Consider the following 258,384-nt stretch of genomic DNA (forward strand, 5'->3'; position numbering starts at 1 on the left):
TGTGATGGCTGAGGGTGGCGGAGGTGGCAGTGAAAAGGTCCATGCTTTTCAAACAGGAACTTGACCATTGAGAAGATGGGGAAGCGAGGGCCCAAGGGAGGGGAATGTGGCTTTGGCCTCACGGTGAGTAGGTCTTCTTTAGTGGGGCTGAGTCAGGTACCACATGGCTCAGTTCCTGCTGGTACCGAGATGTCAGGATTCTCAGTGTGCCTGAGGTTAAGCACAAAGATTCCAGCGTTGGGCTGGCCTCGCCAGAGTCCTGATCCTCTGACTCACAGCGTGATGTTGCACAGGCTGCTGCCCCTCTCCAACCTCAGTTCCCTCGTGTGGACCACCGAGGTGACAAAAGTCCCCACAACACTGGGTCATCACGAACTATGTGAGATCACGTGTACGAAGCACTTAGTAGGTGTCTGTCGACACCAGCCACCTAGCACACAGTACTAAGTACTCAGTAATTGATCTTTGCAATGACAACAGTCATTATCAGCAGGGTAACAATTTTGAGGAACCCATCAGAACCACAGAATCCAGCTTGGTTTGGTTTGGGGAAACGTCTGAGCCCCAGAGTTCACCTGCCCTCAGGCCTCGCAGCCCATCTCAAGGTCAAAGTGAAATGTCGTGGGTCAAAGAGAAAGAAAAAGAAACTGCACGGAGAAGGGCAATGAGCGATTAGATCCGTGCCTCACAGATGGGTGCCATTGGAGACGAACTTTGAGGGGGGGTTGGAGCTACACATGTGAAGACCGCAGGGTAGCCTTCCGGGGGGGAGAGAGGAGACTCAGCCAAGGCTTGGACGTAGGAAAACGTTTCTTATTCCTTTGGGGTAGACACGAAAGAGAGGCTCATTTGGGCCACGCTGCAGTGAAAAGTTTGTGGTGGGAGCGTGAACATGAGGAAATCAAGTTGTTGGATCATCGCTAGACCACGGATGCAGAAGTGGGAGGGTTTGTCTGCACTCTGGACGTGGTGGGGGGCTGTGACTCTTCCTGGGGAAGAGAGGACTGTCCTTAGAGCTGAGCTTCAGGAAGGCCGCTCTGTCTGCCTGTACACAGGCCCACGGCCCTGACCCTTGCCCCGGGGCCAGGTCAGTGGTCTAGGCCAGGGATGCTGAGGCCCAAGCTTAGTCAATGGGAGTGTGGATGGAAGGAGACTCCAGAGGGAAGGGGTGGTCAACAGCCTTGTCAACCACCTAGAGGTGGCAGGGGTGAGGGAGGACCCAGGGAGGACTCCCAGCTTGCCAGCCCAGGACACCGGGTGGCTGAGAGGAAAGACAAGGACAGCAGAGATGCAGGAAGGAAGACAGTGGTGGCTCTGGGCCTGTGAGCCCTCTACCCCGGGGGCAGTTGGTTCTGTGGGTCTGGACTGCGGGGGGGGTCTCAGGATTTGGGGGCACAATTGTATTTGATGGTGGTTATACCTTGAGTTTGACTGGTTGGTTGAGGAACATGGGCAGAGGAGAGAAGGGTCAGGCAGGACGCTGGGCTGCCGCTGTCCCTTGGCCCACATGTGGCCCGTTGGGCCCTGGAACAAGCCTGTCGCTCTCCTCTGTGCCATCCCCCCTCTTCTCATCTTACACTTCCTTTCTGGCCCTCACTTAGCTGCGTCATTTTAGGGAACTTGGAAACCAGGCCTCGTGTCTTTAACTTACAAAATTATACACTCCAATGAGCCGGAAAGGGGCTTTTGGAATAATTCTATTGAAAATATGTGGGTTTTCGCCTTGAAATGATCTTCCTGAAATTATCCCCTTTCTCTCTTTATAAATATTAAAAAGAAGGAATCAGAGCTTAGTGCTTTAAATCCCTATTCAGGGACTTTCTTGTCTGCCTCTCAGGAAAGCAGCCAGTCATTTCCGAGGAAGAAAGGAAGGCTGGCTCAGTTTCCTTTTACGTGACCCTGCCCCAGATCCACCTTTCGGAGTATCCCTGACCAATCCCTCCTTGTCCCCTTACAGCGAAACTGGGCTTTACTGGAATATTACACGTCAGCGTGAAGGGTGTGAGAGAGAAGGCGCAGGCTCGGGAGGGGAGGGGAGAGGGGAGGAGAGGAGGAAGGCTGCAAAGATGGAGGCAGACAGAGACAGAGAGAAGAAGAGAGACAGAGACAGGGAGGGAGGGAGAGAAATCACTCTGGGGAGAAAGGGAGAGACATGTGTCCCCTACAGAGACAGGCTGGTGACAGAGACACGAGCTCGAGCGAAGGATCAGGGGGGACACAGAATACGGGGGCAGAAAGCAGCACACAGATGTAAGCGGGGTGGGGGACGGGGAAAGGAGACACGGGAGCGGGACACTGGCAGAGTTGGAGGAGGCCATGAGGCCAGACAGAGGCCCACAGAATGGAGTTGACACTGACTGACAGGTGGGGTAGGGAAGAACCATGGGAGAGAGACACAGGTGGATGGTGACACACGGCGGGGGGGGGGGCTGTGGGAACAAGGAGACCGGATGGGCCTGTGCCACCCTCAGGCTGAAGGCCAGCGTGTGCTGGGGACAAACGCGTGGCTCGTGTGCAGGATGGCATCTGATGGAGGGAAGTTCCTCGTCCCCAGCCCGGGCCCTCTGGCACCTGCCTCAGGCCCATGATTCCCGTTAAGCCCTGCTGACCTTTGACATCTGGGGGGAATGGGGGCAGAGGGCAGAGGTCAACAGAAGGACCTGAGTTCAAGCATCGGCTCTGCCAATCACCGCCACGTCACCCTGGGCACGTCATGCCGTCTATGGAACCTTGGTTTTCTCACCTGCATGGTGGGGGACGGTGATACCCAATCGCGGGGCTGTTGTGCCGCCCGCTGTGAGACACCCGCCCGTAAAGGCCTTGGCACAGCGCCCAGATCGCTACCCTCACAGGAACGGGGGTAGACGTCACCCATGGTGCAGTCTAGGGCTCAACTGCGATCCTTCTGTAGACCTCAGAACTCACCAGTCAGGGCTGACCCTGGGGACCTAGGTGTAAAACCCCTCCCCCACAGGCACCCCAAAAGGGGAAATCTGCGGAGGGAAGGGAACAGGAAGTTTTAGTGGCTGGGAGAGATTCTGAAAAGGCTTTCCCAGGCAGCCCTGGTGGGTACAAGAGGCAAGGGCAGTTGGATTCACCTAACTGGCCTCCACCTCCCTGAAAGGGGACACGGGAAGAAGGGGAGTGCCCTGGCCCACGGCTCCCTGTGTGACCTGGAGCCCCTCCAGGGCTTCGTCTGCCCGTCTGACCAAGGGTAGCAGACGACAGGTTCTGAGAGGGCCTTTGAGGCCCTGACCCTCAGGGTTCTAGGAGCCTGTCATTGTAAGCAGCCTGACCTGGGTGGGGTGGGGGTGGGGAGGGTGTTCCCGGCTCCCCCTCCCCCACAGACTGCAGCAGGAACCAAGGCCCCAGCGCCTTCTGAAGGCTCGGTCACAAAGCGCGGTGGTCGGTCACCGGTTACCACATAAGCCAAGCCCTTGATCTGCTGTGTTTGAGGAAACTCTTTGTTCCTTTCAAGCCTCTATTCTCTCAGCTGGGGCTGGTGCACAGACCGAAGCAGTGAGTTTGCTCTTTCTTCCTTTTCTTTTTGGATTTTTAAAAATAACCGGCTTGTGTGTGCAGGCAGCATTCCAGAATTGGGTTCCCAGGCTGGGGTTCAAGGCCAGGCACTCCAGCAGCCCCTCGCTCCCGGGAAGGCCTGGGCGGAGGGAAAGCCAAAGGGCCGGGTGAGGTGGCAGGGCATTCAACCTGTGCCCCAGAGAGACTCAGGTTCGGGAGCCAGCCCGGGAGGGCCCACACTGGTGCCCTCCCACCGGCTTCTGGACTTTAGTTTGTCGAGTGTAAGATAAGAGCCAGTCTTGGAGACAGCTGCCTCTCTCCCTTGCTGGGTCTGTGCCAGACATCGCTGATCGATCACCCTCCCCCACGGAGCTTGGATGAGCCCTGAGAATCCTTTTCAGCGCGGTGCTCTCTCTGGGTGTCTACCACCAATAGGATTTGGCTTGCAAACAGACCTACCTTCCATCCCGGGACATGGTTATCTCTGAGAGGCCAACACAAAGTAGGCACTCGATAAATATTTGTTGGATAAATAGACTTTCCTTTTCTTTTCTCTCTCTCTCTCTTTTTTTTTTTTTTTAAATCTTTACGGCACGTCAGCCACTATTTTCGAAGCACTTGCTAGGCTGTGAACAAAGCAGAGTTCCTGACCTCCATCCAACATGTGGGGGAGACAGACAATAAGCAAATAAGCAGAGAGAACTACATCGGATGTCAGGTGGTGAGCAGTGCGATGAAGAAATATGAAGCCGCGTAAAACAATGGAGAGTGACAGGGTGTGGGCGTAGGCGCTCCTCGTAGGTAAGGTCATCGGAGGAGGGCTTCTGGAGCGCGACACTGGAGCAGAGACCTCGGCAAGGCGAGAATCTCTGAGAGCCCATCCCTCTGAGGCTTTGAGGCTAAACTGGTTTGACACTAAGATACTAATCTGCGTTGTGTACGATTCTAGAATTCCACGACTCTAAGAACCTCTAACTAAAATTACACATTTCTACTGTTCTCGCCTCCCATGGAAATGATTCTAGAATTTTGTGATTCTGAAATGTTAGGATTCACTGAAGCATCTTTTTGCTTGAATAGACCAGGATTCATTGCCTACCCTCTCCCCGCTACCCCCAGGAAATGGAGCTGAAAATAGAAACCGTCAAAACAACAAGCCATTCCAGCTCTAAGTGCCATAGTAAACAAATGGTCCAATGTTGCTCTGATGGGTTAATTGCAGCAGTTCCAGACAAGCCCATTCATGAGGGATCATCAGTTGATGGAGAGGAGGAGTGAGCCCCTTGGGAGAAGGGGTGGCTTGTGGCCGGCCCTGGGGTGGGGCAGGTCTGTACCAGCGGCCAACGCTCTGGATGTCTCGCTCTGGCCCCTTTGGCTTTGGGGATCAAAATGGTGGACATTTTGATGAGGAGTGTAAAGAGAGGCCTCTCTGAGGGGGTAGCATTAAAGCCGCACCTGAGGACTGATAGGATGCCAGGTTCACAGCCGGGGGTGGGAGAACAGTCCCAGGTAGAGAGAACAGCAGATTCAAAGGGCGAGAGAGCTTGGCTGGTTCCCAAAGCAATTGGAGGACAGGAAAATGAGATGAGATCAGAAGGGCAGGAAGGGGCTGGATCCTACAGGGGTTTGTCGGCTAGGATTGGGAACGTGGAAGCTACTGGAAGGTTTTAAATGGTGAGTGATGTAATGTAATTCCATATTTAAAAGATCCTGGGTGCTCTAAGTACAGCGGACTATGGGGGGGTGGGGCACGAGTGGAAGCTGGAAGGCCAGTAAGAGACTGCGGTGTTTGTCCCCGGAAAGAGTGGCAGCGGCATGGATTTACATGGTAGCAGGTGGATCCATCTGTTCACCCATCCCTTCTTTCTGCCCTCCCTTCCTCATCCCTTCATCCATCCATTTATTAACCGAACACTTATTAAGTGTCTATGGAGAGCCAGGCACAATGCTGGGTTTATAAGGACGAATTAAACGTGGTTCCCGACCGCAAGGAGCTCACAGAACGGCAGGTCCCTGAGCCTGCAATGTAACGGTAATGAATGTCCCAGTGCAAAGTACCCCGCGGGCTCATGGGACGTGATTCACCGAGCCCGGGATGTTGGAAAAGGCCTCGTGGAGGACATGTCGGTGTTTGAGATGTTGGAAGGTCTGAGATGTTGGAGGGGCAGCTCGGGGAAGGGTGAGGAGGCAGCACGAGTGAGTGTCCTGCAAATATGTGGCTGTCCAGGTTGGTGGGATCAACGACCAGGTGCGTGGAGGGACACCACGGGAAAGGGGTTCTGGGCCAGCTTGGGGAGGGGTGGGGACACATGCCTGTGACTTCCTGCTCAGCTCCGCCTGCCCCTACCGGAGCGGAGTAATTTAATTAAGTACCAGCCCTTAAACAAGATGCAGCTGTTTAGCAGATGTTGCCTTTCACCCCAGATGGAGGCACATCTTGGCGACGGGCACAGCGTTTCCAGGGCGCCTAATTTGTAAGGCTGCGGAGAGGAAAGAAATTCAAGATGCGGCCGTTATTATTTAATGGCCATCGTTCATGACACACACACACACACACACACACACCCAGCACCACAGCCACATGGCCACCATTCCTGTTGGCTCGGAATAGAGACAGAGGCAGGCCCCGGGGAGGGTGATTTGCTGGTTCTCAGAGAACAAGAGAAGAAAAGCGGAGGAAAAGGTCACCAATCTGCAGAACCCCCAAGAACGTTTATACGAGTGGGAAGCAGCGACTTATCCCTCATTTTGCGCAAAAGGGGCACAATCGGTAACCACGATCTATTGAACTCTAACTCAGGAGCCAGGCGCTGTGCCAGGTGCTTACACGTACCTTGTCTCTGCCTCTCTAATCCTCCCAACAGCCACGCTCGGTCCTACCTCAGGGCCTTTGCCCTTGCTTTCTCCCCTGGCCAAGGAACAGTCTTCTTTCAGAGGCCCACAGGGCTAATTCCCCAAAGACCTTCAGGCCTCACAATAAATGTTGCCTCCCCATAGAGTCTTTCCCTGACCAGCCTACATAAAAGGCACCCTTCTCCATAAGTCTCCACCCCTTACCTTACTTGCTTGCTTTTCCTTTTCCTTCATTACCATATATATATATATATATATATATATATATATATATATATCTTGTGTCTGTTTCTCTCCTCTAGAGTTTAAATTTCCAAGGGCAAGGATTTTTGTCTGTTTTATTCCTTGCCAGCTCTCCAATATGCACAAGAATGCCTGACTCAAGACAGAATCCTATAAATATTTGTTCAATGGGTAGAGAAATGATCAATGGATCTCACCGAACATATAAAAAGATTGTCAGGGAGACAAAATTACTCTCCCAAGAGTTACACATCCGGCAAGGGGTGAGTTGGGATTTGAGTTTGGGTCTGTCCCTTTCCTAGGGACTTTTCCTTCTCCGTAGCACTTATCACCACTTATGTATTATTTCTGGGGCTGTGTTTGGTGTCTTTCTCCTCTCCCACCGGAATGGGGGCTCCAGTGAGAACAGAGTTCATGTGTTTTGCTCATAGTTGTCTCCCCAGCACCCAGACAGAGCTCCCCAGCACCCAGGAAGCAGCTCATAAATATACACTGAGCAACACTTTATTCTCACAAGCAATCCTGCAAAGTATGTTTCCTCTGTGCTATTTTACACATGGGGACATTGAGGCTCAACCAGAGAAGTGATTTGCCTTGCTTAAGGTCATTTGGCTAATGAATAGAGAGCTGGGATTTGAACCCAGGCCTCCTGAGCTCATTGGTCATGGAGAAGGGGACCCCCATTTAACGCTTGCTGGTTCGACCCACCCAAAGGCAACAGCTGCTTGGCCGAAAGCTCCACTCACAACCTACCAGGGAAGGCATTTCCCCCTCAAGGTCAGCAGTGTCAGGGCCGATGTGAAACTCACCCTTAATGCACAACTCCCCAGTTTCGTCCATTTAAGTGAAAACTTTGATGTTATTTTAACCCAAATCCCCCGTTGACTTCAATGGAAGCTTTGAATCCACGAGGAAGGTCAGACAGTGTTTTTGGAGGTAACATGGGCACCCAATGGAAATCATATTAGCATACTCATTATCATCAGGGCCCTTTGAATGTGTTTTTTAGCTGCTCCCTTAAAGTTGACTTGGTGACAATGGATCCTTTCTGTTCAGGAATCACTGGGCCAGAGTGGAGCTGTGGTCGGCTCCTGTGTGCTTTTCTGTGCTTTTCAAATGATGACAGTGAACCCATGTTGCATAAGGTAATGGAAAGAACGCCATCCACCAGGCACCCTGGTGGTGAATGAAGTACATTGTCTGGGTTTGAAAGAAATAACTCTTTAAGTCACTTGTGCTGGGACCCCAGGGATGGGCTCAGGTAACAAAAGGTGTTGCTAAACGGCCTTCCAAGAAAGCTGGCCCCTGTTAACGGGAGGCCCCTGGGCGCAGCAAAAAAAAAAAAAAAGAAAAAAAAAAGAAAAAGAAAATCAGGGATTGGCCTTGGTTGACAAGATGGTTGTTCAACTTGAGAAAATTCCAGAATTGCCTGGGGAGCATTTACTACACCCAGTGCCCAGCGCCCCCACATCAGACCATTTGGTTCCAAATCCTGGGAAGTGGGGAGACCAGAAGGCATCAAAGGTTTCTAAGTGTCCTCAGATGACTCCAGTAGGCCAAGCGGCAGCTAGTAAGTAGAGCTGAACTGATCTCTTGTCAAACCAGAAGGGAGGGGAAGAGAGAAGTTGTGGGTGGTGACAGTGGAGAGGGAAGGGCGATCGGAAGTCCTCTGGGGATGTGTCCGGGAAGAAGAGCTTCGGAGAAGACACCCTCGTTTTTGTTTCTGCTCTTAGGGAAATGTTCAAACTACGGAAAAGTGCAGAGAATCGTACGATGACCCCACTACCTGGTACCAGCCTCATCAATCCGCAACACGGAGTCCCTCCGGTGTGAGGGGGTTTAAGGTGTGTGCCGCAGGCTGGTGGGGCGCCCCAGCTTCCCTGGGAGCCTCCTGGAAAGCCCACGCTGCTCATCAGTGATTCCGTGACAGCAGATCCTTGGCTGGAACACAGAACTCCAGCGCCGAGTTCTTGGGCTGGAACGTGATTTGACAGGAGAGCCAACAGCTGGGACACAGCACTTTTGTATTAAGGCAAAAACAGTTATATTCAAAAAGAAATTGCTACGCATTTGTCCTAATCCCTCCTTGACTTGTCTCCTTGGTTCTCTTGTTTGGGGATAGGGCCTTGGGGCTTACCCCTAAAAGGATCAAGGAGGTGAGTGAGTAGCCTGGGAACACCCGGAGGGTGAAAGCTGGGCCAGGGTGTCTCCAGAAAGTCCTACTTTGTGTGCTCCTTTGTTCTTCCGACAAAGATTCACGGAGCACCTGCTTCATGCCACGGGTCGTGTTCTAAGTTGTGGGTTCACGCAGCTCACACAGTCGAGTGCAGGAGATGGATGGTCAACAGAAAGGACAACGGGCAGCAAGTCGGATTGTGACATGTAGCACTCGTGCTACAGAAAAAAAAAAAAATAAAGCAGGGAAGTGGATGAGGGCGGCTGGCACTCGTTAGTAAGATGCCCAGGGAAGGGCTCTCTGCCAAGGTGACCCAAAGAAGGTGAGGGAGGAGCCAAGAAGGAGGAGCATTCGAGGCAGAGGGAATGGCACATGCAAAGGCCCAGTGGTGGGAACATTCCTTCCAATAACAGTTAGCATGTTGTGTGGCTGGAGCAGAGGGAGAGTGGGGGACGGGGCTGGCAGGTGATGCCAGGGAGGCAGCCGTGGGAAACCGGTGAGGCCAGAGTGGCAGACCATGAAGGCCTGTAAAGACCTTTGTTTCTCCCAAGTGAGGGGGGAGTAATTGGTGGGTTTTGAGAAAAGGGATTGGAAGATCTGGCTTTTGTTTTCATGGGACCCCTCTGGCTGCTGAGCGCAGAACGATTATAGAAGGTGAGCATAGAAACTGGAGAAGGCTACTGTGTTCATCCCAAGGAACAGGGGACCGAGGCCCAGATCGGGGTGGTCAAGGTGAGCATGTCTCTGGAACCACAGAGGTGGTCGGTTTCTGGAAATGTTTGCCGGGTAGAGCCAACGGGATTTGTTGGCTGAAAGAATGTTGGAGTAGGAGACCAGCAGGGGGGTCAGGATGACGCCAAGGTGTTTAATCTCAGCAACTAGACAGGGAGGTTTGACATTTCCTGAAATGGAAGTCCTGCAAGGAGGGATGCTTTGGGGAGGCATGGTGGGAAGTTGTGTTTGGAACAGGTTAAAATTGAGGTGCGTGGGCAACACAAAATGCATATGAACGTATGAACCTGGGGTGCAGGGGAGCGGCCTGCCCTGGCGTCCCGCCACCCAGATGGTGTGTGATAGCCTGATCATAGGCAGGGGAGTGGACCAAGCACAGACCTGGGCCTCTCGTGAGCCAGGCACCGGGCCAGGCTGTGTCTTCTGGCCTCCTCAGGCCAGAGTCATGCCTGAGGCTTACACGGAGGCGGTTACTGCCCCCTCTCCATTGGCCACTTCCCATTATTAGCATTTACCCTGAGGTTGAAGAGGAAGGCTGATCCAGCCTGATTTAGGATGAAAAGGGCTGAAACTCTCAAGCTAACTGGAGCCACGGGAGCTGTTGTCAAACTACGTGCAGGGATTGGAAGGCAGGAATTCTGAGCGCGCCTCGCAGAAGGTGGTTTAGCCGCCGGGAGACCATTCAGGACCCAGGGCTCAGGACCCAGGACAGAGGTCACTCTTGGCCTCCTAGGCAGCAGGTGTCTGCGGGCCTCCACCTCCCCTACCGTCTCCCCTCTTTCCTCCTCTCCCTGGAGGTTTGGGCTTCCTCATTAACCCTGCGCCTTCATACGGTCTTGGCACCATCCGACCTGGCCTGGTCTTCCAGCTTTTGTGCATTTGACCCAACTCTCTTCGACCCAAACCCCAACCGGCAGCCCGGATGGGTGCCGATTGGTTTGGTTAATGCTGATTGGTTTGGTCGAACCACCCTCAGCTGTGCTGGGTGGAGCTTTTGCCCCAGGCTATATCATTGGCTGTTGGTTAGCCTATCTCTTGGCAGCCTTTGGGTCAGGCGACTTCTCCTGCTCCAATCGGCTGTTGGGGCACTTACGGAAGTGGATACGGACTCTAAGAGCCACCGTGGCAATGGCGATAGTAATAACAGCCTCGTGAGGTATTGATCACGGTGGACTCTGGATCAGGCAGTTTGGGTTCAGGTTCAAACCCTGCCCCTACCACTTACGGTGACCTTGGGCAGCTTTCAACCTAACCGTGTCCCCATCTCCTCCTCTTTAAGTGGAGAATAATAATGTTAACTACGTCTTAGGGTTACGGTGAGGACTACTAAACTAGGCAATGAAACATCTACAGGACATATTTAATTAGGGTTGCATTCAAAAATGTAATTAAAAATGTAATCACCGTTATCATTACTACTGGTCGGACAGTTCTTCTGCCCTTAAGTGTTTTAAAGGCACGTTCTCACTCAATTCTTCACAAAAATGCCAATGCAACAGGCTGTGTTTTTAATCCCACCTGACGGACGTGAAAATGGAGGTACAAAGGAGTTATGTGAGTTGTCCAAGGGTCCCTCAGCTAGTGAGGGGTAGAGCCGGGTTTATAACCCAGGTTTGACTGGCCTTTGACTCAGAACCATTGCTCTGAATCATCATGTCTCCTGACGGGTGCATCTATGTGTAACTGCCCACTGTGGCCCACTTCTTCCGTGAGGCTGCGGGTAGGACCCCCCCCAGAAGGGGCAGCACTCTGCCTGAAACTGCCCCCAGCCCCACCCCAGCTCTCCCTGCCCTCCAAAGAGACAATGCAATCTGCTGAAGTGCGTTCTGCACAGGTCACCAGCTCTGATCTGCAAAGGCCGTTCCTATCCCTTGTCCTGTGTGGTCCTTAATGCCTGAGTAAGTCAGCAGAGCAGGGATTATTCCTCCCATTTAACGGATGCAAAGACTGAGACTCACCAAAAGGGAATCAGGATTTGAACCCAGGTTTGTCCCTTTCCCTTCCTCTATCCTCCCCACGCCCTGCAGGGCAAAACTGAAGCGAATTTGGGAGCCACTGGATGTTCTGGAACTGGGTAAAATTAAGGCAAGAAGAAACTGGGATTAGAGCTGGAAGGCGCCTCCTTGCACTGGGCCCACAGAGGCCAGGAGGTCACTGGGCCTGTATCCTGACCACTGCTTAGCAATGTAGCCAGTTCTACAGTCTCCTACTCATACCCATGGTCCAGAGTTCATTCAGGGTATAAAGAAAGTGGAATGACATGAATTTCTGGTGGCAGCTTAGTTTAATGAAATATGCCCACTACCCCGGCCAAAGGATCGCAGGAAGGAGGGGGCATCTGCAGGCTCACGGCTTATGTTCACCTCTTCTGGCACTTACATTCCAAGCATGGGCCTTGTCCGTGCTCCAGGGTAATTTCCAATAAATTTCCAATAAATTTCCAATAAATGATCCCGGGCTGCACATGTGTGGGTGCCTCAGCACATCCCTGGAATCTGACAGACGAGGATATGAATCTCCACCTTGCACCTACTCACTGTGTGGCCTGGGGCAAGCCACTTAACCTCTCGGGGCTTCTCTTTCCTCATATATGATCCTTTCTCATTGGGTTACTGTGAGGACAGAGTAAGATATATTCATATGGTGCTTGTTAGTGCCTACGCGTTTATTGTTATTTTAGGCATTAAAATCCCCTGGTCCCCCCCACAAAAAACTTCAGAACTTGCTGTTGGCATGGGAATGATTAAAAGATTTACCTTTTAGGAACATAAAAAAAAATAATTAAGAAGGAAAGGTTATTATTTTGGTGACAGCGTGGAGGATGTCGCAGGAAGGATAAGAATGGAATTGAAACATGTCCTCTAAGTATGTGTTTGGCTACTGGTAGCAAAAAAAAATCCAACAGTGCGACAGATTTCTAGTTTTTCCTCAATATCCACTCTCTCCTTTTGTCAACAGAATCCCTAATTTCAGCAGGACATGTGGCAGCCCAGAATGAAGATCACACTTCCCTGCTTTCTTTCCGAATCCTAGGTATGTCCATGTGAGTTCTTACCAGTGAGAGATGTTTTGTGTGGCTTCTAGAAAATGTCTTAAAAAGGAGAATAGATATCTCACTCCTCTCTTTCTCTTTGCTGGCTGGAATTTGAAATGTGACGACTGGCTCTCAAACAGTCATGCTGGACTATGTGATGAATTAAAGATGGCTACTGATTCTTTGGTCCTTCTCCCTTCAAGAGGAAGAGTTTGTTTGGACTTCCTCTCCGCTTAAATCTGGGCTGGCCTGTGACTTATTGGACCAATAGAATACAGTGGAAATGATGCTCTGCCAATTCCGGACTTTGTCCTTAAGGCAACTGGCAGATTCTGCCATGGTCTCTTGGATCCATGGCTGCCAAGGAAAAGGTCAAACCACTCTGCTGGAGAGACCCCCCCTGGAGAAGCCCTAAGACCTTACGGAAAGGAATTAGGGACCCAGCTGAGCTCAGCACTGCAGTCTTCCCAAACCATCTTGATCCTCCAGATGAAACCAATCATCAGCTGAACGCGGCCAAGTGACTAGTCAACGCCCATGGATCAGAAGGACCGCCCAGCTGAGTCCTGGCCGAATTTCAGGCCCGCAAAACTGTAGAAAATAATAAACATGATTATTGTTTGGGGAGTGTCTGTTGGGTACCAATACGTAACCAGAACAGACCATGAGATAGAAGGTATTTGTTGAGGATGCTGTAACAATTACACCATCTGGAGGCCTGGCCGCCTCCGGATATTTTGTCCTACACGAAAAGTAGACTCTGTTTGTTTAAGCTTTGATGATACCTTGGGTCGTGGCTCATGGCCTCAGTTTCCCCACGATTATTCATTGGAGCATTAACGCCTGCCCTGTTACCTCCTTTTGCATGTAATACAAACAGTGCATATCCAAAAAGACCATGGGGCGTGCCCAAGTCGTTATGATACATTTCATGTGTCCGTAATCGGATACGAACTTGTCAGGGGGCCAACTGCGATGGGTTTTGGAATCAGATATGTTGGGACTGGAAGCTCAACTCTGCTACTTTCTAATGTGAAAAATCGGACCAGCCACTGAATCTCTGTGAGCTTTGTTTCCTCATCAATAAAAAACAGACGATGCCTACTTCCCTTGTAGAGTCTGTGTGAGGATTAAATTAAATGAGATTAATCCATCTGGCTGATAAACGCTGAATATCTCCTATGTGCTAGTCCAGACCCACTCCTGATATTGGTGGGGTCTGGGCTCCCCCCCATCCCCCCAAATCTAAATGTTTAAACATTATACATCAAACTAATATATTGTTTTTAACATGTTCTATCCTTCTCCTCGATGAATGTAAGTAACCTCACAACAACCTGGAAGGCCAGGTTCAGTTTAGAAACCTCAGACCCCCCAGACGTGCAGAATGGTGGCAGTGGGGAGGGCTGGCCCCTTCCCTTGTAATCCCCAGCCCCAGGCCACTCTGTGCAGACCCCACATGCATGTGTGTAGACACCCCATGCCTTTACAAGCTCCCTCCACCCCCATGCTCCACACTGCCCTTTGCCTACCCCCCAGGCCTAGTGTTCTGCCTCCAGAGAACATACCAGCAAGAGGCTTGCACAGGCCCTGGAAGCCAGCTTGGAACCTTTGGATTTCAGGAATCCTGGGAACCCAGAGTATGTCTAGAAAAGAGATAAAGGCTTGGGTGGCTATCTCCCCTTGGCCCTGGGGGGGGGGGGGTCATACACAGCTGGAGGAGGGCCAGAGAGAGGCCCTTTAATGCGTGAGGACAAGGGTAGGGTCCCCCTTGCCTGGATCTAAGGGCCAGGTCAGGCCTATGCTGGTGGGGCTCATCAGCAAATGAAACTGGTAACAAGCCACCTGACCCGTTCCTTCAGTCTGGGCCTCAGTGTCACCTTGTCTATAAAATGAGGACTTAGCTGATCTGATACCTTGGTCGGAGACCAAGGGCTGGTGAATGTCACCAGCAATCTCTTAGAGGCCAGGAGATCAGAAGGCTAGGGGACGGGTTGAAGAGCTAAGCGACCAACTTACGCTCTCCGTCCTCCCTGTGGGAAGAGCCCTCCTCTAGCCTCAGCACTCTCTTTCTGAAGTCATCATCCCTCCTCGCACAGCCACAGTGCGAGTGATTACGTGGCCACACTTGGAGCCCAGCTGTCACCTGCAGTCCGAATCTGGTCTCCACCACGTACTGGACGCTCGAGGAAATGGGGAAATCGTTCAACTGCTTCAACTTCTCATTTCCCTCCAACAGGCGATTCAGCCTCCATTTTCCCATCTGTGAAAGGGGGTCATGCTCTCCCTCAGGTTTGCTGTGAGCTTGGGGCCGACACAGACACGACAGCATTCAGAAGGGAGCCTGGCACAGGCTGTACACTTACCTGTGCTTCTATTATGTTACCACTTGGTGTTATTTCAAATGATCTTGTCTGTTTTCTCCTTTACTTGTTTACGGTCTTGGAAACACAGACGACCCACAGGCAGCCTTGTCTGCCCCGCTCCCCGCCGCCTCCCGCGCGCGCGGCGCTTGCAAAGACCGAATTCCAGCCGGCGGCTGGGCCCTGATGCACGCCACCTCCCGGTGCAGAGGGGGAAACTGAGGCAGGGGTGTAGCGCCTGGGAGCGAAGGGCCGCAGGGACCAGCCCCGCTGCCCGCCGCCCGCCGGGCGGACACAGAGACGCGCTCTGAGCGCGGGTTGCCGCAGCGCGGCGTTTCTGTTCCTGGCGCGTGTGTTTCAAGACGCGACCCAAGCGACCGAGGAAAAGAGGTCTCCGTCCCGGTGCGCGAACAAAGGCCTGTGCACGCAAACAAGAACCGCGCGCTTGCTGAAGGGCCTGGTTTGCGGAGTGCAGCGTGCGCCCCGGCCCCCCGCAGCCGCGCGCCCTCCTCGGGCCCGCTGGGGGCGGCGGGGCCGCGGGCGCCGCTGGCGGGGAGCAAGCCGCGGCCGGCTCATCTAGGCTATTCTCGGGGAGGGGGGGAGGGGGGAGGGCTGAGACGCAGGGCGCCTCCCGCTCCTCGCCTGTCCCAAGGGGGCGCGAAGGTCACACGCCCCATCTCCAGGGGAAAGCACCTCCCTGAGGGGTGCGCGCCGGGCACGCAGACGGGACTCGAGAACGCGGTCTCGTGCCCCTTTCCAACGCTCTTTCGCGGCCACCTCTCCGGTGCAATCCCTCTCGGCGGCCCGCGGAGGCAGGATAAGTTAAGCGGTAAGAGCTGGGAGTCAGGAGCCAGGGAAATCTGGATTCGAACCCAGCTCGCCACTTGCCAGGTGTGCAGCCAGGTGCAAGTTGCTCTGCCCCCTGAAGCCACAGCTTCTGTAAAATGGGGATAAGACAGCCCAGAAGGTCCTTAGGTCAAGGGCACAAATGAACCCCTTCATTCGTCCTTACAGCCACGTCTTCAGTTTACAGAGGTGGAGCAGGTTCAAGGTTGAAAGGGGCTTTTTCAGGGGCGCGCGGGGGGCGGGGGGGGTCAATGGCAAACCCTCCAGATCTCCTGAGTGTAAGGATTGTTGGTCTCGGCAGCCTGAAGGGCGAGTTCTCCGGCAGGTTTTATACAGCTGGGTGCAGGTGGAGGGCAAGGTCATCTCCCTCCACTCCCCCCCTGCCTCTCGGCCGCGCACCCTCAACCCTGCCCCCCAACCCCTACAGAGGCACAGGCTTCCCCTGGGGACGCTATGGGAACTGGCTGGATGATCCAGTGCCTGGAGGGGGTTTGGGGATGAGTTTTGGTCCCAGATCGAAACCATTTATTTTTTCTATCGTTATTGTTGATATTATTATATTTCATACGTAAAGCCCGAGCCCTTTCGGGAGGAGCCAGCCAGCCTGCTATGCTACTCGGGCCGACCTCCACCTCTCCGCAGTTCCTGCCCGGGAAGGTAGCCTCCTGCTGCCCCCTAGTGGCAGGCGCGGTCGTGGCGGCCTGGCCGGGCTCGCAAACAAGGGAACCGCAGAAACAGGCTTCCCTTAGCGCGTGGTGGAGGCTGTCCGCGGGGAGGGCGGGAGAAAATGCAGCCTGGCTCCCCCGCTGCTCTTTGTAACCCCGCGGATCTGGGGAATCTTGCGAGTGGAGAATAACAGGCCGAAATGGAAAGGCACGGGAGGTTGTTGGGGTTTTTTTCTTTCATTCTGCTTTTATTTATTTTTGAATAGACAACACGTTTCCACGTCTCAAAAGACAAAAAAAGATCGTAGAGTGAAAAGGGAGTGTCCCTTCCACGGCTGTTCCCAGCAGCCAGTTCCCCTTCTGAGAGGCGGCGATTGTCACCCACCTTGTGTATATCCCCCAGCAGAAAGTCTGTGCAAATATAAATATTTCACAGGATGGGTAGCTGCCTCTCTATGCTCCTCGGCATCTCGAAGCTTCACTTAGAAGATGTATCATGGGATTTGTTCCATGGCGATTCGTACGGAGCGGCCTCATTCTTTTGAACAGCTGCATAATATTCCGTGGTACAGATCTCATAATTATTTGATCAGTTTTCCACGGATGAGCCTTTAGGTTGCTCGTAATCTTTTATAATCATATTGTTGCAACAAAATAACCTTGTACACACACCATTGTGCTCCAGTACGAATGCATCACTTAGCTATTAGCTGTATAATAAAAAGCTTTTCTTATGGTTCATATGAGTCACTTGTGGCCCTGCTGATCTGGGTAGGGCTGAGCTAATTTTGCCTTGTCTCTCTGTGGCTGGAGCAGAGGGCAGGTCTGCAGGTCGTTGTCTAGGAGGAAGGGACTCAATCACATATCTGGTGTTTGGTTGGCTCCTGGCTGGGCTACGAAGGGTGCTTGGGCAATGTCTCAGTCAATAGTGCAAGGCCTTTGAAACTCCATGACTGGTACCACATTCTGTCCCCATTCTTTCAGCCCAAGCAAGTCACAGGCTAGCCCAGATTCAATGGGGAGATAGAAACCAGCTTTCCAAGGGACGGGTGGCGGCAAAGTCACATTGCAAAAGGGATGATGCATGGGACGTGAACTGTTGCGGTCATCGAACAATATGTTTAAATAATGTTTCTAGGGGCGCCTGGGTGGCTCAGTCGGTTAAGCGTCCGACTTCAGCTCGGGTCACGATCTCACGGTTCGTGAATTCAAGCCCCGCGTCAGGCTCTGGGCTGATGGCTCAGAGCCTGGAGCCTGCTTCTGATTCTGTGTCTCCCTCTCTCTCTGTCCCTCCCCCATTCATGCTCTGTCTCTCTCTGTCTCAAAAATAAATAAACGTTAAAAAAAAATTAAATAATGTTTCTATTTTACAATAGTTAGATTTACAAAAAAGCTGCAAAGCTAATACAGGGAGTTCCTATATACCCCTGTACCCAGGTTCCCCCATTGCTAATATCTTATATCACCGTAGGACACTTGTCACCACTAAAGAACCAATCAGTGATGCATCACCGTTAGCTAAACTCCGTACTCTATTCAGATTTCATTAGTTCTTCCTGAATGTCTTGTTTCCATTCCAGGATCCCATCCAAAGTACCATATTACACTTAATCATCTTAGCTCCTTAGGTTTCTCTTGGCTGTGACCATTTGTCAGACTTGCCTTGGGTTGGAGTCTTTGACACTTTGGAGGAGTGCGGATCAGGTTTTTTGGGTCGACTGTCCCTCAGTTAGGGTTTGCCGGGTGTTTTTCTCATGATTAGATGGAGCTCTGGATTTGGGGGAAGAAGACCACAGAAGTGAAGTGTCTTTCTCACCACATTACCTCAAGGGAACACGTTACCAGTGTCACTTCTCACTAACGATGAACCGGCTAGGTAAGGTAGTGGCTGCAAGGTTTCTCCACCGGGATGTTACTCTTTTCTCCCTCTTTCCATATTGTTCCCTGTAAAGGGAAGTCACTGTGCATAGCCCACACTTAAGAGAGGAAGAGTTATTCCCCGCTTCCTTGAGGGGGCAGGGTCTACACAAGGTGTTCGGAACTCTACTGTTACTTGTTTATGTCATGTATCATATCAGCGTGGACTCATGGGTATTTCTTCTTTACTTTGCGTCATCTAACACTATGTTATATGTTTTGGTGCTCACATTTTTCCCGTTGGGGCTAGTAAGATGACTGGCCCCCGTGCCCTTGTGACATACCCTCATCATTTGTTTTTGGTTTTATTTTTATTTTTGAGCACTTGCTTACTTTCTGGCACTGTAACTACCTCCAAGTTCATCTCCTTTGTTTTCGGCCCCAGCCCTACAATCAGCCATTTCTCCACGGAGCCTGTTTCCTTTCACTGGAGAGTGGTATTGCAAATCAGGACCTTGGGGCGCCTGGGTGGCTCAGTCGGTGAAGCGTCCGACTTCGGCTCGGGTCATGGTCTCACAATTCGTGGGCTCGAGCCCCACATCGGGCTCTCTGCTGACAGCTCAGAGCCTGGACTCTGCTCTGGATTCTGTCTATCTGTCTCTCTCTCTTTCTGCCCCTCCCCCCTCACACTCTGTCTCTCAAAAATGAATAAACATTAAAAAAATTTCTTTTAAATCAAGGTCTGTACCCTGGGTGTGCTTGTTGTGACTGGAGTCCATTCTCAGGGGGTACTATGTGTAATACACACACACACACACACACGTATATACACATAACTATTTCTCTATCTGTTCATTAGCATCTATATTAAGCGAAACATGACTTCATGCTAATGCCTCCCACTCAACCCCATTCATAGCGTTCATCCTATCTCTCTCCTCTTGCTTATCTAGAATCCCCCACTTCAACAGCGAGACACCTGCTCCCACCATCTGGCGTCCTAATTTATTTAATTGGGCAATTCCAGCACACATGCATGGGAATTTCGGAATTCTCAGCCCGTGCTCCCATGAGAAATAACTTTACCAACTAGAGTACAGTGCTTATGGACGGACGGTTCTTTGGCCTCCAGTGTTGTCTCCAGATATTCCCAAAGTTATTTAGGTCGGCACACCTATTGCCCACATCACTCGGTGAGACTATGCCATACGTTTACGATACAGTTAAACTCTTTCTTCAAATCTGCCTGCATTACGATTCGCTTCGATTCTTGTTCGTAAAGGTCTCCGAGTCCTGACAAGTGGATAGTCACGTGCCCACTGCTACAGGGCCAGGCAGGATGGTTTCAGGGCTCTAGAATGGTGCTTCACCTAATCGGCTATCCCGCTCTCTTCAAACCTGCGGCAGCCACTGGTCTGTCTTTGCTCTCTATAGTTTCACCTTTTTGTTAATCATATAAATGGAATCAAACAGTGTATAGCTTTTGAGACGGGCTTCTTTCACTTAGCAAATACGCATTTAAGACGCATCCGTACTGTTGTACGGCTTAACAGCGGCTTCCTTTTGATCATTGAATAGTATTCTATCGTATGGATGTACCACTGTTGTCCATTCACCTATGAAAGGAACTCTTAGCCGCTTCCAGCTTTGTCGGGAATGTAAGGCTGCTATAAATATTTGTGTGCGGGCTTTTGTGTGAGCGTAGTATTTCTAATCAGCTGGGTAAATTTCTGAGTCATATGGTAAGTTGAGAAGTAGCTTTGTAAGAAACTGCCAAACTGTCTTCCAAAGTAACTGTGCCATTTTTCACTCCCAGCCGCAATGAGTAAGAGTTCCCGCTGCTTCGCATCTACATCTGCACTTGCTTTTGCCAGCTTGGGGGGGAGGGATTTGTCCATTTTAATAGGCGTGTAGTCGTTGTTTACATTTGCACTTTATTTTAATTTGCATTTCCCCGAAAATAAATGAGGCTGAAAATCTTTTTGTAGGCTTGTTTGCCACCTGTGTGTCTTCTTTGCTGAGGTGTCTGTTCATATCTTTTGCCCATTTTAAAATTGGGTTGTTTGTTTTCTTCCTCCTGGTGAGTTTTCGACGTTCTGTGCATATTCTGGATATGATCTTTTATCTGATACGTGATTTGTAAATATTTACTCCCATCCTGGGGCTGGGATCTTTTCATCCTCTTAACAGTACATTTTCCAAGGGCACCTGGGTGGCTCAGTCGGTTAAGCATCCAACTTCGGCTCAGGTCATGATCTTGCCGTTCATGAGTTTGAGCCCCACATAGGGCTCTCTGCTCTCAGCACAGAGCCTACTTCGGATCCTCTGTCTCCCTCTCTCTCTTTCCCTCCCCTGCTCTCTCTCTCTCCCTCTCTCTCAAAATAAATAAAAACATTTAAAAACAACAGTGCATTTTACAGAGCAAAGCCTTAACAGGTGTCCAACTTAGCAACTTTTTTCTCTCATGGATTGCATATTTGGTTTTGCATCTAAAAACTCACCACCAAACCCAGAGTCAAGCAGATTTTCTCCTGTTTTCTTCTAGACTTTTATTATTTTGTGTTTTGCCTTTAGGTCTGTGATCTGAGTTCACTTTAGTTACTTTTATGTAAAGTCTAAGGTCTACACGAAGGATCTTTTTCTTCTGCATATGGTTCCAGCAGCAGTCAAGAGACTATCTGTTCTCCATATAACTTCAATCTTCTAAAGTGTAGTTAAGACTTTTTTTCTGTGGCCTAACCTACGGAACCCTGGAGAATGTTTTTCCATTAGAATCTTTAACATTATAATCGCAGGTATTCTAAATTCCCTGTCTGATCATTCCAACATCAGTGTGATATCTGAGTCTGCTTCTGATGTCTGTTTTGTCTCCGAAGTCTGTATTTTTCCTTGCCTTTTGTTCCTTCCCCTGGGGGAGGCTGAACAACCAGATCTGGAGACGGGAAGATCATCCTGGATTGTCCAGGGTAAATGCAGTCACAGCCATCGTGTAATCACACAGAAGAGGAGAAGGCGATGGGACCATGGAGAAGACAAATAGACTCTCCACCGTAAGCCAGAGAATGGCGGCCGCCGCCAGATGCAAGGAAGCGCTTCTCCTCTAGAGCCCTCAGACGGTGGCAGTCCAGCTGCCATTTTAGCCCAGTGACACTGATTATGGATTTCTGGCCTCCAGGACAGCAAGGAAATAACATTTCTGTTTTTGTTATTTACTTATTTACTTATGAGGGAGAGAGATCCGGCACGAATGGGGTAGGGGGGGCAGAGGGAGAGAGACAGAGAATCTTAAACAGGCAGCACACTCAGCGCAGAGCCTGACTTGGGGCTTGATCGCACGACCCTGGGATCCCGTGTGACCCGAGCCTAAACCAAGAGTCGGCGCTCGTCAGCCTGATCCACCCAGGTGCCCCAAGTTCTGTTGTCTTAAACCACTGGGTTCGTGGTAATTTGTTACGGCAGCCTCGGGAAACTAACACAAGCCTGCCTTGTAAATTTTGGTTGAAAGCTGGACACGTTGTATAGGATGATAAATACTGAGGGCTGGCGCTAATCTTTCTAGGAGCTGAACTGCACTCAATACTTGTAGCTCTAGGCACAAGTATAGGTTTCAAGTTCCTCTGTGTCCTTGTTCTGTCTTTCTTTTTCATTTCTGGAGCTTCCCTGTGGTTTGCAGTCATTTCAGCCGTCATGCACTATTATGATTCTGGAGCCTTACAGGTGTGATGGTAAAGCTGGGGGGTGGGGGCATCCCTGACCTTCTAATGAAGTTTCAGGCTTTTAGTGGGTTCCTCTTATCTCAGGAGCATGGCCTTTGGGGAGTGTTTCTATTCCTCCTCCCGAGGTAGCGCTCCCCTCCCCCTGCTTCTGGTATCTTCTCTGGCTAAAACAGCCCAGCCTATTCACTCTGTTGTCTAGGGTATCCCCCACCCCCACCCCCACCCCCTTGAGTGAAACAGGAAGTCTGGAGAGGACTGAGGAGGCACAGAGTTCCTTTTGCCTTAGCTGTGGTAAAGTCTCTGAACTGCCTTCTGGCAAAGTCCTATCCACCAGAGCTGAGGAGGAAGGTCCCGGGAGGACTTTATCATGGCCTCTCTTTGCCTCTCCCCTCCAGAGCCACATGGAGAGCTCTCTCAGACCCTCCCCCATTGGAGCCTGGTGAGGTTCCTGGAGGAAAAGGCTGCAAAAGTAAGAGGTCTCCCCCACCGCCCATGACCAGGGTCCCTGGGGGCTTCTGTCTCTTATGCTGGTGCCCAAATCGCCTTCAGCAGTTGGAAGCCAGTCTTGGGTGCCGTATCTTTCTGGATGTGCCTGACTGCTCAGATTCTGGGGTCCCAGTGTGCCTTGCAACCTCAGTTCTCGGGTGGATTCAAGAGTAGTCATTGTTTTTCAGCTCACCTAGTTTTTGCTTATGGTTAAGACAGAAGCAATGGCTTCTCAGCACTTTACGTGTCAGGCTTGACACCAGAAGCCCCTGTTGTGGCCATTTTTTAAATCAATCTACCACTGCAAGTACGAAATTATTAAAGGGTCACAAAATCATAGGGCTATAATGTTGGGAATCATAAAGACATTGGCACATAGAGTTTTGCAACTGGGGAATCATAAACTCCAAGAATAAAAATTCCCCAGATTGAAAATCACCGTGGGCTCTCCACTGCTTACAGGGTGCTCGTGAAATGATCGTAAATGTGACATAAAATGCTTTTCAGTATGGCCCGCCCCATCCCTCCAGCCTCCTCTGTCACCACCCAAATCCTGTCCCCGCTGCCACTCCCCCCACAAGACGAACTCAATGTCACACTCAGGGGTCCAGCTTGTGCTTCTGAACTAAGTGAGATTCTCTGATGCGCCTGGAACTTTGCCTGCACCGTGGCGATCCCTCAACAGTCATTTGTTATTCTAATGAATGAATACAATTATAAAGCTCTTATCACAGCCCGTAGCTTGAGCAAGTATTGACAGTGGCCAGTCTCTACCGTGCACCTTGATTTGGACCTGCCGCTCTTTTAAGCACTTCCTTCACATATAGTGATTTATTCTATTTTCATAGCCTTACGTGGCAGGTACTCTCATTATTCCCCTTTTAAAGATGAGGCACAGAGACGTGAGCCACTTACCCCAGGTCACCCAGATGGTAAGTGCCAAAGCTGGGATTTGAACTCAGGGGAAGTGCGTCGATGGATTGTAACCAGCATGAAGCTTCTGCTATTGTGCTAATGCTAGATGTGTTACATACATACGGGATCTCTACTCTCATGATAACCTTCCATGAAAAGAATGGAGAACCAGAGAGGTTAAGTGGCTTGCCCAGGGTCACACAGCTAGTAAAAGCTGGAACTAAAGTTCAAACCGGGTCTGTTTCCTCTAAAATCCTACCCTTTCTTATTCTCAGCATGGCTCCTGGCTGTCTCTTGAGGGAAGGAAAGCCTTTGCCACCTTGCCAAGCCATCAGACTCCCACTCTTCCTTTGGGAGGTAGTTCAAGGGTCCCTTCTGCTGTGATGCTTTCCTGGACTCTCCCTCACCACCCCAGCCGCCCCAATCTGACCCTTCCTCCTCGAGCCCCCATACCCCTGACCTGTACCCACAGGTGGTCTTGGGGGAAAATCAGGGCTCTGCTGAGTGTCCTTGATTAATCCTTTGTGTGACCAACTTAGCTTTGATTTTTTTTTTCTCACCTGCAGAACAGGTGCTGAGAAAAGCACCCCCCTCATGGGTTTGGATGAAATATGCACACGCCTTGGCCAAATGCTTACTGAAGCGCAGTGTCATTATATACGACGCTGTATATAATGATCTGCTTAAATGTCTGTCTCCCTCACTTGACTTGAGGGCAGGGACTGATTCTGATCTATCTCTGTGCCTCCGGCACCCAGCGCGGTTACAAGAGCTGTTAAATAAATGTGAAGTAAATGAATGAAAAAGAAATAAATGAGTCTCAGAATTCTAGTCTCATAATTTCACACATAAAATCGAAGACCCTTGCCTCACATGACCGCAAAGCTGGGAGGTTCTTGGAGAAGAACTTTCTGAGGCTGTTGATCTTTCTGACTAGCATCCACCATTAGTAATGCACTTTATGTCGCTGTCCAGTGTGAACACACACACACACACACACACACACACGCCTAGACACACATACACACGCACAGAAAGTTTCATGAAACGGCGTTTTTCCTAACTATGTGGGATAAACCCAGACATTTCCTCTTGTCTTCTCTTACGTCGTCTCCTATCTTTTCCATTCTTTTATTTGATTAAAAAAAATTTTAATGTTTATTTATTTTTGAGAGAGAGAGAGAGAGCCAGGTAGGGGCAGAGAGAGAGGGAGACACAGAATCCGAAACAGGCTCCAGGCTCTGAGCTGTCAGCACAGAGTCCGAGGCAGGGCTCGAACCCACGGACTGCGAGATCATGATCTGAGCCGACACCAAGAGTGGGACGCTTACCCGGCTGAGCCACCCAGGCGCCCCTCGTCTCCTATCTTTTCCATTAAAAAAAAAAAACAAAAAAAAAAAACTACTGCTTTGGGTCCATTCAACTGATTTCATGTCCCAAGTTTGCATCGTGGCCCATGGTTTGAAAAGCCCTTTCCTCGTCCCACGGCTCTGCCAGAACCTCCCTCCAGCATCCGTGACATGCATCCAGCGCCCCTGGTGAAGGGAAGTCCCCCCCTCAGAAGGTAAGAGGTTTCACTATTGGACAGCAGCCTTCGATGTTAGAAAGCCCTTCTTTCTCCGAAGGTGAAATTCACCTCCCTGGAACTTCCCCGTTGGCTCCTGTGGGGCTGCGGGTCTCTATGAAGGCGATCACTCCTCCCCGGGCTTCACTTTCTTCCTCCTGCTCCCACGCACGTGCCCCCCTCCCTAAGTGCACGGAGCCCGCGAGTCCATCATCAAAGCCACTCTTTGGGCCTTGATCTTCACCTGTCGTCTCCTGTTACTTGCTTTTATTTTCTTTTGCTTTACGGGAGTGGGGTCACTGGAGTCCATCCATCCAAGTGGTCAAAGTCTTTGGTCCCGGAACAGGGAAGCTGTTGGCACTGTGGGGGATATCAGAGAGTCTGGAGGGGTGGAGAGGGGCCGGCGACCGCAGGGACTCAGGCCCCAGGGAGGGGCCCAGCCAGGGTCGCAGGTCCTGAGCGGCCTCCTCTCCTCCCTGTCGCCACCCTGCTGCGGGATGCCTGCAACCTCTGGGGAAGCTCACCTCCTCTCAGCGAGGAGGCCAAGGGCCTGTGGCGGCTCAGGCCACACACCGAACAGGGCCCGTTGCGGGCTGAAAATGCAGGGCCCCTTGTTCAAAACTGTTCAAAAACGACGCGTTTCAAGCCAGTGAGGGCACAGCAATGAGTGTGAGTCTGTCCCAGCGTGGGCCCGGCCCAGCTGCAGGGATCTGGTACCCGTGATGCCGACCCTGCCCTTTGTCTGGGGAAGCAGGCTCAGCAGACATTGTGTGAGGGAGGCCTGGGTGGGACTGGGACCCCAGACTGCAGGAAATGAACCCGGCTCATGAAAGTTCAGGCAAGGGAGACCTTTGAGGTCACCTGGCCCAAACCCCTCCACATCCAGTTACAGAATCTGAGGCCCAGAGAGATGGCCCGAGGTCATCCTGCAAATTGGTTCCAGAGCTGAATCACAACCCCAGCCCTGGGATCCTTCCCTCTACCCCCCACCCCTGCCTCTCCTCTCCGTTTGTTTCCAGTCGCCCTTGCCCCGTGCTGTACGGAAACCCGTCACATGCTGACAACACCTTGCAAATGTCTGTCTCCCTTCTCCGCGCCATCTTTTCCCCAAGCTCCAGACTCCACCGCTGTAGCAAGTAGCCTCTTGCTTCCTCTCCTACCACCCCCTACGCTTCCTCTCTGACCCTCCTCCCGCCCCACTCCCTGAGCCACCTGAGTGTGAGTTTTTAACTTATAGATCAGGTCCTGTGGCACCTCTGCCCTCAGCCTATCGACGCACTGCATACAGATTGCGATCCCCCTCCTTGCCGCAGCCCACAAGATCAGGCCCCGTGGCTTCTCCCATGACCGTCTGCCCCCTGCCCTCTGCTCCCACACGGTGACCTTGCTATGGTCCAGCTGCACCCAGCTCAAGCCCACCCTGCATGCCGATTCCTTCTCTAGAGCATTCTTCCCCACGATGGCCCCCTGGCTTCCCTTCATTCAGGTCTCAGCCCACAAGCCTCTTCCCCCAGGAGGTTTTCCCGTGCGGTCCTTCATACCAGTTAACCCTCCCTGAACTGACGGTACCTATTTGTTCCTTTATTTTCAGGATCCCCTGTAGAACACGGCTTGCCGGAGGGTTGAGACCTGTCTTGCGCCCTGCTTGCTTGCATGGTGACTTGCTGGCCCCTGGCACGTCACTGGCGCCCTACGAAGAGCTGTTGAAGGGATGAACAGACTCATAATGAAATGAATTCACTTAGCAAGCGTTTTCACAAGTTATTCTGGGCCAGGTGTTGTGCCGGGCACAGAGGACTCAGATGTGAAGCAAGCGGACAATGGTGCCTGCCATCAAGGAGTTGGCTCACCGTCTTGGGGCAACACAGATCTTTGGAGGAGCAGTAGGGTGACAGGGGTGGCTTGGCGAAGCCGAGCCTAAGCCGTGTCTAAGAAGATGAGGTGAAGGGGAATGGGAATGGGTCCTCGCAGTTAGGGGGTGGATTTGGGGGACCATCGTCCCTTTTCTGAGGAACTAGGAAGGCTCTGTCTCCCGGGTTCCTCAGCCCATTAGGCCGAGGCTGGGCTCCGCCCATATGATGAGCTCCCTTGGGGCCCTCCACCCATAAGACGTGCTTGCACATTGTTTGAGACCCGCTTCCTGCTGCCGCTGGAATCAGGAAGAAGACTGGCGTGGCTCCACTCAGGAAACCCAGCCTCGCCCGGTGGGCATGAGGCCCAGCCTGGGTGAGCCTTGTGGGTACCTTGGCCCTCCTCAGACCACCCCCGAAAGGATTCCAATCTCCCACTTCTCCTCAAGCCTTCCAGCTTCACATGACACCCTGCCCATGGCTACCCACCCCCTACAGCCCCAGCCTGGTGTTGCCAGTCCCTCCCTTTCTTGTAGATGGCATGATTGAAGCCTAAGGGCAGAGCAGGGCCTTTGAAGACAAAATCACTTCCTCCGGGAAGCCTTCTGTGCTTTCTCATTAGTAGTGCCTCCTCCTTTTCCTTACGCCCAGAGTGCACATCCTCTCTTGTTTGTTTGTTTGTTTATCCAAACATCCATCCATCCAACCAACAAACATTCACTGAGCACTTACTAAGCTCCCAGCACGTGTTCACAGTGGTGAGCAAAACCATGGCCGCTGCCTTCACAGAGCTTTCAGTCTAAAAAGGGGAATTGTGCGGCTAGTTGCAAATTTCAAAACGAATCACAGCTGTGATAAATGCTATGCGAAACATGTACCTGAACCTATGTGGTGGGCGGGGGTGGGGGTGGGCGGGGGCGTCAGTGCAGGGACGGCTTTCCCGAGGAAGGAATGTTTCACCCAACACGGCACTGCCCACAATGGCAGCCAGTAGCTGCATGGGGCTACTGAGTACTTGAAATGTGGCCAGTGCCACAAAGGAAATGAAATTAAATGTGTATATATATATATATATATATATATATATATATGTATATATATATATATATATGTATATATATATATATATATATATATATATTGAAGCAAACATAACGTTATATTAGTTTCAAGTGTGCAATGTCATGATTCAACAATTCCACACGTTACTCAGTGCTCATCATGATAAGCGTCCTCTTATCCTCTTTAACGATTTCACCCATCGGATTTCACCCACCTCCCCTCCGGCAACCACCATTTTGTTCTTTGTGTTCAAGAGTCTGGGGTTGGTTGGTTTGTCTTTTTTTCCTTAACTTGTTCATGTGTTTTCTTTCTTCAAGTCCACATACGAGTGAAATCGTATCGTATTTGTCTTCCTCTGTCGGATTTATCTCACTTAGTGCCATACTCTCTCGGCCCGTCCATGTTGTTGCAAATGGCCAGATCTCATGCTGTTTTATAGCTGAGTAACATTCCATTGTGTATATACATTACATCTTCTTGGTCTGTTCACCTGTGGATGGATACTTGGGTTATTTCCATATCTTGGCTATTGTAAATAAGGCAATAAATATAAGGGTGCGGTTATCTTTTCAAATTAGTGTTTTCATTTCCTTTGGGTAAATGCCCAATGATAGAATCACCGGATGGTGCAGTAGTGCTATTTTTAATCTTTTGAGTAATTCCCGCAGTGTTTTCCACAGTGGCTGCACCAGTTTGCATCCCCACTAACGGCACACAAGGGTTCTTATTCTTCCATATCCTCACAAACACTTGTTACGCCTTGTCCTGTTGATACTAGTCTTGTCCTGTCGATACTAGCTAGCTATTCTGACAAGTGTGAGGTGATGTCTCATTTTATTTTGATTCGCATCTCTCTGATGATGAGTGATTTGAGCATCTTTTCAATGTGTCTGTTGGCCATCTGGATGTTTTCTTTGGAAAAAAATGTTTCCAAACATTTTAAAATCAGATTGTTTAATGGGGAGTGGGGGGAGGGTTTCATGTTGAGTTGTAGAAGTTCTTGATATGTTTGGGATATTAACCCCCTATCGGATATATCATTTGCAAATATCTTCTCCCATTCAGTAGGTTGTCTTGTCATTTTGTTGGTGGTTTCCTTTTCTGCGCAAAAGCTTTTTATTTTGATGTAGCCCCAAGAGTTTACTTCTGCTTCTGTTTCCCTTGCCTCAGGAGACAGATCTAGAAAAATGTTGCTAAGGCTGATGTCCGAGAGACTACTGCCTATGTTTTCTTTAAGGAGTTTCATGATTTCAGGTCTCACATTTAGGCGTTTAATCCATTTGAGTTTATTTTTGTGTATGGTGTAAGAAAGTGGTCCAGTTTCATTCTTGTGCCCGTAGACGTCCAGTTTTCCCAACACCACTTGTTGAAGAGACCGTCTTTTTCCCATCACATATTCTTGCCTCTTTTGTTGTAGATTAATTGACCATATAAGCGTGGATTTATTTCTGGGCTTTCTGTCCTCTTCCATTGATCAATGTGTCTGTTTTTGTGCCAGTACCATACTGTTTTGATTCCTAGAGCTTTGTAGTATATCTTAAAGTCTGGGATTGTGATACTTCCAGCTTTGTTTTTCTTTCTCAAGACTGCTTTGGCTATTTGGGGTCTTTGGTGGTCCCATACAAATTTTAGTATTTGTTCTAGTTCTGTGAAAAATGCGGCTGGTGGAGAAACTGAATTTCTAATTGTATTTCTTTAAATATTAAAAAAATTTTTTTTTTACATTTTTACTTATTTTTGAGAGACAGAGAGAGACAGAGCCCAAGGGGGGGAAGGGCAGAGAGAGAATGAGACACAGAATGCAAAGCAGGCTCCAGGCTCTGAGCTATCAGCACAGAGCCCGACGCGGGGCTCAAACCCACAAACGGTGAGACCATGACTTGAGCTGAAGTCTGACGCTTAACCGACTGAGCCACCCAGGCGCCCCTGATTGTATTTCATTTTAATTAATTTAAATTTAAATTTAAAAACTGAAGCAGTGTAAAAATATGTCTATTATATTAACACAGCTTTATTGCCTTACTAGGGCTACATTTCACTTGAAACTTTCAAAGACTAGCGGAAAAAATCATGTAAAATATCGTAGTATTTTTCTAGTGTTTACATGTGTTAATGATACTATTTCAGATGTTGGGTTAAAATGTGTTAGCTAAAATTAATTTCACGTTTCTTTTTACTTTTTCAAAGTGGATACTAGAAATCTAAAACTCCCTGTGGCTCCTGCTGTATTTCCATGGAGACAGCTGAGCTCAGAGAAGAAAGGTGAGAAGGAGGGGTTAACAGGTAGAAAACTCATCAGAGCTCTCAAGACGGGGTCGCGTTTCTCAGGATGGAAACTCACGTTTACTTAGCTTTTGTTTTATGCTCAGGACTTCAGATGTTACATGCATAAGACTCACTCACAGGCAGATATCACTGGCCTCTTGCTACAGATGAGGAAACCGAGGCTCGGGTTTGACCAAGGTCCTGTGGTTGGTGCAACCCCCTCATTGAACAGCCTGAACGTTTCAGGGGTGCCAGCCTGAACCAGTTTGATTTATCTCTTCCCTGCTTCCAGCTTGGCTCTATCATATTTCTTCTGCCGGCCCCTCTGTCTCTTAGGCAGCGCCCACATTTCTGGACACGTGTTGAAAGATCCTCTGCCATAGTTGAACGAATGGATGATCATGGACGAACTGTGTCATCAAACTTTTATGAAAAAGCTCTACTGTGTCAGGCAGGCCCTATTTTAAAGCCCAGCCCAACCAGAGCCGTTTCCAGATGCCAACACTACGTCCAGCGTAGGGACATCACACCTTTCCTCACTACGGCCCGGCACCCCCTCCCCCCCCCCCCCATCTCTGCTTCGGGATCTGGAAGGCGCGGAGGCAAAGGGGCTCCTTGGTTTCTCCTCCCACCCCCTGAATCGGGTCCCAGGCGTGGGCCTCGTGTGCGTGCATGCGTGGGCGAGCGTGCACGTGTGCGTGGTGGCGGGGGACCCACGGCACAGCCCCCTCTGCATGATCTGCTCCCCCTCTGCAGCCCGCGTCCCCAGACTCCATCCTGCAGCTTCTGGGGCCTTCTTGAGTAGACTGCTAACGGCATGCTCTAAGCTTGGCCATCGTCCTCCCTGGTGGGGGCCCTGGTGGGGGCGGGGGGGGGGCCAGGGGGCGGTTCTGAATACTAGGCTCCGCCCCCTCCACCCCCACCCCCCCACCCCCCGCCGCCACGCCCCATGAGGGAAGTTCAGGCCGCACCTCCACCATCCTGTCTGGTTTCAGTTCCTTTTTCTCTTGCCAGCGTGGCCAGCCTCAGGAGACATCTGGAGGGGAGAAAACCGGCTTCCTCTTCCCGCAGGCACCCCAGTCTCGAGGAGTTGTTTTGGGGGAGCGCCTTGCTCGGCGGAGGCAGTGAGGGGACAGATTCCAAATCTGTCTCCCCCAGGCTGACATCTCCCCTCCCACAGTTAGCTGGGTGAACAGAGCATGGGGGAGGTAGGAGGGCTGGGGCCCAGCCAGACTTTGCGGCTGTTTATTAGCCCTGAGAACATACCTGGTCCCGTTTGTTACTGTTGAGTACCTACTATGTGCCCAGCACAGCGTGAGGTGCTGGTCACAGCAATGAATGAAAGACAGCAATCGTCACGGCCAAACATCATTTTATTTATTTACTTATTTTTTTGAAGGAGGGAGGGGTGGGGGGGGAAACACAGAATCCGAAATGGGCTCCAGGCTCCGAGCGGTCAGCACAGAGCCCGACGTGGGGCTCGAACTCACCAGCCTGGAGATCATGACCTGAGCCGAAGTCGGTCGCCTAACCAACTGAGCCACCCAGGCACCCCACGGCCAATCGTTATTAATGGGGGAAAGGGATCAGGAATAAGTAAGTAAACATGTCAGGGCTAGCATTGAGAGGCCAAATCTAGCAGCGTAAGGGGACAGGGTGTGACCCAGGGGAGAGGTCAGGGCATCGGTAGCATTCAGCTCCCCCCACCCCCACCCCGGGGGCTCCTAGAGGATTCTGGGCAACAAGAAAAGCCCAGCCACGCTGTGCCAGCCCCGGGGTGGGGGAAGGGGGGGGCTGGGTTTCCAAGTCTGTGCACTTACTTGGTTTTATTCGGTCATGGATGTCCCAGCTCACTTTACCAGCCAACCCGTTCTGTAGACCCAGGAGCCACCATGGGCTGGCCACAGCAGGCTGTCAGTCACATCTGCTCAGCACGGAGGAGGCTCTCACCACATCACAGGGAGCTGTGTGGCTCCCAGCTCGGGGTGAGGGTGGGGGGAGCCCAGCCCCTTCTGGGTCCCCTTCGTGGGGCCTTGGGGACAGTCAGCACCCAGGCCAGAGGCAACAGACGCCTCCCCAGCTACACACCCCAGGCCTGAGGGTTTGGGGTTTGGAAGGAGGCCTGGGCCACAGTGACCACTTCTGTCCCTGTGGCTCAAGCCACTGCTTCAGGCCCGGGGTGGGAGAGTGTCCAGGAAGCATGTGGCCCGCCTTCGGCTGTCAGGAGACCAGACAGTGGCTCCTGGGCTCATGCAGAGCCTCATCCAGGGTTGGTGCCCAGCAAGACCAGGGACCCGGAGCCTCCTCGCCATGGCTGCTATGTGTGGGCAGGTCCTGACCTCCGTCCTGCCTGCCCTCCTGCTGGGACTCACAGGTAAGTCCTGGGTGCTGCCCCGAGACACCCTCAGAGCTGGCAGGGAGGCCCTCGGGGATTACTACATGCAGCTGCCTTGGGTTGCAGGGGTCTGGGGCCCACAGGACCTAGCGGGGCCCTTTGCCTACCTGCCAGGGCATGTCCTGTCCTCACCTGTGAGAAACAAAGGTGATGGGGGGTTGGGGCCAGGAGGCCACAAGGACGACAGACTGGGGGAGGGCAGGGGGTGAAGGGGGAGCCCACCTCCCACCCGGTCTCCCTGATGTCAGCTCTGGTCCGAGTGGCTAACACATCTAGGTCAGAGAGGGTATGAGGGTGGGAGGGACAGAAAGGGAGGACCCCCCCCGGGACCTCCCCCCCCGAGTGATGGCGCCTCTGGCCTCGTAGGAAGATTGCAGGGTTCTCAGTCAGACTGCTTAACCTCCCTCCTTAGCGCCCCCCCCCACCCCCGCAGGCTGTGTGACCTCGTACAAGTCACTAAACCTCTCTGTGGCTGTCTCCTCTTCTGGAAAGCGGGGACAACAATACCAGCCTCCTGCAGTGGGATGCGGATGAGAATAAACACACACCTGGTAACATTCTATGAGCCACAGGGTGCCCCGTGCAGTGGGGTGACGATGATCAGGAGGGTCTACTCAGAAGAGAGCATGACGCAGAAGGTTCCGGAGCTGGGTGCTGAGATGATACGCTCCACAGCCGCCCGAGCTGCCCTCCGTCACCCAGAACCCTGCGTTGTCAGTGCTGGTTTATCTATCCTCCCCACACCCACACACCTGACCAGATGCTCCTCCAGCGCAGGGGTCCTGTCTGCCACCTGTCTGTGTCCCCAGCACCCAGCTCACAGACCGGCTCAGCGCAGGGGCGCAGGGAGCGGGGGGGAGGCCAGGGGCAGTGAAGACTTACAGAGGTCACCGCTGTCACGCCCCTGCAGGCTGTCATGAGGGGGAGGGGAGCCCGGTCCTGCAGGTGTCCTGGGATGACTCTAGGGCACAGATTGGAGGCTAGAAGAGGAAGGGGGATGCTGCCTCAGGTGGAGAGAATGTCGCTTCCCCGGAGCTGAGCAAGTGGAGATGTGGACGGGAAGGACCGGATTAGGAGGGCTGGCCATCCCTGCCCGCAGTGGCTCTCGATGTCACACTGGTGTCCAAAAGGGAGATCTTTGTGTCCTCGCCACACCTCTCCCCGAACCTAGAACCGTCCGCCCGGATGCCCGACAGAAAAGCCTGGGACACATTTCCCCATAGCCCGCTGTGTCCAGTCTGTGACCGAGTCCTGCTGGCTGTTTCTGCCGAACGGGTCTCAGGTCCCCCCCATCGCTCACCGGCCTGGCCCAGGCAGTCCTGGGTCCCCTCCTCACTGCTGTCGCTGCTCCCATCCTGCCACCTGTTTTCCATCCTCCACACGGCAACCACAGTATCCTTTTAAATCACGTCGGCGAGGCCACCTGGTCCTGTGTTCACGGTCTCCAATGGCTTCCGGTCGCACTCAGAATAGAGTCAGCAGCATTACCTTGAACCACAGGCTTTTCCCCATCTGGACCTCTTTGCCCATGATGCTGGAGTCCTACAGATCTCTCAGCCTCTCAAGGTATTCTCACCTGCCATTCCCACTTTCTAGAATGTTCTTCCCATGCCCCTCCTCATGGCTGGCTCCTATCCATCTCTCAGTTTCAGTTCAAAATGTCACCTCCTCCAGGAAGCCTTCTCTCATTTTCTTCTAGATGAGATCAGGTGCGCTCAGGGTGGTATGGCCGTAGACTACTATTTTCTTCTAGAATAAGCCTTCTGGCATTTTTTTTTTTTTAACCTCAGCACTCTGTTTCCCTGAGGTTGAGCCCCAGTTAGAATGCTATGTTTGTCTGTTTACTTGTCATCATCCGTCCTATGCTCCCGAAGGCCGGAACAAGACACAGCACACAGTCAGTCCCCAAGGCCTGATGTGCCACCGGCAGCCCTTACAGGCTGTTGAGTGTCGGATGCGCCTTGTATGGTCACAAGCTCTCTTTCGCAGCCGGGCGGCCCTTCATCTCTCTGACGGGCCCATCTCGGAGGACGACCCCGGGAAACCCGGTGCCTTTCAACTGTACCGCCGGCCCCTTCAGCTCCTGGGATTTCAATGTCACCTGGATGAAGGGCAGCGATGAGCATCCAGCCTCAGCCCAGCACCTGGTGACCAACAACCAAGGCAACTACTTCGTTACCAGTAAGGTGTGGGTGACCCTGACCCTCCAGGATCTCTTACTGGAGATCACTTGCGAAGTCACCCACAGGGCGCTGGGAGAGCCTCTGCAAAAGACCATGAACCTCTTCCAAGTGCTCCAAGGTGGATGGGCAGGAAGCGTGGGGGGAGGGGTGTCATCTCCCAGCAGCATCGGCTTTCAGCGTCTTCTGCCCAAAGTCCCATTCTCCCCCCCCCCCACCCCCCCGGGAGACCGGGGGCGGCCGTCTGGGTTTAATCCTGGCTGTACCACTTTACGTCGTGTGTGATCTCGGGTAAGTCCCCTAAATTCTTTGGGCCTCTGTCCCCTCCTAGAGTGGGAATAAAAATAAGCCCTTGTAGATTTCATGTGAGGATTACATGAGTCATTCCTTATGAAGTACCTAGAACAGTGCCTGGCACACAAGAAGTTGTTGATGAATGTTTGGTCCCAACTTTCCATTTATCACCATCATCATCATCTTACTATTATCTCATGATCTTGTCTCAACTTTCCATCCCAAACAGCTCTATTAATATCTATTAATATCATTGCGATTAATATCACTGCTACTATCATTGCATCTATTAATATCATTGCCCTATTAATATCATTGTTATTATTTTTAAATTTAAAAAATGTCCTGGAGCACCTGGGTGGCTCAGTCGGTTAAGCGTCTGACTTGGGCTCAGGTCATGATCTCGCGGTTCGTGGGATCGAGCCCTGCGTCAGGCTCTGGGCTGACGGCTCGGAGCCTGGAGCCTCCTTCGGATTCTGTGTCTCATTCTCTCTGCCCGTCCCCCCCTTGGGCTCTGTCTCTCTCTGTCTCTCAAAAATAAATAAATGTAAATTTCAAGAAAATTTTTTAAATGTCTTATTCATTCGACAAATAATGAGTATCAACTGCCTGCCAGGCACTGTTCTGGGTGCTGAAGATACAGCAACGAGTACAGTTAAATCCTTGTCCTTGGGGCGCCTGGGTGGCGCAGTCAGTTAAGCGTCCGACTTCAGCCAGGTCACGATCTCACGGTCCGTGAGTTCGAGCCCCGCGTCGGGCTCTGGGCTGATGGCTCGGAGCCTGGAGCCTGTTTCCGATTCTGTGTCTCCCTCTCTCTCTGCCCCTCCCCCGTTCATGCTCTGTCTCTCTCTGTCCCAAAAATAAATAAAAAACGTCGAAAAAAAAATTAAAAAAAAAATCCTTGTCCTTGTGGGCATCGTATTTTAGCAATTCTCTTTTTTAATACAATTTTTAAAATTTTAATGTTTGTTTTTGAGAGAGAGAGAGAGAGAGAGAGAAAACGAACAAGGGAGGGGCAGAGAGGAAGAAGCAGGCTCCAGGCTCTGAGCCGCCAGCACAGAGCCCGACACGGGGCTCGAACCCACGAACCGTGAGATCATGACCTGAGCTGAAGTTGGCCGCTTAACCGACTGAGCCACCCAGGTGCCCCAGTAATTCTTTTTATTAACTTAATTTAATTTGATTTGTTAAATGTGTATTTAATTTGAAAGAGAGAGTCAAAGCAGGGGGTGGGCAGAGAGAATCCCAAGCAGGCTCTGCACTGTCAGCACAGAGCCTGATGCGGGGCTCGAACTAGTGAGATCATGACCTGAGCTGAAATCAAGAGCTGGACGCTTCACCGACTGAGCCACCCAGGTGCCCCAGTGATTCTTAAAATTGTGCTTCATGGTACTGAATATTTCAAACATACAAAAAATAACACACCAGACACCTAGGCACCCCTACTCATATTTAATGAATGTTAACATTTCACTTTATTTGCCTTACATTAAGCATACAAGAAAGGTAACGGATGAGAGTGACAGGTCTCGTGTCTGGTTCTTGGGAGAAGGAAAGAGGCCAGCTGGGCAGGGGTAATCTCAACAGATGTTTCTTTCTGGTTGTCTAGTTGTCCCCACCCTGAAGATCACCACCAAGACCTCCGGGACGTACATCCACGTGCAACAGAGAGTGAATCTCACCTGCCACGCGAGCCACTTCTACCCCTCCCACCTACGTCTCCCCTGGATGGAGAACAGACACCAGGTCCACACGGTGGAGTCCCCACAGGTCACGAGAAACCCAGATAGTACCTACTCTCTGAAGCACACGTGGCAGGCGGAGGCCACGCTGGACGGGAGCAAGTTTGCTTGCTGGGTGGTCCAGGATGAGCAGCCACCTGTCCGGGCCAACATCACCCTGCAGGCCCAGGCACCCAGGCTGGGGAAAGGTGGGTGCGGTCTCTTGCTGGCCCCTCTGGGCGGCATGGATGGGAGAGTCAGGCATGAAAACACCAAGCATGGGCCTGGGGTGCAGGCTGTAGTAGGTCAGGGGCTCGGGGTGGCACTGGATGAAGGTGACGGAAGGGAGGGTTCCCTGGGCTGGCGATAAAACTCGGAGCCATTCACCCCTAAGTTCCCTCCCTCCCTCCTTCCCCCCCACCCTCACCAACAAGGAGCAGGACTTCCCTTCCCCAGTCCCATGCACTCTTCTGGTAGGAAGTTTGCTGCCTTCACGCTTGACTGCAGGAAATGGCAGAGATTAGGGACTGCTGGGCCCCAAAGGTTTTTAATCAAGACTGGTTCAGCTGGAAGTTTCTGAGAGTCAATTTCAAAGAGGCCAGAATTCTCAACTCCCTTAGCTGGGAAACACAGTGGGTGCTGGAGCAAGATTCTCCTCTCTCCTATTCAGTTCTCTCTCTCTCTCTCTCTCTGCCTCCTTTCTCTCTCCTCCTTGCCTCCCTCCGCCCATCCTAATCCTCTCCAAGCTCCCCTTCTCTCGCCCTTTGTGGCCGCGCATGACTGTGTCCACTAGGGGGAGCTGCCTGCTCGCAGTTCAGACCCACACCAGCCGCGCAAGCTGCTTCTCCTGGACCAGCTTGGATCAGCTCGGGAGAATGAATGACGGGCCAGGAGGGGGTGTGGGGATGGGAAGAGAAGAGAGTATCGTGATTGGTCAGGCCTAGGGGAGCCCCAGTGCGGACTGACAGCTCTCCAGAACCGCCCTAAGTGGGGGAGGACAGCTCCCTACAGGAGGTGTGTGCAGGTGTGAATGGCTGCGTCTGTGCACATGTCTCAGGGTCCCTGCTGCTCCCAGCAAAGGGTGGATGGAGGCGGGGCTGGCACAACAGCCCGTCTTCCCAGCAAAGGCTTCGACCCTGCATCCTATCTCTCCTGGACAGATCCAGCCTTGATCTGCCTGCTGTAAGAATTCTTGGGGAATGATCCTACTCACCATTCAGTTTCTCCAGGTTCTTTTTTGTCCACGTCCAGCAGAAATAAGAGAAGTGTCCCCCCCCCCCACCCCACCCAGTGGGATACACAGATCTGGATAGAAAACTCCAAACTGGTCTTTTGTCCTCGGAAAAGCAAGTATGGTTATTTCATTCTGAGTCACTTCTTTACTGACTCACTCCGAGTTTTTTCCTCTCTCTGTCTTATCTTTCTTCCTTTTCTGGCGTTCAGGGCCCCTTCCGTTCAGTGCGAGTGCCCCTGCACAGCAGCACCTCCCCGATCTGGCCCACAGAGCCCTTCTTCGGTATCCCCACCTCGGCCCTCCGTTCGCGTCTGGCTGATGCCTGTAGGGCACTTACCGTGTCCCAGTCGTGCTCACGTAGCTTGGCTGACATAGGACAGGGCAGGCAACGGAGGGGCCGAGGTCTGAGAGGTCTGAGCTGGGGTCAAAAGGCAGGGTGGTCTGTCTGCAAAATCACTGTGCTCTTTTGTATTTTTCTCCCCCATCCTGCCGGAGAATATAGACCTCAGTGTTACCTCAGGTCTCTTCTCAAACTCAGGCTTACGTACTCTATTTCTGATTTGTCCTTGTCCCTGAACGGCCCCGCTGTGCACACGGTTCAGTCATTACACTGGCACTTTCCCACGGGGCCACCTGCTGTGGGGCTCCATCTGCTTGCCAACGGGACCCTCGCTCCTTGGAAGCAGACTCTGGATCTCGTGTTTAGAGGTGGCCAGACTCTGGAGCTGAGCAGATCGGTGTCCCATCACAAGGCTGCCACCAACCATCTGAGCCCTCGGGCAAAGCACCTCCTGCCCAGGGCTCAGTTCCTCATCTGTGTCCTGACACCTGTGGGGCTCGCCTGGCCTGCTGGGGATTCCTTTCCTTGACCTTTGCTTGGCACCTGGACTGTTTGCAGTCGCCGGGGTGCCCAGCCCAGTGTGACCCCCAACGCCTGTGCTCTTAAGGTCTTCTCTGTGCCACCTGCTTTTCTCTGACCCAGGAGCTTTGCGCATGGATGTGATATTCCCTTGTCGGGGATAGAGGACACGCCTGAGCTGAGACCGCAAAGACCCTGGGGCCAGACTGTCTGGCTAAGAACCCCGGCTCTGCCACTGACTGGCTGGGCACCGTGGGCAAGTTACCTAGCTTGTCTGGGCCTCAGTTTCCTCATCTGTGAAATGGAGATGAGTCCAGTGATGCGGGTGTTGGCCGGGGGGTGTGGGTGGGAGTCGGCCCCATACACACTGCTGTGCTCCCCGTCTAGTCACTGTCGGGCCTCTGATGTCGGCTTCAGAATCCCACTCCTGTTGGAATTAACCTTTACACCCTAAGGGGGAGGACGCGATGGGGCTTCTCATGGAGCCGTGGTCTCTGGGCACTTCCGTGCCTCTCATGGGAGGGGTGGTCTCTCCCTGCAGGCCGGAGCACCTACTCCTACTCCTTGCAAGGCCCCCTTCAGCGATCTGAGCCGGGGAAGAGCATCCAGCTGACCTACGTGTCCTCCGGGTTCCCGTCGCGCCACATTACCGTGACCTGGTTTAAAAAGAACCACAAGCTCCCAAAGACGCAGACCTACGTCCACCCCAGTGGGGACACACACAATGTGACCAGCCGAGTGCTCGTCCTGCTGCAAGCGGACGATGTGCTCTCCTTCGTCCAATGCCACGTCAGTCATAAATCCACACCGGTCTTCCAGAAAGCCATCAGCCTGGACCAGTACCTCCGTGGTAAGGGCGTTCTCGCTGCTCAGGTGGGTCCGTGCAGAGTTGGGCTGTGGACGTCTCTGCCTCCGTTTCCTCCTCTGAAAATGGCACAGCCCTCACTTGGTGGTGGCACGGGTGCAGTGAAATGACACCTGTAAGGTGCACAACACAGTGCCTTGCTCGTGCTAACCATTCAGGGTGGCAGTCGCTGGGGTGGCTACTGATTATTCTTTGTACCATTCACGTCACCTCTCTGAACTCAGTCTCCTCATCTGTAAAATGGGGAACGGTATTTTCCAGGAAGTTCATGTTTTTATTATTGCTGTTTTATATGAAGAGGATGTAGGTGTTTGCAGCTTCTAATTTTTAGGGACTATGTCATCTTGGACGATTACTCATACTTAGGTAAGGGCCTAATGTGTCATCTGATTTTGCTGTTGTCGATTTTCCTGGCCTGGACCCACGCTTGGCAGGTCTGTAAATTCGGTGAGGTCATGGGCATCATGCCTAGGAGGAATTATAGCAAGCATCCCGTTGTTTATGACGAGTCTAACCCCCAGAGAAGGCAAGTGAGTGGTCCAAGGATGCACAGCAATAATATTTAATTCCTTAAATGTGCATCGGACTTTAAAGTCTATAAAATATTTTCTCAATATTTTCGCTATTATTGTGGCAGGAAAGACATCATTTTACACGAATAAAAATACTGACATTAACACCTCAAATGAACATAGCACACAGTGAGTAAAGCACACTCATGTGGGTTGACGAATTAAAGGTATGCCACTGCCCTGTGCTGTTTGTGCCCTTGAGGATTTACAGAAGGAAACTCGTGTTCAAAGAAGTAAAGCCATCCCCAGGTTGCAAAGCCAGCGAGTGAGAGATTTTTCATATGAACTCAGGCTTCTTTTATTATTATTATTATTGTTATTATTTTAAATTTAAATCCAATTTAGTTAACATATAGTGCAATAATAATTTCAGGAATAGAATTCAGTGATTCATCACTTACATGTAACAGCCAGTGCTCATCCCAACAAGTGCCCTCCTTAGTGCCCCTCACTCCTTTAGCCCTTCCCCCCCACCCAACACCCCGCCAGCAGCCCTCAGTTTGTTCTCTGTATTTGAGTCCCTTGTGGTTTGTCTCCCTTTCTGTTTCTGTCTTATTTTTACTTCCCTTCCCTCACATTCAGCTGTTTTGTATCTTAAATCCACATGAGTGACATCATATATTTGTCTTTCTCCAACTGACTTATTTCACTTAGCATCGTACATTCTAGCTCCATCCACGTTGTTGCAAATGGCAAGATTTCATTCTTTTTGACTGGCGAGTAATACTCCATTGTAGATATATACCACATCTTCTTTATCCATTCATCCATCGATGGATATTTGGGCTTGCTCCATACTTTGCCTATGTCGATAGTGCTGCTATACACACGGGGGTGCATGTGTCCCTTTGAAACAGCACACCTGTATCCCTTGGATAAATGCCTAGTAGTGCAATTGCTGAGTCGTAGGGTAGTTCTATTTTTAATTTTTTGAGGCACCTCCATACTGTTTTCCAGAGCGGCTGCACCAGTTTGCATTCCCACCAGCAGTGCAAGAGGTGAACTCAGGCTTCTATCCACTCTTTACCATCTATGGGATTGCCTGCTTAGTTACTTAGGCTCTCCCAGCCTCAGTATATTTGAGCGTAAAGTAGGAAAATGATAATTCAGAGGGTTCTTCATTACCTGAGTATTTATTATATAACTCCCTGGAGTTAGGACAATTGTGTAGGAAAGCAAAAATCCTAGAAAATACAGATATTCACAAATGAATTACTTGTAAAACTAGCCCCCACTCAAACCCCTCGCTGCTCAGCACTGGCTGCACCTCTGCTGGGTTTCCCGTCCCAGAAATGCCACTGTGGGTGTCTTTATCTGGGTTCCCTTGACGGCAGAGCCTGAAACCAGGACCAGGTGCAGGTGTTTGGGAAGGGATCCACAGAGGCACAGAGGTTAGGATAAGGGGTGGGGAGGGTCAGACAGGGAAGGCAGGACACTCAAGAAAGGGTGAGTTATTGAATGGTTGCCCTTGTGGACAAGTGAGGCTCAGCCCTACTGGGACCCTCTCAGGAACTGGGTAGAGCATTCCTGGGGATTGTCCCTTGGTGGGGGGGGTGGGGAGAGGGAAGCTGGGATGTGCTTGCATGGTCTGGGTGACATTTCGTGGTTATGGAGAAATCCCAAGGCGGAGAATGCGGGAAGTATCGTGGGAGTTCGAGGAGGGACAAGTCCCCCAGCACGGCCACTCTGAACCAGCAGCTGGGGGAGGCGGTGCGTAGTCTAGAAACCCTCTGCTCTAGATCAGTCTTGCCTTGATTGAAGCGTGGCAAGCTAGAGACCACGCTATGCAGAAGGAATCTGCATCCATTGTGAAATGAAATCAGAGATCTTGCAAAAGTTGTATTTCGAGAAGTTGATGCCAACGATGGGGGGACCGCAGGCATCACAGGCAAAGCCTCTGAGTGCTTCCAGATGGAAAACGAAGAAGATCCATGATACTCATCATTCCGTGAGCACTTCAAAAGAGAGAACACGTTGTTGGGACGCCTGGGTGGCTCAGTCGGTCGAGCGTCCGACTTCGGCTCAGGTCATGATCTCGCAGTTCGTGAGTTCGAGCCGCGCGTCGGGCTCTGTGCTGACAGCTCAGAGCCTGGAGCCTGCTTCGGATTCTGTGTCTCCCTCTCTCTCTGCCCCTCCCCTGCTCGTGCTCTGTCTCTCTCTGTCTCAAAAATAAATAAGCATTAAAAACTTAAAGAGAGAACGCATTGATTGAAAGAGGCCCCTGTGAAAATCAACAGGACATTCAAATAATTTTTCAACGACCTTTTAATGATGGTGCCGCGAATGTGAAATGTGCAGGTACCGTATGGATTCACTGGTAGGACGTAGAGTCAGGTTTGGGGGAAAATTCTCTCTACTTCCTTAGACTTGCAGCACTCGCTCCTTCCAAGAGTCGGTGCATCGCTGTGGTTATATTTTATATTGAATTAAGATGTAAATTAAACAAAATTAGTTTCATCACTGAAACATTTTACCAGATGAAGTTTCAACCAGTTCTTCCTTGAGAATTTTTATGAGATCGGGGCCTGTTTGGTACAGGTTCCTTCTAAGTGGCTTTTTGTTGTTGTTTTCTGATACTAGGTAGCATATGCCCTGTTCAGCTCATGTGGTTTTGTGAGGATTAGAGGGGACCACACATGCACTGCCATTCTGTGTGTTGAAACAGCGATCATCCGCTGAGCCTGGGTCTCTGTCCTCTGGACGCTGCCTGGATACCACACAGCCAGGAGAGCTCCCTGGTGGCTAGAAAGGGCATGTGAGCCTGTCCCTCCTTTCTGTGGTCTTTGGCGTCCTCTAACGCCCTCTTACTTACCCTGGCCAATCCTTCCTGGACCCCAGGCTTCCTCCATCCTGAATACTCCCTTCTCCAGTTCTTCCTCTTTGCTTGGGAGTAATCCTTGCTTGTGTGCTGAGGGGGGAAAGGCTGAGTACAGATAGTGACTTCTGGGGACGGCGTCCTGCTTTGGCTGTCCCACTCATCTTTTAAAAAAAAATTTTAACATTTACTTATTTTTGAGAGACAGAGAGCATGAGGGGGGAGGGGCACAGAGAGAGAGAGAGAGAGAGAGAGAGAGACAGGGAGACACAGAATCCGAAGCAGGCTCCAGGCTCTGAGCTGTCAGCACAGAGCCCGACGCAGGGCTTGAACTCATGGACCGCGAGAACAAGGTTGTGTCATATTAAAACATATTCCAAAGTCTCCTCATTGTGAATACATTCTACTGCACAGCTGAAAACCCAGTTGCAAAGAGTTCTAGAAGTCGTTAGATCATGATTTCAGAAGCCGGGAATCATAAATGCATAGAGCCTGAAAGTTGGGGTGTCCGACTAGCACGACAGTAAAACACGCTGTGTCTGGTGTGACCCCAGCTTTGCCACTTGTGACCTCGGGCAGGTTACTGAACCTCTCCAAATCCTAGTTCCTTCGGATGTAAAATCTCAGGACCTTGGAGTCATAAAGATGTAGAGTCTGTGAATCTTAAAATGTTAGAATTATCAAGTCATGGAGTGAGTCAACTGACTTCTAGGTTCTTAAATGGCATTTAATGTTCATCTTTGCATCTTTCATGGCCAAAGTGGAAAAAAAAGAGAGAGAGAGAGAGAGCAAGTTTTGGAGGCTTTCATCAAGCCCATTCATTCTTTCATCCATGCATTCCTCCATCCGACCGTGCATCAAGCATGCATTCACTCAAAGCACACTCTCATTCAGCCATGCATTTACCTATGCAGGAATCTGTTCACAAGTACCTGGATCCTCCTCTGGGGCAGACCCTGGGCAGATGACCCATCGTCAAGGAATTCCCAGGCTCCCACAGTGGCCTTCCTATAGTAATTGTCTGCTTTCTCTGGGCTGTGTCAGTTCCCCCTACAGTGACAGTGTCCCAGTCTTCACCCTCCTCGGACTTGGTGGTTGTCACCTGCCGCGTGCAGAGATTCTATCCACAGAGTGTGCATCTCACCTGGACGGAGAACTGCCATACGATCGAGGGAGCTGAGCAACTCCCATCCAAGCAGAATAGCGATGGGACCTACGCCCTGGAAAGCTTGCGTTTGGTGAACGTGTCAGGGCCGGGGTCCGAGCAGGTGCTCACCTGTAAGGTGCAGCACGAGACCCAACCTCCCATCCAGGCCAGCCTCATACTGTCTGCGGAAGCACACGGCACATACAAGCCCATCGGAAGCTCAGGTAAGCCCACCTCCACTGCTCTGAGCAACTAGGTCACCTTTGTCTCCTGAGTGGAGTGAGGTATTTAAACTCACAGTGTCCCCTTTGCCGTGTCCTTCTGCCCATTGGTACTTAGGTCCCGAGATGCCTGCCTCATCTTTGTGGCATTCCTTCTGGGCTTCAAGGTGCTGCTGGCGATGAGTTTCATAGTCACCTACATCTGCACGTGGCGGAGCCGGTAACAGGTGAGTTGGGGGCAGGTCTTAGTACATAAGGAGAGAGGTCATGGTCACCATCGTGGGCTGGCGAGGAGTCCAGGGTAAGGCCACTGTTTCACACTGTGCCTCCCAGGGAGATCCAGGCTCAAGAAAAGGCTGGAAATACTCTTGTTTTCTCCAAAGGTCTGTTGGAAATCTCAGAGGCTTCCAGCTCTCACCCATCCAGCAGTGCCCTGGGTTTGGAGGCTTTTAAATGAAGTCCCTTGGAACCCTGGGTGGGGATCCAAGGTGTGGAGGTGGGATGAAGGTCAAAGCTTTGAGCCTCAAGCTCCAAAGGGTGCCCTCATATACTGTTATATACGCCAGTTTTCGTAGGACTTATTTTGGAATGAATTAGAAAAGTATTGCTAAAATCTACTAATGGAGCCCATCGAGGGACAGGGAGGCTCAGACTACTGGCAAACATGAACGTGGGGTGGGGGGAGTTCAGAATACCAGACAGAGGGGGCTGGGGTGTAGTGAGTAGGGGTCTTATTTCTGATCTGTACCATGAATCCAGGCAGTATTTGGGGAATTAATACAAGAATGAATGAATGAATGAATGAATGAATGATTTTTCCACGATCGCTCATGCATGATCTGCAATGAATTTCCTCCCACCCCGTCCAGGAGGCTCACATGGTGGGAGAAGCTGCCCCCCGCCCCCATTTCCATCCTGGACATGCCCCCTTCCCCACACCCTCCTGATGTTTCTTCTCTCGGAGCGGAGTCCTGACGTTCCGCTCTCTTCAGAGCAGAGTCAAGGATGGACCCTGGTCTCAGGGACCCAGAGACCCTGATGCACTGAGCTTCACACTGGCCCTGCCTCTGCCCCGAAGACAATCAAGAGGGTCAAGAAAAGAAGGTTCCCATTGTGTCTGTGATGAGGAACAGCCCTTCATTTTCAGAGCACATTTTACTTTCCTTTTTTCTTTTTAAAATGTGAATTGCAGTACAGTTAGCATACAGTGTTATATCAGTTTCAAGTGTACAACTTAGGAATTCAACAATTCTATGCATTCATCACGGCTGATGACGATTAAGTGTACTCTTACTGCCTTCACCTATTTCTCCCATCCCCCTCCCCACCCCCCCACCCCCCACCTTCCTCTCTGGTAACCATCGGGTTGTTGTCAACAGGTAAGGGTCTGTTTTTCGGTGTGCCTCCTTTTTTTAAATCGTTCATTTGTTTTGTTTTCAATTCCACATGTGAGTGAAATCATATGGTATTTGTCTCTCCCTGACTTATTTCAGCTGGCATTATATTCTCTAGATCCATCCATGTTGCTGCAAGTGGCAAGACTTCATTCCTTTTTATGGCTGAGTAATGTGTGTATATGTGCAGTGTATACGTGGACATATACCCACATCTTCTTTATCCATTCATCTCTTGGTAAACACTTGAGCTGCTTCCTTATTTTGGAGGAACGCATTTTACTTTCATACACACCTTCTGCAAGTACGATTTTATTTGACCCCTATATGTTTTGAGGTCACTGCCTGGAATGAGCCTGTTTTGGTTCCGAAACATATAGGAAATATATAAGAAATCCTTGGCCCTCCCCATCCTGTCCTTGCGAAATAGTAATATATTGCTGATACGGTCTCCTGTTTCTTTTAAAAACACGGTCTTGAATTTCATGTTTATCCTTCTCAAAGTGGATTTTAAAATTTTACAACATGTTATAAATCCTTAAGGAATACAAAATTTTAGTTTGCATGTTTTAAGTTTTATATAAATGCTGTTATACGGTATACAGCACTCTAGAACTTTTATTTTTTGGGCTCGGCGTAGCATGTGGGCTTTCTTCACGTTGGTATATGTAGCTGCATTTTCTTAACTTTCCACAGCTCCATGGCTCTCTATTCTAAGAATACTCTGGGGGCCTGGGGGGCTCAGTTGGTTGAGCATCCGACTTTAGCACAGGTCATGATCTCACGGCTCATGAGTTTGAGTCCCGCATCAGGCTCTATGCTGACAGCTCAGAGCCTGGAACTTGCTTCAGATTCTGTGTCTCCCTCTCTCTCTCTGCCCCTCCCTGACTCATGCTCTGTCTGTCTGTCTCTCTCTCTCTCTCAAAAATAAATAAACATTAAAAAAATATTATAAGAATATTCTACAACTTAGGGCCGACTCTGAGGATAGTATTAAAGCTCTATCTGCTGTTTGGGTAATACAACTTTGCAATGAGCATTTTTCTCTCTGTTTCTGCAGGCACAAGTGAGAGAGTCCCTCTTGTTCCCTTGCTGTGGTCCACACAGCAGCTGTATTAGTGTCATTTGGGAGCTTTTCTAGTAGAAAAAAAAAAAAAGCTTTTCATTTTTTTTTTTTAACGTTTATTTATTTTTGAGACACAGAAAGACAGAGCATGAACGGGGGAGGGTCAGAGAGAGAGGGAGACACAGAATCTGAAACAGGCTCCAGGCTCCGAGCTGTCAGCACAGAGCCCGTTGCGGGGCTTGACTCATCGACCGCGAGATCATGACCTGAGCCGAAGTTGGACTCTTCACTGACTGAGCCACCCAGGCGCCCCAGAGCTTTTCATTTTTGACGACTTTTTTTTTTTTTCAAAAAGTTTTCGATGCTCTCATTTATTTTTGAGACAGAGAGAAAACACGAGCTGGGGAGGGGCAGAGAAAGAGGCAGACAGGAACCAAAGCGGGCTCCGCGCTGACACCAGAGAGCCCGAGGTGGGGCTCAAACTCACAAGCCACGAGGTCGTGACCTGAGCCAAAGTCAGATGCTTAGCCGACTGAGCCACCCAGGCGCCCCAACTTTTGATGTGACCATTTCCTTAGAACATACACAGCATTTAATACGGTCTTAAAAGAATATTACCTTATAGAAAGATTATCGTACAATGCACACAAAAATACTCAGAACAAATGAATGTGTTCAGTGGGATCATAGACCTAAATTTTTTTTCTAGACCTAAATTTGAAACCTAAAATTGTAAAGCTTCTAGAAGGAACTGGAGGAAAAAACAAACAAACAAACAAACAAACAAAAGTAAATCTTTATGATTTTGGGTGAGCAGAGACTCTTTTAGGTAAGACATGGGAAGCACAATCTGGAAAGGAAAACATTGATCCATTTGACTTCATAAAAATTTAAACCTTGTTCTTCAGAAGATACTGTTGATAAAAAGAAAAGGAAGGTGACCGATGAGAAAGTATTTGTCAAACGAATCTACTCGAGGACTTGTATCTGGGACACAGGCGGGCTAGGTACAACCCCCTGTTTGTGCGAGTCAAGTTTTATTCTGTGGCTTCTTTTAGGCTGAAATGTCAGAGAGAAGTGATTGCCATCCAGACCTGACGGTCCACAAGCATAAAGCATTTACTGTCCCGCCATCTAAGACAAAGCTCGCCAACTCCTGAGAGACAATATTTAAAGACAAACAATCCCATTTTATAAGTGCATGAAAGATTTGACGAGCCGCTCCACCAAAGAACAAAAAATAAAATGCGTTAAAAAACAAAAATAAAAAACTGCTGTCTTCATTAGAATAGCTGTAGAACACGTTTCGATACCTCTTTTGGGCAAAACTTCCCACCTGGTCCTGGTTTCTCAGAATGGCCAGGCTCTCCTTGGCCCACACGCATTTGAGAATCACTTTGTCAACGTTCATTATAAACACCTTTACGATTATGATTTTTTTTTTTTATTTATTTATTTTTTTTTATTTTTTTTTTTCAAAGTTTTTTATTTATTTTTGGGACAGAGAGAGACAGAGCATGAACGGGAAAGGGGCAGAGAGAGAGGGAGACACACAGAATCGGAAACAGGCTCCAGGCTCCGAGCCATCAGCCCAGAGCCTGACGCGGGGCTCGAACTCACGGACCGCGAGATCGTGACCTGGCTGAAGTCGGACGCTTAACCGACTGCGCCACCCAGGCGCCCCTACGATTATGATTTGGTTACACTGACTTTATGTACTCATTTGGGCGCACTGACATCTTCCAATGAGTTTTGCCACTCATGGACATGAGACACCTCATGTTCGGTTTTTTTTGATGACTTTTAATTCACCATTTTATAGGGCTTTTTGTTCCGTTATGGTTCTTATGCATCCCTAGTTAGAGCTATTAACTAGAGTATTAACTTTCTAGTTTATGGAATCTTTAAAAATTATTATTATTGTTTGCACTGGGTTTTGGGCCTCTGTATAGGATGGTAATTGAGTTTTGAACATCGATCTTAGATTCAGAAAGCTTATCAAGCCTGTATTACTGCTTATCGTGTGGACATTCTGAGTACCTCTTATCGATCTACTCACCTAGATTCGATTTTACCTTTATTAAAGTTACATATGCACGTGGTTTAAGAGGCAAAGAGTTCGGTATGTTCTACATATTAAAACTGGAATCTCCCTACCTTCCACTATTTTCCATCCGTCAGAGGCAACCATTTTCCACTCTTTTAATTGATTATCTTTAACTGATTATTCTAGATGTCATAGCCAGATCTCATATAGCATGCTTACGCTGTCACTTCTAGACATCTCCCCCATAGGCATTGTTCGCTGACATCCCACTATGAATGATGGGGATACAATGCTCTGGTGTTCCGGACCCCACACCCCGCGTGCACATTTCTATCCCATCATCTTAATATGTTAATTTTAGATAACGTCATAGTGGGTGTCCACCTTAGAATGACAACGGCACTGTGTTTTACAGCTCAGTCTTGTAACATTCCCAGCTTTTGTTTGTGTCTTTCCGCTCATGTGTATTTGGTGTAAACACCACCATATTCAGGGTGCAGAACAACTCCGTGGCCGCAAAGTTTCCGTTGTGCTAGCTTTTCAGAGTGCCCACCCGCCCCACCACACCAAACCTCTGGCACATGCCCATCTGTTCTCTGCAACTTCGACAATGTTGTGTAAGTGGATTCCCACAGTACGTGACGTTTTGAGATTGATTTTGTTCACTCAACATAATGCCTTCGGAAACTTACAAGTTGTGCACATGTAAATAATTTATTCCTTCTTACTGCTGCTTACTGCTGAGAAGTAGTTCAAGCCTTCCCTTATTACTGGATGTTTGGGATGTTTCCAGCTTTTTGTCATTACAGAATGTTGTAAACATTCCCACATGGGTTTTTGTGAGGTCCTGGTTTTCATTTCACTCAGATAAATGCCTGGGAGTGTGATGATTTCTGGGACCTATAACCCACTGCCTCTCCTGAAAGAGGAGAGAAAATGATGTAAGCACATACAACTGCTTTTTTTTATTCTAAGATATTTTTTTTTTAGGTAATCTGCACGGGTGTGGCCCAAACCCACAGTCCCCAAATCAAGAGTCACACGTTCCACGGACTGCGCCAGCCAGGTGCCCCAAGCACAGACAACTTCAGAGGTCCACTCTGTACTGTGCCTTTGGGTGAAATTTTACCAGTTGCAACATACAGGGTTGGAATGGGGAGTCATTTCTGGAACAGACCTCGTTCAATCACAAAGTTGGGCAGGCTCTGGTGAACCACTTTTCTTCCTGCTGAGTAACTCCAAAGCATGGAGTTACTTCACTTCTAGACATCTCCCCCGTCGTTTGGCAGGCTGGTGGAGCCTGAGGCCACAAGCCAGCCACCCCTAAGTGTTCTGGGCTCAGGAGCTTGGGACACAGCCCCCAACTGCAGATCTGCCTTGGTCTGGGGCCCCCAAGTGGGAATCACCATGAAGACCTCAAGATGGGGGGAGGGCCCACTGGAGGGGGCAGAGGCCCCATGCAGGCAGGAAGCATTATCTCTCCTGGGCCTCTCCACTCTCTCTGAAAAAGAGAAGAGGACCCCTCACCAAGTGAGGTGTTCTCTGCCTGACTTCTCTTTCACAATCTAGAAGCAGACTGTTGCCCCACAGCCATGTCACCCCATCATAGGCACTTCCCCTAATGACAGGAGAAGGAAGGCTTTTCCCCTCTACAGAACAGAGGCCCATTCTACCCAGCATACACATTTGCACAGAGCAGGGTCCCCAGGCCTCCGCAATGTTGGCCCCTGCCTCCGGGCCCCACCTGCCTCCTTACCTGCTGCTGGCTCTGCTGTTGGGACTCACAGGTAAGCACTGCCTTGGGGTACAATCCCCTCTTCCTGATCCCACAACACCTCCCATGTCCCTGGACATCAAGGGCTTGCAGGTAACCAGAGGTGTGCTACCCAGGACTGCCACAGAAGATCAAGGACTGGGTGTCATCTGAGAGCAGGAAGTCGGGGATCTGAGCATTTCCTCTATGCATCCATCACCTACAGCTTGTTACCAGAGGCATCTAGACAGTGGAGGCTTCAATCTGTCACAAGGACAAGTCTGTAAGTATTAAATGATCTAATTCTCACAACACCCCTGCCTGATAGCTAGGACTGTACTCCCGATTGGCAGATGGAGAAACTCAGGCAGAGAGTGGAACTGGCCCAATGTCAGCTACCTAAGTCAGTGCATCTGCCGGGATTCACGTCCAGGCCATCCCGCTCCACAGTTCATTCTTTTCACCGTGTTATGCTGCTCGGCTTCTCGGTGGAGGCTAACTAAACAAACATCAGAAAATACAGAGAGGGAAACAGAAGAAGAGGAATCACTTAGCACACTCCGAGGTCTCCAGAGTTCCAGTTCTGCTGTGTGTCCTCCCAAACTTTGGTTAACGATGTGTTGGGTGATTCCTATGCGCCAAATCTTTTACTCGGCTTTTAACATGTATGACAATTTCATGGAATCCTCAAAGTGATCTGTATGCTAGCATGCTGGGCCACACTTCATGTATACTTGGGAATGCACTTGTGTATGTGTGTGTGTGTACATGTTTGGGCATGAGGAAGGGTGCACACGTGGGTATGGGATATCTGAAAACGCTTTATCGATTTCCTCACGCCACGTCCACTCTACGTGAAATGCACAGTGAACAGATGTTTGATTCCCTGTCTCTCAGCTCCTCACCCACTTTTTCTACTTCTCTAAAGTACTGCTCACCATCCACCAAGCTCTTAAGACAAGCAAACTTCTCTCTGGGTAGAAGGAGTAGAACTTTGTGCATTACTACCTTGGAGGTCCTCCATGCTGGACCGGAGTGGGGAGGAAAAAAGGGGGTCCAAGATACAGAGGATCCTGCCTGTATGATCCGCACCTGTAATTATATCCTGATCCCAACCATCTAGTGTCAGCTGATGCCTCCAGGCCTCAGGAAATCTCATATGTAATCACTTTCCAATTTCCTGAGCACTCACCATGTGCTACACCCACTTGGAAATGCATGTGTCTGTTATGTCCTGTGATCTTTGTACCCAAGGTAGACATTTCTGTCCCCCTACCTTACAGATAAGCAAAGAAGGCACGGAAAAGTCCAAGGTCACTCAGTGGTGAAGGCACGGCTATGATTTGAACTCAGGCGGTCTGATTCTAGATCTCACGGGTCTAACCATTGCTCTTCTCGAACCCTATGGCCCCACATCCATCCCATGAGATTTCTGCAGATCTGCCAGTGGGTGGAGGGAAGGGTAGGGTGGGGGGAAGAGCATTTGTGGTTTGTTTCTTTTGGGCTCTTCCGTTTTCTGAGTATATGCAAGTAGTTTTTTCCCCCACAGTCATCTTCATGGGAAATTCAGCTTCTCATTATATTTTCCTGAGAAATTCTCCACTGAAAATAGAGGGCAGGGTCTCAGACAGGGATCACACTGGGCAATTCACACATTACACCAATATTTACTGGGTAACTGCTAGGTGCCAAGAACTGTTATGTGAGCTTTGGGCATACTGGTTATTAAAAGAGAAAAAGTAGATGCCCTCATGGAAGTTATATCGTAGCGGAGAAAAGGAAAAGAAACAACAGACATACCAAATAAGGAAATAACATAGTATGTTAGAATGTCATGAGTGTTATGTTTTCACTCTTAGGTGGATTCTGAGAAACTTAACAGAAACCCATGGGGGAGGGGAAGGAGAGGAAAAAAAAGAGGTTAGAGTGGGAGAGAGCCAAAGCATAAGAGACTGTTAAAAACTGAGAACAAACTGAGGGTTGATGGGGGGTGGGAGGGAGGGGAGGGGGGGTGATGGGTATAGAGGAGGGCACCTTTTGGGATGAGCACTGGGTGTTGTATGGAAACAAATTTGATAATAAATTTCATATATTGAAAAAAAATTTTAGAAAGTGATGAGTGTTAAGGAAAAACATGACAGTACAGCTGGAGAAGACAATGAGAGACTCTTCAGGGTGGGATGTATTTAAAGAGGTAGCCTGGGTGGGCATCACTGAACAGGGAGATTAGAGCAAAGACCACAAGAATTTGGGGTGTGAGCCATGTGATCTTCTGGGGGAAGAGCCTTCCCGAACAGCACGGGAACAGCAGGAGAGTAGAATCCTCCTGTTCTGTTCAAGGGTTTGGGCTTTCACTCTGAGTAAAATGGTTGCCACTGCAAGGTTCTGAAGACAGAAATGACATGATCCACCATGAGTTTTAACTTATACCAGCATTTGGTTGAGATTAGACACCATAGGGCACAGACAGAAGCGACTAGAGCATTCAAGAGTTCGTCGTGTTCATGCAAACAAGGAAAAGCATTTTGCACCCAGACGGCAGCCAGGAGAGGAAGGGGAAAGAGGTCGGATTGTGGGTGCATGCAGAAGGGGAGACAACAGGATCTCCTGATACATAGGATTTGGAGTGGAAAGAGAGGTTCCCAAGGGCTTGGACCTGAGCGTCTTGGAGAATAAAGGTGCCTCATCTGAGATGTACAAGGATGTGGGGGAAACTGAGGAGTTCAGTTGGGGACAGTGTGAACAGTGAGAGGTTTGCTTCTATCTATGCAAATTGTTGAGTGGTTCATTGCACATACAAATCCAGAGTTCAGAGACGAGGCCTGAGCCAGAGATGGAAATCTATAAGGAATATAGATTCACAGATGGCAGAATTTACACCTTCCCCTGGTTCCTGCTGTTTGTTTGTTTGTTTGAAGTATTTATTTATTTTTGAGAGAGAGAAAGAGAGAGAGACAGAGTGTAAGCAGGAGAGGGGCAGGGAGAGAGAGAGAGGGAGACACAGGATCCAAACAGTCTCCAGGCTCTGAGCTGTCAGCCCAGAGCACGGCTCACACTCACAAACCATGAGATCATGACCTGAGCTAAAGTCCGAGGCTTAACCGACTGAGCCACCCAGGCGCCCCACCCTGGTTCCTCTTGATGCTCTGATCCCTCTTACCTCCTCCCTCTCCTGGTCCCTCCATGTCTTCCTCCAAAAATGCATTCCTGTTTCTTCCCATTTTTGTCTTAGCAGCTCAGTTTCCTCACCCCAATCTCCTCGTCCAAATTTATAAACCAAACCACTTGATGTTCTTGGCACACCCAAGACCTGGCTGTGGTGACACGTGCCCTCCTGAGGAGACATGCTCGGTCGCAAATCGTGCTAAGTGCATGGGTCTTACCAGCTCACACTCTGCAAGAGTGAACCACAAATTTTCTCCCCGAGGAGTAGCTGAGCAATAGAAAAGAACACAGGTGTGTGTGTGGTGCCCGTTTCTCTGATTTATATCCCTGCCTAGTTTTTAGGACACTTCCAGTAATAAGGAATAATTTTGTTTTTCTCTGTCTTCAGAGACTGGCTAGTCACTGAGGCAGTGAAATCCACCTGCAAAGTCTGGCATGCGCAGTTCAACGATTGCTCCGAAGGCGGCTCGCGTCCTTTCAATGCATAACTCAATGTTCAGCCATAGGCAACGTCCCACAACTCTTTGCAGAACATGAACAATTTTGTAGCCTACTAGTTCGCCTGCTTAGACATTCCCATGGTTCTATCTCCCCCTTTGGGGGCAGATTTCTCAAATGCATGAGCCCCTGGAACGATACATTTTCTTTCTCCTAGAGCCATTTAGTCCAATTGAAAGGCTCTACATGGGGGGGATCACCTTGTTTGTAGATATTTGTAGATATTTCTTACTGTGCTAAAATATACATAACACGAAATCTACTATTTCAGCCATTTTTCAGGATACAATTCAGTGGCATTAAGTACGTTCACATAGTTGTGAAGCTGGTACCACCGCACATTTCAGGATTTTTTTCAACATCCTAAGCAGACACTGTACCCATTAAGCAAGAATTCTCCATTCCTTTCACCCCCACAGCAACTACTTTTTAGTATCTATGAATCTGTCTTTTCTAGGTACTTCATACACATGGAACTGTGTATCTGTCCTTTTGTATCTGGCATATGTCACCCTAGAATGATACTTTTGAGGTTCATCCAGATTATAGTACATATCAGATTATCACTGCTCTTGGTTGTTGTTGCTGCTGTTATTGTTGTTTGTTTATTTTTGAGAAAGAGAGTGTGAGCTGGGGAGGGACACAGAAAGAGAGGCGCAGAGGATCCGAGGCAGGTTCTTTGCTGACAACAGTGAGACCAATGCGGGGCTCGAACTCACAAACCGTGAGATCATGACTGAGCCGAAGTCAGACGCACAACCACCCGAGCCACCCAGGCACCCCAAGACTATCATTGCTTATTAATGCTTATTAAGGCTGAATAAAATTCCATATATATACATATATATGTGTGTGTGTATGTGTGTGTGTGTGTGTATATATATATATATATATATACACATATGTGTGTGTGTGTATATATCACATACATACCTACAGCAACATTTTGTTTATCCATTCATCTATGGATAGAAATGAATTTTTTCTGCTACCTTTTGGTTATCATGAATAATGCTGCTATGAACAAGGATGTACAAGTATTTGAGTACTTACCTGTAATCTGGGGGATATTTACCTAAGAGTGGAATTGTTGGATCATACGGCAAATTCTACATTTAAATTTTAATGATAACAACTGTTTCCACAACGGCCACACCATTTTATATTTCTACCATCGACACACAAGAGTTTCAGTTTCTCCACAGCTTACTCAATCCTTATATTCTGATTTTTAATTTTCTTGTATTTTGGTTTTGCTTTCTTTTGTTTTTGATAAAAACCATTCTCAGGGATGAAAGGGTATCTCATTGTGGTTTTGATTTTCATCTTTCTAATGACTAGTGATGTTCAATATCTTGTGCTTACTCACCATTTGAGTATCTTCTTTGTAGACATGTCTATTCTAGTCTTTCGTCCATTTTTTAACAGGGCTATTTGATATTTTTTTGTTGAGTTGTAGAATTCTTTATATATGCCGGTTATTAATTCTTTCTGAGACATATGCTTTGCAAATATTTTCTCCCATTCTGTGAGTTTTTTCACTTTTTTTGGTAAGTTTGTTTATTTTGAGAGAGACAGAGAGAGTGCAAGTGGAGGAGGGGCAGAGAGAGAGAGAGAGAGAGAGAGAGAGAGAATCCCAAGCAGGCTCCGCACTGTTAGCACAGAGCCCAAGCTGGGGCTTGAACTCATGAACCGTGAGATCATGACCTGAGCTGAAATCAAGAGTTGGATGTCTAACCAACTGAGCGACCGAGGCATCCCTCTTTCACTTTTAATATTGTCCTCTGCTATGCAAAAGTTTTTAATTTTGATGAAGTCCAATTTACATATATTTTAATTTTTTTATGTGTTCCTTTGGTTTCTTATCCAAGAAATCATTGTCAAATCCAGTATCATGAGTTTTGCCTACAGTTTTTTCTCTGAATTTCATACATTCAGCTCTTACATTTAGGTCCCTTCATCCAATGAGCTCATTTTTCTATATAGAGTAAAATGAGGGTTCAAATTCTTTTTTTGCATGTAGATATCCCATTTTCCCAGCATCTCATGTTGAAAAGAGTACTCTTTCCCTCACTGAATGGCCTTGGCACTCTTGTTGAAAATCTTTTGACCATATATGTGAGGGTTTATTTCTAGGCTTTCTATTCAATTTCATTGCTCTATCCCTCTATTCTTTTCAGTACTATAGTACTCTAATTATTATACTATGCAGTAGGTTTTTAAATCAAGAAGTATGAGTTTCCCAACTATTTTCTTTTCCAGGATTGTTTGGTGATCTAGGTCCCTGGAAACTGCATATGAATTCTAGAATGGGCTTTTCCATTTCTGCAAAAAAAAAAAAAAAATGCCATGGGGGTTTTGATAACAATTGTATTGAATCTATAGATCGCTTTAGGTAGTATTGACATCTTAACAATATGAAGTCTTCCAATGCACGAACAGAGGAAGTTTTTCCATTTATTTATGTCTGTTGGGATGAGCGCTGGGTCCTGTATGGAAACCAATTTGACAATAAATTATATTTAAGAAAATAAATTCAAGTTAGTTAACGTATAGTGTAGTATTGGTTTCAGGAATAGAATTTAATAATTCATTGCTTACATATAACACCCAGTGCTCATCACGACAATTCTGCTTCTTAATGCCCATCACTCAATTAGCCCATCCCCCCACCCACTTCCCCTCCAGAAACCCACAGTGTTCTCTATAGATAAAAACTCTCTTATGGTTCGCTCTTTTTCTATTTCTATCTTATTTTACTTTTCCTTCCCTTCCCCTCTGTTCATCTGTTTTGTTTCTTAAATTCCACCTATCACTGAAATCATTCGGTATCTTTTTTCCGACTGACCTATTTCCCTTCGCATAACACACTCTGGTTCCAGTCACGTCATTGCTATCGGCAATATTGCATTCCTTTGGATGGCTGAGAAAACGTACAAACGACTGACAGATACGTGAAGAAACATGCTCAATACCACTCATCGCCAGGAAAATACAAAACAAAACTACAATTAGATACCGCTCACACTTGTCAGAATGGCCAAAAGTAACGCCTTAGGAAACAACGGATGTTGGCCAGGATGCGGACAGAGGGAAACCTTCTCAAACTGTTGGTGGGAATGTAACCTGGTGCAACCACTCTAGAAAGCAGAATGGAGGTTCCTCAGAAAGTTACAGACAGAGCTACCCCATTAGCCAGCAAATGCACTACTGGATATTTCTCCAAACTATACAAAAACACAGACTGGAGGACACATGCACCCCAGTGTTTATAGCAGCACTATCAACAATAGTATGGAAAGAGCCCAAATGTCCATTATTGATGAATGGATAAAGAAAATGTGATATATGTATCACTGAATCTCTCTGTGTTTTCCTTTCCTCGTCTGCAACAGGGTCCCGTGTCACAGGCTCGTCGCGAGGGCTACATGCCGTGTACACGCAGCGGGCTGGGCTCACGGTGTGCACTCAGTGAAGGCTGTTGTGGATAAACACTTGCGCGGACGGACAGGATCACACAAGGATGCTAAATACCTGCTTTGTTCTCCCTCCAGGTGTGGCAGGTGAGGCGGAGCTGCAGGTGATCCAGCCCGAGAAGCTGGTGTCTGTCACAGCCGAAGAGACGGCCACTCTGCACTGCACCCTGACCTCCCTGGTCCCCGTTGGGAAAATCAGGTGGTTCAGGGGGACGGGGCCAGACCGGGAGTTAATCTTCAGTTTCGGAAGAGGCCACTTTCTCTGCATAACAAATGTTTCAGACGCCACAAGAAGAAATAACCTGGACTTTTCCATCCGCATCAGTAACATCACCCCAGCAGACGCTGGAACCTACTACTGTGTGAAGTTCCAGAAAGGGGCCCGTGAGGTGGAGTTTAAGTCTGGACCAGGCACCCAGGTCACCGTGAGCAGTGAGTATCGCTCCGTCTCCTGGTTGTGACGGCAAGTCAGTAAGAATGCCCTCCACTGTCTGAGCAACAGATAAGGATCAGGTGCTTTGGCGGGTGCCCCTGAACCAGCCCCTTCCACGGATCAGGAAAGTTGAGGCCTGAAGAGCTTGTGCTATTTGCTGAAGGCCCCACAGCTGGTAATTGGTGGAAAATCTGGAACCTCAGCCTGCAGGCTCCCAGCTCTTCCCTTTTCCAATCCTGACCAGCCCTCTGGTTCCAGCGATGAGGGACCGAAAGTCTGAGCGACTTTCCCAGTTACAAGGCCTCACCTCACCCCTGCCTCTGGAGCGACCTCTGCTTCATGTAGCCAGTACTCCCTTTACTCAGCACTTAGCACCTGCTGGGTGCGTTCCCTGCTCTGGGTGCTGTGGAAGTCGCAGGGAACAAAACAGGTGACGGCTTTTGTCTCATGAAGCTTACGTTCCCCTCCCTTCCGGTGAGGACAAGCGCACCCGGGGAAGGGATGCGGGACAACGTCTTTCTTTCACCTTCAGAAAAGTCACAGTGAGAAGCAGCCCAGGCTCCCTGTTTCCGCGGACAGTCCAGTTTGGAGGAGAGGCCAGAGGTTGGGTATTGGCTGTGGGTCTGTCCAGAAAACCCTCGTGCAATTCAGGTGCTAACTCACATAACAGCAACTGAGTCTTTGCACATCCCTTGGCCATAGGCAGGGAAGGTGGCTTTTCTGATGGTGCAGGTATTACGGAAGGTCCCAGGGGTGCATCCTTTGTCTCAGCACCACAGCTTAGTACCTGGCTCCACCACCAGGAAGACCTGTGCCTCTAGCAGATTTCTTCTTCCTCTTCCCCAAGCTTCCCATTCAGGTGAGAACCGATGAAGGAGGACCCTGGGGGGCACCAGGCCAGATACTGTATCTTCATCATGAAAGCTACTCCGTATCACCAGAGCTACAGGGAGGGGCCTCGTCTTCCCTGTTCATAGATGGGGACACCGAGGCTCAGGGGATCTGACCCGAGCAGGAAAACAAGGAGCCAAGGTTAAACGCCAAGCAGCCTGAGGCACAGCCCTGCTCTGTCTGCACACTCACTGTCCTGGTCACAGCGGAAGAAAGCTCCAACCGTCTTCTTGATACTCTGGCACAGTTCTCTTAAAATGTCCCTGCCTCCCTGTTTCAGGTTCCTATGGCTGCAGTAGTAATTAGCACACTCTCAGTGGCTTAAAATGACACACATTCCTTTCTTCCATTTCCAGAGGCAGAAAGTCTGAAATGAGTTGTCAGGAAGCATTCCTTCTGGCTGCCCTGGGGTAGAGTCGGTGTCCTTGCTGTTCCAGCGCCTAGGGTCCTGTTCCTGACCTATTTCTGCTGCGGTCAATATGCCTCCTGCTCCCACTCTCCTGTCTCCCTCCTTCACTTGTAAAGGTCTCTGTGATTAAGTTGGCTCCACTCTGATAATCCAAGATAACGACCCACTCAAAACCCTACCTAATGACCGCACAAGTCTCTCTTGCCATGGAAGGTACCCTATTCACAGACTCTGAGGGATCTTGGCCAACCATCCCAAGTCCCAAGTCAGGCATACTTTGAAACAGTTTCCTATAATCTGTGTCCTGATGTGCGGGACATATTTCAATATTTTCTAATTTAAGTTGGATTTAGTATTGGCAGTGGGATTTCTAAATAACTTTCAGGCTCCTTGGCCCCTTCACCTGCCCTTTCCTTTGGCTGGTGAGGGTGGGAGGGCAGCAGTGTAAGTGACTGAGCTTTTGGATTTGGTGAATTTTCTCTTTTGTCTTCCAGAGATTTTGAAGGTTGGGCATTGTCTTCAAGGACTATTGAGAACCAGATTTCCATAGAATTTACTGTCCTTTTATTCTTTTTCCTTTGGGTTTAGAAGTTCTATTCGGAGATGAGTAACTAAGGTGCTGCCTTGTCCTCAGCAGACACAAGTGCCCTGAGGGCTTTGAATGCCTTGTCTCCAAAGTCCCTATCCCACATCTCAGTATCTGTCTCCCATCGTTCCCCATCACGGCCCTGTTCTGGCAAAGCAGGTGCACTGAAGCTGAGAATCCAGTCTTCTCTGTAGCGCCGATGCTCTTATGGTGATGGTGGACCCAATTGTGTCCTTAGCTTTTTCTTCCCTCCGGCTCTAGGAGGTGTGAGTCTACAATGTTGCCCGGATGTCCTCTTTCACACTTGACCTTTCAGGTGTGATTCACTGGTCTTAGTTTGCATCGTCTTTCTCTGAAAGGCATCAGCCCAGCAACACCCATCCAATCCCATAGTTCCTGTAATTCCCAACTCATTTCCAGATTGCCAGGGTACTCCCATCCTCTGCTCACATCATCCCAGGTCACCACTGTGAGGTTTTAGCAGTGACAATATCAGGGACGGCTGGGCTCTACCCCTGCCCCGACACCCACCAGGCTGGGGACCTCTTGGCCAGTCAGCTGACTGAGACCCGGGTCTGTCTCTGCACCTTAGAGCTGGGTTTCCAGACCCCTCCCAGACAAACTCCGCAGGTCACCTGCCTTGGGAAGCAGCCTCTAAGATACACGAGAAGGGGGATAGCTCACTGTGGAGCGCTGCCCGATTCACATGCATGTGAGACAGGGAAGGAGGCAAGACTGGCAAAGGGAGATAGTGAACACAAGGCAGCACAGAAGAGTCATACTTGGACGAGCCGGATGCTATTTTTGACTTTTTAAAATGGAGCAGAGGGGCGAAACCTCTGTACTCGCTCTTCCTCCAGGCCTCTGCTGCAGGCTGCCCTCTAGAAGCAGGTGCAAACATGGGCAATGCACCTCTTTCAACTGAGTATAAGATCAGAGGGCCATGGAAACCAATTTGACAGTAAATTTCATATATTAAAAATTAAAAAAAAATAAATAAATAAAAATCTAATAAGTAAAAAAAAAAAAAAAAAAAAAGATCAGAGGGCCACCCAGCTAGGACCCACCATCTGCCAACATGCCAGGGGTAAAAATGGTGTCTCTGCCTCTTCCTCAAAGATTATTCTGTATATTTCAAAAACTTACTGGAACTTCTTGATGTAAATCTAAGAGCAAAAAGCAATCATTATAAAAAGGCAAAGAATCTGAAGCTATGCATCCAGAACAATGATCTATGTGCAACAGAAAGATGTTCCCTGATGTTGGCACCGGGGTCTGGGTGGGCTGGATGGTGTTTGAAGCCCCATTTCTTACCTCTCTAGGGTGTTGTCCAGGCAGCAGGTCTTGTGAGGTCATGTCACCCTGAGGGCTCCTTCAACACGCGAGAACACGGGGTCATCGAGGCCCGTGCGTGGAAGAAAGCAGGACAGCCTTGCACCTCATTCACCATGACATTGTCCTCACTGTACTCGAGGCTGGGCTGATATTCGTTGCTATGACCCTGAAAGGTTGGACATGTCCTGGTCCAAAAACAAGGTCACAGATTCACCCTACGGGACAGCAGTGAGTGATTTCCCACTCATCTTGTGACCCTCCATAAACTATGAGCCTGTTCCCTCCTCAGAAAGAGAGTGTCAGACCTGCCCCATCGGGTGTGGGGAACAAGTCAGTAAAGCTCACTTGCATGTTGTTGAGTTCTCATTGTCCCCATGTCTTCCCTCAGGAAGGAGAGCTGGCAGCCCGGGAAAAGGTGAGTGAAAGGGAGTACTTCTTACCCTGAATTCTGCCTCGAGGCTCTCACAGGGGAAATTCATGAGCTTCAGACCATTGATGGACCCAGGTTCCCTCGGTTGGGGTAAGTGGAGGCCCCTGGGAGTAGACTCATGGATCCCTCTCTGATGCTGCCTCCTGTCCCTTCATTTCCAGACCTAGAACTCTCTCCTTCACTCTTGGTGGCTCTCTCCCTGGGCCCCAAGCTGCTGCTGCTCGTCTCTGTCTCTGCCATCTATGGCCACAGGAAGCAATGGATTGACTGTGAGTCATGGACAAGGAGGACAGAGCCAGGTCAGTCCTAAAAGGAGTCAGGTCAGCGGAAGGGGCAGCCCACAGGTCATACAGGGTCAGCGCCCACCTGGAGTAAAGAGCAGGTGACGCATCTCCGTCCACACCCTCTGGAGCCTCAGGGATTGTTCCGAGAGGTTCCCAGCTCCCAAGAAGACTGTGGGGGTCCTGCAGGAAGTGGGTGGGGTCAAGGGCTGTCAAAGGATGTGTACAGAGTCCTAGGGCTTCTTGGAAGGAAGTGGGTAGAGGGGCTGGATGGTGGGAAACCCCGTGGAGACCATCTCTAGATTATTTGGGTGCAAGGTGTCCACATTTAGAGGAATGCTGACAGGTGCCCGCTGGCTGCTCTGAGGACGGCTCCCACTCTGACCCTCCGTGGGACAGACTGGAGAGGATGGGGAAGGGGGATCAGGACCTAGGGAGGAAGGTTGAGGAGGCAAAGTCCATGTCAGGGACCGCCTGTCCTCTCACTACAGGTGACCCAGGAGGAAAATAGCATCGAGGACATAGGAGACACGTGGAGAACATTTCTGGAATGATGAGCAGATAATCAAATGTGAACATGGGTCCACGGCTCCTTCTTTCCCCCACTGCTACGTGCCATCCTCGGTCTCTGCTGCCTCCTTCCTTCCCTGAGGGGCCCAGCCTAAGACAAGGAACAACTAGAAGCTTCCACAACCCTGCCCCAGATGCCTGCTTCCCCAGAGACCCACCTGCCCACAGTTCCTGCTGCTCCTGTCCCAGTCCTTGATGCCCCAGAGCTGGTCTTCATAGCTGGTCCTGAGCAGGGGCCATGGGAACGTGCTCTGGAAACTGACAGACGGGTATCTTCCTAGAATGTGAGAAACAAGTCACGTGTACGTGTACCAGGCTATCTCTCATCCATTTCCTGGGGACCGTGGCCATTAAGTACACACTCAAGGCCGTGCTCTCATGGGCCATTCCTGCCAACCCCCAGACTCGCCAGCCTCAGTGAGGTTTTCCAATGCCTCCTGAATGCAGTTGAATCCCATCTTGCGTGGAAGAAGGGAAATGATTCTCCTTCCCCTTTGCCTACATGTCCTTCTACTCAAAGTAGAGAGAAGTTTCCCTCCTCTCCCTGTGATGGGGACACCAGCTCTCCACTCAGCTTCATCTTTCCTGATCCCCCCGCTCGTGTATAGGTGCTGGCAGTCCAGAAACCTGGACCCTTCCCTGGTTTCCTTCTTTATACCCCGTGTTCAATTCTGCCTTCATAATGCTATGTCCAGTGGTGACATGGTAAATGTTCAACAATCCACATTCGGAAAGAAAAAGAAGCCTCATTTGTGGTGGTTGTCCACTTCTGTGTTGTCTACGACTCCCAATGCGGCCAATTTCAAGCTGCCAACCGTGGAACAACTAGCTTGCAAAATTCCTGGAAAGCTCTCAGGAGCGAGTGCAAGCCTCCTCCCGCCCACCAGGGAGCTCCACCCAGCACCTGCACACTGCTCGCTCCCGGGCTGCCCCCTGGTCCCGGCCACCAGCATCCCTTCCTGGGCCATTGCCACGTGCCTAACAGACTCTCCGGGTTCCGCCACAGTGACCCTTTGGAAATGGAGGTCAAATTGTCCCCCTTCTGTGCTTCTTCCCCCTACAGATGTGCACGGCTCGGTCTCTCCCCCTTTCAAGCTCTGCTGACCAGTCACTTTATGAAAAGCACCTTCCTTAAACCACCCACATAAAATATCAATTCCTGTCTCTCACTGTGTGTTTTCACAGCTCAAACCCAAACTGAGTTGTTTCCCTAGAACTTAAGATCAGCTGACACGATAAATGGAGACAGCGCTCACTTTGCACAGTGACGCAGGACTCAGGCAATGACAGCGCCGCTGAAAGCAAGCGAAGTGATCTCAATAATCAGAGGGGAAAAGTAACAATTTTTCTGCGACCTTTAAAAACTTCTTTCAATACATTAGAAGCCCTCCAACTATCAGTTAGGAATGTATAAGGACATGAAAAAAGAAAATTAAAGCTGTTATTCATTTGGTATGGGGTCACTGCAAACATTAGAAATGTTGAAAAGGGGGGCGCCTGGGTGGCACAGTCGGTTAAGCGTCTGACTTCAGCCAGGTCACGATCTCGCGGTCCGTGAGTTCGAGCCCCGCGTCAGGCTCTGGGCTGATGGCTCGGAGCCTGGAGCCTGTTTCCGATTCTGTGTCTCCCTCTCTCTCTGCCCCTCCCCCGTTCATGCTCTGTCTCTCTCTGTCCCAAAAATAAATAAAAAACGTTGAAAAAAAAATTAAAAAAAAATAAAAATAAAAAATAAAAAAAAAAAAGAAATGTTGAAAAGGGAAATGTTTTATCTTTTGTAAAGACTTATCAAGAGTAGTTTGCAGAGGGCTTGCCTTCTTCTAACCACAGTCTCACTCCTTTCTCAGTTGGGATCAGTTTCTAACATTCCATCCCTTGCACTTCCAATGCTGCGATATCTTTACAATATTAATGTGAATATATGCTGGTGTCACTCCCTCCGGGACATTCCCTGTCCCTGTCCCCGTCCCCACCCCCAGCCCCACCTCCTCAGGTACGTGGTAAGTTTATCTTCACTCTGCTCCTCTGGGTGCATATCTAGACTCGGGCAACGGTATTCCCGGCAGCATTCCCATGAAGGCCACCATGGCTTCATGAACCCCTCTCACATTCAGTTTGAACTTGACCTCTAACCTCATCTTTTCTCCTTTCTCCTGTGCACTTTCAGCTTTGTGCCCATTCCCTTTTGCCATTTCTTCACTTTTGTACAATGTCACGCAGGTTTATCGCGGGAAACCAGGACACTACATAACCACCTGCTTTGCTATTGTGGCAAACACACATCCCAACCCAATGATCTTGGCACCCTGATCTCAGACTTCCAGCCTCCTTAACAGTGAGAAATAAGTTCCTGTTGTTCAAGGCATCTAGTTTACAGTGTTTTCTTCTAGTAGCCCAAGTCAAGTAAAATCTAGAAAAATTAGGGACTTTGCTTAATAATAATGTACCAATATTGGTTCATTAAGTTATAACAGATATACCAGATTACTGTAAGACATTAATAAGAGGGGAAACTGCGTGCAGCTGTATATTGAAACTCTGTATGATTGTTCCAAGTTTTTTCTAAATGTAAAACTGTTTCACAAAATTGAGTCCAATAAAAAAAAACTTTAACATCTTGTCCTCAGCTCTCTATCTTCCTTTTGCACCCCATTGGGGGACACTGCAAGGAAATGAGTGGTGGGGGGATTTTGTGTTCATATCCAGGTTTTATCTCCCTTCAGGTCTGAGGTTTCTTCTCCTCCTTCCTCTGTCCTCTGCCACAGCTCACTCCAGGGCCAGGCACTCAGAGATCCCAGAAGGAGCTACTTCTCAGTCCCCCATGACATTCATCCTAAACTTTTCCAAGTGGTAAAGCCCAGTTCGTCCAGGTGTGCTCAGAGACCCCTAGGCCCCTGGATGAGTGGGGTAATTCTAAGGACCTCAGTGTGGGAGGGGGGGAGGGGGGTTTATCCATGTGCTGAGGTCAAGGAACAGAGTTGGAAGGGGCTCTGCAGAGCAAGGTGGATGCTGTGATGCACCAGGTCTCAGGAGGTGGCCCTGGGCTGTGACCCTCTCTGAGATGGCCTCAGCTGAGGAGAGCCACCTTGCCCCAGGTCATGCCTGGTAACCTGCCACATCCAGTGGCTCCTCAACATGGGGATATAGAGGCCCAGCCCGCTCACCCCAGCTCAGGATAACTCTGAAATCACATCCTAGCACCAGATCACATAGGAGATCGGCTGAATCTTCATTGGGACCTCACGGCAGCTCAACTTCTTTTACACATTCCTACTCCCTTCTCCTCCCTTCCACACATTCGGTCCTGAAAGTACTCCCTGAAAAGACCCGCCTGTTAATATTCATCTTAATAACTGTTTCCCGTGTGGAACAAAGAGGTGGTCGTTGGTACCAGTAAAGGTGGGAAGCCTTTTGACTCTAGGGGCCAAGGCAATCATGGAAGGATGGACCGCACATCATATACCATACACTACAAGGCGTAGTCCATATACCATATACCTCATGCCATATACAATATACCATATGCTATACACCATTACCATTTACAAAAATACCAAGCACTCTGACTATACAAGAGCAATGAGAAACCACAAAACTCTTTATGCAGGAAAGGGGTATAATCAGATCTGTGTTGTAGAAGACCACCTTGGATGAAGGAGAAGGCAGAGCTGACACTGGGCAAAACAAGATGGGGGTGGCCATTTAGGAAGTAATAGTTTTCATTCGGGCAAGAGATGATGGTGATGGAGAAACAGATTCCACAGGTGTTTAGGAGGTAAAACCAGCAGGGCCTCGAGCAGGCAGACAAGAGTGGACAAGTGAGGGTGTAGAGCATGGGTCCCTTCTTGGTTTGACCAAATGGGTAGAGGATGTGCCACATACTGAACATGGTGGAAGGGGAGAAGAGAATGTCTGAGAGCAGACTATGAACTCAGTTTGGGATGTTTGAGCCATACAAATGAAAATTTCAAAGTCAAAGGATGTATAGCTCAATCACCAAGAAGTGGATTCAGGATTGGGAGCTTGACTGCATCTGGCTGCAAAGCCAGTGCTCTTGACCATCAAGGCACTAAAAATCCCAGTCTCTGAAGAGTTTAGAGTCTGATGGAAGGTGTGAAGTCTCCTGGACGTGGGGGGAAGGGAGAGATGCTGGCGACTGGGGGAAAGATTCTGTCCAACTCTCAGCAGGGGCATGGATAGCTTCACAGCATGGAATTCGTCCTTCCAGAAAAATGTGATACAATGGTGACATCACTGGTGGAGGGGAGTCTTGGCATCTCCTATAGGCAGTTTGGGCCTGCCTGGCATTCGCCTCTTCCTCCACCACCCCTCCTGGCCTTAACATCCTGTATATCCCTAAGAGGAGGCAGGGCTCACAAGGAAGCAGTAGCAAAATAGCCCTAGCCGTCAGTGCATGACTATGGGCTCATGGACATTAAAGGGTCACCAGCTGAGTGTGGACTTAGAAGAGTCCCCAAACACAACCTTGGTGCTTGGGTATAGCTCATTCCAGGGGTGAGAGAGATGGAGGCCAGCATGCTGGTTCCTTTCTCTTTCTGAGAGCATTTCTTGAATCCCTCCACTCCCTTCCTTCCGAGCTGGCCCAGGACCCAGAACAGACAGCAAAGGCAGCCCTCACCTTCCTGCGTGTGTTTCTAGGTATGTTGCTTTCCCTCGTGGAGAGTGTTCCCTGAGCCCCACCTTCTTGCGGTCTCCTCCATCCTCTAAAGCACAAACCATTGCCATGTCCAAAACTCGAACCTCTTCCCCACACCATGTCTCTGAAGCCTCTAAAATTGGCAGGGCTGTGGGTTGGTGAGAACCTCAGATGGGACAAGGCTCAGAATGAGGCCAAGCCTGTGGGTGTCATGATCTTAACTCTGGAAACCCCAAACATTTCCAGTAGCAATTGCTCAGCTTGTAACCACCTTGTCTGCTCAACTGATAATCTCGAAGAAAAAGTGTTACAGTCCCATGGTCTTTCCTCTCATCACAATCCCCTTCCTCTGACATCACAGAAGCAGGGAGTGTCTTCTCTTCTCGAAGCACAGAGTCCCAGGCCTCTCCAGGACAACACTCAGACAGAGAAGGCTCCAAGGTCCACCATGATGTCTGTCCCTTCTTCCCTATGCTGCCCTTCTCTGCCATCCCTGCTGCTGACTCTGCTGTGGGATTCACAGGTGAGTGGGGTCTCAGGTATGTTTGGTGGGGGTTCTTCCATGCCTCTTTACCGTTCTCCTTACCTGTTTCCCTAGAATTTCTTGGGGGAGGGTTTTCTCTTTCCCAGCCAGAAATTACAGAACTAACTTGGAATGGTCCTCAGCTCACAAAATCTCCCAGTGGTCACATCTGTTCCAGACCTTTTTGTTCAGATAATGGACACACCTCCCATGGTTACAGGGCTCAGCACAGCACACCTGAGAGCTCTCATCCCTTAACCCCTAGGATAAAATACCAAGAGTGAACCATATTGGAAGTGTAAAACCTGAGTTTTACACTTATTACCACTACACAGACGCCACCTCTCAATGGAGAAAAACATGTTGGAAAACATGAAATTATGAAGCAAGGAAAGGATCCACAAATGCTTCACCCGAAGAGAATCACTGTTACAAATTGGCAGAGGTCTGTGTGCTCAGGGAACGTTAGCTGGAAGTGGTCACTAGGTCTCACCAGGTAAGTGACGGGAGCTGAACCCCGCAGGTTCTGAGTAGTTCTCACTGAGAGTTCTGCTGAGTTCTCACTGAGTAGTTCTCACTGAGTAGTTCTGCCTTTGCTTGCTAAGCAAGCATGTGAAGTCTCTTCCCTAAGGCCATTGATCTATCTGGGCAGAGGACTTGAGTTCTGATAGAGCAGATGGCTGCAGGGGGTTAGATCAGATGAAAGAGGAAACCAAGACCATTATCTTAGTAGAAGGAAGGAGGAATAAAGTTTGGATGTTTTAGGAATGAGTAATATATCTGAGACACTCAGGCCGAGTTAGCAAACTTTTAAAAATGAATTAATACCAATTTTATACAGTCGTCTCCAGAAAACAGAGGAGGAAACATTTCCGTACTCATTTGATGAGGCCATTATTATTTCAATAGCAAAACCTCATAGACTGTACATAAAAAAAGAAAACTACCAACCAATATCTCCCATGATTCTAAATGCAAGAATTCTCAACCGAGTGTCGGCAAACAGAATTTCACAAAGTTTAAAGCTATGTATATGTGACTAAGTAGGATTTATCCTGGGCATACTAAGCTGTTCCAACATTTGAAATTCAATCATTCTAACCCATCACAACAACAGGCTGAAGAAGAAAAATTGCATGATGATAACAATTGATGCAGACAAAGTATTTGACAAATCCAACACCCATTAGTGATGAAAACTCTCAGCAAACTAGAAATAGGAGGGAATTTCCTCAACTTGATTAAAAGCATCTGCAAAAAACCCTACAGCTCTCAGAAGTGCCTAGGTGGCTCAGTTGGTTAAATTTTACACTCTTGATCTCAAATCTGGTCTTGACCTCAGGGTTGTGAGTTCAAGCCCTGAACTGGGCTCTGTGCTGGGGATGAAGCCAACATTAAAAACAAAACAAAACAAAACAAAACAAAACACCTCACTCTAAGCAACAAAAAAAGAACTAAATAAGCAAAGACACATGCCATGTTCATGGATAGAAAGACCCATATTGTTAGAATGCAAGTTCTTCACGATTTCATCTATGAATTAACTGTAATCCAGATAAAAATACCAGAAAACTATCTTATGAGTATTGACAAACGGATTCTAAAGTTTATATGGAGGCATTAAAGATCCAGAATAGCCACACAATGCTAGAGAAGAGCAAAGTCAGAAGTCTGACACCACTTGATTACAAGACTTACTAGAAATCTCCAGTTATTGAAACACTGCATTGGTGAGATAATAGTCACACAGATCCATGTAATAGAATGGAAAGCCCAGAAATAACACCCACATAAATACAGCAAAATGATCATTGGGGAAGGAGCAAAAGTAGCCTTTTCAACAGATGTCGCTGGGACAGTTGGACATCTGGACGTCCATATGCAAAAAAACTGAATCTAGACACAGATGTAACAGCCTTTATAAATATAATGGAAAACACAAAATTATAAAATACTTAGAAGCTATCATAGAAGAAAATCTAGATGATCTTTGATATGGAAATTACTTTTACTTATAAATAGATACCATATTTTAAAGCAGTTTTAGGTTCACACCAGAATGGAGCAGAAGGTACAGCTGACCCTGTACCTTCTGCTCCATTCATACTGCTCCCTGACCCCACACATCACAGCCTCTCCTATTATCAATATCCTTCACCAGAGTGGTACATATATTACAAACAATGAACCTGCACTCATATTTCATTAACATCCAAAGTCCATAGTTTTCAATACGGTTCACTCTTGGTATTGTATAGTCTATAAGTTTGGACTAATGTATAGCGATATCCTCCTTTATATATTATAGAGTATACAGTATTATATCTTGATGCCCTAGAAATCCTCTGTGTTCTATTTCCCTCTTCCCACCCTAACCCCTGACAATCACTGATGTATTTACTTACTGTGTCCATAGTTTTGCCTTTTCCAAAATGTCATATACTTGGCATCACGTAGTGTGCAGGCTTTATCCTTTCAATTAATAATGAGCATTTAAGGTTCTTCCATATCTTTTCAGAGCTTGACAGCTCGTTTCTTCTAGCACTGGATAAGATCCCACTGTCTGAATGTACCACAATTTCCTTATCCATCCAACTACTGAAGGTCATCCTGGTTGCTTTCAAGCTTGGCAATTATAAATAAAGTTGCTACAAACTGTATTAAGGACAGTCTGTTCCAGGCCTCTTTTCTAGCCTCTCATAGCCTCAGATGGTCCTCAGACTTGTACATGCCATTCTCCCTGTGACTCACATCAACTTCCCTCTGTGCACGATAGAGCTGTGTCTGAAATCCTGGTTCACACGAACTATGAAAGAGTATGTGTTTTCTTAGATCATTAAGTTTGTGGCCATTTGTTATTCGGCAAGTTCCCTTGTTTATTATAGTGTCTGCCATGCTGCAGCCCATCCCCATATTAGGATGCAGAAGAAAGATACCCACCCCGTTCTGTACACTGGTCCTCTTCCCCTCATCTTGTATGGTAACCCAATTTGTAATTGTCATCCTTCTGTGCCAGTACATGTCGCTAAAAGAGTATGTAATGAGACCCCACCTTGAGCTAGAACCAGTCCCTCAGAACATCTTGGACCAAGACAAAGAACGTGAGAAATGCTGCAAAGTTTCTTTCCAGGAAATTTCAGGTAAAGAGTTCCAGATGAACCAGGCTGAAGAGTTCATTGTCAGTCAGAGCTGGAGACATCGTTACACTGGCCTGCAACGTGTCTGCTCACTCCCCAGCAGGGCCTGTCTTGTGGTCCAGGGAGAACGGGTCTACAGTTTCAATGGAAGTCACTTCCCCTAGTAAACCAGGTGGAAACACAGAGGTCAACCAAACAGACTATTCCATCTGCATCAGTGATTGTTGCCCAAGAATATGGGCACCTATTACTGTGTGAAGTTGATAAGAGGGCATCCTGATGTGGGGTATACGTCTAGTTCAGGCATCTATGTGTCTGTGAATGGTGAGTACAGTCTGACAACCTCTATCCTTTTGGTTTGTAAAACTAAATTTTTCAAAATCTGAAACACGTACCAAATCATCATAACACACTGGATACTGTGCCCCTTCATCCACAAACAACCCTGTAGGCTGGGATTCTATACATGGCTCTTCTGTCAGTCTGGGCCCTGTGCCCACTCTTGAATGAAGCCATGTGACAGACCATGCCCTTTATGATGACCCAACTACCAACATGAACACAGGGCCAGAAAAACTCCAAACTCAAAAGATATTCAAGTAGGTTAAATGCAACTACATGTGTGCACGGAATGATCCAAAAAGTTGTTAAACTGAGCCTACAAGTCTATCTGGCCTTTCTGAGGTTTAGGGACAAACCTGAACTCAAGAATATGCATTGTATCTATTTTGGCCCGCTTCCTGACTCCAGACATAAGCCATAGACACTCCATATAATCCTCTGGATTTGGATGGAATCTCAACACGGGGAACCTCTCCAAATCCTAGTTCCTTCCTATGTAAAATCTCAGTATCTTGGAGTCATAAAGATGTAGAGTCTGTGAATCTTAAAATGTTAGAATTATCAAGTCATGGAGTGAGTCAACTGACTTCTAGGTTCTTAAATGGCATTTAATGTTCATCTTTGCATCTTTCATGGCCAAAGTGGAAAAAAAAGAGAGAGAGAGAGAGAGCAAGTTTTGGAGGCTTTCATCAAGCCCATTCATTCTTTCATCCATGCATTCCTCCATCCGACCGTGCATCAAGCATGCATTCACTCAAAGCACACTCTCATTCAGCCATGCATTTACCTATGCAGGAATCTGTTCACAAGTACCTGGATCCTCCTCTGGGGCAGACCCTGGGCAGATGACCCATCGTCAAGGAATTCCCAGGCTCCCACAGTGGCCTTCCTATAGTAATTGTCTGCTTTCTCTGGGCTGTGTCAGTTCCCCCTACAGTGACAGTGTCCCAGTCTTCACCCTCCTCGGACTTGGTGGTTGTCACCTGCCGCGTGCAGAGATTCTATCCACAGAGTGTGCATCTCACCTGGACGGAGAACTGCCATACGATCGAGGGAGCTGAGCAACTCCCATCCAAGCAGAATAGCGATGGGACCTACGCCCTGGAAAGCTTGCGTTTGGTGAACGTGTCAGGGCCGGGGTCCGAGCAGGTGCTCACCTGTAAGGTGCAGCACGAGACCCAACCTCCCATCCAGGCCAGCCTCATACTGTCTGCGGAAGCACACGGCACATACAAGCCCATCGGAAGCTCAGGTAAGCCCACCTCCACTGCTCTGAGCAACTAGGTCACCTTTGTCTCCTGAGTGGAGTGAGGTATTTAAACTCACAGTGTCCCCTTTGCCGTGTCCTTCTGCCCATTGGTACTTAGGTCCCGAGATGCCTGCCTCATCTTTGTGGCATTCCTTCTGGGCTTCAAGGTGCTGCTGGCGATGAGTTTCATAGTCACCTACATCTGCACGTGGCGGAGCCGGTAACAGGTGAGTTGGGGGCAGGTCTTAGTACATAAGGAGAGAGGTCATGGTCACCATCGTGGGCTGGCGAGGAGTCCAGGGTAAGGCCACTGTTTCACACTGTGCCTCCCAGGGAGATCCAGGCTCAAGAAGAGGCTGGAAACACTTGTTTTCTCCAAAGGTTTGTTGGAAATCTCAGAGGCTTCCAACTCTCACCCATCCAGCAGTGCCCTGGGTTTGGAGGCTTTTAAATGAAGTCCCTTGGAATCCTGGGTGAGGGTCTGAGGTGGGGAGTTGGGATTAAAGTCAAAGTTTTGAGCCCCAAACTCCAAAGGGTGCCCCCATATACTATTACATAGGTCAGTTTTCATGGGACTGATTTTTGGAATGAATAAAGAAAGTATTGCTAAAATCTACTAATGGAGCCCATCGAGGGACTGGGAGGCTCTAGCTACTGGCAAAGATGAATGTGGGTGGGGTGGAGTTCAGAACCTCAGACAGAGGAGGTGGAGTGTAAGAGTAGGCGCATCTCGTTTCTGATGTGCACCACGGATGTAGGCCTGTAGAGGGCCTGCCTCATAGAAGGTGCTCGATAAGTATTTGGGGAATTAATACAAGAATGAATAAATGAATGAATGAACAAATGAATGCATATTTCCCTACAGCTCCTGCATGAACTGCAATACATTGCCTCCCATCCTGTGCAAGAGGCTCACATAGGGGAGAACCTGCCCCCCACCCCCCGCCTTCCATCCTGGACATGCCCCCTTCCCCACACCCTCCTGATGTTCCTTCTCTCGGAGCAGAGTCCTGATGTTCCGCTCTCTTCAGAGCAGAGTCAAGGATGGACCCTGGTCTCAGGGACCCAGAGACCCTGATGGACTGAGCTTCACACTGGCCCTGCCTCTGCCCCAAAGACAATCAAGAGGGTCAAGAAAAGAAGGTTCCCATTCTCTCTGTGATCAGGAACAGCCCTTCAATTTCAGAGCACATTTTACTTTTCTTTTTTAAATGTTAATTCCAGTATAGTTAACATGCAGTGTTATTATAGTTTCAGGTATACAAAAATAGTATTCAGCAATTCTATACATTACTCAGTGTTCAAAATGTAAGTGTACTCCTAATCCCCTTGGTCTGCTTAACCCATCCCCCCACTTCCCCACTTACCTCCCCTCTGGTAACTATCAGTTTGTTCTCTATAGCTACGAGCCTGTTTTTTGGTTTGACTCTTTTTTTTTTTTTTTTTACCTTTTTTTGGTCTATGCTTCTTTGATTCCACATATGACTGAAAGAAAGCATGTGATGTTTGTCTTTCTCTGACATTTCTTTTAGTGATAGACTCCCTAACTCTAGCCGTGCTGTTGCATATGGCAAGATTTCACTCTTTTTAACGGCTGAATAATATTCCATTGTATATATTGACCACCTTTTCTTTATTCGCTCATCTGTTGATGGACATTTGCTCTGCTTCCAATAATTTGGACAAGCACATTTTACTTTTATGCAGCGCTTTCTGCAAGGATGATGTGATTTTAACACCTATATATTTTGAAATCACTACATGGAATAAGCACATTTTGGTTCTGAAATTTATAAGAAATATACAAGAAATCCTTGGTCCTACTACATTATCTTTGCAAAAATTAACATTTCGCTGTTATGGCCTTCTGTTGCTTTTAAAAACACTTACCTGAATTTGGTGTTTATCATTCTCAAATTTACTTTTATAATTTTACAACATGTTATAAATCCTTAAGTGATATACAATGTAACTTTGCATATTTAAAATTCTATAAAGATGCTGTTGTACTATATACAGCACTCCAGAACTTTTCTTTTTTATGCTCAACACAGTGTGTGAGGTTTCTTCAAGAAGCTCCATTTTAGTAATTTTCCATGGCTTTATGGTTACATATTACAGTAATATGCTACAACTTATGGATTCTTCTCAGGATTGTATCAAAGCTCTATCTGCTGTTTGGGTAATACAGCTTTGCAACAAGGGATTTTTTTTTTTCCTCTATTTCCTTGGGCACACAATGGGAGAGTGCCTCTAGTTCCTCTGTTGTGGTCCACACAGCAGTAGTATTCTTATCATTTGCAAGCTTTAGTAACACGAAATAAAATCTTTTAATTTTTGGTGAAGTTGTGCTCTTTCCATTTATACCTTTTATCCAACTTTACTTTTCTGAGCAATATGTGTGTGTGTCTGTGTGTGTTATGAATGAATGGTATGGATCTCATATGTTTTTTCTTTTTAGGATAAATGATAGAGAACTTAATCAGCACAGCCATTTTGCCACATAACAAACACTCCATAAAGGTGTGATTCTTTTTATGAGGTATTATTGCCATTGGGCTACATGTCTATCTCTACATGTCCCTGCATTATCAACAATAGCCAAGCTATGGAGAAAGCCCAAATGCCCACCAACTGGTGAATGCATAAAGAAGATGTGGTATAAGCTTTCAACAAGTACAAAAAGATCGAGGTCATACCATGTATATTTCCAGAATACAATGCTTTGAAACTTGTAATCAAGTTCAAGAAAAAAATTGGAAAGACCACAAATACATGGAGGTTATACAACATCCTTTTAAAGAATGAATGGGTTAACCAAGAAATTAAAGAGGAAGTTGAAAAGTACAAGGAAACCAAAGAAAATGAAAACAAGACAGGTCAAGACCTTTGGGATGTAGCAGAGGTGGTCATAAGAGGAACACACATTGCAATCCAGGCCATCCTAAAGAAGGAAGAAATGTCCTTCCTAACACAACCTAACCTTACACTCAAAAGAGCTGGAAAAAAGAAGAGCAAATAACATCCAAAAACAGCAGAAAAGGGAAATAATAAAGATTAGAGCAGAAATCAATGATACTGAATTTTTTTTAAAAAATGGTAGAACAGATCAACACAATTGAGAAGCCGGTTCTTTGAAACAATTAACTAAACTGATAAACTCCTAGCCAGACTTATCAAGAAGGAATAGGAAAGGACCCCAATAAATAAAATCATGAATGAAAGGAGAGATCACCATCAACACCACACAAATATAATTATAATAAAATATTATGAGCAATTATATGTCAACAAATTGGGTGATCTGAAAGAAATGGATAAATTCCTAGTAACATGTAAAATGACCACAACTGAAACAGGAAGAAATAGAAAATTTGAACACACCCATAACCAGTAAAGAAATTGAATCAGTAATCAAAAACCTTTCAACAAACAAGAGAACTGGGACAGATGGTTTCCCACAGGAATTCTACCAGACATTTAAAAAAGATTTAATATCTATTCTTCTCAAACTGTTGCGAAAAAATAGAAATGGAAGAACTTCCACTCATTCTATCAGGCCAGCATTACCTTGTTTCCACAACCAGACAAAGACCCCACTAAAAAGGAGAATTACATCCAATGTTTCTGATGAAGATGGATGCAAAAATTCTCAACAAGATACCAGCAAATTAAATCCAACAATACATCAAAGAATTATTCCCCTGATCAAGTGGGAATGATTCCTGAAATGCAGGGCTGGTTTAATATCTGCAAATGAATCAACATGGTACACCACATTAATAAAAGAAAGGATAAGAACCACATGATCCTCTCAGTAGATGCAGAAAAAGCATTTGACAAAATACAGCATCCTTTCCTGATTAAAAAAAAAAAAAAAACCTCTGGAAAGTAGAGATAGAAGGAACATAACTCAACATCAATACGGCCATATATGAAAGACCTATAGCTAATATCATCCCCAGCTGGGAAAACCTGAGAGCTTTCTGCCTAAGGTCAGGAACATGACAGGGATGTCCACTCTCACCACTGTGCTCAACACAATACTGGAAGTCCTAGCCTCACCAATCCGCGACAACAAAAAGAAATAAAAGGCAGATAAACTGGCAAGGAAGAAGTCAAACTTTCACTCTTCACAGATGCCATCATAATCTACATGGAAAACCAAAAACACACCACCCAAAATTTGCTAGAACTGATACATAAATTCAGCAAAGTCACAGGATATAAAGTCAACATACAGAAATCAGTTGCATTTCTTTTTTTTTTTAATATGTGAAATTTATTGTCAAATTGGTTTCCATACAACACCCAGTGCTCATCCCAAAAGGTGCCCTCCTCAATACCCATCACCCACCCTCCCCTCCCTCCCACCCCCCATCAACCCTCAGTTTGTTCTCAGTTTTCAACAGTCTCTTATGCTTTGGCTCTCTCCCACTCTAACCTCTTTTTTTTTTTTCCTTCCCCTCCCCCATGGGTTTCTGTTACGTTTCTCAGGATCCACATAAGAGTGAAACCATATGGTATCTGTCTTTCTCTGTATGGCTTATTTCACTTAGCATCACACTCTCCAGTTCCATCCACGTTGCTACAAAGGGCCATATTTCATTTTTTCTCATTGCCACATAGTATTCCATTGTGTATATAAACCACAATTTCTTTATCCATTCATCAGTTGATGGACATTTAGGCTCTTTCCATAATTTGGCTATTGTTGAGAGTGCTGCTATAAACATTGGGGTACAAGTGCCCCTATGCATCAGTACTCCTGTATCCCTTGGGTAAATTCCTAGCAGTGCTATTGCTGGGTCATAGGATAGGTCTATTTTTAATTTTCTGAGGAACCTCCACACTGCTTTCCAGAGCGGCTGCACCAATTTGCATTCCCACCAACAGTGCAAGAGGGTTCCCGTTTCTCCACATCCTCGCCAGCATCTATAGTCTCCTGATTTGTTCATTTTGGCTACTCTGACTGGCATGAGGTGATATCTGAGTGTGGTTTTGATTTGTATTTCCCTGATGAGGAGCGACGTTGAACATCTTTTCATGTGCCTGTTGGCCACCCGGATGTCTTCTTTAGAGAAGTGTCTATTCATGTTTTCTGCCCATTTCTTCACTGGGTTATTTGTTTTTCGGGTGTGGAGTTTGGTGAGCTCTTTATAGATTTTGGATACTAGCCCTTTGTCTGATATGTCATTTGCAAATATCTTTTCCCATTCCGTTGGTTGCCTTTTAGTTTTGTTGGTTGTTTCCTTTGCTGTGCAGAAGCTTTTTATCTTCATAAGGTCCCAGTAATTCACTTTTGCTTTTAATTCCCTTGCCTTTGGGGATGTGTCGAGTAAGAGCTTGCTACGGCTGAGGTCAGAGAGGTCTTTTCCTGCTTTCTCCTCTAGGGGTTTGATGGTTTCCTGTCTCACACTCAGGTCCTTTATCCATTTTGAGTTTATTTTTGTGAATGGTGTGAGAAAGTGGTCTAGTTTCAACCTTCTGCATGTTGCTGTCCAGTTCTCCCAGCACCATTTGTTAAAGAGACTGTCTTTTTTCCATTGGATGTTCTTCCCTGCTTTGTCAAAGATGAGTTGGCCATACGTTTGTGGGTCTAGTTCTGGGGTTTCTATTCTATTCCATTGGTCTATGTGTCTGTTTTTGTGCCAATACCATGCTGTCCTGATGATTACAGTTTTGTAGTAGAGGCTAAAGTCTGGGATTGTGATGCCTCCTGCTTTGGTCTTTTTCTTCAAAATTACTTTGGCTATTCGGGGCCTTTTGTGGTTCCATATGAATTTTAGGATTGCTTGTTCTAGTTTTGAGAAGAATGCTGGTGCAATTTTGATTGGGATTGCATTGAATGTGTAGATAGCTTTGGGTAGTATTGACATTTTGACAATATTTATTCTTCCAATCCATGAGCAGGCAATGTCTTTCCATTTCTTTATATCTTCTTCAATTACCTTCATAAGCTTTCTATAGTTTTCAGCATACAGATCTTTTACATCTTTGGTTAGATTTATTCCTAGGTATTTTATGCTTCTTGGTGCAATTGTGAATGGGATCAGTTTCTTTATTTGTCTTTCTGTTGCTTCATTGTTAGTGTATAAGAATGCAACTGATTTCTGTACATTGATTTTGTATCCTGCAACTTTCCTGAATTCATGTATCAGTTCTAGCAGACTTTTGGTGGAGTCTGTCGGATTTTCCATGTATAATATCATGTCATCTGCAAAAAGCGAAAGCTTGACTTCATCTTTGCCAATTTTGATGCCTTTGATTTCCTTTTGTTGTCTGATTGCTGATGCTAGAACTTCCAGCACTATGTTAAACAACAGCGGTGAGAGTGGGCATCCCTGTCGTGTTCCTGATCTCAGGGAAAAAGCTCTCAGTTTTTCCCTATTGAGGATGATGTTAGCTGTGGGCTTTTCATAAATGGCTTTTATGATCTTTAAGTATGTTCCTTCTATCCCGACTTTCTCAAGGGTTTTTATTAAGAAAGGGTGCTGGATTTTGTCGAAGGCCTTTTCTGCATCTATTGACAGGATCATATGGTTCTTCTCTTTTTTTTTTTTTTGTTAATGTGATGTATCACGTTGATTGATTTGCGAATGTTGAACCAGCCCTGCATCCCAGGAATGAATCCCACTTGATCATGGTGAATAATTCTTTTTATATGCCATTGAATTCGATTTGCTAGTATCTTATTGAGAATTTTTGCATCCGTATTCATCAGGGATATTGGCCTGTAGTTCTCTTTTTTTACTGGGTCTCTGTCTGGTTTAGGAATCAAAGTAATACTGGCTTCCTAGAATGAGTCTGGAAGTTTTCCTTCCCTTTCTATTTCTTGGAATAGCTTGAGAAGGATAGGTATTATCTCTGCTTTAAACGTCTGGTAGAACTCCCCTGGGAAGCCATCTGGTCCTGGACTCTTATTTGTTGGGAGATTTTTGATAACCGATTCAATTTCTTCGCTGGTGATGGGTCTGTTCAAGCTTTCTATTTCCTCCTGATTGAGTTTTGGAAGAGTGTGGGTGTTTAGGAATTTGTCCATTTCTTCCAGGTTGTCCAATTTGTTGGCATATAATTTTTCATAGTATTCCCTGATAATTGTATCTCTGAGGGATTGGTTGTAATCATTCCATTTCCATTCATGATTTTATCTATTTGGGTCATCTCCCTTTTCTTTTTGAGAAGCCTGGCTAGAGCTTTGTCAATTTTGTTTATTTTTTCAAAAAACCAACTCTTGGTTTCGTTGATCTGCTCTACAGTTTTTTTAGATTCTATATTGTTTATTTCTGCTCTGATCTTTATTATTTCTCTTCTTCTGCTGGGTTTAGGCTGTCTTTGCTGTTCTGCTTCTATTTCCTTTAGGTGTGCTGTTAGATTTTGTATTTGGGACTTTACTTGTTTCTTGAGATAGTCCTGGATTGCAATGTATTTTCCTCTCAGGACTGCCTTCGCTGCGTCCCAAAGCGTTTGGATTGTTGTATTTTCATTTTCGTTTGTTTCCATATATTTTTTAATTTCTTCTCTAATTGCCTGGTTGACCCACTCATTCTTTAGTAGGGTGTTCTTTAACCTCCACGCTTTTGGAGGTTTTCCAGACTTTTTCCTGTGGTTGATTTCAAGCCTCATAACATTGTGGTCTGAAAGTATGCATGGTATATTTTTCAATTCTTGTAAACTTATGAAGGGCTGTTTTGTGACCCAGTATATGATCTATCTTGGAGAACGTTCCATGTGCACTCGAGAAGAAAGTATATTCTGTTGCTTTGGGATGCAGAGTTCTAAATATATCTGTCAAGTCCATCTGATCCAATGTATCATTCAGGGCCCTTGTTTCTTTATTGACCATGTGTCTAGATGATCTATCCATTTCTGTAAGTGGAGTGTTAAAGTCCCCTGCAATTACCACATTCTTATCAATAAGGTTGCTTATGTTTATGAGTAATTGTTTTATATATTTGGGGGCTCCGGTATTCGGCGCATAGACATTTATAATTGTTAGCTCTTCCTGATGGATAGACCCTGTAATTATTATATAATGCCCTTCTTCATCTCTTGTTACAGCCTTTAATTTAAAGTCTAGTTTGTCTGATATAAGTATGGCTACTCCAGCTTTCTTTTGGCTTCCAGTAGCATGATAAATAGTTCTCCATCCCCTCACTCTCAATCTAAAGGTGTCCTCAGATCGAAAATGAGTCTCTTGTAGACAGCAAATAGATGGGTCTTGTTTTTTTATCCATTCTGATACCCTATGTCTTTTGGTTGGCGCATTTAATCCATTTACATTCAGTGTTATTATAGAAAGATACGGGTTTAGAGTCGTTGTGATGTCCGTATGTTTTATGCTTGTAGTGATGTCTCTGGTACTTTGTCTCACAGGATCCCCCTTAGGATCTCTTGTAGGGCTGGTTTAGTGGTGACAAATTCCTTCAGTTTTTGTTTGTTTGGGAAGACCTTTATCTCTCCTTCTATTCTAAATGACAGACTTGCTGGATAAAGGATTCTCGGCTGCATATTTTTTCTGTTTAGCACACTGAAGATATCGTTCCAAGCCTTTCTGGCCTGCCAAGTTTCAAAAGAGAGATCAGTCACGAGTCTTATAGGTCTCCCTTTATATGTGAGGGCACGTTTATCCCTTGCTGCTTTCAGAATTTTCTCTTTATCCTTGTATTTTGCCAGTTTCACTATGATATGTCGTGCAGAAGATTGATTCAAGTTACATCTGAAGGGAGTTCTCTGTGCCTCTTGGATTTCAATGCCTTTTTCCTTCCCCAGGTCAGGGAAGTTCTCAGCTATAATTTCTTCAAGTACCCCTTCAGCACCTTTCCCTCTCTCTCCCTCCTCTGGGATACCAATTATGCGTATATTATTTCTTTTTAGTGTATCACTTAGTTCTCTAATTTTCCCCTCATACTCCTGGATTTTTTTATCTCTCTTTCTCTCAGCTTCCTCCTTTTTCCATAACTTTATCTTCTAGTTCACCTATTCTCTCCTCTGCCTCTTCAATCTGAGCCGTCGTCATTTCCATTTTGTTTTGCATTTCGTTTAAAGCGCTTTTCAGCTCCTCGTGACTGTTCCTTAGTCCCTTGATCTCTGTAGCAAGAGATTCTCTGCTGTCCTCTATACTGTTTTCAAGCCCAGCGATTAATTTTATGACTATTATTCTAAATTCACTTTCTGTTATATTATTTAAATCCTTTTTGATCAGTTCATTAGCTGTTGTTATTTCCTGGAGATTCTTCTGAGGGGAATTCTTCCGTTTGGTCATTTTGGATAGTCCCTGGAGTGTTGAGGACCCGCAGGGCACTTCCCCTGTGCTGTGGTGTATAACTGGAGTTGGTGGGTGGGGCCGCAGTCCGACCTGATGTCTGCCCCCAGCCCACCGCTGGGGCCACAGTCGGACTGGTGTGTGCCTTCTCTTCCCCTCTCCTAGGGGCGGGATTCACTGTGGGGTGGCGTGGCCCGTCTGGGCTACTTGCACACTGCCAGGCTTGTGGTGCTGGGGATCTGGCGTATTAGCTGGGGTGGGTAGGCAAGGTGCGCAGGGGGCAGGAGGGGCAGGCTTAGCTCGCTTCTCCTTAGGTGATCTGCTTCAGGAGGGGCCCTGTGGCAGCAGGAGGGAGTCAGATCCACTGCCGGAGGTTTGGCTCCGCAGAAGCACAGAGTTGGGTGTTTGTGCGGAGGGAGCAAGTTCCCTGGCAGGAACTGGTTCCCTTTGGGATTTTGGCTGGGGGATGGGCGAGGGAGATGGCGCTGGCGAGCGCCTTTGTTCCCCACCAAACTGAGCTCTGTCGTCCGGGGGCTCAGCAACTCTCCCTTTGTCCTCCAGCCTTCCCACTTTCTGAGCAGAGCTGTTAGCTTATGACCTCCCAGATGCTAAGTCGCGCTTGCTGTCGGAACACAGTCCGTCCGGCCCCTCCGCTTTTGCCTGCCAGACTCAGGGGCTCTGCTTGGCCGGCAAGCCGCCCCTCCGCCCCGGCTCCCTCCCGCCAGTCCGTGGAGCGCACACCGCCTCGCCGCCCTTCCTACCCTCTTCTGTGGGCCTCTCGTCTGTGCTTGGCTCCGGAGACTCCGTTCTACTAATCCTCTGGCGGTTTTCTGGGTTCTTTAGGCAGGTGTAGGTGGAATCTAAGTGATCGGCAGGACGCGCGGTGAGCCCAGCGTCCTCCTACGCCGCCATCTTCCCTCTCCTCCAGTTGCATTTCTATACACCAACAATGAAGCAGCAGAAAGAGAAATCAAGGAATCAATCCCATTTACAATTGCATCAAAAATCATAAGATACCTAGGAAAAAGCTAACCAAAGAGGTAAAGGATCTATATGCTGAAAATTATAGAATACTTATGAAAGAAATTGAAGAAGACATAAAGAAATGGAAAAACATTCCATTCTCATGGATTGGAAAAACAAATATTGTTAAAATGACTATACTCCTCAAAGCAGTCTACACATCCAATATAGTCCCTATCAAATAACACCAGCATTCTTCTCAGAGCTAGACCAAACAATTCTAAAATCTGTATGGAACCAGAAAAGACCCCAAATAGACAAAGTAGTGTTGAAAAAGAAAACCAAAGCTGGAGGCAACACAATTCCAGACTTCAAGGTATCACAATGCTGTAATCATCAAGACAGTATGGTACTGGCCGAAACAGACACATAGATCAATGGAACAGAATAGAGAACCCAGAAATGGACCCACGAATATATAGCCAACTAATCTCTGACAAAGCAGAAAAGAATACTCAGTGGAAAAAAGACAGTCTCTTCAGCAAGTGGTGCTGGGAAAACTGAAAAGCGACATGCAGAAGAATGAACCTGGACCACTTTCTTACACCATGCACAAAAATAAACTCAAAATGGATGAAAGACCTAAGTGTAAGACAGAAAACCATCAAACTCCTGTAGGAGAAAACACGCAGCAGTCTCTTTGGACTTGGCCACAGCAACTTCTTACTTGACATGTCTCTGGGGCAAAGAAAACAAAAGCAAAAATGAACTATTGGGACCTTGTCAAGATAAAATGTTTCTGCACAGCAAAAAAAAAAAAAAAAAAAAAGTCAACCAAACTAAAAGGCAACTGATGTAATAGGAGTAGATATTTGCAAGTGACATATCAGATAAAGGGTTAGTATTCAAAATCTATAAAGAACTCACCAAACTCCACACCCAAAAAAACAAATAATCCAGTGAAGAAATGGGAAGAAATATGAATAGACACTTTTCCAAAGAACACATCCAGATGACTAACAGACACATGAAAAGATGCTCAACATCGCTCATCATCAGGGAAATACCAATCAAACCACAGTGAGACACCATCTCACATCTGTCAGAATGGCTAAAATTAACCAGTCAGGAAACAACAGATGTTGGCGAGGATGCAGAGAAAGAGGATCTCTTTTGTTTGCATTGTTGGTGGGAATGCAAGCTGGTGCAGCCACTCCGGAAAACAGTATGAAGTTTCCTCAAAAAGTTAAAAATAGAACTACCCTGCGACCCAGAAATTGCACTACTAGGTATTTATCCAAAGGATATAAAAATGCTGGTTTGAAGGGGCACATGCACCCCATTGTCTATAGCAGGCTATCAATAATAGCCAAATTATGGAAATAACCCAAAGGTCCATCAACTTATGCATGGATAAAGAAGATGTGGTATATATATACGATGGAAAATTACTTGGAAGCCAATAGAAGAAAATCTTGCCATTTGCAACAATGTAGATGGAACTAGAGTGTATTATGCTAAGCAAAATAAGTCAGTCAGAGAAACATAGGTGGAATTTTAAAAACACAACATAACATAGGGGAAGGGAAGGAAAAATAAACTAAGTTGAAAACATAGAGGCAAACCGTAAGAGATTCTTAAATATAGAGAACAAACTGAGGCTTGTTGGAGGGGACATGGGTGGGGGGGTGGGCTAAATGGGCAATGGGCATTAAGGAGGGCACTCATTGGGATGAGCAATGGGTGTTGCATATAAGCGATGAATCGCTGAATTCTACTCCTGAACCCGATACTGCACTATGTGTTAACTAACTTGAACTTGAGTTAAAACAAAGAAAAATGTTTAAATTTACAGTTTAGTTTAGCTGTTAGTTTCCTAGCTCACCACAAACAGAATCAGTAGATTTATAAATGTTATTCAACATGGTTCTGCACTGTGAGGTTAGGTAACTCTTCAGCGCGGTCAGAGGCCTCCAATTCATAAACTGATTTTTTTGCTTTGCTTTAAATAAGAATAAATACATTCCTACTCAGGTTACCACGTATTCCTATATAGTACAGGTCTAGGGACAATATATGAAAAGTTCCAAACTCAATGATGATAACTTTTCTCACACTTCTCTGGTTTTAAGGTGCTTATGAAATAGTTGAATTTTTTTTACAGAACAGTTTTAAATAAAATGAAACAAATACTAGTCAAACCTACCAGGAGTCAGATATGGAGCTAGTTACTATGATGTAAATAAACTTACGTGGTTCTTAGAGTTGTCTTTCTAGGTGGCTACATAAATTTCAGTGATCCTGAGGGGACCACAGATAGGATTGAACAAGATTCTTAATTGTGATATACTGTGATTAAACACAGGTTTTTAATCACATTACTTAGGGAATAAATACAGAGCAAGGAACTTGCTGTCAGCACAATGATAACTATCTGATTTGAGCCAAACACACGACTGAATCTATTTGTTTAGCTCTCTCAGATGTGTAAGTGCCACTTCTCCAGGGGTAATGTGGTTGCCTGCAACTGTCAAAGAGCCAATAGAGAAATATAGTGGTACAGCTTGGAAATTTCTCATCTGGCTGTGATGCTTTTGGGGAATAGAACTGTTCTTTGATTCATCTCTGTATCTGTTAATCTAGCATAGTCTAGGTATAGAAGGAGTTCATTAACTGCTTTTGAGTAATAAACTATTCAAGAATATTTATAATAACTATACAAAATATGAAAAGAATTTCTCCTCTATTCCTTCAACCTCTATTATTTCTGGGATTGATAAACTGGTAAGGAGCCTGTATTTGTGTTAAATCCTTCAAAATTTTAACAGGAACCCATGGGGGAGGGGAAGGAAAGAAAAAAAAAAAAAGAAAGAAAAGAGGTTAGAGCGGGAGAGAGCCAAAGCATAAGAGACTCTTAAAAACTGAGAACAAACTGAGGGCTGATGGGGGGTGGGAGGGTGGGGAGGGTGGGTGATGGGTATTGAGGAGGGCACCTGTTGGGATGAGCACTGGGTGTTGTATGGAAACCAATTTGACAATAAATTTCATATATTGAAAAAAATAAAATAAATCCTTCAAAATCAATTTCAAAATACTTGATATAATAAATGAAAAATACAAGCATAAAAGATGCAGCATATATATGCCACACATACATACGTACATACACAAAGGAATATTACTCAGTCATCAAAAAGGATGAAATCTTGCTATTTACAATGACATGGCTGGAGCTAGGTATATCACGCTAGGCAAAAGAAGTCAGTCGGAGAAAGACAAATATCACATGATTTCACTCATATGTGAAATTTAAAAAACAAAACTGATGAACATATATGGGAGGAGAGAACAAAGAAAAAGAGAGAGGATGAAGCCATGAGAAACTCCTAATGACAGAGAACAAACTCAGGGTTGATGAAGGAAGGTAGGTTGGGGTAAGCTAGATGGGTTTTGGGTATTAAGGAAGACACTTGTTCTGATGAGCACTGGGGGTTAAATGTAATTAATGAATCACTGAATTCTACTCCTGAAACCAATCTTGCACTGTATGTTAACTAACAAAAATTTAAATAAAACTTTGGGAAAAAAAAAACTACCCTGCCCTATAAGTCACAGGGATGAACATATAGCACAGGGAAATACAGTCAACAGTATTGGAATAACATTGTATGGTGACAGATGGTGACCCCATTTACCATGGTGAGTGTTGCAAGATGCACAGAATTGTCAAATTAATTACTATGTTGTGCACCTAAAACTAATAGAGCACTGTATGTCAGTTTAATAATACTTTGTTTAAATATTAAAACATAAAATTTTCCCTGGCATGAAAAACAAAAGAATTGGACCCATAAATAATACATTTTTGGCCAAGTGAGTTTTGTCAAAAGTGCCAAAGCAATTCAATGTGGAAAGGATAGTCTTTTCAACAAATGGTGTTGAAACAATATTCATGTTAAAAGAAGAGGAAGGAAAGAAGAGGAAGAAAAAGGAGGAGGAGAACGAGGAGAAGAAGGAGGGGGAGGAGGAGGGGGAGGAGGACAAGGACAAGGATGAGGATGAGGAGGACGAGGAGGACAAGGAAAAAAAATGAGAAGAAGAAGGAGCAGGAGAAGAAGGGGAAGAAGACGGAAGAGGAGGTGGAGAAGGAGAATCAAGACCGTCTCCTTATAACATACACAAAATTTGGTATTATCTAAAAATATATTAACTTATACAAACATTACTGTAGAATATACACAAAAATACTAAGACAAATTAATATGATCGGGTGGATCATAGACATACATTTAAAGCCTAAGACTATAAAAATTCTATAAGAAACTGTAGGAAAAAACCCAAACCTAAATGTTAATGATCTTGGATTAGAACAGGCATTTTAAAGGGCGCCTGGGTGGCTCAGTCAGTTAAACGTCCGACTTTGGCTCAGGTCGGGATGTCTGTAGTTCGCGAGTTTGAGCCCCGCGTCGGACTCCGTGCTGACAGCTCAGAGCCTGAAGCCTGCTTCAGATTCTGTCTCCCTCTCTCGCTGCTCCTCCCCTGCTCCCACTCTATCTCTCTCTCTCAAAAATAAATAAACATTAAAAATTTTTTTTAAAAAAAGAGGCATTTTGGGGCACCTGGGTGGCTCAGTCGGTTGAGCGTCCGACTTCAGCTCAGGTCATGATCTCACAGTCTGTGAGTTCGAGCCCTGTGTCAGGCTCTGTGCTGACAGCTCAGAGCCTGGAGCCTGCTTTGGATTCTGTGTCTCCCTCTCTCTCTCTGCTCCTCCCCCACTTGTGATCTGTCTCTGTCTCAAAAATAAAAACATTAAAAAAATTTTTTTAAAAAGAGGCATTTTAAGATAAGATGTGAAAAGCACAATTTATAAAAGAAAACATTGATCCATTTGACTTCAGTAATCTTTACACCCAATTTGGGGCCTCAAGATGAGGGGAGGGCCCACTGGAGGGGGGGGGGGGCAGAGGCCCCATGCAGAAGGGAAGCATTATTTCTACTGGGCTTCTCCACTCTCTCTGAAAAAGAGAAGAGGACCCCTCACCAAGTGAGGCCTTTTCTGCCTGACTTCTATTTCACAATCTAGAAGCAGATTGCTGCCTCACAGCCACGTCACCCCATCATAGGCACTTCCTCTTAATCATGGAAGGAGGCAGGGTTTCCTTTCTACAGAACAGAGGCCAATTCTCCCCAGCACACACATTTGCACACTGCAGAGTCCCCAGGCCTCCACAATGCCGGACCCTGCCTCCCGGCCCCACTCTCCTCCTTACCTGCTGCTGGCTCTGCTGTTGGGAGTTATAGGTAAGCATTGCCTTGGGTACAATCCCCTTTCCCTACCCCTTCAACCTCACCCATGTCCCTGGACATGAAGGGCCTCCAGGTAAGCACAGGTGTGCTACCCAGGGCTGCCACAGAAGACCAAGGACTGGGTGTCATCTGAGAGCAGGAAGTCGGGGATCTGAGCATTTCCTCTATGCATCCATCACCTACAGCTTGTTACCAGAAGCATCCAGACAGTGGAGGCTTCAATCTGTCACAAGGACAAGTTTGTAGGTATTAAATGATCTAATTCTCACAACACCCCTGCCTGATAGCTAGGACTGTACTCCCGATTGGCAGATGGAGAAACTCAGGCAGAGAGTGGAACTGGCCCAGTGTCACCTACCTAAGTCAGTACAGCTGCCGGGATTCACGTCCAGGCCACCCCGCTCCACGGTTCATTCTTTTCACCGTGTTATGCTGCTCCGCTTCTCGGTGGAGGCTAACTAAACAAACATCAGAAAATACAGAGAGGGAAACAGAAGAAGAGGCATCACTTAGCACACTCCGAGGTCTCCAGAGTTCCAGTTCTGCTGTGTGTCCTCCCAAACTTTGGTTAACGATGTGTTGGGTGATTCCTATGCGCCAAATCTTTTACTCGGCTTTTAACATGTATGACAATTTCATGCAATCCTCAAAGTGATCTGTATGCTAGCATGCTGGGCCACACTTCATGTATACGTGGGAATGCACTTGTGTATGTGTGTGTGTGTACATGTTTGGGCATGAGGAAGGGTGCACACGTGGGTATGGGATATCTGAAAACGCTTTCTTATCGATTTCCTCACGCCACGTCCACTCTACGTGAAATGCACAGTGAACAGATGTTTGGTTCCCTCTCAGCTCCTCACCCACTTTTTCTACTTCTCTAAAGTACTGCTCACCATCCACCAAGCTCTTAAGACAAGCAAACTTCTCTCTGGGTAGAAGGAGTAGAACTTTGTGCATTACTACCTTGGAAGTCCTCCATGCTGGACCGGAGTGGGGAGGAAAAGAGGGGGTCCAAGATACAGAGGATCCTGCCTGTATGATCTGCACCTGTAATTATATCCTGATCCCAACCATCTAGTGTCAGCTGATGCCTCCAGGCCTCAGGAAATCTCATGCGTAATCACTTTCCAATTTCCTGAGCACTCACCATGTTCCACACACACTTAGAAACGCTTGTGTCTGTTATGTCCTGTGAACTTTGCACGCAAGGTAAACGTTTTCGTCCCCCTGGCTTACAGATAAGAAAAAGGAAGCACAGAAAATCCAAGGTCACTCAGTAGCGAATGGTAGGGCTACAATTGTTTTCTTTTTTAATTTTTAAATTTACATCCAAGTTAGTTAGCATATAGTGCAACAATGATTTCAGGAGCAGATTCCTTAATGTCCCCTTACCCATTTAGCCCATCCGCCATCCCACAATCCCTCCAGCACCCTTATGTTTGTTCTCTATTTATGAGTCTCTTATGTTTTGTCCTCCTCCCTGTTTTTATATTGTTTTTGCTTCCCTTCCCTTATGTTCATCCGTTTTGTATCTTAAATTCCTCATGAGTGAAGTCTTTCTCTAACTAGTTTCACTTAGCATTGTACTCTCTAGTTCCATCCACATAGCTGCATATGGCAAGATTTCATTCTTTTTGATTGCCGAGTAATACTCTATTGTATGTATGTATATGTAATATGATATCTTCTTTATCCATTCATCTGCTGATGGACATTTGGGCTCTTTCCATACTTTGGCTATTGTTGATAGTGCTGTTATAAAATTGGGGTGCATGTATCCCTTCGAAACAGCACACCTGTATCCCGTGGATAAATGCCTAGTAGTGCAATTGCTGGGTTGTAGGGTCATTCTATTTTTAGTTTTTTGAGGAACCTCCATACTGTTTTCCAGAGTGGCTGCACCAGTTTGCATTCCCACCAGCAGTGCAAAAGAGATCCTCTTTCTCTGCATCCTTGCCAACATCTGTCGTTGCCTGAGTTGTTAATGTTAGCCATTCTGACAGGTGTGAGGTGGTATCTCATTGTGGTTTTGATTTGTATTTCCCTGATGAGGAGTGATGTGGAGGATTTTTTCATGTGTCTGTTTGCCATCTGGATGTCTTCTTTGGAGAAGTGTCTATTCATGTCTCTTGCCCATTTCTTCACTGGATTATTTGTTTTTTTGGGTGTTGAGTTTGATAAGTTCTTTATAGATTTTGGATACTAACCTTTTACTTGATATGTCATTTGCAAATATCTTCTCCCATTCCATCGGTTTCCTTTTAGTTTTGCTGATTGTTTCCATCACTGTGCAGAAACTTTTTATTTTGATGAGGTCCCATAGTTCATTTTTGCTTTTGTTTCCCTTGCTTCTGGAGATGTATTGAGTAAGAAGTTGCTGTGGACGAGGTCAAAGAGGTTTTTGCTTGTTTTCTCCTCTGGGATTTTGAGGGCTTCCTGTCTTACATTCAGGTCTTTCATCCACTTTGAGTTAATTTTTGTGAATGGTTGTAAGAAAGTGGTCCAGGTTCATTTTTCTGCATGTTGCCGTCCAGTTTTCCCAGCACCATTTGCTGAAGTGACTGTATTCCATTGAATATTCTTTCCTGCTTTATCAAAGATTAGCTGGTCATACATTTGTGGGTCCATTTCTGGGTTCTCTATTCTGCTCCATTGGTCTGTCTGTTTTTGTGCCAGTACCATACTATCTTGATGATTACAGCTTTGTAATACATCTTGAAATCTGAGGTTGTGATGCCTCCAGCTTTGGTTTTCTTTTTCAGGATTGCTTTGGCTATTTGGGGTCATTCCTGGTTCCATCCAAATTTTAGGATTGTTTGTTCTAGCTCTGTGAAGACTGCTGGTGTTATTTTGATAGGGATTGCGGTAGGGCTATGGTTTGAACTCAGGCAGTCTGATTCTAGATCTCATGGGTCTAACCATTGCTCTTCTCAAACCCTATGGCCCCACATCAATCCCATGAGATTTCTGCAGATCTGCCAGTGGGTGTAGGGAAGGCGGGGCAGGGGGGGGCAGGGGGTTGCAGTGTAAGGAAGAGCGTTTGTAGTTTGCTTCTCTCAGGCTCTTCTTACTAGGCATATGCAAGTGACTGTTTCTCCCACGTCATCTTCGTTAGAAACTCAGTTTCTCATAATTTCCTGAGAAATTCTCCACTGAAAATGGACTTCATGTCTCAGACAAGGGTCGCACTGAGAAACTTGCACATTGAACAAATATTTACTAGACAACTACTTACTAGGTGTCAGAAGCTGCTATGAACTTAAGGCATACTGATTATTAAAAGAGAAAAGTAGCTGCCCTCGACGCAGTTATATTTTAGCGGAAGAAAGGACAGGAAACAATAGACATACCAATAAGTAAATAACGGTATATTAGAAAGTGGTGAGTGTGAGGAAAAAAACATGATAGTGCAGCTGGCTAAGATAATGAGAGACTCTTTAGGGTGGGATGTATTTAAAGAGGCAGCCTGGGTGGGCATCACTGAGAAGGGAGATTTGAGCAAGATTATAAGAAGGTGGGGGTGTGGGCCATGTGATCTTCTGGAAGAAAAGCCTTCCTGAACAGCATGGGAACAGCATGTGCACATGCCCTGACCTTCCCGCTCTGTTCAAGGATTTGGGCTTTTACTCTGAGTGAAACGGTTGCCATTGCAAAGTTTTGAAGACACAAGTGGCATGATGCGACATGAGTTTTAACTTATTCTAGGATTTGGTTGAGATTAGACTACCACAGGGCATACATAGAAGGAACTAGAGCATTCAAGAGCTTCCCGCATTCATGCAAACAAGGACATATGGTGTGCACCAGGACAGCAGCCAGGAGAGGAAGGGGAAAGAGGTCGGATTGTGGGTGCATGCAGAAGGGGATCTCCTGATACACAAGATCTGGGGTGGAAAGAGAGGCTCCCGAGGGTTTGGACCTGAGCGTCTGGGAGACTAAAGGTGCCTCAGCTGAGATGTACAAGGACGTGTTGGAAACTGAGTTCAGTTTGGGACGAGTTAACTGTGAGAAGTTTACCTCTATCGAAGTAAAGTGGTGAGTGGCTGGTCAGACATACAAATCCAGAGTTCAAGGGCAAGGCCTGGGCCAGACAAGGAAATATGAGGATTACAGATACACAGATGGCAGGGTTTACACCTCTCCCTGGCTCCTCATGACCCTCTAATCCCTCTCACCTCCTCCCTCCCCTGTTCCTTCCATTTCCTTCCCCAAGATGCATGCCTATTTCTTCCCATTTGTCTTAGCAGTTCGGCTTCCTGACCCCAACTTTCCAGACTTACAGATCAAACCACCTGATGCTCTTGGCACACCCAAGACTTGCCTGTGATAGCATGCACCCTCCTTAGGAGGCATGGTTGGTTTCAAATTGTGCTAAGTGCAGGCTTTTACCAGCTCACACTCTGTACGAGCGAACCACAACTTTTCTCCCTGAGTAGCTAAGAAATAGAAAAGAACACAGGATGTATGTATGTGTGGTTTCCAGTAGCCCTCTCCTCTGATTTATATGCCTGCCTAGTTTTTAGGACACTTCAAAAGGAAGGAAATATTTTGTATTTCTCTATGTCTCGAGAGATTGGCTAGTCACTTAGGCAGTGAAATCCAACTGTAAAGTCTTGCACTTGAAGTGAAATGAATGCCCCCAAAATGACTGTGTCCCTTCAATGTATAACTCAATGTCCCGACATAGGCCACCTCCCACAACTCTCTTCAGAACACGGAAAAATTTGCAGACTACTATTTCTTTTGTTTAGGTGTTCCCATGGTGCTATGTCCTCCTTCAAGGACATGTTTCTCAAATCTACCAGTCCCTGGAACAATTTTCTTTGTCCTCGGGCCATTTAGTCCAACTCAAAGGCTCTACATGGCGCGATCACCTTCTTTGAAGCCATATTTCTAATTATGCTAAACTACACATCACATAAAATCTACCCTCTCACCATTTTTAAGGGTACAAGCCAGCGGCATCACATACATTCACAAAGTTGGGAAGTCAGCACCACTGTGCGTTTCAGGAACTTTTTCAACAACCGAAACAGACACTTTGCATCCATTAAACAAGAATTCTCCATTCCGTCTTCCCCCACAGCCACTGGTAACCTCTGTTCTTATACTTATAGATACTTTTTTGTATCTATGAATCTGTCTCTTCTAGGTGCTTCATGTAAGTGGAATCATATATGTGTCCTTTTGTATGTGGCATATATCACGTAGAATGACATTTAAGTTCATCCATATCATAGTACATATCAGACTATTAAGACTGAATATAATTCCATTGTATATATCTATCAACATTTTGTGTATGCACTCATCTATGGATAGAAATGAGTTCTTTTTCTGGGGCACCAGAGTGGCTCAGTCAGTTAAGTGTCTGACTCTTGGTTTCGGCTCAGGTCATGATCTCATGGTTTTGTAGGTTCGAGGTCCATGACAGGCACTGTGCTGACAGTGTGGATTACGATTCTGTCTTAGGATTCTGTGTGTGTCTCTCTCTCTGCCCCCCACCCCACCGGTGATTTCTCTGTCTTTCTCAAAATAAATAAACTTAAAAAAAAAGAAATGAGTTTTTTCTCCTTCCTTTCAGTTATTATGAATAATGTTATTATGAACATGGATGTACAAATGTCTGATTACATACCTGTAATTTGGTGGGTATTTACCCAAGATTGGAATATTTGGATCATATGGTAATTCTATATTTAAATTTTCATGAAAAAAACCACCGTTTCCACAGTGGCTGCACCATTTTATATTCCTACCAACCATGTACAAGAGTTTCAATTTCTACAGCTTACTCAATCCTTATTTTCTGATTTTTATTTTCTTGTATTTTGGTTTTGCTTTGTTGTGCTTGATAAAAGCCATTCTCAGGGATGAAGGGGTATCTCATTGTGGTTTGGATTTTCATTTTTCTAATGACTAGTGATGTTCAACATCTTTTCATGTGCTTACTCACCATTTGAATATCTTCTTTGAAGAAATGCCTATTCTAGTCCTAAGTCCTTTTTTTAATTGGGCTGTTCATTATTTAGTTGTTGAATTATAGTTCTTTATATATGCTGGCTATTAATCCTTTCTGAGACACATGCTTTGCAAATATTTTCTCCCATTCTGAGTTCTGTTTCACTTTTGATATTGTCCTTTGCTGCACAAAAGTTTTTTTTTTTTAAGTTTAAGTATTTATTTTAAGAGAGAGAGCATAAGAGCAGGGGAGGGACAGAGAGAGAGGGACAGAGAGACAATCTCAAGCAGGCTCCACATAGCCAGCACAGAACCTCATGTGGGGCTTGAATTCATGAATCATGGGATCATTTCCTGAGTTAGAATCAGACACATAACTGATTAGCTACCCAAGAGCCCCCACACAAAAGTTTTTAATTTTGACGAAGTCCAAGTCATATATATTTTTATTTTGTTATGTGCGCTTTTGGTTTCTATCCAAGAAATCATTGCCATATTGCCTACGTGGCTCAGTCGGTTAAGCATCTGACTTCAGCTCAGGTCATGACCTCGTGGTCTGTGAGTTCGAGCCCTGTCAGGTTCTGTGCTGACAGCTCAGAGCCTGGAGCCTGCTTCAGATTCTGTGTCTCCCTTGCTCTCTGCCCCTCCCCTGCTCAGGCTCTGGCTCTCTCTCTCTCTCTCTCTTTCTCAAAAATAAATAAACATTAAAAAATTAAATTAAAAAATTAAAGAAATCATTTCCAAACCCAACATCATAAATTCTGCCTAGAGTTTTGTCTCTGAATTTTATTGATTTAGCTCTTACATTTAGGTCCCTTTATCCAATTTGAGCTTGTTTATCTATATAGAGTAAGGTGAGGGGTCAACTCCTTTGTTTGCATGTGGATATCCAGTTTTCCCAGCGTCTCATGTTGGAAAGGTTACTCTTTCCCCCATTGAATGGTCTTGGCACTCTTGTTGAAAATCTTTTGACCATATATGTGAGGGTTTATTTCTAGGCTTTCTATTCTATTTCATTTCTCTATCCCTCTATTCTTTTCACTACTATAGTACTCTAATTAATATACTATGTAGTAGGTTTTCAAATCAAGAAATGTGAGGTTTCCAACTACACTCTTTTCCAGGATTGTTTGGTGATCTTGGGTCCCTTGAGATTGCATATGAGTTCTAGAATGGGCTTTTCCATTTCTGCAAAAAAAAAAAAAAAATGCCACGGGGGTTTTGATAACAATTGTATTGAATCTGTGGATCGTTTTAGATAGTATTGACATCTTAACAATATGAAGTCTTCCAATGCACGAACAGAGGAAGTTTTTCCATTTATTTATGTCTTCTTTCATTTCTTTCAGCAAAAACATTTTACACATTTTGGTGTACAAGTCTTTCATCCCCATGTGAGACTTTACTCCGAAGCATTTTATACTATTTGATGTTAGTGTAAGTGGAATTATTCTCTAATCCCTTTTGAATTGGTCACCACTCGCTTATAGAAATGCACTTGATTTTTGAGTGTTGATGGGGTTTTTTTTTTTCCAAGATTTTCTTTAAATTCAAGTTAGTGAACATCTAGTGCAGTCTTGGCTTCAGGAGGAGAACCCAGAGATTCATCTCTTACATATGACACCCAGTGCTCATCCCAAAAAGTTACCTCCTTACTGTCCATCACTCATTGAGCCCATCTCGCAACCACCTCCCCTACAGCCACCCTCGGTTTGTTCTCTGTATTTAAGAGTGTCTTGTGGTTTGCCTCCCTGTTTTTATCTCATTTTTCCTTTCCTTCCCCTATGTTCATCTGTTGAGTTTCTCAAATTCCACATATGAGTGCGCTCATTTGGTATCTGTCTTTGTCTGACTTATTCAGCTTGGCATTATATCCTCTAGTTCCATCCACGTTGTTCCAAATGGCAAGATTTCTTGCTTTTTCTTGTTGCATAGTATTCCATTGAATATACATACTACATCTTCTTTATCCATTCCTCAGTTGATGGACATTTGGGCTCTTTCCATAATTTGGCTATTGTTGATAGCGCTGCTATAAACATTGGAGTTCATGTGCCCCTTCAAATTAGCATTTTTGTATCCTTTGGACAAATATGTAGTAGTGCAACTGCTGGCTCATAGGGTAGTTCTATATTTAATTTTTTTTTTTATTTTTAATGTTTGTTTTCGAGAGAGAGAGTGAGCTTGAGCCAGGGGAGGGGCAGAGAGAGGGAGACACAGAATCTGAAGCAGGCTCCAGGCTCCGAGCTGTCAGCACAGAGCCCAACACGGGGCTCGAACTCACGAGCTGTGAGGTCAGGACCTGAGCCGAAGTTGGACACTCAACCAACTGAGCCGCCCAGGCGCCCCTCTATGTTTAATTTTTTGAGGAACCTCCATACTGTTTGCCATGATGGCTGCACCAGTTTGCATTCCCACAAACAGTCCCAAGTGTTCCTCTGTGTTGTTTTCCTATTTGCATTTTATTTATCTCTACACTAGTGTTTTTTATTTCCTTCATTCTGCTACCTTCAGGTTTATTTTTCCTCTTCTTTTTCTGATTTCTCAAGGTCCATAGTTGTTAACTGAATTGTGATCTTTCCTCTCTTTAAATGTAGGCATTACAGCCATAAATTTCCCTCTAGAGCTGCTTTCACTGCAGATTGTAGGTTTTGGCAAGTTGTGTTTCCATTTTCATTCATCTCAAGGTGTTCTCTAAATTCCCTTGTGATTCCTTTCTGCTTAATTTTTGCTTTTTTTAAGAATGAGTTCTTTTATTGCTATAAATTTGAGAATATACTATTTCTTGTTCTGTTGTTGATTTCTAGTTTTATTTCACAAACTGTTTCACCAGTTCACTGCTTGAAAACTCCTTCTTCCAGATTCCAGTAAATTGCCTGCTTTTCAGCCTGTGTAGCAATGGCTCATACAAAAGTTTTTTTTACAGTAACTGGTTTCTGTAATAGTCTGGGGATACATATGTGGTAGACAGAACAATGTCCCCCACAAAGAAGCCCGTTTTATAACGCCTAGACCTGTGAATAGTTTTATATGCCAAAAAAGATTTTGCAGAAGTGATTAACTGGAGACTATTAAATGGGGAGATTATCTGAGATTATCAAAGTGGCCCAAATATATTCACAAGAGTCCTTATAAGAATGAGGTAGGGAAGTCAAAATTAAAGAAGGACAGGTGACAAGACAGGCAAGAATTTGGAGTGACTGGAAGATGTGAAACCGTGAGAAAAGGATTGTGGGCAGCTTCTAGAATTTGGAAAGACAAAAACCCTAACTCCAAAAGAAATTCAGCTCAGCTGACCCTTGATTTTAACTCAGCAACACCAATTTTGGACTTCTGACCTCAAGAATTATAAGATAATAAACTTCTGTAGGTTTTGCCATTAAGTTTTAAATAATTCGTTATGGAGCACATTGGTGGTTCAGTAGGTTAAACATCCAACTTCGGCTCAGGTCATGATTTCACAGTTTGTGAGTTTGAGCCCCATGTTGGACTCTGTGCTGACAGCTCAGAGCCTGAAGCTTGCTTCAGATTCTGTCTCCCTCGCTCTCTGCCCCTCCCCTGCTCGCGCTCTGTCCCTCTCTCAAAAATAGATAAACATTAAAAACCTAAAAAAATAATTTGTTGTAATAGCATTCAGAAACTAAAATAATATGATTATGATTCAGCAAAGTCACAGGGTACAAAATCAATGTACAGAAATTGGCTGCATTTTTATACACCAATAATGAAGCAACAGAAAGAGAAATACAGAAACTGATCCCATTTACAATTTCACCAAGAACCATAAAACACCTAGGAATAAACCTAACCAAAGATGTAAAAGATCTGTATGCTGAAAACTGTAGAAATCTTATGAAGGAAATTGAAGAAGACACAAAGTAATGGAAAAGCATTTTGTGCTCATGGATTGGAAGAATAAATATTGTTAAAATATTAATACTACCCAAAGCAATCTACACATTCAATGCAATCCCAATCAAAATTGCACTGGCATTCTTCTCTAAGCTAGAACAAACAATCCTACAATTTGTATCGAACTGCAAAAGACCCCAAATAGCAAAAGTAATATTGAAGAAGAAAACCAAAGCGGGAGGCAACACACTCCCAGACTTTAGCCTCTACTACAAAGCTGTAATCATCAAGACAGTACGGTATTGGCACAAAAACAGACACATAGACAAATGGAATAGAATAGAGAACCCAGAACTGGACCACAAATGTACGCCCAACTAATCTTTGACAAAGCAGGAAAGAGCATCCAATGAAGAAAGACAGTCTCTTTAACAAATGGTGTTGGGAGAACTGGACAGCAACATGCAGAAGAAGGAAACTAGACCACTTTGTTACACCATGCACAAAAATAAACTCAAAATGGATGAAAGCCCTGAATGTGAGACAGGAAACCATCAAAATCCTAGAGGAGAAAGCAGGCAACAACCTCTTTGACCTCAGCCGCAGCAATTTCTTATTCAACACATCTCCAAAGGCAAGGGAGTTTAAAGCAAAAATGAACTATTGGGACCTCATCAAGATAAAAAGCTTCTGCACTGCAAAGGAAACAATCATAAAACTAAAAGCAACCGACAGAATGGGAGAAGATATTTGCAAATGACATATTAGATAAAGGGCTAGTATCCAAAATGTATAAAGAACTCAACAAACTCCACACCCAAAAAACAAATAATCCAGTGAAGAAATGGGCAGAAGACATGAATAGACACTTTTCCAAAGAAGACATCCAGATGGCCAAAAGATACATGAAAAGATGCTCAACGTCACTCATCATCAGGGAAATACAAATCAAAGCCACACTGAGATACCACCCCACACCGGTCAGAGTGGCTAAAATGAACAAATCAGGAAACTACAGATGCTGGCGAGGATGTGGAGAAACGGGAACCCTCTTGCACTGTTGGTGGGAATGCAAACTGGTGCAGCTGCTCTGGAAAACAGTATGAAAGTTCCTCAAAAAATTAAAAATAGAACTACCCTATGACCCAGCATACAGGGATTGTATTTACCCAAGGGATACAGGAGTGCTGATGCATAGGAGCACAGGTACCCCAATGTTTATAGCAGCATTTTCAACAATAGCCAAAGTATGGAAAGAGCCTAAATGTCCATCAACTGATGAATGGATAAAGAAGATGTGGCTTCTACATACAATGTAATACTACTTGGCAATGAGAAAATGAAATCTGGCCATTTGCAGCAATGTGGATAGAATTGGAAGGTATTATGCTGAGTGAAATAAGTCAGTCAGAGAAGGACAGATATCATATATTTTCACTCATATGTGGATCTTGAGAAACTTAACAGAAGACCATGGGGGAAGGGAGGGGGGAAAAATAGTTATAAACAGAGAGGGAGGGAGACAACTCATAAGAGACTCTTAACTACAGAGAACAAATTGAGGGTGGATGGGGGATGGGGGAGAGGGGAAAGTGGGGGATGGGCATTGAGGAGGGCACTTGTTGGGATGAGCACTGGGTGTTGTATTAAGCCCAACTGGAATAAACTATATTAAAAAAATAAAATAATATGATTATTATATAAGAAAAAAACCCACAGATTTTTGAAAGAATATTTTACTTCTCATTTAACTTCATGTTTGTGTGTGTTGAAAGCTCTGCCTATCACTGCCACTCAGTTATCCAGGCTGCTAGAACAGACCCCAGCATGTGCACGTGCTAGTGAAGGAGGGAAGTTGATCCATAGAGGTTCCAGAAGTTAAACACACAGCCCAGAAACTACATCCATCACTTCCGCTCACACACAATGGTCTAAAGAAGTCTCACGGCCCCACCTAATGCAAGAGACCAGAAAGCGTAACACCCCAAGGGGCCAGAACACAGACAAGCAGGATCATTTGGCGAAGCACGACGCTTTCAGAGAGGGCTGGGGCCGTCCGCCTGCCGTGTGCCACATCACCGAATCTCTCTGTGTTTTGCTTTCCTCATCTGTAACAGGGTCCCGTGTGACAGGCTCGTCGCAAGGGCTACATGCCGTGTACACGCAGCGGGCTGGGCTCACGGTGTGCACTCAGTGAAAGCCGTTGTGGATAAATACTTGAGCGGATGGACAGGATCACACAAGGATCATAAGTAGCTGTCTTGTTCTCCCTCCAGGTGTGGCAGATGAGATGGAGCTGCAGGTGATCCAGCCCGAGAAGTCGGTGTCTGTGGCCGCCGGAGAGACGGCCACTCTGCGCTGCACCCTGACCTCCCTGCTCCCCATTGGGAAGGTCGAGTGGTTCAGGGGCACAGGGCCAGGCCGGGAGTTAATCTTCAGTGCTGTCGGATACCGCCACTCCCCCCGAGTAACAACTGTTACAGACATCACAAAGCGAAGCAACCTGGACTTTTCCATCCGCATAAGTAACATCACCCCAGCAGACACGGGAACCTACTACTGTGTGAAGTTCAGGAAACGGGCTCCGGATGTGGAGTTTAGGTCTGGACCAGGCACCCAGGTCATCGTGAGCGGTGAGTATCGCTCCTTCCCCTGGTTGTGACAACAAGTCAATAAGAAAGCCCTCCATCGCTTGGGCAACAGATAAGGATCAGGTGCTTTGGCGGGTGCCCCTGAATGAGCCCCTTCCACGGATCAGGGACGTTGAGGCCCGGAGACGTTGTGCTATTTGCTGAAGACACCATGGCTGATAAATGGTGGGAAAAATCTGGAACCTCAGTCTGCAGGCTCCCAGCTCTTCCCTTTTCCAATCCTGACCAGCCTTCTGGTTCCAGCGATGAGGGACTGAAATTCTGGGTGACTTTCCCAGTCACAAGGCCTCACTTCACCCCTGCCTCTGGAGAGACCTCCGCTTAATGTGGCCAGAGTTCTCCTTACTCAGCACTTACTGAGCACCTGGTGTGTGCATTCTGGTCTCTGAGTGCTGTGGACGTAGCAGAGAACATTGAACAGCCAAGGACTTTTCTCTCATGAAGCTTACGTTCCCCTCCCTTCCAATGCGGGTAAATGCACCGAGGGCAGGGAGGCGGGGAATGTGCTTCGTTATAACCGTTCAGAAATATCACAGGGAGAAGAGGCACAGCAGCACTGTTGACTCTGCTACCCCTGCTTGGAAGAGATGCCCGATGTATGTCATTCGCTGGGGGTCTTTTCGAAAAATGCCCCCGTGATACAGGGACTGACTCTTAACGGTAGCAACCGAGTCTCCCTATACCCTCAGACATAGGGAGGAAACGGGGCTTTACCCTGATTGTGAGGGTGTCACGCAAGTTCCCAGTGGGTATGTCCCTTGCCTGGTCACCGCAGCCAGTACCAGTGCCTGGGCTCCCAACCAGGTCTGCCGTCCTGGCTCTGGGACCTCTGAAGACTCATCCCCACATTGGGCTCGGTGTCGTCGTGTGTCTATGACAACACAGCCCCACAGCGCCGCTGCAGGGACTGAGTGAGCGAATGCATGTAAGTTGCTTACGACAGGACCTGGCACGCGGTGGCTGTCCCATGAATGCTGGGGACATACCACGGACCCCATCACAAGGCAGGCACGGGCCTGAAGGAGCTGAGGGTCAGGGAGTCAGCCTAGCATCAGGGGCCCGAGACACTCTCAATACAACCAATCACAGCGCTTTGTCCCTCTAGGGGGGTCAGGGCTGCTGGTGTTTTCATGACTTGACTTACTCACGTGACACCTCCTACCTATGTCCTCAGAATGTTTGCTGAGTTTTAGAAAGGAAGTTGAACATTCACAAATACACATATCTGCAATATGTGCCCTCTGACGACTGTTCTAGAAGGTGTTTGGTAATAAGGGACAATTTGGAGACCCCCTATAGGACCTTCTGAAATGCCCTCCCTCTTGCGTCACTGATGTGTGTGTTCCCAGGACACAAGAGGGCTTCTGCCTGCTCCATAGACCGGTGTCTCTGTCCTTGAAATTGATTCACGATTGAAAAATTAACCATCTTTGGCTTTCTCAGCACTCCGTGATCTTGGTGTTCAACCCAACACCGACCCAAGAGAAGAACGCAGATTCAGAAAAACAACCCCTCGTTCCCTCCCTCTCAGACTCAGGGATTGGAGATGAGACCCTACGGAATGTTTGTGGAAAGAGTGAAAACTAGAGTAAATTCACAAATACCTGAAGGGAGAGCTCCAGGTGTAAGTTAAGTTTGGGATAAAGACAGATCCGAGTTTGGTCCTGGAGAAGCATTTTCAGTGTTAAATTCAAATCAAAACTGCCTGTATTTGCCTCACGTGCCCCTCACTCCCACCCGAGTAGGAGAAAGGCCTTCGGTCCCCTCTCACCGGGGGCGCTGGGCTTGGCCACATCCAGGCCTGCGGGCGGCTGGCCACCTGGTTCCGGCTCTCCTCGGGGCCCCCTCCACCCCTGCAGGGCTGGAAAATAATCCGTGAGGGTTCTGCACAGTGTCACATACCTGTCGTTGCTGAGGATGACCAGAGTCATGCTTACTGCTCGTAAATGCTCCTCTTGCAGCCAAACCCTCTCCCCCCGTGGTGTCGGGCCCCACGGCCAGGGCCACACCTGAGCAGACTGTGAGCTTCACCTGCGAGTCCCACGGCTTCTCCCCCAGAAACGTCACCCTGAAATGGTTCAAAAACGGGAATGAGCTGGCAGCCTCCCAGACCACCGTGGACCCAGAGGGAGACAGCGCTTCCTACAGCATCATCAGCACAGCCAGGCTGCTGCTGGCCCCGGGGGACGTTCGCTCCCAGGTCATCTGCGAGGTGGCCCACGTGACCCTGCAGGGGGGCCCTCCTCTTCGTGGGGCTGCCAACTTGTCCGAGACCCTCCGAGGTAGATGCCCGTCACCCCCGGCCCAAGCCCAGCTCCGGCCCCCAAGCCTCCCAGCCTGCCCCTCCCCCACTCCGTGCTCCCAGCCTTCCATCCCCTGGAACCTGCCTCCTGACAGACCCTCCCAACCACCGGGCACCCAGGGGTACCGTCACCTCCTCCTGTTTTAACGGCAGTTCCGGGTGAACACCTACCGTGCTAGGTAGTTCGATTTACTTTCCCAGAGCCACTCCAATTATTGAGCACCTACTGTAATCCAGCCACTGTGTGCTCGGTGATTTCATGGATTTTGCTAGTTATTCGATTCCAAATACATGCTGGGGGCTCGATTTCACTCATCATTACCCTAATAGGAGCTACCAGTAGGTACCTTGAGCACCTACTGTGTACTGGGCACTGTGCTTAGGGATTTCACTCACATGCAAAGACTACCCTCAGTGTTTGAGCACCAGCTGTCTGCCTAGCACTGATCTGGGTGATTCCCTTGCTGCGTGGGGGGAGCTAAGTTCTCGAGCCCCTCCCCGGTGACGTGTCTGTTCCATGAGGTCAGAGCTTCTGCTCTGTGCTGTTTCAGTTCCACCCACCTTGGAGGTTGCCCAGCAACCCGTGACAGGGGACCAGGTGAAGGTCATTTGCCAAGTGAAGAAGTTCTACCCCCAGCGCCTCCAGCTGACCTGGCTGGAGAACGGACATGTGTCCCCAACAGAAATGGCCTCAATGGCCTCGAACCTCATAGAGAACAAGGATGGGACCTTTAACTGGACCAGCTGGCTCCTGGTGAATTTATCCGCCCACAGGGAAGATGTGGTTTTCACCTGCCAGGTGCAGCATGACAGGCAGCCCGAGGTCACCAAAACCTATACCCTTGTGGTCTCTGCCCACCAGAAGGACCAGGAAGCCCATACGACCCACGGTGAGTCCGAGATGCCAACTGACCTGGCACTTTAAATTCTATCTTTTCTTTTTTTATGTGAAAAGCAGTCATTCATGCCTATTATAGAATAATCTAGAGGTCTACAGACATAAAGTAGAATTTTGATATGAGCTTCCCTCCCCAAAGCTCGTGCTCCAAGAGTGACCACTGTTAAGATTTTGGTACATAGCTTTTTAGATCTTTTGACATAAACATGCATTAGAGAAGGAAACAACAGAGGGAGGGAGATGATCTTGTCGCTAGCATCTTGCCTCCTGCACCTTCACCTGACAGTAATTATGTCACCACGCCAGGCCAGCCACCTCCTCCTTCTGTTCATTCTCACCTGGGCTTCATATCGATCCTTCTTACACCCTTCTATCCCCTTCTCAGCAAAGGTCTGCACTTGCCACTCTGAAATTCTGGACGGGAACCCTGAGGACAGAGTGTTGAGTCTGGACCAGGCTCCCGGGTGACCATGGGTGCTCACAGCACAAACCACCTTTGTCCCCTGCTTTGGGACAACAGGCCAGCAATAATCATGATTACTCACTGCACATTTACTTGATGCCAATTCCAGTTCATCTCTGATCTGCTACAACCACCCTGGGAGCTTGGAAGTTTACAGAACCGACTCAGAGAGCAATGGGGGACAGATGGAGAAGATGTCCTGCCCTTAGTCCAGGTGATGGGCTAAACCAGTCAAGAGAAACCTGAGTCCCTGAGGACAGGGACCACCAGCCTATATGACAAATGTGTTAGAGATAACAGCTGGGCATTGTCCCAAGGACCTATAGGTCCCCTTTCTATGACCAAATTATATCTTATCTCGCTCTTATAATATATGGAGGAGTTTCAGCCATGTTTCCAGGAGTCTTTGTTCCAGAAGACCTTTCAAAGGCCCATTTCCTTATAACATACCCCATGACACTGTCCTCATTGCTGGGTCAACACTGAGTCACCGAGTGTCCATGACCCTGCCTGCCAACTAGGAGAGGAGAGATAGGAAGGGGAGAACAACTTCTCTTAACACTAGAGGTCCTGCCTAACTGTGGCCACTAATGACTCAGTCATGGATGCACATCCAGTTGCAAATGGAGTCCATAATTGTGTGGTCATGTGATTAATGACTTTCGTTTTTCAACAAAACCAATACCATTACACACTTTGTAAAATTAACAGTAACTCCCTACAATCAGTTATAATGGAATGGATAGTTCTCAAAATTTCTTCTGAGACTTTATTTTGTGCACCAAACTTGGTTTTATTTCATCTCTAAATGCTTGGGGGAACTTTCTTGTGAACCACATGGGACTCCACAACTCTTTTATATATATATATATATATGTATATATATATATATGAAGAGAATCTGGATAGCTAGGGCTACTCAAATTCTTCATTTCATATTGGATGCTTGTGGCACGTTGTGCTTTGAGGAAGCTGGTCCATTTTCTTGAGTTGTCCAATTTCTACCCATAGAGTTCTCATCATATTACCTTGTTATTGTTTTGCTGTCTGTAGGCTCTGTAGTAATATCCTATTTCTATCCTGACATTGGAAATATTTATTTTTCCCTTTTTTCATTGTCAGAATTACTAAGAAGTATTTCAATTTTACTAATCTTTTCCACAAACTCTCTTTTGTTTTAGTGATTTTCTCTCTTGCGTATTTTCAATTTCATTAATTTTTCTCCTCTTTTTTTCCCTGTTCTGCTTGATTGGGGATTATTTTGCTCCCCGTTTTTTGAAATGGGAGCTAGGGTTGCTGACACTAGTCTTTGTTTGAATGCCACACCTGGGTCTCCTGTGCTTGGGGATTCAGTAGCATGGAGCCAGGATACCTGGTGCTGTGTTCTTCCAGACTGCCGGCATCTAGACCGTCTGCCTTCGTCTTCCACCTTTCAGAGTCCTCCTATTCTTGGACCGTGTGATTTCCAGGGGTCAGTCTTGACCTGACTTTCCTGAACCAGGAAAGCAGGAAGAGACAAATCAACATCACCTCCTCTGGACTGGCTTGGGTTAGACTTTGGTCTTTGGCCTTGCATTGGGGCTCATACCAGGGCTGTTACTTCTGGTGCTTCCAGTGTGCCTGAACTAGCAAGCTTGCTTGTGTGCTAAGACTGGAAATGGGTATTAGGGTTGTCTGGGTTGGAAGGCTGGATGCCTATGTTGCCGACCCTGCTGCACCAAGATGCACAGCCTCGATCCCTTCCCTCAGGAAGGACCCCCGGTAGCCAGAGAAGGGGTGAGCCAGATGAGGTACTTCAACTCTGAATTCTGCCTTGAGCGTCTCACAGGGAGATTCATTAGCTTCAGAGCATTGATGGGTCCAGGTTCCCTCAGATGGAGTAAGTGGAGGCCCCTGGGAGTGGACTCCTGGATCCCTCTCTGATGCTGCCTCCTGTCCCTTCATTTCCAGATCGAGAACTGTCCACTCCACTCCTGGTGGCTCTCTACCTGGGTCCCAAGCTGTTACTGCTGCTTGTCACTGTCTCAGTCATCTATGTCCACAGGATGTAATGGATTGACTGTGAGTTATGGACAAGGAAGACAGGGCAAGGTCAGTCCAAGAAAGAGCCAGATCAGCAAGAGGGGCAGCCCACAGGTCATACAGGGTCACCGCCCACTTGGAGTAAAGAGCAGGTGAAATAACTCCTTCGATACCCTAAGGGGCCTCAGGAATCCCTCTGGGAGGTTCCAAACTCCCAGGAGGACTCTCAGGTCCTGTAGGAGGTGGGTGGGGTCAAAGGCTGGCAAAGGATGTGCACAGAGGCCTAGGGTTTCTGAGAAGTAAGTGGGCTGACTGAGCAACAGCTGGGTGGAAAACCCTGTGGAGACCATCTCTAGATTATTTGGGCACCAGGTGTCCACATTTAGAGGAATGCTGACAGGTGCCCGCTGGCTGCTCTGAGGACAGCTCCCGCTCTGACCCTCCGTGGGACAGACTGGAGAGGATGGGGAAGGGGGATCAGGATCTAGGGAGGAAGGCTGAGGAGGCACAGTCCATGTCAGAGACCGCCTGTCCTCTCACTACAGGTGACCCAGGAGGAAAGTAGCACCGAGGACATAGGAGACACGTGGAGAACATTTCTGGAATGATGAGCAGATAATCAAATGTGAACATGGGTCCACAACTCCTTCCTTCCTCCCCTGCTACGTGCCATCCTCGGTCTCTGCTGCCTCCTTCCTTCCCTGAGGGGCCCAGCCTAAGACAAGGAACAACTAGAAGCTTCCACAACCCTGCCCCAGATGCCTGCTTCCCCAGAGACCCACCTGCCCACAGTTCCTGCTGCTCCTCTCCCAGTCCGTGATGCCCCAGAGCTGGTCTTCATACCTGGTCCTGAGCAGGGCAATAGAATGTCTCTGGAGACTGACACATGGATATCCTACTAGAATGTGAGAAACAAGTCACATGTACGCATACCAGGCTATCTCTTATCCTTCTCCTGGGGACCATGGTCATGAAGTACACACTCAAGTCCATGTTCTCACAGGTTATTCCTGCCAACCCTCAGACTCCTAAGCCTTGGTGAGTTCTCCAATGTCTCTCGAATACAAATGAATCCCATCCTGGTTGGAAGAAGAGAAGGGATTCTCCTCCCTCTTTGCCTACATGTCCTTCTACTCAAACCCACAGAGGAATATCTCTTCCTCTCCCTGTGATGGGAACACTACCTCTTCTGTCACCTTCATCCTTCCCGACCTCGTTGCTCATGTACACGTGCTGACAGTCCAGAAACCTGGACCCTTCCCTGATTTCCTTCTTCATATCCCGTGCTCAATTCTGCCTTCATAAAGGTATGTGCAGTGGCAAGATGGTAAATGTTCAACAATCCACGTCTCAGGGGGAAAAAGAAGCCCAATTTGTAGTGCTTGTCCACTTCGGTGGTGTCTACACTTCCAACGTGGCCAATTTCAAGCTGCCAACAGTGGAACAAGTAGCTTGCAAAATTCCTGGAAAGCTCTCAGGAGCGAGGGCAAGCCTCCTCCCACACACCAGGGAGCTCCACCCAGCACATGCACACTGCTCGCTCCCGGGCTGCCCCCTGGTCCCGGCCACCAGCATCCCTTCCTGGACCATTGCCACGTCCCTAACAGACTCTCTGGGTTCCGCCACAGTGATCCTATGGAAATGGAGGTCAAATTGTCTCCCTTCTGTCCTTTTTCCCCCTACAGATGTGCATGGCTCGGTCTCTCCCCCTTTCAAGCTCTGCTGATATGTCCCTTTATGAAAAGCACCTTCCAAAAACAACCCCATGTAAAATATCAATTCCACTCTCTCACTCTGCATTCCCACAGCTCATACCTGAATTGAACTACTTCCCTAGAACTTAAGATCAGCCAACTTGATAAATGGAAATAGTGCTCACTTTGCACAGTGATGCAAGACCAAAACAATGACGGTGCAGCTGAAACCATGAAAAGTGATGCCAGTAATCAGTGGGCAAAGTAATGATTTTTCTGTGACCTTTAGAAACTTTTTTCAACATCTCAGAAACCCTCCAACAGTCAGTTATGAATGTATCGGGACATAAAAAAACAGTAAAACTATTATTCACTTGGTATATGGGCTTTTGAAACATTAGAAACGTTGAAAAGGGAAGAGTTTTATTTGTTTGCAAAGACTTATCAAGAGTAATTTGCAGAGGGCCTGCCTTCCTCTGACGGCACAGTTTACAATAGAGAGCAAGTGTCTGGATTATCTCCCTCCTTTCTCACTTGGGATCAGCTTCCAACACTCCATCCTTGGCACTTCCGATTCTGTGAAATCTTTACAACATTAATGTGAATATTTGCTGGCATCACTTCCTCTGGGACATTGTCACCCCACCCCACCCCCACTGTCCTCAGTGACGTGGTAAGTTTATCCTCACTCTCCTCCTCTGGCTGCATATCTGGATGCTTGGGAACAGTATCCTGGGCCGCATTCCCATGAAGGTCTCTGTGCCTTCATGAACCCCACTCCCATTGAGTTTGAACTTTACCTCCAGCTTCTTCCCTTCTCGTTTCTCCTGTACCTCTTCAGCTTTATGCCCATTCCCTTCTGCCATTTTTTTCACCTTTGTACCTTATGCAGGTTCATCGGAGGGGGGTGGGGCAGACCAGGAGACTACACAACCATCTGTTTTGCTATTGTGGGAAATGCATATCACAACCCTAATTATCCTGCACCCTGATCTCAGATTTTCATGCGCAGAACTCTGAGAAATTAGTTCCTGTTGTACAAGGCATCCAGTTTATGGTGTTTTCTTATAGTAGCCCAAGCCAAGACAAAATCTAAATAAATTATGGACTTTGCTAAATAATAATGTACCAACATGGGTTCATTAAATTATAGTAAATGTACCATACTACTGTAAGACGTCAATAAGATGGGAAACTGTGTGCAGCTGTATATTGGAACTCTGTATGATTGTCCCAAGTTTTTTCTAAATGTAAAACTGTTACACAAATTAAGGTCATTAAAAAAAGTCAACATCTTGTCCTCAGCTGGATCTCTGCCTCTCACACCCCTTTGGGGGATATTGCAAGGAAGTGAATAGTGGGGAGATTTTGTTTCGTAACCCAGGTTTTATCTCACTCCAGTTCTTAGGTTCCTTCTCCTCCTTCCTCTGTCCTCTGCCAGAGCTCACTCCAGAGCCAGGCACTCAGAGATCCCAGAAGGAGCTGCTTCTCTGTCCCCATGATAGTCATCCTAAACGTTTCCAAGTGGGAAAGCCCAGGTTAGTCCAGGTGTGCTCAGAGACCTCAGGGCCCCTGGGTGACTGGGGTAGTTCTAAGGACCTCAATGGGGGGGGGGGGCACAGTTAATCCATGTGCTGAGGTCAAGGAACAGAGTTGGAAGGGGCTCTGCAGAGCAAGGTGGATGCTGTGATGCACCAGGCCTCAGGAGGTGGCCCTGGGCTGTGACCCTCTTTGAGATGGCCTCAGCTGAGAAGAGCCACCTTGCCCCAGGTCATGCCTGGTAACCTGCCACATCCAGTGGCTCCTCAACATGGGGATATAGAGGCCCAGCCCGCTCACCCCAGCTCAGGACAACTCTGAAATAACATCTTAGTATCAGCACGCACAGGAGATCACCTGAGGTTGTCATTGAGACCTCACTGCAGCTTAGCTTCTTCTAAAAATTCCTACTCCCTTCTCCTCCCTTCCACAGGTTTGATCCTAAAAGTACTCCCTGAAAATGACCTGCTTGTTCATATTCATCTCAATACCTCTTTCCCAGGGAACCCAATGTGGAATAAGAGACTGTGGTCAGTACCAGAAAAGGCAGGGATCCTTTTGTCTCTAGGGGCCAAGCCAGTCATGGAAGGGTGGATTGTTTACACTACCACATACCATATATGATATACCACATAGCACACAATATGTCATACACCATATACTATATACCAAACACTCTGGGTTTGTAGGAGCAATGAGAAACCACAAAACTGTTTATGCAAGAAGGCATATAATCAGATGTGTGTTGTAGAAGACCACCTTGGAAGAAGGAGAAGGTAGAGCTTACGCTGGGCAAAACAAGATGGGGGTAGCCTATTAGGAAGTAATAGTTTTCATTTGGGCAAGAGATGATGGAGATGGAGAAACAGATTCCACAGGTGTTTAGGAGGTAAAACCAACAGGGCCTCTAGCAGGCAGACAAGGGTGGACAAGTGAGGGTGTAGAACATGGGTCCCTTTTTGGTTTGCCCAAATGTTTGGAGGATGTGCCACATACGGAACAGGGTAGAAGGGGTAAGAGAATGTCTGAGTGCAGACTATGAACTCAGTTTGAATATTTGAGCTACACAAATGAAAATTTCAAAGTCGAAGTGTATATAGCCCAATCACCAAAAAGTGTATTCAGGATTGGAACCTTGACTGCATCTATTTGCAAATCCAGTGCTCCTGATTATCAAGGCATTACATACCCCAGTCTCTAAACTCTGAAGAGTTTAGAGTCTGATGGAAGGTGTGAAGTCTCCTGGAGGTTGGAGGAAGGGAGAGATGCTGGAGGCTGGAGGAAAGATGCTCAGTAGGGGCCATGGATGGCTTCCCAGCATGGAATTCGTCATTCCAGGACAATGTGAGAGGATGGTGACATCCCTGGGAGAGGGGAGTCTTGTCATCTCCTATGGGCAGTTTGGGCCTGCTCTGCATGCTCCTCTTGCTCAACCACCCCCCTGAACTTAACATCCTGTAGATCTCTAAGAGGAGACAGGGCTCACAAGGAACCAGTTGCAAAATAGCCCTGGCAGTAAGTACATGGCAATGGACTCGTGGACATGAAGGGTCATCAGTCTTGTGTGGGCTGAGAGTCTCCGGACACAAGCATTGTGCTTGAGTAGAGCCCGTTCCGGTGTGACATAGAAGCCAACATGCTGGTTCCATCACTTTCTGAAAGCATTTCTTGAGTCTCTCCACTCCCTTCCTCCAGAAACCCGTTCCCCCAATTAAACCAAGTGGAAAACACAGAGATCAACCAAACAGACTATTCCATCCACATCAGTGATGTGTCACCCAAGGATGGGGGCACCTATTACTATGTGAAGTTAACAACAGGGCATCCTGATGTGGCGTAGGTATCTGGTTCAAGCCCCTTGTGTCTGTGAACGGTGAGTACAGCCTGACAACCTCCATCCCTTTGGTTTGTAAAACTAAAATTTTCAAAATCTGAAGCATGTACCAAGTCATCACTACACACTGGATACTGTGCCCCTTCACCCACAAACAACCCTGTAGGCTGGGATTCTACACATGGCTCTTCTTTCAGTCTGGGTCCTGTGCCCACTCTCGAATGAAGCCATGTGACAGACCATGCCCTTCATAATGACCCAACTACCAAAACATGAACACAGGGCCAGAAAAACTCCAAACTCAAAAGATAGTCAACAGGTTAAACACAACTACATGTGTGCACCGAATGGTCCAAAAAGTTATTAAACTGAGCCTACAAGACTGTCTGGCCTTCCTGAGGTTTAGGGACAAACCTGAGCTCAAGAATGTGCATTGTGTCTTTTTTGGCCTACTTCCTGACTCCAAACATAAATCACAGACACGGTAGCTCCATATAATCCTCTGGATTTGGATGGAATCTCAACATGGAGAAAGGTAGCCCCCAAGCTTAGTATCTCCTGAAACAAAACAAAGGGATCCAAAGGCAGGCAGAACCTCTACAAGCCTGCACAATTCCACTCACTCATTTCTAACTGGAATGTCACTGGGGCCTGGTGACAGCTCCCTGAAGGGTCACCACAACACAGTCAAGACATCGATCCCCACACAGGAAATCCACGCGTGGCTGTGGTCTACTCCTATGGCTTCTGGGGAGCCGAGACACCAGCAGGAAGGTTCTTGTGTGTCACCCGCTCCCAGGTCTCATTTGGATTAGTTGTCCGGGGGGGGCTGAGTCTCTCTCCTGGCACTTGATCTTTCCATGGTCTGCCCTGGTCTACCCTCAGCTCTGCTGTTCTCTGATTCTCTGAGACAACTAGTGTTTCCTGCTGCTCAATTTGCATTAATTTCATCAAATACAGTGTCGTTAGGGTGTCCATCTGTTCTTCTGGGAAAACTAGCTTTCCTCAGTAATGTTCTCTCCAAGTCCAATCACATTCCATGCCATCCACTGGCCATGGAACATTCACATCTTTCCCTCAAGCTGAAACATGTGGCTTCCCTGCCATTCCCCTGCATTGAGCTGTGGTGTCAGTGTAGGGACCACAACCCAGTCTCCCTGCCTTTGGTTTAGTGTTAGCCTATGTCATACTGTGACTTCCTATGAATTCTACTGAAATATATAACATCTTATAGTATTTAACAATCGTGCCATTTTTCCTCACTGTGAATACATTCTACTGCACAGCTGAAAATCCACTTGAAAAGAGTTCTAGAGTCATTAGATCATAATTTCAGAAGCCAGGAACCATAAATGCATAGAGCCTGAAAGTTGGGGTGTCCGACTAGCACGACAGTAAAACACGCTGTGTCTGGTGTGACCCCAGCTTTGCCACTTGTGACCTTGGGCAGATTACTGAACCTCTCCAAATCCTAGTTCCTTCCTATGTAAATTTTACTCAGTCTCTTGGAGTCAAAAAGATGTAGAGTCTGTGAATCTTAAAATGTTAGAATTACCAAAGCGTAGAGTGAGTCACCTGACCTGTAGGCTTTTAAATGGTATTTAATGTTCATCTTTGCATCTTACATGGCCAAAGTGGAAAAATAAGAGAGAGCAAGATTTTGAGGCTTTCATCAAGCCCATTCATTCTTTTCTTCATGCATTCCTCCTTCCGACCATGCATCAAGCATGTATTCACTCAAAGCACACTCTCATTCAGCCATGCATTTACCTATGCGGGAATCTGTTAACAAGTACCTGAATCCTCCTCTGGGGCAGACCCTGGGCAGATGACCCATCGTCAAGGAATTCCCAGGGATCCACAGTGGACTTCCTATAGTAATTGTCTGCTTTCTCTGGGCCGTGTCAGTTCCCCCTACAGTGACACTGTACCAGTCGTCACCCTCCTCAGATTTGGTGGCTCTTATCTGCCATGTGCAGAGTTTCTATCCACGAATGTGCATGTCACCCAGATAGAGAACTATCATATGACCAAGGGAGTCAAGCAACTCATACCCAAGAAGAGCAATGAGAACTACACAAGAAAGCTTGCATTTGGTGAGTTTGTTGGGGCAGGGGTCTGAGTAGGTGCTTACCTGTAAGGTGCAACATGAGACACAATCACCCATCCTGGACAATTTCATACTGTCCACACAGCACACAGCACTTATAAACCCACTGGAAACTCAGGTAAGCCCACCTCTACTCTCTGAGCGTGTGGGTTACCTTTGACTCCAAAGCAAGTGAGGTATTTAAACCAAGGGATGAATGAATAAAGATGCTGTAGTATAAGCCCTCAACCGGTACAAAATGATCAAGATCACACCATGCATATTTCCAGACCACAACGCTTTGAAACTTGTTATGTAGCTCAGGAAAAAATTTGGAAAGACTACAAATGCACAGAGGTTAAAGAACATCCCACTAAGAATGAATGGGTTAACCAAGAAATTAAAGAGGAAATAAAAAGTACAAGGAAGCCCACAAAAATGAAAACATGACAGTCCAAAACCTCTGGCATGTACCAAGGTGGTCGTAAGAGGGAAGTATGCAGCATTCCAGGCCTTCTTAAAGAGGGAAGAAATGTCTCAAATACACAACCTGACCTTACACCTAAAGGACATGGAAAAAGGACAGCAAATAAAGCCCAAACGCAGCAGAAAAAGAGAAATAATAAAGACTAGAGCAGAAATCAATGTTATAAAAAAACAACAACAGAACAGACTCACAAAACTAGAAGCTGGTTCCTTGAAACAATTAACAAATTGATAGCCTTCTAACCAGACTTACCAAAAAGAAATAAAGAAGGTCTCCAGGAAATAAAATCATGAATTAAAGAGGAGAGATCACAAACACCACCACAGAAATACAAACAATTATAAAAGAATATTATGATCAATTATATTTCAATGAATTGGGCAATCCTGAAGAAATGGATAAATTCCTAGAAACATATAAACTATCACAATTGTGACAGAAGAAACTGAAAATTTGAACAGACCCATAACAGTAAAGAAATTCAATCAGTAATCAAAAATCTCCCAACAAACAGGAGAACTGGGACACACGGCTTCCCAGGCGAATTCTACCAGACATTAAGAAGAGTTAATACATACTCTTGTCAAACTGTTCCAAAAAATAGAAAGGGAAGGAAAAATTCCAAACTCAAGTATGAGGCCAGCATTACCTTCATTCCAAAGCCAGACAGAGACCTGCTAAAAAGGAGAATTACATCCAATTCCCCTGATGAACACAGACACATAAATTCTTGACAAGATACTAGCATACCGAACCCAAAAGTACATTAAAAGAATTATTCACCAGAATCAAGCAGGATTTATTCCTGAACGGCAGGGCTGGCTCAATATCTGCAAATCAATCACCATGATACACCACGTTAATAACTGGGAGGATAAAACCACATGATCCTCTCAATAGATGCAGAAAAGGCATGTGACAAAATACAGCTTCCTTTCCTGCTTAAAAAAACTCTCAAGAAAGTAGAGATAGACAGAACACACCTCAACATCATAAAAGCCATATATGGAAAACCCACAGCTAATATCATCCTCAATGGGGAAAGCCTGAGAGCTTTCCTACTAAGATCAGGAACACAACAGGGTTGTCCACACTCACCACTGTTTTTCAACAGAGTACTGGAATTCCTACCCTCAGCAATCACGCAAAAGAAAGAAATAATAGGCAGAGTGATTGGGAAGGAAGAAGTCAAACTTTCACTCTTCTCAGAGTGACATGATACTCTACCTGGAAACCAAAAGCACTATACCAAAAAATTGCTAGAGCTGATGCATGAATTCAGTAAAGCCTCAGGATATAAAATCACCATACGGAAGTTGGTTGCATTTCTTACACACCAATCATGAAGCAGCAGAAAGAGATAGCAAGGAATCAATCCCATTTACAATGCACCAAAAGCCTTAAGAAACCTAGAGATAAACTTAACTGTGCGGAATAAGCTTAGGTATTCCCTGAGCTTGCACCCCATGGGTTAACAAGGCATAACGAATTAGAAAGGCATGGGATGTACACACCCAAGTTTGGGTAAACAAGATTAGGTTCATAAGATTAGGTAAATGGGGCAAAGGCCCCCAGTATAGGACAAAGGTGTAGGAATAGGGAAACTCAGGACGAAAACATCCAGGATGGGGTAAACAAGATTAGATATTCAGGGCAGAAATACCCCCCAACTTAGTACAATTGCAGAAAGCTGCTTTCACAGGAAGAAAGGACCAAATGAGGTAAACCAGTATATAGGGTATAGACCTTTGCAGGGTGAAGTTCCCCAGAGCAGAGGTAATTAGCAAAAGAAAGGTGCCTTGTTGACCCTGAGGTAGCATGCTCTGTCTTTCCTGTCCCCTAGATCAGTTCAGGTAAACAGAGGTGATGCCTCACATCTGCCGTAAACAATCTTCCACCGGGCATCAGGATTCTGTTTTATATTAACCTAAACCCCTAACACCACATATCTTCAAAACCCCCTTTCCCTCATGCCCAGGAGTTAATGTTCATGATTTCATTGTCTCTTTGTGCACGTCCATTACCATGTTTGTAAGCCTTCTGATCCTAATAAAAACGGAGCAAGGACCCTTTCTCGGGGCTCTTGTCTCCTCCTGGACATTAGCCTGTTTCACATTTTTTATCCTGCATCCCATTTCTTGCTGGACAAGAGAAAATTCCAGACCCAGAGTCTACGACACTTAACCAAAGAGGTAAAAGATCTGTGCGCTGAAAACTATGACAAGTTTCACTTACGAAAGAACACTTATCAAAGAAATTGAAGACACAAAGAAATGGAAAACCATTCCACGCTCATGGATTGAAAGAACAAAGACTGCTAAAACGTCTATACTACCCCAAGCAATCTACACATTCAAGACAACCCCTATCAAAGTAACACCAGCATTCTTCTCAGAGGTGCAGCAAACAATTATAAAATTTGTATGGAACCAGAAAAGACCCCGAATAGACAAAGTAATGCTGAAAAAGAAAAGCAAAGCTGGAGGCCTCACAATTACAGACTTCAAGCTGTATTACAAAGCTGTAATCATCAAGGCAGTATGGTGCTGCCATAAGACAGACACCTATCATTGGAACAGAGTAGAAAACCAAGAAATGAACCCACAAATGTATGGCAAACTAATCTTCAAGAAATCAGGAAACAGTATCCAATGGAAAAAAGTCTATTTAGCAAATGATGCTAGGAAAACTGGACAACGACATGCAGAAGAATGAAATCGGGCCACTTTATTACAACATACACAAAAATAAATTCAAAATGGATGAAACACCTAAATGTGAGATAGGAAACCATCAAAAATCCTACAGGAGAAAATAGGCAGCAATATCTTTGACTTTGGCCACAGCAACTTGTGACTATACATGTCTCTGCAGTTAAAGGAAACAAAGGCAAAAAACAAACTATTGGGACCTCAACATCAAAACCCGCACAGTAAAGGAAACACTCAACAAAACTTAAAGGCCACTGATGGAATGAGAGAAGATATTTGCAAGTGACATATCAGATAAAGGGAGAGTATCCAAAATCTATAGAGAACTTATCAAACTCAACCCCCAAAAACAAGTAATCTGGTGAGGAAGTGGGCAGAAGACATGAATAGACACTTTTCCAAACAAGACATTCAGATGACTAACAGACTCATGGATAGATGCTCAACATCACTCATCATCAGCGAAATACAAATCAAAACCACAACGGGACACCACCTCACACCTGTAAGAATGGCTCAAATGAACAACTCAGGAAGCAACAGGGGATCACTTCTGCACTGTTGGTGGGAATGCAAACTGCTGCATTCACTCTGGAAAACAGTATGGAGGTATCTCAAAAAGTTAAAAATAGAATTCTCCTGTGACCTTGAAATTGCACGACTAGGTCTGTATCCAAAGGATACAAAAACACTGATTCGAAGGGACACATGCCCCCCAATGTTTATAGCAGTGCTATGAACAATAGCCAGATTATGGAAAGAGCCCAAATGCCCATTGACTGATGAACTGATAAAGAATATTTGGTATATATATATATATATATATATATATATATATATATATATATTTATATTAGACTAAATGGTTGACAGGCATTAAGGAAGGCACTTGAGATGAGCACTGGGTGTTATATGTAAGTGAGGAATTCTACTCCTGATACCAATTCTACACTACATAGTAACTAAATGGAATTTAAATTAAAACAAGAAAAATATTTAAATGTATCATTTAATTCAAGCTCTTAATTTCCCAGCTCACCACGAATAGAATCGGTACATTGGGGGCACGAATGTTATTCAACATGACCCTGCACTGTGAGGTTAGGTAACTCTTCAGTGTGGATAGAGGCCTCCAAGTCATGCACTGCTTTTGGGGGGGTGGTTCTTTAAATAGGAATTCTTACGTTCCACTACATTCATACATCAATTACCATTGATTCCTATATAATACAGGTCTACCAACAATAAATGAGAAGCTCTAAACTCAACAAAGATAACACTTTCCTCGCACTTTTATGCTTTTAGGGTGCTTCTGAAATATTTAAACTTTTTACAGTTTTAAATGAAGTGAAACAGATACCAGTCAAACCTACCAGGAGTCAAACATGGAGCTAGTTATGAAATAAATAGACTTACGTGGTCTTAGAGTTGTGTTTCCAGTGGCTACACAAATTTCAGCGATCATTTATTGCTGAGGGTACCACAGATAGGATTATACACTTGCACAGAATTCTTCACTACGATATACTGTGTTGTCAGCAGGCACAGAGTTTTAATCCCATTACTCAGGGCACAAATACAGAGCAAGGAGTTTGCCATCGGCACGACGAGAACTCTATCTGAATTGAACCAAACATACGACTGAATCCGTCAGACGTGTAAGTGCCACTTCTCCACGGATAGTGTGGTTGCCTGCAAAACTGTCAAAGAGCCAATGGAGAAAAACAGTGGTGTATCTTAGAAATTTCTCATCAGGCTGTGATTCTTTTGGCGAAGAGAGCTATTATTCGGTTTCTCTCTGTGTATCTGTTAAACTAGTGTATGGTCTAGGTATAGAAGGAGTTCAGTAATTGTTCTTGAGTAATGAACTATTCAAGAATATTTGTAATAACTACACAATATATGAAAAGAACTGCCCCACTATTCCTTCAACCTCTATCATTTCCTGGATTGATAAACTGGCAAGGAGCCTGTATTTGTGTTAAATCCTTCAAAAACAGTTCCTAAATGCTTGATACAATAAATTACAAATAAAAGCAAAAAAGATATATATGTACAGCAGAATATTACTCAGCCATCAAAGAGAATGAAATCTTGCCGTTTGTAATGATGAGGATAGAGCTAGGTATATTGTGCTAAGCAAAAGAAGTCAGAGAAAGACAAATACCACATGATTTCACTCATATATGGAATTTAAGAAACAAAACAGACGAACATGTGGGAAGGGGAAAAAGGAAGAGAGATGGAATCGAACCATGAGAGACTCTTAATGACAGAGAACACACTGACGGTTGATAGAGGCAGGTCAGGGATGGGCTAGAGGGGTCTTGGGTATTAAGGAAGGCACTTGTTATGATGAGTACTGGGGGCTGAATGTAATTGATGAATCACTGAACTCTACTCCTGAAACCAATATTGTACTGTATGTAAACTAATGAGAATTTAAATAAAACTTTGGAAAAAAAAATCACTCTGCCCTATGAGTCATGGGGATAAACGTACAGCACAGGGAAATACAGCCAATGGTTTTGGAATAATGTTGTATGGGGACAGATGGTGACTACACTTACTATAGTGAGCGTTGCACAATGCACAGAATTGTCATAGTGCTATGTTGAGCACCTAAAACTAATATAGCACTGTATGTCAAATTTGATAATGACAATTTTTTTAACTATCTTAAAAATAAATTTTGCCCTGGAGCAAAAGCAAAAATATTGGATCCATACGTAATACATATTTGGGCAAGTGATTTTTGACAAAAATGCCAATGCAATTCAATGTGGAAAAGCTAGCCTTTTCAACAAATGGTGTTGAAATAATTAGATATTCATATGTAAAAAGGAGGAGGAGGAGAAGGAGAAGAGGAGGAAGGACAATCTTGACCATTTCCTTCTAACATACACAAAATCTAATATTGTCTTAAAAATATTACCTTATAGAAATATTACTGTACAATATACACAAAAATACTAAGAACAAATTTATATGATCCGATGGGTCACAGACATAAATTTACATCCTAAAACCATAAAACTTCTAGAAGAAACTGGGGGAAAAAAACCAAAACTAAATCCTAATGATCTTGGGTTGGCAGAGACATTTTTAGATAAGACGCAAGAAGTGCAATCGATCAAAGAAACCATCGATCAATTTGACTTCATGAAAATGTCAACTTTTTTTTAATGTTTTTTTTTCCAATATATGAAATTTATTGTCAAATTGGTTTCCATACAACACCCAGTGCTCAGAAAATTTCAACTTTTATTCTTCGAAAGATACCGTTAATGAGAAGAAAAAGAAAGTTACCGAGTAGGAGAAAATGTTTGCCAAGAGAATCTGCTCAAGGACTTGTATCTGGGACAGAGGTGGGCAAGTTACGTCCGGTTGGTGCAAGTCAAGTTTTATTATCTGTGGCTTCTTTCAGACTGAAACGTCAGACAGAAGTGATAGTGGTCCGGACCTGACGGCCCACGAGCGTAAAGCATTTACTGTCTGGCCAGTTTGCCGACACCAGAGAGAGAGTATTTAAAGGACTCTAACGATAACATGGCAAAAAGACAAAGAATCCCATTTTTTAAATGCACAGATTTGACCAAGCGTTCCATCAAAGAATATCTACGAGGGGCCACACGGGTTTCGCTTACGCAAAATGTGTGTTGTTTTTTTTTTTAAACTGCTCTAATTAGGACGGCTTTAGAACGCGTTTCGATACCTCTTTTTGGGCAAACCTTCCCACCCGGTCCTGTCGCTTGGGACGGCTGCGGCTCTCCTTGGCTCACACGCATTTGGGAATCACGCCGTCAACTTTTACCGCAAACCCTTTTACAAATATGGCTTGATTGCACTGTCTTTATATATTCATTTGGGCAAATTGGCATCTTTCCGATACTGAGCTCTGCAACTCACAGACATGAGATACCTCAATTCCCTCGTTAGGGCTGTCTTTACTACTTTCCAGTTTCTAGTATAGCATCTTTAAAAATTATTTATTTTAAACAATTTAAAACTTATTATTACTGTCTACACTGGGGTTGGGAGGTTGTATAGGATTATAAGTGGCTTTTAACGTCGATAGTCTGTCCAGCAAGCTAATCAAACTCGTACTAGTGCTCACAGCATGGACATTCTCTTATGTGAGCTCTTATAACGTCAATCAACTCACCCCAGATTAGCTTTCACCTTCATCAAAGTTACATATGCACACGGCTTACGAGGTAAGTGGTTCTATACACACTACCTGTGACAACTGGAGCCTCCTACCTTCCACGGTTTTCCACCCCAAAGGCAACCATTTTGCGCCCTTTTCTGATTATTTTTAACTGATTTTTCTAGAAGTTACAGGCAGGTCTCTTATAGCATGCTGACACTGTCACTTCTAGACATCTCCCTCGTAGGCATTATTCACTGATGTCCCACCGTGGATGACGAGGATACAATGGACTGTTTTCTGGACCCTGTGCCACATACCTTAATTTATTTTTATTTTTAGTGTTTTTATTTATATTTGAAGGAGAGAGAGACAGAGCATGAGTGGGGGAGGAACAGAGAGAGAGGGAGACACAGAATTCAAAGCAGGCTCCAGGCTCTGAGCTGTTCAGCAGAGCCCGACGTGGGGCTCGAACCCACGAACCGTGAGATCATGACGTGAGCCGAAGTCGGATGCTCAACTGACTGAGCCACCCAGGCACCCCCACGTTAATTTTGGCTAATGTCATAGTCATTCAGCAGATTATAATGACAAAGGCCTTGTGTTTTATAGCTCAATCTTGTAACATCCCCAGCTTTTGTTTGTGTCTTTCCGCTCATGTGTATTTGGTGTAAACACCACCACATTCAGGGAACAGAACAACTCCGTGGCCGCAAAGGTTCGCCTTGTGCTACCCTTTCATAGTGCCCACCCGCCCCACCACACCAAGCCTCTGGCACATGCCCATCTGTTCTCTGCAACTTCGACAATGTTGTGTAAGTGGATTCCCACAGTACGTGACGTTTTGAGATTGATTTTGTTCACTCAACATAATGCCTTCGGAAACTTACAAGTTGTGCACATGTAAATAATTTATTCCTTCTTAGCGCTGAGAAGTATTTCCTGGTATGAATCCACTAGTTTGTTCAAGCATTCCCTAATTCCTGGACATTTTGGATGTTTCCCTTTACTTCCTATGCCAAAGAAAGATGCTTTAAATATTCACGCGAGGTTTTTGTGAGGCCATGGTCTTCTCTGCTCAGATAAATGCCTGGGAGTGTGATTTATGGGACATATAACCCACTTCCTCTTTCTTTGGTTGGAGGAGAGCACATACAAATTCTTTTCTCTTATCAATTTTTCTAAATAATCTCTACACCCAATTTGGGGCCTCAAGACGGCAGGGGAGAGAGGTCCACTGGATGGGGACAGAGGCCCCATGTAGGAGGGAAGCATCATTTCTCCTGGGCCTCTCTACGCTCTCTGAAAAAGAAAAGAGGACCCTTCACCAAGTGAGCCCTTCTCTGCCTGACTTCTATTTCACAATCTAGAAGCAGATTGCTGCCTCACAGCCATCACCCCACCATAGGTGCTTCCTCTTAATCACGGAAGGAGGCGGGGTTTTTTCACCACAGAACAGAGGCCCATTCTACCCAGCATACACATTTGCACAGACCAGGGTCCCCAGGCCTCCGCAATGTTGGCCCCTGCCTCCGGGCCCCACCTGCCTCCTTACCTGCTGCTGGCTCTGCTGTTGGGACTCACAGGTAAGCACTGCCTTGGGGTACAATCCCCTCTTCCTGATCCCACAACACCTCCCATGTCCCTGGACATCAAGGGCTTGCAGGTAACCAGAGGTGTGCTACCCAGGGCTGCCACAGAAGACCAAGGACTGGGTGTCATCTGAGAGCAGGAAGTCGGGGATCTGAGCATTTCCTCTATGCATCCATCACCTACAGCTTGTTACCAGAGGCATCCAGACAGTGGAGGCTTCAATCTGTCACAAGGACAAGTTTCTAGGTATTAAATGATCTAATTCTCACAACACCCCTGCCTGATAGCTAGGACTGTACTCCCGATTGGCAGATGGAGAAACTCAGGCAGAGAGTGGAACTGGCCCAGTGTCACCTACCTAAGTCAGTACAGCTGCCGGGATTCACGTCCAGGCCACCCCGCTCCACGGTTCATTCTTTTCACCGTGTTATGCTGCTCCGCTTCTCGGTGGAGGCTAACTAAACAAACATCAGAAAATACAGAGAGGGAAACAGAAGAAGAGGCATCACTTAGCACACTCCGAGGTCTCCAGAGTTCCAGTTCTGCTGTGTGTCCTCCCAAACTTTGGTTAACGATGTGCTGGATGTTTCCTATGTGCCATATATTTTGCTGAGTTTTTAACCTGTATTACAATTTCATTTGATCCTCAAAATGATCTATATACTAGCTGCTAGGCTACACTTAATACATACCTGGGAATGCACTTGTGTGTGTGTGTGTGCGTGTGTGTGTCTGTGCGTGTGTGTGTCTGTGTGTGTGTGTGCCTGTGTGTACACATAGGAGTACCTGAGAAAGGGTACACACAAGTGAATATGCAAACATATGGGATATTTGACAACACTCTCCTTCTTGTTCTCTTCACATCGCATCCACTCTATGTGCAATGCACACTGAGGGGCGCCTGGGTGGCTCAGTCGGTTAAGCGTCCGACTTCGGCTCAGGTCACGATATCGCGGTCCGTGAGTTCGAGTCCCGTGTCAGGCTCTGGGCTGACATCTCAGAGCCTGGAGCGTGCTTCCGATTCTGTGTCTCCCTCTCTCTCTGTCCCTCCCCCGTTCATGCTCTGTCTCTCTGTCTCAAAAATAAATAAACGTAAAAAAAAAATTAAAAAAAAAAAGAAATGCACACTGAACAGGTGTTTGGTTCCCTGTCTCTCAGCTACTCACCCCCTTTTTCTACTTCTCTAAACTAACTGCTCACTCACCACCAGGTATTGGGACAGGCAAACTTCCCTCTAGGTAAAATGAGGAGAAATTTGTGCATTACTACCTTGAAGGTCCTCCTCCATGCTGGACCGGGGTGGGGAGGAAAAAAGGGGGTAGAGTATGTGGGGACTCCTGCCTGTATGATCTGCACCTGCAATTCTATTCATATTCACATCCTGATCCCAATCATCTAGTGTCAGCTGACGCCTACATGCCTCAAGAAATCTCATGTGTCAATAACTTTCCAATTTCCTGAGCACTCACCACGTGCAACACCCACTTGGAAATGCACACGTCTGTTATGTCCTGTGATCTTTGTATCCAAGGTAGACACTACGTCCCCCCTAGCTCGCAGACAAAAAAGGAGGCACAGAAAAGTCCAAGGTCACTCGGTGGTGAATGGCAGGGTGGTGATTTGCACTCAGGCAGTCTGATTCTAGATCTCACAGGCTTAACCATGGCTCTTCTCAAACTCTATGGCCCCACTTCCATCCCCATGAGGTTTCTGCAGATCTGCCAATGGGTGGAGGGAAGGGTGGGATGTGGGGAAGACAGAGCATTTGTGGTTTGCTTCTCTCCGGCACTTTCCCCCAAGTCTTCTCCATGGGAAACCCAGATTCTGATATATTTTTCTGAGAAATTCTCCACTGAAAATAGATGGCAGGGTCACAGAAAGGGGTTATACTGGGCAATTCACACATGACCCAAATATTTACTGGATAATTCCTAGGTGCCAAGAGCTGTCACATGAGCTTAGGGCATACTGGTTATTAAAAGAGGGAAAGCAGGGGCGCCTGGGTGGCTCAGTGGGTTGAGCGTCCGACTTCGGCTCAGGTCATGATCTCGCGGTCTGTGAGTTCGAGCCCCGCGTCGGGCTCTGTGCTGACAGCTCAGAGCCTGGAGCCTGTTTCAGATTCTGTGTCTCCCTCTCTCTCTGACCCTCCCCCGTTCATGCTCTGTCTCTCTCTGTCTCAAAGATAAATAAACGTTAAAAAAAAAAAAGTTTAAAAGAGGGAAAGCAGTGGCCCTCACGGAAGTTGTATTGTAGTGGAGAAAAGGAAAAGAAACAACAGACATACCAAATAAGTAAATCACATAGTATACTAGAAAGTGATGAGTGTTAAGGAAAAACATGACAGTACAGCTGGAGAAGACAATGAGAGACTCTTCAGGGTGGGATGTATTTAAAGAGGTATCCTGGGTGGGCATCACTGAATGGGGAGTTTAGAGCAAAGATTACAAGAAGTTGGGGTGTGAGCCATGTGATCTTCTGGGGGAAGAGCCTTCCCGAACAGCACGGGAACAGCAGGAGAGTAGAATCCTCCTGTTCTGTTCAAGGGTTTGGGCTTTCACTCTGAGTACAGTGGTTGCCACTGCAAGGTTCTGAAGACAGAAATGACATGATCCACCATGAGTTTTAACTTATGCTAGCATTTGGTTGAGATTAGACGCCATAGGGCACAGACAGAAGCGACTAGAGCATTCAAGAGTTCGTTGTGTTCATGCAAACAAGGAAAAGCATTTTGTACCCAGACAGCAGCCAGGAGAGGAAGGGGAAAGAGGTCAGATTGTGGGTACAGACAGAAGGGGAGACAACAGGATCTCCTGATGCATAGGATTTGGGGTGGAAAGAGAGGTTGGTTCCCAAGGGCTTGGACCTGAGCATCTCGGAGAATAAAGGTGCCTCATCTGAGATGTACAAGGATGTGGGGGAAAACCGAGGAGTTCAGTTGGGGACAGTGTGAACCGTGAGAGGTTTGCTTCCATCTAAGAAAGAAGTTGAGTCCTGGCTGGACATACAAATCCAGAGAGAAGGAGCAAGGCCTGGCCCCATGATGGAAATATGAGAATTATAAGCACACAGATGGCAGAGTCGACACGTTTCCTTGGCTCAGGATCCCTTGACGCTCTGATCCCTCTCACCTCTGCCCTCCCTTGTTTGCTCCATGTCTCCCTCCCATATGCAGTCCTACTTCTTCCCATTTTTGTTTAGCAGTTCAGCTTCATAGTCCCAATCGTCTTCTCCAGACTCACAAACCAAAGTACCCGATCTTCCTGGCACACCCAAGACTTGCCAGTAATAGCGTGGTCTCTCCTCAGGAGACACGTTTAGTTGCCAATACCGCTAACTGCCAGGGTTTTCCCAGCTCACACGCTGCAAGAACGAACCGCAAATTTTCTCCCCGAGGAGTAGCTGAGAAATAAACAGAACACAAGTGTAAGTGTGGTGTCGCAGCAACCTGCTCCTCTGATTTATATCCTGCCAAAGTTTTTAAGGCATCTCAAGGAAGAAGGAACGATTGTGTATTTCTCTAGGTCTCCAGCCACCGGATTGTCACGGAGGCGGTGAAATCCAGCTGCATAATCTGGCCCCTGAAGTTCAGTGTTGGCCCCAAACGTGACTGGTGTCCCTTCAAGGCATAACTCATTGTCCAGACACAGCCGACCGTCCACAACTCTGTTCAGAACATGAGTTTGAAGCCTGCTGTTGCCCTTGCTTTAGCTACTCCCGCCCGTGGTTCTATCTCCCCCTTCAAGGGCAATTTTCTCAAATCTACCAGCCCCTAGAACAACACATTTTCTCTTTCCTTGAGTCATTTAGTCCAATTCAAAGGCACTACATGGGGTGATCCCCTTATTTCAGTACGTATTTCTTATTGTGCTAAAATATACATAACATAAAATCTGTATCACATCAACCGTTTTTAAGGATACAATTCACTGGTATTCACATAGTTGTGAAGCCAGTAGCACTGTACCTTTCAGGAATTTATTCAACATCCTAAGCAGATACTCTGCACCCATTAAGCAAGAATTCCCCACACCTCCTTCCTCCACAGCCACCGGCAACTTCTATCTTACTTCCTTGTGTCTATGAAGCTGTTTCTTCTAGATACTTCACGTAAGCGGAATCAAGTATTTGTCCTCGTCTCTGGCATATTTCACTTAGAATGATATTTTCGAGGTTCATCCAATTAGGGAACATATCAGGTGGCCATTCTTAATAAGGCTGAATAACATTCCATTGTATGTGTCTACATCAACATTTTGTTTATCCATTCATTTATGCATAGATATGAATTCTTTCTGCTACCTTTCGGTTATCATGTATCATGCTGCTATAAACACGGATTTACAAGTATCTCAGTACGTACTTTTAATTCAGGGGTATTTACCTAAGAGTGGAATTGGTTGATCCTGTGGTAAATTCTACATGAACACGAACACTGTTTCCAGAGTGGCTACACCATTATATATTCCTACCCATGACATACAAGAGTTGCAATTTCTCCATAGCTTACTCAATCTTTATTTTCTGAAGTTTAATTTTCTTGTATTCATTTTGGTGTTTCTTTCTTTTGTTTTGTTTTTGATAAAAGCTATTCAAAGGGATTGTGGTTTTGATTTTCATTTTTCTAATGACAAGTGATGTTGAGCATCTTTTCATGGGTTTATTCACTGTTCGAATATCTTCTTTGGAGTAATAGCTTTTCTAGTCCTTGGGTCATTTTTTAATTGAGCTGTTTGTTATTTTGTTGTTGACTTGTAGGAGTTCTTTACATATGTTGGTTATTAATCCTGTCTCAGACATAGGCTTTGCAAATACTTTCTCTCCTTCTGTAAGTTCTCCTTTCACTTTTGATATCGTCTATTGACTTTTGCTGTGCAAAAGTTTTTAATCTTGATAAAGTCCAAATTGTATATTTTTTTATTTGTTACTTGTGTTTTTGGGGTCATACGAAGACATCATTCCCTAATCCAATATCATGAATTTTGTCTACAGGTTTTTTTCTCTGAATTTTATAGTTTTAGTTCTTACATGTATGCTGGATCAGCATAGTGCTGGGTCCTTCATCCAATTTCAGTTCATTCATCTATATAGAGAAAGGTGAGGGTTCAACCCCATTCTTTGCATGTAGATATCCAGTTTTCCCAGCAACTTGTGTTGAAGAGTCTGTTCTTTCCCCTGTTGCATGATCTTGGCACTTTTGTCGAAAATCATTTGACCATGTATGTGTGGGTTTATTGCTAGGCTTTCTATTCTATTCCATTGCTCTATATCTCTATGATATTTTCAGTACCACAGGAATCTGACTATAACACTTTGTAGTAAGTTTTGAAATCAAGAAGTGTGAGTTCTCAGAGGAACTAACATGGCAGAGAAGTAGGGAGACCCTGGGCTTTCATAGTTCTCCAAGCACACCTATAGTGAGGTCAGAACACTTGGAACACCCAAGAAACTGATCCGTGCAGTGGCAGAAGGATCTCCTCAGTTGCAAGAAGACAGTGTGGCAGGTGTGAGGTATGTAGATGTGAAGTGGGTGAGAGAAAAATAGTGTTGCCATGGAGAGGAGGGCAACCCTTTCCACGGAGACAGAAAAGGGAAAGAGAGATGGGTTGAGAAAGTGCAGCATCGAATTTGCACAAGAGGAAAAGCTCTCTGGAGCATGGACTGTGGAGAAGGATGTACTGAGTGTCACAGGGATTTTTTGCAAACAGCATTTGGAACTCAAACTCTGAGGTTTGGGAAGTGCATGACTTTCTCTGGGTGGAGGTGTGGTGTGAGCTCCTGGGGAGAAAGGATTTGGCCTGGGAGCGTAGGGATCTCCAAGGTGCATTGGAAAAGAACATTCCCCTTCCTGGAGCACTTTTGGAAGAGGGTATATTGCTTCTCCGAGGACCAAAGACCCTGCATGCATCCGTGAAAGGCCTTTCATTATCAATGGACAAAGATACATCCAAGGAGAATGTAACTTTTGCTGCTTTTTGCTGCGCTGCACCACAGATTTCATGCACTGTGCAGGCAGGGGACTATTTTTGAGGGACAAGGGACTCCAGATACAGTCTGGAGAGGCTCTACCCCTGGAGGACAGGACTGGGTCAGCATAGTGCTGGGTCCTTTAAGATTTCAAGTTTTGAATCCCAGTCCCACACCAAAGAAAAAAAGGATTTCTATGGTGCAGGGCAATTTGAGTGCCTTCATTATTCTGTGAGGGTTGCCTGAACAGCGGGAAGTGTGAGATCCCCAGTCCTGGGATGAGATTGGGGTGGTGCCATTCCTTCCCCCCTTCTCCCCATGAGAACACGGTGGGACTTCAGAGAGCAGTGCAGCGGCCCCCAGTGGAAGCGGGACCTACTCACACAAAACCCCATCTGTCCCCACCCCGGCTCTGGGTATGACAAATGCTTATTTACTAGGGCAAGACTGACTCTGACCCAGGCAGCCAGCCTCTCCTTCACAAGACCAGCTTAGCCAGCTCCCTCCAGACACGAATTGTACTAAAGATTAAGTGCTTCAAAATGACACCTACGATTTCCAGTAGTTACTATGAGTTAAGATGGCAGAGAAGTAGGGCGACCCTGGGCTTTCATAGTTGGCCCAAACACAGCTATATTGAGGTCATGATATTGGATTAGGGAATGATTTCTTGGATATGACACCAAGTATTTCCAGTACTTCTGGAAATAGGATAAGGCTTACATTTTTCCTTTTATTTCTTTCTTCCTTTTTTCTTTTGGAGTCAGCCTCATGGTTTCTTGCTTTTTTTTTTTTTCCATTTACTTTTCTAGCTCTTTCGTTTTTAGATAAGCCTTTTTATTTTTTTTTCTTTTCTTTTTTCTTTTTTTCCCCTTTCTTTTCCTTTGGAATCAGTCTTAGGTTTTTGATTCTCCTCCCCCCCTTTTTTTTGTTTCTTTATTTTTGTCTTGTTTTCTTACCTTCCCTTTTATTTTCGGAGGAGATCAGCCTTTTTGGTTTGTTTTGGTTTGTTTTCAGGATTTTTCCCCCCTGACTTTTCCAGGCTTACTTCAACACGCAAATCAAAGCATACCTAGTTAAAGGTCTAAAGAATCCCCACTACAAGCAAGGAGGAGCTCTGCAGAAGACTTAACAGTGGGAAAGAGCAGCCAAAACACAATGTCAGAGTGCACACAGCGTATACCAGAGACATTTCATGAAGTTCTAGGCCCTGGACAGTGTATGACATATTTTGAATATAGCAGTACTCTTAGGTGCTGGACACTTTACAAGCTTTTAAAAGATGCAAAAGACAGAAAATTAGCAAAATGACAACACAGAGGAATATTCCCCAAAGAAAGTTCAAGAAGAAATCACACGCAAGGACTTGCTGGAAACAGATATAAGCAATTTCTCTGAATCAGAATTTAGAATGACAGTCATAAGACTACCAGCCGGGCTTGGAAAATGCATAGAAGACACCAAAGAAAGCCTTGCTGCAGAGATCAGAGACCTAAAATCTAATCAGGCTGAAATAAAAAATGCTATAACTGAGATGCAAAGCCGACCCGATACAGTCACAATGAGGACTGAAGAAGCAGAAGAGATAATAGGTGAAATAGAAGATAATTTATGGAAAATAATGAAACCAAAAAAGAGAGAAAGGAAAGGAAATCAATAAATCATGAGGGGGAGACTTAGTGAACTTAGTAATTCCATAAAGCAAGGCAATATCCCTACTCCCCAGTAGGAGTCCTAGAAGAAGAAGAAAAGAAAAGGGTTTATTTGAACAAATTATAGCTGAAAACTTCCCTAATCTGGGGGAGGAAACAGGTATTCAAGTCCAAGAGGCACAGAAAACTCACATCAAAATCGACAAAAACAGGTCAACACCTGAACAGCTCATAATGAAACTTGGAAAATGCAAAGAGAAAGAGAGAATTCTCAGAGCAGCTAGGGACCGAGGGTCCTTAACCTACAAGGGTAGACACATAAGGGTAGTAGCACACCTGTCCACTGAAACTTGGCAGGCCAGAAGGGAGTGGCAAGAAATATTCAATGTGCTCAATGGGAAAAATATGCAGCCAACAATTCTTTATACAGCAAGGCTGTCTTTCAGAACAGCAGCAGAGATAAAGACTTCCCAAGGCAAACAACAACTGAAGGAGTTTGTGATCACTAAACCAGCCCTGCAAGAAATTTTAATGGGGACTCTCTGAGTGGAGGAAAAAATAAAAAAGATCAAAGCAACAAAGACGACAAAGGGCCAGAGAACATCACCAGAAACACCACCTCTACAGGTAGCACAATGGCACCAAATTTATATCTTTCAATAATGACTCTGAATGGCCTAAATGCTCCAATCAAATGGATTAAAATGGGTTAAAAAAAAAACAAGTTCCATCTATATATGCTGCCTAGAAGAGACTCACTGTAGACCAAAACACACCTGCAGATTTTAAGTGAGGAGGTGGAGAACCATCTGGCATGCTAATGGAGATCAAAAGAAAGCCAGAGTAGACATACTAATATCAGGCAAACTAGATTTTTAAACCAAAGACTGTAACAAGAAATGCAGAAGGGCATTGAATCCTAATTAAGGGATCTATCCATCAAAAAAAAAGTTCTAACAATTTTAAATATTTATGCCCCCAAATTGAGAGCACCCAAATAGGTAAATCAATTAATCACAAACATAAAGAAACTCATTGCTAATAATACCTTAATTGTAGGGGCTTTAATACCTCACTTACAGCAATGGACAGATCATCTAAGCAGAAAATCAAGAAGGAAACAGTAGCTTTGAATGAAACACTGGACCAGATGGACTTAACAGATATATTCAGAATATTTCATCCTAAAATCGCAAGATACACATTTTTCTTGAGAGCACGTGGAATGTTCTCCATACACTGGGTCACAAATCAGCCCTCAACAGGTACAACAAGATCATGATCATACCATGAATATTTTCAAATCATAATGCTATGAAACTTGAAATCAACCACAGAAAAAATTTGGAACGCTCTTAAATAAACTGAGATTAAAGAACATCCTACTAAAGAATGAATGGTTTAACCAGGAAATTACAGAAGAAATAAATACATGAAAGCAAATGAAAATGAAAATACAGCAGTCCAAACCATTTGGAATGAGACAATGCACTGCAATGCAGGCCTATCTCAAGAAGAAAGGTCCGAAATACACAATCTAACCTTACACATAAAGGAGACATAAAAGGAGCAGCAAATAAAACCTAACACCAGCAGAAGAAGGGAAGTAATGGAGATTAGAGCAGAAATGAATGATATAAAAGCAAACAAATAAAAAAGTAGAACAGATAGAGGCTTCTGGGTGGCTCAGACGGTTAAGTGTCTGACTTTGGCTCAGGTCATGATCTCACAGTTCGTGGGTTTGAGCCCCGTGTTGGGCTCTGTGCTGACAGCTCAGAGCCTGGAGCCTGCTTCAGATTCTGTGTCTCCCTCTCTCCCTCTGCCTCTCACCGGCTTGCACTCTGTTTCTCAAAAATGAATAAACATTATTTAAAAAAATGTGCAAAAAAGTAGAACTGATCATTGAAACTAAATCATTCTCTGAATGAATACACAAAATTGGGGGCGCCTGGGTGGCTCAGTCAGTTAAGCGTCTGACTTCGGCTCAGGTCATGATCTTGCGGTCCATGAGTTCGAGCCCCGCGTCAGGCTCTGTGCTGACAGCTCAGAACCTGGAGCCTGCTTCTGATTCTGTGTCTCCCTCTTTCTCTGACCCTCCCCCCATGCATGCTCTGTCTCTCTCTGTCTCAAAAATAAAGAAACGTTAAAAAAAATAAAAAAAAAGAATAAACAAAATTGATAAATCCTTAGGTAGATTTATTAAAAAGAAAAAAAAGGGAGGCCGAAACAGATAAAATCACGAATGAAAGAAGATAGATCACAACCAAAAGCATAGAAATACAAACAATAAAAAGAGAATACTATGAAAAATTATATGCCAACAAACTGGGTAATCTGGAAAAAGTGGTTAAATTCCTAGAAGCTCAAATGCTACCAAAATAGAAATAGGAAGAAACAGAAAATTTGAACAGGTCCATAACCAGCAAAGAAACTGAATCCGTTATCAAAAATCTCCCAACAAACAAGACTCCTGGGCTAGATGACTTCCCAGGGGAATTCTACCAGACATTTAAAGAAGAGTTAAGACCCATTCATCTCAAAATGTTCCAAAACATAGAATGGAAGGAAAGCTTCCAAATTCATTCTACAAAGCCAATAGCTCTTATTCCAGAAACAGGCAAGACCCCACTAAAAAGGACAATGACAGGCCAAATAGCCCTGATGAACCTGGATGCAAAATGTCTCAACAAGGTACAAGGAAACTGAATTCAAAAGTATATTAAAAGAATTATTCACCCTGCTCAAGTGGGAATTATTTTTGGGCTGCATGGCTGGTTCAATACTCACAAATCATTCACCATAATATGCCACGTTAATAAAAGAAAAGATGAAAAATATATGATCCTCTCAATGGATGCAGAAAAAGCATTTGACAAAACACACATCCTTTCTTGATAAAAACCCTGAAGAAAGTAGAGAAAGAAACATACTTCAACATCATAATGGCCATATACAAGGACCCACAGCTAGTATTATTGTCAGTAGGGATAAACTGAGAGCTTTCCCCTAAAGTCAGGAATTCGACAGGGGTGTCCACCCTCACCACTGTTATTCAACATAGTACATAATATTCAACTTCGAGCCTCATCAATAAGACAACAAAAAGAAACAAAAGACGTACAAATTGGCAAGGAAGGAGTCACACTTTCACTCTTCTCAGAGCAACATGATACTCTAGGTGGAAAATCTGAAATATACCACCAAAAATTTGCTAGAACTGATCATGAATTCAGCAAAGCCACAGAATATAAAATCAATGTACAGAAATCGGTTGCATTTCTATACACCAATAACGAAGCGGCAGAAGAGAAATCAAAGAATAAATCCCATTTACAATTGTATTTAAAAAAAAAAAAACCATAAGGTGCCTAGGACTGAAGCTAACCAAAGAGATAAAATATCTATTTGCTGAAAACTATAGAAAGCTTATGAAAGAAATTGAAGAAGACACAAAGAAATGAAAAAACATTCCATCTTCATGGACTGGAAGAACAAATACTATCAAAATGTCTATATCGCCCAAAGCAATCTACACATTTAATGCAATTCCTATCAACATAACACTAGCATCCTTCTTAGAGCTAGACCAAACAATTCTAAAATTTGTATGATACCAGAAAAGACCCTGAATAGACAAAGTAATGTTGAAAAAGAAAACCAAAGCTGGAGGCATCACAAGTCCAGACTTCCAGCTCTATTACAAACCTGGAATCATCAAGACACTATGGTACTCCCATTAAACCAACACATGGATCAATGGAACAGAATAGAGAACACAGAAATGGACCCACAAATATATAGCTAAATAATCTTCGACAAAGCAGGATAGAATATCCAATGGAAAAAAGGCAGTCTCTTCAGCAAATGTTCCTAGGAAAACTGGAAAGCGATGTGCAAAAAAATGAACCTGGACCACTTTTAGACCATTCACAAAAATAAATTCAAAATAAATGAATAACCTAAGTGCGAGACAGAAAACCATCAAAATCTTAGAGGAGAAAACAGGCAGCAACCACTTTGATTTCAGTCACAGCAACTTCTTACTACACATGTCTCCAGACGCAAGGGAAATAAAAGCAAAAATGAACTACTGGGACGTCATCAAGATAAAAATCTTCTGCACGGTGAAGGAAATAATCAACAAAACTAGAGGGCAACGGACAGAATGTGAGAAGATATTTCCAAGTGACATATCAGATAATCTATAAAGAATTTATCAAACTCAACACCGGAAAAACAAATAGCCCAGTGAAGAAACGGGCAAAAGACATGAATAGATACTTTTCAAAAAAAAAAAAAAAATCCAGATAGCTAACAAACACATGAAAAGATGCTAACAATCACTCATCATCAGAGAAATACAAATCAAAAACCACAACGAGGTACCAACTCACACCTGGGAAAATGGCTCAAATGCACAACACAGGAAACAACAGATGTTGGATGGATGTGGAGAAAGGGGACCATTTTTGCAGCGTTTGTAGGAACGCAAACTGGTGCAGCCATTATAGAAAACAGTATGTAGGTTCCTCAAGAAATTAAAAATAGAACTGCCCTGTGACCCAGCAATTGCACTACTAGGTATTGATACAAAGGATACAAAAATGCTGATTCAAAGGGACACATGCACCCCAATGCTTATAGCAGCGCTATCAACGATAGCCAAATTATGGAAAGAGACAAAATGTCCATCAACTGATGAATGGATAAAGATGTGGTATATATGTACAATAGAATATTACTGGGTGATCAAATAGAATGACATCTTGCCATTTGCAACAGCGTGGATGGAACTAGGTGTATTATGCTAAGTAAAATAAGTCGGGCAGTGAAAGACAAATATCATATGATTTACTCATATGTGGAAATTAAGAAATAAATCCCACATTTATTGAACATAGGGAAGGGAAGGAAAATTAAGATAAAAACAGAAAGGGAGGCAACACTCAAGAGACTCTTAAATGCCGAGAACAAACTGATGATTGCTGGAGGGGTGGTGGGTGGGGAGATGGGCTAAATGGGTGAGGGCCAACAAGGAGGGCACTTGTTGGGATGAGCACTGAATGTTATATGTAAGTGATGAATCCCTGGGTTCTACTCCTGAAAACAACACTACACTGTATATTAACTAACTTGAATTTGAATAAATAAATTTTTTAAAAAAGGATGTGAGTTCTCCAACTATGTTCTGTTTAAGGATTGCTTGATGCTTGCGCTCCCTTGAGATCGTATATGAATTTTTAAGGGCTTCTGAAATTTTGCAAAAAAAAAAAAAGGTGACTGTATTGAATCTGGAGAGCGTTTTGGGTAGTATCGATGAACTCTTCCAATCCACAAACGGTATTTGTTTTTCCATTTATTTATATCACATTTCATTTCTTTCCACAATGTTTTGTACTTTTTGGCATACAGGACTTTGATCTCCGAGCACAAACTATTCCTATATATTTTATACTTTTTGATGTTTGCGTAGTGGAATGGTTTGCAAAATTCTTTACGATTGTTCATCAATAGCATATACAAATGCACCTGATTTTGGACTGTTGGTTTTGTATAGCACACATTAGCTGATTTCATTATTATCTCTAACAGTTTGTTTTTACATGTGGAAACTTTAGGGTTGCAACGCATGAAATCATGTCATGTGCAAAGAGATACTTTCACTTATTCCTTTGCAATTTGAATGTTATTTCTTTTTCTTGCCTAATTGCATTCTCTAGGATTTTTAGTATTGTGTTCAATGGAAGTGCTGAAAGCAGGCATCCTTGCCTTGTTCAGATTTCCACCATCAAGGGTGATGTCAGCTATAGGTTCTTCATATATGACTTTATATTTTGTGTAAGCTTCCATCTACTCCGAGTTTTTTTTTATTGTTTTTATCATAAAAAGGTTGACTTTTGCCAAATAATTTTCTGCATCAAATGAGGACTATGTTATTTTTTTCATTCTATCAATGTGGCCTATCACACTGTATAATTTTCATATGTTGAATCCTTCTTACATTCCAGAAAGAAATCCCACTTGGTCATTGTGTATAATTCTTTTAATATGCTGTTGAGTTGTAATTGCTAATGTTTTGTCGAGCATTGTCACATCAATATCCAGACAAGATACTGGTCTGTAGTTTTGTTGTAGTGCCTTTGTTGGCTTTGGTCTCAGGATAACGCTGCCCTGATAATGAGTCTCAGGATGACCTGAAATAACTTAGGAGTCTTCCTACCGCTTTTATTTTTGGGAATACTTTGAAAAGGATTAGTGTTCAGTTTATCTTTCAGTGTTTGGAAGAATTCGCCAGTGAATCTTCATGATCATGGGCTTTTCTTTGTTGGGAAATTGTTGATTGATTCAAACTCCTTACTAGCGATATTCTATTCATTTTTCTAGTCTTCATTATTCAGTCTTGGTAAATGGTATGTGTCTAGAAATTTGTCCATTTACTCTAGGTTTTCCAATTTATCGGTGTACAATTGTTCGATGTACTCTTTTAGAATCCTGTGCATTTATAGAAAAATACTCAACAATGTCTTTCTCTTATATCTGATTTCAGTTAATGAAATCTTCTCAATCTCTCTCTGTTACTCAATCTAGCTAAAGTTTTGTCAACTATGTTGGTTTCTGAAGAGCTACTCTTGGGTTTACTGATTTTCTCTGTTGTTCATGTATTCACAATTTACTTATCTCTACATTAGTCCTTTTTATTTCCTTCATTCTGCTTGCTTTGTGTTAATTCTTCTTCTTTTTCTGATTTATTAAGCTGTATACTTGTTAATGACTTGTGATCTTTCCTCTCTTTAACTGTCGGCATTACAAATATAAATTTCCCTCCATGGTTGCTTTCAGTGCAGAGTGTAGGTTTTGGCATGTTGTATTTCCATTTCCATTCATCTCAAGGTGTTCTCTAATTTCCCTAAGAGTGTGTTCTTGTATTTCAATACATTGGAGAAGATTCAATTTCACTTCTGTTGTTGATTTCTAGTTTTATTTCACAACTCTCACCAGTTCACTGCTTGAAAAGCCCTTCTTCCAGATTGCAGTATGGTGCCTTCTCAGCCTGTATAATTTGAACTCATACAAAGGGTTTGTTTGTTTGTTTGTTTGTTTGTTTGTTTGTTTGTTTTGTTTCATTTCATTTTTTATGGTAACTGGTTTCTGTAACAATCTGGGGAGACATGTGTGGGAGACAGGACAATGGCTTCTCCAAGATGACCACATCTTAATATACATAAAATGTGAATATTTTTCTTTATTCAGCCAAAGATATTTTGCCAAAATGATTAGGTTAGACTCTTGACATGAGGAGATTATCCCAGATTATCACCGTGGCTCCATTTTATTCACAAGAGTCCTTATAAGAAGGGGGCAGGAAAGTCAAAGTTAGAGAATGACAAGTAACAATACAAGCAAAAATTTGGAATGATAGAAAATTGGGAAGATGAAAAGAATTGTGGGCAGCTTCTAGAATTTGGATGGCAAGGAACAACATCCAGAAGAAATACAGCTCAGCTGCCCTTTGTGTTGAGCCCAGCAACACCAATTTTGGACTCTTAATCTCCAGAATAACAAAATCGTACCTTTATGCAGTTTTCAGGCACTACATTTTTAATCATTTGTTTCACTGCGTTAGGAAATATTTTAATATAATATGATTGCTTTCTAGTAAAAAAAACCTAGGTATTTTAAACACTCCTTTACCTTTCATTTAGCTAGCTACATGTTTATTATGTGTTGGCAGCTCTTCCCATCACTGGCTCTCACGTATCCAGATTGATGGATAAGACCCCCACCTGTACATGTGCTTGTGGAAGAGAGAAGTTGATCCAGAGAGGTTCCAGAAGCTAAACCCACAGCCCAGAAACTACATCCATCACTTCCGCTCACACACAATGGTCTAAAGAAGTCTCACGGCCCCACTGAATGCAAGACACCAGAGAGTGTAACACCCCAAGGGGCCAGAACACAGACAAGCAGGATCATTTGGCAAAGCACAACGCTTTCAGAGAGGGCTCGGGCCGTCCGCCTGCGTGTGCCACATCACTGGATCTCTCTCTGTTTTGCTTTCCTCGTCTGCAACAGGGTCCCGTGTCACAGGCTCGTCGCCAGGGCTACATGCCGTGTACACGCAGAGTGCTGCGCTCACGGTGTGCACTCGGTCGGTGAAAGCTGTTGTGGATAAACACTTGTGCGGACGGACAGGATCGCACAAGGATGCTAAATAGCTGTTTTGTTCTCCCCCCAGGTGTGGCAGGTGAGGCGGAACTGCAGGTGATCCAGCCCGAGAAGTCAGTGTCTGTGGCGGCCGGACAGACGGCCACTCTTCACTGCATCGTGACCTACCTGCTCCCTGCTGGGAAGGTCGAGTGGTTCAGGGGCACAGGGCCAGGCCGGGAGTTAATCTTCAGTTTCAGAGGAGACCCTCACTCCCCTCGAGTAACAAATGTTTCAGACGCCACAAGGAGAAACAACATGGACTTTTCCATCCGCATCAGTAACATCACCCCGGAAGACACGGGAACCTACTACTGTGTGAAGTTCCAGAAAGGGAACCCCGATGTGGAGTTTAAATCTGGACCAGGCACCCAGGTCACCGTGAGCGGTGAGTATCGCTCCTTCCCCTGGTTGTGACAAGTCAATAAGAATGCCCTCCACTGTCTGAGCAGCAGATAAGGATCAGGTGCTGTTATGGGTGCCCCTGAATCAGCCCCTTCCACAGATCACAAAAGTTGAGGCCTGGAGAGGCCTTGCTATTTGCTGAAGACACCACGGCTGATAAACGGTGGGAAAATCTGGAACCGCGGTCTGCAGGTTCCCAGCTCTTCCTTTTTTCAATCCTGACCAGCCCTCTGGTTCCCAGGATGAGAGACTGAAAGTCTGGGAGACATGCTAGTCACAAGGCCCATCCTCACATCTGCCTCCAAATAGCACTCATGTCGATGTGTCCAGAATCCTCCACACTTGGCATTTACTAAGCACCTGCTATGTGCAAGCTCTGTTCTGGGTACTGTAGGAGGAGGAGGTGGAGACCGAGAGTGACACCCACCAGAAATGTCCTTCCTGTGCCCAGATTGGTGGGAAGTCCCCTGGCAGAGAAGACAAGGGGGACTTTGAACTGAGGCTGGAATTGCACACGGGCCCTGCCCCTGACTCAGTCTCAGACACCGCCCTCCCAACACTATCGGCAGGGCTAAAACATAATCCATGTGAAGGTTCTGCACAGTGTCACATACCTGTCGTTGCTGAGGATGACCAGAGTCATGCTTACTGCTCGTAAATGCTCCTCTTGCAGCCAAACCCTCTCCCCCCGTGGTGTCGGGCCCCACGGCCAGGGCCACACCTGAGCAGACTGTGAGCTTCACCTGCGAGTCCCACGGCTTCTCCCCCAGAAACATCACCCTGAAATGGTTCAAAAACGGGAATGAGCTGGCAGCCTCCCAGACCACCGTGGACCCAGAAGGAGACAGCGCTTCCTACAGCATCTTCAGCACAGCCAGGCTGCCGCTGGCCCCGGGGGACGTTCGCTCCCAGGTCATCTGCGAGGTGGCCCACATGACCCTGCAGGGGGGCCCTCCTCTTCGTGGGGCTGCCAACTTGTCCGAGACCCTCCGAGGTAGATGCCCGTCACCCCCGGCCCAAGCCCAGCTCCGGCCCCCAAGCCTCCCAGCCTGCCCCTCCCCCACTCCGTGCTCCCAGCCTTCCATCCCCTGGAACCTGCCTCCTGACAGACCCTCCCAACCACCGGGCACCCAGGGGTACCGTCACCTCCTCCTGTTTTAACGGCAGTTCGGGTGAACACCTACCGTGCTAGGTAGTTCGATTTACTTTCCCACTCTAATTATTGAGCACCTACTGTAATCCAGCCACTGTGTGCTTGGTGACTTCCTGGATTTTGCTAGTTATTCGATTCCAAATGCATGCTGGGGGCTCGATTTCACTCATCATTACCCTAATAGGAGCACCTTGAGCACCTACTGTGTACTGGGCACTGTGCTTAGGGATTTCACTCACATGCAAAGACTACCCTCAGTGTTTGAGCACCAGCTGTATGCCTAGCACTGATCTGGGTGATTCCCTTGCTGCGTGGGGGGAGCTAAGTTCTCGACCCCCTCCCCGGTGACGTGTCTGTTCCATGAGGTCAGAGCTTCTGCTCTGTGCTGTTTCAGTTCCACCCACCTTGGAGGTTGCCCAGCAACCCATGACAGGGGACCAGGTAAAGGTCATTTGCCAAGTGAAGAAGTTCTACCCCCAGCGCCTCCAGCTGACCTGGTTGGAGAACGGACACGTGTCCCGAACAGAAACGGCCTCGACGGCCTTGAACCTCATAGAGAACAAGGATGGGACCTTTAACTGGACAAGCTGGCTCCTGGTGAATTTATCCGCCCACAGGGAAGATGTGGTTTTCACCTGCCAGGTGCAGCATGACGGGCAGCCCGCGGTCACCAAAACCCATACCCTTGTGGTCTCTGCCCACCAGAAGGACCAGGAAGCCCATACGACCCACGGTGAGTCCGAGATGCCAACTGACCTGGCACTTTAAATTCTATCTTTTCTTTTTTTATGTGAAAAGCAGTCATTCATGCCTATTATAGAATAATCTAGAGGTCTACAGACATAAAGTAGAATTTTGATATGAGCTTCCCTCCCCAAAGCTCGTGCTCCAAGAGTGACCACTGTTAAGATTTTGGTACATAGCTTTTTAGATCTTTTGACATAAACATGCATTAGAGAAGGAAACAACAGAGGGAGGGAGATGATCTTGTCGCTAGCATCTTGCCTCCTGCACCTTAACCTGACAGTAATTATGTCACCACGCCAGGCCAGCCACCTCCTCCTTCTGTTCGTTCTCACCTGGGCTTCATATCGATCCTTCTTACACCCTTCTATCCCCTTCTCAGCAAAGGTCTGCACTTGCCACTCTGAAATTCTGGACGGGAACCCTGAGGACAGAGTGTTGAGTCTGAACCAGACTCCCGGGTGACCATGGGTGCTCACAGCACAAACCACCTTTGTCCCCTGCTTTGGGACAACAGGCCAGCAATAATCATGATTACTCACTGCACATTTACTTGATGCCAATTCCAGTTCATTTCTGATCTGCTACAACCACCCTGGGAGCGTGGAAGTTTACGGGACCAACTCAGTGAGCAATGGGGGACAGATGGAGAAGATGTCCTGCCCTTAGTCCAGGTGATGGGCTAAACCAATCAAGAGAAACCTGAGTCCCCGAGGACAGGGACCACCAGCCTATACGACAAGCGTGTTAGAGATAACAGCTGGGCATTGTCCCAAAGACCTACAGGTCCCCTTTCTATGACCAAATTATATCTTATCTCGCTCTTATAATATATGGAGGAGTTTCAGCCATGTTTCCAGGAGTCTTTGTTCCAGAAGACCTTTCAAAGGCCCATTTCCTTATAACATACCCCATGACACTGTCCTCATTGCTGGGTCAACACTGGGTCACCGAGTGTCCATGACCCTGCCTGCCAACTAGGAGAGGAGAGATAGGAAGGGGAGAACAACTTCTCTTAACACTAGAGGTACTGCCTAACTGCGTCCACTAATGACTCAGTCATGGATGCACATCCAGTTGCAAATGGAGTCCATAATTGTGTGGTCATGTGATTAATGACTTTTGTTTTTCAACAAAGCCAGTACCATTACATACTTTGTAAAATTCACAGTAATTTCCCACTATCAGCTAAAATGGAACCTATATTCGGATTTTCCAAAATTTCTTCTAAGACTTTATTCTGTGTACCAAATTTGGTTTTATTTCATCTCGAAATGTTTGCAAAAACTTTCCTGTGAAACCACATGGGACTCCACAATTTCTTTTTACATATATATATATATATATATATATATATATATATATGGATATATGGATATATGGATATATGGATATATATATACAGAGAGAGAGTATGAATAGCTAGAGCTACTCAAATTCTTCACTTTATATTGGATGCTTATGGATGCTTGAGGAAGCTGGTCCATTTTCTTGAGTTGTCCAATTTCTACCCACAGAGTTCTCATCATATTACCTTTGTATCCTTTTGATGTCTGTAGGGTCTGTAGTGATATCATATTTCTTTCCTGATATTGGAACTATTTCCCTTTTATTTCATTGTCAGAATTACTAGAACTTTTTCCATTTTATTGATCTTTTCCACAAACTCTTTTGTTTTGGTGATTTCCTCTATGGTGTATTTTCAATTTCATTGTTTTTTCTCCTCTTTTTTTCCCCCATTCTGCTTGACTGGGGTTTATTTTGCTCCTCCTCATTTTTTGAAATGGGAGCTAGGATGATTGATACTAGTCTGTCTTTGTTTGAATGCCACACCTGGACTTCCTTCTGCACTTGGGGAGTCAGGAGTGTGGAGCCAGGATACCTGGGGCTGTGTTCTTCCAGACTGCAGGCATCTAGACTGCCTGACTTCCTCTTCCACCTTTCAGAGTCCTCCTATTCTTGGACCTCATATGATTTCCAGGGGTCAGTCTTATACGGAACCAGGAAGGCAGGAAGAGGCAAATCAACACCACCTCTTCTGGACTGGCCTGGGTTAGGTTTTCAGTCTTTGGCCTTGCACTAGAACTCATACTAGGGCTGTTAACTTCTGGTGCTTCCAGTGTGCCTGAACTAGCAAACTTACTTGTGTGCTAAGACCGGAAATGGACATTAGGGTTGTCTGGGCTGGAGAGCTGGATGCCTATGTGACCCTGCTGCACCAGGATGCCACAGCCTCCCCTGGGCATCCCAGGGCTCCAGTCACTGCGATAATTGGCCCAACGGGTTGGAATAAGAATGCACATCTTTCGGTTCACGTTTATGGTATTGAGGTGTTTTATAACACTTCTAGTTTAAGAAACCTCTGTTCTCTCAGTATAGCATCACCGGGTATGTTAAAGGGGTTGGTTGGCCGGTTTGGGCATTTGGAGGAGAGAGGTTCTGAGTCCTCTGATCTTTCTGTTCTTCTTTCAGGATGCCACGTGTGCCTGTCCCATTTTTCCTTCTTCCCTTCACCACTCAACTTTGAAACAGCACCTCTTGAATCTCGTTTGTCTTTCCCCCGAAGTTATGCATTTTAAATCATGCCTGCCCCCTTTATGCACATCTATCTTTTTAAATTTCCCTGACTCCCTGCATCAGGTTCCTATTGCTGCTGTAATCATTAGCACACGCTTAGTGGCTTCAAACAACACAATTTTTTTCTTCCACTTCTAGAGGCAGAAAGTCTACAATGAGTTGGCAGGGCTGCATTCCATCTGGGGGAGAAGGGGGAGAGTCTGTGTCCTTGCTGTTCCAGCTCCTAGGGTCCCGTTCCGGACTACCCTCTGCTGCGGTCAATATGCCTCCTGCTCCCACTCTCCTGCCTCCCTCCTTCACTTGTAAAGGTCTCTGTGATTCCGTTGGCTCACTCCGATAGTCCAAGATAATGACCCACTCAAGACCATAGCTGGTTACCACACAGTCTACCTTGCCATGTCAGGGACCACAGACTCTGGGGAATCGGGGCCAACCATCTTAAGTCAGGCATACTTTGAAACTATTTTCTGTGATCTGTGTCCTGAGGTGCAGGACACATTTCCAATATTTTCTCATTGAAGTTGGATTTAATATTGGCAGCAGGATTTCTAAAAAACTATCAGGCATCTTGTATAACTGCCCTTGTCTTCTTCACCTGCCCTTTCCTATGGCTGGTGAGGGTGGGAGGGCAGCAGTGTAAGATATTGTGCCTTCAGATTGTGTGATATTTCCCTTTTGTCTCCCAGACATTTTGGAGTTTGGCCATTGCTCTTCAAGGACTTCTGAAAGCCAGGTTTCCATAGAATTTTCTGTCCTTTTATTGTTTTTTCTTTGGGTTCAGAAGCTGTATTCAGAGATGAGTAGCTAAGCTGCTGCCTTGTCCTCAGCAGACACAAGTGCCCTGAGGGCTTTGAATGCCTTGGCCCCAAAGTCCCTATCCCACATCAGTACTTGTCTCCCGTATTTCCCCATCACGGCCCTGTTCTAGCAGAGCAGTATACTGAAGCTGAGAATTCAATCCTCTTTGTAGCACCAATATTCTTATAATTATGTTGGACCCAATTATGTCCTCAGCTTTTTCTGCCCTCGGGATCTAATAGGTGGGAGTCTACAATGTTGCCCAAAAGTCCTCTTTCACATATGACCTATCATGAGAGATCAACCAGTCTGAGTTCTGCATTGTCTTTCCCTGAAGGGTTGATGCTCAGCAACACTCATCCACCCAATAGTTCTTATAATTCCCAACCGATTTCCAGATTACCAGGTTATCCCCGACCTCTACTTACTCCATCCCAGGTCACCACTGTGAGCTTTTAGCAGTGACAATAGCAGGGAAAGCTGGGACCTTCCCCTGTTCTTCTGCCCACAAGACAGGGGACCTCTTGGCCAGCCAGCTGATTGAGACCCAGGTCGGTATCTGCACATTAGAGCTGGGTTTCCAGACCCCTCCCAGACAAACTCCACAGGTCAACTGTATTGCGAAGCAAACTCTAACATCATATGAGAAGGGAGAAACCTCACTGTGGTGTGGTGCCCATTCACAGGTATGAGTTAGAGAAGGAGGAAAGACTGGCAAAAGGAGATATTGAACACAATGCAGCACAGAAAAGTCATACTTGCACAGAGAACAGACGAACTGGATGCTATTTTTGCCTTATTTTAAATGGTGCAGAGGGGCAAAACCTCTGTACCTGAACTTCCTCCAGTCCTCTGCTGCACGCTGCCCTCTAGAGCAGGTGCAGACATGGGCAATGCAGCTTTTTCAACTGAGAAAAAATTCCAGAGGGCCACCCAGCTGAGACCTGCCGTCCCCCAACACACCAGGGGTAAAAATGGTGGGTCTTTGCCCCTTCCTCTAAGATTATTCCATATATTTCAAAAACGTATTTGAATTTCTTGATGTAAATCTAAGAGCAAAATCCAGTCACTGTAAAAAGGCAAAGAATCTGAAGTTATGCATGCAGACCCAATGATCTACGTGCAAAAGAACAATGTCATTACCTGATGTTGGTACTGGGGTCCAGGGGCGCGGGATGGTGTTTGAAGCCCCTCCCAGGTTTAGACCCCATTTCCTTTCCTAACCAGGGTGTTCTCCAGCCAGCAGGTCTTGTGAGGTCAGGCCACCTCGAGGGCTCCCTCAGCACAAGAACATGGGGTCGTCGAGGCTCGCGTGTGGAACAAAGAAGGGCAGACTTGCACCTTGCTCACCTTGACACTGTCCTTCCTCTACTTGAGGCCAGGCTGACATTCGTTCCTATGACCCTGAGAGGTTGGACTGTCCTAGTCCAAACACAAGGTCTCAGATTCATCCTAAGGACAGCAGAGTCCCACTCATCTTGTGACCCTCAGTAAATTATGAGCCTGTTCCCTCCTCAGAAGAGAGTGTCAGACCTGCCCCATTGGGTGTGGGGAACAAGTCAGCAAACCTCACTTACATGTTACTGAGTGCTCATGTCTCCAGCCCTTCCCTCAGGAAGGACACCCAGTAGCCTGAGCAGAGGTGAGCAAGATGAGGTACTTCTTATCCTGAATTCTGCCTCGGGGCTCTCACAGGGGAAATTCATGAGCTTCAGAGCATAGATGGATGCAGGTTCCCTCAGATGGAGTAAGTTGAGGCCCCTGGGAGTGGACTCTTGGATCCCTCTCTGATGCTGCCTCCTGTCCCTTCATTTCCAGATCGAGAACTGTCCACTCCACTCCTGGTGGCTCTCTTCCTGGGCCCCAAGCTGCTGCTACTCGTCTCTGTCTCTGCCATCTATGGCCACAGGAAGCAATGGATTCACTGGTGAGATATGGACAAGGAAGGCAGGGCCAGGTCAGTCCCAGAAGGAGCCAGGTCAGTGGAAGGGGCAGCCCGCAGGTCACACAGGGTCAGCGCCCACCTGGAATAAAGAGCAGGTGATGCACCTCCCTTCATACCCTCTGGAGCCTCAGGGATCCCTCTGGGAGGTTCCCAACTCCCAGGATGACTATTGGGTCCTGTAAGAGGTGGATGGGGTCAAGGGCTATGAAAGGATGTACAGAGAGACCTACCGCTTCTGGGAAGGGAGTGGGCTAAGTGAGCAACACCTGGGTGGGAAACCCCACAGAAACCATCTCTAGATTATTTGGGCACAAGGTGTCCACATTTAGAGGAATGCTGACCGGTGCCCGCTGGCTGCTCTGAGGACGGCTCCCGCTCTGACCCTCCGTGGGGCAGACTGGAAAGGATGGGGAAGGGGGATCAGGACCTAGGGAGGAAGGCTGAGGAGGCACAGTCCACGTCAGGGACTTTCTGCCCTCTCACTACAGGTGTCCCGGGAGGAAAACAGCACCGAGGACATAGGAGACACGTGGAGAACATTTCTGGAATGATGAGCAGATAATGAAATGTGAACATGGGTCCACGGCTCCTTCCTTCCTCCCCTGCTACATGCCATCCTCGGTCTCTGCTGCCTCCTTCCTTCCCTGAGGGGCCCAGCCTAAGACAAGGAACAACTAGAAGCTTCCACAACCCTGCCCCACATGCCTGCTTCCCCAGAGACCCAGCTGCCCACAGTTCCTGCTGTTCCTCCTCAAAGACCTCGGTGCCCCCAGAGCTGGGTCTTCACACCTATTCCCGAGCAGGGGCCATGGGAACGTCTGTGGAGACTGACACATGGATATCTTACTAGAATGAGACAAGCAAGTCCTGGTACACACACCAGTCTATCTCTCATCCATCTTCTGGGGACGGTGGTCATGAACTACACATTCAAGTCCATGCTCCAACAGGTTATTCCTGCCAACCGCCCGTCTCCCCAGCCTTGGTAAGGTTCTTCAATCCCTCTTAAATAGAAACGAATCCCATCTTGGTTTGAAGGGGAAAAAAGGATCCTCCTTCCTCTTTGCCTACCTGCCCTATTCCTCAATCCCAGAGAGAAGATTCCCTCCTCTCCCTGTGATGGGAACACTAGCTCTTCTGTCACCTTCATCCTTCCCAACCCCCCTGCTCATGTACACACGCTGGCAGTACAGAAGACAGGAGCCTTCCTTGATTTCCTTCTTTATATCCCATTTCAAATCTGCCTTCCTAATGTATGTCCAGCGACCAGACGGTGTTAAACCATCTACATCTGGACAGAAAAAGAAGCCCGATTTGTAGTGCTTGTCCACTTCTGTGGCGTCTACACTCCCAACGTGGCCAATTTCAAGCTGCCAACAGTGGAACAACTAGCTTGCGAAATTCTTGGAAAGCTCTCAGGAGCGAGCTCTCCTCCCGCCCACCAGGGAGCTCCACCCAGCACCTGCACACTGCTCGCTCCCGGGCTGCCCCCTGGTCCCGGCCACCAGCATCCCTTCCTGGACCATTGCCACGTCCCTAACAGACTCTCCGGGTTCAGCCACAGTGATCCTACAGAAACGGAAGTCCGATTGTATCCTTCCTCTGTTTCTTCCCCCTACAGATAAGCATGGCTCCGTTTCTCCCTCTTTCAAGCTCTCCAGTCACGTCACTTATTAAAAACACCTTCCTTAAACCACCCACATAAAATATCAATTCCTGTCTCTCACTCTTTGTTCCCACAGCTCATACCCGAACTGAATTCTTTTCCTAGAACTTAAGACCAGCCAACATGATAAATGGAGACAGTGCTCACTTGCACAGTGATGCAGGACCAAAACAATGACGGGTGCAGCTGACACCAGGCGACATGATCTCAATAATCAGAGGGAAAAGCAACAATTTTTCTGTGAACTTTAGAAACTTTTTTCAACACATTGGGAACCCCCCAACTGCCACTTATGAATGTACAGAGACATGAAAAGACAGTAAAACTATTATCCATTTGGTAAACACTCATTTGAAACATTAGAAACGTTGAAAGGTGGGGCGCCTGGGTGACTCAGTCAGTTAGGCGTCCACCTCTTTGATTTTGGCTCAGGTCATGATCTCACAGTTCATGGTTTCGAGCCCTTCATTGGGCTCTGGCTGGAGAGCAGAGAGGCTGCTTGGGATTTCTCTCTCCCCCTCCCTCTGCCTCTCCTGACTTGCTCTCTGTGTCTTAAAAAAATAAAACAAAAAACATTAAAAATTTTTTTAATTAAAAAAAAAGAAACCTTGAAAAGGGAAGTGGTTTATTTTTTTTAAAGACTTACCTAGAGTAGTTTGTGGAGAGTGCTTGCCTTCTTGTAACTAAGTGCACAGTTTACAAGAAAACAAGCATCTCAATGATCTTACCTGCTTCTCAATTGGGATTAGATTGCAACGTTGCTGCACTTCCAATGCTGTGAACGCCTGACAACATATTCGTGAACATTTTCTGGTGTCACGTCTTCTGGGACATCGTCTCCCCACCCCTCCCCCTTTCCTCAGTGATGTGGTAAGTTTGCATTCACTCTCCTCCTCTGGCTGCATATCTAGACTCTGGAAACGGTATCCCTGGCAGCATTCCCATGAAGGTCTCGGTATCTTGATGAACCCCACTCACATTGAGTTTGAACTTCAGCTGCAGCCTCAGCTCTTCTCATTTCTCCTACACACATTCAGTTTGGTCCCCATCCCCTTTTTTCATTTTTTACTTTCATACAATGTCACCCGGGTTCATCTCAGGGCAGGGGGACCAGGAGACAACATAACCATCTGCTTTGCAATTGTGGTAAACAAACATCACAACCCCAATATCCTGGCACCCTGATCTTAGACTTCCAGGATCCAGAATGGAAGGAATTGGTTCCTGTTGCGCAAGACATCCAGTTTATGGTGTTTTCTTACAGCAGCACAAGCCAAGACAAAATCTAATAAATTATGAACTTTGCTTAATGAGCAGGTACCAATATTGACTCATTAATGATAACAAATGTACCGTACTACTGTAAGACATTAATAAGAGGGGAAACTGTGTGAAGCTGTATATTGCAACTCCCTATGACTGTGGCAGTTTTTTCTAAATGTAAAACCGTTTCACAAAATTAAGTCTATTTAAAAAAAAATTGCAACATCTTGTCTTCAGCTGAGTCTCTGCCTTTTGAGCTCCCTTGGGGGAAAATTTAAGGAAACAAATGGTGGGGAGATTTCGTGTTAATATGCAGGTTTTATTTCACTTCGGGTTTGAGGTTCCTTCTCCTCCTTCCTCTGTCCTCTGCCAGAGCTCACTCGAGAGCCAGGCACTCCGAGATCTCAGAAGGAGCTGAATCCCAGTCCCCCATGATACTCATTCTAAATGCTTCCGAGTAGTAAAGCCTAGGTTAGTCCAGGTGTGAACAGAGAACTCTGGTCCCCAGGGTAGTTTTAAGACCTGATGTGGGGGGCAGTTAATCCATAACCTGAACCCAAGGAACAGAGTTGGAAGGGGCTCTGCAGAGCAAGGTGGATGCTGTGATATACCAGGTCTCAGGAGGTGGCCATCACCTGTCACCCTTTTTACGATGGCCTCAGGTGAGGAGAGCTACCGTGCCCAAGGTCATCCCTGGTAACAACCTAACTCCGGAACACATGGGAGATCAGCTTAGGTTGTCATTGAGACCTCACTGCAGCTCAGCTTCTTCTAAACATTCTTGCTCCCTTCTTCTCCCCTCCACAGGTTTGTTCTTAAAAGTACTCCCTGAAAATGACCTGCTTGTTAATATCCATTGCAACATCTGTTGCCCAGGGAAGCCAAGGTGAACAAGAGATTGTGACCAGTACCAGAAAAAGATGGGGATCTTTTGTCTCTAGGGGCCAAGCCACTCCTGGAAGAATGGATTGTTTACACTGCCACATCCCATATACATATAACACATACCACATCCCATACTCCATATACCATACAAAATATACCATATATCATATACCAAACACTCTGGGTATATAAAAGCAATGAGAAACCACAAAACTGTTTATGCAAGAAGGGGTATAACCAGATGTGTGTTGTAGAAACCATCTTGGATAAAGGAGAAGGTAGAGCTTACACCGGGCAAAACAAGACGGGGGTAGCCTATTAGGAAGTAATAGTTTTCACTGAGGGAAGCGATAATGATGGAGTTGGAGAAATACATATTTAGGAGGTAAAATAGATATTTAGGAGGTAAAACTAACAGGGCCTCTAGCAGGCAGACGAGAGTGGACAAGTCAGGATGCAGAACATGGGTTACTTCTTGGTTTGACCAAATGGATAGAGGATGTGCCACATACTGAACGGGGTGGAAAGAGTAGGAGAATGTCTGAGTGCAGACTATGAGCTCAGGGTTGAATATTTGAATATACACATGAAGATCTCAAAGTCAAAGGATATATAGGTCAGTCACCAAGAAGTGGATTCAGGATTAGAACCTTGATTGCATCTGGTTACAAATCCACTGCCCTTGACCATCAAGGCACGAAATATCCCAGTCCCTGAAGAGGTTAGAGTCTGATGGAAGGTGTGAAGTCCCCTGGAGGTTGGAGGAAGGGAGAGATGCTGGAGGCTGGAGGAAAGATGCTCAGTGGGGGCCATGGATGGCTTCCCAGCATGGAATTCGTCATTCCAGGACAATGTGAGAGGATGGTGACATCCCTGGGAGAGGGGAGTCTTGTCATCTCCTATGGGCAGTTTGGGCCTGCTCTGCATGCTCCTCTTGCTCAACCACCCCCCTGAACTTAACATCCTGTAGATCCCTAAGAGGAGACAGGGCTCACAAGGAACCAGTTGCAAAATAGCCCTGGCAGTAAGTGCATGGCAATGGACTCGTGGACATGAAGGGTCATCAGTCTTGTGTGGGCTGAGAGTCTCCGGACACAAGCATTGTGCGTGAGTAGAGCCCATTCCGGTGTGACATAGAAGCCAACATGCTGGTTCCATTACTTTCTGGGAGCATTTCTAGAATCTCTCCACTCCCTTCCTCCAGAAGCCCGTTCCCCCAAGTAAACCAAGTGGAAAACACAGAGGTCAACCAAACAGACTATTCCATCCACATCAGTGATGTGTCACCCAAGGATGGGGGCACCTATTACTATGTGAAGTTAACAACAGAGCATCCTGATGTGGCGTAGATATCTGGTTCAAGCCCCTTGTGTCTGTGAACAGTGAGTACAGCCTGAGAAACTCCATCTCCTAGGTTTATAAATCTAAATTTTTCAAAATCTGAAGCATGTACGAAATCATCACAATGCACTGGATACCATGGCCCTTCACCCACAAACAACCCTGTAGGCTGGGATTCTATACATGGGTCTTCTTTCAGTCTGGGCCCTGTGCCCACTCTCGAATGAAGCCATGTGACAGACCATGCCCTTTATGATGACCCAACTACCAAAACATGAACACAGGGCCAGAAAAACTCCAAACTCAAAAGATAGTCAACAGGTTAAACACAACTACATGTGTGCACCAGATGGTCCAAAAAGTTGTTAAACTGAGCCTACAAGTCTGTCTGGCCTTCCTGAGGTTTAGGGACAAACCTGAGCTCAAGAATATGCATTGTATCTTTTTTGGCCTACTTCCTGACTCCAAACATAAATCACAGACACTGTAGCCCCATATAATCCTCTGGATTTGGATGGAATCTCAACATGGAGAAAGGTAGCCCCCAAGCTTAGTATCTCCTGAGACAAAACAAAGGGATCCAAAGGCAGGCAGAACCTCTACAAGCCTGCACAATTCCACTCACTCATTTCTAACTGGAATGTCACTGGGGCCTGGTGACAGCTCCCTGAAGGGTCACCACAACACAGTCAAGACATCGATCCCCACACAGGAAATCCACGCGTGGCTGTGGTCTACTCCTATGGCTTCTGGGGAGCCGAGACACCAGCAGGAAGGTTCTTGTGTGTCACCCGCTCCCAGGTCTCATTTGGATTAGTTGTCCCGGAGGGGTTGAGTCTCTCTCCTGGCACTTGATCTTTCCATGGTCTGCCCTGGTCTATCCTCAGCTCTGCTGTTCTCTGATTCTCTGAGGACAACCAGTGTTTCCTGCTGCTCAATTTGCATTAATTTCGTCAAATACAGTGTCATTAGGGTGTCCATCTGTTCTTCTGGGAAAACTAGCTTTCCTCAGTAATGTTCTCTCCAAGTCCAATCACATTCCATGCCATCCACTGGCCATGGAACATTCACATCTTTCCCTCAAGCTGAAACATGTGGCTTCCCTGCCATTCCCCTGCATTGGGCTGTGGTGTCAGTGTAGGGACCACAACCCAGTCTCCCTGCCTTTGGCTTAGTGTTAGCCTATGTCATACTGTGACTTCCTATGAATTCTACTGAAATATATAACATCTTATAGTATTTAACAATTGTGCTGTTTTTCCTCATTGTTTTTCCTCATTCTACTGCACAGCTGAAAACCCAGTTGCAAAGAGTTCTAGAAGTCGTTAGATCATAATTTCAGAAGCCAGGAATCATAAACGCATAGAGCTTGAAAGTTGGGGTGTCCGACTAGCACGACAGTAAAACACGCTGTGTCTGGTGTGACCCCAGCTTTGCCACTTGTGACCTTGGGCAGATTACTGAACCTCTCCAAGTCCTAGTTCCTTCCTATGTAAAATCTCAGTCTCTTGGAGTCAAAGAGATGTAGAGTCTGTGAATCTTAAAATGTTAGAATTACCAAATCGTAGAGTGAGTCACCTGACCTGTAGGCTTTTAAATGGTATTTAATGTTCATCTTTGCATCTTACATGGCCAAAGTGGAAAAAAAAAGAGAGAGCAAGATTTTGAGGCTTTCGTCAATCCCATTCATTCTTTTCTGCATGCATTCCTTGATCCGACCATGCATCAAGCATGCATTCACTCGAAGCACACTCTCATTCAGCCACGCATTTACCTATGCAGGAATCTGTTAACAAGTACCTGAATCCTCCTCTGGGACAGACCCTGGGCAGATGACCCATCTCCAGGAATTTCCAGGCTCCCACAGTGGACTTTCTATAGTAATTGCCTGCTTTCTCTGGGCTGTGTCAGTTCCCCTTACAGGGACAATGTTCCAGCTTCACCCTCCTCGGACTTGGTAGCTATACCTGCCATGTGCAGAGATTCTATCCACATTTGAACCAAGCATATGACTGAATCTATTTGTCTCGCTCTGTCAGACGCGTAAGTGCCACTTCTCCAGGGGTGATGTGTTTTCTTGCAAACTGTCAAAAAGCCAGTAGAGAAATATAGTGATATATCTTGGAAGTTTGTCATCTGGTGGTGATTCTTTTGGAGAGTAGAACTATTATTCGATTTCTCTCTGTGTATCTATTAATCTAGTATATGGTCTAGGTATAGAAGGACTTCAGTAACTGTTTTCGAGTAAACTATTCAATATTGTAATAACTATGCAATATAAACACATATATGAAAAGAATTTCTCCTCTATTCCTTCAACCGTTATCATTTCTGGGATTAATAAACTGGTAAGGAGCCTGTATTTGTGTTAAATCCTTCAATATCAATTTTTAAACACCTGACACAATTAAGTTGCAAATATAAACCAAAAAGATCACACACACACACACACACACACACACACACAGGAATATTGTTACTCAGCCATCAAAATAAATGAAATCTTGTCATGTGCAATGATGTGGATGGAGCTAGATGTATTATGCTAAGCAAAAGAAAGTCAAAGAAAGACAAACACCATATGATTTCACCCATAGGTGGAATTTAAGAAATAATAGCGATGAACATACATGAGTGGAAGGAAAAACAAAGAGAGGGAATAAAAACATGAGAGAGTCTTAATGATAAAGAACAAACTCAAAGTTGATGAAGGAAGGTGGGTTGGGGGTGGGCTAAATGGCTTTGGGGTATTAAGGAAGGCACTTGTTATGATGAGCACTGGGGGTTGAATATAATTGATGAATCACTGAAATCTACCCCTGAAACCAATCTTGCACTGTATGTTAACTAACTACACTTTAAATAAAACTTAAAAAACAAAACACTACCTTGCCCTATAAACTCCAGGGATAAGTGAACAGCACAGGGAACTACAGTCAACAGTATTGGAATAATGTTACATGATGACAGATAGTGACTATGCATACCATGGTGAGTGTTGCATAATGCATAGAGTCGTCGAATTACTGTGTTGTGCACCTAAGACGAACACAGCACTGTATGTCAACCCTAAAAATAAAAATTTTTTTAATATTTCCAAAATAAAATTTGCCCTGGCATGAAAAAAAAAACAACTGGACCCATACATAATACGTATTTGGTCAAGAGATGTTTGAAAAATGTGCCAACGCAACTCAATGTGGAAAGGATAGTCTTTACAACAAATGGTGTTGAAACAATTACATATTCATATGTAGAAAGACGGAGAAGATTCTTGACTGTTTCCTTATAACATAAACGAAACTTAATATTGTCTAAAAAATATTACTTTATCATAATGTGACTATACAGTAAACACAAAAATACTAAGAACAACTTAATATGATCAATGCATCATAGACATAAATTGAAAGGCTACCTATAAAACTTCTAGAAGAAACTATAGGAAAAAAACAAAACTGAATTTCATGGCCTTGGTTTAGCATAGACATTTTAGATCAGACACAGGAAGCACAATCTATAAAAGAAAACATTGCTCCATTTGACTTCGGTAATCTCTATACCCAACTTGGGGCCTCAAGAGCGGGGAGAGGCCCCGTGCAGGGAGGAAGCATGATCTCTCCCGGGCCTCTCCACTCTCTCTGAAATGTGACAGGATCCCTCACTCAGCAAGGGAGGCCTTCTCTGCCTGACTTCTATTTCACAATCTAGAAGCAGATTGCTAACTCACAGCCACATCACCCCATCATGGGCACTTCCTCTTAATCATGGGAGGAGGCAGGCTTTTCCTCTCTACAGAACAGAGGGCCTATTCTCCCCAGCACACACATTTGCACAGGGCAGGATCCCCAGACCTCTACAATGTCAGCCCCTGCCTCCGGGCCCCATCCTCCTTCGTACCTGCTGCTGCCTCTGCTGTTGGGACTCACAGGTAAGCATCGCCTTGAGGTATAATCCCTGTTCCCTACCTCCTCAACCTCCCCCTATCCCTGGACCTGAAGGGCCTCCAGGTAAGGACAGGTGTGCTGTGCAGGGCTGCCACAGAAGGCCAAGGACCGGGTGTCATCTGAGAGCAGGAAATCAGGTATGGGAGCATTGTGTGTATAGATCCATCACCTGAAGCTGGTTACCAGCGATATCCAAACAGCGGGTGCTTTCATCAGCCACAAGGACAAGTGTATGTATTAAATTATTTAATGCTTACAACACCCCCGCCTGATAGCTAGGACTGTACTCCCGACTGGCAGATGGAGAAACTCAGGCAGAGAGTGGAACTGGCCCAGTGTCACCTACTTAAGTCAGTACAGCTGCCGGGATTCACGTCCAGGCCACCCAGCTCCACGGTTCATTCTTTTCACCGTGTTATGCTTCTTGGTTTCTCGGCAGAGGCTAACTAAACAAACATCAGAAAATACAGAGAGGGAAACAGAAGAAGAGGCATCACTTAGCACACTCCGAGGTCTCCAGAGTTCCAGTTCTGCTGTGTGTCCTCCCAAACTTTGGTTAACGATGTGTTGGGTGATTCCTATGCGCCAAATCTTTTACTGAGCTTTCAACATGTATGACAATTTCATGAAATCCTCAAAGTGATCTGTATGCTAGCATGCTGGGCCACACTTCATGTATACTTGGGGATGCACTTGTGTGTGTACACGTAGGAGTGGGCATGAGGAAGGGTACACACATGGGCGTGTGCGCACACACAGGATATTTGAAAGCACTTTCCTTACTGTTGCCTTCACATCATGTCCACTCTACATGAAATGTACATTGAACACACGTTTGGTTAGCTGCCTCTCAGCTAGTCACCCTCTTTTTCTACTTCTTTAAACTTACTGCTCACTCTCCACCAAGCTCTTAAGGCAAGTAAACTTCTTTCTGGGTGAAACGATGAGAACTTTGTGTATTACTGCCTTGGTGGTCCTCTTCCATGCTGGATCAGAGTGAAGAGGGGAAAGGGGGATAAAAGAAGTGGAGATTCCTGCCTATGGGATCTACACCGGTACTTATATCCTGATCCCAATTCTCTAGCATCGGCTGATGCCTCCAGGCCTCAGGAAATCTCGTGCATAATCCCTTTCCAATTTCCTGAGCACTCACCCTGTGCCACACACACTTGGAAATGCACGCGTCTGTTATTTCTTAGGATCTTTGTATCCGAGGTAGACATGTTTGTCCCTTAGCTTACAGATAAGAAAAGTAGGCACAGAAAAGTCCAAGGTCACTCAGTGGTGAAGGCAGGGCTATGGTTTGAACTCAGGCAGTCTGAGTCTAGATCTCCCGGGTCTAACCATTGCTCTTCTCAAACCCTGTGGCCCCACATCCATCCCTTGAAGTTTGCAGATCTGCCAGTGGGTGTAGGGAAGGCGAGTGTGGGTGAGAGCATTTGTGGTTTGCTTCTCTGGGGCTCTTCTGCTTCCTGGGTATATGCAAATGATTGTTTTCACCAAGACATCTTCATGGGACACTCGGCTTCTCATAATTTCCTGGGAAATTCTCCACCGAAAATAGACTCCAAGTTCTCAGAAAGGGATTGCCCTATGCAAATTCACACGTTGCATAAATATTGACTGGATAACTACAAGGTGCCAAGAACTGTTACATGAGCTTACGGAGTACTGGTTATTAAAAGAGAGAAAGCAGTGGCCCTCGTGGAAGTTATATCATGATGAACAAAAAGACTGGAAACGATAGATATACCAATTAAGCAAATAACACAACATACCAGAAAGCGATGAGTGTTAGAAGAAACACAATAGTACAGCTGGGTAAGAAAATGAGAGACTCTTTAGGGTAGGATGTATTTAAAGAGGCAGCCTGGGGGCACCTGGGTGGCTCAGTCGGTTAAGCGTCGGTTAAGCTCAGATCATGATCTCACACTCCGTGAGTTCGAGCCCCGCGTCAGGCTCTGTGCTGACAGCTCAGAGCCTGGAGCCCGCTTCGGATTCTGTGTCTCCCTCTCTCTCTGCCCCTCCCCCGATCATGCTCTGTCTCTCTCTATCTCAAAAATAAATAAAAACATTAAAAAAAAAAACTTTTTTTTTTTAAATAAAGAGGCAGCCTGGGTGGGCATCACTGAGAAGGGAGATTTGAGCAAGATTATGAGAAGGTGGGGGTGTGGGCCATGTGATCTTCTGGAAGAAAAGCCTTCCTGAACAGCATGGGAACAGCATGTGCACATGCCCTGACCCTCCCGCTCTGTTCAAGGATTTGGGCTTTTACTCTGAGTGAAACGGTTGCCATTGCAAAGTTTTGAAGACACAAGTGGCATGATGCAACATGAGTTTTAACTTATTCTAGGATTTCGTTGAGATTAGACTATCACAGGGCATACATAGAAGGAACTAGAGCATTCAAGAGCTTCCCGCATTTGTGCAAACAAGGACATATGGTGTGCACCAACACAGCAGCCAGGAGAGGAAGGGGAAAGAGGTCAGATTGTGGGTGCATGCAGAAGGGGATCTCCTGATACATAGGGTTTGGGGTGGAAAGAGAGGCTCCCGAGGGTTTGGACCTGAGCGTCTGGGAGACTAAAGGTGCCTCAGCTGAGATGTACAAGGACGTGTTGGAAACTGAGTTCAGTTTGGGATGAGTTAACTGTGAGAAGTTTACCACTATCAAAGTAAAGTGGTGAATTCACAAAAATAAACTCAAAATGGATAAAGGACTTGAATGTGAGACAGGAAACCATCAAAACCCTAGAGGAGAAAGCAGGAAAAGACCTCTCTGACCTCAGCCGTAGCAATTTCTTACTTGACACATCCCCAAAGGCAAGGGAATTAAAAGCAAAAATGAACTACTGGGACCTTATGAAGATAAAAACTTCTGCACAGCAAAGGAAACAACCAAAAAAACTAAAAGGCAACCAATGGAATGGGAAAAGATATTTGCAAATGACATATCGGACAAAGGGTTAGTATCCAAAAATCTATAAAGAGCTCACCAAACTCCACACCCAAAAAACAAATAATCCAGTGAAGAAATGGGCAGAAAACATGAATAGACACTTCTCTAAAGAAGACATCCAGATGGCCAACAGGCACATGAAAAGATGCTCAACATCGCTCCTCATCAGGGAAATACAAATCAACACCACACTCAGATATCACCTCATGCCAGTCAGAGTGGCCAAAATGAACCAATCAGGAGACTATAGATGCTGGCGAGGATGTGGAGAAACAGGAACCCTCTTGCACTGTTGGTGGGAATACAAATTGTTGCAGCCGCTCTGGAAAACAGTGTAGAGGTTCCTCAAAAAATTAAAAATAGACCTACCCTATGACCCAGCAATAGCACTGCTAGGAATTTACCCAAGGAATTAGGAGTACTGATGCATAGGGGCACTTGTACCCCAATGTTTATAGCAGCACTCTCAACAATAGCCAAATTATGGAAAGAGCCTAAATGTCCATCAACTGATGAATGGATAAAGAAATTGTGGTTTATATACACAACTGAGTACTACGTGGCAATGAGAAAGAATGAAATATGGCCCTTTGTAGCAACATGGATGGAACTGGAGAGTGTGATGCTAAGTGAATTAAGCCATACAGAGAAAGACAGATACCATATGGTTTCACTCTTATGTGGATCCTGAGAAACTAACAGAAACCCATGGGGGAGGGGAAGGGAAAAAAAAAAAAGGTTAGAGTGGGAGAGAGCCAAAGCATAAGAGACTGTTAAAAACTGAGAACAAACTGAGGGTTGATGGGGGGTGGGAGGGAAGGGAGGGTGGGTGATGGGTATTGAGGAGGGCACCTTTTGGGATGAGCACTGGGTGTTGCATGGAAACCAATTTGACAATAAACTTCATATATTGAAAAAAAAAACAAATAAAAGTTGGTGGATTGGTGAACTGTAGAGTTCCAGAATAAAAAAAAAAAAAAAAAAAAAGAAGTAAAGTGGTGAGTGGCTGGTCAGACATACAAATCCAGAGTTCAAGGGCAAGGCCTGGGCCAGACAAGGAAATATGAGGATTACAGATACACAGATGGCAGAGTTTACACCTCTCCCTGGCTCCTCTTGACCCTCTAATCCCTCTCACCTCCTCCCTCCCCTGTTCCCTCCATTTCCTTCCCCAAGATGCATGCCTATTTCTTCCCATTTGTCTTAGCAGTTCGGCTTCCTGACCCCAACTTTCCTCTCCAGACTTACAGATCAAACCACCTGATGCTCTTGGCACACCCAAGACTTGCCTGTGATAGCATGCACCCTCCTTAGGAGGCATGGTTGGTTTCAAATTGTGCTAAGTGCAGGCTTTTACCAGCTCACACTCTGTACGAGCGAACCACAACTTTTCTCCCTGAGTAGCTAAGAAATAGAAAAGAACACAGGATGTATGTATGTGTGGTTTCCAGTAGCCCTCTCCTCTGATTTATATGCCTGCCTAGTTTTTAGGACACTTCAAAAGGAAGGAAATATTTTGTATTTCTCTATGTCTCGAGAGATTGGCTAGTCACTTAGGCAGTGAAATCCAACTGTAAAGTCTTGCACTTGAAGTGAAATGAATGCCCCCAAAATGACTGTGTCCCTTCAATGTATAACTCAATGTCCCGACATAGGCCACCTCCCACAACTCTCTTCAGAACACGGAAAAATTTGCAGACTACTATTTCTTTTGTTTAGGTGTTCCCATGGTGCTATGTCCTCCTTCAAGGACATGTTTCTCAAATCTACCAGTCCCTGGAACAATTTTCTTTGTCCTCGGGCCATTTAGTCCAACTCAAAGGCTCTACATGGCGCGATCACCTTCTTTGAAGCCATATTTCTAATTATGCTAAACTACACATCACATAAAATCTACCCTCTCACCACTTTTAAGGGTACAAGCCAGTGGCCTCACATACTTTCACAAAGTTGGGAAGTCAGCACCACTGTGCGTTTCAGGAACTTTTTCAACAACCGAAGCTGACACTTTGCATCCATTAAACAAGAATTCTCCATTCCGTCTTCCCCCACAGCCACTGATAATCTCTATTCTATTTTTTTGTATCTATGAATCTGTCTCTTGTACATACTTCATGTAAGTAGAATCATATGCCTGTCCTTTTGTATTTGGCATATTTCACTTAAAATGGTATTTTTTTTTAGGTTGATCCATTGTATAGTAAATATCAGACTCTCACTGCTTATTAAGGTTGAATAGAAGTCCAAGTACATCAACACTTTTTATCCACTCATCTATGGATAGATATGAATTTTTTCTGCTACCTTTTGGTTATCATGAAAAATACTGTTATGAACACAGATGCACAAAGATCTGAGTACATACCTGTAATTTGGGGGGGTGTTTGCCTAAGAATGGAACATTCTGATCATATGGTAAATTCTATAGTTCAATTTTAGTGAAAACACCAGTTTCCACAGTGACTGCACCATTTTTTATTCCTACCAACGATGTACGATGGTTTCAATTTATCCACAGCTTACCCAATCCTTTTATCCTGATTTTTTATTTTCTTGTATGTATTTTGGTTTTGCTTTATTTTGTTTTTGGTAAAAGCCATTATCAGGGAAAGTGGCATCTCACTGTGGTTTGGATTTTCATTTTTCTAATGACTAGTGATGTCCAACATCTTTTCATGTGCTTACTCACCACTTGAATATCTTATTTGAGGAAATGTCTATTGGAGTCCTAGGTCCTTTTTCTCAATGGGGCTGTTCATTATTTCGTTGTTGAATTGTACGAGTTCTTTTTATATGCTGGTTATTAATCCTTTCTGAGACATATGCTTTGCAAATATTTCCCCCCATTCTGTGAGTTCTCTTTCACTTTTGATTTTGTCCTCTGCTGCCTGAAAGTTTTGTTTTTGTTTTTTTTTAATTTACTTATTTATTTTAAGAGAGAGAGCACAGAAGTAGGGGAGGGACAGAAAGAGAGAGAGTGACAGACAATGCTAAGCAGGCTCTGCGCCACCAGCACAGAGCCCAATGGAGGGCTTGAATCCATGAACCATGAGATTATTATCTGAGCCTGAGTTAGGCACATACCAGACTGAACCATCCAGGGACCCCTGCAACAATTTTTTTAAATTTTCATTAAGTCCATTTTAAATATTTTTTAGTTTGTTATGTTTGCTTTTGGTTTCTTATACAATAAATCATTGCCAAATCCAATATCACAATTTTTCCCTACAGTTTTTTCTCTGAACATTTGTTTGATTTATTGATTTATTGATTTAGCTCTTGTATTTATGTCCCTTCATCCAATTTGAGCTCATTGTTCTAGGTAGAGTACGGTGAGGGTTCAACTTCCTTATTTGGATGTAGATATTCAGTTTTCCCGTGTTTCTTTTCATGTTGAAAAGATCACTCTTTCCCCCACTGAATGGTCTTGGTACTCTTGTTGAAAATCATTTGACCATATATGTGAGGGTTTATTGTTAGGCTCTCCATTCAATTCCATTGCTCTATATCTCTATTCCTTTTCAGTACTACAGTACTCTAATTATTATACTATGTAGTAGGTTTTTGAATCAAGGAGTATGAGTTTCCCAACTATTTTCTTTTCCAGGATTGTTTGGTGATCTGAGACCCTTGAAACTGCATATGAATTCTAGAATGGGCTTTTCCATTTCTGCAAAAACAAAAGCAAATACTGCCATGGGAGTTTTGATAACAATTGTATTGAATCTGTAGATCGCTTTAGGTAGTATTGACATCTTAACAATATCAAGTCTTCCAATGCACGAGCAGAGGAAGTTTTTCCATTTATTTATGTCTTCTCTCATTTCTTTCAGCAAAAATGTTTTACACTTTTTGGTGTACAGCCTTTCATCCCCATGAAAACAATTTACTACTAAGTATGATGTTAGTGCAAGTGGAATTGTTTGCTAATTTCCTTTTTGAATTGGTCACCACTCACTTAGAGAAATGCACTTGAGTCTTGACTGTTGATATTGGTTTTGACTGTTGATGTTGGTTTTATTTTTCCTCTAGGATTTTATTTAAACTCAAGTTAGTTAACACCCACTGTAGTCTTGGCTTCAGGAGTAAAACCCAGTGATTCATCTCTAACATATGACACCCAGTGCTCATCTCAAAGAGTGATCTCCTTCATGCCCATCACACATTTAACCCATCCCCCCCATCTCTCTCCCCTCCAGCAACCTTCAGTATGTTCTCTGTATTTAAGAGTCTCTTATGGTTTGCCTCCCTCTCTCTTTTTATCTCATTTTTCCTTCCCTTCCCCTATGTTCATCTGTTGAGTTTCTCAAATTCCACGTGTGAGTGAGTTCATTTGGTATCTGTCTTTGTCTGACTTATTTCATTTGGCATAATACCCTCTAGTTCCATCCATGTCGTCACAAATGGCAAGATTTCATTCTTTTTTTATTTAAATATAATTTATTGTCAAATTGGTTTCCATACAACGCCCAGTGCTCATCCAACAAGTGCCCATATTCATATACATTGTACTATAGTATTTACTATGTATATTGTATGTTACTATATAGTATATATATTAGTGTATTATATGTATATAGTATTATATACATTGCATGTATGTGTGTGTGTGTGTGTGTGTGTGTGTATACACATACCACATCTTCTTTATCCATTCATCAGTTGATGGATACTTTGGCTCTTTCTATAATTTGGCTATTGTTGACAGTGCTGCTATAAACATTGGGATTCATAAGCCCCTTTGATCCAGCATTTTTGTATCCTTTGGATAAATACCTAGTAGTGCAATTTCTGGGTCATAAGGTAGTGCTATGATTAATTTTTTTTAGGTACCTCCATATTGTTTTCTAAGGTGGCCACACCAGTCTGGATTCCCACCGACAGTGCAAAAGGGTTCCCCTCTGTTGTTTTGTTTTTTTTTCACATTGTATTTATATATAGCATAGAGATACTACTCCTTTTTATTTCCTTCATTCTGCTACCTTCTGATTTATTTTTCCTCTTCTTTTTCTGATTTCTCAAGGTCCGTAGTTGTTAACTGAATTGTGATCTTTCCTCTCTTTAAATGTAGGCATTACAGCCATAAATTTCCCTCTAGAGCTGCTTTCACTGCAGACTGTAGTTTGGGGAGGTTGTGTTTCCATTTTCATTCATCTCAAGGTGTTCTCTAAATTCCCTTGTGATTCCTTTTGGCTTAAGTTTTTATTTTTTAAGAATGAGTTGTTTTATTTCTATAAATTTGAGAATGTCCAGTTTCTGGTTTTGTTGTTGATTTCTCATTTTATTTCACAAACTATTTCACCAGTTCACTGCTTGAAAAGACTTTCTTCCAGATTCCAGTAAGTTGCCTGCCTCTTAGCCTGTATAACAATGGCTGATACAAAGGTTTTTTATAGTAACTGGTTTCTGTAATAGTCTGGGGATACATATGTGGTAAAAAGAACAATATCCTTCAAAGAAGTCCATATTATAATACCCAGAGCCTGTGAATAGTTTTCTCTTACATGGCAAAAGAGATTTTGCAGAAGTGATTAACTCAAGACTATTAAATGGGGAGATTATCCGAGATTATCAAAGTGGCCCAAATATATTCACAAGAGTCCTTATAAGAATGAGGCATGGAAATCAAAGTTAAAGAAGGACAGGTGACAAGAAAGGCAAGAATCTGGAGTGATTCGAAGATGGGAAACCAAGAGAAAAAGATTGTGGGCAGCTTCTAGAATTTGGAAAGACAAAGACAATAACTCCAGAAGAAACGCAGCTCAGCTGACCCTTGATTTTAACCCAGCAACACCAATTTTGGACTTCTGACCTCAAGAATTGTAAGATAATAAACATCTGTAGGTTTTGGCATTAAGTTTTTAAAAGTGTTGCAATAGCATTCAGAAACTAAAATGATTACGATATGAGGGGGAAAAAACCACATATTTTTGAATGTTTTACTTCTTATGAAACTGCATGCTTATGGTGTGTTTAAAGCTCTGCCCATCACTGTCTCTCAAGCATCCAGGCTGCTGGGACAGACCCCAGCATGTGCACATGCTTGTGAAGGAGGGAAGTTGATCCATAGAGGTTCCAGAAGTTAAACACACAGCCCAGAAACTACATCCATCACTTCCTCTCACACACAATGGTCTAAAGAAGTCTCACGGCCCCACCTAATGCAAGAGACCAGAAAGCGTAACACCCCAAGGGGCCAGAACACAGACAAGCAGGATCATTTGGCGAAGCACGACGCTTTCAGAGAGGGCTGGGGCCGTCCGCCTGCCGTGTGCCACATCACCGAATCTCTCTGTGTTTTGCTTTCCTCGTCTGTAACAGGGTCCCATGTGACAGGCTCATTGCGAGGGCTACATGCCGTGTACACGCAGCGGGCTGGGCTCACGGTGTGCACTCAGTGAAGGCTGTTGTGGATAAACACTTGAGCAGACGGACAGGATCAAACAAGGATCATAAATAGCTGTTTTGTTCTCCCTCCAGGTGTGGCAGGTGAGACAGAACTGCAGGTGATCCAGCCCGAGAAGTCGGTGTCTGTGGCGGCCGGACAGACGGCCACTCTTCACTGCACCATGACCTCCCTGATACCGGCTGGGAAGGTCGAGTGGTTCAGGGGCACAGGGCCAGGCCGGGAGTTAATCTTCAGTTTCAGAGGAGACTCCCACTCCCCTCGAGTAACAAATGTTTCAGACGCCACAAGGAGAAACAACCTGGACTTTTCCATCCGCATCAGTAACATCACCCCAGCAGACACGGGAACCTACTACTGCGTGAAGTTCCAGAAAGGGAACCCCGATGTGGAGTTTAAGTCTGGACCAGGCACCCAGGTCACCGTGAGCGGTGAGTATCGCTCCTTCCCCTGGTTGTGACGGCAAGTCAGTAAGAATGCCCTCCACTGTCTGAGCAACAGATAAGGATCAGGTGCTTTGGCGGGTGCCCCTGAATGAGCCCCTTCCACAGATCAGGAAAGTTGAGGCCTGGAGAGGTTGTGCTATTTGCTGAAGGCCCCACAGCTGGTAAACGGTGGGGAAATCTGGAACTGCGGTCTGCAGGTTCCCAGCTCTTCCTTTTTTCAATCCTGACCAGCCCTCTGGTTCCCAGGATGAGAGACTGAAAGTCTGGGAGACATGCTAGTCACAAGGCCCATCCTCACATCTGCCTCCAAATAGCACTCATGTCGATGTGTCCAGAATCCTCCACACTCGGCATTTACTAAGCACCTGCTATGTGCAAGCTCTGTTCTGGGTACTGTAGGAGGAGGAGGTAGAGACCGAGAGTGACACCCACCAGAAATGTCCTTCCGGTGCCCAGATTGGTGGGAAGTCCCCTGGCAGAGAAGACAAGGGGGACTTTGAACTGAGGCTGGAATTGCACGCGGGCCCTGCCCCTGACTCAGTCTCCGACACCGCCCTCCCAACAATATCAGCAGGGCTAAAACATAATCCATGCGAGGGTTCTGCACAGTGTCACATACCTGTCGTTGCTGAGGATGACCAGAGTCATGCTTACTGCTCGTAAATGCTCCTCTTGCAGCCAAACCCTCTCCCCCCGTGGTGTCGGGCCCCACGGCCAGGGCCACACCTGAGCAGACTGTGAGCTTCACCTGCGAGTCCCACGGCTTCTCCCCCAGAAACGTCACCCTGAAATGGTTCAAAAACGGGAATGAGCTGGCAGCCTCCCAGACCACCGTGGACCCAGAGGGAGACAGCGCTTCCTACAGCATCTTCAGCACAACCACGCTGCTGCTGGCCCCGGGGGACGTTCGCTCCCAGGTCATCTGCGAGGTGGCCCACGTGACCCTGCAGGGGGGCCCTCCTCTTCGTGGGACTGCCAACTTGTCCGAGACCCTCCGAGGTAGATGCCCGTCACCCCCGGCCCAAGCCCAGCTCCGGCCCCCAAGCCTCCCAGCCTGCCCCTCCCCCACTCCGTGCTCCCAGCCTTCCATCCCCTGGAACCTGCCTCCTGACAGACCCTCCCAACCACCGGGCACCCAGGGGTACCGTCACCTCCTCCTGTTTTAACGGCAGTTCCGGGTGAACACCTACCGTGCTAGGTAGTTCGATTTACTTTCCCATAGCCACTCCAATTATTGAGCACCTACTGTAATCCAGCCACTGTGTGCTTGGTGATTTCATGGATTTTGCTAGTTATTCGATTCCAAATGCATGCTGGGGGCTCGATTTCACTCATCATTACCCTAATAGGAGCTACCAGTAGGTACCTTGAGCACCTACTGTGTACTGGGCACTGTGCTTAGGGATTTCACTCACATGCAAAGACTACCCTCAGTGTTTGAGCACCAGCTGTCTGCCTAGCACTGATCTGGGTGATTCCCTTGCTGCGTGGGGGGAGCTAAGTTCTCGACCCCCTCCCCGGTGACGTGTCTGTTCCATGAGGTCAGAGCTTCTGCTCTGTGCTGTTTCAGTTCCACCCACCTTGGAGGTTGCCCAGCAACCCGTGACAGGGGACCAGGTGATGGTCATTTGCCAAGTGAAGAAGTTCTACCCCCAGCGCCTCCAGCTGACTTGGTTGGAGAACAACATATCCAAAACAGAAACTACCTTTAGCCTCCTAGAGAACAAGGATGGGACCTTCAACTGGACGAGCTTGTTCCTGGTGAATTTATCTACCCACACAGAGGATGTGGTGCTCACCTGTCAGGTGCAGCATGATGGGCAGCAGGCAGTCACCAAAAGGCATATACTCAAGACCTCTGGCTACACCAAGGACCAGTGCACAGATGGAAACTCGAGTGAGCCTTGATGTCAACTAATCTGGCATTTAATTTTACATTTTCTTTTTTCATGGTAAAGTAGTTATTCATGCTCATTATAGAATAATCTAGAAGTCTATAGATACGAAGTAGAAATTTGCTGTGAGGTCCGGGACTTCCCCCAAAGCCCACATTCCAAGAATGACCACTGGTAAGAGTCTGGTACAGATCTCTTTAGATCTTTTGACATAACCGCGCATTGGAGAAAGAAACAACAGAGGGAGGGAGATGATCTTGTTGCTAGGGTCTGCCTCCTGCTCCTTCACCTGACAGGGATTAAGTCACCATGCCAGGCCAGCCACCCCCTCCTCCCAATCTTTCTTACCCGGCTATTCTATATTCCTTCAGAACATTCTGTTGTCACCCCAGCAAATGTCTGCATCCACCACTCTGAAATTCTGGAAGAAAGTCCAGAGGACCTGGAGTTTCCGGTTTTCTGTTTTTATAAAGAAATCTTTTTTAAGTTTATTGATTTATTTTCAGAGAGAGAGAGAGAGAGAGAGAGAGTCCCTGAGGACAGGGACCACCAGCCTGTAGAACAAACACGTATTAGATATAGCAACTGGTCATTGTCCCAAGGACCTACAGAGTCCCCCTTTTATGACCGAAGTATATCTCATTTCTCTCTCATGTAACATCAGGAGCAGGTCGAGCCAGGATTCAAGGAGTCTTTGCTCCAAAAGACCTTTCAAAGGCCCATGTTCCTTCTATATGCACTATGACATCACTGTCACTGCTGGGTCAACAATGGGTCACTGAGTGTCCATGTCTCCCAACTGGGAGAGTATAGATCGGAACAGGAAAACAAATAACTTCTTTCAAAACTAGAGGTATACAGAAGTTGCAGAATTGTGTCCACTAATGACTTAGTCATGGATGCACATCCAGTTGCAAATAGAGTCCATAATTATGTAGTCATGTGACTAATGACATTGGCTTTTCTACAAAACCAATATACCATTAGACACTTCATAAAATAATTTCCTACTATCATCTAAAATGGGGTCTATATTCAGATTTTCAAAAATTTCTTCTGTAACTTTATTTTGTGCACCTAGCTTGGTTTTAATTCATCTGTAAATGCTTGGAAGAACTTTCCTGTGAAACCACCTAGGCCTCCACAATTCTTTTTTTGACTTGAAAATAATCTGAATGGCTACTCAGATTCATCATTTTATATAGGATGCTTGGGGGCCCGCTGTGCTTTTGAGGAGTTTGGTCCATTTTCTCTGAGTTATCAAATTTCTTCCCACAGAGTTGCTCATAATATTACCTTGATAGCCTGTTGATGTCTGTAGGGTCTGTAGTGACATGCTGTTTCATTCTTGATATAATGTGTTATTTTTCATATTTTTCACTGTCAAAATTGCTAGAAGATTTTCAATTTTATTGATCTTTTCAAAGAACCCACTTTTTAAAAATTTTTTTTATTTTTTAAAATTGACATCCAAGTTAGTTAGCATATAGCACAACACTGATTTCAGGAGTAGATTCCTTAGTGCCCCTTACCCATGTAGTCCATGACCCCTCCCACAACCCCTCCAGTAACCCTTAGTTTGTTCTCCATATTTATGAGTCTCTTCTGTTTTGTTCCTCTCACTGTTTTTACATTATTTTTGTTTCCCTTCCCTTATGTTCATCTGTTCTCTCTTAAAGTCCTCATATGAGTGAAGTCATATGATTTTTGTCTTTCTCTGACTAATTTCACTTAGCATAATACCCTCCAGTTCCATCCACGTAGTTGCAAATGGCAAGATTTCATTCTTTTTGATTGCCGAGTAATTCTCCATTGTATAGATATACCACATCTTCTTTATCCATTCATCCATCGATGGACATTTGGGCTCTTTCCATACTTTGGCTATTGTTGATAGTGCTGCTATAAACATGGGGGTGCATGTTGTCCCTTCGAAACAGCACATCTGTATCCCGTGGATAAATGCCTAGTAGTGCAATTGCTGGGTCGTAGGGTAGTTCTATTTTGAGTTTTTTGAGGAACCTCCATACTGTTTTCCAGAATGGCTGTACCAGTTTGCATTCCCACCAGCAGTGCAAAAGAGATCCTCTTTCTCTGCATCCTCGCCAACATCTGTCGTTGCCTGAGTTGTTAATGTTAGCCATTCTGACAGGTGTGAGGTGGTATCTCATTGTGGTTTTGATTTGTATTTCCCTGATGAGGAGTGATGTGGAGGATTTTTTCATGTGTCGGTCAAAGAACCCACTTTTGTTTCAGTGATTTTCTCAATTGTTTCTGTTTGCAATTTCATTGCTTTTTCTCCTCTTTTTTTTTCCTTCACTTTCTTTGAGTTGATTTTGTTCCTCCTCATTTTTTGAAATTTGAACTGAGATTTTTTTTGTCTAATTTAAATTCCAGTTAGTTAACATACAGTGTAATACTGGTTTCAGGAGTAAAATTCAGTGATTCATCACTTACATATAATACCGAGTGCTCAACACTGGTACCCTCCTTGATACACATCACTCTTCCAGCACATTCCCCACCTCCCTCCATCGACCCTTGGGTTATTCTCTACCATTAGGAGTCTCTTGTGGTTTGTTCCCTCTCTCTCTTTTCCCCTCTTCCCGTATGTGCATTTGTTTTGGTTCTTAAATTCCATGCGTGAGTGAAATCATATGGCCTTTGTCCTTCTCTGACTGACTTCTTTCCCTTAGCATAATACACTCTAGCTCCATCCATGTTGTTGCAAATGGCAAGATTTCTTTCTTTTTGATTGCTGAGTACTTTTCCACTGTGTATACATATGTATATACACACACACACATATGTGTATATTTATATACATATATATACATATATATATACATATACATATACATACATATACATATATATATATATATATATATATATATATATATTCCATGACTTTACTCATTCATCAGTCAATGGACATTTGGGCTCTTACCATTGTTTGGCTATTGTTGATAATGTTGCTATAAACATTGGGGTGCATGTATCCCTTTGAATCTGTATCTTGGTGTCCTCTGGGTAAGTACCTAGTAGTGCAATTGCTGGGTCATAGTATAGTTCTATTTTTAACTTTTTGAGGAACCTCCATACTGTTCTCCAGGGTGGCTGCACCAGTCTGCATTCCCACCAACAGTGCAAGAGCATTCCCCGTTCTCCGAATCCCCGCCAACAACTGTTGTCACTTGTGTTAGCAATTCTGACAGAGTGAGGTAGCTTCTCGTTGGAGTTTTGATTTGTATTTCTCTGATGATGAGTGACGTTGAGCATCTTGTCATGTGTCTGTTAGTCATCTGGATGTCTTGTTTGGAAAAGTGTCTATTAGTGCCTTCTGCCCATTGTTGGTTTGTTTTTAATTCAAGTTAGTTAACATACAATGTAGTCTTGGCTTCAGGAGTAGAACCTAGTGATTCATCTCTTACAGATGACACCCAGTGCCTATCCCCAAAAGTTCTCTCCTTAATGCCCATTACCACTAGCTCATCCCCCCACCCACCTCCCCAACAGCAACCCTCAGTTTGTTCTATGTATTTAAAAGTCTCATTTGGTTCCCCCATTTCTTCACGGAATTGCTTTTTTGGAAACTGAGATTGATGCTAGACTTTTCTTTGAATGTCACACCTTGGCCTGCTTCTGTTTCCAGGGATTCAGGAACGCGAAGCCAGGGTACCTAAGCTGTGTTCTTCCTCCAGTCTGCTGGCATTTAACTGCCTGCCTTCCTCCTCCACCTTTCAGAGTCCTCCTATGCTTGGACCTCATGCCATTTCCAGGGGTCAGGCATGCACTCAACCAGGAGACAAGTCCACAGCATCTCATCTTGACAAGCCTGGGTTTGGTTTTTAGACTTCTGTCTTACACTGGGGCACACATGAGGGCTGTTACTTCTGGTATTTCTAGCGTGCCTTAACTGGCAAGCTTGTTAGTGTGCTAAGGCTGCAAATAGGATTTTAAGGTTGGCTAAGCTGGCAGGCCAGAGCCAAGTGTAAGATGCTTCTGTGACCCTACGCACCAGGATGCCACTCCATGGACATCCCAGGGCTCTGGCCACTGCCTTTCCGGGTCCAGTGTGTCTGATGTAAAGATACACATCTTTTGGTCAATGGTATTGAGGTGTTTTATGATAGTCCTAGCTTAATGGACCTCCTTTCTCTCAATATAGCATGACCACGCGTGTTGCTGAGGCCTGGGGTTGGCTGGCTCTGTTTGGACAGAGATTCTGAGTCCTCTGATCTTTCTGGGTCTTCTTCAGGATGCCAAGTTTGCCTGCCCCATTTTTCCATCTTCCTTCACCGCTCAATTATGACACAGCACCTCTTCCTTCTTGTTTGCCTTTCCCTCCTTGAAGTATCCATTTTAAATCATGCCTCTCCCTTTTACTACCATCTGCCCTTTTGAATGTCCCTGTCTCCTGGGGCGCCTGGGTGGCTCAGTCGGTTAAGCATCCGACTCTACATTTCAGCTCAGGTTCATAATCTCACGGCTCGTGGGTTCAAGCCCACATCGGCCTCAACGCTGACAGTGCAGAGCTGGCTTGGGATTCTCTGTCTCCCTACTCTCTGCCCCTCCTCTGCTCGCTCGCCCTCTCTCTCTCTCTCTCTCTCTCTCAAAATAAATAAATATTTAAAAATAAATAAAATAAAACGCCCCTGCCTCCTGACCTTAAGTTCCTACTGCTGTTGTGATAACTGGCACATGCTTAGTGACTTAAAACAACCCACATTCATTATCTTCCATTTCTAGTGTGGAATGTCTAAAATGGGTGGCTGGGCTGCGTTCCTTCTGGGGGCTCTCGGGGAGAGTCTGTGTCCTTGCTGTTCTAGCTCCTAGTGGCAGCTCCACTCCTTGGCCAAGGGCCCGGCATCCTCTGACCTCTGCTGTGGTCCTCACGCGTCCTGCTCCCAATCTCTGCGTGCCTCCTATGCTTGTAAGGGTTTCGGTAATTAAGTTGGCTCCACTCCAATAGTCCCAGATAATGACCCACTCAAGACGTTAGCTAATTACCACAGAGTCGTTCTTGCCACGTAAGGTACCACATATTCACAGACTCTGGAGGTTCAGGGCCAACCCTTTTAAGTCAAGCACACTTTGAAACCCATTCCTAAGATCTGTGTCCTGATGGGCAGGACACATTAAAATATTTTCTGATTTCAGGGCACCTGGGTGGCTCAGTCGGTTAAGCGTCTGACTTCGGCTCAGGTCATGATCTCACCGGCTTGTGGGTTCGAGCCCCACATCGGGCTCTGTGCTGGCAGCTCAGAGCCTGGAGCCTGCTTTGGGTTCTAGGTCTCCCTCTCTCTCTCTGCCCCTCCCCTGCTCACACTCTGTCTCTCTCAAAAATAAATAAACATTAAAAAAATGTCTAATTTCAGCTGGATTTAATATTGGCTGTGGTATTTCCATAACTCTCAGGCTCCTTGACTCGCTGCCCTTTGCTTCACCTGCCCTTTTCCTGTGGCTGGTGAGGGTAGGAGGACAGCGGTGTAAGTGACTGAGCTTTTGGATTTGGTGAATTTTCTCTTTTCTCTCCCAGAGATTTTGAAGGTTGGGCATTGTCTTCAAGGGCTATTGAGAACCAGATTTCCATAGAATTTACTGTCCTTTTATTCTTTTTCCTTTGGGTTTAGAAGTTCTATTTGGAGATGAGTAACTAAGGTGCTGCCTTGTCCTCAGCAGACACAAGTGCCCTGAGGGCTTTGAATGCCCTGTCTCCAAAGTCCCTATCCCACATCTCAGTATCTGTCTCCCATCGTTCCCCATCACGGCCCTGTTCCGGCAAAGCAGGTGCACTGAAGCTGAGAATCCAATCTTCTCTAGTGCCGATGCTCTTGTGGTGATGGTGGACCCAATTACGTCCTTAGCTTTTTTCTTCCCTCCGGCTCTAGGAGATGTGAGTCTACATTGTTGCCCGGATGTCCTCTTTCACACTTGACCTTTCAGGTGTGATTCACTGGTCTTAGTTTGCATGGTCTTTCTCTGAAAGGCATCAGCCCAGCAACACCCATCCAATCCCGTAGTTCCTGTAATTCCCAACTCATTTCCAGATTGCCAGGGTACTCCCATCCTCTGCTCACATCATCCCAGGTCACCACTGTGAGGTTTTAGCAGTGACAATATCAGGGACGGCTGGGCCCTACCCCTGCCCCGACACCCACCAGGCTGGGGACCTCTTGGCCAGTCAGCTGACTGAGACCCGGGTCTGTCTCTGCACCTCAGAGCTGGGTTTCCAGAACCTTCCCAGACAAACTCCGCAGGTCACCTGCCTTGGGAAGCAGCCTCTAAGATATACGAGAAGGGGGATAGCTCACTGTGGAGCGCTGCCCAATTCACATGCATGTGAGACAGGGAAGGAGGCAAGACTGGCAAAGGGAGATAGTGAACACAAGGCAGCACAGAAGAGTCATACTTGGACGAGCTATTTTTGACTTTTTAAAATGGAGCTGAGGGGCGAAACCTCTGTACCCGCTCTTCCTCCAGGCCTCTACTGCAGGCTGCCCTCTAGAAGCAGGTGCAAACATGGGCAATGCACCTCTTTCAACTGAGTATAAGTGCAGAAGCCCACCCAGCTGGGACATGCCATCCCCCAACACACCAGGGGTAAAAATGATGGGTCACCACTCCTACCTCTAAGATTATTCCATATATTTCAAAAACTCATTTGAATTTTTTTTATTCTTTAATGTTTATTTATTGTTGAGAGAGAGACAGAGACAGAGACAGAGAGAGAGAAAGAGAGAGCATGCACAAGTGAGGGAGAGGCAGAGAGAGAGGAAGACACAGAATCCGAAGCAGGCTCCAGGCTCTGAGCTGTCAGCACAGAGCCCGATGCAGGGATCAAACCCACAAACCATGAGATCATAACCTGAGCAGAAGTCACATGCTTAACCAACTGAGCTACCCTGGCTTCCCTTAACTTGAATTTCTTGATGCAAATCTAAGAGCAAAACCAGTCATTATAAAAAGGCAAAGAATCTGCAGCTATGCATCCAGATACAATGATCTACGTCCAACAGAAAGATATCCTACCTGATGCTGGCACTGGGGTCCAGGTGGGCTGGATGGTGTTTGAAAGCCCTCCTGAGAGTTTCCTTGCCTCCCTCAGGTGTTGTCCAGCCAGCAGGTCTCGTGAGGTCAGGGCACTCTGAGAGCTCCCTCAGCACGTGAGAACATCGAGGCCTGAGTGTGGAACAAGCTGGGCAGACTTGCACCTCGGTCACCACGACACTGTCCTCACTGTACTCGAGGCTGGGCTGATATTCGTTTCTATGACCCTGAAAGGTTGAACGCGTCCTGGTCCAAAGACAAGGTCGCAGATCCATCCTACGGGACAGCAGTGAATGATTTCCCACTCATCCGATGACCCTCCGTAAACTATGAGCCTGTTCCCTTCTCAGAAAGAGAGCATCAGACATGCCCCATTGGGTGTGGGGACAAGTCAGTAAAGCCCACTTGCGTGTTGTGGAGTTCTCTTTGTCTCCACCCCTTCCCTCAGGAAGGACACCCGGTAGCCTGAGAGAGGGTGAGCAAGATGAGGTACTTCTTATTCTGAATTCTGCCTCGAGCTTCTCCCAGGGGAAATTCATGAGCTTCAGAGCATTGATGGGACCAGGTCTCCTCAGATGGAGTAAGTTGAGGCCCCTGGGAGTGGACTCCTGGATCCCTCTCTGATGCTGCCTCCTGTCCCTTCATTTCCAGATCGAGAACTGTCCACTCCACTCCTGGTGGCTCTCTCCTTGGGCCCCAAGCTGCTGCTGCTCGTCTCTGTCTCTGCCATCTATGTCCGCTGGAAGCAATGGATTGACTGGTGAGTTATGGACAAGGAGGACAGGGCCAGGTCAGTCCCAGAAGGAGCCAGGTCAGTGGAAGGGGCAGCCCACAGGTCACACAGGGTCAGCGCCCACCTGGGATAAAGAGCAGATGATACACCTTTCTCAAAACCCTCAGGAACTTCGGGGATCCCTCTGGGAGGTTCCCAACTCCCAGAAAGTGTGTGGGGTCCTGCAGGAAGTGGGGGAGGGGGTTCAAGGGCTGTCAAAAGATATGCACAGAGTCCTAGGGCTTCTGGTAAGGAAGTGGGCAGAGAGGCTGAATGAGGGTCACCTGGGTGGGATGATCCCTTGGAGAGCATCTCTCGAGTATTTGGGCACTAGGAGTCCACAGGAATGCTGTGGAATGCTGACGGGTGCCCTCTGGCCGCTCTGAGGACAGCTCCCGCTCTGACCCTCCGTGGGACAGACTGGAGAGGATGGGAAAGGGGGATCAGGACCTAGGGATGAAGGCTGAGGAGGCACAGTCCATGTCAGGGACCGCCTGTCCTCTCACTACAGGTGACCCAGGAGGAAAGTAGCACCGAGGACATAGGAGACACGTGGAGAACATTTCTGGAATGATGAGCAGATAATCAAATGTGAACATGGGTCCACGGCTCCTTCCTTCCTCCCCTGCTACGTGCCATCCTCGGTCTCTGCTGCCTCCTTCCTTCCCTGAGGGGCCCAGCCTAAGACAAGGAACAACTAGAAGCTTCCACAACCCTGCCCCACATGCCTGCTTCCCCAGAGACCCACCTGCCCACAGTTCCTGCTGCTCCTGTCCCAGTCCTTGATGCCCCAGAGCTGGTCTTCATAGCTGGTCCTGAGCAGGGGCCATGGGAACGTGCTCTGGAAACTGACAGATGGGTATCTTCCTAGAATGTGAGAAACAAGTCACGTGTACGTGTACCAGGCTATCTCTCATCCATTTCCTGGGGACCGTGGCCATTAAGTACACACTCAAGGCCGTGCTCTCATGGGCCATTCCTGCCAACCCCCAGACTCGCCAGCCTCAGTGAGGTTCTCCAATGCCTCCTGAATGCAAACGAATCCCATCCTGGGTGGAAAAGAGAAATGATTCTCCTTCCCCTTTGCCTACATGTCCTTCTACTCAAAGTAGAGAGAAGTTTCCTTCCTCTCCCTGTGACGAGGACACCAGCTCCCCACTCAGCTTCATCTTTCCTGATCGTGTATAGGTGCTGGCAGTCCAGAAACCTGGATCCTTCCCTGGTTTCCTTCTTTATACCCCGTGTTCAATTCTGCCTTCATAATGCTATGTCCAGTGGTGACATGGTAAATGTTCAACAATCCATGCTCAGAAAGAAAAAGAAGCCTGATTTGTAGTGCTTGTCCACTTCTGCGGTGACTACACTCCCAATGCGGCCAATTTCAAGCTGCCAACAGTGGAACAAGTAGCTTGCAAAATTCCTGGAAAGCTCTCAGGAGCGAGGGCAAGCCTCCTCCCGCCCACCAGGGAGCTCCACCCAGCACCTGCACACTGCTCGCTCCTGGGCTGCCCCCTGGTCCCGGCCACCAGCATCGCTTCCTGGACCATTGCCACGTCCCTAACAGACTCTCCGGGTTCCACCACAGTGATCCTATGGAAATGGAGGTCAAATTGTCTCCCTTCTGTGCACGGCTCAGTCTCTCCCCCTTTCAAGCTCTGCTGATATGTCCCTTTACGAGAAGCACCTTCCAAAAGCCACCCCATGTAAAATACCAATTCCACTCTCACTCTGTGTTTTCACAGCTCATACCCAAACTGAGCTGTTTCCCTAAAACTTACGATCAGCTGACATGATAAACAAGGCAGTGCTCGCTCTGCACGGTGATGCAGGACCCAAGCAATGACGGCACAGCAGAAACCACGCGAAGCGATCTCAATAATCACTGGGAAGCATAACAATTTTCTGTGCCCTTGAAAAACTTTTTTCAACACATTAGAAGCCCACCAACTGTCAGTTAGGAATGTATCGGGACATAAAAAAACAGTGAAACTATTATTCACCTGGTATACGGGCTTTTGAAATATTAGAAACGTTGAAAAGGGAAGAGTTTTATTTGTTTGCAAAGACTTATCAAGAGTAGTTTGCAGAGGGCCTGCCTTCCTCTGACGGCACAGTTTCCCATATAGAGCAAGCGTCTGGATTATTTCCCTCCTTTCTCACTTGGGATCAGCTTCCAACACTCCACCCTTGGCACTTCCGACGCTGTGAAATCTTTACAACATTAATGTGAATATTTGCTGGCATCACTTCGTCCGGGACATTGTCACCCTACCTTCCTCCCCCACTTTCCTCAGCGACGTGGTAAGTTTATCCTCACTCTCCTCCTCTGGCTGCATATCTGGATGCTTGGGAACAGTATCCCGGGCCGCATTCCCATGAGGGTCTCTGTGCCTTCATGAACCCCACTCCCATTGGGTTTGAACTTCCCCTCCAACCCTCTCGTTTCTCCACTGCACTGTCTGCCTTGGGCCCATTCCCTTTTTGCCATCACTCACTTTTGCACAATGTCACCCAGGTTCATCGCCGGGAGACCAGGAGACAACACGACCACCTGCTCTGCTGCTGTGGTAAACCGAGTGACAGAGTCACAGTGATCAACCCCTGTGGGCTTTGAAAGACGTGATGCTGACTTACCGTAATGTGCATCTGTTAGTTACGTAGGGACCTGCGGCTAAAGAAGACCCGGCGAGAACGTTTATACTTCATGCAATTGTCCGTGGTAAATTCCCTGGGGTAAATAAAACTGGAAGCGTGTGTCGAAGGACTGGCTGACATTTGTGCACATCGACACCATACGAAGCGAGAACTGCCTCCGTGTGTTCGTCTCTTCCGCAAGGAGGACGTCGTCTCTGACAGAGAAGGGCCTCCGTGTCCTCAGTTCCCAGAACAATGACCGCCACGTCTTAAGCCATCGCATTACAAAATAAATAAATTAGTGACTACTTCACGGAGGACCTCACTTTCTACTAGATGTCAGATTTTAAAATGAAATTGTTCTTTATTGAATCAGCTGGTGCACGTATCCAAAACCATTCTGTTAAACGCTGCTCTGTCTTCTTTGTGTTTTAATATTATATCATAACATCCTCCAGGAGGCAAGCGAGCGGATTTTCAGGAAACAAAACAGTAAAGCACAGGAACCACCGGGAAGAGCCCCCAGGGGCCAAAGCTGCAAGAGTCTGAGCAAAAAATAAGTAAAGTCGTACCTGGTTCCGGTGTGGCCTGAATGTTGGTGTCCCCATAAAATTCGCGTGTTAGAATCCCTCTGGTCCACGTGATGGTGTTAGAAGGTGGGGGGGGGGGGGGGGGGCCTCTTGAAAGTGAGTAGGTCATGAGTGTTCCACCCTCATGAATGGGATCAGTCTTATAAAAGAGACCCCCCCCCGCCCCGCCCCAGAGCTCCCGAGACCCTTCTTCCCTGTGAGGCCACAATGAGAAATTCTATAGCGGTCCCTCTCCCAATCATGCTGATCTCAGACTCCAGCCTCCACAAGCGTGAGCGAGATGTTTCTTTTGTTCAGCAGCCACCCAGGCTGGGATGTTTTGCTACAGCTGCCTCAATAGACTATGACTGATAAGGCCAATGTAAAATAAATATCAATGAGTCCATATTGATATAAACAAATAACCGCACACACTAATAAATGGAGGGAAAGAAAACATATCCTGGGCAGAAAAGTCCCAGATAATTTACAAAGATACTTCACTCTAGGGTGAGAAAGCCTAACTCCCCATTCCTGAAGTGTGGGCTGTTTGTGGTGACTCCCTTCCAAAGAGGACAGAATGGAAGGAGGAAAAAGGAGTAACTACAGTGGAAACAGTTGACAAAGTTCAGTCAGGTGATCACGATCTCCCCAACAGTCATACACCATTGGTGACACTGTGCACCCTGGATGTAATGTGATGAAAATGGCATTTTTCTTCTGTGACCTTCCTCCCCAAACCCATCACCCCCGGCTGATTATGAGAAAAGTATCGGACAAACGGCAAAGAGGGACATTCCCGAGCGGCGCTCCTAAAAACTGTCAGACCATCATGAACAAGCAAAGTCTAAGAGGCGGTCCCAGCTAAGAGGAGCCTAAAAAGACATGACAAGACAGTGTAATGTGGGATGCTGCATGGATACATGGTTAAAAACTAAGGAAATCTCCTCTGGACTGAATGTCTGTGTGTCTCCAAAGTTCACGTGTTGACATTTAATCCCCAGTGCGATTGGATACGGAGGTGGGTCTTTGAAAAGTTAATTGGGTCCTGAGTGTAGAGTCCTCATGAATGAGATCGGTGCCCTTATGAAAAATACCAGATGGACAGCTCCCCCGGTGCACCCTGTGAGAATACAAGTAGTGGGCACTCTACAAACGGAAAGAGTGTTCTACAAACGTAAAGAGTGTTCTAATCACAGCATAATATCCTAGCACCCTGATCTCAACTTCCAGCCTCCAGAATTGTGAGAAATAATTTCCTGTTATTCAAGGCATCCAGTTTATGGCGTTTTCTTATAGTGGCCCAAGCTAAGGCAAAATCTAAATAAACTATGGACTTTCTTTAATAATAACGTACCAATATTGGGGTTCATTAATTTTAACGTATCCACCACACTACTGTGAGAAGTGAATAAGGGGGAAACGGTGGGCAGCTGTGCCTGGAAACGCTGTATGATTGTCACAAGTTTCTCCAAATTTCAAAACTGAAGTCCATTAAAAAAAAAAAATCCCAAGGGGCACCTGGGTGGCTCAGTCGGCTGGGTGTCCGACTTCGGCTCAGGTCACCATCTCACGGTGCGTGAGTTCGAGCCCCACCTGTGCTGACACCTCAGAGCCTGGAGCCTGCTTCGGATTCTGTGTCTCCCTCTCTCTCTGCACCTGGGCCCCCTTGTGCTCTGTCTCTGTCTCTGTCTCTCTCTCTTAAAAATAAAGAAACATTTAAAAAAAAAATCTCAACATCTTGTCTTCAACTTGATCTCTGCCTCTTGCAGGCCCTTGGGGGACACTGGAAAGATGTAAGGGGTGGGGAGATTTTTCATTCAGGCAAGAGATGATGATGGACATGGAGAAATAGATTCAACAGGTATTTAGGAGGTAAAACAGGGCCTGTAGCAGGCAGACAAGAGTGGACAAGTGAGGGTGTAGAACATGGGTCCCTTTTTGGTTTGACCAAATGGGTAGAGGATGTGCCACGTACCGAACAGGATGGAAGGGGATAAGAGAACACCCGAGTTGGGACTACGAACTCAGTTTTGAATCCTTGAGCTCTACAAATGAAAATTTCAACGTCAAAGGATGTATAGGTTGAGCCACCAAGAAGTGGATTCAGGATTGGGAGCTTGACTGCATCTGGTTGCAAATCCAGGGCTCTTGACCTTCAAGGCACTAAAAATCCCCATCTCTGAAGAGTTTAGAGTCTGCTGTAAAGTATGAAGTCCACCAGAGGTGAACAAAAGGGTAAGAGGCTGGAGACTGAAGGAAAGATCCCGTTAATCCCTCAGCAGGAACCGTGGATGGCCTCCCAGCATGGAATTCATCTTTCCAGAACAAGGTGACGCAATGGTGACATCACAAAGGGAGGGGGAGTCTTGTCATCTCATACAGGACGTTCAGCCCGCTCTGCATTCTCCTCTTGTTCTAACACCTCTCTTGGCCTTAACATCCTGTTAATCCCGAAGAGGAGGTGGGGCTCCCAAGGAAGCAGTAGTGAAATAGCGCTAGCCGTCAGCATGTGACTACGGATTCCTGGACATTAAAGGGTCAACGGCGGAGCGTGGGCTGAGAGTCCCTGGAGACAACCTGTGTGCTTGGGTAGAGCACAATCCAGTGGTGAGAGAGAAGGAAGCAAACGTGCTGGGTCTTCTCTTTCTGAGAGTGTTTCTTGTGTCCCTCCACTCCTTTCCTCCAGAACCGGCCCAAGACCCAACACAGACAGCAGGACAGCCCTCCGCTGCCCAGGTATGTGTCTAGGTGTGTTGCTTTCCCTCTTGCAGAGTATCGCCCCAGCCCATCTCCCCTGTGACTCCCTCCATCTTCTAAAGCACACATCTTCACAATCTCCAAAACTCTAACCTCTTTCCCACACCGTATCTCTGGGATCTGTAAACTGGCAGGTGGGCAGGTTGGCGAGAACCTCAGATGGGACGAGGCTCAGGATTGAGCACAAGCCTGTGGGTGTCAGGCCCTTAACTCTGGGAACCCCAAGCATTTCCAGCAGCAACTTCTCAGCTTACAGCCACCTTGTCTGTTCAGCTGATCATCTAAAAAGTGTTACAGTCCCATGGTCTTTCCTCTCATCACAATCCCCTTCCTCTGACATCATGGAAGCAGGGAGTGTCTTCTCTCCTCAGAGCACAGAGTCCCGGACCTCTCCAGGACAACACTCAAGACAGAGAGGCTCCAGGGGCCACGACAATGCCTGTCCTTTCCTCCCTACACTGCCCAACTCTGCCATCCCTGCTGCTGACTCTGCTTCTGGGATTCACAGGTGAGTGGGGCCTCGGGTGTGTTTTGTGGGGGGCTCCCCTATGCCTGTTTACTGTGTTCTCCTCACCTATTACCCTAGAATTTCTTGGGGGAGGGTTTTTCTGTCCCAGCCAGAATTTATAGAACTAGACTGGAATGGCTCCCAGCTTACAACATCTCCCAGTGGTCATGTCTGTTCCACACCCTTTTGTTCAGGTAATGGATACACCCCCCACGGTCACAGGGCTCAGCACAGCACACCTGAGAGTTCTCATCCCTTAGCCCCTAGGATCAGAGAACCTGAGTTTTACACTTATCACCCCTACACAGATGCTACCTCTCAATGGAAAAAAAAAAAAAAGTGTTGGAAAACATGAAATTATAAAGCAAGGAAAGAAAGCACAGTGCTTCCATCCAAAGATAATCACCTTTAAAATTTTGCAGAGGTGTGCGTGCTCATGGAATTTAGCCAGAAGTGGTCACTAGAGGTCTGTCTGGGTCACTGATGGAAGCTGAACGTTGCAGCGTCAACAACAGGACTGGGCAGGTCTCCTCTGCTTGCTGAAAAAGCCAAGCAAGCATGTGGAGTCTCTTCCCCAAGGCCATTGGTTCATCTTAGCAGAGGTTTCAGTCCCAGTGCCAGAGCACATGGCTTTAGAGGTGCACATCAGATGAAAGAGGAAGCCAAAACCATTATCTGAGTCTAAGGAAGAGGAAGAAAGCTTGGGTAGGAAAGAGTAATGTATAGGAGACACCCGGGCCCACTGGAGAATGTCAGCAAACATCTCAAGAGAAATTAACACCAATTTTGTACAACGTCTTCCAGAAAAAAGAAGAGGAGGAAACACTTCCCTACTCATTTGATGAGGTTATTATTATCTTGATAGCAAAACCGGATAGACTTTACATAAAATAGAAAACTACAGACCAATATCCCTCACGAATCTAAAGGCCAGATCCTCAACAAAGTGTCGGCATATAGAATTTCACAATGTGCAAAGTTATATGCCATGCGTAAGTAGGATTTATTCGAGGCATGCAAAGCTGCTTCAACTTTTGAAAATCAGTCATTGTAATCCATCAGATCAAAGGGTTAAGGGAGAAAAACTGCATAACGGTATCACCTGATGCAGAGGAAGCATTTGACAAATCCAAAATCCGTTCATGATGAAACCTCTCGGCAAGCCATAAATAGCAGGGAACTTCCTCTATGTGATAAAGAACATCTACAAAAAGTCTCACAGTTATCATTATACTTAATGGTGAAAGACACTCTATGTATTTCCTAAGACAAGGACTGAGGCAAGGGTGTCCATTCTCACAACTCTTGTTCAAAATAGTACTGGAAGCTGTAGCAGAAAGAGGGACAGGAAGAAAGGAAGGGAAGAGAAGGAAGGGAAAGGAAAAGAGTGTAAATTGAAAAGGAAAGAATAAAACCTCCTTGTTTACAGATGACATGATTGTCTACATAGAAAATCCCAAAAGGATCTCCTAAAAAAAAATAAATAAAACAGCAAAAAACTCAGGATAATAAACAAGTTCAACAAGGAAACGAGATCAACGCACAAAAGTCAGTGTATTTCCATAGACTAAAAACACACGTGACCATTTATATTAGCACCCAAAAAAGAGAAATACTTAGGTATAAATCTCATATAATATATACAAGATCTAGGGGCGTCTGGGTGACTCAGTTGGTTGGGCATCTGACTTCGGCTCAGGTCATGATCTCACAGCTTGTGAGTCCGGGCCCCACCTCAGGCCCTGTGCTGACAGCCCACAGCCTGGAGCCTGCTTCAGACTCTGTGTCTCCCTCTCTCTCTGCCCCTCCCCCGCTCATGCTCTGTCTCTCTCTCCTTCAAAACTAAACACTAAAAAAATTAAAATATATATATATACACACACAAGATCTATATAAAGAAAGCTAGAGAACTGAACAAAGCAATCAAGAAAAAACAGAGATACATTCCATGTTCATGGATAGGAAGACTCAATATTGCCAAGATGTCAGTTCTTCCCAATTTGATCTATGGATAAATGCAATTCCAATCAAAATACCAGCAAAGTACAGATATTGACAAACTGACTCTGAAGTGTATATGGAGAGGTTAAAGATCCAGAATAGCCAACTCAACATTGGAGAACAAGTCAGAGGACTGACACCATTTGACTACAAGATGTACTAGAAAGTTCCAGTAATAGAAACAGTGGCATTGGTGAGAGAATAGACACACAAATCAATGCAATAGAATAGGAAGTCCAGAAATAGACTCACATAAATACAGCCAACTGATCTTTTGGAAAGGAGCAAAGATAATCTTTTCAACAAATGTTGCTATAACAATTGGAGATCTGCACATCCACGTGCAAAAAAAAAAAAAAAAAAAATTCTAGACACAGACCTAACAGGCTTCATAAAAATAATGTAAAACACAAAACTATAAAATTCCTAGAAGATATCCTAGAAGAAAATCTAGATGATCTTTGATATGGAAATGACTTTCATTTATAAACAGAGTTCGTATTTTAAAGCAGTTTTAAGTTCACACCAAAATGGAGAAGAAGGGGCAGAGATTTCCCTTACTATTCCCTGCCCCCACACATCACAGCCTCCCCCATTATCAATATCCTCCACCAGAGTGGTGCGTATATTACAAACAATGAACCTACACTGATGTCATTAACACCCAAAGACCATAGCACACATTATGGTTCACTCTTAGTATTGTATAGTCTATGGGTTTGGACAAATGTATAGTGAGATCCGCCTTTGTAGTATTTTATGGAATAGTTTCGCTACCCTAAAAACCCTCTGTGCTCTGCCTATTTACCTCTTTCCACCCTAACCCCTGACAATCACTGATGTATTTACAGTCTCTATGGTTTGGCCTTTTCCAGAATGTCATACAGATGGAATCGTGTAGTATGCAGGCTTTTCCTGCATTAATGATAAGCTTTTAAGGTCCTTTCACATCTTTTCAGGGCTTGCTTGAAAGCTCATTTCTTTTTAGCACTGGATGATATTCCACTGTCTGGATGTACCACAATTTCCTTATCCATTCAACTACCGAAGGTCATCCTGGTTGCTTTCAAGCTTGGCAATTATAAATAAAGCTGCTATAAACTATGAGATGGAATCTGTTCCCGGCCTCACTCCTAACCTCTGGTAGCCTCAGATGGTCCTCAGAGGGTACATGGCATTCTCCCTGTGACTTCACACCATCTTCCCTCTGGGCATGACAGATAAGCTAAGCTGCACTTCAACTCCTGGATCACATGAGCTATGAAACCGTATGTATGTTCTTAAACCGCTAAGTTTGGGTCATTTGCTTTTCAGCAGGTTCCCTTGTTTATTAGAGCCTACTATGCTCCAGCCCATCCTCATATCGTGATGCAGAAAAGAAGGTATCTGCCCCCTTTCTGTGCATTGGTTCCCTTTCCCTCATCCCATATGGCAACCCAATTTGTAATTGTCATACTTTGGTGCCAGCTGAAAGAGTGTGTAATGAGACTCCACCTTGACCTAGAACCAGACACTCAGAACATCTTGGGCCAAGACAAAGAACACGAGAAATGATGCAAAGTTTCTTTCCAGGAACTGCAGGTGAAGAGTTCCAGGTGAACCAGCCTGAGGGTTCAGTGTCAGTCAGAGCTGGAGACATCGTTACACTGGCCTGCAACATGTCTGCTCACTCCCCAGCAGGGCCTGTCTTGTGGTTCAGGAAGAATGGGCCAGAACAACAATTAATCTACAGTTTCAATGGCAGCCACTTTCCCCGAGTAAACCAAGTGGAAAACACAGAGGTCAATCAAACAGACTATTCCATCCGCATCAGTGATGTGTCACCCAAGGACACGGGCACCTATTACTGTGTGAAGTTAACAATAGGGCATCCTGACATGGCGTACGTATCTGGTTCAGGCACCTACGTGTCTGTGAATGGTGAGTACAGGTCTGACGATTTCCATCCCCTTGGTTTGTAAAACTAAATTCTCCAAAATCTGAAACATGTACCAAATCATCACAACACACTGGATACTGTGTCCCTTCATCCACAAACAACCCTGCAGGCCGGGATTCTATACATGGCTCTTCTGTCAGTCTGGGACCCTGAGCCCACTATTGAATCAAGCCTTGTTACAGACCAGGTCCTTCTCTGATGACCCAACCACTAAAACCCGAACACAGAGATACTCCAAAATAAAAAGATGTTCAGTAGGTAAAATGCAACTACATGTGTGTACTTCATGGTCCAAAAACTTGGTAAAATGGGCCTAGAAGTCTGAGTGCCCTTTCTGAGGTTTAGGGACAAACTTGAGCTCAAGAATATGCATTGTGTCTCTTGTGGCCTATATCCTGACTCTAAGCATCAGTCCCAGACAGTTGCAGCCACATATTAGCTTCCGGATTTGGGTGGAATCTCAACCCAGTTGAAGTTTGCCCCAAGCCTAATATCTCCTGAGCCAAAACAAAGGTTCTGCCACAGCCAGGCAGAACCTCTACAAGCCTGCACAATTCCACTTGCCCATTTCTAACTGGAATGTCACTGGGGCCTGGTGGAAGGTTCCTGAGCAACCACCACAATGCAGTCAGGGACTTCATTCCCCATACAGGAAGCCCATGAGTGAGTGTGGTCTCCTACTGTGGCTTCTGGGGAACCTAGGGACCAATAGGAGTGTCCTTGTGTTGTCACCCACTCCCAGGTCTTGTTTGGAAAAGCTGTCCTGGAGGGGTTGACTCACTCTCCTCACACTTGATCCTTCCCTGGTCTGCCCTGGGCTACCCTCAGCTCTGCTGTTCTCTGATTCTCTGAGAACAACCAGTGTTTCCTGCTTCTTCCTACGCTCTGAGTTAATTCCATTAAATACAGTGAGATTAGGGTATCCATCTGTTCTGCTGGGAAAACCAGTCTTCCCCAGTCATGTTCTCCTCAAGTCCACCCACGTTCTAGGCCATCCAACTGGCCATGGAACATTTACACATTTCCCTCAAGCTAGAAAATGTGAGTGTAGGCAGCCTACCTGCCTTTCTCTCCCAGCCTCCCCAGCCAGGAGTTCCCTTGTCTCTCTAACCTGCACCTCACCCCATCAGTGACGTTGATGGTTTGCCAACCTGAAAGGAGAGATATTACCAGGACCTGACACAGCACGTGGTAGGGATGTTGGTGGCAGTGGGTGTCGGGGGTCAGTCGTGGACCCTTCAAAATTGACAAGGTCCCTTGAGGCTCTACTCTCTTTTGTTGGGAAGAGGAAACTGTCTCTCTTTCCTATCTTGAGAGATAAACAGAGGAACCACACCCTGCCTGCATGCACATATAGTAATCCTAAATGCCCCCCCCCAATTCTTTAGGTTTACTGTCTCTCAACTTCCCCTTTCTCCATACCTGTCAGCACTAATATCTCCACAAATTCCGTGGCTGCTCACCCTTCAGAAAAGAGATGAAGGTCAATCCCAAACTCACTGTAAGTATACGGTGGGCAGAGAGTACTTGGACCCATCTCCAAATGCACTGAGTGATCTTTGGCATTTAGATGGGGGAGGGACTAGTCTCTCTCCATGAACACTAACAATTCATAATCCCAGCCCTCTTCCTCCCTGTCTTCTTACCTTGGTTAGGGGCTGAGACGTGGAACTGGGGAGGTGACACATCTGATCCCCTGCACTGACCCCCCCCTCAGTCGGTGAGGTCAGGAGCTTCCACCACTTGCAGAGGCCCCTCTAAACTCAGCGTGTGCGTGCTCCCATGTGGCATTAAAAGAACTAAGTAATGAATTGAGGTCTGACCATGATCTGGATCCAAGTTCTCTCCCATCCTCTCTAGGTCAGAGCATGGGAAGTAAGAAATGATTTTGAGTTTCTTTGCAGGAGCCTCACATGAGCTATTCCAGGTGCAACAAGCTGAGATGACACAGACTGTATCGACCGGAGACACAGTCACCTTGAGTTGCAGGGTACCAGATTCGTTCCCCAAAGGACCTGTCTTATGGTTCAAGGGAACTGGGCCACACCGGGAATTAATCTACAATTTCAAAGGAGGCATCTTTCCCAGAGTAAAAGAAATCGGACGCACCACCAAAGCTGGCAACACAGACTTTTCCATCCACATCCGTGAAATCTCTCTTGCAGACGCCGGCACCTACTACTGCGTGAAGTTCAAGGAGGGGCAACCTGACCTGGAGTTCCAGTCAGGTCCAGGCACTGAGGTGTTTGTGACTAGTAAGTTTGTCTCTTCCTTCCCCTGTTATGGGCTGCTATCTCAGTTAACCGAGTCCTCTACTCATCGAACAACTAGATTATGCTAAATATTATTGAGCATGACTCCCTACCAGTGATTAACTCAAATATGAGACTGTCTTAAGCCAGTTTGTGTCCCTAAAAGAAAAGAACAGGCTTGCAGAGAAATCTGGGAAACTAATGCAATTCTCTCCCCTGTTGGCTAGGAACAAGCAGTCATATTGCCCCAGGTGCTCCTGAGAGACATCTTATGACCATGAGGGGAACCAAGTTGAGGAAAAATCTGCTCTAGAGAAGTGCAAAGATACAAAGAATGTGGGTTGACGACATTGCACCGCCATATTGTTCCTGGTTCCAACCGCACTTCTGGACCTCCAGTTATGGGAGAGAAAACATCTCCTTGTTAAGCCAGTTTGCTGAAAGTTACCACTGTCCTAAGGGATGCCAGGTGGTAAAGTTCCCACATCCACGGAGCACTAAAGTACGATTTCAAATCATGGTTTTTTTCTGTTCCTAAAGCCTTTTTAATTTTATTTTTCTATTTTGTGATAATCTCTGAACTCTGAGTAATACCCAGCCTGAGAAATGATTATATTGGTGATACTACAATACTACTATTTTGGGGGCATCTACTATATACCAAGGATCTACCTTTCCCATACTACTGTCTTCACCTACATAGCAACTTGAGTAGAAGAGGGATTGTCCTTTTTGTACTAATGTGAAAACTGGGGCTCAAGAGGAATCAGGGGTACAGAGAGTAGGAGAAAGAGGTGAGGTTGGTCTGGGCTCTCTCTCTTCACTTTACCTATTAGTGAAGAGCCTTTCCTTACAAGAAATAAGAACCCAAAATATTGGTTTAAAGTGATCCAGTAGCTGAGAAGGATTCTAGGTTCCTCCCGGCATCCAAGGCAGAGCTTTAGGACTAAGGACTCAGGGCCACCAAGACTCTTATTCTTTTAAATTCTCTCATCTCTATTCATCTCTGCCTGGCTTTGTCTCTCCTGATGTACACAGGCCTTATCTGTATAATGGAAAGGATAAGGGATAAGTATCTGTATAACGGAAGGGATAAGGGATAAATGTTGACATTCATTACATCATCTCAGTGGCCAGGATGGGAAGAGAGCTTCTTCTTCCCAGCTTCCACAAATGAATCCCAGAGAATCATTTGAAATTGCCTTTCCTGTGCCCTTCACTTACCCATTATTACAAAGGAAAGAAGGTGCTAGGTAGGGAATCCATCAACCCAACCCAATGAAATGAATGTCCAACAGACGACATGTGTCCCCACCAAGGTCCAAACCCGTCATGTAACATATTAACAAGTTGAGACCCAGAGATTGGGCTTGCCTAAAGTCACAACGGTTAACAGAACTCTGATCTCTTAGTCCCATAATCCTTGGGTTTATGACTTTATCTTCTTCCTAATAAGAAGACTCGAGTTAGAGTGGGGATGTGGATGTGCATAAAGATAATTTACCAAAAAAATACTGTGAATGAGTTCAATCTCCCTGTTAAAAGCCAGAGAGTCAGAAATGTATTAATTTATACCATTTCTACATAATAAATAAAAAGCATATATACATACAGTTTTGAAATACTGAGCTGAGTATAAGTTTGCTGTAGTTGTTATAACTAATTGTCACAAACTTCGGGGTTTAATACAGAAATAGTCCTATGTGAGTGGTATGACAGTGTGAGGAGCTCTGTGCCTCTACTCCCAGAAAAAAAATTTTGGTGAAAAGAAATTGTTTTTAATCATTTAAAGTAGTGACATCAGCAAGATGAGCAGACTAGGAAGTCCCCAAGCCTTCCTTTCCCAAGGAGACAACCAAACAACAACCCTCTATGGACCAGAATACCTTTTTAAGAATGTTAGAAATCAGCTGAGAAGCAGCAGCCCCCAGACCAATGGAAAACCAGGAAGGGATTCCAGTGAAAGCTGTAGTAAAGTTTGCGATGTTGTGGATACTCATACCCCACTCCCAACCTGGTATGGGGCACAGTTAAGGAGGAAACCTCCCATACATGTTTCACCCTCAGGATGGAAACAGAACAGATCATACATCAAACACTCTGGATTGTCTGGGGGCTGCCTGAGGGGATGGTTTCTGTCTCATCTGATTCAGTGCACTAAAAGGAACAGCAGTGCAGGTTAGAAGTGCTGAAAACAGAGACCATCAAAATGGCTTATTAGAGCTACACACGTTATCCAGCTCCACAAGAAGACACCAGGGAGAATAAGAGACTGTGATCTCTCGGGAAGAAAAGGCAAGCTGCTTAGAAAATTTCAGGCAGCTAAAAAACCATACACAAGCCCAGAGAAGTTACATCCCCAGAAAACATTTGAAAGGTCCCAGAACTTCTTGCCAGGCTGACTGAGGAAGTAAGCCAGTCCATAAAACGGTGGTTATCTTAGTCCATTCAGGCTGCTGTAACAAAATACTAGACTGGGTAGCTTACAAATAATAGAAATTTATTCCCTAGAGTTCTGGAGGCTGGAAATTCAAGATTATGGCACTAGCATGGTCAGGTGAGGCTCACTGTGGCTTAACATGGTAAAAGGGGCTAAGGACCTCTGTGGGGTCTCTTTTATAAGGCACTAATCTCATTCATAAAGCATCCACTCTCATGACCTAAGCACCTCCTGAAAGCTCCACCTACTAATACCATCACCTTTGGGGAGTAGAATTTCAACATATGAATTTGGGGGAGGATGCAAACATGGTTTTTTCAAATGCCCAAATCCCAAAAAAAGAGCAAAAAGCCACACAAAGAACCAGGAAAACATGGCCCAATGAAATGAAAAACATAAAACTCCAGAAGCCAACCCCTTTAAGAAACTCAGATGGCTGGACTTCCTGCCAAATAACTCAAAACAACTATGTTAAAGGTACTCAATATACTAAAAGAGAACATGGATAACCAATGAAATGAAATCAAGAAAACAACATATGAAAAAAAGAAAACAACATATGAACAAAATGAGAATATCAACAACAACAACAACAACAACAACAACAAAAACTGTAATAAAGAACCTAACAAATTCTGGACCTGAAAAATACAATAGTGAATTGAATATTTACCAGAGGGGTTAAACAGCAGACTTGATGAGGTAGGAGAAAGAACCAGAGAACCTGAACACAATTCACTTGAAATCACTGAGTCACAGAAGACAAAAGAGTTAGGAAAGTGAAGAAAACCTAAAACATTTATGTTACCATCAAACAGACCAATATACACATTATAGGAATCCCGAGAGAGAGAAAGAAGCAGACAACTTATTTGGGGGGAAAAAATGGCCCCAAAACTTTCTGAATCTGAAGAAATAAATTGACATATAAATTCAAATAACTCCAACCAGGATAAATCCAAAAATACCCACAAGGAGAAACATTATAATCAAACAATTGAAAGTCAAAGACAGAGTAACTTGAAAGCATCAAGAGAAAAGCAGCTCATTACATAAAAAGGAGCTTCTGTAAGATCATTAGTGAATTTCTTGGATGAATCCATGCAGCCCAGAAGGCAATGGAATGATATATTCAGATTGCTGAAAGAACAAATCTGTCAACCAAGAATACTATATCTAACAAAACTGTCCCTCAAAAATGAAAGCGATATTAAGACTTCCCCAATTAAACAAATGTAGAAAGCGTTCATTACCTCTAGAGCTTCCCTATAAGAATGCTAAAGGGAACCCTTCAAGTTTAAGTAAAAAGATAATGGACAGCAGGGGCGCCTGGGTGGATCAGTCAGTTGAGCGTCCAACTTCGGCTCCGGTCATGATCTCGTGGTTCATGAGTTTGAGCCCCGCGTCAGGCTCTGTGCTGACAGCTCAGAGCCTGGAGCCTGCTTCAGATACTGTCTCTCCTTCTCTCTCTCTCTGCCTTTCCCCCACTCATTCTGTCTCTCTGTCTCTCAAAAATAAATAAACATTAAAAATTTTTTTTAAAAAAAAGGAAAGATACTGGACAGCAAAATGAAGCTATACAAAACTATAAAGTTCTCCAGTAAAGGAAAATACATGTACAAACACAGTAATCTGTATTATTGTAATTTTGGTGCATAAGTTCACTCTTAATTCTTGTATAGAATTTAAGTGAGAAAAACAAAAAGCTATAAATCTATATTGAGTATACAATATATAAACATGTAATTTGTGATATCAGTAACAAAGCTGGGGTGGTGGAGATGTAAGTGGTGGCATTTCTGTATGCAATTGAAGTTAAGTTGCCATCAGTTTAAAATAGATTGTTGTAGGGGTGCCTGGGTGACTCAATCGGTTAAGCATCTGACTTCAGTTCAGGTCATGATCTCGCAGTTCATGAGTTCGAGCCCTGTGTTGGGCTCTGCTGACAGCGCAGAGCCTGGAGCCCGTTTCGGATTCTGTGTCTCCTTCTCTCTGTTCCTCCTCATCTCACTCTCTCTGTCCTCTCTGTCTCTGTCTCTGTCTCTGTCTCTCTCTCTCTGTCTCTCTCTCAAAAATAAATAAACATTAAAAAAAATAAAATAAAATAAATTGTTATAACGTTAAGGTATTTTTGCAATGGTAACCACAAAGAAAAGATCTATAAATACAGACAAAACAAAATGAAAAAGAAATCAAAGGATGCCACTGCAAAATCAATGAAAAACAAAAGAAGGCAGTAAGAGAGGAAAGAAAGGGCAAAAAAGGTACAAGACACGCAGGAAACAATGAACAAAATGACTATAGTTCAGTCCTTCCCTACTAGTAATTACTTTGAATTTAAATGGACTAAACTCCCTGATAAAAAGATATAAATTGGCTAACTGATTTTTTTTAAATGTGGATCCAGCTATATGCTATCTATAAGAGACTCCCTTTACATCTAAGAACATACAGAGGCTGAAAATGAAAGAAGGGAAAGAGATGTTCCATGCAAATGATAACCAAAAGAGAGCATATGTGGCTATTCTGATACCAGATAAAATAGACTTTAAATAAAACTCTGATACAACAAACAAAAAGGACATTACATAATAATCAAAGGGCTGACTCAACCGAAAGTATATAAAAATATTTATTCACTACACATCAGATCTCTAAATTTTGGTAGCAAATATTGACAGAATTGAAGGGAGAAATACAAACAATAAGAGAAGGAGATTTCAAGACCCCACTTTCAATAATGGATGAACAATCGGAAGATTAATGAGGAAACAGAAGAGCAGAATAACACTACAGACCAACTAGACTAAACAGACATATACAGAACATTCCACCCAACAACAGCAGAATATATATTCTCCTCAAAGTACACATGGAACATTCTCCAAGACAGAACATATGTTAGGTCACAGAACAGTCTTAACAAATTTTAAAAGGTGGAAAGTATCTTTTCTGATTACAATAGAATGTAATTAGAAATCAACAGCAGAAGAAAAACAGGAAAAATTTAAAAATACACAGAAATTAAACAACACAATCTTAAACAACGAAGCGTCAAAAAAGAAATCACAAAGTTAATTAGAAAATATCTTCTGACAAATAAAAACACAACATACCGAAACTTAAGGGATTCAGTAAAAACAGTTCTAAGAGGGAGTTTATGGTGATAGATGCATACATTAGAAAGAGGTTGGTAGGAATATAAACTGGCGAAGCCACTTTGGAAAACAATGTGGAGGTTCCTCAAAAAATTACAAATAGAATTACCTTAGAACCCAGCGATTGCATTCTTAGGTATTCATCCAAAGGATACAAAAATTCTGATTTGAAGAGGTACATGCACCCCAGTGTTTATACCAGTGTTACCAACAATAGCCAAATTATGAAAAAAGTCCAAATGCCCATCAACTGATGAATGGATAAAGAAAGATTTGGTATATACCAAATGGAATATTACTCGGCAATCAAAAAGAATGAAATCTTGCCATTTGCAACAACATGGATGGAAGCAGAGTGTATGATGCTAAGCAAAATAAGTCAGGCAGAGAAAGACAAATATCATAGGATTTCACTCATATGTGGAATTTAAGAAACACAACAGATGAACACAGGAGAAGGAAAGGAAAAATAAGGTAAAAACAGACAGGGAAAGCAAACTTAAGAGACTCTTACATGCCAAGAACAAACTGATGGTTGTTGAAGAGGAGGTGGGTGGGAGGGTGGGTTAAATGGGTGATAGGCATTAAGGAGGGCAGTTGTTGGGATGAACGCTGGGTGTTATATGTAGGTGATGAATCACTGGGTTCTACTCCTGAAACCAATACTACACTGTATGTTAAGTAACTTGAATTTAAATAAAATTTTTAAAGAGGAACCAGAAAAAAAGAAAAGAAAAGAAGAAAGATCTCAAAGCAAAAGCCTAACTTTTCAACTCAAAAACTAAACACAAAGCAAGCAGGAGGAAGAAAATACAAAGATTAAAGCACAGGTAAACAAAATAGACAATTTTAAAAATTCAACGAAACTAAGAGCTGGTTTTTTTAAAAAACCAATTGACAAACCTTTTGCTAGATTAAAAAAAGAAGACTCAACTAAAATTAGAAATGAAAGAGGGGACAATACAATTGAAGCCACAGAAATAAGAAGGATTATAAGAGAATGCTATGAACAACTATACCTCAATAAATTGGATAACCTAGAATTAATAAAAACCTAGAATAAATTACTAGAAATGCACAACTTACCAATATTGAGTCATGAAGAAATAGAATATCTGAACAGACCAATAACCAGTAACGAGATTAAATCAGTTATCATAAACTATCCAACAAATAGCCCAGAACTAGATAATTTCACTTGAGAATTCTACCAAACATTTAAAGAAGATTTAACATAAATCCTCAAACTCTTTCAAAGAACTGAATAAGAAGAAACACTTCCAAACTTGTTTTATGAGGCCAGCATTACTCTGATACCAAAGCCAAAGATACTACAAGAAAACTACAGACTAGGGGAGCCTGGGTAGCTCAGTCATTTAAGTGCCCGGCTCCTGGTTTCAGCTCAGATCATGATCTCACGGTTCCTGAGTTCAAGCCCCACAACGGACTCTGCACTGTCAGCCCACCTGGGATTCTCTCACGTGTGCTCTCCCTCACTCTCTGTCCCTCCCCTGCTCGCTCACTCTCTCTCAAAAATTAAAAAAAAAAAACTTTTAAAAAAGAAAAAAATTTTAAGAAAACTACAGACCATATATATGGTAAATATTGATCAAAAAATCTTCAATAAAATACTATCAAACCAAATTTAAGATATATTAAAAGGATTATACCCCATGACCTACTGGGATTTATTCCCAGAATGCAAGGATGGTTCAATATATGAAAATCAATCAATGTAATATACCACATTAACAGAATGAAGGCCAAAACACATAATCCTCTCAACTGAGACATAAAAAGCATTTGACAGAAGTCAATATCATTTTATCAGTAAAAAACAGGAATAGAGGAAAACTACATCAATATAATAAATAGCATATGTGGAAAGCTCACAGCTACCATCAATCTAAATGGTGAAAGGCTAAAAGCTTTTCCTCTAAGATTAGGAACAGACATCACTCTATTCAACATAGTATTGGAAGTCCTAGTCAGGGGGCCGCCTGGGTGGCAGTTGGTTAACCTTCCAACTTCAGCTCATGTCATGATCTTGTGGTGCATGAGTTTGAGCCCCGCGTTGGGCTCTGTGCTGACAGCTTGGAGCCTGGAGCTGCTTCAGACTCTATGTCTCCCTCTCTCTCTCCGCCACTCCCCTGCTCACACTCTGTCTCTCTCAAAAATAAATAATAAAAATTTAAAAATTAAAAAAAAAAAGAAGTCCTAGTCAGAGAAATTAGGCAAGAGAAGGAAATAAAAGTCATTCACATTGTAAAGGAAGAAGTAAAAGTATCTCTATTCATAGTTGATTTTATATGTAGAAAACACTAAAGATTACGCACACACACACACACAAACTGTTATAACTAATAAAATAATTCAGAAAAGTTGCAGGATACAAAATCAGTTTGTTTCCATGGAATGAATAATTTAAAAGGAAATTTTTTTTAATTCCATTTACAATGGCATCAAAAAGAATAAAAAACTTGGGAATAAATCTAACCAAGATGGCAAAAGATGTGTATACGAAGAACTACAAATCAATGCTAAAAGAAATTAAAGAAGACACAAATAAATGGCATGACATCCTATGGTCATGGATTGTAATACTCGATATTGTTAATATGGCAGTAATACCCAAAGCAATCTAGAGATACAATGCAATCTCCATCAATATCCCAATGACAATTTCTTCTGAAATAGAAAAATCCATCCTAATAGTCATAGCAAATCTCAAGGAACCCCAAAATTTACTGCGAAGAAACAGTAATCAAACAATGCGGTACCAGCATAAAGACAGATGTATGGACCAATAAAACAAAACGGAGAGCCAGAAATAAACCCTCATGTATTGGTTGAATGATCTTCAACAAGGATGCCAAAAGCACTCAACTGGGAAAGGACAATCTCTTCAAAAAACAGTGTTGGGTCAACTGGATATCCACCTGCAAAAGAATGATATTGAACCTTTATCTTACACCAACCGTACGTAAAATTTAACCAAAACGGGTTAACTAAGCTAAATGTAAGACCCAAAACTGCAAGACTCCTACAAGAAAACATGAGGGAAAATCTTCAAGATGTTGGATATGGAAGTAATTTCTTGGATGACACCAAAAGCAGACAATAAAAGCAAAAATACACAAATAGACCTCCATCAAACTTAAACATTTTCTGTGCACCCAAGGACACAATGAACAGAATAAAAAGGCCACCTGTGGAATGGAAGAAAATATTTGTAAATCGTGTGTCTGATAAGGGTTAATATCTAGAAAATATAAATAATTCCTACAAACCAACAGCAACAAAATAACCTAATTAAAAAGTGGGCAAAGGAATTGAAAAGATGTTTCTCCAAAGATGATAAAGTGACTGGCCAACTATCACATGAAAAAGATGCTCAACTTCACGAATGATCAGAGAAAAGCAAATCAACACCACAATGAGTTATCACTTCACATCTATTAGAATTTGTTACTATTAAAAATAATAATAATAAGTGTTGATGAGGATACGGAGAAACTGAAACCCTGGTGCATGTAGGTAGGATTGTATAATAGTGCCAGGCTCTATGGACAAGACACTCATCCATATGGTAGTATGGTATGGTATGATATATTCCTTGGTAGGTATTTCCTTGACAGATTAAAAACAGAACTACCATATGTTCCAGCGATCCCACTTTGGGGTATATATCCAAAAGAATTGAAATCCAGGTCTCAAAGAGATAGCTTCACACCCTGTTCATAGCAGCGCAATAGCCAAGAAATGGAAGCAACCCAAATACCCATCAATAGATGAATGATAAACAAAATGTGGCGTATACATACAATGGAATATTATTCAGCCCTAAAAAGGAAGGAAGTCCTACCACGTGCTAAAATGTTGGGTGAATGTTGAGAATATCATACTACATGAAATAAGCCAGTCACAAAACGGCAAATTCTGTATGATTCCACTTATATGAGATATCTACCTACAATAGTAAAACTCATAGAAACAAAGTAGAAAGCTTACCATAGCCTGGAAGAACAGGGAGAAAGAGAGCTATTCTGCGGGTACAGAGTTTCTGTTTTGCAAGATGAGAGTTCTGAATATCTGTTGTATAATTGTGTGAATAACAACACTACCCTGTACACTTGAAACTGGTTAAGATGGTGAATTTTATGTTTTTTGCCACAATAAAAATAAAATAAAATATATTTTTTAAATGCAGAAGATTTTGCAAGCTAGTAGAATTGGTGATGGACTGACAATAAGTTGTCTGGGTTTTTCAAAGAACTCATTTATTCTACAAGTATTAACTTTTACAAAACTATGCATATATAGTAGAATATAGACGTAAAAATTACGACCTAGGGGCACCTGGGTGTCTCAGTCATTAAGCGTCCGACTTCAGCTCAGGTCATGATCTCACGGTTCGTGAGTTTGAGCCCTAAGTGGGGCTCTGTGCTGACAGCACAAAGCCTGCTTGGGATTCCCTCCCTCTCTCTCTCCTTCTCTCTCTCTCCCTCCCCCTGCCTCTCTCCCTCTGCCCCACCCCCATTTGTGCACTCCCTTGCTCTCTCAAAATAAATAAACTTAAAAAAAAAGAATTACTACATAAAAAATACAGCAGACACCTTAATATAAGACTTAGTTAAGATATCTTAGCATGGATAATCTGTCAATTCAGAGAAATTTATTTAAAAAGTTAGTTTTCTTTACCCCTGTTTTTTTCATTGGTCAAAAATATCTCGAACAAGCCTAATAATCAGTAGATGCTCAACAACTATCTGCTATTAACAATGACAGAAAAAGCGAAGAAAATACCGTCACATGCTACAACGTGGATGAATCTTGAGGACATTATGCTAAGTGAATGTGCTAATCACATAAAAACAAATTCTGTATGATTATACTGATAGGAGATATCAAGAGTAGTCAAACTCACCAAGACCGAAAACAGAATCATGGTTAATAAGAGCTGGAGGGAGAGGGAAATGGGGGTTGTTGATGGCTACAGAGTTTCAGTTTCGTAAGAAGAAAAAGTTCTGGAGATCTATTTCCAATAATTCCAATGATGGACTGTACTGAACTGTACTCTTAAAAATGGTTAAGATGATTTTAAAAACACACAGTGGAAAAGGACACAGAGGTTCAACTTCATTGAGTCGGCAAAACTGGCTATATGACTGTTTTTATATCTAGTGAGTAATGTTTGTGTGAGTGACATAATTCAGATTATATCTCTCTCTCACTGTAATATGTGACTTGGTAGCAACGTTTTGGGGGAAGAAATCTAGAGGCTTTTCCTATCCCAACTAACCGAGGCTATCATGACCGATCTAAAAGAACCCAATAATTACACATGACCAAATTGGCCTAGGTTAGTTTGAAACAGTATAGACTTTTTTTTCTGGCAACTTGAAATGTTATTAATCACAGACCAAACAGAAGCAACTATCATCTATCATTATCCTTTCATAACATGACATGTGATGTCATGTAATGACAGTGATAGTAGTGATTAAAAGCTTTAATGCCAAAGACGTGTAATAAAGAGCAATCCTTTAAGTGAAATAGGTTTAGGGTTTTTTGCTCGGTTTTACCGAGATATAGTCAACATACAACATCATTTTTATGTGAGGGGTACAATGTAATGATTTGATATATGTATATATTGCAAAATGATTACAATAAAGTTGAGTGAACATCTGTCACTTCACATAGTCACAAACTTTTTGTCCCCAGAACTTAGTTAACTCATAACTGGAAGTTTGTATCTTTTGACCACCCTCACCTCTTTCCCCCACCCCCAAGGCCTCACCTCTGGCAACCACCTATCTGTTTTCTATATCTGTGAGTTTGTTTTTTTTAGATTCCACATACAAGTGAGATCACAGTATTTGTCTTTCTCTGACTTATCTCAGCATAATGACCTCCAGGTCTACCCATGTTGTTGCAAACAGCAGGCTTTCCTTCTTTTTAATGGCTAATTAATATCCCATTATACATTGTGATATCTGTTAACATTTTTGTTATCCATTCATCCATTGATGGACACTTAGGTTGTTTTCCGGTCTTGGCTATTGTAAATAATTCTGCAATGAACATGGGAGTGCAGACACCTCTTCAAGATAGTGGTTTCACTTTCTTTGGATATAGGCCCGGAAGTGGAATTGCTGGATTATATGGTAGTATAATATGTGATATATGATAAGATATATATGGTGCTGGACTATATGATAGTCTTATTTTTAATTTTTTGAGGACACTCCATGCTCTTTTCCACGGTGGCTGCACCAATTTACATTCCCAAAAATGATGGACAAGAAATCTCTTTTCTCCACAACCTCACCAACACCTGTTAGCTCTTGTCTTCTGACAGCCATTCTAAGATGTGTGAAGTGATATCACTGTGATTCTGATTTGCATTTCCCTGGTTATCAGTGATGTTGAATACCTTTTTATGCACCTGTTGGCCATTTGTATGTCTTCTTTGGAAAAACAAAAAAAAAGTCCGTTCAGTTCCTCTGCCAATTTTTAAATTGTACTATTGGGTTTTGTTGTTGTTGCTTGGGGCTTTTTTGCTATTTAGTTGTATGAGTTCCTTTTATATTTTGGATATTAACTCCTTACCAGATTTGCAAATATTTTCTTCCATTGATAGCTTACCTTTTCATTTTGTTGATGGTTTCCTTTGTTGTACAGAAGCTTTTCCATTTGATTCAGTCCTACTAGTCTATTTTTACTTATGTTGCCATTGCTTTAGTGTCAAATCCAACAAAACTTTGCTAAGACTCATGTCAAGGAGTTTCTTTCCTATGTTTTTGTTCTAGTTTTATGGCTTTAGGTCTTATGTTCAAGCCTTTAATTTATTTTGAGTTGATTTTTGTACACGGTGTAAGAGAATAGCTCAGCTTTATTCTTTTGCATGTGGCCATCTATTTTTCTGAACACCATTTAGTGATGAGACTATTCTTTCCCCGCTGTATATTGTCACCTTTGTCAAAACATAATTGACCACATATGCATAAGTTTATGGACGGGCTCTCTATTCCATTCCATTGTCCTAGGTGTCTATTGTTATGCCAATACCATACTGTTTTGATGACTGTAGCTTTCTAAGACAGTTTGAAATTAGGAAGCATGATGCCTCCAACTTTGTTCTTCTTTTTCAAGCTTGCTTTGGCTATTTGAGGTCTTTTGTGGTTCTATATAAATTTTGGGACTGTTTGCTCTATTCATGAAAAACGCCATTGGAAAATTGACAGGGATAACCTTGAATCTATGGATTGACTTGGGTAGTATAGGTACTTTAATTATATTAATTCTTCCAATCCATGAGCATGGACTACCTTTATATATGTCTTATTCCATTTCTTTCATCAATACCTTACAGATTTCAGTATATAGATCTTTCACCTCTTTGGTTAAGTTTATTCCTAGGTATCTTATTCCTCTTGATACAATTATAAATGGGATTTTTTCTTAGTTTCTCTGATAGTTGGTTATGCTTACATAAGATATTTTTGTATATTGATTTAGTACCTGTGACTTTACAAAACTCATTTATTTGTTCTAATAATTTTTTGGTAAAGTCTTTAGGATTTTCTGTATACAATATCATGCCATCTGTAAATAGTGACAATTTTACATTTTCCTTTCCGATTTGGATGCCTTTTATATCTGTCTTACTCAATTGCTCTCGCTCAGATTTCCAATACCATGTTGAATAAAAGTGATGAGAGTGGACATCCTTGTCTTGTTCCTAATCTTACAGGGAAAGTTTCCCTGTTGAGTACGATGTTAGCTGTGGGCTTGTCATTTATGGGCTTCATTATGCTGAGGTACTTTCCCTCTATACCAAATTTATTGAGAGTAAATGATAAATCCTTCTTGTCTAACATGTGGTTTAGATCCAAAGCTCTTTATAGATTTTTTTCTCAGGATGATAGATCTATTGTTGAAAGTAGCATAATGAACTTCCCCACCATTACTGTATTGCTACCTACTTCTCCCATCAGGTCTGTTAATTTTTGCCTTAAATATTTGAGTACTCCTGTGTTGGGTGCATAAATATTTACAAATGACATATCAATTCTTGTTGGGTTGACGCTTTATCATTAGATAATGACCTTTGTCTCTTACTAGAGTCAATCTTTGGCTTAAAGTCTATTTTATCTGACATGAGTATAGCTACCCCTGGTTTTTGTTGTTGTTGTTCCATTTACACGGAATTTTTTTTATCCTTTCATTTTCAGTCTCTGTGTGTCCTTAAAACTGGAGCAAGTCTCTTGTAGGAAGTATTGAGTTGGTTTTGTTTTATACCCATTCATCCACTCTATGTCTTTTGATGAGAGAATTTAGTGTCTTGAGGTCCCTCAGATCCTCATAAACTGTAAGCTTTTTCACAACCTTTCAACATACAGTTGGGAAAACACATGGATTTAGGAGTATTCTTTTTTTTTAAATTTCCTTCCCAAAAAATACCAATAAGGTGAACTTTTAAATAAGGTGAACTTTTAAAATACTGCCAAATTAAGAAATACCCTTTGGCACAAAGGTAAACCTAAAATATTTTTATTTTGTACTAACTCTAGGAAAAAAGGGGGTAAGTCTGAAAGAAGAGTAGTTGAGTAAGTTTAAATATATATATTATATATAAATACTCTATATATAGCCATATGTATAATAGAGAAATACTTCCTTAAAATTAGTACAAATAGATCTTGAGTATATCATTCATTGGAGAAATATCACTTCACATGGCAATACGTTTTTATGGGTCATTTCATAGATTGCTCAAATTCACATATTGCTGACTTTTCACTTTGGACTTTTTCTATCTTCACTTTGGGGACAGGGACTGGGAATGGCTCCTTGAAAGGGGAATCGGCTAATAGCCCAAATATTAATAAATATCTTTTCTCATTTATAGGCTTAATTAATATTTTATGCATAAATGGTAGAACTTTTGTTTTAAGCTCATCTACTGGTTTTGGAATAACCAATCCCTTAATTTGAAGACATCCATTCAAATACTTTTCATCCCAAATAAGAAATAAAGAAGGAAAATGAACTTCTCAGCTACAATTTCCAAGGAATCACTTCCTTCACACTAAGGAAGTTCATCACCCCTGCCCTAGAAATCCCTCCATGGCGGCTCTCTGACTCAAGCAATGTGAGGGACGAGGGTGTCTATTGTGTCTGTCATGCCTAAAGTCCGCTTCCATTTGCTGCCTCTGACAGCCAAAATCTTAGCTTCTGGCTGATCCAGAAAAGAGTCTCAACAGTGATGAGGTTTGTCCCCAGATGCCCTTTATCTCTTCAATGGAAAGGAGGTCATTCTACTGTCTGGAGCCCCACGCAAAATGAGTCTCTCCAGGCCTACACATACCTCCCATCATGGACTAGAGTGTGACTGGGCTTGCCAACAGGGACCTGAGTGGCCACACAAACCAGTCTGGGACAATATTCCCCACACTGGACGTCAATGAGTGGTTGTGGTCTCCTGTCAGAGCCTTAAGCTGTATTTGGGGGATGCCAGAGCTAAAGGAGAGGTCCTGTTTATCACCCTCCCTTAGACCTTGCTTCTTGGAACCCAGGCAAAGGGAGCTGAGTTCCACGTACAATAGCTCCACATTCCCCAGTATTTGGGGAGGTCTGAACTGAGACCACCAAGCCCCACAATGCAGTTCTCTTTGTTCTCTCAGCAAACCTCCCTCGTACCCTCCTTTTCAAATTCACATCAGGAAATCCTGTGAGAATTCAGAAAGCTGAGCTTCCCAAGCATTGTTTCACACCCAGTCACCTTCTGGCTGTCTACTACCCCAGGGATATAATTCATGAATCCCGTTAGGGCCAAACAAAAGCAGGCAGGCTGATCATACCACCCTGATTTCAGTTTGGTCAGCTCCCTGCTGCCCCTTTCTTCATGTCTTAATGCCATTTAGCCGTCTGCCAGTTCACAGTTCACCCACTGTTTATTTAGTGCCTACTATGTTCCAGTTCATCCTCATACCCTGATGCAGAAGGAAAGTGCTATCCTCCTCTCTGCATGCTGGTTTCCTTCCCTTCATCCCATATGGCAACGAGATCTGTAATTTTCATACAGTCGGTGCCAGTACATGTTGCTGAAAGAGTATGTGATGAGACCCCACCTTGACGTAGTACAAGAACCTAAGGCTGCCTTGGGCTAAAATAGGATATGTGGTTCCAAATTTCTTTCCAGGAACTTCAGGTGAAGAGCTCCAGGTGAACCAGACTGAAAAGTTAATGTTGGTCAACACAGGAGATGCTGTCATTCTTGGCTGCAACATGTCTACTCTATCCCCAGCAGGGAATATCTTGTGCTCCAGGGAGAATGGGCAGGAATGACAATTAATCTATAGTTTCAATGGAAACCACCTCCCCAGACTAACCCAAGTGGAAAACACAATGGTCAACCAAACAGACTACTCCATCTGCATCAGTGATGTGTTGCCTGGATATTCTGGCACCTACTACTGTGTCACATTAAGAAACGGGCATCCTGATGAGCATGTGACGGGTTCAGACACCTATGTGTATTTAAATGGTGATACAGACTGATACACTTCTGGGTTTGTAAATATCAACTTTTAAAAATATACATGCACCAAATCATTGTTCTACACTGGATGCAGTGCCCCTTCATCTACAAACAACCCCATAGGCTAGTAGTATTCTACAGATGGCCCTACTGATCAACCATTCTACAGTCCTGTGCCCAATATTGAATCAAGTCATGTGGACAGGTCCCTGACAACCAACTCCAAAAAAAAAAAAAAAAAAAAAAAAAACCTGGTGACATTTGGCAAGGGAAACTCCCACGTAGGAAGACATCCGGTAGGCAAAATGCAACTACTGTGTGCACTGCAAGATCCAAAAGTGAAAAAACCAAGAGCTTGATGGATGACTGGCTTTCCTAAGTTTAGGAGATAATCCTGGGAAGACAGCTATCCACTGAGTCTCTTTTAACCTATGCCCTGAGACCCAATTTCCATTCACTGACCCTTGTAGCCACATCTTATCTTCCAGACCCAGGACAAAATCTCAACATAGCAGAGTTTGCCCCCTAAACCCAAAATCACCTGAGCGAAAACAAAGGGATCCACAGGGAGGCAACCTCTACAAGCCTGCACAATTCCACTCTCCCGTTTCTAACTGGAATGTCACCGGGGCCTGGTGGAAGGTCCCTGAAGGATCACCTCAATGCAGTCAAGACATATCCTCCACACAGGAAGTGAGTGAATGAGTGTGGTCTCCTACTATGGCTTCTGGGGAACCATGAGACCAACAGGAAGGTCCTTGTGTGTCACCCACTCCCAGGTCTTGTTTGGAAAAGCTGTCCTGGAGGGGTTGACTCACTCTCCTCACACTTGATCCTTCCCTGGTCTGCTCTCTGCTGTTCTCTGATTCTCTGAGAACAACCAGTGTTTCCTGCTTCTTCCTACGCTCTGAGTTAATTCCATTAAATACAGTGAGATTAGGGTATCCATCTGTTCTGCTGGGAAAACCAGTCTTCCCCAGTCATGTTCTCAAGTCCACCCACGTTCTAGGCCATCCAACTGGCCATGGAACATTTACACATTTCCCTCAAGCTAGAAAATGTGAGTGTAGGCAGCCTACCTGCCTTTCTCTCCCAGCCTCCCCAGCCAGGAGTTCCCTTGTCTCTCTAACCTGCACCTCACCCCATCAGTGACGTTGATGGTTTGCCAACCTGAAAGGAGAGATATTACCAGGACCTGACACAGCACGTGGTAGGGATGTTGGTGGCAGTGGGTGTCGGGGGTCAGTCGTGGACCCTTCAAAATTGACAAGGTCCCTTGAGGCTCTACTCTCTTTTGTTGGGAAGAGGAAACTGTCTCTCTTTTCTATCTTGAGAGATAAGCAGAGGAACCATACCCTGCCTTCAAGCACATATAGTAATCCTAAATGCCCCCTGATTTTTTAGGTTTGTTATCTCTTGACTTCCTCTTTCTCCATACCTGTCAGAACTAATATCTCCACAAATTCAGTGGCTGCTCACCTTTCAGAAAAGAGATGTCCTCCTCAATATCTCTCGTAAGTCTTCTATAGGTTTTAGAGTACAGATTTTTCACCTCTTTAGTTAGGTTTATTCCTAGGTACCTTATTGTTTTTGGCGCAATTGTAAATGGGATCACTTCCCTGATTTCTTTTTCTGCTGCACTGTTATTGGTGTATAGAAATGCAACAGATTTCTGCACATTGATTTTATATCCTGTAACTTCACTGAATTCATGTATTAGTTCTAGCAAATTTTGGTGGAGTCTCTCCAGTTTCCTACAGAGTATCATATCTGCAAATAGTGAAAGTTTGACTTCTTCCTTGCTGATTTGTATGGCCTTTATATGTTTTTTGTTGTCTGATTGCTGAGGCTAAGGCTTTCAGTGTTTTGTTAAATAATAATGATGAGAGTGGGCATCCTTGTCTCCTTCCTGACCATAGGGGAAGAGCGCTCAGTTTTTCACCATTGAGGATGATATTAGCTGTACGTCTTCTGTATATGGCCTTTATGATGTTGAGGTATGTTCCATCTATCCCCAATTTGTTGAGGTTTTTATCAAGAATGAATGCTGTATTTTGTCAAATGCTTTTTCTGCATCTATTGACAAGATCATATGGTTCTTATCCTTTCTTTTATTAATATGATGTATCACGTTGATTGATTTGCAAATATTGAACCAGCCCTGCAGCCCAGGAATAAATCCCACTTGATCATGGTGAATAATTCTTTTAACGTATTATTGAATTCGATTTGCTAGTATCTTGTTGGGAATTTTGGCATCCGGGTTCATCAGGGATAAAGGCCTGTAATTTTTTTTAGTGGGGATTTTGTCTAGTTTGGAATCAAGGTAATGTTGGATTCACAGAATGAGTTTGGAAGCTTTCCTTCCATTTGCAACAATTTGAGAAGAATAGGTATTAACTCTTCTTTAAATGTCTGGTAGAATTCCCCTGGTAAGCCATCTGGCCCAAGACTTGTAGTTGGGGGATTTTTGATAACTGATTTAATTTCTTTGCTGGTTATGGTCCTGTTCAAATTTTCTATTTCTTCCTGTTTCAGTTTTGGTAGTTTGTGAGTTTCTAGAAATTTGTCCATTTCTTCCCAATTGTCCAGTTTGTTGGTATACAATTTTTCATAGTATTCTCTTGTAATTGTTTTTATTTTTGTGGTATTGGTTGTGATCTCTCCTCTTTCATTCATGGTTTTATCTATTTGGGAACTATCTCTTTTTGATAAGTCTGGCTAGGGATTTATCAATTTTGTTTATTCTTTCAAAGAACCATCTCTTAGTTTCATTGATCTATTGTACTGGGTTTTTTTGTTTCCATATCATTTATTTCTGCTCTAATCTTTATTATTTCCCTTCTGCTGGCATTAGGCTTTATTTGCTGTTCTTTTCCTAGCTCCTTTAGGTGTAAGGTTATATTATGTATTTGGGATCTTTCTTGCTTGTTGAAATAAACCTGAATTGCAATATACTCTCCTCTTAGGACTCCCTTTGCCGCATCCTAAAAGGTCTGTACTGTCATGTTTTCACTTTCATTGGCTTCTATGTTTTTTTGTTTCTTCTTTAATTTCCTAGTTAACCCTTTCATTCTTTAGTGGGATGTTCTTTAGCCTCCATGTATTTGGGAGCTTCCCAAATGTTTTCTTGTGATTGACTTCAAGTTTCATAGCATTGAAAGATACTGAAAAGGACACAAAGAAATGGGAAAACATTCCATGTTCATGGATTAGAAGAACTCACACTGTTAAAATGTCTATACTACCCAAAGCAATCTACACATTAACATAATCCTTATCAAAATACCACCAGCACTCTTCACAGAGCTAGATCAAAAATCCTAAAATTTGTATGGAACCATAAAAGACCCTGAATAGCCAAAGTAATCCTGAAAAAGAAAAACAAAAGTGGAGGTATCACAATTCTGGATTTCAAGCTATATCACAAAGCTGTAGTCAACAAGACAGTATGGTACAGGCACAAAAACAGACACATGGATCAATGGAACAGAATAGAAAACCCAGAAATGGGCCCATAACTATGTGATCAACTCATCTTCAACAAAGCAGGAAAGAACACCCAATGGGAAAAAGACAATCTCTTCAACAAATAGCGCTGGGAAAACTGGATGGCGACATGCAGAAGAATGAACCTGGACCACTTTCTCACACCATACACAAACAACTTCAAAATGGATGAAAGACCTAAATGTGTGTCAGGAAACCATCAAAATCCTAGAACAGAACATAGGCAGCTACCTCTTTGACCTCAGCCAGAGCCACTTTTTACCAGACATGTCACCAAAGGCAAGGGAAACAAAAGGAAACATAAATTATTGGGATTTCATCAAGATAAAAATCTGCAGAGAAAGAAACAATCAACAAAATGAAAAGGCAGCCCATGGAATAGGAGAAGATATTTGCAAATAATATACCTGGGAAAGGGTTAGTATCCAAGACCTATAAAGAACTTATCAAACTCAACACTCAAAAAACAAACAACCCAGTTAAGAAACAGGCAGAAGAGTTGAATAAACACTTTTCCGATCCTGGGAAGATGGAGGCGTAGGAGGACGCTGGGCTCACCATGCATCCTGCTGATCACTTAGATTCCACTTACACCTGCCTAAATAACCCAAAAAACTGCCAGAAGACTAGCAGAACAGAGTCTCCGGAGCCAAGCGCAGACGAGAGGCCCATGGAAGAGGGTAGGAAGGGCGGCGAGGCGGTGCGCGCTGCACAGACTGGCAGGAGGGAGCCGGGGCGGAGGGGCAGCCTGCCGGCCAAGCAGAGCCCCCGAGTCTGGCTTGCAAAAGTGGAGGGGCCAGACGAAGTATGTTCCGACAGCAAGCGGGACTTGACATCTGGAAGGTTATAAGCTAACAGCTCTGCTCGGAGAACAGGAGGGTTGGAGGACAACGGGAGGGAGAGGTGTTGAGCCCCGAACAACAGAGCTCAGCTTGGCGGGAAACAAAGGCGCTCGCCAGCGCCATCTCCCTCGCCCATCCCCCAGCCAAAATCCCAAAGGGAACCAGTTCCTACCAGGGAACTTGCTTGCACCGCACAAACACCCAACGCTGTGCTTCTGCGGATCCATCCCTCAGGCGGATCTGACTCCCTCCTGGTGACGCAGGGCCCCTCCCGAAGCGGATCTCCGAAGGAAAAGCAAGCTGACCCTGTCCCTCCCGCCCCTGTGCACCTTGCCGATCCACCCCAGCTAATACGCCAGATCCCCAGCACCACAAGCCTGGCAGTGTGCAAGTAGCCCAGACGGGCCACGCCACCCCACAGTGAATCCCGCCCCTAGGAGAGGGGAAGAGAAGGCACACACCAGTCTGACTGTGGCCCCAATGGTGGGCTGGGGGCAGACCTCAGGTCGGACTGCGGCCCCGCCCACCAACGCAAGTTATTCAAGACAGCACAGGGGAAGTGGCCCGCAGTCCCGCACCACTCCAGGGACTATCCAAAATGACGAAACGGAAGAATTCCCCTCAGAAAAACGTCCAGGAAATAACAACAGCTAATGAACTGATCAAAAACGATTTAAACAATATAACAGAAAGTGAATTTAGAATAATAGTCATAAAATTAATCACTGGGCTTGAAAACAGTATAAAGGACAGCAGAGAATCTCTTGCTACAGAGATCAAGGAACTTAGGAACAGCCAGGAGGAGGTAAAAAATGCTATCAATGAACTGCAAAATAAAATGGAGACAACTACGGCTCGGATTGAAGAGGCAGAGGAGAGAATAGGTGAACTAGAAGATAAAATTATGGAAAAAGAAGAAGCCGAGAAAAAGAGAGATAAAAAAATCCAGGAGTATGAGGGGAAAATTAGAGAACCAAGTGATGCATTAAAGAGAAATAATCTACACATAATTGGCATTCCAGAAGAGGAAGAGAGAGGGAAAGGTGCCGAAGGTGTACTTGAAGAAATAATAGCTGAGAACTTCCCGGATCTGGGGAAGGAAAAAGGCATTGAAGTCCAAAAGGCACAGAGAACTCCCTTCAGACATAACTTGAAGCGATCTTCTGCACGACATGTCATAGTCAAACTGGCAAAATACAAGGATAAAGAGAAAATTCTGAAAGCAGCTAGAGATAAACATGCTCTAACATATAAAGGGAGACCTATAAGTCTCGTGACTGATCTCTCTTTTGAAACTTGGCAGGCCAGAAAGAAATGGCAGGAGATCTTCAATGTGATGAACAGAAAAAAAAATATGCAGCCGAGAATCCTTTATCCAGCAAGTCTGTCATTTAGAATAGAAGGAGAGATAAAGGTCTTCCCAAACAAACAAAAACTGAAGGAATTCGTCACCACTAAACCAGCCCTACAAGAGATCCTAAGGGGGATCCTGTGAGACAAAGTACCAGAGACATCGCTACAAGCATGAAACCTACGGACATCACAATGACTCTAAACCCATATCTTTCTATAATAACACTGAATGTAAATGGACTAAATGCGCCAACCAAAAGACATAGGGTATCAGAATGGATAAAGAAACAAGACCCATCTATTTGCTGTCTACAAGAGACTCATTTTAGACGTGAGGACACATTCAGATTGAGGGTGAGGGGATGGAGAACTATTTATCATGCCACTGGAAGTCAAAAGAAAGCTGGAGTAGCCATACTTATATCAGACAAACTAGACTTTAAATTAAAGGCTGTAACAAAAGATGAAGAAGGGCATTATATAATAATCACAGGGTCTATCCATCAGGAAGAGCTAACAATTATAAATGTCTATGAGCCGAATACATGAGCCCTCAAATACATAAAACAATTACTCACAAACATAAGCAACCTTATTGATAAGAATGTGGTAATTGCAGGGGACTTTAACACTCCACTTACAGAAATGGATAGATCATCTAGACGCATGGTCAATAAAGAAACTAGGGCCCTGAATGATACATTGGATCAGATGGACTTGACATATTTAGAACTCTGCATCCCAAAGCAACAGAATATACTTTCTTCTCGAGTGCACATGGAACATTCTCCAAGATAGATCACATACTGGGTCACAAAACAGCCCTTCATAAGTATACAAGAATTGAAATCATACCATGCATACTTTCAGACCACAATGCTATGAAGCTTGAAATCAACCACAGGAAGAAGTCTGGAAAACCTCCAAAAGCATGGAGGTTAAAGAACACCCTACTAAAGAATGAGTGGGTCAACCAGGCAATTAGAGAAGAAATTAAAAAATATATGGAAACAAACGAAAATGAAAATACAACAATCCAAACGCGTTGCGATGCAGCGAAGGCAGTCCTGAGAGGAAAATACATTGCAATCCAGGCCTATCTCAAGAAACAAGAAAAGTCCCAAATACAAAATCTAACAGCACACCTAAAGGAAATAGAAGCAGAACAACAAAGGCAGCCTAAACCCAGCAGAAGAAGAGAAATAATAAAGATCAGAGCAGAAATAAACAATATAGAATCTAAAAAAACTGTAGAGCAGAGCAACAAAACCAAGAGTTGGTTTTTTGAAAAAATAAACAAAATTGATAAACCTCTAGCCAGGCTTCTCAAAAAGAAAAGGGAGATGACCCAAATAGATAAAATCATGAATGAAAATGAAATTATTACAACCAATCCCTCAGAGATATAAGCAATTATCAGGGAATACTATGAAAAATTATATGCCAACAAATTGGACAACCTGGAAGAAATGGACAAATTCCTAAACACCCACATGCTTCCAAAACTCAATCAGGAGGAAATAGAAAGCTTGAACAGACCCATAACCAGCGAAGAAATTGAATCAGTCATCAAAAATCTCCCAATAAATAAGAGTCCAGGACCAGATGGCTTCCCAGGGGAGTTCTACCAGATGTTTAAAGCAGAGATAATACCTATCCTTCTCAAGCTATTCCAAAAAATTGAAAGGGAAGGAAAACTTCCAGACTCATTCTATGAAGCCAGTATTAGTTTGATTCCTAAACCAGACAGAGACCCAGTAAAAAAAGAGAACTACAGGTCAATATCCCTGATGAATATGGATGCCAAAATTCTCAATAAGATACTAGCAAATCGAATTCAACAGCATATAAAAAGAATTATTCACCATGATCAAGTGGGATTCATTCCTGGGATGCAGGGCTGGGTTCAACATTCACATATCAATCAACGTGATACATCACATTAATAAAAGAAAAGATAAGAACCATATGATCCTGTCAATCGATGCAGAAAAGGCCTTTGACAAAATCCAGGCACGCTTTCTTAATAAAAACCCTTGAGAAAGTCGGGATAGAAGGAACATACTTAAACATCATAAAAGCCATTTATGAAAAGCCCACAGCTAACATCATCCTCAATGGGGAAAAACTGAGAGCTTTTTCCCTGAGATCAGGAACACGACAGGGATGCCCACTCTCACCGCTGTTGTTTAACATAGTGTTGGAATTTCTAGCATCAGCAATCAGACAACAAAAGGAAATCAAAGGCATCAGAATTGGCAAAGATGAAGTCAAGCTTTCACTTTTTGCAGATGACATGATATTATACATGGAAAATCCGAAAGACTCCACCAAAAGTCTGCTAGAACTGATACATGAATTCAGCAGTTGCAGGATACAGAATCAATGTACAGAAATCAGTTGCATTTATACACTAACAATGAAGCAACAGAAAGACAAATAAAGAAACTGATCCCATTCACAATTGCACCAAGAAGCATAAAATACCTAGGAATAAATCTAACCAAAGATGTAAAAGATCTGTATGCTGAAAACTATAGAAAGCTTATGAAGGAAATTGAAGAAAATATAAAGAAATGGAAAGACATTCCCTGCTCATGGATTGGAAGAATAAATATTGTCAAAATGACAATACTACCCAAAGCTATCTACACATTCAATGCAATCCCAATCAAAATTGCACCAGCATTCTTCTCGAAACTAGAACAAGCAATCCTAAAATTCATATGGAACCACAAAAGGCCCCAAATAGCCAAAGTAATTTTGAAGAAGAAGACCAAAGCAGGAGGCATCACAATCCCAGACTTTAGCCTCTACTACAAAGCTGTAATCATCAAGACAGCATGGTATTGGCACAAAAACAGACACATAGACCAATGGAATAGAATAGAAACCCCAGAACTAGACCCACAAACGTATGGCCAACTCATCTTTGACAAAGCAGGAAAGAACATCCAATGGAAAAAAGACAGTCTCTTTAACAAATGGTGCTGGGAGAACTGGACAGCAACATGCAGAAGGTTGAAACTAGACCACTTTCTCACACCATTCACAAAAATAAACTCAAAATGGATAAAGGACCTGAATGTGAGACAGGAAACCATCAAAACCCTAGAGGAGAAAGCAGGAAAAGACTTCTCTGACCTCAGCCGTAGCAATCTCTTACTCGACACATCCCCAAAGGCAAGGGAATTAAAAGCAAAAATGAACTACTGGGACCTTATGAAGATAAAAAGCTTCTGCACAGCAAAGGAAACAACCAACAAAACTAAAAGGCAACCAACGGAACGGGAAAAGATATTTGCAAATGACATATCGGACAAAGGGCTAGTATCCAAAATCTATAAAGAGCTCACCAAACTCCACACCCGAAAAACAAATAATCCAGTGAAGAAATGGGCAGAAAACATGAATAGACACTTCTCTAAAGAAGACATCCGGATGGCCAACAGGCACATGAAAAGATGCTCAACGTCGCTCCTTATCAGGGAAATACAAATCAAAACCACACTCAGATATCACCTCACACCAGTCAGAGTGGCCAAAATGAACAAATCAGGAGACTATAGATGCTGGCAAGGATGTGGAGAAACAGGAACCCTTTTGCACTGTTGGCGGGAATGCAAATTGGTGCAGCCGCTCTGGAAAGCAGTGTGGAGGTTCCTCAGAAAATTAAAAATAGACCTACCCTATGACCCAGCAATAGCACTGCTAGGAATTTACCCAAGGGATACAGGAGTACTGATTAATAGGGGCACTTGTACCCCAATGTTTATAGCAGCACTCTCAACAATAGCCAAATTATGGAAAGAGCCTAAATGTCCATCAACTGATGAATGGATAAAGAAATTGTGGTTTATATGCACAATGGAGTACTACATGGCAATGAGAAAGAACGAAATATGGCCCTTTGTAGCAACGTGGATGGAACTGGAGAGTGTGATGCTAAGTGAAATAAGCCATACAGAGAAAGACAGATACCATATGTTTTCACTCTTATGTGGATCCTGAGAAACTTAACAGAAACCCATGGAGGAGGGGAAGGGGAAAAAAAAAAAAAAAAAAGAGGTTAGAGTGGGAGAGGGCCAAAGCATAAGAGACTCTTAAAAACTGAGAACAAACTGAGGGTTGATGGGGGGTGGGAGGGAGGGGAGGGTGGGTGATGGGTATTGAGGAGGGCACCTTTTGGGATGAGCACTGGGTGTTGTATGGAAACAAATTGGACAATAAATTTCATATATTGAAAAAAAAAAAAAAGATCAGGAAACTGAGGCTCAGAGAGGCGAGGCGATTCCCTCAACCCAAGGTACAGGCTTCGTCCCGGAGTCTGGGGTGAGGCTGAGCCTGTCCGGGGGTTGAGCGGTGGGAGCAGGAAGCCTGGTTCATCCCTGGTTCTTTCCGTCACCAGATGCCAGAACATTCAGCTCCCTCTTGGGAACCCTCATTCCGCTTGGCTGGAAGTTGTTTCCCCTGACTGTACTTTGCATCTTCTGTGTCCTCAAGAGGAGATTCCCTTCCAAGTAAGAGGGAACCTCAGATAGAGAAATGGCTTCCAGGGGGCGGGACGATTCCAGGGCAACAGGGGGCACTGAGAGCAGAAGCCATGCCGCACTCCTGCTGCACATCTAGCTTGAAAGCATGTTGAATCCAGACCGTCCCTAAGAGTCACATCCCAGTCCCGTCAACCGTCCCCTCTGCCCCTCACAGCTCCAGTCTAAAGATGCACAAAGACGCAGGCTCCCCTGGTCCGGGCAGGGGGAACACTTAAGGAGGGAGAGTTAGTCTGGAGACAACACTCTCAAGGTGGTGTCCAAGGCAAAGTCTGAGAACAAGGGCTTTGCCCCAGCTCCCTGCTTCCTCGGCAGGTCACGGGCACCACAAGGCCCTCCTCAGTGACGTAGGATCCTCGGTGCCCTCCTGTTTTATTTAGGAGTGCTGACCCAAGAGAGGCACTTGCCATGACGTCTGCAGCCACTGCCAAAGCTTCTCCTGCCTCAGCAGCCTTCTGAGACCTGTCTGGTGCTGGCTGTCCCTGCCTGTCTCCTACAGTTCCCAGTGGAGGTGAGAGCCCGGACCAGGAAAGTCAGTAGTGAGAGGTAGACTCTCACATCCAATGAAGGAAAGAAGCTTCTCTGGAAATTCTGGGCATGAAGTTCATGGCCCTGAGCAAGAAACCCAGCAGAGGCAAAACAAGCTCCTACCCAGGGAGAAACACATTACCTGCAGTTCGGAAGGCCCCTCCCTGACTCCTCCAGGAAAGCCCATTGCGGGCACCCAAGCTGCCATGAAACCTTTACAGCTCCATCATTAAAACGGTATTTTTTATAAAGTCTATTTATTTATTTTGAGAGAGAGAGAGTGCATGCACAAGCAGGGGAAGGGCGGAGAGAGAGGGAGGGAGAGAATCCCCAGCAGGCTCTGAGCTGTCAGCACAGAGCCCAGCGCAGGACTCGATCCCATGAATCGTGAGCTGAAATCAAGCGTTGGAAGTTTCATGGGACGTCTGGGTGGCTCAGTCAGTTAAGCCTCTGACTCCGGCCCAGGTCATGCTCTGGCACTCCATGAGTTCAAGCCCCGCGTCAGGCTCCGTGCTGACAGCTAAGAGCCTGGAGCCTGCTTCAGATTCTGTGTCTCCTTCTCTCTCTGCCCCTCCCCCACTCACACGGTATCTCTGTCTCTCAAAAACAAACATTAAAATTAAAAAAAAAAAAAAAAGAGTTGGAAGCTTAACCGACTGAGTCACCCAGGTGCCCCATCATCATTAAAATAGTATTAAAGGAAACATTTACGGCCAATACACTTATGAAGAGATGTCCAATCTCATGAGTGATCAGGAAAGGCCAAAGCAAAACCACACCGAGATGCCATTTTTCCCTATTCAAATAGAAAAAGTAAAGAAGCAACTGGGTCTTTCCCACGTTGCTGACGGGTATGTAAATCAGCAGAGCTACTTTGGAAAACAGCTTGAAGAATTTGAACTTGAACATTCACATACCCCATAACCTGCCATTTACACCCTCGAGTTATACATACCCAAAGAAACCCTTGCACATGTGCTCCAGGAGATATATTCAAATACATACCGGGTAGCACGGTTTAAAATTAGAAAAACCCGAGGGACGCCTGGGTGGCTCAGTTAGGCGTCCAACTTTGGCTCAGGTCATGATCTCACAGCTTGTGAGTTCGAGCCCCACGTCGGGCTCTGTGCCGACAGCTCTGAGCCTGAAGCCTGCTTCGGATTCTGTGTCTCCCTCTCTCTCTGCCCCTCCTCTGCTTGCGGTCTGTCTCCCTCTGTCTCTCAAAAATGAATGAGTAAAAAAACAAAAAAATTTTAAATTAGAAAAACCTGAGAACAATCCAAATGCACATCTACCGAATGATGAGCAAGTAATTTAGTACAATCCCAGAATGGAATATTATACAGCAATAAAAGTGAATGAACTACAACTACACATAATAAATAGATAAATGTTAGCAAAAAAAAAAAGGAGAAGTAAGCCCCAAAAGATTTCATACAGCATGACATTATTTTTAAAAGCTAAAAATAGCTACCATATGTTTTTTAGGGAAACATATAAATATGATAAGCATGTGTTTTTTCAAAAAAGACCAATTAGCTCAAGATTTTAAATAGTCACACGGAACTAGAGGGTATTATGCTAAGCACAATAAGTCAGGCAGAGAAAGACAAATATATAATTTCACTCCAATGTGGAATTTGAGAAACACAACAGATGAACATAGGGGAAGGGAAGGAAAATTAAGATAAAAACAGAGAGGGGCGCCTGAGTGGCTCAGTCGGTTGAGCATCCGACTTCAGCTCAGGTCATGATCTCGCAGTTTGTGAGTTCGAGCCCCACGTCGGGCTCTGTGCTGACAGCTCGGAGCCTGGAGCCTGCTTCGGATTCTGTGTTTCCTTCTCTTCTGCCCCTCCCCCATTTGTGCTCTGTCTCTCTCTATCAAAAATAAATAAAATATTTTCAAAAATTAAAAAAAAAAACAGAGAGGGAGGCAAATCCTAAGACTCTTAAATACAGAGAACAAACTGAGGGTGGCTGGAGGAGAGGTGGGTGGAGGGAGGGGCTGAATGGGTGATGGGCCAATAAAGAGGGCACTTTGGGGGAATGAACACTGGGTGTCATCTGTAAGACATGAACCACTGGGTTCTACTCCTGAAGCCAAGACTACACTGTATGTTAACTAACCTGAATTTAAATTAAAAAACAAAACAAAACAAAGTTGGGAGAAGGCCAGCTCTCAGACAAAGGATGGTGGATCCTATGATTCATAAGCTTACTAGAATCTTTTTAGCACTTATGGCTAGGGTTTATTTACAACCTTACATTACTACTCTGGTGTCATGTAATATTTGAACCTATGTCAAAACAAAAGTCCTTGAGAACATGGATCATAATTTCTACTCCTCTATATCTAGCCTGTGCCTTATATACAGCGTCCTAGCTCAGGGGAACAATAACAAAAAAATAATAAAATAAATAAAATAAAATAAAATAAAATAAAATAAAATAAAATAAAAATAAAAATAAGGGACTTGTTTTGGTCTGAGTGTAGCCTGAAATTCTGCAATTATTGTCACTGAAACAAGAATTTGCTCTTGAATTAGAAAGAACAGGAAAGTCCTATTTAAAGGAGTCATTTTTACTGTGGATAATGTGACTGGTATAATTTGCGATGTTCATGGAATTTTAAAATAAAGATCTTTCCCCTAAATTTCTCAGCAAAACAAAACAAAACTAAGAAAAGATTTTAAGTAGTAGTTGCCTAGAATGGGGGAAGGGAAAAGGATGAGAAAGGTGGGTACATAGAGGTAGATGGAAGTTAATATCAGGAATCTAGCTTCCATGCTGGATGTTGGCTTCATGAATAGTCATATCATCATAAACAAAAAATAGAATAACAATATAAGGTTGATAAATAAATATTTAAATGCATAGGTACACAGATGGGCTGATTATTGGAAGGAAAGGAGGGAGGGAGAGAAGATGGATAGATGGATGGATGGACAGACGGATGGGTGGATGGATGGATGGATGAATGGATGGATGGATGGATGGATGGACAGATGGATGGATGGATGGATGGATGGATGGATGGATGGATGGATGGACGGATGGACAGATGGATGGATAGATGGATGGATGGATGGATGGGTACGTAAGTAGATTAATAAAAGAGGGTCATGCATGAATCAGTGAGGGAGTCATAAAGCAAAAATTATGACAGGTGCCCTTCTACACACTTCCTTTAGATTCAAAAGAAAAAAAACAGAAGAACAATGCCTAAAGAGCCCCCCAAGCTCCCTTCCTGTTATGACATTTACAAGTCCACATTAGGAAGAAAGCACAGCTAATGGGTGTCACCATGGGTCTAGCACTTCACATGCAGTATATTATTTCATCCTCACACCAATCCCACAAAGTAGACACCATTCTCCATTTTACAAGTGAGGAACCTGAAGGAAGCCACTCAGTGTTACTCAGGTAAGCAGTGGTGGAACCAAAACCCCTGGATTCAGACACAGCTCTGCTCCGTGCTTTCTAGGGAGCCACACCGCCTACTGTCTATGGACAGATGGGAAGACCTTGACTCACCCTCATTTTATTGTTTCCCAATCTCTCAGGCCTGCTGTTCTATGTTAAAGCCCACCCCATGTCCTCAATGGGAGCAGAAGGGGAGAACACATGCACTTTTCCAGCCCTGGAGTAGATCTAGGGTCAGTAGATCGATCCATCCATCCATCCATCTTCTCTCCCTCCCTCCTTTCCTTCCAATAATCAGCCCACCTGTGTACCTGAGCCCCAAAATGGCCCTGGTGAAGATCTGGGGGAGGTAGGGTAGGCCAAGTTCTGGAGAAAGGCTCTCTGTAGGACAAATATGCCCAGGGGAAACAGGTATCCTACAGTGAGTTTGTTCAACTGTGGCCTTGAACCTTTGTAGTCACAGGGATGGAGGGCTGAGCCCAACCCCCATTACCCCTTAGGCATGAATCTGCTCTTCAACATTTTCTACTCACAGTAGAGCGGCTTCCGCTTCAGCTTCCCCATCCCCAGCCTCCGACACTGGGAGCCTTGGGATGTTCTGGCCTTTCTCCCTCACCTCCCCCTCCAGAAATGGGGCCAGGACAAGGATGAGGCCAGCAAAGGGCCTAGGGAACAAAATTTAGGGAGACACTTTCTCTGGGTTGAGCGAGGACAGCAGAGACTTGCCACCTCGTATTTTGTGTCCTAGACGCCACAGGTGTCCAAGTGTCACGACTTCTGCTCCCTCCCGTTCGTCTTCCTGGTTGCTCAGACCCTGATCGGCATGTACCTCCAGCATGCCAATTGCCTCCTCACGACCCTCACTCTGGAGTCGCCAATCCATATGCTACACAGACGTGACAGTGGCCTTTTTTAAACATTTGCTCAAGAATTTTAGGCATCAACTATACTTCAATTAAAAAATACACATAAAAAAAACTTTAGGTAGTTCCTCACTCCCTAAGTCATACCTCAAGAAGGCGACAGTGATTATCCCAGGTGTCCCGTATCTTGACACCAGAGGGGAAATGAAGCAGTCAGAAGAGTCCTAACTTGGACCTGAAGGTTCCTCATCCCTTCAGGAGACAGCTCACGTCCTGAGCAAGCCCATAGCTTCCACCCAAATAATTGCTCATGGCGAAGAAGGTAAGGTCTTCATTTATTCCACAAATATTACCGAGTTTGTACTATGCAACAGGCACTGTTTAGACACAGAGGAAACACTGGTGAACGTTGGTAGGAATGGTCCCTTTTCTTGTGGGGTTTACCGTCTGATGAGGACAGATACTAAAGAAAGGAGGGAAGATAGCAGGGAGGGAGGGGGAAGATAGGAAGAAAAGAAAGAAGAATGTGATATGTGTTCTGGAGAAAATAAAGAGCACACAAGATGTGCACAAGGTACTTCCGATGGCAATGACAGAGAGCTCCACAGGAATCAGGAATTAAGTGGCAGCTATCTAGAAAGGATAGCAGAGAAAGCCTTTTTGAAAAGGGAATATTTGAGCTGATATCTGAAAGTTGCAAGAGCCTGGGGAGATACACCCCTGTTACAGGAACCCACTGTGTCAAGACCTAAGGTATGAAGGAATTTGGAACCTTCAAGGAAGAGGAAGGGGGTGCCGTAGGGCTGGAACTAGAGAGTAGTGGGACAGGGAACAATGCTGACGAAATGGGCAGGAGACAATCACACAGGGCTCTTGGCCATGGTGGGGAGTTTGGATTTCACTCAAAGAAGAATGGAAAGACATTAGAGAGCTTTAATACACAGAGCAAATGACAAGATCAGATACACATTTTGAAGAAATCACCATGACTCCTGCCTGGGGGGTAAGTAGAGGAAAGCCGGTAGCCAGAAAATTCAGATGTGAGGTTACTGCAGCAAACCAGGGGCAGCGAGGGTGGCTGGAGCTATGGCGGTGCCAGCGGAGATGAAGAGAATGCGACTAATGTGAGGGGTACTTAAAAGACAGAAATGATGTGACACGTTTGAAGACTGAATGTGGAATGTGATGGAGAGGAAGTCATTGGTGATGGCTTCCTGGCAAGGCTGAGCAATGGATGAGATGGGGCAGACAGGTAGACTAGGCTTGGTGGTGAGAATTAAGGGTTGAGCTTTGAACACGTTCCATGTAAACGTGGATGGTGGATCCACGTGGATTTATTCATCATCCTCGTGCCGATGTTGAATAGGCAGATGAACATATGCGTCTGGAGTTCAGGGTCAGAGCTGGAGAGAAATTTTTAAAGTCATCAGGTCTGTAAAACTGGTTGCTAGGACAGCTTTTCCTTTTCCATCTTTCTTGCCTCCCAGAAGCCCTAGGATGCAATGCAGACTCCAGGCTCTGGTACGAAAGGGGTACTTCTGGAGGCATGGATTGGAAAGGGAAGCGGGACAGAATGTTTCCATTTATCATGATGGCACGATTGTACCTATTTTTTCTTTTGCATTTTCATGTGATCTCTACAGGGGCTAAGAATGTCTCCCTTCTCCCCAGCCACCCTGTGCTATACCGGTGATTCTCATTGTCTTACTGGACACGGGGGCAAAGGATTGCAAAGAGAGTGACATATAAGAAAAATATTCACAAGTGGGCAGTGAAACCCCTGAGAGGCACTAATACTTTCGCATCCTGGTCAAGGTGAGCTGAAAAGGCTCTTGATATGCCTAGTCCGACCCTTCTTCTCCAACCCCTGTTGACAAATAGGGAAGCTGTGTCTTGGGGACATTAGCTGACATGACTAACCTAACGCAACCAAACTTTGATGCAATTCTCAAGCTACCATTCCAAGTGTGCAAGAAGTACCACATCTTTGAACTTTTCCATGATTTACCATAATTTCTATTTTAAGTTTCCAGGGACTTAACCGTGACATTCAGGTTTTCCTCAGTCAACTCAGGGCTCTCCCAATCTCTCCATCCCCAGTAGTGTCTAAGTTGACTCTGTGACATCAGTCTACGTAAGCATCTGCTGACATGTCCAAAACCCCGTGCTGCCTTTAACTACAGATCCCCACAAGTGGCCCTAGAATTAACTCCTTCCTGATCTCGGGGCTTCCCTACACCCCCTCGCTTTCAGCTCTGTGCACACTGAAAAATCTGGCTACTCTGGAACCCCAGGAAGCTCTGCAGGGTGGTCTCGGGTCCTCTCCACCCAGGCAGAGCACACACCCAGTTCCATTCTATTGCCAGGCCAGACTGGGGGCAGGAACACCACAAGTCATGTCACCAAGAAGGAAGACGTGAGTCCTGACTCTCAATCCCTCCAAATTGGACCCGAGGTTTGCAAAGAGGAACAAGTTGCAGGACCCTTCTTGTAGGGAAACAGGCTCAAGAATTCCTTATACTTACATAAATGGTTTAAAAAGCTTAGGGTGGAAAGCTGCCACCACAGGGAGAAAGATATTATAAGCCAGAAATTATAATGGGATCACGAGTAACTTGTTGTATCACCTGCAGGAAACTACTTTCCATCTGGCACCAATATACTCTCGTGCTCTGATCACAACTTCAAACACCACTTGACCCCCAGACCCTTTGCTTCTTACACACCCACGTTAATGATTACTATCTGATTGTTTTCTTCGAGTTTACCACCTACGTAAGATCTTGAGCGCTCAATAAATACAGAGAGGAAGCCCCTGTTCGGGGCTCTTGTCTCCTTCCAAACATTAGCCTCTCTCGTAATCAATTCTGCATCTGCTCTCTTGCTGGACAAGCGAGAACTCCAGACTTACAGTCCGCAACACCTTCTCGGGGACCCCCAGCGTCGGTTCCCTCCAGTTTCCCTCCTCTCTGCCACAGACAGGGCAATGCTGCTCAGTTTCAGAGGTGTGCGGAAGGGGATGGAAGGGGATGGGAGGGGATGGGAGGGGATAGGTCTCTACAGGAGACTGTTTTCCACACTTTCGCATCTTTCATCTGGATCTCAGCTTTTGAAACTCGAAGGTGCATTTATACTCTATTTCTGCAATGACAATCTCTCTTGAGACAGATGTGTTACATTTATCTGCTGCCTAACTTGGCCACAAAAAAGCCCCCAGAAAAACTGGACTGCAGAGCTCTGCAGTGACACCAACAGCCATGTTTTATAACTACATGTCAAAAGTCTACACTTTGTAAAATTCAATGCACCTCAACTCTGAGTATACTCAAAACCATTGAATTTTACACTTTAAACGGGTGAATTTTATGCTAGGTGAGTTATATCTCAATAAATCTATTTTAAAAAGGTGAAAAGGTTACAACAATGTGGGGATATTGTACAAAGTTACTCTTTCCTTTTCCTTTTTCAACATCAATTTTACTTTGAGGGAAAAACATCTAATGCATCCGACCACATGAAACACCAATTCTCTCAACCCCACAAGCACCAACTCTCTATGTGCTTTATGCCTACAAGTTTCCAACACTTCCTCCAAATGTGGGAAGAGAGAAAATAATGAGTTTCATAAAAATGATTTGGAAACCTCATTTTTTTCCCCAGATTCCCGGGTGGAATTGATTTCCAGACTTGGCAGAAAGAAGCAAAAAAGTCATGTAGAGGGCAAATTCCAACAGGGGGATATATTAACTGGTTCTCAGAACCTAAAACTCTTTATCTCCTGCTGACAGTCCCTAGGATGCTTAAATAATAATTAGTATTAGACTTGTCCGTGTAGGTTTCTTACTAAACCTGCTGTGCAGAGGCAGCTAGCGAATTCCACTCCCCCTCCCCGCCCCCCCAGAAGCCTCCCATGGATTTCCCTTCACATCCGATCTGTCAAAATCTTGATGTCTGTCCCAGCTTCGACCAATTACTCAACCAATCACTAGCCAGGAGGTGGAGCTCCATAACTGATGCGGCCCAATGAAGATCCAGATCCTGAGGCTGGGGCAGGGCCTAGCTAGGTACCGCGAAACCCAATGCTGGACAGACTGGGTTCTCTTAGCGAGGCAGAAGGGGGATGTGGCTGTGGAGAGGCCCAAACAAGGGGCTCTTCCAATGAGTAGGTGGTGAATCCAGTGAGCTGTGGAAAAATGCACCCCGCTAGGAGACAATGCCCTGGAGGTGTCCAGACCTGGGGGCAGGGAACCAGGTGCGCACCAGATAAGATCTGGTTCCAAGAACCAAAGACTTTATGCAGGAAAATAGCTACTGTTAACTCTCTCCACCCTTGCTGGGGGCAAGGACTTAGACTGGCTTACAACATACTTACTAATGACGGGAGTGGGGTGGGGGCGCTTTACGGTAAAAATGCATGGCCAACATCATCTAAACCAAAGAATCAAAGCAAACATCACCAGCAATGAGACAAATTGAAAGAATGTGCTTCCTGATTGGATGCAACGAGAACTCAGCATCGTTTTTGGATATTTCTGCCAAAGATGCAAAACCTGACTCTAATAATGGAAAGTACCAGAAACATCCAAAATGAGGGGCATTTTACTTTCTATGCCTTTCAAAAGTACCAGGGTCATAAAGGAAAGCGGAATTGTTCTATATTAAAGGAAACTAGAGAGGCATGGCAAGTGACTGAAACTGGATCTTTTTTCTATAAAAGACAAATTTTCTTGGGCAATTGGCAAAACTTGTTGGGGGCCTGAAGATAATAGGAACGTGTCAGTGTGAACTTCCTGATTCGAATGGTATTGTGGCCATGCAGAAGCATGTCCTTATTTGTAGGAAATACAAATATTTGGGTGTGATAAATCGACATGTCAGCAATTTATTCACAGAGGTTTCAGGAAAAAAAAATTCTTTGCCCCATATTTGCAGATTTTCTTTAAAATTAAAATCATTTTCATGGGGCGCCTGGGTGGCGCAGTCGGTTAAGCGTCCGACTTCAGCCAGGTCACGATCTCGCGGTCTGGTCCGTGAGTTCGAGCCCCGCGTCAGGCTCTGGGCTGATGGCTCGGAGCCTGGAGCCTGTTTCCGATTCTGTGTCTCCCTCTCTCTCTGCCCCTCCCCCGTTCATGCTCTGTCTCTCTCTGTCCCAAAAATAAATAAAAAACGTTGAAAAAAAAAATTTAAAAAAAAAAATAATAAAATTAAAATCATTTTCAAAGTTAAAAAAAAAACTGGTGACACTCTGGCGTCAGGAAGAAATTCATATCTGTTGCAAAAACATGGGGCACCTGGCTGGCTCAGTCAGTTAAGCATCCAACTTCGGCTCAAGTTATGATCTCGCGGTTTGTGGGTTCCAGCCCCGCGTCCAGCTCTGTGCTGACAATGCAGAGCCTGGAGCCTGCTTCGGATTCAGTGTTTCCCTCTCTCTCTCTCTGCCCCTCTCCCGCTTGCTCTCTCTCTCAAAAATAAATAAAAGCATTAAAAATTTAAAAAAAAAAAAAAAAAAAGAATAACCAGTAACACATACTGAGAGTTTACTATGTGCCAGACTCTGTTTTGAGCACTTTACATGTATGAACTCACAACAACCATGTGAGATATAGGTTGCAATTATTCTCTTTCACAAATAAGGAAATCTGGGCACAGAAAGGTTAGGTAATTTGCCCAAGGTCACACAGCTGGTAAGCGGCTGGCTGAGATTTGAACCCAGTCATTCCGGTTCAAGCTCCCTTGCTTTTAACCACCATATAGTCTCCTCGATGCTCTTTTTCAGTCCAGTAACCTTAATTAACACTGTCAGCCCAACAACTCCTAAATATTTTTCTCCAACTGGGAACTCTCCCTTAGATATTGTATCTAACTGCTTACTCAGTAGCTTCACTTGGGCGCATAATAATATCTCAAACTCAGCATTTCAAAAACTTACCTACTCGCCCCCCACCCCCACCCCAAACCTGCTCCAGCCACAGCCTTCCCCATTTCAGTTCATGGCAACTTCATTCCTCCAGGGGTTTGAGCCAAAAATCTGGGAGGCATCCCTGACTCCTCTCTTCGCTCATCTCACAACGTTTCTATCAGGAAACTGTGTTAACGCCACCTAAAAATGAATCCAGAAACCGACCCTGTCTCTCCGTCTCTACTACCTAAGTTCGCCCACCATCCTCTTTCCTGAATGGCTGCAATTAGCTCCTCACTGGCCTCCCTGCTTCTGCCCTTGCCTCGCTCATCCATGCTCGATACAGTCAGCAGCGGAGCCTTTCTTTTTTATCTTATTTATTTTGAGAGAGAGAGAGAGGCTCCGGAGGTCAGGCTGCAAGTTCTTACAAAGATCCCACTGTGTCCTCATGGGAGCCCCTTCCTGTCTGTCTCACTTTCCCGTGTGTAAACCCGAAATGCTGCTTACCTCGCCGCCACCGGGTGCTGCGTTTGGTCCCTGCGTTTGGTCCCTGCGGTTGGTCCCTGCGGTTGGTCTCTGCGTTTGGTGGGAGGACGGCCGCAGGGCGCACTCAGGAGAAGTGCCCCAGGGTCACGTGTTCTCAACCGAAGGGCTGGAAGGGGTCTTTACAGGTGTAGGAATAAGGGGGCGGGAACTAGGGTGGGGGCGGGAACTAGGATGGGGGCGGGAACTAAGGTGGGGGCGGGAACTAAGGTGGGGGTGGGAACTAGGGTCGGGGGCGGGGATAATCCTGGCAAAAATCTCCAAATGCCCCTCTGTTTAGGGGTGTGGCTTTCTCAGCGTCCTTTTCTTCTGCGAACGTTTCCTCCCCCGTCCTCCTGTGTTGCAGTAGCGGTTTCATGACCAGTTTGTGGAACAAATCGTTGAGTACATTCGCACGCATGTACCACGGTGCTCTGAGGATAAAGTTTGAATTTATGGAAAAAGGGTTAAATATTTCTGGTTTCTGAAAAGGAAAAAAAAAATATTTTGAGAGAGAGAGAGAGAGAGCAGTGGGCTTGAACCCATGAACCGTGAAATCACCACCCGAGGGGAAATCAAGAGTCAGCGGCTTAACCAACCGAGCCCCCCAGGCACCCAGCAGAAGATCCTTTTATTTTTTTTAACATGAAATTTATTGTCAAAGTGGTTTCCATACAACAACCAGTGCTCATCCCAACAGGTGCCCTCCTTAGTGCCCATCACCCACCCCCCCTCCCACCCCCCCATCAACCCTCAGTTTATTCTCAGTTTTTAAGAGTCTCTTATGCTTTGGCTCTCTCCCTAACTTTTTTTCCTTCCCCTCCCCCATGGTCTTCTGTTAAGTTTCTCAGGATCTACATAAGAGTGAAAACATATGGTATCTGGTTTTCTCTGTATGACTTATTCCATTTAGCATAACACTCTCCAGTTCTATCCACGTTGCTACAAAAGGCCATATTTCATTCTTTCTCATTGCCAAGCAGTATTCCATTGTGTATATGAACCACAATTTCTTTATCCATTCATCAGTTGATGGACATTTAGGCTCTTTCCATAATTTGGCTATTGTTGAAAGTGCTGCTATACACATTGGGGTACAAGTACCAAAAAATTAAAAATAGATCTTCCCTATGACCCAGCAATAGCACTGCTAGGAATTTACTCAAGGGATACAGGAGTGCTGATGCATAGGGGCAGAGGATCCTTTTAAAACAATAGTTAGATCTTGTCCTTCCTCTGCCCAAAACCTTGCAATAGCTGCTCTTGTCACTGAGAATCAACACCAAGGTCCTTCCCTTGGTCCCTGTGGCTTCTCACCATCCACTCACCTCATCCCCCTTTTGTCATTCCATATTTTTCCCCTAAGACTGATCACTTTCTGACATACCGCACAATTTATTGCATATTGCCTGTCTCCCCACACGCATACCCTTGAACTATATGCTGTCTACAAGAGCCTCATTTGAATTCTAAGGACATATGTAGGTTAAAAGTGAAAGCGTGGAGGGTTGCCTGGGTGGCTCAGTCGGGTAAGCCTCCAACTCTTGGTTTCTGATCAGGTCATGATCTCATGGTTCATGGGATTCTCTCTTCCTCTCTCTGTACCTCCCCTGCTCACTTGCTCGCTCTCAAAATACATAAACATTAAAAAATAATAAAAATAAATATAAAATAAAAGAGTGGAAAAAGTTATTCCATGCAAATGGGAACCTAAAGAGAGTAGGGTAGCCATACTTAGATAAAATAGACTTTCAGAAAAAAAAAAGTTACAAGAGACAAAGAAAGTCATTACACGATGAGAAAAGAACCAATCCATCAGGAAGATATGACAATTAAAAATACACATGCACCTAACATTTGAGGTCTTAAATATATGACACATTGAGGAACCTCACTATCCCACTTTCATTTATGGATAGAACACCAAGACAGAATATCAGAGGACTTGAACAACACTATAGACCAAATGGACCTTACAGATGTACACAGAACACCGTACCCAATGACAACAGAACACACAATCTTCTCAAGCACGTGTGGAACATTCTCCAGGCTAGACCACATACTAAGCCACAAACCCAGTCTTAACAAACTTATGATTAAATCATGCAAAGTATCTTTGCTGACCACAACAAAATGAAATTAGAAATCGACAGCAGAGAGAAAACAGGAAAATCCACTAATCTGCAGAAATTAAACACCTCATCCTTAAACAACCAATGAATCAAAGAAGAAATCACAAAGGGTGTGAAAATGTCTGGAGACAGATGAAAACAAAACCACAACATACCAAAATTCATGGGATACAGTGAAAACAGTACTAAAAATTAAGTTTATAGTGGTAGATGTACTTACATTAGAAAAGAAGAAAGATCTCAAATCAACCACCTAACTTTATATCTCACAGAATTAGAAGAGAACAAAATCAATCCAAAATTAATAAAAGGAAGAAAATAATAAAGTGCGCAGCAGAGATAAATGCAATAGAAAAAGAAAAAACAACAACAAGAAAAGAAATCAATGAGACCAAGAATTAATTTTTTGAAAAGATCAACAAAATCAACATACCTTTCGATGGACAAAGAAAGATAAAAGTCTCAACTAAAATTAGAAAATAAAGAGAGGACGTTACAACTGATGTCACTGAATCAAAAAGATTATAAGAGACTACTATGAACAATTATATGCCAACAAATTGGATAAACTGGAAGAAATGGGTAAGTTTTTTACAAACATAAAACCTACCAATCCTGAATTACACTGAACTAAAAATCTGAACAGAGTAATAACTCTGTAAAAAGAATGAAACAATGAGAATGAAGCAATAATCAAAACCTCCCAACAAAGAAAAAGCCCAGAACCAGATGACATCACTGGAGAATCCTTTCAAACATTTAAACAACATGAATCCTTCTCAAACTCTTTAAAGACAAAATTGAAGAGGAAAGAACACTTCCAAATTCATGATATGAGGTCAGCATTACTGATACCAAAACCAGATGAAGATACAACAAAAAACTACAAAGCAATATCTCTGATGAATATTGGTACGAAAATCCTCAACAAAATACTAGCAAAGCAAACCGAACAGTATATTGAAAGCATTATACACTATGACCAAGTGAGATTTGTACCTGGAATACAAAGATGGTTCAACACATGAAATGTTATAAATGTTACATTAACAAAATGAAGGACAAATACCACATGATCTTCTCCATCAAGGCATAAAGAACACTTAACAAAATCAACACCCTTTCATGATAAAAACACTCAACAAACTAAGAACAGAAGGAAACCCTCAACATAATAAAAGCCTAACATCACATTCAGTGGTAAAAGAATGAAAGATTTTCCTCTAAGGTCAAGAACAAGGATGCCCTTCTAACTGGAAGATCAATTAGATAAGAAAAAGAAATAATAAAAGGCATCTAAATTGGAAAAAAAAGAGAAAGGAAAATTATTTCTATTCTCAAATGACATGATTTTACTTACAAAAAGCCATAAAGATTACACACACACACACACACACACACACACACACCCCTTACTTACAACTAAGAAATGAGTTCAACAAAGTTACAAGGTACAAAATCAACATACAGTAACCAGCTGCATTTCTATAAACTAATAATGACCAATCAAAAGTTAAAAAAGGAATTTTAGAAAACAATTACTTGTACTATTGCATCAAAAAAGATAAAATACTTATGAATAAGCTTAACCAAGGAGGTGAAAGAAAGTCCAAAACAGTGAAAACTTCAAAATGTGCTAAAAGAAATCAAAGATACAATTAAATGGAAAGACATTCCATGCTCCTGGATTAAAAGACTTAATATTGTTAAAATGGCCATACTCACCAAAGCACTTTACAGATTCAGTGAAATTCCTATTAAAATCCCAATGGCATTTTTTTTTTTCAGAAATAGAAAAAAACATCTTATTTTTTTTTAATTTTTTTAACTTTTTTTTTTTTTTTTTTTTTTTTTGAGACAGGGAGAGACAGAGCATGAACAGGGGAGGGTCAGAGAGAGGGAGACACAGAATCCGAAACAGGCTCCAGGCTCTGAGCTGTCAGCACAGAGCCCAACGTGGGGCTTGAACTCATAGACCGCGAGATCATGGCCTGAGCCGAAGTCGGCCGCTCAACCGACTGAGCCACCCAGGCGCCCAGAAAAAAACATTTTAAACATTCATATGGAATCTCGAGGGACCCTGAATAACGAAAACTATGTTGAAAATGAAGGACAAAGGTGATGACCTCACACTTCCTGATTTCAAAACATACCACAAAGCAACAGTATTCACAACAGTGCGGTAGTGGTGTAAAGATAGATATATTGACGAAACACCATAGAATAGAGACCCCAGAAATAAACCCTCCCATATACAGCCAAGTGATTTTTGATGAGGTTGCCAAGACCACTCAACGGGGGAAGGATAGGTTCTTCCACAAATGATGGTGGGGAAAGTGGATTCCCACATGCAAAAGAATGAACCTGGATGCTTATCTTACACTCTGAACAAAAATTAACCAAAAAAAAAAAAAAGAGATTTAAGACCTAACTATAGGACCTAAAACTATAAACTTCTAGAGAAAAACTTGGGGGAAAGCTTCATGAGGTTTGACAATGATCTTTTGGGTGACACCAAAGCCGAGACAACAGAAGTAAAACTGGCCAATGGAACTACATCAAACCTGGAAACTTCTGTGCATCAGGGTGCCTGACTGACTCAGTCAGTGGAGCATGCAACTCTTGATCTCAGGTCGTGAGTTCAAGCCCCATGTTGGGCAGAGAGATTACGTTAAAAAAAAAATTTTTATGACATAGGTGGTGTTTTAATGATTCCAAGAAACCTGTTTGTAATGTAAGAGCCTGTATTATCAGCTTTGAGCTTTTTCTGGAAGGTAGAGCACTGAGGAATGTAGTGTGTGGTGATGAGTAGCATGTACTCAATAAATGTGTTGGAAAAGTAATTGAAATCATGGGAGATCCAGTCAATCCTGGTCCCAGTCCTAACTCTTCCACCAGCTGTGTGAGCACAGGCAGGTCACTGAACCTCTCAACCCTGCTTTTAAAAATGAGGGTAACCACTTGAGGACTTGTTGTGTGGATTCAATGTTATTGCGTTTAAACACTTAGCTCTGTGTAGGGCATGCACCAGAGACTCAATCACAGGCCCTTGTCTGGGTTCAAAGGAGCCTGGGTGGGTGGGTCTGCTGCTGTCAGTCTCTGTGCTGGGAGGGGTCTCAGATGCTGGGCAGTCAGAAGGAATGTCAACCCTCCACTCCATCATCTGATGCTTCCATCAACCCTGCAGGCAGGACATGTTTTCCCATCTCACAGATGAAGCATCAAGGGCATTCAGGACTTTGTCCCCCCAGGCAGGAGATGACAGAGTTTGATGTGAATCAGGCTTGACTCTAGAGCCACCAAAACTTGCCCTCTGCCTGTGTGGCATAGAGAATACTCATCACCATGGCTTTGGAAATCAGACCTCGGGTCCTCAGGCAGCCCCTGTCCACGCGTGTGAATCCTGGCGTCTGGTCAGATGGGTTAAATGATAGCAGAGTCTGGTCTCTTATATCTGAGCTTATCTACACTTCCTGATTGATAGCCATTTCACAAAATCATGGCAGCTCTCACTCGTGCATGGGCCATGAATATGATATCCCAAATAAAGCTTCAAGTTGTAGAAGGAAAAATATACTCCCTTGGCGTACAGAGTATTTATTGCTTTTTGTGAGCAGGACCTTGACTTACATCTGTTATATTCTCTATCCCCTAAGAGCCACTCTATGGATTTGAGGTGTTGGAAGAGGTCATCAAAACGACGTGACCACTGGCTGACCCGCGAGCTAGACCCAGGCAATTGGAGGCTCCTCACTCCCTCCCCAGTCGTGGAAATGTGTGTTCCACCTGCCTTCTCCACTCCCAGAAGCTGTCCCAGGGGTACAGCCTTAAGACAAAAATATGCCTAATATTTGGGACCTTTGCAGAGAGCTGTTACTGATTTCTAATTCAGTCTCTTGTGGTCAAAAGACAGATTCTGTAATTTCTCTCCTGTTCAATTAATTCATCTTGTTGTACGGACCAAACATGGTCTATCTCCATGAATGGTCCATATGGACTTGAACAAAACTTGGATTTGCTGGCGTGGGGTGAAGTGCTGTAGAAATGACACTTTGGTCAAGTTGGGCGGTGATGGTCAAATCTTTCCATTCCTGCTTTTTTTTTTCTCTGTTCCCTTGATTAGTGACGGACGAGTATTGAAATCTCAAATGTAAATTGTCAATTTTTGTATTTCTCTCTTTGGTTCTATCAATTTTCACTTTATCTATGCTCGAACATATTGATTAGGTGAAAACAGAGTTAGGATTATGATGTCCTCTTGACGAATTGGCCCTTTATTTGTGTATGAAACATTCCTTATCCTGAAGTCTAATTTCATAAAAATATGGACATTGCTTTTTTTTATGCTAAGTGTTGCATGGTCTATTTTAGTCCAATTATTTCTTTGTAACTTACTTGCGTCCGTTTTTTTTTTAAACTTTTTTTTTAATTTTATTTTTTATTTTTTAAAATTTACATCCAAATTAGTCAGCATAGAGTGCCACAGTGATTTCAGGAGTAGATTCCCCAGTGCCCCTTACCCATTTAGCCCATCCCCCTCCTCCCACAACCCCTCCCATAACCCTCAGTTTGTTCTCCAGATTTATGAGTCTCTTCTGTTTTGTCCCCCTCCCGGTTTTTATATTTTTTTTCCCCTCTCTTACCCTAACAAAGAAAAAAGAAGACATCTACACACACTAAGCTTTGAGAGGAGTCAAAGCAGCCAGACATCGCCAGGCACTGAATGATTATATATACAGAATTCAAGAACCAACAAAACCAATCTACGGCCATAGAAATCAGATTGCTGGTTGCCTATGAGGCCACAGTGCTCTGTGCCCGTCCCGGCCTATTAATAACCAAATGTTGTGGTAGGACTCACCCTTGTGGTTCTTCTAACGATTGCAAGATGCCCTTTAGCAACAACCATCAGGACACTTTGAAAACATACAAAGGTTTATTACTTAGGACACCTGGGGCCACACAGCAAGGTCACAGGAAGAAAGCCAGTGCTGCGCAGGGGCCAGGAGTTCTGTTTTTCTTGGGGACAGGGGGAGGGGGGCTAGGCTTGGAGGGCTCACTCTTTTTTGGTGAATTTAAAACAGGAATTTCGGGGCGCCTGGGTGGCTTGGTCGGTTAAGCATCTGACTTTGGCTCAGGTCATGATCTCATGGTCCATGAGTTCGAGCCCCGCTTCGAGCTCTGTGCTGACAGCTCAGAGCCTGGAGCCTGTTTCAGATTCTGTGTCTCCCTCTCTCTCTGCCCCTCCCCTGTTCATGCTCTGTCTCTGTCTCAAAAACAAATAAACATTGAAACAGGAATTTCAAGGGGGAAAGTGAATAGGCAAGAGGACCTGAGGGTCAGTTACGGAAATTGACCAAAGTCTCTAAAACAAAGGAGGCTGTGGAGGGAGGTGGCCTGGCTCTTTACCCAGCCCTGGGGCTGGCATTGTGTTTATTTGAGATGTGGATGCCTCTTTGAAACGGATGCCTTCGCAATCAAAGCCTAAGTCGGGCAGTTGCATTACAAAAGAGAAAAAAAAGCAACAATTGTCAGTTCACAACCCTCTGGGGAACGCCCTGGGTGTAATCTGAAACTGGCCCCCAAATGCACCGAGGGCTCAGAGAGGCTGAAGAGACCGGCAGGCCACCCCAGCCTGGCCGGTTTAATGAGCAAAAGGGACTTACTTACCAGGCTTGTCTTGGGCAGCAGCAGGACAAAGAGATTGCCCGCATTCCACTGCCAACACTTAAAAGTTTCTATAGCGATCTCGTCACTATCTCATCGCTTGGAGCAGCCTCTGGGAGCGGGGAAAGGCAAGTGGAACCCATATTCCAAGGACAGGAGGAGGTATGGAGTTTCCCAGTGCCCAGGTCCAGCTCAGGGGTCAATGGGTGGTCACATCCTTCCGATGACCTTCCCCGACTTCCTGAAAACACACACCTGCTGTTGGCTTGGGTGGCTCACACTCCCACTGCACTTGCCAGTTGCCGCGGACAGAATGTGTACCCCACCCTCCAGATTCTTATGCTGAAGTCTACTCCCCAGTGTGATGGTGGTAGGAGGTGGGGTCTTTGGGGGGTGACTGAAAGGGTGGGCCTACGCCGGCCGACTCCATCTTGTTCTGTGTCCTTCACCTTGACCACACCTCCTCCCCTTGAGTAACCCCCCCCCTCACCTGTCTAACAGGACTCGGACCCTTCCCCAGCCAATCGGCTGAGGCCACAGCCGTTACCTCACCAACTGCCCCTGGGCCCCAATAAAACCTTTGTCCTTTTGAAACTCGCTCTCTCTCCCCGGTATCTCACCGCTGCATCGGTGCAGGTAGGGGATTGAGCTCAAGCTAGCTCGAATAAAGGCTCTTTTGCTTTTACATTGGACTCGGCTCCCTGGTGGTATTTGGGGATCACGAATTCTGGGCATAACATTTGGGGGCTCCGCCCGGGATCCCCAAGACCCCCGAGGGACCCCCGACCCGGAGAGCCTGACTGGCCATGGTTAGTGTCTATTTGTTCTGTCTTTTCTGTGTGAGCTCATTTCTGGAGTTCTGGTAGTGCCCGACGCGGTCTAAGTGGACGCACTGGAGGACCACGGGCCAGGAGTTCGGAAGACGTTCCGATCCTCCCTTCTGGAGGGACGTGGAATCCCCTCATCGGTTTTGGAGGGACGTGGAATCCCCTCAAAGGTCTGAGACGAGGCGGGTCGCTCCCGCTGGTCGGCGTGAGGCTGTCGTCTTTGGAGGGACGTGGAATCCCCTCAAAGGTCTAAGCTAGCTTTCAGTTTTGCTTCCATGGAGTTGGAAGACTTTCTAGGGGCCCTCTGTTTGTCTGTTTTTGTGTTTCTCTGTTTTGTTCTGTGGACTTACTGGACAGACGTTATGGGACAGACTCAGACTACTCCTCTAAGTATTATGACTGATCACTTTAAGGATGTGAGGGGAAGAGCTAACAACCTCAGTGTGGAAGTCCGAAAGTGTCGGTGGCAGTTTTTTTGTTCTAGCGAGTGGCCAACTTTCAATGTCGGATGGCCACCAGAGGGGACCTTCGACCTCCCTACCATCCACCGAGTCAGGAGTGTCATCTCTCGGCCTGAGATGGGCCATCTTGATCAGCTCCCTTACATTATCACTTGGCAGGACCTTGTAGAAGACCCACCCTCTTGGCTTAAGCCCTTCCTAGCCCCGCTCCCCCCCGGAGCCAAAACCCATTCTTGCTTTGCAGGGGACAAAGAAGAAGAAAAGTCTCACCCAGCCTTCAGCACCCCTCTACCCTGTCCTACAAGGGGGGACTGAAGAAGAATTAATTTTTCCTCCCCTGTATAACCCCTCTAGGATGCCGGAAGAACACCATCCTCCCCCTCCAGGGGAGGCAGACGCTGTTCCGAGAGCGGGAGGCGGAAACGCTCCAGTAGGAAGCCCGCCCTTTACCAGACAAAGGGCTCAGAGGGAGCAATCCGCCTCTGCCGCCGACTCCACTATTCCACCCCTGCGAGCCACCGGACCCCCAGACGCGGAGGGGAATCAGCCCCATCACTATTGGCCTTTCGCCACTAGTGACCTGTACAATTGGAAAGCTCAGAATCCTAAGTTTTCCGAGAAACCGGCAGGGCTTATTGATTTATTAGACTCTGTTCTTTTTACCCATCAGCCCACGTGGGACGATTGCCAGCAGCTTTTGCAGGTCCTGTTCACGACTGAAGAAAGAGAAAGAATCCTCAATGGGGCCCGAAAACTAGTTCCGGGCACAGACGGGAATCCCACCACCAACCAGGCTCAGATAGATGCCTCCTTCCCCTTAACTCGGCCCCAGTGGGATTTCAACACGGCAGAAGGTAAGGAGAGGCTCCGGGTCTACCGCCAGACTCTAATGGGGGGTCTCCGAATGGCTGCTAGAAAGCCAACCAATTTGGCCAAGGTAGGCAATGTACAACAGGGAAAAGATGAATCTCCGGCTGCCTTTTTAGAACGGATCATGGAGGCATTCTGTACCTACACCCCCATGGATCCAGAGGCTCCGGAAAGCAAGGCAGCTGTTATCATGGCCTTTGTAAACCAATCGGCCAAAGACATTAGGAGAAAATTACAGAAAATAGATAGACTAGGAGAAAAAAGTCTGCAGGACTTACTGGTGGTAGCCGAAAAGGTATATAATAACCGGGAGCCTCCTGAGGACAAGCAGGCTCATGCCATGGCGGCTGCCAGCAGTAAGCAGACTCGAGACCTGGCCAGAATACTACTAGCTACCACTGCTGACTCCCCTGAGGAACGAGACCGCTGTCTCTGGCAGCTGGCAGACGACACAAGAAAAGGTAAAGGAACCACCAAGGGGGGGAAGCAGAGGCTGCAGAAGGATCAGTGCACATACTGCAAGGAGATAGGGCATTGGGCCCGAGATTGTCCGAAAAGGGCCAGCAGGAAGGGAAGCAAGACTGATCGAGTAAAAGTCCTAGAGCTAGATGAACTAAGTGATTAGGGGAGTCGGGGTTTGGACCCTCTCCCCGAACCCAGGGTAACTCTTAAAGTGGAGGGGACCCCTGTTGACTTCCTTGTCGACACCGGAGCACAACATTCGGTCCTCTGCACCCCACAAGGAAAACTAGCCAGCAAGAAGTCCTGGGTACAAGGGGCAACTGGTATGAGCCAGTATTCATGGACTACCCGAAGAACAGTAGATTTGGGAACGGGCCGGGTATCCCACTCCTTTATGGTAATATCAGAATGCCCCTACCCGCTGTTAGGACGGGACTTACTGACCAAGATTGGAGCTCAGATAACTTTCAGACAAGGGGGGCCTCAGGTCACCGATGGCAAGGGCCACCCCATCCAGGTCCTGACCATGAAACTGGAGGATGAATACCTCCTCCACCAGGAGGCGCTCCCGAGAGAGGATAATATAGACAGATGGCTACAAGAATTCCCCTCGGTTTGGGCAGAGACGGGGGGGATGGGACTAGCCGCTCATAGGACCCCAGTCCTGGTAGAGCTCAAGCCAGGAGAGAGTCCGGTAAGGATCAAACAATACCCCATGTCTCAGGAGGCCTGGAAGGGGATCCAGCCACACATCCGGAGACTACGAAGCCTAAGGGTACTAGTTCCTTGCCAGTCTGCCTGGAACACCCCCTTACTGCCGGTCAAAAAGCCTCACACAAATGACTACCGACCGGTACAAGACCTCCGGGAAGTAAATAAGAGGGTCGCGGACATACACCCAACTGTTCCCAACCCATATACTCTCTTGAGCTCCTTGGAGCCCTCCAGGGTCTGGTATACTGTACTAGATTTAAAGGATGCCTTCTTCAGTCTGCCGCTGGCACCCCAGAGCCAACCCTTGTTCGCCTTTGAGTGGCATGATCCGGAGGAGGGCTACAGTGGGCAACTCACCTGGACACAGCTACCTCAGGGATTCAAAAATTCACCCACCATCTTCGACGAGGCACTACACGAGGACCTGGTATTTACAGACACTTTCTCTGGCTGGGTGGAGGCATACCCAACCAAGCATGAAACGGCTCAGACGGTGGCTAAGAAGCTACTAGAAGCCATCTTACTCAGGTATGGTTTTCCTGCCATGGTAGGATCAGACAATGGACCAGCTTTTATCTCGCAGGTAACACAGGCAGTAGCCAAGGCGGTGGGGGCAAACTGGAAATTACATTGTGCTTATAGGCCCCAGAGCTCAGGACAGGTAGAAAGAATGAATAGAACCCTAAAAGAGACCCTTACCAAATTAACCATGGAGACTGGCGGGGACTGGGTGACTCTCCTACCGTACGCCCTTTACCGGGTTAGAAACACTCCTTACACTCTGGGTTTTACTCCCTACGAGATCATGTTTGGCAGGCCACCCCCTGTTATTCCCAGCCTTCGAGCTGAACTTATTGCTGAGTTTAAAGATCAAGAACTTTTTCTTTCCTTGAGCGGGCTCCAGAGGGCGCACAAGGACATTTGGCTGTGCCTCCGTGCTATCTATGAGGCTGGCCCGACCCGACACCTCATCAGTACAGGCCGGGAGACTGGGTCTATGTCAAGAGGCACCACCGAGAGACCCTCGAGCCGCGCTGGAAGGGACCCTACATCATGGTGTTGACAACCCCCACCGCTCTCAAAGTAGACGGCATCGCGACCTGGGTCCATCACACCCACGTTCGGCCAGCGGACCCCTCCTTGATCCGGAAGGACTTTGTCACACGATGGGCCATCAGTTGAGACCAACACAACCCACTCAAGCTCAAGCTACAGCGCATTCGACCCACCTAATGTTGGTAACTCTGTTAACTCTGCTTGTCATTGCTCATGCTGCCGGGGGTCCCCATGCCCCCCAAAACATCACCTGGCAGATCATAGACACCAGCTCGGGGACAATACTTAATCAGACCTCCCAGAGCCACCCCAGGGACACTTGCTTCCCAGAACTTTGCGTAAACCTCTAAACTCTGTTCCCCTTGTCACCATAAATGCAGCCGGTCCCATGATTGGGTCCCTAAGCTACATGACAAGGGAGGAATGAAAGGGCGGGCCTATGCCAGCCGACTCCATCTTGTTCTGTGTCCTTCACCTTGACCACACCTCCTCCTCTTGAGTAACCCCCCCCCTCACCTGTCTAACAGGACTCGGACCCTTCCCCAGCCAATCGGCTGAGGCCACAGCCGTTACCTCACCAACTGCCCCTGGGCCCCAATAAAACCTTTGTCCTTTTGAAACTCGCTCTCTCTCCCCGGTATCTCACCGCTGCGTCGGTGCAGGTAGGGGATTGAGCTTGAGCTAGCTCGAATAAGGGCTCTTTTGCTTTTACATCGGACTCGGCTCCCTGGCGGTATTTGGGGATCACGAATTCTGGGCATAACAGTGACTAGGTGCTGAATGAGAGAGTCCTCAAGAATGGAATTAGTGCCACTGTGAGAAGAGACAGGAGACAGTTTGCTCCCCCTACAAAACTGTCAGGGCTTTACACAGAGATTGAATGGGAAGGATCAAGAAGGAACCTTGTATGTCTCATGGTGGTGACTACACGGGTGCACATAGACATAAAAATCTAAAAATTCAGTGAGCTGCGCGTAATATTTGTGCAGTTGCATACAGCACAACGTATGTCGTACGTCAATAAAACCTTCAAACAACACCGACAAGCATGTCATGGGATCTGACGTGAAACAGGAAAAGGAAACAAGAAAGGCAAACGACGCTGTAGAACAGGACAAGTTGCAAATAGCAGAAAGTCAGGTTCAGGGACCCCAGAGGCTTCATTATTTTTTTTTTAATTTTCTTTTTTAACATTTTATTTATTTTTGAGACAGGGAGAGACAGAGCATGGACAGGGGAGGGTCAGAGAGAGGGAGACACAGAAACTGAATCAAGCTCCAGGCTCTGAGCTGTCAGCACAGAGCCCGATGCGGGGCTCAAACTCATGGACCGCGAGATCGTGACCTGAGCCGAAGTCGGCCGCTTAACCGACGGAGCCACCCAGGCACCCCGAGGCTTCATTATTAAAGAGACATCAAATCCTTCCTCCTAAATGAAGAGAATGGCAAAAATGATGCGAGGTGACTTCCAAGGTTAGGCCATAAAAAGCCATGCATTCCTGATGTCTTCCCCAGGTAATTGTGGGATTTGGTGCTTACTTAGAGACTACTGGAAATCCTCACTGCCTTAGCGCCCAAGTTCACTGCTAGCTCCTAGAGAATCAGGAATCTGCAAAACACACAGGAACTGCCACCAGTGATGACAGCTGCTTGTGGTTTACGGGTGGTTTATGGAGGAGAGTTTGAGGACCTCTGCAAACTTCACGTTCGCATCTGCTCCTGCCCCCGCTCTGCCTCTTTCCATTTCTAGAGAAGGAAGCCAGCCAGGCCTCTCCTCTTCCACCTTCCAATTCTAATGCACGCACCTCTCCTCGGCAGAACCCAATCCAAAACAAGGAGTCCTAGAAAATGCGGTTCCCAGGCTTCCAGTCCTCTGGTAAGGAGGAGAACAGAGAAAGGAATGGAGATGAAGACTGATTGCAAAAACACCAGTATTGCTGGGGTGCCTGGGTGGCCCAGTCGGTTGAGCATCCGACTTCGGCTCGGGTCATGACCTCACAGTTGGCGAGTTGGACAGGACTAATATTATTGAAGCACTTGCTTGTGCATTTTTCTCTGTCCCTATAGTCTCATCCCTTCCAAGCAGCTCTGTCCCTTATCAAGATTGGACCTTGAGACTTGTTGTCTCAGGGAAGGGGCGGGAGTGAATCCAGCTAGAACAAAGAAGATCACGAGTTCAGAAGAGGGCCGAAGTTAGGAAAGTCCCTACAGAAGAAAACAGGGGACTGCCTCCCCTCATGACTTCAGTGCAGGGTGATAAGAGAAAGAGGGAAAAGGGCAGGAGTTGAGGTGCCAGGAGCCCGGCACCGCCAGTCCCTGGGGTCAGAACTCTGGGCTGGGGCGGGAAGGGAATATAGAAGCCCCAGGTATGTTTAGAGATTCCTAGAGCAGAAAGGACCATGGCCTGGCTCCCACGGTGTCCAGGGGGCCACAGGGGCCATGTCCAACCTGGCTTCCGAGAAGCAGATAGGCAACAGTGCCGGAATTGAATGTGTCCAAAAGTGGTGACTATGGTCAACCCTCAGGAAAGTGGTATCTGGGAGCCCTACAGAGGAGACTTTGAATCCTGTGAATTCTGCACCCTGTGGATGCCGTGGTAGATAAATTACCAGTAGGTCCACATTCTTCACCCCCTCCCCACATCCACACCCTCGGCAATATAACTTTACAGCTCCTCCTATCAAGAGGTGGAGTCTATTTTCCATCCCTTGAATCTGGTCCAGTCTATGACTTGCTCCGGCCAAAAGCCGGACCATAGAAGCGACACTACACCTTGCAACTCCTGCCGCCTCTCAACGCCGCCCCTCTCATGTGAACAAGCCAGACTAGCCTCCTGGAGAATGAGAGACCACATGGAGGAGAGCTGAGGTGGTCCAGGCGACAGTCAGCCAATGCCAGCAGAAAAGAGTTCCTAGCCAGCCTGCTGCTGACCTCAAATGCTGAGTCAAAATCAGCTGAGATGAGAAGAACCATGGAGCTGAGCCCAGATAAAATTGTCAACCCACAGAATCACAAATCAAATAAATGGGTATTGTTTTAAGCCACTGCATTTGGGGGGGGTGGTTTGTTATGCAGCAATAGCTAACTGTTACAGCACCTTACCTAGTCACACAAATAAAATGAATTCTAAGAAACTCTTGAGAAGGAAAGGAATAGCTGCAAAGGAGCCCAGGCAGATGAGAAGGTGATTTAGAAGCTCTGCTGGGAGGATGATATGGAGGCGCTGAGGGTCTGGTGGAATTTTCTAGGCCTGTGGTCAGTTCAAAGAGACTCCAATATATGGGTCTCCTCAACAGGAGAACAAGTGGAAGAAGCAATGGGATTGAGAAGACAGGACTAGCCACACCTCAGCAGACCCAGAGCAAAGTGCTCAGGGACTAGGCCAGACCAACCTCCCCATGGCAGATACCAGGCCCCGAGATAAGACTCAGACCCAAGGCCCGCCATCCTGCCCAGAAAGAAACTTCAGCCTCCTCTGCACCCAGGACCACTCAGGAGGGAGGGAAGGGTAGAAAGCTTGAGCTATTTTTTTTTCTAGAAAAAACAAAACAAAACTGAGTTAACCTAAAAGAGTACGATGGCAACATGTACAATATTCACTTCACCTCATAGTTTTTTTTCAGTTCATTTATTTATTTTGAGACAAAGAGAGAGAGTGTGAGCAGGGGAGGGACAGGGGGCGGGGGGGTGGGGAGAGGGAGAGTCCCAAGCAGGCCCCGCACTTTCAGTGTGGAGCCCAATGCGGGGCTCGAACTCACGAACTGTGAGACCATGACCTGAGCTGAAATCAAGAGTCAGACGCTCAACCAAGCGGGCTACCCAGGTGCCCCGCGACCCTATTCCTATTACTGTTTTACAGATCATATGATAGGGACTCCTGAAGAAGTTACAGAAAATTAAGATGCCACAAAAGCAAATTTTTATATGATCCAGGTGTGTTACCGTTGGACCCCAGGAAATGGAGGTTTCAAGAGTTGTCCCCAGTTATGCGTTTAGGAACGGGATCTGTGCCCACCCCTCACTGCCAAAAGGAGGCCTCCATGGGGCTTGCTTTATAACAAATCCTTCTTCCTAAGCAAACGCCACCTCCTCTGTTTCCTGCACATCGTGAACAATGATGGTTGGTACGTTCAGCATTTACATCGTGCTGAGCCTTCACCCACGTATCTTGTAATCCCTGCAATACCTTTCTGAGGAGGGGACTGCTACCGTCCCCATTTTGCAGATGAAGAAACAAAGGCTCCGAGGTGGCAGGTGTGCGTGAAAGGTCACGCAGCCAGGAAGAGGCAGACCCAGGACTTGACCCCACGTCTGGCTGACTCGGGACACACTAGGCATGCTCATCTTCCTGCCAGGGTGCCCAGGACAGGGCCTGTGGCAAAAGGGGTCATGAAGGTTTTGACAGAGTGATTACAGGAACACTCGCTGCCCAGACACGGAACCCGGAAACCCCTCCAAACAGCTCCTTCCTCTTGCACCAGCAGCCTCGTCTTGCCATATGAAAACACTTCCCCAAGTAGCCTTGGCCCCAAGGAACGCCCCGTTTCAGGCTCAGACACCCACCGGATTGCAGAACGACAGCCAGTCTTGGGAGCCACAGGAGGCACATGCGCCCCTCGCGATGACCACCCCGACCCAGCCGGCCTACTCGCCTCCTTGCTCCTGGCTGCTGATGCTGTCCCTTGTCCTCTTGGGTGAGTGGGACCCCAGACATGATAGGACCCACCCCTGGCTGGTCCCAGAGAGGAGCCCCAGGTGCTCTGGCAGGCCTGGAGGGGCTCAAGCCCACCAAGAGGGAATGGGAGCAGGTAGCCGAGAACTTTCTTGATCCCAGTGTCCCAAGAAGCAGAACTTTTTCGGGAGGCAGGACAGTGAAGTTAAGCCCCCAGGCTCTGGGATCTTGCAAGCTGGGCTCTGCTCAGATACCCGCGTGCTCGTGTCACAGGCCACTTCACTCTCCTCTTGAGTGAACAGGGCTGCTAACGGGGTGCTGTGCGTATTAAATACAAAAATGGTGAGGCTCACAGCCCAGGATCAGGGGCATAATCTGTGGGGCCTATGTCGTGCAAAACGTAAACGCGGTTTCAGAAAGTGATAAGAACTTTAAGACAGCAACAGCAGACCATTATCGCAAGCATGGGGCCCTTCTAAGCACAGGGCCCTGTGTGACCATACAAATCAACCACCCACGAGCCGGCGCCAGCTCAGCCTGAGAAAACTGGGCTCAAACCTCACCACTGACTTCTCTCTGAGCTTCCGTTTCCCCCTCGGTAAAATGGGGCTAATCGTGGGGACCCACCTCATGACTTTTGTTTGGAAGATTCGACAAGACAACACCTGTTGGTACCTAGCATGGTGTAAAGATTTACATAAAGATTTTCTTACCCATGTCTATTGTAAGTCAGGATCAGGCCGATTTAACTCCTGAGTCTTGGGGCTCCTGGGTCCAGCTTAGCCTCTGAGCCCAGAACCCTCTGACCCAGCAGGCAAGAGACTCGGCTTTCACCTCCTGTCCATCTGGACCCCTGCCCCAGCCCCTGCTAAGACCCAGCCCCTGCTTGGGTCCTCCAAGATGGTCACTCCTGGAGAGGCCCTGGTGGGAACCAGATCTGAGACCAGACCCGGCTGCTCCTTCGCTCCCCAGCTGTGATTTGGGGCACCACTTCCCTTCTCTGAGCTGGTTTCCCTGATCGTAAAATGTGAACTCTAGCTCCTAGTTGCTCACTCCACAAATAATTCTGAGTGCCTACTACATGTTAGGCACTAGGCTAGGAGGTCATATGTCTAAACTACTCAGGATCAAATAGGTTTTGAAAAATGGGGGTTTTGTACCAGGCCTCCAAAGGAGAACCCACCATCAGGGATCGTGAAAGGTAGGGCCTGCAGGTGGAAGACAGGGGGGAAGGGATCCCAGAGCTGTGGCCAAGGGGTGCCCAGCTCCGCAGACAAGGTACCCAGGACATTTTCCAGAGAGGGGGATGGGGTGAGGGGCACAGGGCTTTCATTCATTGAGGTTTGATGGACGTACAACAAATTGTACATATCTAACATGTACACTTCGGTAAGTTTTGGGGGCATTGGATATGCTTCACTCTTGTGAATTCATCACCAAAATCAATATAATGAACATATCCAACACTTTGAAAAGTTTTCTTGTGATTCATCCTTTCCATTCCTCCTCCTCCCATGGCAACGCCTTATCCGCTTTCCATCGCTATAGATTCATTTGCATTTTCTGAAACTTTATACAAGATCATGCAGTAGGTACCCCTTTTTTTCCGGCTTCTTTTCCTCAGCATAATTATTTTGAGCTTCATTCATGTGGTTGCACATATCAATAGCTCACATATGTCTTTTTATTTCTGTCCCCTGTGTGGATAAAGTACAGTTTGTTTCTCCATTCACTTGTTGGCAGACATTTTCTGCTTTGCAATTTGCGGCTGTCACAGATAGAGCATCTATAGACGTTCGTGTGCAAGTCTTTGTGTGGACTTAGGCTTTCATTGCTCTTGGGAAAATACTTGAGAATAATATGACCGTATCATATGATAGGTGTGTGTTTAACTTTTAAGACACTGCCATACTGTTTTCCAAGGAGGTTGTACCATTTTGCATTTTCATCAGCAGTGTACGAAGATGACATTGTCCTCTACATCCTCGCCAACACTTGGTATGATCAACCTGTCTCATTTTAGTCATTCTCACAGGTGCGTAGGAACATCTCACTGTGGTTTTAATGTTCACGTCCCTAATGTGTAATGGTGCTAAACATTTTTCACGTGCATCCTGTATCCTGTCTGGTAAAGTGTCTGCTCAACTCCCATTTTTCGATTGGTTTTCTTATTATTGAGTTTTGAGAGCTCTTTATATATTCTGGTTGCAAACTTTTTACCAGATAGATACTTCACAAAGATTTCCTCCTACTCTGTGGCTTTTTCATTCTTTCGCAAGTGCCTTTTGAACAGCAAGAGTTCTTAGTTTTCATAAAGTCTAATTTATTAATTTGTTCTCTTATGGATCATGATTTTGGTGTTGTATCTACATGTGTGGCACAATTCACTAACAAAAGCATCTGGGCTTGGAGTTTTCTTTGCGGGAAAGTCTTTAATACAAATCAAACGTTTGCAATAGATAGTAGGGCTATTTAGGTAATTTATTTCCTCTTGAGGTAGTCTTGGTAGTTGGTGGTTTTTAAGGAATTTGTCCCTTTGTCAAATACATGCAGCCATGACCTTTCCATAGCATCCCCTTATTGTCCTTTAATATCTGTAAACTCTGTACTTGTGTCACCTCCCTAGTTTTTGATTTTAGTAATTTGAGTCTCTCTCTCTTTCTCTCTTACTCTTCCGTATGGCTACAGGTTTATCAATTATAATGATCTTCTCAAAGATTTCACTCATACTGATTTTTCTCTCCTGGTTTTTGTTTTTTACTTTATTGATTTCACTCAGGTCTTTGTGGTTTCCTCTCTCCTACTTCCTTTGGGCTTAATTTGCTCTTTTTTTTCCCTTGTTTCTTAAGGTAGAAACTAAGGTCATTCATTTATGTCCTTCCTTCTTTCCTAATCTAGTCACCTAATTCAATAAATATTCCCCTCTGCTTTAGCAGAATCCTACAGATTTTAATATTGTGTTTTTATTTTCATTCAGATCAAATTGCTTTCTAATTTCCCTTTTGTTTTGTCTTTTAACTTGTGTGTTATCGCAAAGTGTGTTATTCGGCTTGGGAATATCTGGGAGTTTCCTAGGCCTCTGTCTGTTATTGATTCTAATTTAATTCCATTCTGTCAAAGAAGATGCTTGAATTCTTTTAAACTTGTTGAGACTATTTTATGACTCAGAATATGCTCTCTCTTGGTAACAGTTCTCCGTGCACTGGAAAAGAACTATATATCCTCCTATTTGGGGGGCAGAGTGTTCTATAAATATCAATTAGGCTGTTAGTTGTTAGTGCTGTATTCTTTTTGATTTTCTGCCTACATGTTCTATTAATCATGAAAAGGAGGATATTGAAATCTCAGAGCATAACTGTGGATTTGTCTGTTTCTCCTTGCCATTCTATTGGGTTTTGCTTCATACACTTTTAAGTTCTGTTATCTGGTGCACATATTTGGGCTTTGTATGTCTTGATTTTTTTGAAGCTTATTCATTTTGAGAGAGAGAGAGAGAGAGAGAGAGAGAGAGCGAGCACACACGAGCAGCGGAGGGACAGAGAGAGAGGGAGACAGAGGACCCCAAGCAGGCAGCCCCCCTCCACCCCTACTGTCAGAGCAGAGCCCAGTCCAGGGCCCAATCCCATGAATCAAACTGAACCATGACTTGAGCCGAGATTGGATGCTTAACCAACTGATCCACCTAGGTGCCCCTATCTTCTTGATTAATTTGCTCCTTTACCATTATGAAGTGGCATTCTTTATTCCTGGACATATTCTTTGCTCTGAAATCTACTTTATCTGATATTAACATAGCCACTCCAGCTTCCGTTTGATTAGTGTTATATGCTCTACCTTTTTCTATCATTTTTCCTTTTAACATATGCGCAGCTTTAATATTTAAAGTGCATTTCTTGTAGGCAACAGATAGCCTACAAGATCTTACTCTTTATCCAAGCCGACAATCTCTAATTTTTACATCGGGTATTTAGACCTTTTACCTTCAAGGTGACTTTTTAGAGGATTAGGTGTAGGTCTTATCACCTTCCTATTTGTCCTGTCAGTTCTTTGTTCCCTTTTTTCTCTTTTTCTGTCTCGTTTCAGTTGTTGAATATTTTTATAACGCTATCTTATCTCCTTTATTGGCTTATTAGCTATTACTCTTTATTTTGTCATTTAGTGGTTGCTTTAAGGTTTAGAAGTTTCAAATTTTCCAAGATGAAAAAAGGGGGGGGGCGATGGGCTACCCCCCGATACTTTCTCTCTTCTATTTGATCCTCATTGGTTCATAAGAATAATAGAATTTCCCTGTGTTCCTAGGATCCCACTGGGAGTATATTTTTATTTTGAGAAAGAAATGGGTATCAGTTTACAAGCTCTATAGTTTCCTGTGAATATTGAAGAGTCCACTGGACCTTCCCCCTTTCTTAAGTGTGCAATTTGCACCATCCAACTTTCAGTGACAGCATACCATTTCCCATACCGTATAAGAGACTTACAAAGTATACTAGGGTTTCCCTCCTCCCAGCCTTTGTTGTGTTGCTGTCAGAACTTCACTCAGACATGTGTCAAAGTTACTTGAATGTTACTTGTTTTTATCATTTCCGGGCCTGGCTTTTCGGAATCGCTAGGTGGGACCACAACACTTCTCTCTGAGTACCGTCCGCTCTCCTGTCTGTTCTACCCATTGCTCTGTCAAACATGAGGTTTTCCGGTTTGACGGGTGGGGAAAGGCAATATTTCAGCCCTGTGCTGAGCGGATGGGCACCGTTCAGTGCCTGCGCGCGAGGAAACCACCTGAGAGGCCAGGGAACGAACCACCAGAAAGGATTAGAGAGAACAGATCTGACTGCCTCCCCTCATGGTGTTTGAAGGTGGGTGTTGCTCAACATTTTGGAGCTAAGGACACCGAGGGCAAAAGCAATCCCTAGGATTGAACATGAGGTATCCCTTGGTCATCAACTGTGAAGGAGTTCTTATAGAGGCTATTATTAGCACATGCCTAGCTGAGGACACACAGGAAAGGAATTTAGAATTCCACACCCCCTCCCCATATCCTCTTAGAAGGAAACGTCTGCCTCACCTCCCTACTCCCTCGCCTCACTGACCACTGAGAAACACCATGCTATCCTGCAAACTTACATCTTGGAGCAAGACTGAGTCATTCACCAGGCCTGACGGTCACACACACCCAGGGAAACTTGGGACACAAAACTGATGACCCGTGTGGAGCAGAACCTTAAGTCACCTGATCTGAGTCCAAATCCTGGCCATGACACTGACTGTTTCTTCCCCTCTCTGACCATCAGATTTCTCAAAAATGGAGATGATAATAACACCTACCTCAGGGAGTTCTTGAGGGGAGCACCTGTTCATAACCCAGGTGCAAAAGAACTTGCATGGGAGGTCTCGGCCCTCTCTCTCCGTGCCCACTCCGAGGCCAAACTCAGCAGCTAGACCCCCGAAATAGATCCACTTCCCAAAGCACCAACAAGCATTGCAGCCTGGTAAAGAATTCACAAGAGACACCTGAAACTAATATAATATTATATTCCAACTCCACTTGAAGCTTAAAAATGTTTTCAAAGCGATAGAACTGCATATAGGACATAAAATTGCTGGTATTTACTGTGTGTAAATAATATCTCAATAAAGTAGTTTTTTAAAAAAAGAATTCGCAGGGGGGCACCTGGCTGGCTCAGTCCATAAAGCATGTGACTCTTGATCTCAGGGTTGTAAGTTTGAGCCCCACATTGGGTATAGAGATTACTTTAAAAAATAACTAAAAGTCAAAAAGAATTCAGGGGGTGCCTGGGTGGCTCAGTCCGTTAAGCGTCTGACTTCAGCTCAGGTCATGATGTCACTGCTCGTGAGTTCGAGGCCCACATCGGGCTCTGTGCTGACAGCTGGGAACCTGGAGCCTGCTTCGGATTCTGTCTCCATTTCTCTGCCCTTCCCCTGCTCTCTCCCCCCACCTCTCTCTCTCTCTAAAATATAAGACATTAAAAAAAAAAAAAAAGAATTCACAGGATGCCAGGTGATGTTTACTTTGTGCAATACATTTGAGGGCTGAGAGTGGGGGCTCCAGAAACAGGTTGTCACATTCGTATTGGATGACATATTAGTTTCGGGGGCCATGACAAAGTGCCACAGACTGATAGTTTAAACAACAGAAATGCATTATCTCACACTTCTGGAGGCTAGAAGCCTAGGCGAAGGTGTCAGCCAGGTTGATGACGTCTCCTGAGACCTCTCTCCTTGGCTGTCTTCTCTCCGTGCCTTTAATTTCTTCTTATAAGGATGCCAGTCATATTGAATTAGGGTCCACCCTCATGACCGCATGTTAACTTTTTAAAAAATTTAAAAATTTTTTTAAAATATTTATTTATTTTTGAAAGAGAGAGAGAGAGAGAGTGGGAGAGGGGTAGTGAGAGAAGGAGACATAGAATCCGAAGCAGGCTCCAGGCTCTGAGCTGTCAGCACAGAGCCCGACGCGGGGCTCGAACTCACAAGCTGCGAGGTGGTGACCTGAGCCGAAGTCTGATGCCCAACCAACTGAGCCTGGGCCACCCAGGCGCCCCTCATGTTCACTTAATTGCCTCTTTAGAGACCTTGTCTCCGGATGCAGCCACATTCAGAGGTACTGGGGGTTAGGACTCTGACATATGAATGTAGCCGGGAAGACACCAGTCAGCCCATAGACTGTGATCCGGGGAAACTTACCTGGTCGTCGGGGCTCTCAGCACTTCTGTGAAGACGGGAAGAATGCGGTCACCTATTATTTGCAAGTTCTCCATTATTTGTAAGTTCTGCTCTCCCTCTCCAGACAACCTCCTCATCTCTCACGCTTCCCTCCCCAACAACATCCGTCCGGCGTCCTGAGCAATTGTTGCTGGCCAGCTAATGACTAGGTTGTGGTAAGCTCACCTCTGAGGGCTCCAGGTCCTTCCGGCTCAGCACAAAGCCAGTCTTCCTCTGTTGCAGGAGCCTCTGGGCAGAGCGATGGGAGTGAGCGGCAGGTGTTGCAGCCCGAGGGCCCCCTGCTGGTGGCGGAAGGAAACACGCTGCTGCTGCGGTGTACCGTGGAAGGTTCCTGCACTGACGACAGGATTAAATGGGTCAAGGTGAGCGATCGGGACCAGCAGGAGATTTATAACTTCAAACACGGCTTCTTCCCGGGGGTGACGCCGGTGATCCAGCGGACCCTGGAGCCCCTTCATTGTGACTTTTCCATCTATATCCACAATGTCACCAGCAAGCATGCTGGAACCTACCACTGTGTGGGGCTTGATGACTTGAGTGAGAACCCAGAAAAGAAGCTGCAGGAAGGCACCTCAGTGTTTGTGAAGGGTGAGTATCAGGCTCTGTGGGTCTTAGGCGCTCAGCTCGGACCGGTCTCCCTGCGTCAGCTGCCTTCATCCATCCACACCCATACCGTCCACAGAAAATCCCAGTTGGCGCACAACGCGAGGGTGTCTCACCCACACATGCACGGGCATCTGGAGTGGTTCTGCTCCACGTGTCTTGTTCCACGGCCGCGTCTTCTTGCAGCTGCGAAGAGTACACCTGGGTCGTGGAGATGGCAGAAGCAAAGAGGACAAGCCCCAGGGCCCCCACGCGCGTTGCAAGTTTCTAATCACTTACCATCTGCTAACAGCCCATTGGCTAAAGCAAGTCATGCGGCTCAACGCAAAGTCAAGAGACCGGGATGCGTACCCACCTACCACGAGGCAAGAGTAGGGATGCACCACCCTAGGGGAGTCCAGAACTAGGGCTGATAATTTAATCTACCACACTCCCCACGTAATCAGTCATGCTATCTGTAAGCCCAGCAGTGGCAACCTGGGCACTCACATCCTGGGTCTGTCATTCAATAGGAGTGTGTTCTTTTTTTTTTTTTTTTTTTAATGTATTATTTATTTTCGAGAGAGAGAAAGAGAAAACGAGCAGGGATGGGGCAGAGAGAGAGAGAGAGGGACACAGAATCCTAAGCAGGCTCCAGGCTCTGAGCTGTCAGCACAGCCCCCGACGTGGGGCTTGAACTCACAGACCTCGGGACCATGACCTGGGCTGAAGTTGGACGCTTAACCTACTGATCCACCCAGGTGCCCCACCCTGCGAACTGTTAACAGAGAGAATATCTGTGTGTGGCAGTTGGTAGTGGGGGGAAGGGTTCATTTTAACTTGATGCAAGCATTTCGGGAAGGTTTCTCCGATTCCTCCCACGCCGTGACAGGCGCCCCCTCTTGGCCCTACAGTCCTCTGGCTTTCCAACCTCAAGGGGATTTTCTGGACCATCTCCACCACCGGACTGAAAACTTCTTCCCAGCCGGACATTTGCATGTCTTGCTGAGCTCCATTTCCCCCAGTCGTAACCTCAGCACATAGCAGGTCCTGAGAACTTCTTTACTGAGTGAACCGACTTGAGCGTAATGTGGGGATCCAGAGGGAGTAGCTGAGTAGGGAAATCAGGGCAGTGGGGAGGGAGGGAAGATATGAGGGAGGAAATAAGTGGACAATGGAGGAAGACACAAAATGCAACAAGGACCCTCTCTTTGGCTTCAGGAGCCGGGGCCCCAGAGCCAAACCTCTGGATCCTGCAGCCCCAGGAGGTGGTGTTGGCAACCCCCGGAGACACTGTGTTCCTGAACTGCACAGTACATGGACAGGGTCCCCCGGGACCCATCAGGTGGTTTCGGGGGGCTGGTCTGAGCCGCGAGGCCATTTACAACTTTGAAGGCCTCTCCCACCCCAACGTGACAGCTGTCCGGGCCTCCAACAGCGATTTCAGCATCCTCCTGCAAGGCGTGTCCCCTGAGTACACAGGCACCTACTACTGTGTAAAGTTTTACAGGAAACCCAACAGACAATACCTGTCCGGACAGGGCACCAGGCTGCGAGTAAAAGGTGAGACAGGTGGTCTAGAAGGCACTGGGGGAGAGGGGCAGGGGGTCCACAAGGAAATTCCCAAATAGGCCAGCTCTTCTCAGCCTCCAGCTGTTACATAAGCCGTTCCCTCTGCCTGGAATGCTTTCTCCTTCTCTCTGGCGGACTCCTACTCATCCTTCAAGGCCCAGCACAAATAGCCCCTCCTCTGTGAAACCTTCTGCTTCTCCCGGGCAGAGTTCATTTCTCCCCATTCTGGGCTCCTCAAAACTTTGGATAGACCATTAATGGTTTAACAGTATCTGTTAAGTGCCTGTTTACTGCTCTGCACTCTACTGGGTGCTGTAGATACTGCAGTGAATCAGACATTGTCCCCACCCCAGGGATGTTCAGACAGGTCTAACTAGTCCCTCATAGTCACAGGGTTTGACTTCTAGCCCCCATTCCAGGCACACTCCTCTCGATGACCCTAAGTCCTAGCACAGGGGCTCAGGAAGGGGCAAGACAGAAAGAAAAGGGGAATGTGAGACTGTCTCTCTTTCTTACAGCAAAGCCCATCACCTCTCCCCAAGAGAAAGAACTCACCAATGAACATATAGGCAGGACATATCCCTCAGGTGAGTGTACCTAGTCTTGGGAAGGTAACCAGTCCCCACAGGCAAGGCTTGGCCATGGGAAGGGGGCAGTCCTTGCCTTCTAGGGCTATGCGCCACCCAGAAAGTTCCCAGGACTTCATCTCAACATCAGAACCAGGAACTCAGAGAACCACGTTAAAGCTCAACCAAAGATGGGCGCCTGGGTTGGCTCAGTCGGTTGAGCGTCTGACTTCGGCTCAGGCCATGATCTCACGGTTTGTGAGTTCGAGCCCCCCGTCGGGCTCTGTGCTGACAGCTCAGAGCCCAGAGCCTGCTTCGGATTCGGTGTCTCCTCCTCTCTCTGCCCCTCCCCTGCTCGTGCTCTGTCTCTCAATGATAAATAAACGTTAAAAAAATTAAAAAAAAAAAAAAAAAGCTCGACCAAAGAAAGAACAGCTGACTGTTCAGTGGTCAGCCTTGCTTGTCAGGTAGTGAGCTCCCCATGATTCAGTGCAAGGAGACACTGTGAAACTGTACATAACAGTGCTGAAGATCATGGCTTTGTAGCCAGGCCTCCTGGATTGAGTCCCTTTCTGCCTGTGTGACTGCAGGAAGCTTGCCTCACTCCCCGAATTTCTGTCATCCTGCACTGGGGACTAGGGGCGGAGAGGGGATAAGAGTCGGAGAGCGTACCCCATGAGGCTGGTGCGTAGACCCCATGAGATCACACGTGCCAAGCACCCAGAACTGTGCATATCATACCACCTGTTAACGCTCAGGGGCACTTGGCAACAGGGTGGGGTTGAGGGTGAGACTTGGGGTAGCGCCACCAGATGCTCCCTGTCACTGAGCCCTGTTCCTGCCATTCGTAGGAGCCAGACCACCTGGTCCCGTCACTTCTCTAACGTATGTGCCCCTGAGCAAATCATTTCCCGACTCTGGTTCTGCCTTTTCATCGGTACCAATGGCATTATTATCCTGCCTCGCGGCATACGTTTAAGGATTAAATTAGGCAGTTAGGAAGTGCTTAGCCCAAGGTCTGGGGCAGAGGAGCTGAGCAGCCAGTAAATGAACAGTTTTCTATTATGATGGGAGGTCAGGGATGCTGTGAGGATGACTAAACACAGGGGTAGGATATTGGGCAAAGCCTCTTTGGGCCCCGGACAAAGGGAGGGGAGGTCTTCGTGTAGAAAGAATGTGGCCCCACAGGTTTACAGCAGCTGGGCCAGGCCTCCCCGTGGGGACACTGAGGTCTGGACTGTTGGGGGATCGCCCAGGGTCCTTCCTGAGCTCTCCTCTGTGTCCTCCAGGCCTCCTGTCTGTGCTCACACTTGTGGTCCTGGGGCTGAAGGCCATGACCTTGGCTGCGCTCCTGCTGGCCTGGGCTGCCTGCCGGAGAAGGCAAGAAGACACCAAGACCCCAGACTCAGCAGAACTGTAATCTGTACGGGGCATGCAGCACGGGGCATGGGGCGTGGGTGGGGGGGTCGACCTCAAAGTAGGTCCTCTGAGTCGAAGAGAGGTCAAGGCTCCCCAACCACTTCATCGCCTCCAACCCCAGCCTCCAGATGCTCCCCAGGCTTTGTGCCGAACTCCAGGATCCCTACACCTGGCTTCCGTTCACCTGGCGAAGTACCCCACTTGGCACTGACTGGGCTCCCTTCTGATGTGCTGTCCTCTCTCTTGACAGCCAGCTCAAGCCCTCCTTGTCCTTCAAGGCTTTGCCGGGCTCTCTTCTCAAGGCCCTTGTTCCTGCGGTAGTGTCCGCCCCCTTCCACCCCCTCGCCTCGTTTTCTCATCCTTCAAGATCCAACTCAGAGTCCTTTCTGGAAGATTTTCCTAAGCATCTCTAAGCTCACAGAGCCAGACTGCTCAGGCCTCTCCATTTACACCCTTCTCTCCTCATTTCCTGCCTTTTTTCCCTTCCTTCCTTCCTTCCTTCCTTCCTTCCTTCCTTTCCTTCCTTCCTTCCTTCCCTTCCCTTCCTTTCCTTCCTTCCCTTCCTTCCTTTCTTTTCTTTCTTTTCTTTTCTTTTCTTTTCTTTTCTTTTCTTTTCTTTTCTTTTCTTTTCCTTTCTTTCCTTCCCTACTATGGCTGCTTGGGTGGCTGCAATAGTTAAATGCAGGCTCAGCAACTGTAACAAAACTCTTAAATAACAGTGGCTTAAGCCAGAAGAGAATCGGTTTCGCTAGTAATAACTGAGCACAAGCAGGCCAGGCAATAGGGGGACTCCCTTGTAGTGAGACCCGGGATTCCTCGATCTCTTTGCTACCAGGTCCATATCTCAGGCAGCAAGACTACGGAAGAAGGCAGCAAAGGGGCATATGACCCTCCCTTTCAAAGGCACAGCTAGAAATTTGCCCACATCACCTCCAATTGGCTGGAATGTGGTCACATGGTCACACCTAGCCGCAAGGAAGGCTGGGAAATGTAGTCTTCATTCTGGCAGCAAGGTGCCCAGCCAGCAATTTCTCACTAAAGGAACCAGAGGCTAAATGCCAATAGATAACCAGGGGCATAGAGACAGCCTCAGGGGCATAGAGGCAGCCTCTTCCTTGCTCTGCGTGACACGTGAGTTCAACTCCCAGCTGAAACAGCACCCCTCTGTAGCACCACCTCCACTAGGATAGTATAATGGAGGGCAGTGGTCCTCAAGAAGAGGAGGGTTCCCCCCACCACCAGGGTACATTTGGCAATGTGTAGAGACACTTTTGGCTGTCACAACTCGGGGGTTGTCACAACTTGAGGGGTGTCACAACTGGCTATCACCCTCTAGTGAGTAGAGGTCAGGAATGCTGCTGAATGCCCACGGCATCCCCCACAACATAGAGTTGTGTGGCCCAAAGCATCGGGAGTGCTGGGGCTGAGAAGCCCGATGTGGGGGAAAGTGCGACACGCCTGGCTTCCCAGCCTGAACCTCCACTCCCTCCCTGTGTGCCCTTAGTGACTAATCAAGCAGTCGCTTCACCCCTTGGACCCTCGTGGATAAGAACGTGGACAAGGATGGCAACGTGGACTTCTCTGCATTGTACGAAAACTAATTCAGTTCATTCACTAAGGGCTTCACATGTGCTGTGTGCACTGTGTCCGTTCAGTATCTGTGAACCCCATTTTTGCTTTCCACGCGAATATCTCCTAGCACCTACTCTGTGGGGCGGTGGATTCGTCTGGCCGTTTTTCATTATAACCACAGAAAAAGAGCTTGAAAAACCTAAGCCAAAGGGGACATTAGTTTAGTCTGAGGACAGAATAAATCACTGAATCACCAGTCATCAGAATAATAACCCCCTACCAAAAGATAACCACGTCCTAATCTCTGGAACCCGGAACCTAATCTCCGGACCTCACATGGCAAAAAAGGACTTTGCCTCTGGAGTTAAAGATCTTGAGGTGGGGGTTTATTCTGGATTATCCAGGGGGGCTCTAAAGGCAATCACAAGTGCCCTGATGAGGGAGAGACAGGGGGAGATTTGACACAGAGAAGGAGACAGCAACGTGACCACAGAGGCAGAGATGGGAGTGATGTGGCCGCAAGAAGGCCGGCAGCCACCAGAAGCTGGAAGAAGCCAGAATCACTTCTCCCCAGAGTCTCCAGAGGGAGCGGGCCCACTGACACCTTGATTCCTGCCCCATGTTACTGATCTCAGACTTCTGGCCTCCAGAACGATGAGAGGGTAAATTTCCATTATTGTAAAACCCCAGGTTTGTGGGACGCCTGGGTGACTCCGTCTGTTAAGCGTCCGTCTAACTCTTGGTTTCGGCTCAGGTCGTGATCTCACAGTTTGGGGGATCAATGGTGCTGACAGCACAGAGCCTGCTTGGGATTCTCTGCCTCTGTCTCTGTCTCTGTCTCTCTCTCTGTCTCTGTCTCTTCCCCCCCTTGCACACACTCTCTCTCTCAAAATAAATAAATATTTAAAAATCTAATATAAATAAATTAATAAATAGATAAATAAAGCACCAGGTTTGTGGTCATTTGTGGTCTGCAGAGCATCTGAAAGAACCACTCGGCCTCCCAAACCTCCTCGCCCCCCGGGGCCCTGCGGGATCTGGTCCCTGCAAACCACCCCCCTCCCCAATCATCTCCCACCACCACCCCTTAAACTGACTCCGCCCTGGCACCCACCCGGGGCCTTGGCCACACATTCCCTAACTCATCCAAGGCTCCCCTTTGCAAGGGCTCCCGGACTGCTCCGTCCACCGTGATGTCTCCATCCCTCTGGTGGCCCTCACGCCCCTCCCTGTTCTTTGCAGCGCTACCGTGGCCTGAAATAAACGCGTGTGCGTTTCCTTCATGACCGCCAGTTGTCTCCTCTGGAATTCGAGCGTGCCGAGGACAGGAACCTAACTCTTCACCCTATGTCGCCCCTTCCATCCAGTCATAAAAAGTGGGTGAAGGCCAAGGCACTAATCAGTGTGCTGAGGATTAAAGAGTAAAGTCTGCTCTCTCAGGGCGCACCTGCTACTGGGAGAAGATGGACAACGAGCAAGTAAATGTAGTAAGTAACGTGTCACATGGTGGTGAATGCCAAAGGAATAAGAAGGCAGGAGGGTGGGGGGAGGTGCCAGAGCAAGGGAGAGGAGATGTATTTTATTTAGGGTGGTCAGAAGAGTCCTCACAGATAAAGTGATGTTTGAGCAGAGACCTGGAAGGAGTGAGTACAGAGACTCGTAGATGTCTGAGGAGAGGAGCAAGTGCAAAGGCCCTGAGGCAGGAGTGTGCTTGACATGGCACCGGAAGCATAAGCCCCAAGCAGATTCTTGGCACGTGTTAGACCCCTGCAATCCCCCCATCTGAGGGGGGAATAGAGGGTAGAGGTAAAGTTCACAGCCTTGGGAAACTGCTCAGATTCAAATTCCAGTTCTCCTACTCATCTCTTGGGTAAGTTGGTTTCTCTTAGAGTGTCCCGGCTTCCTTATCCATCTGCTGGTAATGACATTAGCGTCTCCCTTCTTAGGCGGTTTTGAGAATAAAACACATGGGTGCATGTTGGGCATTAACTGTGCCAGGCTCAGCGGATGTGGGGAGGGGGGAACAGTCCCCAAAAGAAGTGCAGGGGTGCTGGCAGGTGAAACAAATCATGGATAAAAGCGAAGAAGGGGTGACACCTGGGTTCGAGGACTCGTCCACCAGCCAGAGAACTGGAGCTTGGGGAGCTGGTCACCCACAGATCTCTCATGCCGGCAGCCGAGTGCAAGCATGACGCCCGCGAGTCTCCAGGCCCCTGGGCTTCCTGGGAAATTGCAGGGCATTTCAGGTGGACACAACAATGGAAGGGGAGGGTCCACGACCAGGGCTGGTGCCTGGTGTCCCTGCAGCAGAAAGGGGAGTCTGCGCCACAAGGAAAGGTCCCTCTTCCCACATGTCCTTCCGGGACCTCGAGCAGCTGAAAAGCTGTGCTTTTTTTTTTTTTAATTATTATTATTAACGTTTTCATCTATTTATTTTGAGAGAGAGAGAAGGCACGCATGCGTGCACACATGGGTGGGGAGGGGGAGGAAGGGCAGAGAGAGAGGGAGAGAAAATTCCAAGCAGCCTCATCGATCCCCTGCACCATGAGATCATGACCTGAGCTGAAATCAAGAGCCGGATGCCCAACCAACTGAGCCACCCAGGTGCCCCTGAAAACCTGCTTTTAATAACATGAACTTGGGGCACCTGGGTGGCTCAGTCGGTTAAGCATCTGACTTCGGCTCAGGTCATGATCTCTCGGTCTGTGAGTTCAAGCCCTGCGTCGGGCTCTGTGCCGACAGCATGCACCCTGCTTGGGATTCTCTCCCTCTCTTCCCCTGCTCAGGCTCTGTCTCTCTCAAAATAAATAAATAAACATTTTTCAAAAATAACTTCATTTTCACCCACTTACTTTGTAAGCAACACACTTACAATATTTTAAGTACACATAAAACAGCCCTGTACGTGGAGTCAAACACCTAACTGATTCATTTATACCTGAGAATTGAAATACAGATCATTTTATTCCAAATTACTTCCTCTTTATCTCACCAGTTAGGGCATGATGTTGATTTTTTCAATATGTATAGGTCAGTTTTATGATCTATGAATTCCACTGAAGGTATAAAGGGGCGATAGGAAATATTTTTTATGAAAAAGGGGTAGGGCGCCTGGGTGGCTCGGTCAGTCGAGCATCCGACTTCAGCTCAGGTCATGATTTCGTGGTCCATGAGTTGGAGCCCCACAGCGGGCTCTGTGCTGACAGCTCAGAGCCTGGAGCCTGCTTCGGATTCTGTATCTCTCTCTCTCTCTCTGGCCCTCCCCCACTTATGCTCTGTCTGTCTCTCTCTCCCTCTCTCAAAATAAATAAATAAATAAAAATTTTTAAAGGGGGCGAGGTGGGTCAGAGAAGGCTTTGAATGCCAGGCCGGCCCAGCTCCCATACCCCATCTTTGAAAGTCGGCCCTGAAGCCCAGAGAGGGCAGAGGCCTGGCCTGGCCACCCGGCTTGTCTGGGAGAGCCTAGTCGCAATCATGATGAATACTGACGACAATGTCTTTGCCGCCGCTACCTTGGGGAAGGCACGTTTATGGGTCCGAGGGCTCGGGCCCTTTCTCCCCACCGTGAAAGCATCTGTGTTATGGAAAAGGAAGAGTTTTATTTACTGGAATTGGATCACATACCACAGTCAGCTCAACACTCATCAGGGGTCCAGGTACCTGCCTGCCTCCTTGACCTTGACCATGCACTCCTTCATTAATTCAGCAAAGGATCATTAAGTGGCTATTTAGTGCCAGCAACTGCAGGTCACAGGAAATAAAATGACAGCTAAGCAGAGGGCTTAGAAAGTGTCAAGCATTACTCTGAGCAGTGCACCCTGGATCCTCACACATCCCTCTGAAGGACTGTAAGGAGCTTCCCTTACTGCAAGGGGCTTCATTTATCAAGACACGGAAGCTTGGAAACATAATATACCCAAGATCATGCAAGCAGGAATATCTGGGCTTCAACCCCAGGCTCAGTCCAGAGTGCATGCTGATAAGCCATATCCTGCTGGAGACAGCCAGAGCCTCTGCTGTCACAGGGATGGTGGCCTTTGGGGAAGGCTGACACTTGACATGGCCTCACAGGGCATGCACAAGGATGTCTGATGGAGCCCAGGGCTGTCGAAAGGCCTCCTTGAAGAGGGAATACCTAAACTAAGAGGAGGGGGTGTGCAGAGGCTGACAAAAGGGAAGGGAAAGAGAAGAGAATCCCAGGCCCGGGGCCAAGAGGCAAGA

General features: G+C 45.7%; 7 protein-coding genes, 3 long non-coding RNA genes and 1 gene segment (V, D, J or C); 9 read left to right on the forward strand and 2 right to left on the reverse strand.

Annotated features, from left to right (window-relative positions):
* The first annotated feature begins 2,434 nt into the window (after window positions 1-2,434).
* On the forward strand, window positions 2,435-13,661 carry LOC131485532 (uncharacterized). 6 transcript variants are annotated; one of them, XR_009248893.1, is made up of 6 exons: window positions 2,435-3,519; window positions 4,120-5,193; window positions 7,672-7,760; window positions 8,349-8,459; window positions 12,482-12,556; window positions 12,698-13,661. It is a non-coding gene; the product is annotated as an uncharacterized LOC131485532 (long non-coding RNA). The 6 variants fall into 6 exon arrangements; XR_009248894.1 differs by lacking the exon at window positions 4,120-5,193 and having other exon boundaries at window positions 3,036-3,519; XR_009248895.1 differs by lacking the exons at window positions 2,435-3,519; window positions 4,120-5,193 and adding an exon at window positions 5,200-7,144.
* Window positions 13,026-15,137, reverse strand: LOC131485533 (uncharacterized). The gene is made up of 4 exons (XR_009248897.1): window positions 14,924-15,137; window positions 14,704-14,820; window positions 14,126-14,203; window positions 13,026-13,148 (listed from the first exon to the last, which is right to left on the reverse strand). It is a non-coding gene; the product is annotated as an uncharacterized LOC131485533 (long non-coding RNA).
* An 18,305-nt stretch (window positions 15,138-33,442) lies between these two features.
* On the forward strand, window positions 33,443-48,123 carry LOC131485534 (signal-regulatory protein beta-1-like). The segment is given in 7 exon segments: window positions 33,443-34,107; window positions 34,531-34,842; window positions 36,625-36,945; window positions 39,371-39,679; window positions 44,126-44,452; window positions 44,568-44,676; window positions 47,968-48,123. Coding segments are annotated over 5 exon segments (1,218 nt in total).
* A 2,372-nt stretch (window positions 48,124-50,495) lies between these two features.
* On the forward strand, window positions 50,496-64,269 carry LOC131485538 (signal-regulatory protein beta-1-like). Its single transcript, XM_058685128.1, has 5 exons — window positions 50,496-50,743; window positions 57,927-58,280; window positions 61,891-61,917; window positions 62,094-62,231; window positions 62,705-64,269. Exons 1-5 carry the CDS (start codon window positions 50,578-50,580, stop codon window positions 62,722-62,724), a joined length of 705 nt encoding a protein of 234 aa, XP_058541111.1. The 5' UTR covers window positions 50,496-50,577; the 3' UTR covers window positions 62,725-64,269.
* Window positions 64,270-67,849: 3,580 nt separating this feature from the next.
* LOC131485539 (signal-regulatory protein gamma-like) lies at window positions 67,850-75,073 on the forward strand. Of its 2 annotated transcripts, XR_009248898.1 has the most exons (4): window positions 67,850-67,960; window positions 70,479-72,691; window positions 72,807-72,915; window positions 73,554-75,073. XR_009248898.1 is itself a non-coding variant. In XM_058685129.1 (3 exons), exons 1-3 carry the CDS (start codon window positions 67,909-67,911, stop codon window positions 72,869-72,871), a joined length of 444 nt encoding a protein of 147 aa, XP_058541112.1. In that variant the 5' UTR covers window positions 67,850-67,908; the 3' UTR covers window positions 72,872-73,144. The 2 variants fall into 2 exon arrangements, 1 of the variants encoding a protein (XP_058541112.1); XM_058685129.1 differs by lacking the exon at window positions 73,554-75,073 and having other exon boundaries at window positions 72,365-72,691; window positions 72,807-73,144.
* Window positions 75,074-88,079: 13,006 nt separating this feature from the next.
* LOC131485535 (signal-regulatory protein beta-1-like) lies at window positions 88,080-175,150 on the forward strand. Of its 6 annotated transcripts, XM_058685118.1 has the most exons (7): window positions 88,096-88,217; window positions 88,320-88,465; window positions 100,316-100,672; window positions 102,652-102,972; window positions 103,544-103,882; window positions 106,304-106,444; window positions 106,921-109,373. In XM_058685118.1, the coding sequence occupies exons 2-6, from the start codon at window positions 88,390-88,392 to the stop codon at window positions 106,402-106,404; spliced, it is 1,194 nt and encodes a 397-aa protein (XP_058541101.1). In that variant the 5' UTR covers window positions 88,096-88,217; window positions 88,320-88,389; the 3' UTR covers window positions 106,405-106,444; window positions 106,921-109,373. The 6 variants fall into 6 exon arrangements, with proteins under 6 accessions (XP_058541102.1, XP_058541099.1, XP_058541101.1 ...); XM_058685119.1 differs by lacking the exon at window positions 88,320-88,465 and having other exon boundaries at window positions 88,080-88,217; XM_058685117.1 differs by lacking the exons at window positions 88,096-88,217; window positions 88,320-88,465; window positions 100,316-100,672; ... (2 more) ...; window positions 106,304-106,444; window positions 106,921-109,373 and adding exons at window positions 122,343-122,465; window positions 138,325-138,681; window positions 139,372-139,692; ... (1 more) ...; window positions 145,789-145,897; window positions 146,404-149,076.
* On the reverse strand, window positions 151,467-180,000 carry LOC131485540 (uncharacterized). Its single transcript, XR_009248899.1, has 4 exons — window positions 179,730-180,000; window positions 175,297-177,727; window positions 173,759-174,633; window positions 151,467-153,154 (listed from the first exon to the last, which is right to left on the reverse strand). It is a non-coding gene; the product is annotated as an uncharacterized LOC131485540 (long non-coding RNA).
* Window positions 154,872-175,175, forward strand: LOC131485536 (signal-regulatory protein beta-1-like). The gene is made up of 6 exons (XM_058685121.1): window positions 154,872-155,001; window positions 164,457-164,813; window positions 165,507-165,827; window positions 166,399-166,725; window positions 174,428-174,536; window positions 175,060-175,175. The coding sequence occupies exons 1-6, from the start codon at window positions 154,932-154,934 to the stop codon at window positions 175,061-175,063; spliced, it is 1,188 nt and encodes a 395-aa protein (XP_058541104.1). The 5' UTR covers window positions 154,872-154,931; the 3' UTR covers window positions 175,064-175,175.
* Window positions 180,001-180,154: 154 nt separating the features above from the next.
* On the forward strand, window positions 180,155-187,729 carry LOC131485537 (signal-regulatory protein delta-like). 5 transcript variants are annotated; one of them, XM_058685127.1, is made up of 5 exons: window positions 180,155-180,490; window positions 180,883-181,019; window positions 184,593-184,940; window positions 187,125-187,214; window positions 187,439-187,729. In XM_058685127.1, exons 2-5 carry the CDS (start codon window positions 180,947-180,949, stop codon window positions 187,522-187,524), a joined length of 597 nt encoding a protein of 198 aa, XP_058541110.1. In that variant the 5' UTR covers window positions 180,155-180,490; window positions 180,883-180,946; the 3' UTR covers window positions 187,525-187,729. The 5 variants fall into 5 exon arrangements, with proteins under 5 accessions (XP_058541110.1, XP_058541107.1, XP_058541106.1 ...); XM_058685124.1 differs by having other exon boundaries at window positions 180,158-180,490; window positions 180,863-181,019; window positions 186,864-187,214; XM_058685123.1 differs by having other exon boundaries at window positions 180,159-180,490; window positions 186,864-187,214.
* A 45,852-nt stretch (window positions 187,730-233,581) lies between these two features.
* LOC131485541 (uncharacterized) lies at window positions 233,582-237,749 on the forward strand. The gene is given in 2 exon segments (XM_058685131.1): window positions 233,582-233,647; window positions 233,725-237,749. A coding segment is annotated over 1 exon segment (2,754 nt). The 5' UTR covers window positions 233,582-233,647; window positions 233,725-234,293; the 3' UTR covers window positions 237,048-237,749.
* Window positions 237,750-241,481: 3,732 nt separating this feature from the next.
* Window positions 241,482-255,450, forward strand: SIRPB2 (signal regulatory protein beta 2). Its single transcript, XM_058685132.1, has 5 exons — window positions 241,482-241,733; window positions 248,675-249,040; window positions 250,256-250,597; window positions 251,125-251,193; window positions 252,462-255,450. The coding sequence occupies exons 1-5, from the start codon at window positions 241,538-241,540 to the stop codon at window positions 252,590-252,592; spliced, it is 1,104 nt and encodes a 367-aa protein (XP_058541115.1). The 5' UTR covers window positions 241,482-241,537; the 3' UTR covers window positions 252,593-255,450.
* The last annotated feature ends 2,934 nt before the right edge of the window (window positions 255,451-258,384 follow it).

Source organism: Neofelis nebulosa, chromosome 9 (assembly GCF_028018385.1).
Source record: "Neofelis nebulosa isolate mNeoNeb1 chromosome 9, mNeoNeb1.pri, whole genome shotgun sequence".
Lineage (NCBI taxonomy): Eukaryota > Metazoa > Chordata > Mammalia > Carnivora > Felidae > Neofelis > Neofelis nebulosa.

Excerpts from the sequence above, each read along its gene's own strand:
- LOC131485539 (XM_058685129.1), top strand. The coding sequence starts at position 67,909 with ATGCTGCCCTTCTCTGCCATCCCTGCTGCTGACTCTGCTGTGGGATTC. Across the intron at positions 67,961-72,364 it reads CTCTGCTGTGGGATTCACAG|TTCCCCCTACAGTGACAGTG; the intron begins GTGAGTGGGGTC and ends GGGCTGTGTCAG. Across the intron at positions 72,692-72,806 it reads CAAGCCCATCGGAAGCTCAG|GTCCCGAGATGCCTGCCTCA; the intron begins GTAAGCCCACCT and ends ATTGGTACTTAG.
- LOC131485535 (XM_058685116.1), top strand. The coding sequence starts at position 88,148 with ATGCCGGACCCTGCCTCCCGGCCCCACTCTCCTCCTTACCTGCTGCTG. Across the intron at positions 88,218-138,324 it reads TCTGCTGTTGGGAGTTATAG|GTGTGGCAGGTGAGGCGGAA; the intron begins GTAAGCATTGCC and ends TTCTCCCCCCAG. Across the intron at positions 139,693-140,245 it reads CTTGTCCGAGACCCTCCGAG|TTCCACCCACCTTGGAGGTT; the intron begins GTAGATGCCCGT and ends GTGCTGTTTCAG.
- LOC131485537 (XM_058685124.1), top strand. The coding sequence starts at position 180,947 with ATGCCTGTCCTTTCCTCCCTACACTGCCCAACTCTGCCATCCCTGCTG. Across the intron at positions 181,020-184,592 it reads TCTGCTTCTGGGATTCACAG|GAACTGCAGGTGAAGAGTTC; the intron begins GTGAGTGGGGCC and ends GTTTCTTTCCAG. Across the intron at positions 187,215-187,438 it reads CACTGAGGTGTTTGTGACTA|GAACAAGCAGTCATATTGCC; the intron begins GTAAGTTTGTCT and ends CCTGTTGGCTAG.
- LOC131485536 (XM_058685121.1), top strand. The coding sequence starts at position 154,932 with ATGTCAGCCCCTGCCTCCGGGCCCCATCCTCCTTCGTACCTGCTGCTG. Across the intron at positions 155,002-164,456 it reads TCTGCTGTTGGGACTCACAG|GTGTGGCAGGTGAGACAGAA; the intron begins GTAAGCATCGCC and ends TTCTCCCTCCAG. Across the intron at positions 165,828-166,398 it reads CTTGTCCGAGACCCTCCGAG|TTCCACCCACCTTGGAGGTT; the intron begins GTAGATGCCCGT and ends GTGCTGTTTCAG.
- SIRPB2 (XM_058685132.1), top strand. The coding sequence starts at position 241,538 with ATGAAAACACTTCCCCAAGTAGCCTTGGCCCCAAGGAACGCCCCGTTT. Across the intron at positions 249,041-250,255 it reads CACCTCAGTGTTTGTGAAGG|GAGCCGGGGCCCCAGAGCCA; the intron begins GTGAGTATCAGG and ends CTTTGGCTTCAG. Across the intron at positions 250,598-251,124 it reads CACCAGGCTGCGAGTAAAAG|CAAAGCCCATCACCTCTCCC; the intron begins GTGAGACAGGTG and ends TCTTTCTTACAG.
- LOC131485538 (XM_058685128.1), top strand. The coding sequence starts at position 50,578 with ATGACAGGAGAAGGAAGGCTTTTCCCCTCTACAGAACAGAGGCCCATT. Across the intron at positions 58,281-61,890 it reads CACCCAGGTCACCGTGAGCA|GAAGGAGAGCTGGCAGCCCG; the intron begins GTGAGTATCGCT and ends GTCTTCCCTCAG. Across the intron at positions 62,232-62,704 it reads GACAAGGAGGACAGAGCCAG|GTGACCCAGGAGGAAAATAG; the intron begins GTCAGTCCTAAA and ends CTCTCACTACAG.